Source organism: Tamandua tetradactyla, chromosome 14, assembly GCF_023851605.1.
Source record: "Tamandua tetradactyla isolate mTamTet1 chromosome 14, mTamTet1.pri, whole genome shotgun sequence".
Lineage (NCBI taxonomy): Eukaryota > Metazoa > Chordata > Mammalia > Pilosa > Myrmecophagidae > Tamandua > Tamandua tetradactyla.
Genome location: NC_135340.1, coordinates 94,959,727 through 95,203,211, shown reverse-complemented (window position 1 = coordinate 95,203,211; position 243,485 = coordinate 94,959,727). Strand labels below are relative to the sequence as shown.

The 243,485-nt window shown below is 41.2% G+C and overlaps 4 protein-coding genes and 3 long non-coding RNA genes across 16 annotated transcripts; 3 read left to right on the top strand and 4 right to left on the bottom strand.

Moving 5' to 3' along the window:
• Positions 1 to 10,978: 10,978 nt before the first annotated feature.
• On the bottom strand, positions 10,979 to 18,092 carry PSMA4 (proteasome 20S subunit alpha 4). 2 transcript variants are annotated; one of them, XM_077128586.1, is made up of 9 exons: positions 17,966 to 18,092; positions 16,636 to 16,661; positions 16,365 to 16,407; positions 15,919 to 16,081; positions 14,720 to 14,797; positions 14,336 to 14,424; positions 13,743 to 13,873; positions 13,127 to 13,250; positions 10,979 to 11,379 (listed from the first exon to the last, which is right to left on the bottom strand). In XM_077128586.1, exons 2-9 carry the CDS (start codon positions 16,636 to 16,638, stop codon positions 11,225 to 11,227), a joined length of 786 nt encoding a protein of 261 aa, XP_076984701.1. In that variant the 5' UTR covers positions 16,639 to 16,661; positions 17,966 to 18,092; the 3' UTR covers positions 10,979 to 11,224. The 2 variants fall into 2 exon arrangements, with proteins under 2 accessions (XP_076984701.1, XP_076984702.1); XM_077128587.1 differs by lacking the exon at positions 17,966 to 18,092 and adding an exon at positions 17,671 to 17,778.
• Positions 17,838 to 18,649, top strand: LOC143656444 (uncharacterized). Its single transcript, XR_013162499.1, has 2 exons — positions 17,838 to 18,071; positions 18,308 to 18,649. It is a non-coding gene; the product is annotated as an uncharacterized LOC143656444 (long non-coding RNA).
• Positions 18,650 to 29,901: 11,252 nt separating this feature from the next.
• On the bottom strand, positions 29,902 to 72,758 carry HYKK (hydroxylysine kinase). Of its 6 annotated transcripts, XR_013162498.1 has the most exons (7): positions 72,656 to 72,758; positions 60,640 to 60,745; positions 57,464 to 57,811; positions 56,237 to 56,376; positions 47,542 to 47,725; positions 46,592 to 46,771; positions 45,733 to 45,837 (listed from the first exon to the last, which is right to left on the bottom strand). XR_013162498.1 is itself a non-coding variant. In XM_077128584.1 (6 exons), the coding sequence occupies exons 3-6, from the start codon at positions 57,804 to 57,806 to the stop codon at positions 32,397 to 32,399; spliced, it is 717 nt and encodes a 238-aa protein (XP_076984699.1). In that variant the 5' UTR covers positions 57,807 to 57,811; positions 60,640 to 60,745; positions 72,656 to 72,758; the 3' UTR covers positions 29,902 to 32,396. The 6 variants fall into 6 exon arrangements, 5 of the variants coding, with proteins under 5 accessions (XP_076984699.1, XP_076984696.1, XP_076984700.1 ...); XM_077128584.1 differs by lacking the exons at positions 45,733 to 45,837; positions 46,592 to 46,771 and adding an exon at positions 29,902 to 32,446; XM_077128581.1 differs by lacking the exon at positions 46,592 to 46,771 and having other exon boundaries at positions 34,471 to 45,837.
• Positions 72,759 to 78,124: 5,366 nt separating this feature from the next.
• Positions 78,125 to 151,632, bottom strand: IREB2 (iron responsive element binding protein 2). Of its 4 annotated transcripts, XM_077128578.1 has the most exons (23): positions 150,790 to 150,926; positions 149,232 to 149,321; positions 120,958 to 121,123; positions 119,467 to 119,604; positions 118,349 to 118,567; positions 116,018 to 116,087; positions 115,332 to 115,515; positions 114,224 to 114,363; positions 111,915 to 112,086; positions 105,471 to 105,571; positions 100,836 to 100,952; positions 99,819 to 99,978; positions 98,909 to 99,044; positions 92,408 to 92,492; positions 91,883 to 92,039; positions 91,439 to 91,563; positions 88,625 to 88,729; positions 88,389 to 88,531; positions 85,485 to 85,632; positions 85,275 to 85,397; positions 83,022 to 83,207; positions 81,350 to 81,413; positions 78,125 to 81,250 (listed from the first exon to the last, which is right to left on the bottom strand). In XM_077128578.1, the coding sequence occupies exons 1-23, from the start codon at positions 150,806 to 150,808 to the stop codon at positions 81,210 to 81,212; spliced, it is 2,889 nt and encodes a 962-aa protein (XP_076984693.1). In that variant the 5' UTR covers positions 150,809 to 150,926; the 3' UTR covers positions 78,125 to 81,209. The 4 variants fall into 4 exon arrangements, with proteins under 4 accessions (XP_076984693.1, XP_076984694.1, XP_076984695.1 ...); XM_077128579.1 differs by lacking the exons at positions 81,350 to 81,413; positions 150,790 to 150,926 and adding an exon at positions 151,614 to 151,632; XM_077128580.1 differs by lacking the exons at positions 81,350 to 81,413; positions 150,790 to 150,926 and adding an exon at positions 151,077 to 151,147.
• Positions 151,633 to 183,114: 31,482 nt separating this feature from the next.
• On the top strand, positions 183,115 to 187,975 carry LOC143655247 (uncharacterized). Its single transcript, XR_013162131.1, has 4 exons — positions 183,115 to 183,181; positions 183,654 to 183,837; positions 187,479 to 187,586; positions 187,747 to 187,975. It is a non-coding gene; the product is annotated as an uncharacterized LOC143655247 (long non-coding RNA).
• A 2,019-nt stretch (positions 187,976 to 189,994) lies between these two features.
• Positions 189,995 to 203,678, top strand: LOC143655246 (uncharacterized). The gene is made up of 3 exons (XR_013162130.1): positions 189,995 to 190,103; positions 191,924 to 192,081; positions 203,589 to 203,678. It is a non-coding gene; the product is annotated as an uncharacterized LOC143655246 (long non-coding RNA).
• A 23,951-nt stretch (positions 203,679 to 227,629) lies between these two features.
• CRABP1 (cellular retinoic acid binding protein 1) lies at positions 227,630 to 234,183 on the bottom strand. Its single transcript, XM_077126676.1, has 4 exons — positions 233,995 to 234,183; positions 233,306 to 233,484; positions 231,265 to 231,378; positions 227,630 to 227,914 (listed from the first exon to the last, which is right to left on the bottom strand). Exons 1-4 carry the CDS (start codon positions 234,062 to 234,064, stop codon positions 227,864 to 227,866), a joined length of 414 nt encoding a protein of 137 aa, XP_076982791.1. The 5' UTR covers positions 234,065 to 234,183; the 3' UTR covers positions 227,630 to 227,863.
• Positions 234,184 to 243,485: the final 9,302 nt, after the last annotated feature.

Genomic DNA, 243,485 nt, shown 5'->3' with positions numbered 1-243,485 from the left:
GATTGATAGATAGATATAAACAGATAGGCAGACAGACAAACAGATGAGTGGGAGAGAGAGGACAGACAGATAAAGATATTTTATAGATACCTGTCCATATATCAGTCTATTTATCTATCTATACACAATTTTGGCCTAAAGTTTATACTTGGATTTGCACCTTTACAAGTAAAATTGCATGAGAGACAGCTCTGCTCCACACATGCCCCAGCATGATTATGAATACTATCATAGACACAGAAGTCCAAATCAAACAGGCATCTATGCTGGAATCAATACAGGATGTATATATGTTAATATTATTATAAAATTAATATGTGAAATCAACCACTTCTCATAGAAAGGTCCAGAATAAGCCATGGACCCTGGCTTAAGGACCCTTCTATCTTCCACACACTTGGACTTACCACACTGACACTCCCCACCCCCTCCCTGGTTGTAATGCAAATCCTCTGAGGACAAGAGTGTTACCAGGCCGGGATCCAAGATGGCGTCTTAGTAAGGTACATGCGTCTTAGTTCCTCCGACTCCAAATCAACTAATAGGTGAACAGAAACAGTACAGAACAGCTCCCGGGGCTACAGCAGGGAATGGACACACAGCGTAACCCAGTCTGGGCTGGTTAGTCTGACTGTGAAACTCGGCTGCGGTGAGTGAGATCCCCGAGCGGCGGGCGATTTCTCGAGCAGCCGCAGCTGCGGCGGTCCGAGCTAATCCCTCCCTCCTTCCCGGGCTGGCTGAGAGACTCGGAGAGACAAGCTTCCCAGCCAAGGCGGCCAGCACCACACTTTTGCGGGCGGCTTTGAGTCTCGGCTTCGAGTCCGCAGCTACGAGTCTCGGATCAGAGGGCTATCCAAAGTCGGGGCTGGCAAGTCTGACTGCGACTCTTGGCTGCGGCGAGACCCCCCGAGCAGCGCGTGATTTGCCGAGCAGCCGCAGCTGCGGCGGTCCGAGCTAATCCCTCCCTCCTTCCCGGGCCGGCTGAGAGTATCGGAGAAGCAAGTTTCCCAAGCCGAGGCAGGCAGCGCCCTTCTTTTGCAGGCGGCTTCGAGTCTCGGCTTTGAGTCCGCGGCTACGAATCTCAGATCAGAGGGCTATCCAAAGTCTGGGCTGGCTAGACTGCCTGCGAGACTTGGCTGCGGTGAGACCCCCGAGTGGCACGTGATTTCCCGATCAGCGGCAGCTGCGGTGGTCCGACCTACTCCCTCCCTCCTTTCCGGGCTGGCTGAGAGTATTGGAGAAGCAAGTTTCCCAAGCCGAGGCAGGCGGCACACCTCTTTTGCAGGCGGCTTCGAGTCTCTGCTTCGAGTCCGCGGATACAAGTCTCGGATAGGAGGGCTATCCAAGCCGCAGTAGCCCTCCCCCACGGGAGGGGAATCCCCCCGGCCTGCTGCGGCCCGCAACCAGCCACAGGGTCCCCGCAAGCCGCGGCAGCTGACGTCCCCACCACGCGCAGCCCCTGAACCAACGGAGAGAATTGGATCCGAAATCCCCAGGCCACGGAGATCGGTGACTGGGGGAGACCCATTCCAAACACTTGAGACAAACGTGTGCCATGTGCGCCACGTACTGGGCAAGATAAGAAAAACAGATCCCAGAGATTTCACAGAAAAATCTTACAACCTTGCTGGGTCCAACACCAAGAGAAATCTGAATAAATGCCCAGATGCCAGCAGCAGAAGATAACTGTCCACGCTCAAAAGATTGAGAATATGGCTCAGTCAAAGGAACAAACCAATAGCTCAAATGAGACACAAGAGCTGAGACAACTAATGCTGAATATACGAACAGAAATGGAAAACCTCTTCAAAAATGAAATCGATAAATTGAGGGAGGACATGAAGAGGACATGGGCTGAACATAAAGAAGAAATAGAAAAACTGAAAAAACAAATCGCAGAACTTATGGAAGTGAAGGATAAAGTAGCAAACATAGAAAAAATAATGGATAGCTACAATGATAGATTTAAAGAGACAGAAGATAGAATTAGTGATTTGGAGGATGGAACATCTGAATTCCAAAAAGAAACAGAAACTATAGGGAAAAGAATGGAAAAATTTGAACAGGGTATCAGGGAACTCAAGGACAATATGAACCGCACAAATATACGTGTTGTGGGTGTCCCAGAAGGAGAAGAGAAGGGAAAAGGAGGAGAAAAACTAATGGAAGAAATTATCACTGAAAATTTCCCAACTCTTATGAAAGACCTAAAATTACAGATCCAAGAAGTGCAGCGCACCCCAAAGAGATTAGACCCAAATAGGCATTCTCCAAGACACTTACTAGTTAGAATGTCAGAGATCAAAGAGAAAGAGAAGATCTTGAAAGCAGCAAGAGAAAAACAATCCATTACATACAAGGGAAACCCAATAAGACTATGTGTAGATTTCTCAGCAGAAACCATGGAAGCTAGAAGACAGTGGGATGATATATTTAAAATACTAAAAGAGAAAAACTGCCAACCAAAACTCTTATATCCAGCAAAACTATCCTTCAAAAATGAGGGAGAAATTAAAACATTCTCAGACAAAAAGTCACTGAAAGAATTTGTGACCAAGAGACCAGCTCTGCAAGAAATACTAAAGGGAGCACTAGAGTCAGATACAAAAAGACAGAAGAGAGAGATATGGAAAAAAGTGTAGAAAGAAGGAAAATCAGATATGATATATATAATACAAAAGGCAAAATGGTAGAGGAAAATATTATCCAAACAGTAATAACACTAAATGTCAATGGACTGAATTCCCCAATCAAAAGACATAGATTGGCAGAATGGATTAAAAAACAGGATCCTTCTATATGCTGTCTACAGGAAACACATCTTAGACCCAAGGATAAACATAGGTTGAAAGTGAAAGGTTGGGAAAAGATATTTCATGCAAATAACAACCAGAAAAGAGCAGGAGTGGCTATACTAATATCCAACAAATTAGACTTCAAATGTAAAACAGTTAAAAGAGACAAAGAAGGACACTATATACTAATAAAAGGAACAATTAAACAAGAAGACATAACAATCATAAATATTTATGCACCGAATCAGAATGCCCCAAAATACGTGAGGAATATACTGCAAACACTGAAAAGGGAAATAGACTCATATACCATAATAGTTGGAGACTTCAACTCACCACTCTCATCAATGGACAGAACATCTAGACAGAGGATCAACAAAGAAATAGAGAATCTGAATATTACTATAAATGAACTAGACTTAATAGACATTTATAGGACATTACATCCCACAACAGCAGGATACACCTTTTTCTCAAGTGCTCATGGATCATTCTCAAAGATAGACCATATGCTGGGTCACAAAGCAAGTCTTAACAAATTTAAAAAGATTGAAATCTTACACAACACTTTCTCGGACCATAAAGGAATGATGTTGGAAATCAATAATAGGCAGAGTGCCAGAAAATTCACAAATACGTGGAGGCTCAACAACACACTCCTAAACAACGACTGGGTCAAAGAAGAAATTACAAGAGAAATTAGCAAATACCTCGAGGTGAATGAAAATGAAAACACAACATATCAAAACTTATGGGACGCAGCAAAGGCAGTGCTAAGAGGGAAATTTATTGCTCTAAATGCCTATATCAGAAAAGAAGAAAAGGCAAAAATTCAGGAATTAACTATCCATTTGGAAGAACTGGAGAAAGAACAGCAAGCTAACCCCAAAGCAAGCAAAAGGAAAGAAATAACAAAGATTAGAGCACAAATAAATGAAATTGAAAACATGAAAACAATAGAGAAAATCAATAAGGCCAGAAGTTGGTTCTATGAGAAAATCAATAAGATTGATGGGCCCTTAGCAAGATTGACAAAAAGAAGAAGAGAGAGGATGCAAATAAATAAGATCAGAAATGGAAGAGGAGACATAACTACTGACCTCACAGAAATAAAGGAGGTAATAACAGGATACTATGAACAACTTTACGCTAATAAATACAACAATTTAGAGGAAATGGACGGGTTCCTGGAAAGACATGAACAACCAACTTTGACTCAAGAAGACATAGATGACCTCAACAAACCAATCACAAGTAAAGAAATTGAAGCAGTCAATCAAAAGCTTCCTAAAAAGAAAAGTCCAGGACCAGACGGCTTCACATGTGAATTCTATCAAACATTCCAGAAAGAATTAGTACCAACTCTCCTCAAACTCTTCAAAAAAATTAAAGTGGAGGGAAAACTACCTAATTCATTCTATGACGCCAACATTACCCTCATACCAAAACCAGGCAAAGATATTACAAGAAAAGAAAACTACAGACCGATCTCTCTAATGAATATAGATGCAAAAATCCTCAATAAAATTCTAGCAAATCGTATCCAACAACACATTAAAAGAATTATTCATCATGACCAAGTAGGATTCATCCCAGGTATGCAAGGATGGTTCAACATAAGAAAATCAATTAATGTAATACACCATATCAACAAATCAAAGCAGAAAAATCACATGATCATATCAATTGATGCAGAGAAGGCATTTGACAAGATTCAACATCCTTTCCTGTTGAAAACACTTCAAAGGATAGGAATACAAGGGAACTTCCTTAAAATGATAGAGGGAATATATGAAAAACCCACAGCTAATATCATCCTTAATGGGGAAAAATTGAAAACGTTCCCCCTAAGATCAGGAACAAGACAAGGATGTCCACTATCACCACTATTATTCAACATTGTGTTGGAGGTTCTAGCCAGAGCAATTAGACAAGAAAAAGAAATACAAGGCATCAAAATTGGAAAGGAAGAAGTAAAACTATCACTGTTTGCAGATGATATGATAATATACGTCGAAAACCCAGAAAAATCCACAACAAAACTACTAGAGCTAATAAATGAGTACAGCAAAGTAGCAGGTTACAAGATCAACATTCAAAAATCTGTAGCATTTCTATACACTAGCAATGAACAAGCGGAGGGGGAAATCAAGAAACGAATCCCATTTACAATTGCAACTAAAAGAATAAAATACCTAGGAATCAATTTAACTAAAGAGACAAAAAACCTATATAAAGAAAACTACAAAAAACTGCTAAAAGAAATCACAGAAGACCTAAATAGATGGAAGGGCATACCGTGTTCATGGATTGGAAGACTAAATATAGTTAAGATGTCAATCCTACCTAAATTGATTTACAGATTCAATGCAATACCAATCAAAATCCCAACAACGTATTTTTCAGAAATAGAAAAACCAATAAGCAAATTTATCTGGAAGGGCAGGGTGCCCCGAATTGCTAAAAACATCTTGAGGAAAAAAAACGAAGCTGGAGGTCTTGCACTGCCTGACTTTAAGGCATATTATGAAGCCACAGTGGTCAAAACAGCATGGTATTGGCATAAAGATAGATATATCGACCAATGGAATCGAATAGAGTGCTCAGGTATAGACCCTCTCATCTATGGACATTTGATCTTTGATAAGGCAGTCAAGCCAACTCACCTGGGACAGAACAGTCTCTTCAATAAATGGTGCCTAGAGAACTGGATATCCATATGCAAAAGAATGAAAGAAGACCCATATCTCACACCCTACACAAAAGTTAACTCAAAATGGATCAAAGATCTAAACATTAGGTCTAAGACCATAGAACAGTTAGAGGAAAATGTTGGGAGATATCTTATGAATCTTACAATTGGAGGCGGTTTTATGGACCTTACACCTAAAGCAAGAGCACTGAAGAAGGGAATAAATAAATGGGAACTCCTCAAAATTAAACACTTTTGTGCATCAAAGAACTTCATCAAGAAAGTAGAAAGACAGCCTACACAATTGGAATCAATATTTGGAAACGACATATCAGATAAAGGTCTAGTATCCAGAATTTATAATGAGATTGTTCAACTCAACAACAAAAAGATAGCCAACCCAATTACAAAATGGGAAAAAGACTTGAATAGACACCTCTCAGAGGAGGAAATACAAATGGCCAAAAGACACATGAAGAGATGCTCAATGTCCCTGGCCATTAGAGAAATGCAAATCAAAACCACAATGAGATATCATCTCACACCCACCAGAATGGCCATTATCAACAAAACAGAAAATGACAAGTGCTGGAGAGGATGCGGAGAAAGAGGCACACTTATCCACTGTTGGTGGGAATGTCAAAGGGTGCAACCACTGTGGAAGGCAGTTTGGCGGTTCCTCAAAAAGCTGAATATAGAATTGCCATACGACCCAGCAATACCATTGCTAGGTATCTACTCAAAGGACTTAAGGGCAAAGACACAAACGGACATTTGCACACCAATGTTTATAGCAGCGTTATTTACAATTGCAAAGAGATGGAAACAGCCAAAATGTCCATCAACAGAAGAGTGGCTAAACAAACTGTGGTATATACATACATACGATGGAATGTTATGCAGCTTTAAGACAGGATAAACTTAGGAAGCATGTATAACATGGATGGACCTAGAGAACATTATGCTGAGTGAGTCTAGCCAAAAACTAAAGGACAAATACTGTATGGTCCCACTGATGTGAACGGACATTCGAGAATAAACTTGGAATATGTCATTGGTAACAGAGTCCAGCAGGAGTTAGAAATAGGGTAAGATAATGGGTAATTGGAGCTGAACGGATACAGACTGTGCAACAGGACTAGATACAAAAACTCAAAAATGGACAGCACAATAATACCTAATTGTAAAGTAATCATGTTAAAACACTGAATGAAGCTGCATCTGAGCTATAGGTTGTTTTTTTTTTTACTATTATTATTATTTATTTTTTTCTCTATATTAACATTCTATATCTTTTTCTGTTGTGTTGCTAGTTCTTCTAAACCGATGCAAATGTACTCAGAAACGATGATCATGCATCTATGTGATGATGTTAAGAATTACTGATTGCATATGTAGAATGGTATGTTTTCTAAATGTTGGGTTAATTTCTTTTTTTCCGTTAATTAAAAAAAAAATGTTTATGTCTACATGTTCAAAAAAAAGCACTGTCAGGGTGGCTTGGAAATAGCCTGAACACCACACGAGGTGTGCACAGAAAATTGCAAGATTCAACCGGTTGTTCATTAAGAGCACATACAGAGAAGGACTGAACTGGAATCCCAAATCTTATTGCTTGACAACAGCTGTGATCCAGGAAGGTCTGGCTCAAGGCCACTGGTACTCCCGGCTGCCCATTGGAATCACCTGCGCAGTTTGAAAAAAGATGCTCATGCCTGGTTCCACCTCCAGAGGTTGATTTAATTGGTATGGAGTGCAGCAAAGTGCTTCCAGACTGTACTGTAAGAATCCCCGGCTTGTTAAAACAGATGGCTGGGCCCTGCCCCCAGAGGTTTCTTTGTGCAGGAGGTCTGGGATAGGATCTGAGAATGTGCATTTCTAACAAATTCCCAGGTGATGCCGAAACTGCCCAGTCCACACTTTAAGTGGCACTGCTCTATATCACATCTAGCAAAGAGGACTCTGTTAAAGTGACGAGTTTAGCAGTTTGGGTCAAGCAAAACCAAAAGGTGGCGCGCCTTCGGCCGAAAATGAACTGATCCCTTCGTCCCACATTCCTCTCTGTGGCCGCAATTTCTCCTTTTGTCCATCTTCCCCCCAGCATGGGCTGCGGGCTGCGGGCTGCGGGCAGGCCCGACTGCAGGATCTCGGCATTGTTTGCTCCACCCACCCGTCAATCCTGGCTTGGGTCGGCCCACGCATCGATTCTCCAGCCAATCACTGCGGCTGACCTGAGGCCTGTGCCCGCCTCTTCTATGAGTGACAAACCTGAGGGACAGTGCGGAAGGGGGTGGTGGGGGGACAGAACGGACATGGGAGAGCTGTGGAACCACGCGAAGATGATACACGACTCAGGATGGCGGTTTCTCTCCGGGATGGAGAAGACAGGAACGACCCCTGACAGGGACACACCGGAGGCTTCACGGGGCTGGGTAACTTGTTCAGACTCTGGAGGAAGGTGAAGACGGAAGAAAGGGACAAATACGAGGTGGGAGACGTCCCGCCTGAGCCCCCCACCCCACTCGGGACATGCGCAGTCGCGCAGCCGGGGCCCCGCCCCCACCAGGGACACAGACTGCAACCCCCCCCCACCCACCCACCCACCGCAGCCCAGCCCCAGGGGCCCAGGGCCGGCCTCAGGCCCCTGAGGAGGGCGGATATGAAAGGGCAGCCGGGAGGAGCTTCCAAGCCGGAGCGTCTGGGAGCGGACGGCGGGGTCTCAGGCTGAGCCCAAATCCAGTCTCTCCCTAAGGCAGCAAGTCTCGAGGCTGAGCCCAAATCCAGCGTTGGGGGCCCGGGAGACAGAGGAGCGCCCCGCCAGGCCCAGGTCGCTGGGGGCGGAAGCGCCCGCGCAAACGGGGGCAAGGCTTGTCACAGCCCCGGGGCGTGCTGCGCCCCAAGCGGAGAAAGGAACAGCGGCCCGAAGCCGCAGACGGGGCGGCAGGGGGGGTCCTCCACCCCAGGTGACGGGGGGAGCGCAGCCCCATATTGAACCAAGTGAGAGCACAGGAACCCGCAGGTTCAGCCTCGTGGGTCAGACGCTGCTGGGCTTCTGGGGACGAGTAGGTAAACTGAGGAAAGCTGCCTCTGAGGACGAGTTGGTAAGTGCGGCGCGCCATCTGCTGGGCGGGCCGGAAAGTGCAGGGCGCTGCAGGGCCGCTCCGCTTCTCCAGCCCCTCCAGCCCGATCCCAGGCCCGCGGGAGCTGGTCTGCACCCCATGCAGAGGTACCCACCCAATTGTCAAAGCGGTGCCCCGGTACACACCCAGGCAACGACCACATTCTTGACAAGAGAGAGACACTGACCTTCAGAATAGACCCATCAAGATAATCAGATCACCAGGTATCAGCAAAAAGAAAATTACAAGGCACACTTAAAACTCGAGAAGAAATGACCCAGTCAAAGGCACAAATCAAAAAGTCAGAAGAAACACAGAATCTGGAACAACTAATTAAAGATGTTCAAACAAATCTCAATCAATTCAAAATGAAGGAAAATGCATATAAAGAGATAGAAGATATTAAGAAGACACTAGTAGAGCATAAGGAAGGGTTTGAAAGAATACATAGAAAAATACCACATTATGGAAATAAAAGGCACTGTAGATGAAATTAAAAATATATTGGAGACACACAACAGCAGATTTGAAGAAGCAGAAGAATCACTGAGCTAGAAGACGGAGCAACCACAATTCAAACAGACAAAAGAACAAATGGAGAAAAAAAATGGAAAACTTAGAGGAAAAATTTGGTCTAAGGGAAATGACTGACAACACAAAGCACACACACATTTGCATCATGGGTGTCCTAGCAGGAGAAAGGATGGGAAAAGGGTCAGAAAGAATATTTGAAAGAAATAATGGCTAAAAATTTCTTAACCCTTATAAAAAACATACAAATGCAAATCCAAAAAGCCCAACAACAGAATAAATCCAAACTGACTCACTCCAAGACACATATCGATCAGCTTGTCAAATACTGAGGAGGGGAGAATTCTACATGCCAACAGACTAGACAATTTATGTGAAATGGACAACTCCCTAGAAACATACAAACCTACACTGACTCAAGAATAAGCCAGACACAAAAGGACAAATATCGTATGATCTCACTGATAGGAACTAATTATATTATGTAAACTCATAGACAAAAAATATAGAATATAAATTACTGGCATAGATGGAGGCTTAAGAATGGGGAGTGGCTACTTATCGTGCAGAATGTTTACTAGTTTGAACTTAAATGTTTGGAAATACAGTTGACAGTTGCACATTATTGTGAGAATAATTACCAGTGCCGAATGGTGAAGGGGAAGTTCAAAGTCATGAATGCTGCCAGAAGTAACACTGGGGGTTAAAACACGGGAATGTGTAACACAGTGAATCTTGTGGTGGACATCTGTGATTAACTGTACAAATACAAAAAAAATTATTTCATGAACTAGAACAAGTAACTAGACTATTAGAATGAGTTAATAATAGAGGGACACAAGGGGGAAATGTTACCTATTGCAAGCTATAGACGATAGTTAACAGTAATTTCAATATTCCTTCATCAGCAGTAACAAATGTACCACGCCAAGACTATGGGCCAATAGACGGGGATAAGAATATGGGAGGATGTGGGTTTTTTTTCCTGGAGTAATGAAAATATTCTAAATTTGATCATGGGGATGTATGCACAACTATGTGATGATACTGTGAGCCAGTGATTGTATATTTCAGATGGTTTGTATGGCATGTAAATATATCTCAATAAAACTGCATTAAAAAAAAGTATTGTTTCTAAAACTGGGCAGTAGGTACATGGGACTTCATTTTATTAATTATACCACCATGTTTTATTATAGTCATTTGTGTTTATGTGTACCCATGCATGCACACATGCGTGTATATATTTTATGTATAACTACCAGTCTTACAAATACCACTCAGTAACAAGAGCTGGCGACAACTAACTTGAGGATGTTTTACTTCTTCACTGGATGAGTCTCATCGGATATCCTAGCAGAGGCCTAGGGGAAGGGTAGCTCTCTGCTTTGCTGGATTAGGCTACATATGACTTTCCAAGATGGTGGGGGAGGACAGCAAAGGAAACCTTCGACATACAATTTCCATCTTTCTCATTTTATGTTTATATTCCCTTCAGTTTTAGCACCTTATTTAAAAGTAACTGCAAGGGGGGTGTGAGGGTAGTTCAGTGACAGAATTCCTGCCTGTCATGTGGAAGACCAGGGTTCAATTCTCAGCCATGCACTTCCCAAAAGTAAACAAACAAAAACAAAGAAATTCAACAGATGGTCAAATGGTGCTGCAATAAGGGGATACTCACACGGAAAAAGAATATGACCCCTGCCATACAGCATACAAAGAAAAAAAGTAGCTGCAAGGGCTGCCACAGTAAAAAGAGGGTAAGAGCCCTTTTAATCCTGGTATCTTAACAATTATTGCTACAAAGAATTTCTTCTTTAACAGTAAACACACCATTACCATACTTTCTAAGTTTTATTCCAAAAACAAACAAACAAACAAACAAAATGTCCATGAAAAGTAATTATCATCATTACAATAAAGAATTCAACTGGACTGGAATCACAAGGACTCATTCAGTATATCATGTCCTATTTCCCCACTACCCAAGTTTTTTTAAAAAGTCAAAGCTCTCTTAGTGTAGATCAGGACAATTTTTACACTGAAATGATGCCCCAAATGAGTTAGAAAATCCCTGATTTTGTCTTCTATTTGTCCTTTTCTTTCTGTTCTTTTTCTTTCTTCTCACGCTCAGCTTTAGCTTCTTCTTCCTCATGCTTTTTGATCAACTGTTCCACTTCTTTTTGTTTGAGAACTCTGATTACTGTCTTTCCATTCTCTCTTGTTAATGTGGCAATTTCCACTAAAAATAAACACATTTGCATTATAAACAGGCATGCTTAGCACACAAACTTAATAGGCAATGACAGTTTAATCTGTTCCCAACATTTCAGGCTTCATTCCCCACTCTTCCAGGATTTATGATTATCACAATTCATGGATACTTTCATAGAACAAGATACTTTCTGTCTTCTAATGTTCTGATTACAACTTTCCTTACATATCTCTTCTCCTCGCCCATCCCAACTTTCTTAGCAGCCGTTTTGTCACTTCTTTGGAGAACGTGCAATTAAGCAATTGTTCTAGCTGGTCTGCTATTAGCTAAGCTGACCAGAGGGAACCATAATTTTTCTTGTTGGAAACTTGATGAAGGCTCAGCCAGAATCACCTACCAATAACATAACTGTTTTTCCACAGAATTTTCAAGTACTTTTTCTAAACAAAGGCCTGAAAAGCAGCATCCATTGCTACAGGTGTGTGTGTGGGGGGGGGGGAGCTTAAACCTGAAGAGGAAGGAATTTTTTCTGGAGGGGAAAATAAGTGAAGAGTGCCTCCTTGAAATCAGGTAGAAGGATGCAACAGATGGCAATTTGCAAGTAAATGGCATTTTCTAAGGAATATTAGCTAAACTATTCTAAATAAAATCAATGTTAATTTAGCACAATTTTTGAACTTTAGAAGGATTTATATGGTTATTCAACTTAAACTAAATACTTAAAAAGTTTTTAAAGTGCAAATAGGGGCTTAACATAAGAACTAAGTAGACTGAGAAGAACAGAACAGAGAGGGTGCCACAATTCATGCAAATTTTATACCTCTGATGAGGTATCTCAAACAAACGTATAAATATATAACTACATACAGGCACTTTATCATACATATACATAAATATGTATCAATGTCAACAAACCTTGGCAGTCTCTCTCCAGCCAACACAACAAGCAAACTCACCACCTTCCCCCTGTCTACGTGGGACATGACTACCAGGGGTGTGGACCTTCCTGGCAACCTGGGACAGAAATCCTGGAATGAGCAGAGACTCATTCCTAGATGAGAACCCCTAGAATGAGTTGAGACTCAGCATCAGGGGATTGAGAAAACCTTCTTGGCCAAAAGGAGGAAGAGTGAAGCAAACAAAATAAAGTGTCAACGGCTGAGAGATTCCAAACAGAGTCGAGAGATTATCCTGGAGGTTATTCTTATGCATTAAATAGATATCACCTTGTTAGTCAAGATGTAGTGGAGAGGCTGGAAGGAACTGCCTGAAAATGTGAAGATGTGTTCCAGTAGCCATGTTTCTTGAAGATGATTGTATAATGATAGAACTTTCACAATGTGACTGTGTGATTGTGAAAACCTTGTGTCTGATGCGCCCTTTATCTACCTTATCAATAGACGAGTAAAACATATGGAATAAAGATGAATAATGGGGGAACAAATGTTAACAACAAAAAAAAGAAGCCTTGGCAGACCATTGCTAACTCAAAGTAGCATGGCTCAGATCCTTGAGAATATACAGCCTCAAATCATTAGGCTGGGGATGTAGTGTAGGTTTGTGCCTCCATAACTTACTAATGTATCTTCATCATTTAACTCACTTAACCTCAAAAAAACCCAGTGTCTCAATTGAAAACAGGTGTTAAGGCCACCTAACCTGTAAGATCATTGTTTCAATGAACTTGGGTAACAAGTTAAAGGTCTAACATAACAGACGCTCAACCAATTCCCATCATTCAAGCAAACAAATGAGAGAAAAGAACATGAAGTACCTTTTTCAGCAGAAAGTTTACTAACATCCATGGTCTTATTAAGCACCTTGATAGCCAAAGCAAGTGCTGACTTCAAAGTCATTTCTCCTTCTTTGTAGTCTTGTTTTAACATTGACACAGCTGCCTATAAAACAAAGTAAAATAAACAGAAAATTTCCTTTAAGCTTTTGCATTCTTTAGGAATATGGATTGGTCAGAAGTATAATGCTTGAATTATTATTGGTGTTCTAACCACTACAGACAATCTTGATGGCAGGGAGGGGACAAAGAATGAAGTGGGGAGGAAGGAAAGGAATTTTTGACCAGGGAGTCTCAGACCCTCAAGGGATTCCTGGTGCAGTTAAGGGGGCATGTGAACTAGAACAGGAAAACAATGACATGTTTATTTTCACAACTTCTAATTGAAAGTTAGCATTTCCTTTAATTACAACTGCAGGCAACAAAACCCAGTAGTGTTAGAAGTACAAGCGACTTTGCCACCTACAGAAAGCACAGATATTTTCAGATCACACCAAAGGAGGTACTGCTATTTTAAATACTGTTCATACTCATCACTACTTCAAAATTATGACGTCATTAGATTCCCTGCTAGATTTCATACCACAAAAATACTCACAGCGCTATTATTTCCAATGCATGTGGCTTTCCATCCCCCGTAGTTTCCACTAGGGTCACTCTGATAAAGCTGAAAGCCATAGTGCTTATCCCAGCCAATGTACAGCAATGAAACACCAAAGGGACGTTTTCCTTTAATGAAGACAAAAAAAGGCAAACCTATCAACAATCTAAATTTAGTATCATTACAATTACTTGAAACTCAGTGAATGTGGCTAAATCCTTTTCTGTGAAGGTAAGCTGCTTCATAAACTGCTTTGTGCTCTGGTTACTACAGATAAGCTCTGCCATAAATTCTGCTTTCGTTTCTAGGAGAGCCAGGAGAGGGAATGAAAACAAAGAGGACCAATGCTGATTTCATTATTATGTAAAAGCAATTTGTTTCCAGATTTTAAAATGTCATTTTGGCCTTTCAATGTTCTATTAACAAAAATGACAATGTGCATGGGAGAAGGTTAGTTTATGAAACAGGGATGTATGAAAAGTTGTTTACTTACATGTTAACATTTTCAATTCCTTTTTAATGTCTTAAAAAGACTATTTACTCATAAAACATGTTAACTTTTTGAATAAAATTTCCATAAAATTATGTACCTCCAAACTGTGTATAAGCTTGTTTGATATCACATAGTGCTGTGACCAACTGCTCACAAGGAATTGGTTCCTGATACTGTAATAAATATCTAGAATTTAAAAAGATTAGGATATTAATAATTTTTTCCTAAAACAGATATACTGTATGAAAAATACTTTCTGAAAAGAAACCTATGTGATGGGGACAGCATAACAGTCACTTGTAATCTGAAGAGGGTGAGGGAAGGGAACATGCCAGCAGTCTAATATACTTACAGTAATTAATATTCTACAAATTTGGTTTTTAAAAACTGTAACTTTCACTTAACATATTTTTAATAACTTTAACCTTTGGAAAAGTCTAACTAATTTGTATATAATCAATTACACCATTTATGATCATACCTTTGAGCAATTAGCCTCAATTCATTTGTCAGAACATTGGCATCAGAAGTTATACCTGCCACACTGCAAGCCATGTCCCTTAAGAAAAAGAAAGACACTGATCTGTAAGTGGGGAAGATGCCTGCAAGGGTTATTTACAAGTATTAAAAAGAACCCAGTTCTATTACTTTTCATTCACCATGCTTATTCCATAGCTGCTACACTCTTCAAACAAAAACTATAGACATTTTATCTTCGTTAGATGCTTTTAACTTTATACCCCTTAACATGAAAGTTAAATGCAGCCTTAAGTTCTTGAATAGATGTATTTATCATTAACCCTGAGAAGCAAAAGTAAATTCTAGATTCAGAAATAGAACAGGGAAAGTAAAGAGAGGATAGGAGTGCAGGGGATTTCACAGGCCTGCCTGGGAAGCTTCAGGCTATGCTCCTAATTTAGGGTGTATTTCCTCAAGGGCTGTCCTGGTTCTCCTATAACCTAGACATGTTCTGTTGCTTTTCCCAGCCAAGCCCATAGGCTACTGAGCAGGCCAGTCCCGACAGTAGTAAAGATGACACTTTATCACTCAGCAGGCTAGTTTCTACTATTGAAAAGAAACTTTGTAGTCAACAAATCCAGCTCTCTACTAGCTGCAAAGTCCTGCATGCCCCACCATAATAGAAACCTCATTCAGTGGTTTCTTGGTTAAACTGTTTCCAAACCTTAAGGAAGCCCATTCATTGGCAAGATTCAGCATATGTCAAAGAAATTGTGAGCAGCCAAACCCTTTGAAGGTGTGCTATATGCCAAACACTTTACTAGATGGCTTTGCCTTTATTTTATTTAACTGCCTCACCCAACCCAGGAGGTCCTGAGGCACTGAGAATGAATTAATTGGTGTAAGGTCACACAACTTGTATGGATGGAGCCAATTTGAACCCAAATCTGTCCGACTGCCAAGCCCATGCTCTTATCACTATGTGAGCTGGTGCTACCCAAAGTGCTTGGCCATGCAATGAAAATGAATAATACGTGGTCCTGGGCCTCAGGGAGATTTCAATCAAAAGAAGTTACAAGCAAAAATGTTCACATGTAAAAAACAATGCACTGTTTATTTCCTCTCTACCACATTACATGGAATGGGCCTCCCAAAATATGTAGATTCAATATACATGAGAGTGACATACCCTAAAACTCTGTTCCCAAAGACATCACTTACTCATTGAGTTTATAAATTTTTTCAGAAAAGAAGACTTCATCAAGAAGCTTGTGTATGTTGCGTCGCTCTGCTGCAAGCAAGACACCATCGTTTGCTAAAATTCCCAGACAGGTGCCTGCATGCCCAATAGCTTCCATGGCATATTCAACTTGGTACAAGCGACCTACAGGATAAAACAAGCAGAGAGAAACCAGGACTCTCCTCTGTGCTCCTGCACAACACTGGTGACCTATAGGTCCATGAGAAATCAGCAAGGACATTGACAGGCTACAAATAAGAGTCCTACTTCCATGAAGCATATAATCAACTGGGTGACCATAATTACTTCAAAGAACAAAATGGATGAACAACTTAGCAACTACAAAAGAAATTTGTAGGTTTTCTTTTGTCCCTAAAAGTTTAACACTTGAGAAATATTTTATTTGAAACATACAATTTGAATTTACCTTCTGGGGAAAATATAGTGGTCCTGGAGTCATATCTTCGAGACTACAAAGAAAAAAGATACACACGACTCTTTCCCAACGAAGTAAGCAAACCCCTCCAAGCCCACAAGTCATCTTATAAAACAGAGCTTCATACACAAAAGTCTAGTATATAGAAAGAAACTGATAAAAAAGACACCATCTCTTTCCTTCCATTTCAATTTTCTCATGCAAATCTGTAATTTGAATACATTTATCAAACAACAGCTTATTGGCATGTGTAGTAACTCACCATGTTTTCTGAATTTTATATAATCCCTGCAAAAAGAAAATATGATCATTATTAAAATAAAATTTACAATTTCAAAAGCAATTTTTGACTTAAAAAATATCTGATTTGTTTTCTGCCTTCATTCAGCCTATGTTTACTGTGCACCTGCTAAGTGCGAGGCACAAGGCTAGATGGTCAAGCTTAACTTTCCCTTTGGTAGTCAGGTAAGAGGGGGAGACACAGATAATTAGAAAGTAACTGCAAGTTGAGGCACTGGGGATGGGAGTGGGGAAAAGGATGGAGAAAACCAAGGAAGTCTACTCTGAGAAGCTGATGCAGAAATTGAGTCTAAATTAGAGATGAGGGTGGTGGTGGTGTGGCACCCTCAGGCCTAAGAGGAAGGAGAGAAGGGCATTCCAGGCAGAGAAGAGAGAAAGCAAGAGCGAGGACATTGAGGTAAGGCAACATACCTCAATGGTAAGGGACAATTGCTGAGATTCAAAAAACAAACAAAAACAGAGGAGCAAAAGAAGCTAGAGAACTAAGCAAATACCCAAATCGTGTCCTGAGCTCTGAATACCAGGCTAAGACTTGTAAGGTTTTCTCTGACAGTCCCGAACTATGGGGGCGGTGAGGGAAATTAATACTCGGCATCGTCGTTAGCATTCCTACGAAAGACCACGGTGCTCACAGTGCCTTAGTGGAAAAGCCAAACCCTCACACCCCAGAGCCTGCCTATATCCCCAAACAGTGGGCTCTAGGGAATTAAAGCTGGAGAAGTGCTCAAGTGAAACTCTGAATTCTATCCTTTCGGGAACGGGTCCCACCGCAATGATTCCGAGCTTAAGAACCGCAGGGCCCGACCTGCTTTTCAGAAAGATCCCTGGTGAGAACCAAGGCAGGGTAACGAGTCAAGAGGCTGTTGCAGTGGACAGGCGAAAGGTAAGGAAGGCCCTGAGCGGGGGAGCCGGTGGGGCAGAAAGAGATGTGCCGCGCGTCAACACAACTCGCGCGTTTCCACGCCTCGTGCTGGGCACCGGACGGCTTTAAGCTCACCGGCACCTCCGGCGGAGCCAGTCTCTCACGGGCCTCTCGCAGGGAGACCAGCCGCCCGACGCCTCGGTCCTCCGCACGCTCCCCGACCCGCTGCCCCGCTCCCGCCCTGCCGCTCAGGTTCCGCGCTGGGAAGCCCGACGGTGGCCGGCCCGGGCCAGTCCCCGCAACCGGCCCGTCCCCGAGGCCGGTGCAGAGTCATCATGACCACGACTCTTTGGCGGCGGCTGCAGGCCCGGGCCGGCCCGCGACGGGAGGGATCAGGCCCCCGCGGGTCCCCAGGGGGGCACAGGCTCACCGGAGTAAAGACACTGAAGAATCAAGAAATAGAGAAAGCGCGTTACTCTGAGGGAGAAAAAAACCGCCACCGCTGCCCGTCTCCGCGGCGAATATGGCCACCGCGCGTGCGTAGAGCCGCCGGGGGGGGCGGGGCAGCCTAGGATGCGGAAGTCCCTCGGGGGGCGGGGTGAGGCGTGGGCGTGCGCGCGGCGCAGGCTGGGAGCCTCCCCGGTGGGAACCCGTGCTCTGGCGTGGGGAGGAGGGAGCGGAGGGCAGTCCCTAGCGAGAAGATGGCTTTGTAGCTAATTTCCTTCTCCCGCATCTTATGCTCTCCTTTCTCTTCACTGCCGTTCGGTCCCAGACCTAGGACTACCGTGGCTGCTTATCGATCCTGTCCCTGCCTCGCATGGGTACAGAGCACAGCAGACGGTGCGCTTCCCCCGCCGCACGTCTTCCCCTCTCCCGAGGCTGGCGTCCACTGTTTCTGCTGATACATGTAGTTTGGACATATGCAACGAGTTGGGACTGGTTGTTCATGCTTTCGGGAGAACTTTCTCCTTGGTTTCTTTTTCTGCCTTTCACCTGTGTGTCTGAAAGCATTTCCCCGTCCCACCTGATCGAAGCAGCATCCTACCATCACCCTATGTACACAGCCTTGTATCTTCTTCACGGCACTTACCCATATTGAAGTTCTAGTCTTTGATTACGCGTTCATTTCCCATTTCTTCTTTCCACCCTTTTATTCATCCAGCATCAGTTCCTAAGTAAACTATCCAGCATTCATGTTTAATTTTCTTTGGGCTAGAAAGTTAACTGGGCCTGGGCTAGTGTGTACTCATTTATTTAACTGCCTTCACCAAAGAAGAGGCCCAGAGAGCAGCCACTGTCCTCTTCATGTTTGGCATAAAATTATTATTTTGGGCTCTGGGCTTTGATAAGGAGGTGGCCTGGAAAAGAGTTGTTTTAAGATAGCCCTTGTCATCTCTTTCCCAAGCACATAGGAAAGTGGGCCAAAATAAAGCAGCAAAATCCACACAAAGACAGGCGGTACTTGAAAAGCATCCTAGGTAGAAATATTGTAAGTTAAGACATCCCAAGAGCCCCTGCCAGCGTAGTTCATTCTGCAGAATACAGCAAACATAAGTGAGATAGGATTTCTTAGGTTGTAAGAAGAGGGGTCAATTGAGATAAAAGGGCAGCGATAAGAATGGGCTTGACCTGTGTGACGCCTAAGACTCCGAGTTGGAGTTCTGAAACTGCAAGTCAGATTGCTGCATACAAGAACCCTTAAGGAAACTGAAAAAGAGATCAGGCTTCAGTTGGAGATAAGAATGAAGCCGATTGGGTGACTAAGGTGAATCAGGACACAGGGGTAGGGATTGTCAGTATTTTAGAGCCTCACCTACTGTTTGTGACCAAAGAAAGAGGTTTATTTGATTCAAAACCTAAATTTTCTGTAGCACATAATCTCACTCAACTAGCCTGGGTAGATCATTTTAACAAACCAAACACATGGAGCACAGAATGGGAATGAGGGCTTGCAATTCTCTATAGTTTAATGTAATGCCCAGATATGTCCCAGAGTATGTTGAGCAAATAATCAAAAAGTATTGGCAAAGTCCTTGGAGGGATGAGAGAAAAAATTTGGAACTAATAAACTTGACCACAGGGGAAAGCCTTGATACTTGATACTCAAAAGAGGCTTGCTCTTGTGAAGCCTATTTCTGTAGCAGAGAAGCTAAATCTACCTATAGTTATGCCTAAGAGTTACTTCTGGAAAACTCTTTTGTTGCTCAGATGTGGCCACTTTCTCTCTAAGCTCAACTGTGCAAGGAAAATCATTACCCTCCCCACTACATGGGACATGACATCCAGAGGCGAAAGTCTCCATGGCAATGTGGGACATGACTCCAGGGATGAGCCTGGCTCTGGTACTGGGGGACCGACAATGCCTTTCTAATCAAAAGGGGAGGAATGAAATGTAACAAAATGAAGTATCAGTGGCTAAGAGAGTTCAAATAGAGTTGAGAGGCCATTCTGGAGCTACTCTTATGCTAGCTTCAGCTAGATATTTCTAATTGCCAGGGTTTGCCAAACCCCAACCAAAACCATTCCTGTCAACCCTAAAGAACGCCTAGGAGGAGGACTTCCTGGAAGATGGCGGCTTAGTAAGACGCGCGGATCTTAGTTTCTTCTCCAGGACACCTACTAGGGGAGTAGAAACGATACAGAAAGCGCCCAAAGCCACAACAGAGATAAAAAAGACAGCGTACCCCATCCTGGAACGGCTGGCTGGCTGAGAGAAGCAGCTCGGGTGAGCGCGCGGGCCTTACCGGGCGGGGTGGCAAGCGGCCGGAGTTACTCCCTTCCCCCTTCCCGGGCCGGCTGGGAGAATTGGAGAGGTGGTCCCCTGAAACCAAGGCGACTGGCGCCCACACCACGCGCAGCCCCCGGACCAACTGAGAGAATTGGATCAGAAACCCCCAGGCCGCGGAGAACGGTGACCCCGTGACTCCCGGGGAACGTGCACTCTCTCGGGCGGGCCGCTGCCGCTGGCGCCCTCCTGCCACGCTTGTTGCCCAGGGCCGACTAGGAAATTCGGACGGGCTCTTTCCCTGGCTGCGGCGACCAGCAACCCTCCCTGCGTTCGGACACCCTCCCTGCGTTCGGACCCCGGGCCGGCTCAAGCCGCTTCGGCTAGCGAACCCCCAGGACGGCGAGAGTTTTCCAAAGTTTAAGGTCCCACAGCACCTTTTACTGGTGGGACCCGCAGACAAACGTGTGCCACGAGCGCCACCTACTGGGCAGGATAAGAAAAACAGAACCCAGAGATTTCACAGAAAAATATTACAACCTTGCTGGGTCCAACACCAAGAAAAATCTGAATAAATGCCCAGGCGCCAGCAGCAGAAGATAACTGTCCACGCTCAAAAGATTGAGAATATGGCTCAGTCAAAGGAACAAACCAATAGCTCAAATGAGACACAAGAGCTGAGACAACTAATCCTGAATATACGAACAGAAATGGAAAACCTCTTCAAAAATGAAATCGATAAATTGAGGGAGGACATGAAGAGGACATGGGCTGAACATGAAGAAGAAATAGAAAAACTGAAAAAACAAATCGCAGAACTTATAGAAGTGAAGGATAAAGTAGCAAACATAGAAAAAATAATGGATAGTTACAATGATAGATTTAAAGAGACAGAAGATAGAATTAGTGATTTGGAGGATGGAACATCTGAATTCCAAAAAGAAACAGAAACTATAGGGAAAAGAATGGAGAAATTTGAACAGGGTATCAGGGAACTCAAGGACAATATGAACCGCACAAATATACGTGTTGTGGGTGTCCCAGAAGGAGAAGAGAAGGGAAAATGAGGAGAAAAACTAATGGAAGAAATTTTCACTGAAAATTTCCCAACTCTTATGAAAGACCTAAAATTACAGATCCAAGAAGTGCAGCGCACCCCAAAGAGATTAGACCCAAATAGGCGTTCTCCAATACACTTACTAGTTAGAATGTCAGAGGTCAAAGAGAAAGAGAAGATCTTGAAAGCAGCAAGAGAAAAGCAATCCATTACATACAAGGGAAACCCAATAAGACTTTGTGTAGATTTCTCAGCAGAAACCATGGAAGCTAGAAGACAGTGGGATGATATATTTAAAATACTAAAAGAGAAAAACTGCCAACCAAGACTCCTATATCCAGCAAAATTATCCTTCAAAAATGAGGGAGAAATTAAAACATTCTCAGACAAAAAGTCACTGAAAGAATTTGTGACCAAGAGACCAGCTCTGCAAGAAATACTAAAGGGAGCACTAGAGTCAGATACAAAAAGACAGAAGAGAGAGGTATGGAGAAGAGTGTAGAAAGAAGGAAAGTCAGATATGATATATATAATACAAAAGGCAAAATGGTAGAGGAAAATATTATCCAAACAGTAATAACACTAAATGTCAATGGACTGAATTCCCCAATCAAAAGACATAGATTGGCAGAATGGATTAAAAAACAGGATCCTTCTATATGCTGTCTACAGGAAACACATCTTAGACCCAAAGATAAACATAGGTTGAAAGTGAAAGGTTGGGAAAAGATATTTCATGCAAATAACAACCAGAAAAGAGCAGGAGTGGCTATACTAATATCCAACAAATTAGACTTCAAATGTAAAACAGTTAAAAGAGACAAAGAAGGACACTATATACTAATAAAAGGAACAATTAAACAAGAAGACATAACAATCATAAATATTTACGCACCGAATCAGAATGCCCCAAAATACGTGAGGAATATACTGCAAACACTGAAAAGGGAAATAGACTCATATACCATAATAGTTGGAGACTTCAACTCACCACTCTCATCAAGGGACAGAACATCTAGAGAGAGGATCAACAAAGAAATAGAGAATCTGAATATTACTATAAATGAACTAGACTTAATAGACATTTATAGGACATTACATCCCACAACAGCAGGATACACCTTTTTCTCAAGTGCTCATGGATCATTCTCAAAGATAGACCATATGCTGGGTCACAAAGCAAGTCTCAACAAATTTAAAAAGATTGAAATCTTACACAACACTTTCTCGGACCATAAAGGATGATGTTGGAAATCAATAATAGGCAGAGTGCCAGAAAATTCACAAATACGTGGAGGCTCAACAACACACTCCTAAACAACGACTGGGTCAAAGAAGAAATTGCAAGGGAAATTAGCAAATACCTCGAGGCGAATGAAAATGAAAACACAACATATCAAAACTTATGGGACGCAGCAAAGGCAGTGCTAAGAGGGAAATTTATTGCTCTAAATGCCTATATCAGAAAAGAAGAAAAGGCAAAAATTCAGGAATTAACTATCCATTTGGAAGAACTGGAGAAAGAACAGCAAGCTAACCCCAAAGCAAGCAAAAGGAAAGAAATAACAAAGATTAGAGCACAAATAAATGAAATTGAAAACATGAAAACAATAGAGAAAATCAATAAGGCCAGAAGTTGGTTCTATGAGAAAATCAATAAGATTGATGGGCCCTTAGCAAGATTGACAAAAAGAAGAAGAGAGAGGATGCAAATAAATAAGATCAGAAATGGAAGAGGAGACATAACTACTGACCTCACAGAAATAAAGGAGGTAATAACAGGATACTATGAACAACTTTACGCTAATAAATACAACAATTTAGAGGAAATGGACGGGTTCCTGGAAAGACATGAACAACCAACTTTGACTCAAGAAGACATAGATGACCTCAACAAACCAATCACAAGTAAAGAAATTGAATTAGTCATTCAAAAGCTTCCTAAAAAGAAAAGTCCAGGACCAGATGGCTTCACATGTGAATTCTACCAAACGTTCCAGAAAGAATTAGTACCAATTCTCTTCAAACTCTTCCAAAAAATCGAAGTGGAGGGAAAACTACCTAATTCATTCTATGAAGCCAACATCACCCTCATACCAAAACCAGGCAAAGATATTACAAAAAAAGAAAACTACAGACCAATCTCTCTAATGAATACAGATGCAAAAATCCTCAATAAAATTCTAGCAAATCGTATCCAACAACACATTAAAAGAATTATACATCATGACCAAGTAGGATTCATCCCAGGTATGCAAGGATGGTTCAACATAAGAAAATCAATTAATGTAATACACCATATCAACAAATCAAAGCAGAAAAATCACATGATCATCTCAATTGATGCAGAGAAGGCATTCGACAAGATTCAACATCCTTTCCTGTTGAAAACACTTCAAAAGATAGGAATACAAGGGAACTTCCTTAAAATGATAGAGGGAATATATGAAAAACCCACAGCTAATATCATCCTCAATGGGGAAAAATTGAAAACTTTCCCCCTAAGATCAGGAACAAGACAAGGATGTCCACTATCACCACTATTATTCAACATTGTGTTGGAGGTTCTAGCCAGAGCAATTAGACAAGAAAAAGAAATACAAGGCATCAAAATTGGAAAGGAAGAAGTAAAACTATCACTGTTTGCAGACGATATGATACTATACGTCGAAAACCCGGAAAAATCCACAACAAAACTACTAGAGCTAATAAATGAGTACAGCAAAGTAGCAGGTTACAAGATCAACATTCAAAAATCTGTAGCATTTCTATACACTAGTAATGAACAAGCTGAGGGGGAAATCAAGAAACGAATCCCATTTACAATTGCAACTAAAAGAGTAAAATACCTAGGAATAAATTTAACTAAAGAGACAAAAAACCTATATAAAGAAAACTACAAAAAACTGCTAAAAGAAATCACAGAAGACCTAAATAGATGGAAGGGCATACCGTGTTCATGGATTGGAAGACTAAATATAGTTAAGATGTCAATCCTACCTAAATTGATTTACAGATTCAATGCAATACCAATCAAAATCCCAACAACTTATTTTTCAGAAATAGAAAAACCAATAAGCAAATTTATCTGGAAGGGCAGGGTGCCCCGAATTGCTAAAAACATCTTGAGGAAAAAAAACGAAGCTGGAGGTCTCGCGCTGCCTGACTTTAAGGCATATTATGAAGCCACAGTGGTCAAAACAGCATGGTATTGGCATAAAGATAGATATATCGACCAATGGAATCGAATAGAGTGCTCAGATATAGACCCTCTCATCTATGGACATTTGATCTTTGATAAGGCAGTCAAGCCAACTCACCTGGGACAGAGCAGTCTCTTCAATAAATGGTGCCTAGAGAACTGGATATCCATATGCAAAAGAATGAAAGAAGACCCATCTCTCACACCCTATACAAAAGTTAACTCAAAATGGATCAAAGATCTAAACATTAGGTCTAAGACCATAAAACAGTTAGAGGAAAATGTTGGGAGATATCTTACGGATCTTACAACTGGAGGCGGTTTTATGGACCTTAAACCTAAAGTAAGAGCACTGAAGAAGGAAATAAATAAATGGGAACTCCTCAAAATTAAACACTTTTGTGCATCAAAGAACTTCATCAAGAAAGTAGAAAGACAGCCTTCACAATGGGAAACAATATTTGGAAATGATATATCAGATAAAGGTCTAGTATCCAGAATTTATAAAGAGATTGTTCATCTCAACAACAAAAAGACAGCCAACCCAATTACAAAATGGGAAAAAGACTTAAACAGACACCTCTCAGAAGAGGAAATACGGATGGCCAAGAGGCACATGAAGAGATGCTCAATGTCCCTGGCCATTAGAGAAATGCAAATCAAAACCACAATGAGATATCATCTCACACCCACCAGAATGGCCATTATCAACAAAACAGAAAATGACAAGTGCTGGAGAGGATGCGGAGAAAGAGGCACACTTATCCACTGTTGGTGGGAATGTCAAAGGGTGCAACCACTGTGGAAGGCAGTTTGGCGGTTCCTCAAAAAGCTGAATATAGAATTGCCATACGACCCAGCAATACCATTGCTAGGTATCTACTCAAAGGACTTAAGGGCAAAGACACAAACGGACATTTGCACACCAATGTTTATAGCAGCATTATTTACAATTGCAAGGAGATGGAAACAGCCAAAATCTCCATCAACAGACGAGTGGCTAAACAAACTGTGGTATATACATACGATGGAATATTATGCAGCTTTAAGACAAGATAAACTTATGAACCATGTAATAACATGGATGGACCTAGAGAATATTATGCTGAGTGAATCCAGCCAAAAACTGAAGGACAAATACTGTATGGTCCCACTGATGTGAACGGACATTCGAGAATAAACTTGAAATATGTCATTGGTAACAGAGTTCAGCAGGAGTTAGAAACAGGGTAAGACAATGGGTAATTGAAGCTGAAGGGATACAGACTGTGCAACAGGACTAGATACAAAAACTCAAAAATGGACAGCACAATAATACCTAATTGTAAAGTAATCATGTTAAAACACTGAATGAAGCTGCATCTGAGCTATAGGTTTTTGTTTTGTTTTGTTTTGATTTTACTATTATTACTTTTATTTTTTTCTCTATATTAACATTCTATATCTTTTTCGGTTATGTTGCTAGTTCTTCTAAGCCAATGCAAATGTACTAAGAAATGATGATCATGCATCTATGTGATGATGTTAAGAATTAATGATTGCATGTGTAGAATGGTATGATCTCTAAATGTTGGGTTAATTTCTTTTTTCCGTTAATTAAAAAAAAAAAAAAAGAGAAGGGATAATTGGAGATGAAGGGATACAGACTGTACAACGGGACTGGATATAAAAACTCAGAAATGGACAGCACAATACTACCCAATTGTAATGCAATTATGTTAAAACACTGAATGAAGCTGCATGTGAGGTATAGGTTTTTTGTTTTTGTTTTTTTTGTTTTTTTTTCTTTCTATTATTGTTTTAATTCTTATTCTGTTGTCTTTTTATTTCTTTTTCTAAATCGATGCAAATGTACTAAGAAATGATGAATATGCAACTATGTGATGTTATTAAGAATTACTGATTGTACATGTAGATTGGAATGATTTCTAATTGTTTTGTTAATTCTTTTTTTAATTAATAAAAAAAAAAAAAAAGAATGCCTAGGAGTTTTTCTGAGATTCTATGAAAGTGTCACACACTAAGATTACTTTCCATAAACCTATAACCTCCAAATGGGTTCCTAGGCCAGAGAAGTCCTGAAAGCTAGAGAGGTCAGCTGTTCCAGGAACATCAAGTAGTTCTATTCCCCTGTCCCATATTACTGACATCCCTTTCCAACGTGAAAAAGTTAGAATTGGCATAGCCCAAATACCCCTAAAGATTGGGAAAAGGATCAAAGGAGGAGTTATAACTCCTTCACCGGTGTGACTGCCGAATCACTGTATTGATATTTCTTTCAGTCTCCAGTGTCTTAGAGCAGGCTAGAAGGGAAAACCTGAAGTTGTGGAGCTGTAACCCATACCAAACTCTGAAATCTGTTCTATAACTACTTGTTACAATGTATTTTGAAATTTATTGCTTTTTTGTATATATGTTATATTTCACAATAAAAAATATTTTTTAAAAAATGAGCTTGACAAGTTTCAGTGAGAGTAATTCAGTCTGGCCAGAATGGAAGATACAGAAAGTAAAGGAGGAAAGGCATTTAGGCCAAACTGTATTTTCTATAGGTAATTGAAAGTCAGGAATAAGTGGATGTTTGGGGATGAGGCATATTTTCTTTTTCTAAGATGGTCTCAACAAGATTCTCCCATTCCATAGGCTCCTCTTACAATGTGACTTGACGCCTCCCACAGAGAGGTGAGTTCTGTGTCCTCTTACCCTACATCCGGGTGGCTCTAGGACTACAATGAAAGTGATGAGAACAACCCAAGTGACCACGAACAAATGCATAGATAAACAAAATGTTGTATACATATACAATGACTATTACTCAGCCTTAAAAAGGCATGAAGTTCGGATACAGGTGTCAACATGGATGAACCGTGAAAACATCATGTTGAGGGAAATAAGCCAGACACAAAAGGGCAAATATTGTATGATCTCATCAATATGAAATAATTAGAATAAGCAATTTCCAAGAGTCAGAAATTAGAATAAAGGTTACTAAGGGCCCGGGTGAAGGTAAGGAATGGGAAGTTAATGCTTAACTGGTGCAGAATTTCTGTTTGGGGTGATGGAGAGGTTTTGGTAATTGGTGGTGAAGATGGTAGTATGTATGGCATTGTAAACTTGATTGACACCACTGAATTGTGTAGTTGGATGTGGTTAAAACGAATGTTTAGGTTGTACATGTGTTACTAGAATATTTTTTTTTTTAAAAAAAGCTATAGGACTGTGTAACACAAGCAGTGACCCCTAATGTAAACTATGGACTACAGTTCATAGTACATTTGTAATATTCTTTCATCAGTTGTAACCAGGTGCCACACTAATGCAATTGTTCTTAATAGGGGTCTATGGGAACCAGTTTAGTTTTCCAATCCATGAACACAGAGTGTCTTTACATTTATTTAGCTCTTCTTTGATTTCTTTTAGCAATGTCTTGATTTCTGTGCATAAGTCCTTCACATCTCTGGTTAATTTATCCCTAGAAATTTGATTCTTCAGTTGCTATTGTAAATGGAATTTTTATCCAGTTTTCCTCTTCAAATTGTTCATTACTAGTGTATAGAAACACACTAAATTTTGGTGTTGATCTTGTACCCTAACACTTTGCTAAATTCATTAGCTCTTCTAGCTTTGTTAAGGGTACAAGAGGATTTTCTCTATATGGGATCATGTCATCTGCAAATGGGGAAGGTTTTACTTCTTCCTCTCCAATTTGGGTGTCTTTTATTTCTTTTTCTTGCTTAATTGATCTGGTCAGAACTTCCAGTACAGTGTTGAATAACAGTGGTGACAGTGGGCATCCTTATCTTGTTCCTGATCTTAGAGGGAAAGCTTTCCAACTTTCACATTGAATATCATGTTAGCTGTGGGTTTTCCATCTACATCCTTTATGATGTTGAGTAAGTTTCCTTCTATTCCTAGTTTTCTAAGTGTTTTTACCAAGGAGGGGCACTAGATTTTGTCAAATGCCTTTTTTTACATCAATTGAAATAATCATATGGTGGTACATTACATTAGTTTTCTCATGTTGATCCACCCTGGCATATTTGGGATAAATCCCACTTAATCATGGTGTATAATCCTTTCAGTGTGCTGTAGGATTTGGTTTGCTGGTATTTTATTAAGGATTTTTTGCATCTATATTCATAAAGGATATAGGTCTGCAGTTTTATTTTCTTGTGTTATCTTTATCTGACTTTGGTATTAGGGTGATGTTGGCCTCATGGGATGAGTTAGGGCGTGTTCCCTTATCTTCACTTTTTTTGGTAAGAGTTTCAACAGGATTGGTTTGATCCCTTCTTGGTAAAATTCACCAGTGAAACTATCTGACCCTAGTCTTTGTTGGTAGGTTTTTGATTCCTAATACAATCTCTTTACTTATCATTGGTTTGTTGAGATCGTCTATGTCTTCTTGAGTTGGTGTAGGTAAGATTTGTCCATTTCATCTAGGTTATCTAATTTGTTGACATACATTTGTTCACAATATTCTCTTAGAATCCTTTTTATTTCTTGGGTCAGTAGTAATGTTTTTCATTTTAGTTATTTGTGTCTTTTCTCTTTCTCATCCTAGTTAAAGATATGTTGATTTTAGTTATCTTTTCCAAGAACCAACTTGGTTTTGTTGATTTTCTCTACTGGTTTTTTTTTTTTTTTTTTAAATACTCCATTCATTTATCTCCATTATAATTTTTATTATTTCTTCCCTTATTTTTACTTTGGGTTTAGCTTTCTTTTCTTTTACTAGATCCCCAGCAGTGACATTAGGCCTCTGGTTTGAGGGTTTTTGTTTTTTTTTGTTTGTTTGTTTGTTTGTTTTTAATGTTAAGTATTTAGAGCTGAAAATGTACCTCTCAGCGCTGACTTTGCTACCTCCCCTAAGTTTTGCTATGTAGTGTTTTCATTTTCATTTGCCTTAATATATTTCCTATTTCCCCCATAGTTTCTTCTTTGACCCATTATTTAATTTCCACAATATAATTTTCCAGTCTCCCTCTGTTACTGACTTCTAGCTTCATTCCACTGTGATCAGAGAAGACATATCATACGATTTCAATCTTTTTACATTTTTTGTGACTTAACATTTATTTGGTCTATCCCAGAGAATGATCCACATGCCTACTTTCATATTTATTTGAATTTTTGTAGTGTATTATTTTGAATCCCTTCTCAAAATGGGACTTCTCATTTTTTTGTCTATCTATTTTTTATATTTTTTGTGATTACTATGGGGAGTAAATTTAATATCCTAAACCTATAATAATCATAGTTGATTTGATACCTAATTCACCTCAACATCATATGCACACAGTTTCTCTACCCATCCATCCCCTCATCCTTTTGTTGAACTTTTTACAAATTATAACTTTACACATCATATATACAAAACCATGGATTCATCATCACTTTTATGCATTTGCATTAGTCAAATAATACACAGAACTGGCATTTACAAAACTCACATGGTTCCCTTTGCTGGAGGGCTTTATTTCTCCATGCCACTTTCAACCATTGTCTGGTGTCCTTTCATTTCAGTCTGAAGAACTCTTTTTAGCATTACTCACAGGGCAGATTTAGCGGTGATGAACTTCCTCAGCTTTTGTTTACCTGGGAAAGTTTTAAACTCCCCCTCATTTTTGAAAGACAGTCTCACTGGATACAGAAGACTTGGTGGGCAGTTGTTTTCTTTCAGCACTTTAAATATTTCATCCCACTGCTTTCTTTCCTCCATAATTTCTGATGAGAAATTGGCAATTAATCTTATTGGGACTGCCTTGTACATAGCATATTGCTTTTCTCTTGCAGCTTTCAGATGTCCTTGGCATTCAACAGTTTAACTACTATGTGTCAGGTCATGGTTATCTTTAAGTTTATCCTGTTTGGGGTTTGCTGGGACTTCTTGAAATGCATAATCTGGATGGTAAGGCAGAGACAAGTTTCCAGGTTCAGTCTTTCTGGTTGCCACCCAGGACACTGGCCCAGACATACAGACACCCCAGTATGTGCGTAGGGGTTACTCTGCTCTCTGTGGAAAAGGACCAGGGACCCACAATGTAGTTAGGCTGGCTGCTGGGAGGAGATGGGAGAAGGGACTGCAAGGGCTCAGGAGTTTTTCTTATCTTCAAAGCTGTGTTTTCTTGAATTGACCCTCCTCTAGTTAATGCAACCCTTTAATTGTTTCTGGAGTTTTGATGATGATGGCCCTGCCAGTTTTTGCTATTCAAAGATTTTGTGGGGGAACAGCACCTTAGAGTGTCTTACACCACCATCTTGGTATAATGGGGCCTATGTAATCAATTTTTTCTGTCTCTTTTTTTAGAGCATATATGTAGAAAATTTCTCTATTTATGTATTTTATTTATTTATTTATTTTTACCTTTTCAGCAGTTTATGAGAAAATTTATTAAGTACACAAGCAAAGTGAGCATGCAGGCACTCTCACAAGATGAGAAAGGCAAAGAGGCAAGAGGCTCTGGCATTGTAGGGTCGTTTGCTTTTTATTTTTTAAACTTTTTTTTAATTGTATAATATACCATATATAGAAAGCAAAGAAAGAAAAAAGCAGTAGTTTTCAAAGCAGTTACAGGACAGATCCAAGAGTTTGTCATAGGCTAACCATACCATCCTGTCAGATTTTTCTTCTAGCTGCTCCAGAATATAGGAGGCTAGAAGGAATAAATATTTTTTTATCATCACAATCGACTTTTTGTGTGTGTGAAAAATAACATATATACAAAAAAAAGCAATAAATTTCAAAGCACAGCACAACAATTAGTTGTAGAACAGATTTAAGAGTTTGGTACAGGTTACAATTCCAGAATTTTAGGTTTTTACTTCTAGCTGCTCTAAGATACTGCAGACTAACAGAAATATCAATTTAAGTGATGCAGCATTCATATTCATTTATTAACCCCTGCCTTCTCCAATACCACCTTTGATCTTTCTGTCTCGCTCTTTAGGGGTATCTGGGCTATGACCATTCTAACTTTTTCATGTTGGAAAGGGCTGTCAAAAATATGGTGTAGGGAGATGGAACTAGCTGATGCTCTGGAGAGGCTGGGCCCTCTAGGTTTCAGGACTTATCTGGTCTGGGGACCCATATGGAGGTTGTAGGTTTCTGGAAACTTTGTAGAATCTTATATGTTGCTCTAGGTGTTCTTTAGGATTGGTAGGAATGGTCCTGGTTGGGGGTTGACAGGTTATGATAGCTAGCAAGGTCTACCTGAAGCTTGCATAAGAGCAACCTCCAGAGTAGCCACCTGACTCTATTTGAACTCTCTCTGCCACTGATACTTGATGAATTACACTTCTTTTCCCCCTTTTGGTCAGGATACAATTGTTGATCCCACAGTGCCAGGGCCAGATTGATCCCTGGGAGTCCTCTCCCATGCTGCTAGGTGGACTTAGGGCCATTTGCTTTTATATATTAGCTTTACTTACTCCCTTCCCCCTTCCTTATTCAGGGCTGTCTCCTACCCTTCCTTCTCTCCAGGGTGGTGCCTGGTACTAGATAGTTCCTTTGGGTGGGTCGGTCGGCTTCACCCTTCTTCACAGATGACTCAATCAGGTGGGGGTCATTTGGCTCCCAAGTTTTGTTCTTTGTGAGGTAGTTTTCTCCTTGAGACATGACTGTTTTTGGAGTTTGCTCTTTGCTTAGCAAGCCACTGCCCTAATTCTAGTCCTGTATCATTTTCTCATTAAGAGGACTTACCCTGCATCATTCCCTCATTAAGGGGACCTCTAACTTCCCTTAATCTTGAAGGAATTTGGGTTGATGGTCCATCTTCTGCAATTGCTTCAAGCTGTTGGTGGGTCGCAGGCCCTACTTGTGGGAGGATAGTAGTTTCTGGCTGTGCTTCTGATGGTGGTTGGTTGAGTATGGGGAATCACAGCATAGCCTCTGATGAGGAGACGTTGGTCGTGAAAGGTTTTTCATCTGGAAGGAACAAACTTGGTAAGAAGTTTAAAAATGCAGGGGTCAATCAATAGCAAGAGGAGGACACAAGTGAGTGGGCCTAGGAGAGGCATTAGCCAAGTGAAACTGGGGAGAGGGAAGGAAATGACCATCTTTCAGGTCCGAGAATGAATTCTAGCTGGGTGGCTCATTCCTGCTTACCTGGGGAATAAGAAGGTGCATTTGGCAAGTTAAGGGGTGCAGGAATGAGGCTTAGATAGGGCTTGACTGATCAGGCTTTGGCTTTGGCTACTGTGTGGGCCCCCTTATTTCCTCGAGAGATATTATTTTTTGATGGCTAGGGCAATGAAATACTGCTATTTTTGTTGGCAGAGCATGGCATTTAAGAGATTGAATATTTAAATATTTCATCCAGTGTAGAAAGCATTGCTCTTTCTACACTGCTGCATGAGCATGCAAGATTAGGAAAGCAACGCTTTATCCCTTTTCTTCATTCTAGAGCTCAGGTAACAGTGATTAGTTCTGCTTTTTGAGCTAAAGCCCCTGGGGAGGCAGGGCTTTGGCTTCACTCTAGTTTGGCTATCACATTCTTTGCTTTCTTTGTGTTTTGGTTAATACAGCTACTTTTAGAAAGAAAAATATTTGAAAAACTATAGCAGAAGTTTTGTCCTGTTTTATTTTCATACATTTACTAGGGTTAGGTTAACTAACAGGTTGATCATAGTTTGTATACTTGCCTTGTATCTCTTTTAAAGTTCTAGTGTTTAAGATGAAGATCTGATTTATAGCCTACCATGTGTACTTTTAGAGAACACTTAAACTAGTGTAAGTGACAAGTAAGCTTGGTTATTATACAGATAAGTATTTGGATATAACATGGGCAGTGAGAATATTGCTAAGTTTTTAGAAATTTTATACAATTTCTAAATATATGAGAAATTTTAGCTTAACAGAAAGAAAATTTCTTTTAATTATTGTAATATATTAAAACGCTTTTTATATTAAGACTCATTTTAGCACTTTACTTTTATAAGGTGAGAGAATAAATGTTTTATAATAGTTTTTCTTTAAGAATGAGAAAAGTTGTCTTCTGAAATAAAGGATAAGGTCAACAGAAACATTAAGAGCTTATTATTTTGATGTGATATAAAATCTTCATCTTTTAGACACACTACTCAGATGATTAAGAAAACTTTTTCCTAGCTTTTCCTTAAGAACACTTTAACAGAGAGCAGCAATGACCCTGATAGACAATTCATTTTATAAATGCTCTATAACTTCTTGTAGTCAGCAGTAACTACAGACAAAACCTACTTCCTCAATCTCTCCACAACTTTCCACACCCATTTAGGGCTTGGACTTGGCAATGCACTACAAAATTTACTTTTTTAAAACTTCTACAAGTTTCTATATCTATCTATAGTTTGTATAGATGGAGACAAGCAGTAATGGCTATCAAATTCACTTAAGCTTTCTACAACTTCCCATATCTATTCAGTTAGCAATGACTATAACAAAGCTCACTTTTATATTAGGAATATATTAGTTCACAAAGTTCACATATTGCAAGATGGTATTTTGAGGCAGCTGGAGGCCAGTAAGCTCTGCTGCTTAGGCATTTTTAAGGAAAGATATGGGGGATTATTTTGAAACCCATGGGGCAGCACTGTCTAAGTGAGTAGGGTGGGAATCTTATTTTTAAGTCCCTGCCATTCAACAGCAAATATGTATCGATGTTAGGGTGAAAAGGGACACAAAAAATGTGTTCTTGAGGTTTAGGATTAAAAACTTGCATGTGGCCAGGGTTGCTTGCAGGCTGGCACTGGGATGCCTTCATCCCATACAGGTGGGTTTGCTTTGGAATGCTGAGAGGCCTCAATTTGGTAGGTGCCTCTGGGAAAACAAGGGTAAACCCTCGCTGGGTTTATTAGTCTTAAGGTGGCCCCCAGGGAGTAACGATCCCTACCTAGAAGAGGGGGGGGACACTCAGGGACAATGAGAAATTGATGGGACACCAGAATGTCCTCACGCCTATAAATGGGAGGGACAGTGAAGGTTTAGTTTTGGCTTTACCACCTACTCCCACAACTAGGCAAGTCCAAGTGCGTTATGTTGAGTGGCAGTTCAGAACAGAGTAAGTGGCTCAATTTAGTTAAGAAATCAGTAATTTTACTTCTCTAACTTGTCCAGATGTGAAGTTAGCAGAGCTGACAGCAGAGCCTTGGGTAACCTCATTCTTCTTTGTCACAATCAGGGCTCAAGGGGCTGTCCCTGGGCCCAGGTTGTGGCAGCTGGGGCAAGTCCCCAGTGGATCCTGAGGTCAAGGGTTGTCTCAAGGTGCCTGGCATCCCCTCTGCCAGCAGCCCCCTGACTCTCAGTTGAAGCAGGGCCCTTGAGGCTTGGAGTCACGATTTGGATGACCTTGAGAGGACACGACACTGTTCCCTGTGACAGCAATAAGCTAGGCCTGTGCTCTGTTTTTTTTTTACTTACTTCTTTTTGCCTTCTCCTCCTTGGCCTCCTTTTGATTGATAAAGACAGAAGAGGCATTTTGTAACAAGTTAGTCATGGGAGTTTGAGGGCCTGTGGTGAGCTCTTGCAGCTTTCTCCATATGTCAGGGGCAGACAGGCTGATGAAATGGGTGCTCAGCAAAATCTGACTTTTCCTGGAAATCTGGGCTTACATTAGTACATTTTTTAGGGCTTCCACTAACTTGTCCTGAAACAGAGCCAGGTTTTCCTCTTTCCCCTGAGTGATCTCCCTTAGTTTATTATAATTAACCGGCTTGTGGTGCATTTTCTTATGCCTTTTTAGCAAACAAGTATTTTCTCCTCTAATGGAAATTGAGACATGAGCATAACACAAGCAACAAGTCCCTCTCAGGTCCTTGTCTAGATAGAAAGCTATAAACATTTGGGCATAGAGAATTTCTGACTACTTTCCCTGTTATTTACAAACTGGAGGATGGTATTGTAATTGAGAGTCCCATTGGAGTACTCCCTCCCCCCCTTTTTTTAGCTTATATTGTCTGTTGGCATTTCCCATTTTCTCTGGAAAAGGAAATAGAGAAGTTTATAGACACAGGTCAGGAACTCTAACCCTGACCTTTCCTAGAATTCCAGGACAATGCTCTTGAGAAGTTGGGGACTCAAACCTTGTAATTTTTTAAAATACTTTTATTGACAAATCTTCACACACAGACATTCCATATATGGTGTACAATCAATGGCTCAACAATATCATCACATAGTTGTATATTCATCACCATTATCATTTTTTAGAACATTGGCAGAATGTTCTAAAAAACATATATACCATACCCCTTGTCCCTCCCTCTCATTGTCCACTAGTATTTCAATCTGCCCATTTTACCCTTTGTTTCCCCTATTATTTATTTATTTTTTAATCTTTAATTTTTTACTCATCTATCCACACCCTGAATAAAAGGAGCATCAGATACAAGGTTTTCACAATCACACAATCACATTGTTAAAGCTATAGAGTTATACAGTTGTCTTCAAGAATCAAGGCTACTGGAACACAGTTCAACGGTTTCAGGTACTTCCCTCTAGCCTCTCCAATACACCATAAACTAAAAAGGGATATCTATACAATGCATAAGAATAACCTCCAGGATAACCTCTCGACTCTGTTTGAGATCTTTCAGCTACTGAAACTTTATTTTGTCTTATTTTTCTCTTCCCCCTTTTGGTCAAGAAGGTTTTCTCAATCCCTTGATGCTGGGTCCTGGCTGGTGCCAGGATTTCTGTTCCACATTGCCAGGGAGATTTACACCCCTGGGAGTCATGCCCCACATGGTGGTGGGTGGGGGGAATGGTGGCAGTGAGTTCACCTGCTGAGTTGGCTTAGAGAGAGACCACATCTGAGCAACAAAAGAGGTTCTCTGGGGGTGATTCAAAGGTCTAATTTTAAGTAGTCTCTCCTTTGCAGGAATAAGTTTCATAGGAGTGAACCCCAAGATCGAGGGCTTAACCTATTGAATTGGTTGTCTCCACTGCTTTCAAGAATATCAGAAATTCTCCAAATGTGGAAGTTGAACATTTCCTCCTTCCTCCCCAGTACTCCAAGGGGACTTTGCAAATACTTCTTCATTCACTGCCCAAATTACTTTGAATCTATCAGAGCATCACACTAACCTGGACAAACCAACAAAATCTCATGCCCTTTTCAAGATTTCATGTACTTATGGTTTTCAACTAAACTGACCATGCAAGTTAACTTAGGAAATGTACTACCCAAAATATAAATTTTGTACCAAATAAATATCTCTCCCTTTAGTCTCACACAGAAGATGGAGTTTTAAAATATGACAGTATCATTTTTACTGTTTTCTTCTTTTTTTTTCTAATGGCCAATTTATTTATTTATTTTATAATTATTTTTTCCTCTTAGGGATTTTTTAAAAAACGTTTGTTATTATATAGTATAACATATATACAAATCAAAGAAATAAAAAAGCAATAGTTTTCAAAGCACTCTTCAACAAGTGGTTACAGGACAGATCCCAGAGTTTGTCATGGGCTACCACACCATCCTCTGATATTTTTCCTTCTATCTGTTCCAGAATATAGCAGGCTAGAGGGCTTAAATATTTTCTTATCGCAATTTACTTTTTTCCTTCTTTTTTTGTGAAAAATAACATACACAAAAAAGCTATAAATTTCAAAGCACAGCATCACAATTAGTTGTAGAACATATTTCATAGTTTCACACGGGTTACAATTTTAGGTTTTTACTTCTAGCAGCTCTAAAATACTGGAGATTAAAAGAGGTATTAATTTAATGATTCAGCATTCATATTCATTTGTTAAATCCTATTTTCTATGTATAACTCAATCATCATCTTTGATCTTTCCAGACCTCTCTTTAGGAGTGTTGGGCTATAATTCTAAATTTTTGATACTGGAAGGGTCTGTCACTAATATGGGGTAGGGAGATGGAACTATCTGATGTTCTGGAGAGGCTGGCTGGGTTTCAGGACTTATCTGGACCAGGGACCCATATGGAGGTTGTAGGTTTCTGGAAAGTTACTCTAGTGCATGGAATCCTTGTGAAATCTTATATATTGCCCTAGGTGTTCTTTAGGATTGGCTGGAATGGTCCTGGTTGGGGGTTGGCAGGTTATGGTTAGGTAGCAGGGTCTACCTGAAGCTTGCATAAGGTAGCCTCAAGACTCTATTTGAACTCTCTCTAACACTGATACTCTATTAATTACACTTCTCTTCCCCCTTTTGGTCAGGATGGAATTGTTGATCCCATGGTGCCAGGTCTTAATTCATCCCTGGGAGACTTTCACCCCTGGGTGTCTTGTCCCACGTAGGGGGGAAGGCAATGATTTCACTTGCAGAGTTGGGCTTAGAGAGACCGAGGCCACATCTGAGCAACAACAGAGGTACTCCAGAAGTAACTCTTAACCATGCCTACAGGTAGTCTAAGCTTCTCCGCTATCTACATAAGCTTCACAAGAGTAAACTTCATGATCGAGGGCATGGCCTACTGATTTGGGTGTCCCTAAAGTTTGACACAGTATCGGGGATTCCCGATGGTAGGGTTTAATAGTTCCATATTCTTTCTCCCCCCCCACTCAGGGGATTTTGCCAATACTTTTTGATTATCTGCTTAATATACTCTAGGATGTTTCCAGGCATTACAATAATCTCTACAGGATTCAAGGACCTCTTTCTTATTCTGTGCTCCCTGTGCTTCAATTGTCCAAATGAGCTACACAGATAGGTTGAATTAGAGTATGCACTACAGAAAACTTCAGTTCCAGATCAAACAAACCTTTCTTCCATTGGTCTCAAAGAGTATGTGTGGTACTAAAATATAGCCACTGTCTTCCTTACCCCTATGTTCTGAATTACTTTAACCCCAACCCGTTTGGCTTCGTTCTGATCTCCAAATATCAGGTCATATATATAAAACAGCCTCTCAAAATCCAGAAATATTAATTACCACTCCGGACTTAATGTGTCTGCTCTAAAAGCGTACAATCTAGGCCCCTGTTTTTCTTTACTCTGTTTTCTGATTTACTTTAGTTCTATGAAGATCAGCTTTTCTCATTTCTCTTACTTGATGTCTGATCACTTTTTCAACTTTTTAAACAGTTCCTGTATGGGGTAATGCTGACTTTCATAGCTTCAGAGCTGTAACTTCAGAGTCTCAGATGTCATATTAATACTCAATGTTTCTGGGAACAACCAAGTTATATACAAATAGCTCGGTATCTCAGAATTTAGAAACAACAATTACAACTCCTAAATAGATGTGACTGCTGTAAGAGCTTGCAATCTAGGACACTTTACAATAGGCCCCAACCTGATAATCCATGTTCTCAACTTTAGTTCACCAAGTTTTAAAATTATAATTAGTCAATATGATTGAAGCATGGTAGTATTTGTCTTTTTGTTCCTGACATTTCATTCAACATATAGTCCTTAAGGTTCATGCATCTAGTTGTATGCCTCACAAGCTCATTCCTTCTTGTGGCCACTCAGTAGTCCATGTATGTATACACCACAGTTCCCCTTCTGTTCCTCAGTCGATGTACCCTTAGGCCACCTCTGTCCATTGTGGATCATGATCACTGTGCTGTAAACAACAGTGTGCAAATGTCCACTCGTGTCCCCACACTCAGTTCCTCTAGGTATCACTGAGCAATGGGCAAACCCTGTACTTTGCTGAGAGATGTCTGGACCCACACTTCTGGGGCATGTCCAAACACGACTCCAACCCTGCCCTGCCTCTCCGCTGGCCCAATGCTCTGGGAACACCGGGAGTGAAGTCGCCAGGTGTTTCTGGGAAGTTCTCCCCTGGGAGATGTCTAGACCTATGGTCCCAAGGTTGGGGGTGGTGAGGACCACCCCACCTGGTGCTCCCAAGATATCTTTGTCCTCTAAGTTTCCTGTTTCCTGAGGGCTAAAAAGTGAGCATGCTCTAGAAGGGGAGCTTTATATTCGGCTGCAAGGGGTCTCAAAGAGAGAGAGAGAGAGAGAGAGAGAGAGAGAGAGAGAGAGGAAGAGAGTGAGAGAGAGAGCCATGAATTACCAGTCCACACATTGGAGAGATATTGCTCAACATCAAATATGTTTCCAGATTCAGTTCCCAGGTTCTTGGCTGTGCCATGAGAAAGAATGAAAGGGCATAGCACAGACAGAATGAGTAGGTAGAAACTTTATTGAGCACACATGCAGAGAGGTTGCATGTGGACACTCTTGCAAGATGATAGAGGCAAAGAGGTGAGAGGCCTGTACCTGGTTTTCAATCTGCACCTAATATGAGAGATGTCAGTTGATGAGACTAAGGATAAGAAAACCAGAAAGTAAAGTTCTGACATAGTCTGGAAGTGTAATAACCTGGACATAAAAGACACTTGCAAGAGCAGGGAACTTTGCCAGACATATGGTATTGATCCCCAAATCTAGAACTGGCTTTTCTCTTCACTGTTTGAAAAGAATGAGGAGAACTTCCAGAAGTATATTCATTCTTCAGTTAACAGATCTTTCCAGAGGGGCCCAGCACTGTGCTAGCTCCTGAAGGTAATATGAAATAAGTATTATTCAAATCATGCCACTGTGCTGGTTTGAAACTACTGTGTACCCCAGAAATTTAATCCTGATTCAATATTGCAGGGTGGAATCTTTTTATTAAGTTGTTTCTATGGAGATGTGACCCACCCAATTGTGGGTAGGACATTTTTATTAGGTAGTTTCCATGGAGATGTGTCTCCACCCGTTCAAGGTGGGTCATTTACTAGAGACTTTTAAAAGGGAACCATTTTGGAAAAAGCTTGAGAGTCAACAGAGAAAATACAAGACCCAGACATTTGGAGATGCAGAAAGTAAATGCCCCCAGGGAAACCAGAAGCCAAAGACGCCAGCAGATGCTAGCCACATGTCTTCCCAGCTGACAGAGGTATTCTGGACCCATCGGCCTATCTTGAGACAAGGTATCTTTCTCTGGATGCCTTAGTTTGGACATTTTTATGGCCTTAGAACTGAAAACTTACAACTTAAATAAATACCCTTTTTAAAAACCATTCCATTTCTGGTATATTAGTAAATCAAAACACCACTGAAGAGTTTATTAACTGCATGGAACTGACCAGTTGGGAATAAGCTAGAACAAACACCATATAGTAAAATACCAATGCAAGGCTGCATGTACTTAAATTTTGAAATAGTGGTAGACAATATTTGCTTTAAGAATTCAGTAAAGGGGGTTCCATGTTAGCAGGAATCAAACAGGGAAATCTGTGAGTGTCATGGTATAAGTGAAAGAATACTGGTCTGGAGTGAAAACTAAGTTTCAGTCCATATTTCTGTTTTTTATATATATATTTTATTTTTATTTTTATTTTTTTCTCTCTATTATCATTTTATTTCTTTTTCTGTTGTCTTGCTATTTTTTTTTCTAAATCAATGCAAATGTACTAAGAAATGATGATCATACATCTATGTGATGATATTAAGTCCATATTTCTTGTCTTCAATTTTCTGAATGGTCAAAGTAGGTAGAAATCAAAACCTCTTAAAATGGAGGCACTTACATGATTTCCTACGAATGATCTCATGTTCTTCCTACACACGTGTGCATGGGTAGGTAGAGGGTGGTGGAGGGTGTGAGGGAGCAGTATGGGGCCTTGCACTGGTTAAGAGCATGGTCTGTATCAGAGAGACCCGATTTAAATCCTGGCCCTCTTTGAACAAATTACTACATTTTAAGCCTCTGTTTCCACATCTGAAAATGGAGATTTGTCATTAAAGTACTTCCCTCGTGAATTTATCATGAAAATTAAATGAGATCATGGATGTGAAATACTAGTACTCCATGAATGTTGGCTTTCATTATATATGGTTTAAATTTTAGTAAGGCAGGGAGGACAGAAATTGCTATCCCCATTTGTTCTAGTTTGCTAGCTGCTGGAATGCAATATACCAGAAATGGAATGGCTTTTAACAAGGGGAATTTAATGAGTTACTAGTTTACAGTTCTAAGGCCAAGAAAATGTCCCAATTAAAACAAGTCTATAGAAATGTCCAATCAAAGGCATCCAGGGAAAGATACCTTGGTTCAGGAAGGCCGATTAAGTTCAGGGTTTCTCTCTCAGCTGGAACGGCACATGGTGAACACAGCATCATCTGCTAGCTTTCTCTCCTGGCTTCCGATTTCATCAAGCTCCCCGGGAGGCGTTTTCCTTCTTCATCTCCAAAGGTCACTGGCTCGTGGACTCTCTGCTTCGTGGTGCTGCAGCATTCTCTGCTCTCTCTGAATCTCTCCTTCTCCAAAATATTTCCTCTTTTATAGGACTTCAGAAACTAATCAAAACCCACTCAAATGGGTGGAGACATGTCATCCCCTAATCCAGTTTAACAACCATTCTTGACTAAATCACATCAACCAGGGAGATGATCCAATCACAGTTTCAAACATATGGTGTTGAATAGAGATTATTCTACCTTATGAAATGGGACTTATATTAAAACATGGCTTTTCTTAGGGGGCACACTTCCTTTCAAACCAGCACACCATTTCCTTTCTAAAATTCTCATTCTAAGAATCAGTAGGGCTCTGTGATTGAATATAAGAGGGATGAATAAAAAGTTACTCCAACATTCTGAGTTTGGGTGATCTGGAATATGTTTCATTCGTTAGTAAATAGTTATTGAGTCCCAACTATATGTCAAGCACTGTAATAAGCATTTTACATTATTATCTTATGAAATCTTTACAACTAACTCTATGAGACAATATTAGCCCAGTTTTATTAGATAAGAAAATTGAGTCAAAGGGAAGTTGAAAATAGTATCATTGAAAGATACAAGAGAATTAAGAGTGAAACCTAGTTTGAGGAGTATAGATAGGTAGGTAAGTAGATTTTGACAGATGGACAAATAGGGAGAAAATCAATGCCTATGCAGATACAGACAGACCTCAGAGATATTGCAGGCTTGGTTCTAGACCACTGCAATAAAGTGAGTATCACAATAAAGTGAGTAACATGAATTTTTTAGTTTCCCAGTGCTTATAAAAGTTACATGTATACTATACATAGTCCATTTAGTGTGCAATATTATTATGTCTAAGAAAAAACCAATGTACATACCTGTTCTAGTTTGCTAGCTGCTGGAACGCAATATACCAGAAACTGAATGGCTTTTAAAAAGGGGAATTTAATAAGTTGCTAGTTTACAGTTCTAAGGCCGAGAAAATTTCCCAATTAAAACAAATCTATAGAAATGTCCAATCAAAGGCATCCAGGGAAAGATACCTTGGTTCAAGAAGGCCAATGAAGTTCAGGGTTTCTCTCTCAAGTGAGAAGGCACATGGTGAACATGGTCAGGATTTCTCTCTCATCTGGAAAGGTACATGGAGAATACGGCGTCATCTGCTAGCTTTCTGTCCTGGCTTCTTGTTTCATGAAGCTCCCCGGGAGGCGTTTTCCTTCTTCATCTCCAAAGGTCAATGGCTGGTGGACTCTCTGCTTTGTGGTGCTGCAGCATTCTCTGCTCTCTCTGAATCTCCGAATCCCTTGCATTCTGCAAAATGTTTCCTCTTTTATAGGATTCCAGAAAACTAATAAAGACCCACCCAAATGCGTGGAGACACGTCTCCACCTAACCCAGCTTAATAACCTCTCTTGATTGAGACATCTCCAGGGAGATGATCTAATTACAGTTTCAAACATACAGTACTGAATAGGGATTAAAAGAAATGGCTGCCTTTACAAAATGGGATTAGGATCAAAACATGGCTTTTCTAGGGTACATACATCCTTTCAAACTAGCACAATACCTTACTTAAGATGTGGCACAGAACTTCCTAATATAGCTTACATGAATGGCTTAACTGAACACCATCAGCACATGGAACCTTGAGCAGGGCATAAGATTTTGTAGGTTTGTCCAGAGTGATGCCCCAATAAATCCTAGAGTGATTTGAACAGTGAATAAAAAAGTATTTGCAAAGTCCCCTTGGGGGAATGGTGAGAAAGGGGGAAAATTCAACTTCCCCAAGTGGAGAATTCTTGATATTCTCACAAGCAGTGCAGACAACCAAAGCAATAAGCTGAGTCCCCAATCTTGGGGTTTGTTCATGTGAAACTTAACCCCACAAAAGATAGGTCAAGCTTACTTAAAATTAGGCCTATGAGTCACCCCCAGAGAACCTCTTTTGTTGCTCAGATGTGGCCTCTCTCTCCAGCCAACACAACAAGTAAACTCACTGCCCTCCCCTGTCTATGTGGGACATAACTCCCAGGGGTGTGGACCTTCCTGGCAACGTGGGACAGAAATCCTAGAATGAGCTGGGACTCAGCATTAAGGGATTGAGAAAACCTTCTTGACCAAAAAGGGGAAGAGCGAAATGAGACAAAGTGGCAATGGCTGAGAGATTCCAAACAGAATAGAGAGGTTATCCTGGAGATTAGTCTTACGCATTAAATAGATATCACCTTGTTATTCTAGATGTAACAGAGAGGCTGGAGGGAACTGCTTGAAAATGTAGAGCTGTGTTCCAGTAGCCATGTTCCAGTAGTCTTGAAGATGATTGTATAATGATATAGCTTTCACAATGTGACTGTGTGATTGTGAAAACCTTGCGTCTGATGTTCCTTTTATTTACCTTGTCAACAGATGAGTAAAACATATGGAATAAAAATAAATAACAAGGGGAACAAATGTTAAAATAAATTTAGTAGATTGAAATGCTAGTTATCAATGAAAGGGAGGGGTAAGGGGTATGGTATGTATGAATTTTTTTTTGTTGTCTTTTTATTTCTTTTTCTGAATTGATGCGAATGTTCTAAGAAATGGTCATGATGATGAATATGCAAGTATGTGATATTGTGAATTACTGATTATATATGTAGAACGGAAAAAAAATGTGGCACAGAGACAGAAAGTGGGCACATGCTGTTGGAAAAATTACACAGAGAGACTTGCTTGACTCATGTCACCACAAACCTTCAATTTGTGAAAAACAGACTGCAAAGTGCAATAAAGTGAAGCACAATAAAATGAGGTTTGCCTGTATATTGAAAGAGATAACTACTGAGAAGGTTTTTGAGCAGCCAGCTTTCTAAACTCAAGACATCTCTCGAGAGTGGATAGTTGTAACCAAAAGAATAAGTAAACAGCTATTGACAAAATCCTACTTAAGGAGACATGAAGAGACATTAGCGAAGGAAATACTTAAGTATAATTTAAAGACAAGTATACAATGGCCTATAGTACTCCAAATCTACTACATATTCATGTAAAAAGAAACATAAATTATAGAAAATTTGAAAAACAAATCTGCTTTGGGATTTTCCTGGATTCAATCTGAGAAGTAGCTATTATATTTAAATACTTCAGGATTTAGTGTCTTTGCTTGATTGTATGTCTTTGTTCCTTCCTTGCAGTTCTGGTGTTTTAAACCAGCATCTATCTCTGGCAACCTCTTTGTAGTTCCAATTTCAACTGCCTTCTTAAGCAAATTAAACATTTTTCCTTTATGAATTCCATCCATATTTTCTTCTAAACCACAGTGTGGGCCTTATCTTCTCCAGCCTTTCTTCTAATATACATTCATTTTGCAATATTTTTGAAGAACCTTCTATAGGAAAGGCAGTGTTTCGGGTGTGAGAAGAAAGGGTGGGAGACTTTAAAAAGTAGACATGAGATTGCTTCAAGACCTAGGGGTTTCATGTGCTTGATCATGTTCAGAATCAATCAAGAATCAATCATTTCCATCAATTTTTTTTTTTGCATGGGCAGGCACCAGGAATTGAACCTGGGTCTCTGGCATGGCAGGTGAGAACCCTGCCTGCTGAGCCACTGTGGCCTGCCCCATCAATTCATTTTTAAATGTGTAAGGAAACCCTTTGTAAAATTAGACTTGGTCCTGTTGGGTTTTTAATTACCCAAGTTAATGTGACCTTTTATCTAGTCCCATGGAGATCCAGATTTGTAGGACTCGGCAGTCTTAAACCAGATTTCTTCCACAGCTTTTTGGCCCATGTCAAACATTTGCTGTAAGTGCTTCCATCCAGTTTTTGCAGTAATCATGAGATATTCTTTGTTTTCTGGGTGTAGCTGGCAAGAGTATGCAGCCATGACAAGTGACTGACAGAAACGACTGCACACAAGGAGAAACAAAGCACCCCTCTCCTCAGTTGTCAGTGGGATTACACTCTCAAACCCTGCAAGGACATGACCTCCTACTTGTATAGGATTCTTGCTTTCAATCATCATGTACATGATGGTAATTGCCACTTCAAACACATAGTAGCCATAGCTCATGTCACCAAAGTCCAAAATCCCAGAAACTTGATATACAGCATCTCCAAATGGTGAACTGTTAGAGTCTATTAAAATGTTATGGTCATTAAGATCTCCATGATTGATACCTGAGAGCAGAAAAATCAAACCATGTAGAAACAGTTATTTAAAACCCCAGTACATTCTTTCTTTTCTCTTTTTAAGCCAAGCCATGCAAATAATTTGATGAGCAGTCAGAGATAAAAGGCTACACCCTACTTTTCTTGAAATAAAATAATTTCATCTGAAAAGGATAAAAGGAGTTTATCCTTTTAGTTTTTGGTTGTTTTTCTTTTAGTTTTTGTTGCTCATTAATATAAGTCCAGGACATGGGGGCTGTACTAACTGCAAACATCTGATACTGACTACTCGAAAAGTACTGGGAAAGGTAACCTGCTCAAAACAAGACATGTTTTAAAAGAATATAAATATATATTATTATAGGAAGCAAATAGACTTAGAATCGACCAGTTGTGGCTTTATCTTATCGTAGGATTTATAAAAATGTTTCTGATGAGATGGTATTTCTTCAGTTTTCTGATTAATGGAAGAGATCATGATATCTTAAGCCTGTACTACTCAGCGTGGTATCTGTGGCCAGTGCTGGTCCAAACCGTTTGTACCAGTCTGCGATAAGATTAGAACAACATCTGAGAGGGCTGAGAGAATTTTATAACAGTTTGACAACCAAGAGTGTGGCCTTGTGTCACTGACCAGAGAAAGGCCAGTTTGGGTCTTGTCAACCTCCCGTGGAAAGTCACAGGTGGTGCCATGCGCTCAGGGCGGACAGAAGCAGGGAGACCCTCAGGAGGCCACTGCAATAAACCAGGTGATGGCACTAACCAGAGGGCAGTAGTAAAGCTGGAGGAAAGTGGTTAGAATTAAGTTTTCTTTTGAAGTTAGAGCCAATAAAACTTGATTGATGTGGATGTCAGGGGAAGAGCGAAGCCAAGGCTGATGACCCCTGGGCTTCCTGGGTTAGCTGGGTGAATGCCAGGCACCATCTTAGTGAGGTGGCGACACCTAAGGCGAAAAACAGGTTTGAGGGAAAGAAGGTGAACTCTGCTTTCATGCTACCACATTACATTCATTGTGTTCTCACCAAGTAAACAAAGGGCATGAAGGACACATTCTGCCTTGTCCTGCGCCTTGCTAGAAATGCCCCCACATTTCCTTGCCCTTTGACCAATACTTCATGAAGGGCCAAAAGGCTGGTTACGTCAAGATATATTCCCTAGATACACTCTTGTCCAATTTCACAGGGAGATATGTACTAGAGTGTTCACTGTAACAAAAAATGAGAAACAACCTACAATTCCACTAACAAGAGAATAAACACAAACATTATGTTTAGTCTAATAAATTATGGTATAAATACTATTCATCAGCTAAAATCAATGAGCTAAATGAATTGAAGAATTTAATATTGAATTCAAAAAAGCAGGTGGTAGAATGATATGCACAGTTAGATGCTATTTATATAAGCTTGAAAATATGTTAAACAATAGTGTATATCATTTATAAATAAATGCATCTGTAGTAATGATATTAAAACATGCATGCAAATTCAATAGGGAGGAAAGAGGGAGAATCCTGTAAAGTTCAGAGGGGGCTTCAAATGAGTCAACTTTATGGAAAAAAAAAGTGTTATTCTTTTAAAAATAATAGGAGCAGATATGGAAAACTTTGCAGATACGATAAAGCCAAGTTGTACTTCCATACTTTTCTGATGGTTTGAAATTTGATAATTTAAATAGAAAGACAGACACCTATTTGATTGAGGAAATACTCACATTCTCGGAAATGACTTAGTTTGGCCATTACTTCATCCTTGAACAGCTGAATGATCTGCTCCACAATCTCTCGATTTCGATTCTGGCCCAAGGCATCCATGTATTTCTCCAGAAGAGGGACGTTTCTCAGATTCCAGATGAAGTTCTCCCGGTGAAGACTACTTAATTTTGGGTGATGGAATTTCTAAATAAAATAACAAAAAGGAAACCCTTAGATTCCTGACAGGGCAGTCACTCCTGAGCCATCTGCCATATGTAACAGGCTACACTCTTGGTGTAGCCCGGGCAGTGCTTCAGGGTGATTCCTAGCATTCCCTCATTGCGATTGACTTGTTCCATTTACATTAACCACAAAATAGTAATAACAGGATTTGTATAGGATCTCATTGTTTTGAGAGTACATTGCCTTCTCATTTGGGACTCATAACTGTCTGGAGACAGTATTATTATTAAACAGTTTTCAACAGGAACTGGAAGCAGCTTTAAAGAACTCTGTTCTCATCCCCTTGATCTGACCCTCCCACCCCAACCCCTTGCTGCCTGACCTCATCTACTACTCTCTCCTGTGCTCGGTCTACCCCAGACACACTGACCTCCCCACTGCTCAAGGAACCTGCCGGGCGGTTTCCACCTCACAGCCTACCTGTTGTGAAACAACAGGAGGAAACCTGTTGTTTCCTCCTTCTGAGACAATTGTTCTCAGATATCCACATGATCAGTGCCTTTGTTTCTATGAGGTCATTACTCAAAAGTCACCTGTTTTGTGAATACTTCTAGACCCTCTATCTAAAACTTCAAAATCCTCGCCAATTTCATATCCCTCTTCTTTGCTTAGTTTTTCTTCTTGGCACTTGTTGCTGTCTAATATTCACTGTAACTCAGTTATTTATCTTAAAGCCCATCTTCAGTTTTGTGTGGTTTGTTCACTGTTCCCAGACATGGAACAGTCCCTGGAATACAGAAGGCTCTGCTCAATTAATATTTGCTGAGTAAATTAATGTTCGTTGAATAAAAATGTCTGGAATTTAAAGGGCCTTTAGGTTTGACCACTCTATTGCTGCCATTGCACAAACGGGGAAATTGAGGTTTAAAGATGAGTTGCTAGGAAGGGGCAGGCGAGGACCCACATCATACAATGCAGTAACTCTCAAATATTTTTGACCACGACTCATAGTAAGAAATATATTTTACATCAAAACCCAGTATACAGACACGACATATATGAAGAAAAATGCTTTAGTGAATGACACTTAAACCATTACATTTGATATACTCTAGTGTTTTATATTTTATTCTGTTTCTTTAAAAATGTAACTCATGACCCTCGAAATTGATTTCAACACTTCTCATGACCTGGAGTTTGAAAACACTGAGCTACTATAATCTTTTATGCTTCTATTATCAGTCCCATATCCTTGCCAAGTGGTTATCCAGTCTCTGTTGAATACTTCCAGTGGAGATACTTTTTTACCTTATTCAAGTGGCTCTAACTATGTTCCTTTTGCTGACCCAAAATCTGCCTCTCTAACAGGGATGATGCCACTGGTTCCAGCCAAGACCTCCAGGGCCATGTGGAAGAGGGTCAGTCCTTTCCCCACATGACCGTCCTCTAGACACCTGAAGACAGCACTTTTGCTCCCTCTGCGTTTTCTCTTCTCCAGATTTAACACTTCTATTTCTTCAACTATTCCTCACATGGCTTCCTCACCTGATGTGGTTTTGAATCTCTGTACCACCTGGTGTGTCAAATGCCAATGAGGATCACTCTGCTGAGCAGACACTGAAAACACTGTTAGGAATTGTGAGTAGGAGAGTGGGACTGGGACTAGGTATGCAGATGATGGTAAAGGAAAAATATAATTTTTATCTTTCTACCATGTGTATATATTCTTATTATTATTATTTTGGGTGCATGGTCCAGGAATCGAACCCAGGTCTTCTGCATGGAAGGTGAGCATCCTACCACTGAACCACTCATGCACCCTATATTAATTTTCAAAAAGTAAAAATAATACTCTTGTTGGGTTTCCAGTGAAGTACAGTCTACTCAAGGAAGGCTCTGAGGCAGCTTCTGAAACATGGCACCATATCAAGGCACCCTTCAGGACAAGTTCTAAACTCCAGTATGGAGTAGGAGTCCGACAGATGTGGGTTTCAGTTGGCTCCACCACTTAAGAGCAAACCACTAAACATCTCAGACTTTGGTTTCCTTAGCAGTAAAATTAGGGTATTAGCACCAACTGCACAATCTATGAACTGAATAAAACATGAAATTTTTTTAAATGTCATACATATAGGTACTCAATAAATATTTGTTGACGATGAATATTGTACCTGACTGCCCTGACTTCTCTGGCCTTTTTCCTTCTGACTCCTTGGCATACCAACCAGAATTTCCGGTCAGCTCCTTGTTAGTCAGCTCAGCCTACCTGCGGTCAGCTTCCTCACGCACCAGCCCTCTCGCCCCAGCTCCCATTTCCCAAGCACTGTGCTTCCTCTAGTACAAAGGTCTGATCACAGTCTTATTCATAAGTCTGCTCTATATTTTCTTCTCTCCCATATTTAAATGAATCTCCTGATACTGACCTCCAGTCTATTTTTGGGCCAAACAGCAACCAAATTCCAAGACAGACTAGTTGGTCCCTCACCTGCCTACACTTTAGTCCTGGCTCCTATAGTCCCCAGGGCTCCTGCTACTCTGGATGTTCCAGAACTGCCCAGCTACTGAAAGCCTCAATGGACAATCACATCCCTAGCAAAGCAGTAGACAGCCTCGGTCCTACCTACTAGGCTAAAATACTGCACTTGTGTGTTACCTTTTATAGAATCCATGGATCCTAGCATTCATAGAAAAACTAAGAGCTTACCTCCTGCAAAGGCATGGTGTGAGGGGAGAGGAGGGAATGGGCATTGGGAATAAAGCATGCTAAAATGCACTGCAGTACCAAGAGAGGAATGATTTTCTTGGTTCACTCTAGAACTCCCTTCCTCCATAAAGTAAGTTGCACAGCAGAGCTACAGGTGGTTAATTGCACAGCGGAACTCACTGTCAGCAATGATGTGATGAAATCTCCCTCTGAAGACTGTTTGCCATTTCAGAATACAGTGGGAAAAGTTGAAACTTCATTGGCACATGAGGTACAAGAGTGAAGCCCGCAGAGAGGGTAAAAAGACAGGTAATGGAAAAGGAGAATGCATATTTGTTATATAACAGGCCCTCATTTAAACTGCTCATTTAGAACATCTGATTCAAAAAACGATAGATTTTAATGAGCATTCCAATCAGTTTAAGGGATTTTCTAAATAAAATTAACATGAAAATATATTTAATTAGAATAGGCTAATTTATTCCAGATTACATTAATGTTCACAAATGGATATTTTAAAGAAGTCGGATTTGCTTCAGCTTAATTTAAAACTATTTCAAGAGAAATACTTAATAATACATTTACCCCCCACTTATAAAACCCTGCACTGCTCAATGATGAGTACTGTAAGCACAGAAAAAGTTCTATCGTTTATAAACATTTGCCAAGTACCAAATATATACCAGGAGCCGCAGAGGAGTGTGAATTTATGGAATGGATGAGTTAGTAAGGAATGTAAGAATCATCTCTAGGTAATGGGATTATTGGTAACTTAATTTTTTCTTTGTATTTTTATCTGACTTTCCTTAAATAATGAGTCATGTAAGATTTTTTTTAATCAGAAGAAAAGGTTACTTCTGTTTGGGGATAAAAAGGATAAATGACTAAATTTAGACTTCAAAATGGTTTTCAGCTTCTGGCCAAGATGAAATAGCAGGACCAGATTTAACCTATGTTCTGAAACAGCTAAAATACTGGAAGTGATGGTTTGAAAGTTATTCAATATCAGGCAATGAAGGACAGTGATCCCTGAGTGATGGGAAACAAATTAGGTGAGCCCTATGAATGTCACAGCTTACTGCCTTGAGAGAATTTCCGGGCTATGTTGCAGGGAGGGGACAACCAAGTGGAGCCCAGCAAACTCCCTGAGTTGAAGAGGCAGAACTGAGAGTCCAAGGAGACCAAAAGTAGCTAGAGTTTGCAGAACAGAGTACCAGAAAACAGAGAGTGAGGACACTAGAGATTTGGAGAGTTCCTCCCGAGAATTTGACAGATCTGTATATGAGCATAAGGAAACTACTCAAAGCCGGGGAAAGAACTGCCTGAAGTGATTAGAGGGAATAATAGTTGGCACTCAGACATGGCTGGGAACGGTGCCTGTTTCTACTAACCAGACTGGAAAACCTCCTAATACACAGGATGCTAGGTAGAGAACGCACAAGGGTCTTGCCTTAGTAGTACAACATAATTATCCCTAGACTATAAACCGAGCCTTGGTCCCCCCTAACAAATCTTAAAACAAGACTCAAAGGGAACAAACTGTTTCCAAGTAACTCAACTACTTTCACTCAAGGAAGCTTAATGAATCCCAAGCATAAGAAATATGAAGAAAATTGCATCAAAGCACATCAAAATAAAATTGCTCAAAACCGGTGATATTCTTTCTTAAAAGCAGCCACACATATACACGCACAAGACACATTATGTTCAGCAGAACAGAGGTACGGATCCAACAACAACTGTCAGAAACAGTGTAAGTGCAAACAAAGTGGAGAAATGTCTTTAAAGTATAAAACAAAAAGACTGTCAACCTAGTTTTTCTCATGACAATATCTTTAAAAGATGAAGGTGAAACAAAGACTTTTTCAGATATATAAAAGCTGAAAAATTCATCATCATCAGAACCATATTAAAAGAAATGTTAAAGGAAGTCCTTCATGCAGAAGGAAATGAGACCCGATGGAAATATGGATCTACACAAAGGATGAAGAGCACCAGAAAAAGTTAACACATGAGCAAATAGATAATATTTTTTCTTATTATTTATCTTTTTAAAAGACAATAAAAAAAGACAACACTTTAAACAAAAATAATAACAATGAATTTGGGGGCTTATAATGTAGGTATAAGTAAAATGTAAGACAACAACGGCATAAAGACTAGGAAGGAAGATACAGAAGTATGCTATTGAAAGATTCAGATACTATGCAGGAAGTGTATAATATAACTTGAAGGAAGAGTGTGTTAAATTATAGATGTATTCTATAAACCCTAAATCAACCACTAAAATAACAAAACAAAGAGTTATAGCTATTAAGCCAACAAAGGAGATTACTCAATCCAAAAGAAGGCAGAAAAAAAGAGAAAATTAGGGAAGAACAGATGGGACAAACAGACAATAAATAGAAAGATGACAGGCTTAAATCTAAGCATATCACATTAATAATCACATTAAATGTAAATGGTTTAAACACCCCAATTAAGAAGCACAGATTGTCATACTGGATTTAAAAAAAGCAAGACCCAGGGGCGGGCCGCGGTGGCTCAGCGGGCAAAGTGCTTGCCTGCCATGCCGGAGGACCTCGGTTCGATTCCCGGCCCCAGCCCATGTAAAAAACAAACAAACAAACAAACAATAAAACAAGAAAATGTTTAAAGATGTTTCCCTTTCTTCCTTCCTTCCTTCCTTCTCTCTCTGTCTTTCCTTCCCTTCCTCCCTCTCTCTTTAAAAAAAAAAAAAAAAAAAAAAAGCAAGACCCAAATATACACTTTCTACAAGAAACACACTTTAAGTATGAAAACTGTAACGTAAAACAGCAACAACAACAAAACTGTAATGTAAAACAGCAAAAAATGTGTTTCACTAATTCCCAGGAAACTACAAATATCAAGTTTCTGGAGCAAAAAGAGTAAAAATCCAATTTTATTGTTAGAGTGTTCCTAGCCCCATTGCATCTTTTCACTTAACTTCCACTAAGACTCTACTTTACTTCTTTCTCTAAAGCCCCAGCCAGATAGAAAAGAAACTATGTATAGAAGCAAAGAGCAGAAGCAGGCAAGCTGATTCCAGCATCCACTAAAGGAGCACAATGTGAAATGAGTAGGGGCTGAGCTGCTTTCCTGTGTAGTAAGTAGCCTTAGCTTCCACATATCTCAACACCTCTTGGACCCTATCTTAATCTTCCCCTGTTCCCATCCTCTCAGTTCCCTACTGCAGGCTATGGAGGCTACCGTATGACGGATACCAGGGCGGTACCCTACCTACTTTAGCATGGAGTTGTGTCCCAGGAAACAGAGGTTAGAATCCATGTCTTGCTCAACCCCTCTTTCTCCCATGGCTTAACATTAATTCAATCACCAGTTCTATCTCCTAAATAAATCTTGAACCTTTTCTTGGTTTAGTCCCTTGACTACTATATTAGCTTCTAAGATGCACTCCCTATCGCCAGTCTGCCTTTCTGCTAATCTAAATGCCATATTAGCCCCCTGGGTAATTTAAAGTAGAAATTATTGCCTGTTTAAAAACCTCCCAATGTCCTAACTGGCTACAAGACAAAGTGCAAACTTCTAAGCATCCTATATAATGATGTATTTCATAGTTGAACTCCACCCTACTTTTTCAGCTTCAGCTCCATCTCTCTCAGGTATGAACCATATACTCTAGCCACATTGAATTACTCAGAGTTTCTGGAACGTAGTCATTTTTCCCTCCATGAATTTTTACATACACTTCCCTTTAGTTGGAATGCCCTTCCTCCTTTTTTCTACCTGACTGATGGATTCTTAACTTTTAAGTTAAGATATTATCTTTTATATAAAGTCCTACCTGAATACATTCTATATGTTTGATATTGCTAGATGCCAGGGATAAAAGATAAGTAAGACATAGCTCCTCTTCTTAAGAACCTCACTTCATATACAGCAGAAATAAACATGCTATGAACAATTACAATACTATATGGGGTGACCTACACTGGTGGCCTCCTATGAGCCACGTCTTTTGGTATCCCTGCCCTTGTGTAACTTCTCCGAAATCGATTTTGGAATTAGTTATGTCCCCATTTGCTTTGACCAATAGAGCATTGGCTAGCATGATTAAAGCAGGGGCTTGATACACACTGTATATGAGGCTTGTCCTCTTGGAAATCCTCCTCTTGGAAGCCAACTGCTAGGTTGTTCAGGAGGGCCTGAACTGTGAAGAGAAGAGGCCATATGGAGAAGAATCAGAGCACCCCAGTTGAGCTCCCAGCTAAACATCACTGCATGAATGACCCATATCAATACCAAGTGGAAGAGAATGCCCAGTCAACCCACAGAATCATGAGACATAAATCCTCATTGTTTAAAGCCAGTAACTTTTGGGATGGTTGTTATGCAGCAAGCGATAACTGAAACACAATACAATACGTACAGTACTAGAAGGATGTAAAAGGTTCAGAAATAGTAAAGATAAGATAGTGATCATTTTTGTGCATGGCAGGAGAAAAGGGATCAGGGAAGATTTTACAGAGGAGGGTAATGCTTGCGCTGGGTTTGAAAGTTAAGCTGGAGTTTTGTGAAGCTGGGGAAAGGTAAAGGTATTACAGGAGAAAATGGCATATGCAAAGGCACAGATGCATGAAACACAAGGCTACATTAAGGGAGCTACAAGAACTCTTACACTGCTGATGAAACAGCATTAAAGGGGAGATATGGATAATGAAACCGGGAAGGGAGGTAGAGATAAGGCTCACAGGGCCTTGTATGCCATACCGAGGACCTTGGCCTTTGTTTTGAAGGCAGTGAAAAGCCACTAAAAGGTTTTAACAATGGAACCGACCTGGCCAGATTTTTAATTTTAAAATGTAACTCTTAACAGATAAAAAGAATAACTTGGAAGAGAAAAACTAGATTCAGGGAGGCTAAAGTGAAACTAGGATAAAGGCCTGAGCTAGGATAACTGAGGCAGGATGGAGAAAGGATTCATTACAGAGACATTTGAGAGGTAGGACTGACAGGATTTGATGCCTAATTAGAAATTTTTCTTTTTTTTTTTTTTTTGGGTGCATGGTCGGGGAATTAAACCCGGTGTCCCACATGGAAGGTGAGCATTCTACCACTGAACCACCTGTACACCCTCTGATTAGAAGTTTTTTACTTGTACAAACTGTGTTTTACTCACACAAACAGTAGTAACTTTTAAAAAGTGTTTAGTTTATCTGTTCCACTGGAACACATTCCTCTAGGACAGGGTTGTACCTTATTATTCCTGAAATCTTCTCCTTTCCCCCCAGTGTCTGGCACATAAATGGTACTCAATGAATGTTTGTTGAATGAATGAAGATGTTTTGTTGGCTGGTTGGAAAAATATTTGTAAAAGATAGTATTGCTCCTGTCATTTTTTTTTTTTTTTGCACGGGCAGGCACCGGAAATCGAACCTGGGACTCCAGCATGGCAGGTGAGAACTCTGCCTGCTGAGCCACCTTGACCCGCCCCAGTTCCTGTCATTATAAATCCATTTATAATTTAGCCATTGCTTTCAACAGAGCTTCGGCTGATTATACCTTATTTGGACAAAAAATTTTAGGTTTCAACTTGTGAAAACAGACTGTTTCCAATAAGCAGCATAAAGAATACCATACATTTCTAAAAATTTAGTTAATCTTGCCAATACATCAGTAAAATACAGACCTGGGCAGAAAATACCCCTCAAGGTATCATCAAGGGCTCCGTTGCCTTCGTAGCAGATTTTAGGAAGCACCATACATAAAAAGGAAATCTAACTCTGGGCTTATTAGAACAAACAAACAAACAAATCTTATCACCAAAATAAAATCTCAAATGTTACCTCCAGTGTTTTATCCAATTTGGCAGCTAGTATTCCAATTTCATATAATAGCTGAGGACTGACAGAAATCTCGGCTATGGGTCTTCCTGGAAGGTATGTCATCAGCCTCACCAAGTAGCTTTTGATTTCAGAGCCATTGTCTAGATGGACAGAATAACATATACCGTCAACTAGTCTCAAAAGAAAGAGGTTATTCTGCTTTGAAATGATTGCAAAGAGTAATAGAAATTACAAAAAAAAAAAAAGAAAAAATTGCTAACCTAAAACAACTCACGGAGCAGGGTCCCATGAGGCAGGCTAAGCGGGTGGAACAAGCAAGGAGAACAGACAAACCTTAAAAACACTGGAATTGGCCATGGACATATCAACAGTTAGAGCCCCAAATCAGCCTACCTTGGCTCTAAAAATAAATTACTTACTCTGGCAAATGAATGCCTTCAACATACACTTTTATGCTTTTCTAACATAAGAAAGTGATGAATAAAGAAATGGTGTTTCCAGAATCACAGGCTTCCTCTGGGGCAAACTGGGATAAAGCCTGTTTTCAGAACACAGGACAGTAACCACTGCTTAGGGACTGTAAGGAGACATGAGTAGTTTGGAGCAAGGGGCAGTGAGAAAGAAAGAACAATTAACAGAGAAAAGGACAGTTAGTTACACCTTTTAAAATGTCCAGGGAATTGGTTTCAGGCTGCTGCCTAGAGAACTAAATTGGACACATCTGAACATTCTACAATTTAGAAGTGAAAGGAACCAAGTCTTAGAGATGAGGAAATGCCGCTTAGGGATTAATGCCGTGTACCCAAAGTCACATATTCAGTGGATGACAGCTGGGATCTAAAATTCCTGATCCCTAGTCTATGTTCTTTCTATCATACTGCAGCACCCAAATATACTGCTGGTCTGATGAATACAAAATCTTGGTTTTGTTAAAAAAACAAATCAAAACAGTTCTCCTGATTTCCATATGTTTCCTTAGTTACTTATTCATCAGGGCCTTTCCAAGCAAAAGAGTCATCCCAAATCCCAGTTCTAACATCAGAATCAGAACTTCAATTTCTACTTGGGCAAGGCTGTTGCCTCAACCACTGCAAGGATATCCACTCAGGCTTGTGAACCAGTTCTTCATGTTTCTTCTTGATATTTCCACTTGTAGCCAAAATGCAGTCACACTGGCTACTGAAGCACATGGACAGGTGACAGACTGGAAAGCTGGCCACCTCTTACCTATGGACAGAAGAGAGGTTATGTTGTCTCCTTTAGTCCGACACACGGTGGCTGTTGGAAATCCAGCTGCTTTCAGAAACATGATGATGTGACTCTGCACCTCAATCAAGTCTGGAATTTTGCTAGATTCGGTGTTGCTTATTTTGAGAACATATTCGGTTGGACCACCTGTAGTGTCTTCAGTTCTTGAACTGTACACATGAAAGTTTTGGTCATCATAGCTAGGAAGTGGCTCTATCTTGGAAACTTTTAACCCAAATACCAATTCCACTAAGGCAGAGGCTTGCACCCCACTGAAAGCGGGTTTGGTGAGAGATGATTGGTGACCATCTCCACTTGACATTGTGTCTAGGAAGAAAAGCAACAGAAAGAGGGCATTATAATGAATATATTTAAACGATTTTTCTCAAGGCTGAACAATTATGTTCCTCAGTATTGATTCTGTATTGTTTTGACTACTAATTTTCCTCACAAATTAAAAAGAAATCAAACCCGTAAATGAGATAAAGAAGTAAATGTTTTGGCAGGTGAATAAAAATCCATGTGCCATTAATTATTTATAATTCACGTCCTAAACTGATGGTATGGCTTCAGGGATAGAACACAGACCAGGAATGTGTTTGGGATATCATCTAGTCCAAATTCTCTTTGTCCCCAACAATTTTAGAGGGAAAATTTAGGTTCTGAGGGGCTAAGTGACTTGCCCAAATTTACATGTCCAGTTACAATAATCTCAGCTTTCCAGACTCCAAATCCATGATTATATGCTTTTGACTATTCTACCTCAGTCCTGGGTATGATACGGTGATACTTTTTTGTTCACAGTTCTATAGAATTATAAAAACCATCTAGTTTATCACACCTACTTCAAATGCTGACTGTGTGTGTGGACAGCATTGTGTGAGGCATCATGAGACATATGAAGATGAACTTAGAGGGCTCTGTAATATTTGAAAAGTTAACTCATGGTCACAGATACCATAAATAGGAAAAGACATAAAAACTGTCCAAAATAACAAGTCATATGGCAGTAATAAATGATAGAATGCCAAAAGAAAACCCTGTATAAGTGTAAACCTGAAAGGATTGAATTAACACTAAAATGACTGAGTTTGCCTTAAATTTGAACAAATAAGTTTTCTACTGACAAGAGGAATAGGAATTTGATATAAATAGGAGGGTCAATTATGAAAAATAAAGGTACACCTGCGTTTGTGACTTAGGCAATTAACATCTGCTAAAACTATTATAGAAATTCACAGGGAAGAGGAATTACTATAGCCTAAAGAAAGATATTCTTGAGAAGATGAATTTGAGTTAAGTTTTTGAGTAAGATTTGGATAGATGTGGTGGGGAAAACTGTTTTCTTCCCTTTGGTAATTCTATACTCAGTTTCACACACGTGGCATATGTCCCGAGTATCCAGGTATATATGAACTGTGCTTCTGAACATCTTTCCCCTACAAAATACTCAAGGCCTTTACAATCTTACCTCTCCTTTTCCCCAAAATAGTTATAATATAACCAGGTTGTAAATAATTGATGGCATCTTGGGGGATGGGTTTCATTTTAGGCGAGGACTTTGATTGCTGTTCAAGGGATGCAGTGTTATATACAAAGAATCTCATGAACAATTAGCTCTTGTTGATAGAAATCTGAACAGGGGTTATTTCTGGCAGGGAAGGAGAATGAGGGAACTTGTTGTAGTTTGCTAATGCTGCCAGAATGCAATATGCCAGAAATGGGTTGGATTTTATAAAGGGGATTTATTTTTTTTTAAACTTTTTTTTATTGTGAAATATAACATATGTACAAAAAAGCAATATATTTCCAAGTACATTTTAACAAGTAGTTATAGAATAGATTTTAAAGTTTGTTATGGGTTACAATTCCACAATTTTTTGTTCTTTTCTTCTAGCTGCTCCAAGACACCAGACCAACAGAAATATCAATATAATGATTCAGCAGTCATACTCATTTGTTAAATCCTATCTTCTCTGTTATATTCCTCCTTCTCTTTAAATAACATATATATATATATATAAAGCAATAAATTTCGAAGTACACTGCAACAATTAGTTGTAAAACAGATTTCAGAGTTTGGTATGGGTTGCAATTTCACAATTTTAGGTTTTTATTTCTAACTGCTCTGAGGTACTGGAGGCTAAAAGAAATATCAGTATAATGATTCAGCACTCATACTCATTTTTTAAACTTGACCTTGTCTGTATAACTCCACCATCACCTTTGATCTTTCTCCCACTCTTCAGAAGTATTTGGGCTATGCCCATTCTAATTCTTCATGTTGGAAGAGGCTATCAATAATACGGACTAGGGGGACAGAACTAGTAGATGTTCTGGAAGGGCTGGTCCCTCTGCATTTCAGAACTTATCTGGTCCATGGACCTATCTGGAGGTTGCAGGTTTTAGAGAGTTACCCTAGAGAATGGAACCTTTGTAGAATCTTAACTATTGCCCTAGGTGTTCTTTAGGACTGGAAAGAATGGTTTTGGTTGGGGTTTGGCAAGTTATGATAGGTAGGAATGTCTACCTGAAGCATGTGTAAGAGTGGCCTCCAGGGCAGCCTCTCGACTCTATTTGAACTCTCTCAGCCACACTTCTTTTCCCCCTTTTCGTCAGGGTGGATTGTTGATCCCACAGTGCCAGGGCCAGGCTCATCCCTGGGGATTATCTCCATGCCACCACGGAGACTTTCACCCCTGGATGTCATGTCCCATGTACGAGGGAGGGCAATTGTTTCACTTGCAGAGTTGGGCTTAGAAAGAGAGGCCATAACTGAGCAACAAAAGAGTAACTTTTAGAAGTAACTCTTAGGCATACCTCTGGGTAGGCCAAGCTTCTCTGTTACCTACATAAGCTTCCCAAGAGCAAGCCTCAAGATGAAGAGCTTGGCCTATTGATTTGGGTGTTCCTAACGTTTGGCACAGTACCTGGGTTTTCCCCGGTGGTAAAGTTTAATAGTTTCATATTTTTTCTCCCATTCCTCAAGGGACTTTACCAATACTTTTTGGTTGTCTACTTAACGTACTCTGGGATGTACCCAGGCACTACCTCCAGCTATATAGGATTACAGGCTCTCATTCTCATTCTGGGCTCCCTGTGGTGTTTGGATGGTCCCCCCTTGGAAGGACTCCAGTAAACTTATCAAGACCTACCTTGAACGTGTGGAGTCACATGTCCATCTGATCAAAAGGTCACACCCAGAATTGAGTGGGTCAGTCTCCGTGAAAACAATCTGATCAAAAGCTCCACCTAGAATTACTGATTATATACGTAGAACGGAATGATCATATGTCAATGTTTTTGTTCGTTTGTTGTTAATTTTTTTTTAATTAATTAATAAATAAATTTTTTAAAAAAAAGTTCCACTTAAACAATAGGTCTGACCCCACAAGATTGGATTATGAAAAGGACGTGGCTTTTTTGGGATACATAACAGTTTCAAACTAGCACAGAACTTTCTGGAAGGGAAATGTTCTATATTTGGACTGGCTTTTTGTTATGTTGATGCATACTTTTAGCACACACCTAAGATCTGTGAATTTCACTGAATGTAAATTTAACCTTGAAAAAAATGTTAGCCCTTGTCAGAGATTAGATAATGTAGGGTGGAGAGGTGGGGTGGGAAATCTTAGGACATTCTCATAACTCCCAAAAGTCTAATAACTTCAAATCTATCATGATAAAGGCCCAACTTAGTCCAGTAAGAAGAATGGGATAAAATTCAAGGAGTTATACTTGATTTCCAAATGACCCTCCTGTCTCAACCCCAGAACTGTACCCCAATACTTCAAGTGATAATAATAGTATACAGCTCAAATGGCACATCCTCTGGGGCTTGCCTGATCCTCCCATCCAAAGTGATCTCTCCCATCTCTAAAGTTACATAACCCCTTGTGCCACTGGTTGGCTTTTACTACCTTTTAGAGATACTGCAATCTTGACAATCACTTCTCAAATTTACTTTCTGGCCAGAGCATTTTCTTTCAGAAGCAAGTTAAGCCGTTCAAATTTTGTTCACTAAGCATATGGTAATAAAGCCTGAAAGGGATTTCAGAACTATCTTTACACCTGCCACCTGTGGGAATCAATACATCCCATCACACTATATTTGGGCATAAGACTTTACACAGAATTTTAACATTCCTTCTAGAGATTTGTAAACTGATGTTAATGCCAGTTTTCATAATGTAATATGAACTGAAGCTTTAACTCCACATCTTGGAGTAATTTTTCAACTCCCAAAGCCTTAAGGATGGCAGAATAATTCTGAATTTGATTTGAATCATAAATTCTTTCTTTTTCTTTTGAGTTTTTCAAATTTTTTTTATTAAAAGAAGTTGAGAGTTTACAGAAAAATCATATAGAAAATATAGCCTTTCCTTATCTTCCCTTCCCAATATAAACATTTGCATTAACGTGGTGCCTGGGTTACAAATGATGAAAGAATATAATAATTGTATTATTAACTATAGTCCACAGCTTACACTGCTATATTGTTTTACCCATATAATACCCTATTAATAACACCTTGCATTAATGTGGTACATTTGTTCTACTTCATGAAAGAACATTTTAATAACTATACTATTAACTACAGGTCATCATTTATAATATAGTTTCATAGTGTTGTACAGTCATGTTTTACCTGTTAATTTTTATTCTATTAATACATATACAGCTTAAAATTTCCCCCTTTTAACTGCATTCACATATAAATTTCATGCTGTTAGTTACATTCACAATATTTTGCTATTATCACCACCATTGATTTCTAAAACTTAAGAAATAACCCAAATAGAAATTCTGTAAAATTTAAACGTTAACTCCCCATTCCTTACCCTCAACCCAGCTCCTGGTAAACTATTTTCTAGATTCTAACTTTTATGAGTTTGCTGATTCAAATTTTTTCATACTAAATGGATCATACAGTATTTTGTCCTTCTGTGTCTGGTTTATTTCATTCAGCAAAATAGTCAAGATTTGTCTATGTTGTCAACTGAGAAAAAAACTTCATTTTTAATGCTGAATAATATTCCATTGTATGTTTATACCACACTTAATCAATTCATTGGTTGATGGACACTTAGTTGTTTCTATCTTTTAGCAATTGTGAATAATGATGCTCTGAACATCAGTTGCAAATACCTGTTCAGGTCCCTGCTTTCAATTTTTTGGGTATATCCCTATATGTGGGATTACCTCATCATATGGTAGTTTTATACTTAGCTTTCTGAAAACTTCCAAACTGTCTTCCACAGCAGCTGCACAATTTTATCTTCCCACCAGCAATGAATGAGTGTTCCTATATTTCTGCATCCTCTCCAATACTTATTTTCATTGTATTTTTTTAATACCAGTCATTCTAATGGGTATAAAAATGATACCTGGTATCTCTTTGTGTGCTTTCTGGTTATTTGTATAATTTCTTTGGAGAGATTTCTAGTCAAGACTTTTCCCATTTTTAAATTAGGTGGTTTGTCTTAATGTTGCTAAGTTAAAGGATTTCTTCATATATGCTGGATATTAAATCTTTGCCAGATATGTGGTTTCCAAATATTTCTTTTCCCATTTGAATCAGATCCTTTCTTCATTTTCATGATAAAGTCCTTTGATGCATTTTTAATTTTGATTAAGACCCAAATATCTGTATTTTCATTGTTGACGGTGTTTGGGAGTAAAGTCTAAGAAATCATTGCACAGCACAAGACCCTGAAGATGCTTCCCTACATTTTCTCCCAGGAGTTTTACATTTCTGGTTCTTATATTAAGGTCTTTGACTCACGGTGAGGTAAGTTTTGTTTATGGTATGTGATAGAGGTCCTCCATTCATATCCAGTTCTCCCAGCACCATTTGTAGAATAAACTATTTCCCAATTCGTGGCTTGGCCGCCTTGTCAAAATCAATTGGCCATGGATGTGAGGGTCTATTTCTGGCTTTCAATTTGATTACATTTGTCTCTCTATATATATCCTTGTGCCAGGTCCATTCTGTTTTGACTACTATAGCTTTGTAATCAGTTTTAAAATCAGGAACTGTAAGTCCTCCAACTGTGTTTTTATTTTTGAAGATGGTTTTGGTGCTTCAGGGACTGAATCATAAATTCTTAAAGTTAGAAGGAACCATAAAAGCATTTGGTGAAGAACAACCTCCTTTTAGTCCAGAAGATGTACCTATAGTACCCTCGAATGAGGCTTTTTAATGCTCTGCTTTAAGAGTTGTCTTCTAAAGGAGCTTAAAGCAATGTTAGACAGCTCTGGCCATCAAAAAGATAGCTGGGTATAATAAAAAAGGAGCTTATATTTTTAGTCCCAGCTCTGTTATTTAAGCCTTGAAATGCTGGACGAGTCATTTCTCTAAAAAGGAGCCAGACTAGATGTTCCCTAATAGTTCCTTTTGCTCTAACAATCTATGTATCTAAAACTCTTTCTTTTTTGAGCTTATTTTGTCCTTTTTTGTATGTATACAAGGACTACTCCAAATCATGGAACTAACAACACAGATTAAGTCAGCTCCTGAAAGAAAATAAATATACAGAGAAAGAACAGTGTGTATCAGAGGTATCTGTCTCAGCCAAATGTCTCTTTGTATATTGTGTGTGTGCATGTATAGGGAAGATTCAAATCCTACAGGCATTTGATCAACATTTCCTTCAACAGTAATTTACTCAGCTCCTGAAGAAGTCCTCAGGAAGCAAATGTTTTCCAACTCCAACAGTTGTGGAAGAATTGCAAACCTCTGTCCTTAAACCAGGAAGCTGGGCCTTAAACTCTGCACTTTGTGCAAGGTATGTCAGACAAGAAAATGCAGTCATTCTTGGTTCTTTCCACTCCCTTACCCTCCAAGACGTTACAAAGTCTAGTCACATCCATCAGTCACAAAGTCTTACAAATTCCACCTTAGCATGTCTCCCAAATCTACTCCTGTTCTCCTCCAATCCCTTCTGCTATGTCCCTCCTATGGAATGCTGGGGTTGAACCTAATCTCTGCATCCCAAGCACCTAGACCAGGGTCTTGCATTTGCACTAAGCAAGTAAAACTAATGAATAGGTAAATTAAATACAAGTAAAACTAATGAACAGAGGGTTGTCTTCACTCCTCAGGCTCTGGGGGCCTGTTCACCCTTGTAAAAATATAATCGCTTCACTAGTCAACTTGTTATGCTTGAACTTCCTTTTTATTCAGGGAACTACAAAGAAGAAACAGACAACAACTGAGTCAGACTGACATACCAATAATCCTTCATCGCACTTACTCTGCCCCTGCAGAAAAGAAGTCATGCTGACACCAACAAACTCACTGGATAGCCCCACTGCTGCAAAGACATCCTGTCCACATTGCAAAATTAATGAAACATGGCCCAAGGACATCCTGCCCCAAGCAACTCCCATGGTGCATCCTCCCTCGCTCCCCCTCTCCATTCCCACACCCTCCCTTTGTTCCCAGCAGCCAGATATGCTGCCTGTCCAAATTGTGCCTTTTGAGCAGCAACATTTTGTTGCTGTTCTGTATTCATGCTACTGCAGTTAAATAAACTACTTCTATACTTTGGTCTTCATACTCTTTTTCAGCCGAAACAGTCCAGTGTCAGAAGAGTGGGATTTGAAGTTAGACTTCAGGACAACACCGAGACAATAGTTTGGGGAAGAACTTGGTTCTAGCAGGAATCCTCTGTGTTTCATCTTTTCTGAGTTCTGGCTTCTTCTGAGCTCGTCTTCCGGCTGTCTTGGCTAGCCCCTCTCAGATCTTTGAACTCCCACTGAGTTGCAGTTGAGGTCATATCCATTTATTGCGCTAGTCTGGTTGGGCCCTCTGGTATGGTTTTTTTGGCCATCAGGTAAGAGAATTCTCTACTGTTTTTCTCTGGTTCTTCTGGTGGTGTTATAGGAAACAGGCAGTTGACTGCGGGGAAGCATTTGCAAAGGATAGCTGCTCATTTTATGCTTTCTGATTTGGGACTTTAATTCTTGTTCCTTTAAAAAAAAAAAAACGGACTTCTAAATAGCCCCAAATTTACTTGGCCTTGGTGGTGATGTTTTGATCAAGTTAAATTTAATTATCTCCAGGAGAAACTCACAGCCCCAAATTTAAAATTAAGCTTGTTAAATATTATGGTTTTGACAAATAGCTCCTAGTTCAGCAAATTAAAAGTATAACCTGTGTTTCTACTTGCTGCTTAAGTTTTCTCCCCTCCTGCTGTGCTGGCTGTTTTTTTTCTCTTTCTCTCTTGCAGCACTGCTGCAAACCCTTTTTCTGCCTTTTCTCCTCCTCTCTCTAAGTTCCCTGCACAGTCCCCAACAAACGCTTCAAAACTAGCCCACTTAATCCACTCCAATGTTCCCCAACTCAAAATCAAATCTAAGGCAACTAACATTAAAGGACAGAAGTCATGGTACCTCCATATTCCTTTGTGGGGCCAAAGCATGAGCTAGAGTAGGGAACCAGCAGAAGTAATCCTAGGGTGGCCTGCTTCTTTGATATAGGAGAGGTCACCCAACTGCTTAACTGCTATAAACCTCTGTGTAGGTGTGTAATTAAAAGATGCCCCCCAAAAGCTGAGGGGGATGGAACACATGTTACAAAAACAAAGATGCAAAGAGTTTAAGCTAAAAAAAAAAAAGCATTATTTCCACCTCTGCTTTAATAACAAGCTTGTAGGAACAGCTAAATAAGAGAGAACATAGAGGTGCTAGCCTGTCAGTTTTAAAAACTTGGAAGTCAAAAAAGAAAAAAAAAAAAGGGGGGGGGGGGCGGGCCACGGTGGCTCAGCAGGTAAGAGTGCTTGCCTGCCATGCCCGAGGACCCGGGTTCGTTTCCCGGTGCCTGCCCATGTAAAAAAAAAATAAATAAATAAATAAGTAAGCTGACTTTAAAAAAAAAAAAAAAAAAAGGGGGGGGGAGGGGGGGAGTCCAGCCAAAGGTTAGAGCTGTGTCAGTGAAAAAAGATGGTAGAATTCCTGTGAGAACATACAAAAATAACCAATACAATTAAAGAATTAGCAAAAATGCAAAGTGTCAGGCTGGTGCAAAGCCCTTTTAACAGCCCTGTTTAGCCAGTAAATGAAACTATAATTGTGAAGGACTATTCTGCCAGAGCATTAACTGAATTGGAAAAAAACTTCTCCTAGTAGCCAAGAAGTGATAGTTTAGCCTGAATCTGCCTAATATGTCCCACATTTGCTAAGGAAACTGTCTTATAATTCCATAAAAAGAATGGGCATAGAGGAGGGCAAAAGCATTAGGAATCCCTCTCAAATACTCTGGTTTAATAATTTTTCTACAAGATTATGAAGCTTGTTCCCAACTTCACCCTCCTTCAGTACCCTGTAGTAGTGGGAATATATATAACACTAACATGCCCCTAAAGGAGTTTACAAAACTGTAAAATAAAATACCTTCATGGATTTCAAAATTCACATAAAATTAAATAGTTTTTCTTTTAGGGGACAATGTAATCCCTGTATGTGCCATCAATTCTTGTTAAAAATTGTATATTACTGTTTCAAAAATGCACTGACTTAAAAAAAATGCACTGACTAAATTGTTTTAAGTATTTAGCATTATTCTAACAAATTTGATTTTGATAGTAATTGTATTTTGTAAGATGCTTGCCTAAAACTATTTCTAGGATCATTTTAGTAATTTAAGTATGAACGATATAAAGGATGTGTTTTCATTAAAGGAAAAAGAGAGTAGTTCCGTCCTAAAGTAAAAATGACTGGTTGTTAAGGAATAAAGAAAAAGAAAATGCAGGACAAAACCTGAATGAATATAGTAAGTTGCAAAAAGAAAAATTATTTCTTATGGTCAAAGTTAGGTAAGATTGCATGAGCCTATAAATTTTTTTTAAAGCCTTAGCATCAAATAATATATTGATGCAAACTAAAATTTAGTTTTCTCTTTTAAAGTGACTAAGTTTTCTTAAATTATGAACCTGTTCTAGTAAGAGGTTATAAACGTTTTTTCTGAATAATCAGTGTAAAAGGCAGGAACTTTGTTTTATCAGAATAATGTCTTGTACCTTATGTTGATTTATCATGTCCTCAGTTGTTTAAAAATATCAATTCTTCTCACTACTAAAAAGAGCTAGGTCTTTTCCTTTAGTTAAATAAAGAAACAAATGTTTCAAACCTGACAACTTTTAATATTTTGCTTTCTCAAAGTCAAATGATTATTCAAAATGATCACAAAAGATGTTTTTTCATCTTGTGAAAGAAAAGTGCTAAAAAAAAGTTTAATTCATTTAGTATGTTACAAGTTGCATAAAAATGTTTTAAAAATGTTAAAGAAATTAAAAGAAATGCCAGTCACAGTAAAAGCTACCTTTCCGTATCAGTCACATTATTTTACTCTGATGCTTCTCTAAAAGTGCTTGCAGTCAGCTACAGGTCAGAACTTCATCTTCCACAAAAAGAGACTTTTAAAAGAAACAAAGCAAATACATAAATTATGTTCTCCCTATTAACTATATGAATAAGAAAAGTAATTTTGCAAAATTGCATATCTTTAAATATGCTTACCACTGCCTAAGGCAGTGCTTATAATTAGCACTGAGCTTGCTGCTCTTATGTACCTGCTAAACGTGCAAATGTCACCGATACAGAATAAATATCACACTCACAAAATTCTATAAACCACATCCAGAAGTTAAAGCTTATAAGTTCCTTTTTCCTCTTAGCTTGCTCACCTACCCTTGTATTAGAGTTCTACTTTTTATTAGCTCACTGGCAATGTTAATTATTTGCCGAGTTACTGCTCATAATTGTAGCCTCATTTCTCAGTAAAGCGCAGGCTGTAAACCGGCACCCACCGTTTCCACACTCAGGGCCTTATGTGGAAGAGTTGGCTGAAAGATTGTAAGAGTGGTGGAACTGAGTGATTGTAACCTAATAAAAGAGATTGAGAAGAAGAGCCAAGAAATGCATTAGCAGACTCTGCTGTCCACCAAGGAGCCCCTATGTTTACTGTTGGAAAACAACACTCTATTCAGGTTCTTCAGGCGCTAGAAAGCATTCCTCAAGGGCCCTCTTTAAACGACATCGTATAAGCCCAGCAAACGGTGCTCCCCCTTGACAAGGAAAACTTAAAACAGGGTGGGCATTAGGACTCCAAACCTAAGTTAAGGGTTGGGCCGAATGGCCTTCTCGTTCTCCCCGATGTTCTCACCCTTCACAAATGATTAAGTCTCTTCATGCCCAGAGGCACTGACGCCCCAACAAACTAAAGAACTTTGCAAGGAAATACTGGTGGGGCAACTCTGGAAGAGCAGCCCAGCAAGTCGCCACGCACTGAGGCCTCTGTCCCCAGTACAACCTGTCATAATCTTTCCACTTGCCCCCTGGAAAATTCCCACCGCCACGGGACTCTTTTTACATCTGGCAAATGCATTTCATTCCGCTTCCCTTCTGCCCAGGGTTATGGCTTGCATGTTCTCAATGGGTAAAGTTTTCCCAGTAGGACAAGCAACTGCAACTTGTAGTGGCCAAAATGCTCTTAAAGAAGATTATTTCACGATGGGAGGTTCCAAGTGAAATCCACAGTCCTCGTGGCACCACTTTACTGGACAGCCTCTTTGTAGGCTCCTTCCAACCTCACCCATCCTACAGTTCCTCCGCTCTGCCTACCACCCTCCATCATCAGGGTGTGTCAAACACACTAATAAGCATAATCAAAACCCAGTTAGGAAAATTCTCTAAACAATTCTCTCTTCCATCAGTTAAACTCCTTCCCTTGTCCTTATGAACTTAAAGGGACGACCTTTTAGCTGTCAACTTTCCCCCTACAAAATAGTCACTGGAAGAAGACCTGTGCCCTTATTTCCTTGGTCTCAAACTGCAGAAGTTGGGTCTTCCTTAGGCTCATACTGTCAAAAACTCTCACAGACCCTCTCAGAACTTCATAAAACTGTTTCCCTGTGTCTCTCCACAGAGCCGCCAGTCACCACACCCCCTGTGGGCCCAGGACAGAGGGACTACTGGAAGCGACGCCTCCGAAAACAAAGGCTTGAGCCCCAGTAGAAAGGACCCTACCAAGTCCTTCTCAACACCTCCATAGCTGCCAGACTTTGAGGAGTGGAATCCTGGATGGATCTGTCCCACCTAAAGCCAGCTCCTCCACCTACGTGGGTCACTGAAGCCACTGGAGACCCACCTCTACAGTTCCGCTAGGTCCAGAAGCAGACGGCACCTGACGGAGCTCCCAACATTGGATGAGGGCTGAGTAGTCCATCCTCAGGACTAAGCCCCTGTATAATAATGAAAGCCATCTCTGCTAGCACTGCTGCCTGCTTCTCACCTCTATCATTGTAACCCTCATACAGGCAAGTATTAAGTATGCTCCTCCTTCAATTTTGTCTCTATTTTTCTCACCCTAGCCCTAATTCTCACCCTGTCCTCCTTTCCTACGATTGTACCTTCTTAGAATAATGCCATTATTCAATTATCCCAAACAGTGAGTACTGGAGAAGACTCCCTAATTGCTGGACCTGCCATAGCCCACAGCACTCCTCCCCTGGGCAGTGGGAATACCTTAAGTGATGTTTCCCACTGCTGAGGCACCTATAATATAATACTGCTGTCGAGCTCTCCAGTCCTCAAACATGATATAATCCTGCCCCAGCCCGTTCCAAACAATCTCCCAAAACCCACTGTATTACACGAAAAAATTCAGCAAAAGAGAAAGGCAGTCTTTGTGTTTTCAAACAACCCTCTCAAGCCTGATAACCGCCCCCCAGGATGCACCTACCCCATCTTCCTGGTTCCTTATCCTCTCTGATACTGATACGCACAACTTTGAAAAAAGGCTGTCTCCCTCTAGGTTTTACTTTTCTTTATAATAGCGCTGAAGGACTTCTCACTCTTTTTTTTGCGTCCACAGGGTCATACACACAGGACAATGTGCTGTCAGTTTCGTCTCACACCCCAGCCTCACTATATGCAATCCCACCTGCTGCCACCCATGACATAAAGCATTAAGCTTCATCCTAGCAAGCAAGAGGCTTCTTAGGCCTAGCTGCCACTTAAATTGGGTTTAAAATGCATACAAGCGCCCTCTGCAATCTAACTGCTACACTTAAAAATAGAGTCTCAAATTGGACAAGCTCTCTCAATTCCCTCACAGCTATAGTTATAGGTAACTGACTAACTTCAGATTATCTTTTAGCTGAAGAAGGTGGCGTTTAACTGTTGCCAATACCTACTGCTTTACCTAGATCACCACCACCAGCTGAATCAAAACCAACATCTAGGAAATCTTCAAGCAAGGCAAATGGTTTCAGGGAATTAACGCGCGCAACCCAGAGACATGGGAATTAGTCAAGGGGTTTCTGCCTAATGCCTCCTAGCTGTATTCCCTAGTCTCACTGCTGACTGCGTTAATTACTATCTACCCCTCCCACCTGCCTTCATTCACATCACTACAACAAAGTCGCACAACCCCTCAAATCAACCCACCTCTTTCCCCTGTCCCCTGCAGCTTTAAGGTACCAGCCTATAAAACCATAAACCAAGTACTTGGTCTGTGCAAAGTCCAAGGACTCTCTCAACCAAAAGGAGAGAAAGTGAAAATGGAATGATTAATAGCTTCACCAATCAACTTGATACGCTAGAACATTTTTTTTAACTTTTTTTATTGTATATTATAACATACACACAAAGTAAAGAAAGATAAAAGCAATAGTTTTCAAAGCATACTTCGAAAAGTTGTTACAAGACAGATCCCAGAGTTTGTCATGGGCTACCATACGATCCTCTCATATTTTTCCTTCTAGCTGCCCCACAATATGGGAGGCTAGAGGGCTTAAGGACGTTTTTATCATCACAATTGACTTTTTTTCCTTCTGTTTTTGTGAACAGTAACATATATACAAAAAAAGCTATGAATTTCAAAGCACAGCACCACAATTAGTTGTAGAACATTTTTCAGACTTTGACATGGGTTATACTTTCACAACTACTTCCAGCTGCTCTAAAATACTGGCGATTAAGAGATATTAATTTAATGATTCAGCATTCATATTCATTCGTTAAGTCCTATCTTCTATGTATAATTTCACCTCACCTTTGATCTTTCCATATCTCTCACTGGGTTTGGGCTATGGCAATTCTAAATTTTTGCTATTGGAACAGACTGTCACTAATATGGGGTAGGGAGATAGAACTATCTGATGTTCTGGAAAGGCTGGGCGAGGTTTCAGGACTTCTCTGGACCAGGGACCCATCTGGAAGTTCGAACTTCCTTTTTATTCAGGGAATTACAAAGAAGAAACAGACAACAACTGAGTCAGACTGACATACCAATAATCCTTCACTGCTCTTACTAAATCCCTGCCCTTGCAAAAAAGTCGTCATGCTGACACCACAAATTCCCTTATCTTTATTAGATAGCTCCGCTGCTGTAAAGACATCCCGCCTGCCCAAATTGCAAAATTAATGAAACATGGCCCAAGGACATCCCGCCCCAAGCAACTCCTGTGGTGTACTCTCCCTCGCTCCCCGTCCCATACCCACACCCCCGCTGTGTTCCCAGCACCCAGACATACTGCCTGCCCCAAAGGTGCCTTCTGTTCAATAATGCTACTTCTGTTCAATAAACTTCTGTCCTTGGGTTTTCAGAGTTTGTTGCCAACAAAACACCCTCAAAGGGGACTAGGCAGGGACGCGACTCCTCCAGGATGTGCAGTTTTTCCCTGACCACAGCAACGTCCTATTGGGCCCTCCAAGGATCTCCGGGCAGCAGGAGGGGGAGCGACGGGCCGGCGGGCTGTAGGGGCCTGGCGCAGGCCTGCCCACCCAGGGGGCAGAGAGACTACGGGGAGGAGAGCTTACGGGTTCGGTCCATAGCGCTATCTACGTTAGCGGGCCTGGAGGGCTGGAGTACTTGAGAACTGCTGCCTCCAGGCGCCGTTCCTCCCCTAGGCCAGGGTCTCCAGCAGGTGTCGGGAGGGTTGGGCCAGTCGGCTTCTCGGGTGCCACGCTTCGCTCCTGAATCTCAGTCTGGCTTTTTCGGGGTCCAGGGGAAGCCCAGGGAGGTGGGTACCTTGCCCAACCCGCGCGCCACGAGTCTGAGGTGACGCGAGGTCTGGAGGGGCCCGGGCCGGCGGACTCCCGGCCCCAGACGCCCCGAGCTTCCCTGTTTCTGGAGGCGACCCCGCCAGGGCTATTTTTCCCCACCTGGGTTCACCCGCGACGGCCTGAGGTTCTGCGGCTGACCGCGCGCTCCGGCAGTCGGACACTCGGGCCACAGCCCCACGCACGCTCCCCAGAGCCAGCTGCCTCCGCCCGCCCCCGCCCCGCCGCGCGGCCTGACTTCTGATTGGCTTCCCCGGACCCCGCGCCCCGCCCCGTCAGCGCAGACTCCTGGAGGCGTGGCTCTGCCCGGAGGGCCTGGGCTTCTTCCTGGCCCGCCCCCACCCTACGTAAGTGACGGCAACAGCCAGTCAGATCGGACTTTTGATTGGCTCTCTCTGAAGCCGTGCCCCGCCTCCTCCCGGTGACTGCCCCAGCCGGAATCCCGCGAGTCTTCAATAGAGCAGGATTCCGTGCTTCCGGCGGTTTCTTCGAGAGTCTGCCCGTGAGCCGCCGTCGTGGCTGTCGGGCTGCCTCTCAGAGCTCCGCCCTGTACTCGTAGCTTTGGTTGCTGCGTGAGCCGGTGTCCTCAGAAGTCCACAGGTGTGGGTGGCGCGAACGTTCTCATTATTGCTTCTCTTTATGTTTCTTCCCTGCCGGAGGCACGGTCCTGGAGGCCACCTTCGGGAGGCGTGGCCCGGGGTGACGTCGTGCGCGTCCGGGCGGCCGTCAGGGCCCTGCAGGGGGGCCTGGCCTGCCGGGTCCCGGGCGAGGGAGCGGTGGTGGGCTTGCTTGTCGCCTGGGCCTCGCTCTCCCTGTTCTAGTGAGACACTGGGGCCTGCGGGGCAGAGCTCAGCCGTACCCCGTCACCCGGGTGCTTCCCGCCGCTGCACGTTTTCTGCTCGCCTCCCAGCTGTTTAATTCAGTAGAACAGATGTGCAGGGAGAGCGAAGGCCGCCCAGTTTAGAGCTGGTGTGACAGAATGACTTGTGTACACTGAAACATAGGGTAATTGGGTCAAAATCCTTATTCAGTGTAATCAGTGGATTCTCTGCCTGTAGCAAAGTGCAGTAACCACAGGATTCTCAGGGGGCTGCCTGGGAAAAATAGGATAAGAGCCAGGTTAGCTGCAGGATCATTACGGAAGACACTAGACAAGGACAGAAAACCCCAAGCCCTTCTCCAGCCGAGCAGGACGCCCCTTGGCAGGTAGCAGCACTCTCCCCTGGAGGGGAGTCCTGGACACCCATCCACTCGGGCTTGCGTTGGGGCTTTGTTTTTGTAGATGGACATTCTTTTTTTGTCAGGATACGGCATACTGGAGTACCCTCATTCACCCTGATTTATAGACGTGGGTGTTTCCTAAAACTCATCAACTACTTTTTCTTGTTTAGTAGATACGGGTCTCACCTGCTTCATATCTAATATCCAGGTTGAAATGCTGTCTTTTTACAGCACCAAGAGGGACAGACTTAAAAATATGCCTCATTCCTTTAGGTTGTAACCAGAATTTGAGTTCTGTTGGCCCTCTTGGGCTCCTGTGCATGCCGTTCCCTCGCACAGCTCCTGAACTCTCTTACCTTCTCACTATTTCACATTTATCAGTCTGTCTACTTTTCCCACTCCGCTTGTGAGGAGAGGATAGGAATAGATACTGAATCTAGAGGATATGGTGAGAATTGAACAGACAGGGCTGACAGATCCACAACCACCTCCTTTAACAGGTCCTAGTGTCCACTCCCTGCCCTTCCTTTAGAAAGATCTCTGCCTTATGAGAACTTCTAAGATTCATCCTCCTGCCTCACAGTGCCTTACTGAAGCCCTACTGCACTAGTGTCAGGCACTAGTGTCAGGCACTGCACTACCTACCAGGTGCTAGGTATCCGGAGGAACAAGATGGTTGCTGTTCTTCAAAGTTAACAGTCTAGTGAAGGGGGAGCCTGGTACATAAAAACGATATGATACTGTGTGGTTGTGAAAACCTTGTGTCTGAGGCTCCTTTTATTTACCTTGTCAACAGACGAGTAGAACATATGGAATAAAAATAAATAATAGGGGGAACAAATGTTAAATTTAGTTTGAAATGCTAGTGATCAATGAAAGCAAGGGGTAAGGGGTATGGTATGTATAATTTTTTTTTTCTGTTTTCATTTTATTTTTCTGTTGTCTTTTTATTTCTTTTACTGAATTGATGCAAATGTTCTAAGAAATGATGAATATGCAACTAAGAGATGATACTGTGAATTACTGATTATGTATGTTAATGTTTTAGTTCATTTGTTAAATTTTTTAATTAATAAAACACACACACAAAAAAACAACAACAATATTACAAGTCCTAAGATAGTAAAACAGCCCACTGCCAGTAACACAGAAGATGAAGTGATTAACTCCACTTTAGAGACTGAGACGACACAGAAAAGGTGATATTTGAATTGACTCCGGAAACATGAGTAGTTTTACTCTAGTAGGAATGTATAGAAAAGTGTGCAAAAACCTAAAAGCATAAAGAAGTGTTGCTTTACAAGAAATGTTTCAGAAACACACACCCCAACACTCCAGGCTTTTGCTGTGCTGAAGAACCTGAACTTTATCCAGTGGATAATGAGAAACTATTGGAAGAATTTAAACAGGGAGTTACATGTTCAGAATAGTATTTTAGGAAGAGTTCTCTGAAAACAGCCAGAGAATCACTTACAGGAGGGTGGAATCATGTTTTGCTTTGGCCAGATGAGAGATGACTTAAACCAGGCTTCTGATGGTGGAGAGAGAAAGAGGACAAGCTGGAGAACATGGGAGACAGAACTGATAAATTCTGATGACCAGCTAATTGGCCGTGAGGAACAGGGAAGAGGCGGGAGTATAGCTCCTGGTTTGTTGTTTGAAAGACTTGCTCTTATGAGCACTATGTAACATCTGAGTGGCAGGTCCTTGAAGACTTATGGTGAAGTCCCTTTCTGTTTCTTAATTTTTAGAGTTTTGCTGATTGATACCCCACTAGACTGTTGGATCTACAAGGACACATCCTCTTAGTATCTGCTACCCACCATCTTTTGAAGTCTCTCTATATTTGGGTAAATTCCCACATTGACTGCTGCCTCCCCCACTGTAGGAGTCAGTACTCAAAGTCTGCCTTCCTCAGAGTTTGGATGGAAGGGCTCTGGGCTCACTCTCACAAGAGGCCTCAATAGGGAAGTAAGCAACAGGAGGAAATAGCTTAGGATACAGCTGCCTTTTTTGCTATTATGAAAAGAGTCAGCAGCAGTGATTACCCAGTAAATGCAGACAACTCACAGCAAATTAGAACACTGAGGCTGAAACTAAACTAACTTGCAACTAAAAAGCAAAACTGGCATTATGCAAAAACTGTACACCAACTCAATGCAACACTGATGATGCACTAAGTTTCCACGAAAACTGGATATTTTGACTGTCAGCATGTGCATGTACTGGTGTTAGTCTTTGTAATGCAGACAAGCTTTTTATTAGAGTATTAGATTGGAATTATTAGAAAAATCTAGTGTACAAATTTTGGTTTATGAATGCCAAGTTTTAATAAGCCTTAATCACTCTTTTAGAAAGAGTGGGTTACCAGGGGTGTGAGGGTAGTTCAATGGTAGAATTCTTGCCTGCCATGCGGGAGACCAGGGTTCGATTCCCAACCCATGCACTTCCCAAAATAAACAAAGAAACCAACAAAAACAACAAACAAATTTAACAAATGTGCTGCAGTACAGGATACTCGTGTATCCCGTTTTTCTCGGGAAAAAGAATGAAATGTCACCCTGCCATACAGGATACACACAAAAAAGTGGATTACACCACTTCATACCCACAATAAAGGCTATTATTTAAAAAGCAAAACCATAGCAGACCACGGTGGCAGAGTTCTCGCCTGCCAAGCTGGCAACCTGGATTCGATTCCTGGTGCCTGCAAAAAAAAAAAGGGTAAAAAAGCAAAACGGAAATGAATTTTGGAGATGTGAAAAGTTAGAACTCTCCTGTACTGTTGATGGGAATGTAAACAGTGCAGCCACTATGGATAACATATGGTGGTTCCTCAAAAAGTTAAATATTGAATTACCATGTGACCCTGAAATTTCACTTCTAGGTACATAACCAAGGTGAAAACAGGGTCTCAACAGATACTTGTACATCAATATTTATAACAGCATTAGTCATAATAGCCAAAAGGTAGAACCCAAGTGTCCATCAACAAATGGATATACAAAATGTGATTCATACACAATGGCATATTATTTGGCCATGAGAAAAGAATGAAGTTATGATACATACTACAACATGGAAGAACCTTGAAAACATGATGCTTATTAGCACAAATCTTGTATATTATCACTTAGAAGTAGGAAATGTGCAAAAACAGAAAATAGATTAGAGGTTACCAGGGAATGAGGGGAAGGGGAAGTTCAGAAAAATAAACCAAAAAAAGAAAAACTAATTTGGAAATCTATTATGTGTTCTGGAAAATTATAACTATCATTGAAATTTGCCTGTTTCTAAATGATAGTGTAAAATTTCCCGAGACACTATAAATTAAAGAGTAGGAGAAAAGCATGTATTTTTAGCTCAGTGGGCAGCTGATCATAATTACAAAACGTTACTTTAGGGTATAAACCAGAGCTCAGGATGCTTTACTGCACGGGAGCCCTAATGAATAGCCAATGGGTGGAGGAGTCCCCTCAGAAGGCCCATCAAGCACTGAGGCTCATGAATACACAGCACTCCATCTTGTATCAAGAAAAGGGCACTGCCTCCTGAAATGAACAATTGAGGGATACATTAGAACTCAACTTCTGTGCTAAAAGTTAACTTTAACACAAATTACTTCCATAATAAAAGATTTATGGTTTGGAGGTTATGTGCAGTGCAACTTGTGAAGGTCCAAATTATTCATTAAATATGTATTTGACACTTAGTTGTAGAAAAGCTGCTTTAAGAGGCATAGACAGATTAGGGAGAACCAGAATCATTGTGAGGCAGACTTCAGCTCAGAATAAGGACTTTTTAACCATCAAAACTTCATTCCGGGGCGGGCCACGGTAGGTCAGCAGCAAGAACGCTTGCCTGCCATGCCAGAGGACCTCAGTCCGATTCCCGGTGCCTTCCCATGTAAAAAAAAAAAAAAAAAACAACAAAACTTCATTCCCCATCTATTGAATATTCAAGAAAGGGCTGTCCAATTAAGAGATGTTATTTGCAGAGAATCCTGTTTTTGGTGAGAGATTATTAGTCTTTTCAACTCTAAGATGTGATTCTGTGACTCTTGGAATAAACTATGAATTGAGTTCAACTTCATTTTTCCTCAAGGCTAATCCCTATTTTAGACTTAGACCTTGGATTTCATTCTCACTGGCCTTGGAGTATAACAGAACTGCTAGATATAGAATGAGAACCACTGTACTCCACATTTTGGCAGATGATATAGGGGATAATTAATGTCTGCCAATTCAAGTAACACGTTTGAAGATAACTTTCTGGATGGCACCCCATTTCTTTTTAAGTTATGGTATTTTATTTTCAAGTACCACAAAATATTCTTCAGCAAGAATCAAATATGTGATAATACAATTTTCTTTATTAAAAATAATTTACAGCATCAGTAACATTTACACAATTGTCATCAACTGAACTTTGCCTCCAATATATTTCTATACAATACTTAACATTATTGAACTTAAAAAACTGTTGCACTGTTTTGTTGGCTTTAAATAATAGACAATGATTTGTAGTTACTTAAGTGAGATATATGGTTTCGTAGCCACATATATGTAAAATTGACAGACACATCGGCACGATCACACTTTTAGGAGAAAAACGTTGAAAAAGCCTAAGTCCATCCCTTCCCCTCTCTTCTGCTATTCCAAATCAAACTAAAATAGGGGCAACATGCAGAACCTTAGTACCTTCTCCTAAAACTAAGGGTGAAAGAGCAATGTCTTTTAATTCAACCAAACAAAATACCAGTCAAATAATTTTTCTCCCTCCCATCACTCATCACTGAGAAGATGAATGCCTACAAACACTGTCATCCTATATGCAAACCACTACGACTCTAATCTAGGTCTTTGCTTTACCTTCTTTCTTTTAGTTCCACTCCACTTTAATTGCCAGTGAAAAACTGAGCAATCTGGCTAAGGGACTCTGATACCTCTCATTCTTGATACCTCTCTGATCATGAGCTTGGGGGAAAAAAATAGGAAATAATGACAACTGTCATCTTGGAAACATTTCTGGTATAATAATATAAATTCAGTAGCTGGATGACATTTTCACTGATTTCATTTTATAGGAGTAGCAAACCTCAAAGGCATGAAATTTGGCAAGGTATACAACATGTTTTTAAAAGATGAAAAAAAAAAACAACCCACCACCCAATGATAATGACCTCTGAAATTGTAGTTTTAAGTTTACAACACTGATTTGGTTCTCTTATGTGCCTATTAAACTTCCTTTTCACAATATTTGTGATTTTTTTGGTAATACAAAATCACCACATACAGTCAACAAAAGAGATAAATAAAACAAGAAAAATCAACAGATGCTGTTTTTGCAAACACAGCATTTAGCTAAAAGGAGAACTGTCAGATACACACTGAGACAAACATCTATGACTCTTCTCCCCAATTAAAAACCATGCTTATCAAGCTTTTCATTCATTGTATATAAGCATGAGATTATCAGAACCTTGATTTTGTTCCTGAAATACAAGACTTGCTAATGACAGCAACTATCACTGGACCAAGTAGACCGGAAATGTGCTAGCGATCTTTATCACCTTCCTCTCCTGGACCGGCTACTGATGATGACGATCATATCTTTGCCACGGGCTACTTACACAGTATGGCTTCAAAATAATATAGGTCCAGCTGGAATTACCATTTCTTCAAAGCACCTAGCAGGTATTTCAACACTCAATTTGGAAATTCTCCATCTCTAATTTATGTTTTCATGTAAATTAAAAACACATGCATGGACAGGTATACAGTAGCATAAAAGAGTATCAAGAAAACAATATGATTTGCAAGTATCAAAGAAAATATTTTTTTAAAACCTACATAAAGAGGTGAAACTGTCTGTCAAACTCCAGTACATCTTATTGTCTAAACACATATTTGCAAAATATGTTCAAAAGATTGTATGACTGATTACATGCAAAGTTCTCAGTGTTCTTCATCCACTAGGTTTAGTAGTTTCAACATTTTAGCTTAAGACATCTTTATTCTGTGTATTGTGAGCTAATTCCAAATTGCTGTAACTTAACTAGGTCAGAAGATCTCCATGTGGAAAAAAAAAAATCACAATTAACCTTCTGCCTACTAAGTTTAACTCCTAGATTAAAAAGAAGGTATAGGACCTTGTAGAATTCATAAGCCAAACTTTTTCTTAAAAGTTGCCAAACTTCTTGTGAAGAACATTCGATATGGTGAACAGACATGCAAATTAAGAAAAGATGGGATACTGAATAGCAACAACTTGAACGTTTATCCTGGTGGTCAGCTTTGGTTAAAACAATAAGACAACATAATTAACAGAATAAGGTATCCCAGATAAGATAATGACACAAAATGATAGGAAATAAATTTAAATAATTAAGAGATTAACATTTTAAAAATGTTTAGGGTTGAGCAATAATATAATTTAGAGTGGATAATTTAACAATCCAGAAATCATTTTAATGTTTAAGAATTAAAGTTCTGTTTAGCAACTGTAAAACAAGTCTGGAATTTTGGTTAATGATAACTAAAATACTATGTTACAGGAAGTTACAGCATTATAAGGTGACCAAAACAATCAATCCAATTAATAGAATGCCATCTGAGGCCGACCAGAGGGCCAGAATAGCATATTACTGAAAATTGAGGGCTGTGTCATATGTGACACATATTTCCACCCTTACTACTTGGGTGACACACAATCAGTTGTCTTTTGTAATGGCCCATCCTCAAATGTAGAGGAATCCTTGTCTGGATTAGACAGAATGATTGTGCTCTGGGGTAGGTTCAATCCCTTAGACTGAGAGTGAGGAAAACCCTAGCTTTCATTATAAACAAAGAATACCAACTATGTCCAGCTTAGTTCTGAAAAGGAATTAATGTATTTTTAAATCCATTCTAAATCAGATTGCAACATCCACAATTTTAGAGTCTAATCTTGCTTCTCGTACTTCAATCTGCTACTCAAACCAACAAACAGTAGTACACAGTTTTATAGGTGCAAAATTAAACAAATAACTTCAGGAAGGTTACTCTTATATATAAGAATTTTCAACACAAGTTCAAATCCTTCCTTTATTTACAAAATGGTCTGATAAAATATTGCCCCATACTTACAGGTCTCTTCCACAACACACTTCACACGCTGATTTTAGCAATGTTAATAGCACCATTCGTATATTATTTAAAATCAAGATTTCATTTCAGTTACTATGTTGATGCACAATCATTTACATCCATGGATGAGATAAGTGAGCACACTGGGACTGTCTGCAGTTCCATGGTAAGGATTCCTGGGTCCAGCACAAAAGGCTTTGCAGTTAACAGTTTTGAAAGGTATCCAAGTGAGTAGATACTATGAGAATTTTCGTGCCACAAAGTTTAATAATCCTCCATGTTTATATAATGTTACTTCCACATCGTTTTCAAATGAAGCAATCACCCTGAATACTTTTCCAGTGCTTGTCTACAAACAAACAAAAACATCTCATATCAGTGGTAAAATCTTCGAAGTGATACTTCATGGTTACGGTTATTTGTCTTCATGTTCAATAACTATACTTACTCGTAGTTTGCCTGATTCTCCTTTGTTCTAATTTCATATATTCCAATTGCCTGAAACCCTTTTCCTGCTTGAAAAAAACAAAAAACACCTAAGATACCCAATTTAGGGCTTTGTAACTAAGTAGAAGAGATATTTTCATCCCTATTTCTAAATACCAAGTATGCCCCCTAGTATAGGATTTAGATATAGATTTTTTAATTGGGGAAGCTATACCTAACTACTCATATTCATTGCATGTATTAGCTACTTTTTTCCAAGAAGTCTGCTACTCTCACTAAAAATGCTCAACTCTACCTTCTCTTTGGAGTGGTATATATACCTGGATTAAAGTTAGATCAGGAATCAGAAGTCAAGCATTCCCCTACACACTGTCATTTTGTCCTCTGGGGTCTTAACTCAGTAATTTCCTGGTGCTTCAATTTTGCCAAATTGCCAACATCGGCCATCTTATCATTCCTTACACTGTATTCAGTGTACTCATCTCTTGCACATATGGATATGAATAAAATGATAACAACAGTCTACTCTACACTCTTTTCACGATTTGTAGGACATCTTGTTTCCCCACTAGAAGGACAACTTCCTAACCCTTACAGGAGACTATCGAATTCTGTAAATCCAACAGCATTTCAGCACACTGCCAGAGACTTTTGGAAGGTTTAATTAAAACTGATGACTAGCAAAATTATTTCATGCAAATTTTAAAACAGGGATTATATCAATTTACCTAAATGAACTCAAGTGTCATGTTGGGTGCTTAATAAACTCTACCTGATGGAAGCAGCATCATATGGAAGAAAAAACACAAACTTCAAATGCGAGACCTGTAGACCAGTTCCTCTGTCACTAATCAGCTGTGGGAACTTACTCTGATCTCTGGTTTACTCATTTACATATAAGGAACCTAAAATTCCTTGATTCTAGCAGATCGAGACACATTATGCAAGGAACTGTTCTCATTTATGAGTAAATCCTGGGAAAATTTTAAGTTCATAAGGAGACCTTCCAGATTTACTGAAGATGACTGCTGAGATATAAAGCATAAAGGAGGTAGGTAAAAACTGGAGAATCAAGATGGATTTAAATAAATGGCTTTTGCTAGGGAAATTAAGCACAACCTATATGAATGAATGCGTATGTGCATGTGTGTGTGTGTGTGTGTGAATGTTGAACCTTTTCCAAGTACATAGTTAAAAAACATGTCTTTGAGAGAGTTTACCAGGAAAATAACCAAGCTCACACTATTGTACCCATAAAAACTTCTCTTTATACTGCAGAATCCACTGCCTTTATAGCATCCCTGAGAAGCCTTTACTGGACCATTAAAAATAACAGGAGTGGGTATGTGTGCATAATTTTGCAAGACAAGATAAGTCATTGTGTGACTGCTTATACCAGATCAATGTGATAACTTCCATGGTTCATAACCTTTTGGATTTGAAAACTCCATGTGTATTTTGTTTTGGACTAAACAATCAGCTCCTTCTACACATCCTCAGAAAACATTAACTGTAATAACTCAGGTTTAAGTATATAGGAAACAAAGCCATCAAACTATAACTTATCGTTACTGACATCAGTATGCAACTCACAGAAACTGTTTATGAATCAATTTATAACCATATATTAAATACATAGTACATAATAATATATTTGACAATTTTAGCAGTACCTTTATATTTAATATCATTCCAGGAAACAGTTCTTTAGGAAATGTTAACGAAAATGTTTCTCTGCCAGAAAGACCCAAGGAATCCGCATTTTCTCCTGGAAGGAACTGAAGTGGAGCTATGCCAATTCCAATCAAATGATCTTTGTGAATCTTTTCATAACTTTCAGCCAAGACAGCTTTCACACCCTGTAACAAAGGTGCATTTTATTTCTTCCCAGCATCTACGAAAATTGCATTATTAAGAATTTTTAAAGGGGGAAAAATCTACCTTTGGTCTTTCTGTATACACTTAATCTAACATTCCATACTGAAGGCCAATGTTGTAGCAAAGTACTTATAGAAGTCTTTTATAGATTTTTAGCCTGTATTTTTAAGACGCTCCTTAATTTATTCAGACGTCCTCCTTGCTACCCTCAGTGCATATCACACAGTTAACAGCTCTTTAAATGGGGATAGCTGCTTTGATCGCAAATAGGACTCAAGGGAATTTCTGTTTAAACATGGTGGATCTAACACATGTTCATTAATACTCCCTCTTGAAATGCTACTAAAATAAAGGAATAAAGTATAAGCTCATAGGGACAAAGGGAATAGGAAAAGATAATTCCATACATATTTAGAAGATAGAGATAGCAGTAACAATGTTGAAATGACAAAGTGGTAAACTGAATTTATAGAAAGACACCAAAAACGTCTAAGTCGATCTGCAACACAGAATGCAAGAAAGGCTTGAGATTCAGGGGCATGAGGTTCTCAGAACACTGAGGGGTACTGTTATAAGTTCACAAAAAGAAGCAGTAAAATCTCCAGCTCAGTCTCCACTCTGGAAGACTGGAGGTTTATTCTCTAGTGAGAATGAACTAGAGGCTCTAGATCAAGTCTACTCAACTTTTTTTTTTTTTATTACTGCCTTCCTATGGAGCCTTTAAAAGACATTTTTTCCCTAATCATGTCCTTCCCTATACTGTATGTCTCTTCATATTCTATGTATCTATTTATGCTTTACACATAAAGAGTAAGTTTTTTTCTTATACACAAAACTAGTTTTTGCCCATGGGAGTGCTATAACCCTGTGGAGAATGCATGTTCGAGACTGCGGAACAGTGGGCATAGGGAAAAGGCTGGGCTGAAAACATCAGAGTGAAACCGCAGGATTAAGAAGTCTGCATTGTTTGGGGACAGCCCCGTTATCCTTTCCTGGCTTGGCATTTAAGTTGCCAGCATATATCAACTGCCCCATTAGCAAGAGATTGAATTTCTTTTTTTGAAGAAATTGAATGGTTTCAGAGGAAATAATCACAGACACTGACAGTTAGGATTCTCTTGGTGACAAAAGTGGCTTATCACCTGATCACCTATAGTGAGGCCCACTAATTAACAAATCTAACCCACACCCACAGCATGTAAACAGTGTTTTAACATCTAACTGAATGGATAGTGAAGGATCAACAGTTATATGAGGAAAGCCTCCAAAATAAAAGACAAAGATAAAAAATATTTTCAAAAAAGGGACTCTATACTTACAATTAATATTCACAATAGTTAAAATTAATATCTCAAATAAGCGAAAGATTTTGGCTTATTCTACAACTCCCGAGAGTATTTACATTTTAAGAGAGAGATTAAAGATTGAAAAAGAATGAAGTTTACATGCAAGGCTATAAGGGTTTTGTTTTAGCCAAACTTTACAGCTACAACTGTAAAGAGAAGCACTATGGGTATGAAATGGCAGAAAGCATATGACTATCCTCTCTAGCAGACTGTCTATTTTCTCTGAATCAAGAAACAGTCTTAGGAGAAATGTCTTGGCAGACAGCCAGGCATTACTTCCCATGTGAAAGAAAGGATAAAGATGTGACCCACTCTCTCTGAGTCTGTTAACCATTGATGGAATAAATCACAGAAAAGTAAATTAACAGGAGAAAAGCAAAACTACTAATGGTTATAAATAATTACTATAAAGCAACTGCTCAAGGCAGGTTCTCTTTTTTTCTTGACAATGCTGATTTCCTCAAATAAACAAAAGCCCGATGTAGGTTTAAAATACTCAGAGTATTAAAATGCAACTAGAGGAGTAAAAATATAAGTTTACTAAAAAAATACAAATATGAGGTTCAAATAAGTATTAAAAATCCAAGTTAAGTATTAAAAAAATGCAAGGAAATAAAATAAACTTTAGCAGGATGTTAGCGACAAAACAGAATGTTTAGGACTCTGAAGTTGTTTAAGAATATAAATGTTAAGAATTGTTACCAGCAAATACGGTCCTTTGGCAGCCCAGTCTCTTGAATTTCCTGAACCATATTTCTTTCCTGCTAAAATAATCAGTGGGATACCTTCTTTCTGGTACAGCTCTGCAGCCTCAAATACATCAAGCTATAGGTTAAAACAAACAAACAAAATCTTTAGTACAAATTTTGAACCACTTGGCAAACTGTGTAAATATTTTGTATACATCCTTACTGTTTGTCCTGATGGAAAATGAATTGTTTTGGGGGCTGGTTTTCCAATAAACTTATTAAAAAGCTTGATATTTGCAAAAGTGCCTCTTGTCATCACAGCATCATTACCTCTTCGAGCTCCATACGAGTTAAATTCACGAGGGGTAAGGCTACAAGAAAGTTGTAAGAATCAGTGTTCACTCCAGATGGAAAATAATCACACAATATTGAGTTATAAAACTTAATCATACATTTATTATGGATAATTTCAAGCATGTAAAAACGTAGAGAAAACTAGTGCCCATGCACCTATCTATCATCCAGCTACAATAATCAATTCATGGATTTTTTTTGTTTCTTCCATACACCTTTATTTGATTGTTCTGAAGCAAACAGATACATCATTTTAACTGTATATATTTCTGTATATTTCTTTAAAAGATATACTATTAAAGAATATTGCTGTTAAGAAAATCCAAAAAGGTCAATAATTTCTTAATGTCAAACAGCCAGTCAGTGTTCAAATTAGGATCCAACTAAGATTAATCAATTCATTTGGTTGCTATATCTGAAGTCTGTTCTTTTCTTTCTTCTTCCCAGCTACTTTTCTGAAGAGACTGGGTCACTTGGCCTATCCTTCTCTATCTAGATTGTACTGACTACATCCCCATGGTACCATTTAACATTTCTTCTGTCATCTGTATTTCTTATAAACCAGGTGTCAGATCTAGTGGATTGGTAAGAAGATTTTTAGCAACAGTGCTTCATAGGTTGAATGCACTTCCACCAGTTGCATATGATGCTCAGTGGTCTCTTTCTGGAACGTTAGTGGACACTGATCATCATTGCCTAATCAATTATTTCATTAGGGATTACAAAATGGTGATACTGATTTCCTTCCTCATTGTTTAACTGGACACTTTATAAAGACAAACTTAACTCATTTCTCCAAGAAGCACAGGTTCCTTGTAGTAGGAAACAGTATTTAGAACCCATAATCTGGGTGTTAGAGGTGTTCTTGCTACTTAATTTGTCGCTGTATAAATGACATTTTAGGGACAAGAAGCAACTGAGCATAAGCGTCTCAACAATCAACCATTAACTTTTATCACCTTCTAATGTTGTCTTTATACAGAGGCAACAAATACCCCAAACGTGTACATCTAAACTTTTTGCTTTGGGTTTAGGGGAGGTCTTGAATGTCTTTATCTTTTAAAAAAGTTCTAACTGATGAAGACTACTGGATTAAATGAAATCCACATCAGAAATCATAAAATATATCAAAATTGTATATTTGATAGAAAAAAGTTACTCTTTTGTTTAGTGGAAGCTAAGTTACAACAACGACCAAAATAGAGATCACAACCAAAAAAAAATTAGGGGAAAGAAAACTAATTTATTTTATTTCTCACTCCTCTATAAATGAAAGCCATATCTACAACAAACTGATTCATCTTCATCAAGTGTTTTAATTCTTATCAAACTACAGCTCAATAGAAAATAAATTCAAACACAAATTTCACAAAACTACTACTAAAGAGATTATAAGAGCTATGTAGTGTTACTACATGTCAAACCAAGCTATACAATACTTATTTTTTATAAGATGTTTCAATTAAAAATTGTGTCATCCAAATATCTCAAGTATCAAATAAACATCAAAAGCTAATCAGGTTCACTTCCCGGTGCCTGCCCATGTGAAATAAATAAATAAAAATAAAATAAAATAAAATTAAAAAATGCTAATCAGGGGCCAGCCCTGCTAGAACATTAGCTACTTTCAGCTCCCTTCCCTTTATTATTGACGGCCCCTTTCAACATGAAAAAGTTAGAATGGCCATAACCCAAATACCCCTAAAGAGCGGGAGAAAGACCAAAGGTGATGGAGTTATACAGAGAAGGTAGGGTTTAACAAACAAGTATGACTGGTGAATCATTATATTAAGATTTCTTTTAGTCTCCAGTATCTTACAGCATCTAGAAGTAAAAACCTAAAATTGTGGAATTATAACCCATACCAAACTCTAAAATCTGTTCTACAACTAATTGCTGTGCTATGCTTTGAAATTTATTGCTTTTGTATATATATTTTATTTTTCACAAAAAAGAAAAGAAAAAATTGACTGTGATGATAAAAAAAAATATTTGTTCCTTCTAGCCTCCAATGCTTTGGAGCAGCTAGAAGGAGAAATCTGAGAAGATAGAACGGTAGCCCATGACAAACTAGGATCTGTCCTGTAACTGCTTATTGAAGAGTGCTTTGAAAACTATTGCTTTTTTCTTTCTTTGCTTTGTACATATTATGCAATAAAAAAAGTTTTAAAAAAATGCTAATCGGGCAATAGTTGTACAAATTTTACCTTTGGCAAGCCTGTTTCTGATGTCAAAATAGAGTAGTGCTCTATTATTAATCATGTGGAAGTAAAATAAAATTTTACTAGTTTAGATTTATACCTCCTATATAAATGGACTTTACATTCACATTTATCATTTCTGTAAATTTTTAGGCCTTTATCAAGAAGCAGACAATCACTGTCATTTGATAGGACGCACATCAATTCCAGCCTCACCTAGATATAACAACTTACAGCCCACAAAAACACTTTTAAATTATATATTCCAATAATGAGAGTAGGATTAGAACCCAATGATCAGGATTCATTTGGCAGGTCAACAAAAAATCTTGGCTTCTAGTCAGTCATTTATATAGATCACAAGGGCTCTATTTAAAATAGTGACTCCAATTTCTATAGTTATAGGTAAAGGCAAGTGTCACAGGTACCCTGAGTTCTTGTTTAAGTCAAATACATTCATGATGAGACATCTGTAATATAATTTATTTACTGGATAAAGAAGCATGATCAGAAGTCTCTTAATCAGTGATAAAGAAGATATAAACAAAAACACCCTGAAACCATAGACATACCCTCTGTTTGTCAAATACTTAGCAGCAGCACTACTCCTAGCAATGCTTCCAGCAGGTGATATATGATCTGTCGTGACAGAGTCTCCCAGATATAATAACACATGGGCATTTTCAATAGGCTGGAGTGCAACTGGCTCTTTGGTCTATAAAGTAAAAGATGAAGGCATTTCACTCTTTACAAAGTTTTTTTAGTTCATACATATCTATAAAAGCTCAAATAGTAAAACTCTACTTACAAGTTTATCAAAAAACGTAGGACATCTAATATAGGTGGACTTTAAATCCCAGGGAAACAAAACTGAATCTGGTGCTTCTAAGGAATTCCACCATTTATTTCCCTTCTGTGAATATGGAATAAAAAGAAAGAAAATGAGGCTTATGTTCAAGTGAATAAAATAGTACTTAGGTCAAAATAATAATAATAAAAAAGGACTTTTTCATTTGGAAACACAAAGATAATGCCATCTATAAAATCACGACATTTTTGTAAGGTATCAGTGTCTAAGAGACTTCAAATAGAGTCAACAGGCTATTCTGGAGGCTACTCTTATGTAAGCCTCAGCTTACATAAGTAAACCACAGTTTACCAACTCCCAACCAACACCATATCTGTTAACCCTAAAGAACACCTAGAACTCTGATAGTCTAAAAAGGTTTTAAGCACCTAGAGTACTTTCCAGAAACCTACAACCTCAGATTGTTCCTAGGCCAGATAAGTCTTGAAACCCAGAGGGGCCAGACTCTCCAAGAACATCAACTAGTTCTATCCCCCTAGCCCAAATTGTTAATACACCTTTCCAACATGAAAAAGTTAGAATGAGCATAGCCCAATTACCCCAAACGTTTGGGAGAAGGATCAAAGGAGAAGGAGGAGTTATAAAAGAGAAGATAGGATTTAATAAATGAGTATGGCTGCTGAATCATTATACTGATATTTCTTTTAGTCTCCAATGTCTTGGAACAGCTGTAAGGTAAAACCTGAAATTGCGGAACCATAACCCAGACCAAACTGTGAAATCTATTCTGTGATTACCTGTTACAATGTACTCTGAAATATATTGCTTTTTTGCAAATATATTTCTCTGAAAAATGTAAAAAAAAATCATGACATTTTGGACAGAACATAAGACGTGCTCATGAAATTCCAACACTAGATCTTGAGGAATATCCTAAGAATTAAGTTTCAATATATACTGAACATAAGGCCTTTTAGAGTCCAGAAAAAAGCGAAAGAATTTAGAAAAATTTATATATGTTGTTAAAGAGAGATTAAATATGTCGTGGAGTATGCTGTTTAACTTTAAGAATGGTACCATGGAGAAAAACAAACTCTTGATCTCAGTGAGTGAGATGCATAGTCAAGAAGAGGTACCAGCATAACAGTTTAATGTAATTAAGAATGGTAACACCTACCTAGAATGAAAAACATATTTATCTTACTTTAAGAACCTCTGCTTTTCTCAATACATTTGTCTGACATCACTGCTTACTGGTTTTGCCTTCAAACTATATCCAAAATTTCAACATCTCTTAACAGCTCTGCTGCTGACCCAATGGTCCATGTCATCGACATCTTTTACCTAGGACTGCTTGCCACTGGTCTTCCACATTATTCCCTTCTCCCCAACCTTCTCTCTCCAATCCATTTTCAAAGCACAGTCAGAATAATCATTTTAAGTAGATGATAACACTCTTCTGTGCAAAACCTTCCAATGGCTCCCCATCTTACTCAGAAAATAAGATTAATGATCTAAAATTCTCTTTGGAATCGGACCTCTATTCTCTTTTAGACATCATCTCCTATCACTATTGTAATGGTTAGGTTCCGGTGTCAACTTGGCCAATGATTATGCCCAGTTTACTGGTCAGGCAAGCACTGGCCTGAATGTTGCTGCAAGGATACTTCCTGGCTGGTTGATAAACTGGAAGGCTGGTGTATTAAGTCATCAGTTAGTGGACTGCAGTTTTGGCTGATTACATCTGCGATCAGCTAAGGCGCCCCCCGCCCCACACAATGAGGTAATCCAATCAGCTGAAGGCTTTTAAGGAAGAGAGATTCTTTCACTGCTTCTTCAGCCACAGAACCTCTCCTGTGGAATTCGTCCAGACCCTTCACCAGAGTTGTCAGCTTCACACGGATTTTGGACTCTTTCATTCCCACAGTTGTGTAAGACACCTTTACAAATCTCATATTTACAGGTCTCTCCCTTTGGTTCTGTTTCTCTAGGGAACCCTGATTAACACAATCATCCTTTTTATTCACTGTGCTCTAGCCACACTTAAGGTTTCATCGTTAAGCCTTTACATGCATTGTTCTCTCCACCTGGAAAGCCTTGCTCTTTGGGCAGATGTATGGCTTAAAGGAAGCCCTCCCTCACCACCCTATGTAAAACTGGAATCTGCTCTCTAAATTTTGTCTCCTGATCCCCTCTACCCTGTACTACTTTTCCCCTACAATTGCTGTCACTTTATAACACACTGCATAATTTAGTTATTCTGTTTACTGTCTCCCTCTCCCCATGGTAATTTTGTTGTTCTGTTTACTGATGCATCCTAAACATCTAGAACACACAGTAGGGGCTCAATAAATATTTACCAAGTGAATAAATACTTGTTCTGCTCTTATACTTTTATTTTCTGTTCTTATGCTTGTATGTGTATAAAATGTTTCTGGAAGGATGCATAAAAAGCTTACAACATTGGCTGCCTCTAGGGAGGTGAACTGAATGGCTAGGGAATGGGTAGGAGGGAGATTTCATTGTTTATTTTAATCTCTTTTGAATTTTGAACTATTTGAATGGGAGTGACAAAAAAGGGCAGTTTCCATGAAGTGTCCCTACCTTTAGGACTCCAAATATAAGTACTGCTATACATTTCTAGTAAGTAAATAAAATAAAATTCTAATAATATAAACTATTCTCTTAGTCCTTAGAAATTCCAGATACAAAATGACTATTACTCACAGAAAACTGTGTATTAAAAATTACAATTTAGAAAGAAAGATGCATGGAATAAACTTAAATTATTTAAGAAATAAATGAGACTCTTACCTCTATTTTCTCTTTCAATGCTTTAAACATGGATAATATTACATGTTCTTCCTCCACCTGATGAACTTCTTCTCGACTAGGCCAAATATCAAGCAGGTAAATGTTCTTGCCAGTAGAATCAGTACCTAGTTAAAGGATTTTAGCATAATATTCAGTATAAAAAGTAACTCTCTTAAACTGTTTATAACTTAGCAAAGACATGTCACAGAAGCCAAGTAAGTTATCTAACACCCAAGGTGACTAAGGCTTAAGCAGCTGGAAGAACTAGTTACTTGAACATCTATATTCCTCATGTGAACACATAAATGAATATGCATTATAAGTTTTCCTGAAATAATCAAAAGAATGGATGATCTAAGCATTTAAAAAATATGATTTTTTTTGAAGGGGGGTAGTGCGTGCAGGTATATATACACACAGATATATACATAAAGGAAATGATACCTAAAGGCTCTGTCTGGAAATCTATATTCACTGTGCCTGCTATGGCATAAGCTACCACTAAAGGTGGAGAGGCAAGATAATTGGCACGAACACAATCACAAAGACGACCTTCGAAATTTTTGTTTCCAGATAAAACTCCGCAAGTAACCAAATCACCCTGAAAAAAAATACATACAAACATATATATTCAATTCAAGAGATGGTACAAACTTAGAAAATCAAATATAAGCAATCTCAAATATTATAGTTCTGAGGGCAAGACAACCAAAAAGTATATTACTATGAGTTACAGAACTATTAATCCTATAAATAAACTACAGAAGTTAACATATACATTATCAAAGAATAGTTTCAAGGATCTAGAAACGATTTATTGAATAAGAGTCACAAGTTACCCTCTTCCCAAAAGGTTCAAGGAAAGCAGAAACATAAATACAGCAATATATATTTCCTATAATTAAACAACAAAACACAACATAGTTAAAAAAAAATTTATGGATCATCTTGCTGATATACACTTATTACCTGCTTTACTGCATTTAAAACTGCTTCTGATAAGGGTGCTGTATTTCCCACACATGTTGAACATCCATAGCCAACTATTTCAAATCTGCATTTCAAGAAAATAAAAATACTTTCAAAATTATATATGTATAAAAATATAAATGGGGAGGGACAGAAATATATGAGTAGAGAGTTTATATGCAACTGGGGAAAATGCCACATTTGTAAAGAAAGGACAAATGTTATCTTTCATTTATCGCTGCAATAAGATTAGTTCAGATTATATTCATGACAAATGGATTTGATTTGCTAACTTTCATCAATATGGTCATTTCACAGTATTCTGAGAATCAATCCTGACTCTCAGTCATGTTATTTTTACTAAATGCAAATGTCTGAAGAGCTTAGTCTCATGAGTATTGTACCTTAGTATTGTAACTGAGCATTCTGATAAGGGCAACTCTTTTAATTTTCAACCATTAAACCTAAAAGAGAGTCTGTGACAAATACTCCAAGATGATAGAACTAAAAGATTACAGATAATACTCTAAATTACTTTTGGCTGCTCCTCTAAAACTAGAAAAATCTAAAGTTTATCACACTTTCAAAAGAATTAATGATTTATGTGAGTTAAAATGTTCCAATAGGTACACTAAAAACATAATCAGTACCAATATACACATCCCTGGACTCCCAGAAGAACAAGAGAGAAAAGAAAAAAGGGCAGAAAAAGTATTTGAAGAAGTGGCTGAAAACCCCCCAAATCTGATGAAAAGACTTGAGCACACAAATCCAGGAAGTGCAATGAGCTCCAAGTGGAATAGACTAAGAGACATACACCAAGACACACTAGGACGGAACTATCAGAATCAAAAGATGAAAGGGTTTTGAAAACAGCAAGAGAGAAGTGAACTGTCACATGAAAGTGATCCCCAATAACATGAACAGAGGATTTCTCCTTAGAAACTACTGAGGCCAGAAGGCAGTAGGATGGCATATTTAAAGTTCTAGAGAAAAAAACTATTAACCAAGAATTCTATATCTAGCAAAATTATCTTTCAAGAGTGAAGAAGAAAATATAACATTTATAGATAAAAACTGAAAGAGTTCATTACCAGAAGACCTGCCCTACAAAAAATGTTAAATGGAGTTCTTCAGGCTGAAATAAAGTATGCTACATAGTAACTCAAAGCAATAAGAAATAAAGAATATTGGTAAAGATAACTATATAGGTAAACATAAAATCCTGTATTATTGTACTTTTGGTTTGTAAATGTTTTCCCCTCCTATATGAATCAAAAGGCAAATGTGTAAAATAACATTATAAATCTATGCTAATGGACAGTCAATGTATAACGATGTAATCTGAGATAATAACAATATAAATGGGGAGGGATGGAGTTATATGAGAATAGAGAGTTTATATACTATGAAACTAGGTTGCTACTGGTTTAAGATGTTCATTGTATTTCCAAAGAAAATAAACAAACCACTAAGAAAATAACTAAAAAATATAGTGAAGAGGAAAGAAGGGAATCAAAATGGTACTCTACAAAAAACAACCAAGTCAAAAAAAGGCAGTAATGGAATAGTTAAGGAAAACATACAGGACATACGAAAACAAATAGTGAAATGGCAAAAATAAATTATTTTCAGTTAAGTTATTACATTAAATATCAATGGATTAAACTCCTCTATTAAAACACAGAGATTGGCTGACTGGATGAAAAGCAGGCTGTCTAGGAAATTCACTTTAGATACAAAGACACAAAGATGTTGAAAGTAAAAGGCCACAAACGGTAATTAAAAGAGAGCCAGAGTGGTTATATTATTTTCAGACAAAATACTTTTAATCAAAAAGATTACAAGGGACAAAAAAGTAGTACATATTGAGAAAGGTTCAATCTAGCAAGAAGATGCAATGATTATACGTCCCAAAATAAATGAAACAAAAATTGACATTATTGAAGGAAGAAATATATAGTTCTACAATAACAGTTGGAGGCTTCAAAACACCATTTTAAACAGTTGACAGAAGATCCAAAAAGAAGGAAATAGAGGACAACACTATTAATCAGTTAGACCTAATGTATATCTATAGAGCATTTCACCAAATAAAAGCAGAATATACATTCTTCTCAAGTGCACATGGAACACTTTCCAGGACAGACAATATGTTGGGCCACAAATCAAATTATAATTTTTTCCTTTTGGCATGGGCATGCTCCGGGAATCAAACCCAGGTGTCTGGCATGGCAGGTGAGAAATCTGCCACTGAGCCACGGTTGCCCACCCTATAAATTTTAAAATATTGAAATTATTGTATATTTTCAGACAACAATGGAATAAAGTTAGATATCAGTAACAAAAGGAAAACAGGAAAATTTACAAATACGTAGAAAGTAAACAATACACTCTCAACCAAACAATGGGTCAAAGAAGAAATCACAAAGGAAAACAGGAAATATCTTGAGAGGAATGAAAACAAAAACAAAACATACCAAAACTTATGGGACACAGTGAAAGCAGTGCTCAGAGGGAATAGCTCTAAATGTCTACATTAAAAAAAGAAAGATCACAAATTAATAATCTAATTTTAGACCTAAAGAAATTAGAACAAGAAAAAACTAAACCCAAAGTTAGTAGAAGGAAGGAAATAGTAAAGATTACAGAAGAGACAAATTAAATAGAGATGAGAAAAACAATAGAATCAATGAAACCAAAAGTTGGATTTTTGAAAGATCAATAAGATTAACAAACGTTAAGCCAAATTGATAAAGACACAACTAAGTAAAACTAGGAATGAAAATGGGGCCATAACTACCAACCTTACAGAAATAAAAAGGATTATAAGAGGGTAAATTATATGCTAAGAATTTAGAAAACCTTGATGAAATGCACAAATTCTTAGAAACATACAAATGATCAGATGCAAGAAAAAATAGAACATCTCAGCAGCCATATACAAGTAAAGAGATTGAATCAGTAATCAAAACCCCACAATAAAGAAAAATTCCAGGACCAGATGATTTCACTGTTGAATTCTATCAAACTTTTAAAGAAGCTGTAACACTAAGTTTTCTTTAAACACTTTCGAAAATTAGAAGAGGAGAATTTTCTAACTCAATTCTATGAGACCAAAATCACCCTAACACCAAGGACAGATAAAGACAGCAAAATAAAAGAAAATCACAAACCAATATTCCTTATGAACATAAATGCAAAAATCCTCAATACAACGCTGGCAAACCAAATCCAACAGTATATTAAAAGAATTATATACCATGACCAATGGGATTTATTTCAGGAATGCAAGGATGATTCAACATAAGAAAAGCAATCATTGCAATACAACAGAATGAAGGGAAAAAAACTAAATGATCATCTCTATTGATACAGAAAAGGCATTTGACAAAATATGATATTCTTTCATGATAAAAGCACTCAGAAAACTAGAAATAGAAATGAACCTTCTCAACATGATTAAAAGCATTTATGAAGAACCCATAGCAAATATCACTCAATGGTGAGACTGAAAGCTTCTCCCCTCAGATCAAGAACAAGACAAGAATGCCCACTACTGACCACGGTTACTCACACTGTACTGGATGGTCTAGCCAGAGGGGGCAAGAGAAAGAAGTAAAAAGGCACTAAAACTGGAATCAAAGAAGTAAAATTATCTTTATTTGCAGATGACATGCTTCCACACAAAGAAAATCCCAAGGAACCCACAAGAAAGCTACTTGAGCTAATAAACAAATTCAACACAGTTGTAGGATATACACAGAAGTCAGGTGGGCTCCTACACATCGGAAATGAACAATCTGAAAAGGAAATCAAGAAAACAATTATAATAGTATCTAAAAGAATAAAGTACCTAGTAATAAATTTAACCAAGGAAGTGAAAGACCAGTACACTGAAAACTGTAAAACATTTCTGTAATAAATGACAGGAGACCTAAATAAATGAAAGACATCCGGTGTTCATGGATTGGAATACTAGTGTTAAGATGTCAATTCTGTCTAAAGCAACCTACAAATTCCATGCAGTCCCTTTCAAAATTCTAACAGTCTTTTTTTCCTGAAATGGAAAAGCTGATCCTAAGTTCATATGGAATTGCAAGAGTCCCAAACACAAAAAAAATCTTGAAAAAGAACAAGGTTGGAGGATTCACACTTCCTGACTTCAAAACTTACTACAAAGCTACAGTAATTAAAACTGGGTAGAGATATAAACCACTGGAAAAGAATTGAGAATCCAGAGTTAAATCCATACATCTATAGCCATACATCTATAGGTGATTTTTGACTAGGGTGCCTAGTCAATTCAATGGGGAAAGGACAGTCTCTCCAACAAATGGTGCTGGGACAACTGGAAATCCACATGCAAACGACTGAATGTGGGGCGGGACACAGTGGCTCAGCAGGCAAGAACACTTGCCTGCCATGTCAGAGGACCTGGGTTCGATTCCCGGTGCCTGCCCATGTAAAAAAAAAAAAAAAAAAAAAAAAGACTGAATGAGGACCCTATCTCACACAACATATAAAAGTGAACTTAGATCAAAGAGCTAATACCATAAAACTCTTTTAAGAAAATAGAGGGAAATATCTTTAGGACGTTGTAGTAGGCAATAGATTTTTTAGATTTTACACAAAAACATGAACAAGAAAAAAAAAGATAAATGGGACATAATAAAAATTTACAACTTTTGCACAGCAAAGGATATGGCAAGAAAGTGAAGACAACTTATAGAATGGGATAAGATATTAGGAAACCATACATCTAATAAGGGGTTAATATTCCTAATATATAAAGAACTCATACAACTCAACAACAAAAAGGCAAACAACTCAAAAAAATGGGTCAAGGATATGAATAGTCATTTCTTCAAATATGATATTCAAATGGCCAATAACTACCTCAAAAGATGCTCAATATCATCAGCCATTAGAGAAATGCAAATTAAAACTACAATAAGATACTATTTCACACCCACTAGATGGCTATTATTATTATTTGGGGGCATGGGCAGGCTCTGGGAATCGAACCTGGGTCTCTGGCATGGCAGGCGAGAATTCTGCCACTGAGCCACTGTTGCACTGCCCATAGATGGCTACTATTGAAAAAATGAAAAATAAAATTTGTTGGCAAGATGCGGAGAAACAGGAATCCTTGTACATTGTTGGTGAGAATGTAAAATGGTGCAAGCACTGTAGAAAACAGCTTGCAGTTCCCTCAGAAAATTAAACATTGAATTACATATGACCTGGCAATTACACTTTACCTTTTGTCTGTTGTGAATAACCCCTATTAACGTTGGTATGTTATATGTATCATATGCAAATATGTTACAGTCCCTCCTCTTAATGCTTTTGGATATATACCTAGAAGTAGAATTGCCTACTATAAGGTCCAAAAATAGAAAATTATCTTAGGACTGGGCAATCCAACACTTCTAATCCAAAAGAAATAAAAGCAGGGACCTGGAAAGATATTTATACAATATCTCAGCATTATTCATAATACCCAAAAGATGGAAGCAACCCAAGTGTCCATTTATAGATGAACAGATAAACAAAACATGCTATATTCATACAACAGAATATAATGCAGTCATAAAAAGTGCAGGTTCATCTTACAACATGGATGAACCCTGAAGACATAGTGTTGAATGAAACCAGAAACAAACAGACAAATATTATATGACTTCTCTTATATGAAATACTTAGAATAAGCAAATTCACAGAAACTGAAAGCGGAATAGTGGTTACAAGAAGTGGCAGGAATGGGAAAGGGGGAGTTACTGCTAAATGAGTATTAGTTTCAGTTTAGGATGATGAAAATAGTCTAGAAACAGACAGTGGTGAAAGTTACACAGTACTGTCAATGTACTTTCTCTCGAACTGTCCACTTAAAATGGTTAAAGTGATTTCTGGGTTATGTGTACTTTACCACAATTAAAAAGAAATTAATTTTAAAAATATAGCTAGCATCAGTTATTCAAGAAAGGTAAAAGTTATTTTCCTCAAAGTTCAGGGGCAACTTAACCTATATGTTACAGACCCAATTTGCACACATACAAAAAACATCAATTAAGACAATTTAGTCAGTAAATAAAGGCAATACCTGAGATACCACTCTTTTCTGAACTGATCTACACAGCTCACGGAAGTTACTTACTAATTGATGCCATCTCTTATATTGTCACGGTTACTTCGTTTTAAATGTATGTCTTTCCAACTAAGCATTCTGAAGCCAGAGTTCATGTCTCCTCTGTATTCATTCCAGTGCCTCCTCACTCACTGGATTTGCCCAATAAATATGTGCTGATTGATAAGGCCTCAAAGATTGTGTGGTAAATAGCAAGGTAACAATCAGAAGAGAAGTAATTTGTGTTTAACTCATGTTTTTCCTAAATATCCAACTTTTCTTGGCATATACATATACATCTATATAAGGCAAGTGGCTTCAGGAGTTGCTGAATACTAATGCCAATATAAATAATGATAATGGTCACTCACCCAAGCTTACTAAGATAAGGTAGTACTCCGCTTGAACTGAGGTAATGCGTAACCATCCCACTGCCTGGAGATAAACTTGTTCTTATATAAGGTTTAACATGCAGACCTGCTTCAACAGCCTTTTTGGCCAAAAGACCTGCACAGTCAACAAACAATTATTTATTGTGGCAGTGTTTCTCTCTTTTTTTCATGTAAAGTAGGACACAAGAAAGGGCTTAACAGACTGTTCTCCAATTGAGGTTACAGTAAAAGTTCAAATTCATTAATTTACTGTCATTATTCTGTACATTTTATTCTATTAATTTGCTTCACATAAAATAAATAAAATTTGTAATAAAAATATTAGCATTTACATTTCAAATTATTAAGGTATAAACCGACATCGAAGCATTATGCACATTAATGGAAAGAAGGATAAACATATATGAAACAGATAACTAACTGTATCATTAAGCATAACAATCATAATATACTAACAGCAATTTAACATTTACTAGACATGGTTTTACTAATTGTTCCTGTGTATATAATTGGTGTTATTTATAATTCTTGTTAATAACTTTTACTTCCTTTATACCCTCAAAGGAATTAATCTAGAACACTGCTTTGCCAAGCTTCTAGTAGGTAATCAAAAAACACCCGTTAATCAACTCTTCTTTTAAATAAACACAGAAGTGGACATGATCTAAGACTAATACACAAATAAGTTATGGTCAAAAAACAATGTACTTCTGTGTAACAAAAAACAAAATTAATAAAACAAATCAACCCTAGGCTCCTTAAGGCCTAATTAGAATCTTAGAAAGTCTTTCAATATTACACATAAACTTTGATGCTTATGCCTAATCTAAGAAACAGAAAAGCTAAAAATTATGGGAAAAAAAAATTTATGGCCATAAACACAACTTACCTGCAGTAAGCATGACAGATGGATTGCAATTATTGGTACAACTGATAACTGCAGCAATGACCACAGACCCATGAGACAGCTTATATTCACTTCCTTCATAATGAATAGACACGATATCATTTTGTTTTTCAGCTGCAATTTGGAATCCTTTAAATCCAACCTATACAAATTTGCATGTAATTATAAATGAGATATTCTCGACATGTATAGAAAAAGATGGGCAGAAAATACAGCAGATCTTTGGCATTGATGATTTAATAATTCTATTTGTGAGTGATACTGAAGGTCATGAAATTTAGTAGTTGTAATTCAGCTGAAGCATGAATCTGAATAGTCATGACAGGAGTGTGGTGTTCATATACAAAGTTTCCATCTACTAAATCAGCCCAGCCAACTCTACCCAGGATCCAGATACCATCCTGTTCTCAAGAGTTTTCAAGAAGTGTATAAATTTTCTTCTGTCAAAAATAGCCCTGAAGGGTGCCCAGGTTGTTCAGTGGCAGAATGCTCGCCTGCCATGAAGAAGACCCGGGTTCAATTCCTGACCCTTACACTTCCCCCTCCCCCCAAACCAGCCCCAAAGAGAGAGCCCTGAAGACCTGCTTCCAAACAGTCCTCTGTGTGTGTACAGAACAGATGAAACAAGGTAATAATTACCCAAGTCAGTCAAGGAAATGCCTTATATTTGTATTGTCCAATACAGGAGCCATAGCCACATAGTTATTCAGCATTAGAAATGAGGCTATGTGACCAAGGAGATCAATTTTTAATTTGACTCAATTTAATTAATTTGAATTATCATTTAAATAGCCAAAATCAACCTCTGATCTTCACAGTGGATCTGGGAATAATAAGCTCTTCAAATCACTGACTTGCACACTGAACTGAAGGAAAAAGGGGCTGCTGGTATATGATGTAACAGCGGATTGAGTTTATAGGTTATTTTGTTGGTTCTTCACTATTTGGAACAAAAAAGCATGATGACAAATACAGATAACAATAAAGTTATCTATCTACCTTTTCATTTAAGCAAGCCTGGAAATCACTTTTCATATCTGTCACAGCAACTCTATCTTGAGGTCTTTTGGGACCACTAACAGATGGAACTATTGAATTTAGACTAATCTGGATCATCTAGGAAATGAAAGAAAAAGTAGAAAAGGAATTAGAATTCACAAATACAGACCAAATTCAAGCATTACTTTCTGAAGCAGAATGAATATATTCATACTTGTTTTAATGGTGTAATACATCCAGACATTAAGATTTTAAACAAATCCATTTAAATTTATTTTTACATTAATATATGAATATTTACTAAAAGCAAAACTGCAGGGTATTATGCAAACTACTACAACATCAATTATTTAATCTATATAAAATTTATGGTTCCCCAAATGTTTTTTCCCACAAAGATATTGTCTTAGATGCCCAATAACAAAGTAGATGCCTATGTCAGTTATCAATGTATTGCCTTTGAGCTTCAAATTTATCCTTATTTGTCTGCTCTGTGATAACGAAGGTGTGCTTAGTAAATATTCTCTCCCTTGTCAGCTCACATGATGTTAAGCTTGTTAAGTAGAGGGTGCGGGAGAGAGACTGCAAGAGGACAGGGTTTTTCTCCCCCTGGTTCCAGAGGGCCTTGCTGGCCAGGCTTCTGTCCATCATACTTTCTCCAGCCCTACAGAGTGCACTTTTTCCAGCACCCTCTTCTCATAGCACAGTTTGTCCTAGGCTCGAGCAGGACACAACTTTCTCCACTGCCCAGCTTTGGCAAAGCATGTCTTTCTCTAGCACCTGCATCAAGCAGGGTCCAACAGCTGACAGTACCCAGCAGCTTCCAGTGGAGTACTGCCAGCCAAGGTATCTTCCATGAATGGTCTCCCCTGGCACCTGACTCAGGTAACTTTACACTGAATTCGAAGGTGTGGCACTACACCGACTTTTCTGATAAACAATGAGCAACAGCTACACCCTCTCCAATAAGGACTGGAGATTCCAGCCCTGAGGGATGAGGACCTTCTTTGAGCACTATATCTTAGATTTAGAGTTATTAGCTACTCCTTACATCTATTTTTGCATTATTTAGTGTTCTCTTTAACTCCTAGTCACCAACTCCATTATTCCAATTCCCTGTAAAAATCTTTATATTAAACTTTCTTTATTCAGATTATTGTATGGTTTCAATCTCCTAATTGGACCCTGTATGATACAATGCCAATTTCTGTGCAAGTGGTTGACATACAGTTCTAAAGAAAATAATAAAGAGGCTTTTCTCCCCTTCACTGAATTTACCTCTTAAAAAGAGCAAAGACAAATTCATTTAAAAAAAAAAGGCAACTTAGAAAATGAGTCTACTGTTGTAAGATGAAAGAATTCTTGTTCCTCTCCTACAGTACTTTTAAGAAATTTATCCCTATTAAAATTCAGCTTGTTTTGCACCACAGTTCATCCATCAATTTATTTGCCCTGTATTACACAATGCAATGCTTGATCTACTTCACACGTGTGTCATCTGCAAAGTTGGTAACCTTGCCTTCTAAACGTCTGCGTAATTAAGAAAACCAAACCATAGCAGAATCAAGAAGTTCCTCCACTTAACCCGAGTAAGATTTTCCAGGCAGAACAATTCAATCAGCTCTGAAACAATGTAAATATATTATTATACAACCCAACATTTTCTACCATATCTACAAAATTATCATCCCTTTTTTTTTTTAATGTTTCAAGAACCAACTGAGGCTCCTCTGGATGTATTTTTAATGTTTATAGCCTTCAAAGTTAGAAAGTTTGCTGACATTTATGCTGGATCAGGGGTCAGGCAGCAAGCAGGCTTACTCCAGCCACTTTCACTGATTTACACATTGTTTATGGCCGTATTTTATTACCACAGTAGAGCTGAGTAGTTGCGAGAGAAAACTTATGGTCCCAAAAGCCTGACATATTAATATGGTCCCTTGCAGAAAGTCTGCCAACCTCACGGCTTCTAGGGAACTTACTAATTAAGTTTCTGAGGGTTCACTATAATTTATTTTTCATGACCAGGAACATACGATTTTACTAAATTGCCTTAGAAAATTTTAAAGGAAAAACAGCAATGAGAATTTTAGAGCAATGTTATCTCTAAGTTTCTAATATATAATAGGCAACACTTAGAAATAACTGTAAAACTGTTACTGAATTCCTGATATATTCTTAAGGTACTTAGGTCAAGTTGAAGAATTTAATATATCCAAGAGCCTGGTTATTATCTATGTAAACTTAATTTTATCTACTGTAGCAGCAGTACTGAACCAGCTGCATATTTCTAAGATGAACTATATTTATAGTTAATAATCTCATCATTCATTATTATGGTTGAGTAGTTCATATTTTATTAAGAACATTTTACCAATAACAGTTTTCATTTTGTAATTTAAGGCCATAGGACAAACTACCTTTTTCAATATTCAGAAAAAACTGTTACAATATGGAAATTATCTGTCCTTTAAAAGTTAAAAATTACCCTGTAGCAATACCAGGCCTGAGTATCTTTTGGGGGTAGCTATTTTACAACTTTTGTAATTTTCTCCCCAATGATTAATTTACTCAAACCCTAATTCTTACTTTGTCAATTTTGGTATTTTAAGATCTAATTTATATCTATTTTTAAATGTACTGATTCTTTAATAAGTTCTAATATATTTTTGTCTTCTCTATTATCAGCTGTTACGTCTCTCATTTTATTTGTATTTGTCTTAGATTTTCTAATCTTTCAAAGATTCAGATATTAATTTTATTTATCAACCTCACCACTGTCATTTAAAAAATTTTCTTAAGAAGTATCTAAAAGGACGTTTTCCCAAGATTTTTAAATACATCTCTAATTTTCTCAGTGATAAAGTTATTTAGAAAATAACTGCCAAAACTTCCAGGTTATCCATCAGGCGTGGTGGGTTACATTTTTGCAATTAGTTCATAGTTTTACTGAACTATGAGAAAATACGACATGCATAATTTTTCTGAACTCTTCTCTGTGATAAACAAAATGAATACATGTGATGAAAGCTTACTAAGGATATCTGAAAAAGTATATTTTCTATACTTATTATTTAATTAACCATAAAAATTTGGATTCTGCTTTATTATTCAGATAGTCAACATTTTATTCTTCGGTTGAGAAACAGTATTTTGTTAAAATACCACTTTTTAACTATGTTTCCATCTACATCTTCCATTTTCCTTTGTGCATTTTATTTTTGGTGTATGGTCAATTCAAATTAAGTTTTCTTCACAATGGTGCTCGTTATTTAGCAGTACTGTTTACTGTGACCAGTCATAACTGTAACACCTTCTTATACTTTATTTTATGGGTCCAGGTGATCCTAGTCTTTGCTTTATGTTGACATCAACATCCTGATGGATTTCAGTATTATTTCTTAATCTGGTCAAGTTTTTTAAAAGTAAAAAAATTTATTCCATTTTATTCAACCAGCCAAATTTTTCCATTTGATTTTTCTTATTTTTTCTACCTTTTTCTTCTTTTAAAATGTGGACAAAACAATAGATTATGAATCTAGAGCTGGAAGGGATCTTAGAAAACAATCAGAAATTAAAAGACTTGTCCAATGTGCCACACAATTGCAAAGTGTTATAAAGTGTTAGAAATTCAATACCCATGGGACCTACACTGGCCTTCAATATACTTATCTGTAGTCATTTATTCATCTAATATGTTTACTGACTATCTACCACATGTGAGGCAAGGTTCTAGGAACTGGGGATACAGCATCAAACAAAACAGAGAAAGTACATGTACTTAAAGCCCTTACTTGCATTCTAATGCAGGAAGATGACAAACAAATATAAATAAAACTTCAGATAGTGAAATGTTATGAAAAATAAAATTGGTTGAGAAAGTATATTTTCCTATAAAGAAGACCTTAATAGTTAATTAGACCTATTGTTACAGCAAGTTATTTTATTTTTGATCCTTGACACACTCTTAGAAAATGAATATTACTACAATGAAGACATTCCTAAAAGTGAATTTCACTTAGCCCTTCAATATGTAAATTTCCAACAGATAACAGATACTTGCTTGGATTGAAAAATTTCTTTAAAACCAACATTTAAGACCACACAACCATACAGTACTTTCTGAATTGTTGCAAATATATTCATCAACCAGATGTAGACATCAGGGAAATTGAAACTTTGGGAGGATATAATAGTACTCTAATCATAAAGCAGGAAAAAATTGAGAAAAGAGTCAATCATATATTTCAAATTCTAAAAACACTGTCATAAAGCTTTATGAAATTGTTAAAATTTTTTATTAGAATGCTCTTTATAAAATTCACCATACTAGAAATCTATGTAAAGACCAATAAACAAAATCAAAATACTGGGTCACAAATAATAGTTGTTAAATAATAACAATAGCTAACACTTACTGAGCACTGTGTGCTTGGAACTATTCTATGAATTTGCATTTAATCCACTTAAGAATCTTATGATAGACATTATTCTTTATTTTAGAGATGAGGAAACTGAAGCAGAAAGATGAAATAAATTGCCCATACATCCAGTAAGTGGTAGAGCTGGGATCCTAACCCCAGGAGGTGAGGCTCCAGAATTTATATTCTTAACTAAGAGTCACTCTGAATATACCTGGGAGTACTCAGGTTCTCCGGAAGAATTCTGGTCGTTTCGAAATAATTTCACAGCTTTAAGGTACGTTTCCATTGACTTGAGTTTGGCTTTTTCAAAACCTAAGAAGAACAAAAAATCTTATAAGGAATATTTGAAATTTGGGGGGATTTAGGTACTGAGATTCACCAATGAGCAAGAAGCAAATACTATATAGTACCCAGAACAGAAGTCTTTATAAATGAGTACATGATGTTATCTTCAAAAGTAATCAAAACTCTACCTTCATGAAAATGCCACAAAACGTGAATTGTCCCACTTCAAAAGTTACTTGGTCACAAACAAGATAAAAAATACTGAACAAGTTCTACAAAACTCACCAAAACATACTGTTTGCAAAAGAAAAACCAATACTGAAGCTGAACATAAAATATTACTACCAACCAGGAAGAGTAAGAAGCTCATCACTTTCTCCTAAATGATAATAATTACATAAAGTGTTTGTAGAGTAGGAAAATAAAAAGATCTAATAAGATCTTCCAGAAATTAAATGAATTTAGATGCTAACAATTTTGAAAGTTTTCAAGGTGGGTCAATATGGTGGCATAGGAAGGTGTGGAATTCAGTATTTAGTTAGTCCTCTAGAGCAGCTAATAAATAGCAGGAACTGTCTGGAACAACTGTTTGGGGAACATTCGCGACTAGACACACATCATACACCAGTCTGGAATGGGTGGAAGGGCTGAGATAATGGTGCAGAACTGTAGGTAAAGCCCCCAACCTGTAAAGGCTGGCACCTCTCCCCCAGTGGCATGGCAGGCTGCCAGAGACACTTCCCAGTGGGAAAAAAGAAGCAGACTATACTAGGAGCGAGGGTAGGTAGCTCAACCAAGCTCCAATTACACTTTTTTTTTGCATGGGCAGACGTTGGGAATCGAACCCGGGTCTCCAGCAGGCGAGAACTCTGCCTGTTGAATATAAGCTCTAAGCACTGAAAAATGCAGAGAAAGCAGGAAGGTAACCCCCAGGTCTTTCTCTCCTGGCAGAGGAAGAGACTGGCAAAGAAAAAATAAATAAATAAAATGGAGTCTGTTGAGCTCCGAATACTGGAAAAGGGTTGTGCCCCTTTCTAGAGCTGGGTACCATCTTCCATTCTTGACTGGTAAACCTTGGAGGCTAGGGACTGGCTCTAAATAAAGGATTTTATTTACTTTTTTTTTTATTTTATTTTATTCTAAGGGTAGCTCATAAGAGAAAGCCTCAGGCATTTTCAATGTTAGCACTAACCCAGGCAAGGGCTGAGTTAAGATAAGTCACAAGTGAAGGAGATAATTCCCTAAAGGGCTTATCTTCTCCAAGAAAACGCACCCAGCTCAAATGGCTACTCCACTGAACACCATTCAGATCCCAGGAGCTGGGAACCAGCACAGCTTAAGCCCACCTTCCACCTTGACCTCTGCCTCCACCACACCCTCCTCAACCTCTGCCTCCACCACATCCCTGGCAGGCTGACAAGCAGCACCTGCTGGGGAGGACAGGAAAAGCACAGTCTAGGGGCTCCACAGCAAAGTCAGACAACCTGCTGGGTCTCATTCTCAGGGAAACTTGATACTGATCACACCCTCCTCCTGAGACCTGGGCCTGCCTTGTCTTGGAAAATTTGACTGGAGTTGATCATATCTGGGGAGACACTCCTCAAAAAAAGTTCCGTATAGGTAGGGTAAGAACCATAAAAAGAGCTGAAAAATTCTGAACAGTTAAACAGAAGCCATGCTGGAGGTCTAGAATAAATTGAACTGAACACCAAAAAAAAAAAAAAAAAAAACAGATAAGAGAACAAAGCCAACCAACAAGAAAACCCTAGGTAAAAGAGAGAAAACAACCTCCAGAATAAACTAATAAAGTAAACCAGATGCTGAGACACCAACAAAAAATTACGAGTCATACTAGGAAAAACAAAGATATGGCCCAGTCAAAGGAACATTATAACACTTCAAATGAGATACAGGAGTTGAAACAACTAATTAATGTTCAATCAAACATGCTAAATCAAATAAAAAATCAAATCAATGAGTTGAGGGGAGATATGACAAAAGAGATGAAAGACAGAAAGAAGATACTGGGTAACCACAAAGAAGAACTCTAAAGCTTGATAGAACGAATGGCAGAACTTATGGGAAGAAAAGGTACAACAGAAGAGATGAAAACCACAATGGAGATCTACACTTGCAGATTTGAAGAGGCAGAAGAAAAGAAAAGTGAATTAGAGGACAGGATATCTGAAATCCTAGACACAAAAGAACATACAGGGAAAAGAATGGGAAAATATGAGCAGAGTCTCAGGGAACTGAATGACAACATGAAGTGCACAAATAAATGTGCTGTGGGTATCCCAGAAGGAGAAGAGAAGGGAAAGAAGGGAAAAGGGGCAGAAAGACTAATGGAGGAAATAATCACTGAAAATTTCCCATCTCTTATGAAAGACATAAAATTACAGACCCAAGAAGCACAGAGTACCCCAAATAGAATAGATCTGCACAGATCTACTCCAAGATACTTACTAATCAGACTGTCAAAGGTGAAAGACAAGGAGAGAATTTTGAAAGCAGCAAGAGAAAAGCAATCCATCAAATACAAGGGAAGCTCAAAGACTATGTGTGAATTTATCACATAGAAATCATGACCCGAGAAGGCAGTGGTATGATATATTTAAGACTAACAATCATAAATATTTATGCGCCAAGCCACAATGCCCCAAAATAACGTGACGCAACACTGACAACATTGAAGGGAGAAGTAGACACCTCTGCAATAATAGCTGGAGACTTTAATACACTGTTCTCATCAATGGACAAAGCATCAAGACAGATGATCAATAAGGAAGATGCTGAAAAATGCAATATATGAACTAGATTTAACAAACATTTACAGAACACCACACCCCACAACAGGATACATATTTTTCTCAAGTGCTTATAGACCACATTAGGTCACAAAGCAAGTCTTCATAAATTTAAAAAGACTGAAATAATACAAAACTACCTTCTAAGATCATGATGGAATGAAGGTGGAAATCAATAACAGGTAGAAGGCCAGAAAATTCACAAATACATGGAGGCTAAACAACACACTCTTACACAACCAGTGAGTAAAGACAAAATTGCAAGAGAAATCAGTAAATATCTCAAGGCAGATGAAAACAAAAACACAAGATATCAAAACTTACGGGATGCAGGAAAGATGGTGATAAGAGGGAAATTTATTGGCCCAAACGCTTCTATTAAAAAAAAAGCAAAAACAGATAAATTAACTGTATACCTAAGGAACTACAGAAAGAACAGCAAACTAACCCAAAGCAAAAAAAAAAAAAAAGATGAGAGCAGAAATAAATGAAACTGAGAATATGAAAACAACAGAATCAACAAAACCAGAAGTTAGTTCTGTGAGAAAATTCATAAAATTGATCAACCCTTAGGTAGGCTGACCAAAAAAAAAAAAAAGAGGATGCAAATAAACAAAATAAAAAATGGGAGAGGAGCTGTAACTACTGACCCTGCAAAAATAAAGGAGATAAAGAGAAGATACTATGAGTACCTATATGCCAATAAACTAGACAATGTAAATGAAACATACAACTTGAAAACATGAACAATCATCACTGACTCGAGAAGAAACAGATGACCTCAACAAACCAAACACAAGTAAAGACAATGAATCAGTCATCAAGACACTCCCAAAAAAGAAAAGTCTAGGACAACATGGCCTCATATGTTAATTCTATCAAGTATTCAAGAAAGAATTAATACTAATTCTGCTCAAATACTTCAAAAACATTGAAGAGGAAGGAAAGCTATCTAATTTATTTTATGAAGTCAACATTACTCTGATATCAAAGTCAGACAAAGATACCACAAGAAAAGAAAATTACAGACTAATCTCTTTAATGAATAGAGATGCAAAAATCCTCAACAAAATATTAACAAATCAAATCAAGCAGCACATTAAAATTATACACCACGACCAAGTGGGATTTATTCCAGTTATGCAAGGCTGATTCAACACAAGAAAATCAATTGATGTAGTATATGACATCAAAGTGGAAAACCACATGATCATCTCAACTGCTGTACAAAAGACATTTGAGAAAATTCAACATCGTTTCTTGATGAAAACACTTCAACGGACAGGAACAGAAGGAAATTTCCTCAAAACGATAAAGGGAATATATGAAAAACCCACAGCTAACATCATCGCCCAAGGGGATGACAGCTTTCCCCTCTAAGATCAGGAACAAGATAAGGGTGCCCACTATCACCACTGCTATTCAACATTGTGGTAGAGGCGCTAACTAGAGCAAGTAGACAAGAAAAAGAAATAAAAGGCATTCAAATTGAGAAGGAAGAAGTAAGATTTTCACTGATTGCAGACGACATGATACTTTATGTTAAATGTCTTAAAAATCTACAGCAAAGTTACTAGAGCCAATAAATGAGTACAGCAGAGTAGCAGCGTACTCCTCCAAATCAACTGTGTTTCTATATACTAGAGTAAGGACCATAGTGAGGAAAAAAATCAAGAAAAAAATTCCATTTATAATAGCAACAAAAAGAAAAAACTATTTAGGAATAAATTTAACCAAGGCCAGAAAAGACCTGTATACAGAAAACTACAAGAAATTGCTAAAAGAAATCAAAGAAGACCTAAACAAATGGAAGGACATACCAGGTTTATGGACTGGAAGACTAAATATAGTTAAGATGTTGATGTTAACCAAATTGATTTAGTTGATTTACAGATTCAATGCAATACCAATTAAAATTCCAACCTGTTTTGCAGAAATAGAAAAACTAATAACCAAATTTATTTGGAAGGGTGGTGCTCTGAACAGCTAAAAATATTTTGAGAAAAAGGAATGAAGTGGAAGGTCTCATAGTACCTAACTTTAAAGCATATTACAAAGTTACATGGTCAAAACATTATGGTACTTGCATAAAAACAGATAGACTGATCAACAGAATCAAATTGAGGGAGCAGAAATAGACCCTTTCATCTACTGACAACTGATCTTCGATAAGGCAGTCAAGCCAACTCAACTGGGACAGAACAGCCTCTTCAATAAATGGCATTTGGAGAACAGGATAGCCATATCCAAAAGAATTAAAGAAAATCCATATTTCACATCTTTTACCAAAATTAACTCAGAATGGATCAAAGACCTAAAAGTTAGAGCTAAGACTATTAAACTTTTAGAAGACAAATGTAGGGAAATATCTTCCAGATCGTGTGATAGGAGGCAGTTTCCTAGACCAGTGTGAGCAATGAGAAAAGATAAATGGGATCTCAAAATCAAATTTTGGGTTTTAACTTATTTCTAAATTCTGAGATACTAAGCTGTTTGTATATAACCTGGTCATTCCCCGGAACTTTGGATACTTGTGTGACACCTGAGACTCAGAGCTAAAGTTTAGAGCTACGAAAATCAGCATTACCCCATACAGCAACTGTTTTAAACACTGAGAAGGAGATCAGACTTCAAGTAGAGATACAAATGATGGTTATCTTGATAATACTAAAGTAAATCAGACTAAAGTGTAAAGGATGATATTGATTGTATTTTAAAACTTCAACTTCTGTGAGAGAAGTGGAAGAGAAATGAAACAAAATAAAGTTTCAGTGGCTAAGAGATTTCAAATTGAGAGGTCGTTCTAACACTTATACTTCTGTGGTATTTTGGGGTATTGGAGTAGTTAGAAGGAACTCCCTGAAACTGTTGAACTGTAATCCAATAGCCTTGATTCTTGAAAATAACTGAATAACTATAGACTTTTTTTTTAAGGTGCATGGTCCAGGAATTGAACCTGGGTCTCCCGCATGGAAGGCAAGCATTCCACCACTGAAACACCCATGCACCCAACTACAGACTTTTAAGGTGTGTCTGTGTAATTATGAAACCTTGTGACTGACACTCCCTTTATCCACTTTATGGACAGATAATAAGAAAAAAAAGACAAAAAATAAACAAACATAGGAAGAATGGGAGGGATGGGATGTTTGGGGTGTTCTTTTTCACTTTTTAAAAATTTTTATTCTTATTTTCTTGGAGTAATGAAAATGTTAAAAAATTCTCTTGTCTGGTGGCTCCTCTACTTCCAGATGTATGAGGAAAATAGCTATGAATGCTCAAGTCCAATTTCCTTTAAATTGCAACCTTTGATCCTAAGCAGGACTGGAGGTATCCATCATTACAGAGAAAAAGAAAGTCAAGGATCGGGAGTTTTGAATAATTCCTTTAACTTGCTGTGAATAGGCTACAGGAGACTAGAAATTGAGGCAACCATCTCCTAACAGTTGCAGTTTATTTGGAAGCCACTTTCAACAGTAAATGATAGTAAATGATATAAAACATTATCAGACAGACACACTGGAAATATAACCATTAATCTTAAGGATATTATATCTTCTTACCTGTATGTTCTAAGTGTTTTAATGTCACATTGTCAACAGGGAAGAAGCTGAGGATAGCACCATATTCTGGACACATGTTTGCTATTGTAGTTCGATCAACTACAGACAATTGTGAAACTCCACTTCCAAAAAACTCAACAAATTTTCCAGCCACTCCTACTTGCCTGAGGTGCTGTATAAAGAAACGCATATAAAATGAGCAGTGATAAGATCAGCATGGATTCCCTAAAAACTACAAAAACCTAATTTTTTTTTTTTTTTTTTTTTGGTACATAGGCTGGGAATTGAACCTGGATCCTGGCCCACAGCAGGTGAGCCTTCTACCACTGAATGCTTTTTTTTCTTAGCAATGCATAAAATAATGGTGCCCCTAATTACTGATGACATCTCAAATTTAGTTAAATACTAACAGACCAATAAAACTATAATTTTAAAAATGTACACCTGCTATAAGATTCTTATTCATATAATTACTGGCCCAATATAACTACTGGCATGCCCAATTTTAGGTAAATTCCACTTTGGCAGGATTTTAACATGTGGTTTCAAACTTGATTCCTTCTAAACTCATTTTTCTTAGTTACTGCAAAGTAACCAAATAGCTACTTATTCTTTCTGAATTGTAAAATGGTCTGAGAATGATATGGGGAGAACGCCTAGGAAGATGACTAAGGATGAGACAGACCCCAACCACTGAGTAAGATTAAGCCGTAACAATTTTGAGCTGTTAGGGATCAGTTAATCCAAACTTCTTATAGAGTAGAAATTCAAACCTAAAAGAAAGATATTTCTTTGCATTTATGATTGTATTTCTGAGGATGAGAGATTAGATACACCAACCAAATATTATTTTCACCAAATTAATGAGGTACCAGAATATAAATTAAAAAAAAACACCTAATTAATCGTACAAAAAGCATGAATAGAACAGGACCCTAATTACACATAACAGATTAAATCTTTGTATCAATAAGCCAAATTATCAAAGATACAGATGATAACATGGTTAAGAATATATACAGCCAGAGGCATCTAAAAAGTAGCATTAATTTTCAGAATATCTGAAGGAAAAAAATTGATTTCTCTAAGAACATAATGGAATACTCCTTTTCCTTTAGGAATAATTCTGCAATTTTCAATTTACTTTATCTTCGGTAACATGTACCACATCAATCATTTTCATAAAATGTTGAAATTTTTTCTTATTAGGGAAGAAGGATCAATATTGTAGGCTGAGAGAGACATTACCATTTTCTTATCCTGTGGGATATCCTGAAAGCCTCCAGATCAATAACCCAACCAAAAATGCTGAGATTCTGGGACTCAAAATGGAATTTTATGTGGAACATTTTCCAAGTTCAACTATTTAACAAAATGAGACTCAACTTTTTTGAAATAAAGTTAATGAAAACCCAAAATTTAGATGGAAAGTTACTAATTATTATTCACTCAGGAATTCTTAAGCATATGCATTAAAGCCATGCAGCCGATTATATATGTATTTTTTTTAATTAGAGAAGTTGTGGGTTTTTAGAAATATCATGCACAAAATAGAGTTCTCATATATCACTGTATTATTAACACCTTGCATTAATGTGGTACACTTGTTACAAATGATGAAAGAACATTTTTAGAACTGTACTATTAACTATAGTCCATGACAGCTAATATTTTACAAATTCAAAGAAAAATGTTCTATATAATCTTTTAAAGGAATGTTAAAATGACCAATAGAAAAAAATGATATCATAACATTTCTACAGTCCATATTTTTGAAAGCATGATAATGCTAGTAGAGTAATGGTTTCTTAAGGTCAAATGATTCAACTAGATATTAAAGTGAGTTGCAATTAGGCTTTCGTCAAATATATTATTTTTTAATTCAGGTACTCAACAAGTGTTTACTGAAGAAATAAGGCATGGATCTAAGAAACAAACTAAGTGCTGGGTTAGAATCTTTATTCTACTCTTACTATATGGTTCTGTGACCTTGGGTAAGTCATTAAACTTTAATGTTTCAGAATTAAAATGGGGATAGTAATAGTCCTATCTTAAAGGCTTGTGGAGAAGAATAATGAGTTAATGTAAGTTAAGAGAATTGTGATACAACAAAACTTTTTGTCCCAACTAGTACAAAGTAAATGTTATGGTTGCTGTTATTATGCTATGATGATAACTACGACAACAAAGCTATAATGTCAGATTGCTGAGAACAGTGATGAACCAAAATCTTGCTCTCATGGGCTTTTAAACCTATACAAAAATAATATCCATCAAGTCATTTATAGCTAACTACAATGTTAACTTACCTTTGTAATGCCAAGAACAACATCAATGGATGTAACAAAAGGGTTGGATGAACCAATTAATTCACATCCAACCACCTCTGGTAAAGTAAGAGAAACCGGCAGACCAAGCATAACTGCTTCTGTTTCAATGCCTCCAACCCCTAAAGCAATAAAGACAAGTATGTTAGCATAGTGTTTTCTACAGATAAGTTTAGTTATCTTTGTAACATTCAATTTGGTGATGTCTCATGAGCTTGTCTTAAACAGCACTTTTCACAAAGTTGCTATTACTAGAGAAATGAACCCAAGCCTTCTCAAAACAAAGACTCCATAAACATGACTGTAAAAACCAATTTTTACCTTTATACTAAATCCAGGCAACAGTTATTGAATATCTACTATGCTAAGCACTGTACTATGCTCAAAATACAGATATAAACAGAACCCAGTCCCTGTCAATCATATAAAGCCAAGATTAATGGAAAAGACAAGAAAATCAACAATTTTAGCATCCCACAGTAGAGATACAAGAAGTACAAAGTGCTAAAGAAGTATATAGAGAGAACACTTAACTCACTGAGGGCAATTAAAGCTTTATAGTAGGCACATGAGCAGCCTCGAAGGAGTTAACGGAAGTCTTATTTCAACAATAAATGGGGACAGGTGGCAAAATGCTTCTGTCAGAGGGACTAGTTTTTGCAGGGCCATGAGATAGAAAACAGCCCACTCAGAGCAATAAGGACTTATCTCTGTGTTAACTTCAGGTGAATGGCTAGAGAGGCACCAGGCTGTGAAGGATCTTGTATACAAGGCTAAGGTATCTGGATTTATAAAGGTCAGAGAAGCCACTGAAAGACAAGGCAGTAAGCACACTATCTTCACAGACACCATCATCATCACTCCAATCACTCCACAAATGGTGGTGCTGTGTTGGACACTACGCAAATTTCTTTTCATGAATTCTTTTACCACACTGTTCACAAACTATTAAGTCAGGACCTTTTGTTTTTGTTGCTGCTATTTTAGATGAGAAAACAGAACCTTGGAGAGGCTATAAAGACCCATTATTCATCTTCTTATATATTTCTTTCATATCCACTCTCAAAAAAGAGACCAGTCATTTACTTACCCCATCCCAGAATCCCCAAACCATTCACCATGGTTATGTGAGAATCGGTGCCAACCACGCTGTCTGGAAAGAGAAGGTCCTTTTCTTCAAAAACCACTCTTGACAAATATTCTAAGTTTACTTGATGCGCCATTCCAGTTCCAGGAGGGATGACAGCCACATTCTTAAAAACTTTTGAACTCCACTGTATTTTGTTTAAATTTAATATATACAAATGTTAATACATTAGAAGAATTTGTGGTTACAATCAAGATAAAAACATTGACACACAAAACTGACACAATGTTCAATACAGTCAAATTTAAAGTTTACAGTACATACTTAAAAATATGCAGAAACCTAAACTTATTTTATAGATTATTAAAATTAAATTATGCCAAAGAAAAATGTTCAACTAGTGCAGATAAATGATAGCTTTCAATTGTGTTCCAATGATTCTCAGGGATGAGAGGAGGAGAAGGTCCAATGTATAGGATCTTATATGCTTACATGAACTAGACCTATTCTAGTTTTAACTTTTTTATATACTTGGGTTTCCAATAAGATTTTACTTGGGGGAACAAAAGGATTGTACTCAATACATCAAGTCTTTAAAAACCATTGGTCTGAAGATAAAAAAAAAATCTTTAAGTACCTGTCACTATGTTATAAATATCTACGCAAAAATTTCCCCAAATAATTTATACCTTGAAAAACTGAAGTCTCTCTCGATTTCTTCCAAATTCAACTTCTTGATTTTTTAACACCGTATCAGGTCTAAAAAGAAGAAGAGCTGGAATTAAGCTTATGTATATAAAAAAGATTTACCTTTTTTTCTGTCTTAATTCTTATGCACATATACACAAACAGCAACAATTCTTGGGAGAACAATTTACTGGACTTCCCAGAAGCAGCTTTCTTTACCAACAAGGACATTCTGCTTTAAGTAACACACTAAGAAAGCTAGGGTAAGGAGTTATTATTTTACTAGGTAAAACAAACTCATGTCCGTACCATTACCCAAAACTACTAAATTCCATTTTGTTGTGAGAGAGTTAGCTGAAATCATAAAAGTAAAACAGTAAGCTTTGTTGGGCTTTGCATTGTGAGGCAAAAAAAAGAGGGAGCAACAATTTGAATTTCCACCCACCTGGCTCTTGTGCCAGTTTAAACCAGGGGATGGACATAGTTTAGACAGTGAATTACCACTATGGAGCAATGGCAAGCGACAGCTCAACATTTTATAGTTTAAAGTTTAACTATAGTTTTATAGTTAAAACAGTTCAACATTTTTTCATTACAGTTTATAACTATAAAAAGTTTAACATTTTTTAGTTATTTCTTTTACCAAAATCAAAGGTTCTATTTTATGTAAAAGTACCAGTTTATTTTACATGGATTATAAGTATATTTTACATGAATTATTTTAACTAACAGACAAAAACAATTTACCTCCAGGCAGTAAGCACAGTATCATCTTTAGGAATTATTTTAATCTAATGGATATTTTAAAAACATATTTATTTCAAACTGCTTTAAGTTATTTCACCTGACAGCTGGTGATTAAATCTTGACTAGAATATCAATATACCTTAAATTATACATGTTCTCCAGGGTCCAGATAATTATACTTAATTGTCATTATTTTTTTAAGCAAAGATTACTTTAATAATTCATTGCTGAAAGATCATTTTAAGTCATACTGCATCTTAGTGAGCTTTTTCTCAGGACTTCAGGGGAATAAAGCTTTCCTAAAGCTGCTCCAATTATTTTATCTTCCCATAGCACTTATGGCTACAAAGTGTTATACATTTATTAGCTCATAACTCTACTTCAATTTAGGCAGTGATTTCAAGTGCCAAACATTATGCTCTTAACTTTCTACCCCTCAATTTCTTGTTCGCATCTATAATTAATACTTAATCAATGTATTAAAGAACACAAAAGAGTTATCTTTGTACAAAACCAAGGACTACAAAATACAACTCATCTTAATACTTTGTTAATTTGAAGTCATAATTGAGGAGAAGTGCTACACAAATTGGATTTTCAGAACTAAAAATATGCCATCTAAGCACTTCATACCCGGCCAGTGATAAAAAGACATATCAATGATTTTTAAATCAATAAACCTTTTCAGGAAATTAATTTCTTTATAAGAAAAGTGTCAATCAAAAGCTAACATGCCCCTAACCAGAAAGGACAACCAGGTATCAGGACAAAGGAGTGATTATATAAAACTGTCATAATTTGATGACAAAGGACCCACAGGGATATATAAATTTTGAAAAACAAAACAAATGAAGAGCACATGAAGTCTCTATAACCTGCAGCTTTATAGAAATATTGAGCTAAAATTTAAAAGTGTGATAGAACTTGAAAGATTCAGTTCAAAGACAAATGAATTAATAGATTATTTTGTACTTAGGGTGAAATATGAGTAGATGTTCTTAGTTATTTTATATCTTAAATGTGTTAATTTAACCAAAATCTTAAAAACAGAATTCTTTCCTAGGTAATTTTACTATCTACAATGACACTATGCAGGCAATCACTCACCTAAAAGGGCTCATTACATTTGTAACATATATGATAATGCTAATATTTTTAACATATAGAGAAGCTTTTACTATGCAATAAAAAGAAGAAAAGTTTGGCAGTAATAAAACCTCAAAATATAAAGTAACCACAAGAGAATTGTGAATGACTAATATACATGTGAGAAATGGTATAACTTCACTTAAAAGTAAAAAAACTCACAGTTAAAGATGAAGTCCCATTATTCTACCTAAATTAAATATATTTACAATAAATCTTAAGAAAGGTTTGCTTTCTAAGGAACAGAAATAGCTTTTAATTAGAGATTCTTATTTTAATTAACTTTGCTTCTTTCAGTACAATAGGAAATACACGTGAGTACCCAATCCAGCACAATAAATATGAAGGCACTCTAATAAAAATCAGGAAGGGAAGAAGAAAATATCCTTAGCTGGCAAATAATCTGATACTAATAAATATCAACAAAAATAATTTCATACTCAGGCACTGGTTGCAAATGAAAAGGACATAGAATGGGTGTATTCTCAATCTGTGAAGAAAATTTTCCTGAGTTTCGGCCCAGTTCTCCAGAATCACACGATCCTCGGCAGGTTGTCTGGCCTCTGCAGGGAAGCTTCTTAGGCTGCACTTTAAGTGGAGAGAGCTTTCCTGCTTTCTGCAGGTCACCACCTCCAGGATTTGGAGCATTCTGTATTGCACTATCATTCCAAAAAGGAAACAAAGTAAAACCATTTAAAAATGACAAATTTAGCTCTTACAAATTAGTAATACATGAACAATGAATGAACATCAAAAGCAATAATGTCATTTAACTGAAGTTTCAAGAGCAAAACAGAGTATTAAAAAATAGAAATAAGTAATTTAAACTTATGGAGATAAAAATAGAATTCTAAGTGCCAAATTAAATCCTCTTCATATACATCTATGGCAATTTAAATAACTTAGCAAATATTGAAACAGATTTTTTTTTCATCTAAGAAGTTAGAAATTCAGAGCCACAATTTTAATTTAGTTGGAATAATTTCTAATGGGTTCTAATAAATCAGTCTTATTTCCTTACTCCATGGAATTTAAAAGAAAGCTGGTCCATGAGACCAGAAATATGTCTTCTCTAGTTTAACCTTGGAGAAAGAGTGTTATAAATGTTAGAAATCTGTTACAGTGAAAGGAAAATAGATTTTTAGAGGGTTTAGTGTCTTCCATCACTAATTAATTAAAGATTTTCATGGCTCACATCTTTAAATTCCTTCTGGAAGGAAGTAGATTTAAAAAGTAATGGAAATGAAAGCTAAGTTAGATGTTTACTTGAAAAAGCAGGCTCTAGGATAATACATTTCTAATAAAAATGGCAGGAGAAATCCAAAAAAATGAAAATAACTTAAAAACTCAGACTAAGAACCAAAAATTCATCTATCCATAAACTTTTTAACACAGTTTTTATTTATTTTTTATATACTAGTCAATATTACAAGCAGCATTTTTTTTTACTCTAGCATAATTTATCTCTTCTCCCATTCCTCTAAAACCATTTACTTCCAGGGGGTTGGTTACCAGTTAATGTGCAAGGCTATCTTTATAAAACTCTGTATTAAAGTACCATTTACTGAAGTCAATTTGTAAAGAATGGTCAACCGTAAGATCTGTCGGACAGGTAGGATGTACTTTCTTAGGATCACCTCCAAGAGTTTTCACTGCCTCTCTCATAGCAGCAAAATCCACCATTGCTGGGATTCCACTAAAAAATAATGATCAAAGTATAGTTCTAATTGTTCTTTTATATATGCTAAACAAATTATTAACATGCAATTATTTACACATATATTTAAAAGTATCCCCTTTTACTTTGCATTCTTGTTTGCTAACATACTAGCTATCCAAAGACAGATGATCCTGGTTAATGAGAATTAACATGAAATATATCTGAGAACTTGAGTGCTCAGGAACAGATGTGCCAAAAATAGTATAAGAGATGGTTTTTAGAGGCATAAAAGAACTAGCCCTGTCCCTCCAGTGTCTTCTTGCTACTCCAAAGCTATTCACAGCAGCTTTTATCATTTTACATGTATCTACCCATCTATCCAGCCAACTATATAGCAAACATTTACTAAATGCCTCAGTGAACTAGACACCAGTCAAATAAGATCAAATAAGACATGATTCCTGCTGTTAAATTGTAGTGAAGGAGAATAATGATCAAGAATAGCACAATAAGTGCCACAATTGTAAATACAGAGTACACAGAGCAGAAGCAAAACAACAACAACAATTCAGTGGGTAACTGAGGGGGATGTTCTTATTTGTACGACCACTATGATTCCATCAAAACTCAGTTCAAGGGTGACTCTTACAATAAATAATTCTTGGAGCCCAGACCAGGCAAGGTCTTTCAAGCTATGGTAACGAGTTTGGATGTTATCTTAAGTGTGATGGAAGCCAAATAGCACATTTGAAGGAGGGAAATTATATGACATGGTTCACATTTTAGTTAGTTACTATTTCTACTGTGTAAAGTATCCTACAGATTGCAAATGTAAAAGCAGGAATACCAGTTAGAAGATTATTGTAGCTACAGTCCAGGTAAGAGATAATGGTGACTAGAACGAGCATGACAGTGGTAGAGATGGTAAGAAGTATTTGGTATTAAAGATGAATTTCAAACTTTTTGAATAACTGGATACGAGTATGAAAGAAAGAGAGGAATCAAGGATGACTCCAAAGATTTTTAGCCTAAACAAATGGGAGAATGAAAGTGCAACTTACTCTGATGGAAAAGACTTGGAAAGGAATAGGTAGATTGGGTAGGAAATCAAGTTTTGGATACATTAAGTTTGAGAAATCTGTTAGATAGCTATGTGGAGATGTGAAGTAGGCAGTTACATAAAAGCATTTTTTAAATAAATGGTATGAAAAACAGGTGTCTATTTTTAAAGAATTGTTTCAGTTTGGAATGGGAAATTTTATTTATAAACCAATCTTCAAAACTGAAAAAAACAAAACCAAACAAAACCAGAACCATCCATCAGTGAGACTGAATTTTAAAAAGGAAACACTGAAAATCCACTCATGAAAACTAAAACGTATCACTTACGTAAAATCTTGAAGAAGAACACGGGCAGGGAAAAAGGGCACTTCAACATTGTTTTGTTTGGTTTTCCAGTCTAAAATGTTCATAACATCTTCCTTTTTCATTAACAAGCCATCACAATTTCGTACAGCAGCTTCCAACAGGACCCGTATTGAGTAAGGCAGAACATCTAATTCAAGCAAAAGTACTGTTATTAAGGAAACAATCATAACTATGTCTTATAAAAATTACAAAAGCACAAAATTAGATGAAGACAAAGACACACTGTTTTCTCAACTTAAAATTTCACTTTTTAGGCTAGTGGGCTGTTTTGAAAGGATTTATGTACCCTAGAGAAGCCATGGTTTTTTCCTAATCAATCTTGTGGGAGCAACGGTTTCTGCTAATCCCTATTCAGTACTATAGGTTGGAAACTGGATTAGGTTATCTCCACAGAGATGCTAGTCAGTTGTGGGTATTAAACTTAGTTAGATGGAGACCCATTCTATGTGGGTCTTGATCACTTTACTGGAATCCTATAAAAGAGGAGACATTTAGGAGAAAGTTTCAGAAAAATGGGAGAACAAGGAGAACGAAGGCAGACCAACAGAGCAGAGTCACAAGAATGGTGAGAGAATCGGAGAGTCCACCAGCCAGTGACCTTTGGAGATGAAGAAGGAGAATGTCCCTGGGGAGTTTCATAAAGCAAGATGCCTAGAGAAGAAACTAGAAGACGTCGCCATGTTTGCCATGTGCCCTTCCAGCTGAGAGAGAAACCCTGAACTTCACCGGTCTTCTTGAACCAAGGTATCTTTTCCTGGATGCCTTAGATTGGACATTTCTATGGATTTGCTTTAACTGGGACATTTCCATGACCTAAAAACTCTAAAGTAGTAACCTATTAAATTCCCCTTTTTAAAGGCACTCTGTTTCTGGTATCTTGTACTCTGACAGCTAGCAAACTAGAACAGCTAGTAAACATGAAGTAAAATAACATTCAAGTTACCACCAGACTTTTTTTTTTTAATACTTCAGCTTTTCTATACAAAACCCCAAGGTCCTAGAAAAGCAAAAATAAAAACCTTCACAAGAGTGCATTGATTTGGCATACTAGACTTATAACCATGATAAATAAATACCTGAGGTTTTGGGAAGACACAGAAATACTGAAAAGCACAATACTAGAATTAAATACAATGAAGATACCTCCTACTAAGGCAAAAATGGTGAAACAGTAGAAAAGTATTTAACACATTTAAAAGGTTTCCATAACAATGGTTAAAGTTTAAAAATAAATTGGAGTATCAGAGCAGGTAAAATCATTTCATGAAAACACCCTTAACTACTAGTTTAAAGATACATTAGAGAAATAGATTTCAGTATTTAAAATTTTTCAATCATACTGACTTCTTATACAGAGTTTGCCACAAATATGTTTCCTTGGAATTTAAAGGGAAAAAAGAATCAGTATGGGACTGGTTGAATAAAGCATGATGCACCTGTACAGTGGATTACCACGAAGCTACTTAAAGGAATGAAAATCTCTATATACTGATCAGGAGTGATCTGCAGGATATATCATTAAGTGAAAAAGTAGTGCAAAATAGTATTTATAGTATATTACTCTTTGTTTAAGAAAGAAGATTTATATATATAAAGACATTTTCATAAAAAACAAAAAGGATAAATGGAAAACCTTAGTGTACATATATCCCCACACAATATTATTATTTTATTTTTATATTGTGAAATATAACATTTATAAAAAAGCAATAACTTCAAAGTACATTTAAACAAGTAGTTATAGAAAAGTTTTCAAAGTTTGGTGTGGGTTACAGTTCCACAATTTCAGGTTTTTCTTCCTAGCTGCTCTAAGACACTGGAGACTAAAAAGAAATACCAATATAAATTCAGTAGTCATACTCATTTGTGAAATCCTAACTTCTTTGTTACAACTCCTCCTTTTTCTTTGATCCTTCTCCAAATCTTTAGGGACATTCTGAGTTATGCACATTGTAACTTTTTTCATGTTGAAAAGGGTGTCAACAATATGGGATAGGAGGATGGAACTGGATGATGTTCCTGGACATACTAGCACCTCAGGGTTTCAGGATTGATCCGGCCTAGGAACCACCCGAAGGTTTTAGGTTTCTGAACTTGGTGTGTGCAACTTCTGTAGGATCTCAGACAGAGGTCTGGGTGTTCTTTTGGGTTAACAGGAATGATTTTGATTAGGATATGGCAAACCATAGCAATTACCAATATCTTGCTGAAGAAGAGTAGCCTCCAGAGTAGCTTCCTGACTCTATTTGAACTCTCTTAGCCACTGCTACCTTATTGCATTGCTTTTCCCTCTTTTGGTCAGGAAGGAATTGTTGATTCCACGTGCCAAGGCCAGGCTCATCCCTGAGAGTCATATCCCACGTTATCAGGGAGACTCACATCCCTGTATGTCATGTCCAGAGTAGGTAGGAGGGTAATCCTATTTGCAGAGCTGGGCTTAGAGAGAGAGAGAGGCCATATCTGAGCAACAAGAGGTTCTCTGGAAGTAACTCTTAGGCATAATTATACGTAGCTTAGCTTCTCTGCTAACGAAATAAGTTTCATAAGAGCAAACCTCAAAATCAGGGGCTTCACCTATTAACTTGGGAATTCCTAGTCCCACACAGTATTTTGGTTGGACTTCCCTGCTGGGACATACAAGAACAAAAGAACCAAACACACACACATAAAACTATTTTTGGTTATTAGTACTGGCATTGTTACTGTTATTTTGAAATTGTCATGTGTATAGTGAGTAGAAATCAAGTAAGTGATTTTGTTTCTATAATTGATGAACAAGATTTTCAAGAAACAGGATATACAAGTATAAAATCAGAGTAGCTAAAATTTGAAAGAAAAACAAATCCTTACATTTCAATCAGAAACATCGTATGAACTCATGATTTTATTTTTCTCTTTCTAAAAATGTGTATTTCCTAGCTCTGTCCATTGAAATGCCTAGAAACAATGACAATCTAATAATAATGAATATCTAGCAACTTAGATTATTGTTTCTAAATAAAATTTCCCATTAAAAAGAACCAAAGTTCCTTGGAAGAATGGATAATTCCATGTCTGAGGCAGGATATGTACATAACAAGCCAGAAGCATCTTACGTCAGAAATGAGATAAACTATCAAAGACTAATGGGGTCATGTCATGAGTACATTAATCAAAAGAAGATTCCCACTGGCCAAAGATACATCACTTTGGGCACCAAAAAAGGACAATGACTGTAATTTACTGAAATACAGCAAATCCATAAATAACCCTTAGTTCATAATCACTCTAAAATAACTCTTCATTGATCACCAATGGAAGTTCCTAGGGCATTACCTAACTACTCTGAAAACTGACAAATAAAGGGGAGAAAAATCAAGCACTAATCTTACTATTCCAAGTAACCAAATAACTAAAGAGATAAAGTTCTCTATAGAAGAATTACAGCTAATAAATATAGAAGGAATTATATAATTACAAAAATCATCAATGTGCAATACCCAATAAAACAATGGATCTAGGCAATGATTATATAAGTAAATGCTAGAATCATTAGTGATAAGTGGATGAGAATTTATAATGGATGGATCAAGATGGTAATATCTGTACCCTCACTAAAACTGGAACATCAGAGATATTAGGTGCCTCCTGATGAAACAGGAACGATAACCACCAACTATGAAGTATTCTTGAATTAAAAACAACAGCAAAACAAAAACCCAGATTCTAATTAAACCTCTAGTTCTAACAGTTAACAGGAAATATGAGACTCTGAAAAATGAAACTACAAGGAGGCAACCAGACCAATCCAGAATGTGGGATGTCCTACAACATAAAAATAATTTCTTCAATGTAAAAAAAATGGCATGGTAAAAACATATTATAGATTAAAAGAGACTTAGAGACATAGTCAATGCTATGAGTGGACCTCATTAAGATCCTGTTTTGAAAAGAACAACTATAAAATTATATTTGAAAAAAATTTTAAATATATATACATATGGCTAAAGGTTACATGAGAGTAATCTCCAGAGTGACCTCTTGACTTTGTTTGGGGTCTCTTAGCCACTGAAACTTTATTTTGTTCCATTTCGTTTCCCCCTTTGGGTCTGGAGTCTTTCTCAATCCCACTATGCCAGGGCCAGGCTCATCCCTGGGGGTTATCTCCCGCATACGGTGTGGGTGGTGACTTTGTTTGCAGGGATGGCTTAAAGAGGGGGGCCACATCTGAGCAACTGGGGAGGGTCTCTGGTGGTGACCCTTACACATAATTACAAGTAGGCCTAGCTTTACCATTAGAGAAGTAAGTTTCATAGGGGTAAGCCTCAAGATCAAAGACTTGGCTTATTAAACTGGGAGTCCCTAATGCTTGGGAGAGTATCAGGAATTCCCTAGGTGGAGAAGTTTTAATAATTTCACATTTTTCCCCAGTCCCTCAAGGGGACCTAGCAAATACTTTCTTATTTTCTGCCCACAATACTCTGGAACGTATCCATATATTGCATTAACATTAACAGAATAATAAGATCTCATTCCCTATTCTAGGTCCATGTAATTAGGTTGTTAAAATAAACTGACAAGACCAGATAAATTAGATAGAATGCTACAGAAAATAAAAATTTTGGACAAAATAAACTTCAATATATTAGTGGAAGTTTTAAAATGCAGACAATATCATCCTTTACCCCGTATTCTAATTTACCTTAGTCCTAACCAGGTCCATTTCATTCATATCTCTAATTGGAATGTGATCTCTTTTTTAACTTCTTTAACAGTTATTGAGTGGAGTAATGTTGACTTTCAGAGCTGCAGAACTCTGAGTCTCAGGTGTCACACAGATATCCAATGTTCCAGGGAACTACCAGATTATACACAAAGAGCACAGCATCTCAAAATTTAGAAATACCAGTTAAAACAGGGTAGATACGACTGCTGTAAGAGCTTACAATCTAGGAACCTTTGCTATCAGCCTTATTTGAACATTCCGTACTCCTTGATCATCAATTGCCCAATCTCTGCCCACCTTCTATCCCCTGATAACACATGAACTTGAATTTCATTCTCAGAGTTTGGCGCTATAGTTAGTTAATGTTAGTGAGACCATACATTGTTTGTCCTTTTGTTTCTGGCTTATTTCACTCGGCATGATGTCCTCAAGGTTCATTCACCTCGGCGTATGCCACATGATTTTATTCCTTCTTGCAGCCGCTCAAATTTCTGTCATATGTATACATTATGGTTGGCCCTTCCAATCATCATCTGAAGTACCCATAGACCAACCACCTCCACTGAAAATCATGAATAATGCTACTATAAATGCCAGTGTGCAGATGCCTATTCGTGACCCTGCTTTCAGTTCTTCCAAGTCTGTGCAATAATGTAGTTACAGGATTATGTGGTAACCCTACACGTAGGCTCCTGTGGAACCACTACACTGCCCTTCAGAGAGACTGCTAGACAGCATCTAGCTTCATCTTCACACTAACCCTATGATGTAGATATTATCATCATCTACACTTTCAGGTGAAGGAAAAGGTTCTAAGATGTTATTTAACTTGCTCATGGATATACAGCTAGGCAGAGGCAAAGCCAGAATTGAACCTAAGCATGTTGGACTTTAAAGTGCTTATTTTTACTAACATGTAATATTGCTTCTTCTGGTTTTTATAAATGTTCTAATATTGTTTGATATTGCTTCTTCTGGTTTTTATAAATGTTCTAATATTGTTTGATATGTGTTTATTTCCTACAATTCAATTGTTTTTTAAGGCAATCTTTTCTTACTTAACTCTAATAGAAACTGATTTTAAAATATTATAAACAGCTATATTTGTGAAAATGAAAGAAAACACACCTGAAATAGGAGACAATTTTAACACACACACACACACATAACATATATTTGAGACAACTAGAGAAATACAAGTTTTAGATCACAATAAGGAATTATTGTTAATTTTGTTTGGTATAATAATGCATTGTGTTTATGTTTTTTTTAAGTATTTATACATCCCAGATGCATAATGAAGTATTTACAGGTTTAAAATATGGTGGAATATATGTAACAAAATACTGGTAAAATGTTGGTTTGTAACTGTTAAGTATATGGTGGGTCATTATACTATTCTCTCTCTACTTTTTATGCTTTAAAATTGTCACACCCACAAATGAAAAAAAAGATTAATGAAGTTGTAAGTAAAGAGGATAAAAGACTACAGAATGAGAAATATTAGATTCAAAGTCTGAATTTGTCATTTACAATTGGTATGACCTTAGGAAAGGGACTCAAGTTTATATATTTTCTCTTTTAAGATGGGAATGCCAGCTACCTAAAAGAGATGTGAAGATACCTTACTTCATCTAATACACTGAAAAAAAAAAAAAAAACTGAACAAACTCAAACAGCTTATGGCAAATAAGTAGGTAATTTAACAAGTACCAGTTTTCAACCTCACCCCAACCAGAAACATCACAGAGCCCTAAAAAACAAGGGGAATTGGGGGGGGGGGGGTAGATTTTTAAATAGACCATTTGGAGATAATGAGAAGGAAAGTAACACTACAGAAGAGACTACCCAAGATTAGCCTCTTATAGTTTCTGAAAAATCAATCTCATGAATATTAATTTTTAAAACCTTATTTTGAAATACTTTCAAACTTACAGGAAAGTTATAAAATAAGACCTATACAGAGCTCCAACAAAATCTACTGCCCCAGATCTACCAATCTTAATTTTTCGTCACATTTGCCATATCATTCTTTTTATCCACACAACAAGCCATTTATCTACCCATCCATCCATCTATCTATCTACCTATTTATCAATCCATTTTCTGAACACCTGGATGTAGGTTGTATACATCATGCTCACTGATGACTTTTTACTGCCATGTACATTTCCTAAAACCAAGAATACTCACTTACACAACCCCCATAAGTACCAATGTTCAGTCCCTCAGGCTGGTGCCTGTCAGACTGTGCTAGACATGTATGCTCCTAGTATGTACACAAAGGTTACTCCTTCCAGAACTGGGATTAGGGACTTGCACTTGGAGCCAGTGCAGAGGATGGGGTAGGGGCCAGTCAGGGCACCACAAGATTCCAGGGCTTTTAAGCTGTCTTTTTTTTTTTTTTTTTAAGTCAGAACTCACTGGGTTTCTTTTATATATATATATATAATATATATATTTTTCTATCGATAAAACTTAATATACAAACATTCCACACATGGTGTACAATCAATGGCTCACAATATAATCACATATATTATGTATTCATCACGATGATCATTTTTTTGAACATCTGCATCACTTGCATCACTCCAGAAAAAGAAAAAAGAAAAAACGCATACATACCATACCCCTTACCCTTCCCTCTCATTGACCACTAGTTTCCTATCTATCCAATTTATTTTAACCTTTGTCGCCTCTATTATTTATTTTTTATCCATTTTTTTACTCATCTGTCCATACCCTAGATAAAAGGAGCAACAGACAGGAAGTTTTCACAATCACACAGTCACACTGTAAAAGCCGTATCATTATAAATCATCTTCAAAAACAAGGCTATTGGAACACAGCTCTACAGAGCTCTACAATTTCAGGTAATTCCCTCTAGCCACTCAAATACGCCATCAACTAAAAAGGGGTATCTATATAATGCATAAGAATAACCTCCAGGATAACCGCTCGACTCTGTCTGAAATCTCTCAGCCACTGACACTTTATTTTGCCTCATTTCTCTCTTCCCCCTTTTGGTCAAGAAGGTTTTCTCAAACCTCGATGCCAGGTCCTAGCTCATCCCGGGTTTTCTCTCCCATGTTGCCAGGGAGATTTACACTCCTAAGAGTGTCCCGTGTGTGAGGGGGGAGGACAGTTAGTTCACTTGCTGTGTTGGCTTAGAGAGAGAGGCCACATCTGAGCAACATAAGTTCTCTGGGGGTGACTCTTAGGCCTGATTTTAAGTAGGTTTAGCCTATTCTTTGCAGGAATAAGTTTCACGAACATCAAGATCGAGGGCTCAGCCTTTTGATTTGGTTGTCCCCACTGCTTGCAAGAACATGAGAAATTCTCCAAATGGGGAAGCTGGATATTTTTCCCTTTCTCCCCATTCCCCCAAGGGGGCTTTGCAAATATTTCTTCATTTACTGTCCAAATCATTCTGGGATTTATTGGGGCATCACACTAACCTGGACAAACCAGCAAAATTTCATGTCCTATTCAAGATTCCATGTACTTATGGTATTCAACTAAACTGACCATACAAGTTAAATTAGGAAATGCACTACCCAAAATATAAATTTTGCACCAAATAAACATTTCTTCCTTTAGTCTCACACAGAAGTTGAAGTTTTAAAATATGGATGATATCATCCTTTACCCAGTCTTCTGATATACCTTAGTCCTATCCAGATCAGCTTCATTCATATCTCTACTCAATGTCTGATCATTTTTCGACTTTTTAAACAGTTCCTGTATGGGGTACTGCTGACTTTCATAGCTACAGAGCTCTGAATCTCAGGTGCCACACAGATACCTGAAGTTTCTGGGAAAGACCATATACAACCAGTATCTCAGGATTTAGAATTAACAGTACACTTCCTGAATATATGTGACTGCTGTAAGAGTTTACAATCTAGGACTCTTTACAATAAGCCCCAAATTGATAATCCACGCTTTCAACTTTAATTCACCAAGTTTTTATATTATATAGTTAGGCCATATGATTGAGGCATAATATTTGTCTTTTTGTTCCTGACATTTCATTCCACATATGGCTCTTAAAGTTCATTCGTTGACTTGTATGCCTCACAACTTCACTCTTTCTTGCTGATGCTCAGTAGTATGGACTACTGTATGTATACACCATAGTTCCCCCTTTCATTTCTCAGTCCTTGTACCCTTATGACACCTCCATTCATTGTTGATAATGAATACTGCCGTCAGAAACACCAGTGTGCAAATGTCCATTCGTGTCCCTCACTCAGTTCCTCCAGGCATATACTGAGCAACAGGGTTTCAGGATCACAGCTCACCGGTTTCTGTAAGCCTTTAACTATTTTCTGGGGCTCTCAGATGTTTTTGCCAGTTCTCGCTGGTTGCTTAAAGCTGTTAGTGGGAGGACGAACCTTCTCACTTCGTCATCTTAAGGAATATTAATTTTTGTCTAAAGTATCTTCATAGAAAGAATCTCATTAGATTTCTAGTTAAACATGGTTAAAATATACACCAGTAAACATTTCCATTACCTCCTTAAACTCACTAAGATGACATAAAGAAAGAAAAAGATGTATAAACTCAAAAGAATAAAGAAGTAGGGAGAATAGAAACCAACAAAAATTTGGAAGGTAGAAAATGCAAGGATGACTCGTCATGGACTGAGCAGAAGAAAGCACAGAAAGCAGAAACTTAAATGTCTAAAAGTAAAAGACAACGAGAAACAAAGACTAGGAATTAAAATAACCTGGAATTTCTTAAAAGGAGTATTAGGAGCTAAAAGTCAATGGAACAATGCCTCAAAATTCCAAGTGAAAATAATTCTCAACCTAGAAATTTATACACTGGCAAACTATCAACCAATCATTAAGGTCTCAGAAACTTACTCCCCAGGAATGCTTTCTTAGGAAGCTACTGGAGGATAAGCTCTATAAAACAAGAGAGTTAACAGAACATAGGAAATAATGAAATCTAGGAAATGCAGTCTTCAACACAGGAGAAAGGAAAGAGACTCTCCTAAGGAAAGCAGCAGGGCAGCAGGCCTACAATGCAATCAGCCTCAACTGGAGCAGAAAGATGGGGTCCAGATGAAATATCACCAAAAGAAGTGGGTGGAAAACATGCTAGGTTACCTGAAGTATTTATACTAAGAGCCATTAAACTAGTTCTTTTGGAGAATTTGGAAATGACATAGAAAACTCAGCTAAGAAAGAAAGGCAATCATTAATTACAGGAAAAAGAAAACTGTATAGAAATGAAATGTAATCATAATTTACTACATGGGTTGGTTGAGAATATTTAAAGTCATACTAATTTAAACAATGAATACTGATTTAACAAAAAATTATAGTTATACTAAGAGGTGCAAGGGATATGCAAGGGAGAAGAAACATGTTAAACTCTCATTTTCCAGTCAAAAACTGAAAAATCAAGAAAGAGAAGTATATTAAAGGCTATTTAACAATATGGAAGAAATTATTAGAAGAAACAATGAAGAGAATTGAAAACAGTATTTTGGGGGGAGTGCAAACTAGGGAAGCCTCGTAATGCTACTAGTTTCTAATTTGATCATTCTGAAAAACAATTAAATATTAAATTAAAAAGCAATTATCAAATAAGGGTGCTTCAGAGGAAAAAAAAAACCAAACTAGCTATAAATGTTAACTGGACCTTTTGTTAAGTACTAACTATTGAAAATTTCTCTAAATTCCTAATAGTGACTACTAAAAGTAAACTTCAATGAAGCTTCAAAATAAATATAAATCAACCGCCACAAAGAAAATCTACAAAATGTATTCCTTATTTTTCCCATTGTAGTGAGCCTCCAAAATGATACCAATAATCCTCCCCTCGGTAATCATGAGCTTATGCCACACAGAAGCAGATCTGGTCTGGGCAACAGAATTTGGTAGGAATGACAGTGTATGACTTTCAGAACTAGGTCTTAAGTTAGTTTGGTTCCAGCCTTCCTCTCTCGGATTCCTTGCTCTGGAGGAAGTCAGCAGCCTGTGAGGACAATCAGCAGCACTGTGGAGAAGAACTAGACTCTTTGCCAACAACTAGTAACAACTTCCCAGTCACGGGAGTGAGTACATTTGAAGTAGACCTCTGCCTCAGTTAGGCCTTCAGATAACTAAGGTTCAACTAATACCTGGCTACAACCTCATGAAAGACTCTGAGCCAGAAGTGCTCAGCTAAGCCATTCTCAAATTCACGACCCACAGAAACTAGAGAGACAATGTTTACTGTTGCTTTAAGCCACAAAGCTTTGCTATACAGCAAAAGGTAACTAATAAAACGTTCTTATTCAACTTTTCTAATAACATCTGCAGTTATCATTTATTTAGGACCTACAAAGGAGCAAAGATTGAGGTGTTTTACATTCATTATCTCCTTTAATCCTTAACTAAGCCAAAAAGGGAGATATTACAGTAGAAGAAATATAACAGTAGAGAGCCATGCTAGCAGTTGCAGGAAAATGGACAAAGATGTAATGATTTGTTTTTTCAATACTATTAATTCCATATCTTTTCTTTGGAACAGAAACAAAGTACAAAAAAATCTTTTATCCCTTTTTTCACTCCCAGTCTTCTCACTCCACCTTCACATATACTTTTATGCTTCAACTACACCAAGTTAAGAGTTTTATAAACTTCCAAACCTCTCTGACCCCCATCCTTATTACATCTGTTCTTCAATATCATGGAGATCCCACAAACTTACTGTGATGGTTTGGAGGTGTACATCCCATAAAAACATGTTCTCAAACTTAATCCATTCCTGAGGCTGTGGATCCACTATAAATAGGACCTTCTGATGAGGTTACTTCAATTAAGGTGTCACCCACTTCAAATCACGTTGGGTCTTAATCTTATTATAAGAGGAATGAAACTCAGAGAGAAGGCCACAGGAAGCCAGAAGCAGTAGTAGGTCAGTGAAACCCAGAAGAAAAGGAAGAAGCCAGGAGAGGCTGTGTGTGCACAGGAGCCGACTACCCAGGATTGCAAGCAGCCAGTCACAGGACACTGGGGAAGAAAGCCTTCCCTCGATGGTATCTTGATTTGGACTCTTTTCTAGCCTCAAAACCACGAGCTAGCATCCGAGCTATAGGTTTTTGTTTTGTTTTGTTTTGTTCTGTTTTGTTCTTACTATTATTACTTTTATTTTTTTTCTCTATATTAACATTCTATATCTTTTTCGGTTGTATTGCTAGTTCTTCTAAACCGATGCAAATGTACTAAGAAACGATGATCATGCATCTATGTGATGATGTTAAGAATTACTGATTGCATATGTAGAATGGTATGATTTCTTAAAAAAAAAAAAAAGTGGACAGCACAATACTACCTAATTGTAATGTAATTATGTTAAAACACTGAATGAAGCTGCATCTGAGCTATAGTTTTTTTTATTTTTTTCTTATATATTTTTGTATTTTTTATTTTTATTTTTTCTCTATATTATCATTTTATTTCTTTTTCTGTTGTCCTGCTATTTCTTTTTCTAAATCAATGCATATGTACTAAGAAATGATGATCATACATCTATGTGATGATATTAAGAATTACTGATTGCATATGTAGAATGGAATGATTTCTAAATGTTGTGTTAGTTAATTTTTTTTAATTAATAAAAAATGTAAAAAAAAAATTAAAAAGCAATGATTTTCAAAGCAAAAAAAAAAAAAAAAACCCACGAGCTAATAAATTTCCCTTGTTTACGCTGACTACTGCATGAGCAGCCAGGAAAACTAAAGCACTTACTTTCTTTTATCCATCACTACCCACCTGATCACTTTCCCTACTGAGGCAGTTTAGGTCCTATATGGATTCATGTCTCCAAACCCCATGCTTACTTGCTCCATTGTTCTTTTATCCTATCAGCCCAATAAAACACCAATTCCCTTGCTTTTATTTTCAGCTTGGCCCATTCCATATCACTTACCTGTTTAAGAATTGCTCTTTCTTCTCTAAAAATGACCTTAATGAGGCATATTTTACATATCATATAATTCCCCTTTTCAAGTATACAATTCAATGATTTTTTTAGTGTATTTACCAAGCTGTGCAACCATCACCACAAATCAGTTTTAGAACATTTTCATCACCTCATAAGATCCCTTAGCCATACTATTAATCCCCATTTCCCCCGACCCAAGCAATCACTAATATTCTGTTTCTTTAGTTTTGTCTTTTCTAGATATCTCATATGGATGGAATCATACAATATGCAGACTCATCTGGTTCTTTCACTGAGCATGTTTTTGAGGTTCATCCATGTTGTAGTATGTATCTGGAGTTCACTCCTTTTTACTGCCAAATAACATTCTACTGTATAGATGACAAAACTTGTATATCCATTCACCCATGAAGAACATTTAAGTTGTTTCTAATTTGGGGCTATTATGGATAATGCTGCTAAGAGCACTCTCTTGGAAATCTTTTTATTGGAAGTCTTTGATGGATATAAGTTTTAATTTCTCTCAGGTAGAGACCTAAGAGTGGAATTGCTGGGTCTTATGGTAAATTTATGTTTAACTTTTTAAGAAACTGTCAAACTGTTTTCCAAAGTGGCTGCCCATTTCACATTCCCACTAACAATGTGTGAGGGCTCCCATTTCTCCACATCCTCTTCAGTATGTTTTTTTTTGTTTGTTTGTTTTTAATAATAGCCATTCTAGTGAGCATGGAATGGTATCTCATTGTGGTTTTAAAGGTGGTGTATGTAAAGGAGAAGGAAACTTCAAAAATTAAAAAAACAAAACCTAAAACATCAACCAGGGAAACTGGTACCAATTAAATACAGGATAACCAGACTCACCTGGGTATTTTGTAGTCCTTAGAAATCCTACTTTGCTTCTCTGATCTGTTGGTTTTGCCACAATCCACAACAATTATTTTATACCTTCATCTAGTCTCCTTAAAGTTTAGTCTCTGTTTAATTCCACTTCCTACCTCACAGAAAACAGGAACTATCTAATAGATCTTACCTCCACTTCTTGCTACTACTAAGGCTACAAGCTTGTCTTTCTGAGTCTAGTCTACCCCTTTCCCAGTTACGGCCGCTGTGGATTTCCTCCTTATAATACCAACTTCTCTAAAGGACCTCTCTATCCCATTTCCACTGACCATCTTAGGACACACGACTCCTCAATCACCCCCTCTCACCCTCTTCTGCAATCTACCCTTCAACTGGAATCTTCCCATCAGCATATAAACAGCCTCTAGCCCCCACCTAACAAAAACCAAAACCCAAAACCAAAAAAGCATACAAGTACTCTTCTCTTCAAACTCTCTACCTAGTTTCTTGAATTGTCTATATTACCAGTGTCCACCTTCTACTGACTCCTTAACCCATAACCACCTAATTTCTATCCTTAAAGCACCAATGAGACAACTCTAGCTGAAGTCCCAATGCCCTCTCTAGCAACATCCCACAGAGCTAACAACGTCCTTTTTGAAACAGTCTTTTTCTACTAGTTTCCATAACATCATCCTCCAGCTTTTTTTCTACCATGTTGTTGGCAGACAATTCTCCATGGGTCTCTCGTATTTCTGCACAACTCGCAAGCAGAGGCATTGCTTTTGCTCTGGACTATTTTTTTCCAGTGATATCTATGGAGTGAATAGCTTTCAAAGACAGACGTAGTGTCTCCTTCTGGATCAAAGGGCAGCAAGTATAGAATTACTGTAAGTCTCAGCAGTCCCACTTCTAGGTATTTACCCAAAAGAACTGAAAGGAGGGATTTGAACAGATAACTACAGATACCTGCACACCAATGTTCACAGTAGCATTATTCACAGTTGTCAAAAGACAGAAACAACCCAAGTGTCCATAAAACCATAAATGGATAAATAAAATGTGGTACATACATAAAACAGAATATTATTCAGCCATAAAAAGAATGAAGTTTTGATACATGTAACATGGATGAACTCTGAAAACATCATGTTAGATAAAATAAGCCAGACACAAAAGGACAGATATTGTATGATCTCACTGATATGAAAAAATCAGAGTAAGAAAATTCATAGTCAGAAACTGGAATATAGGTTACCAAGAGCAAGCGTGGGGGGTAAGAAATAGGGGTTAATACTTAAATTGTAGTTTCTATATGGATTGGTAATAGATAGTGAAGATGGTAGCACAACATTGTGAACGCAATTAGCAGCACTGAGTTATACATTTGAATGTGGTTAAAAGGGAAAATTTTAGGTTATATAAATTAGTACCATAAAAATTTTAAAAAGCATAGGATTCTACAATACAAACAGTGAACCCCTATGGACTATAGTTAATAGTACAGTCATAAAAACTTTCTTTCATGAATTGTAACAAATGCAGCACACTAATGTAAGGTGTTAATAACAGGGTGGTATACCGGGACTCTGCATTTTATCCATGGTTTTTCTGTAAACCTACAACTTCTCTAATAAGCAAAGGTATATTAACTCTAGGAACAGAATAAAAGGGGCTCAAATCTTGGCTTTAAAAATTATCTATGATATATTAATATTTATAAAAATTCTTTGGTAAAAAATTGGAGTTCTCTGACATTAGTGAATAAACCTGGACTATTTCGTTGGTAACAGAGACCACCAGGAGATAGAAATAGGGTAGGGTATTGGGTAATTGGAACTGAAGGGATACAGATTGCGTAACAGGACTGAATATAAAAACTCAGAAATGGACAGCACAATACTACCTAATTATAATACAATTATGTTAAAGCACTGAATGAAGCTGCATGTGAGAATGATAGAGGGAGGAGGGCTGGGGGCATAAATGAAATCACAAAGAAAGATAGACGATAAAGACTGAGGTGGTATAATCTAGGAATGCCTAGAGTGTATAATAATAGTGACTAAATGTACAAATTTTTAAAATGTTTGTGCATGAGGAAGAACAAAGGAATGTCATTACTGCAGGGTGTTGCAAATAGATGGTAATTAATATTTTAAAATTTCACCCTATGTGTGAGACTAAAGCAAAAAATGTTTATTTGGTACAAAATTTATATTTTGACTAGTGCATTTCCTAATATAACTTATGTAGATCGCTTGGCTGAACACCGTGAGTGCTTGGAATCTTGGGTAGGACATTAGATTTTGTTGGTTTGTCCAGAGTGATGTCCCGATGAATCCCAGAGTGATTCGATCAGTGAGTGGAAAAGTGTTTGCGGAGTCCTCTTTGGGGAATGGTGGAAACGGGGAGAAATTCAACTTCTCCAAGTTGAATTCTTGATATTCTCACAAGCAGTGTGGACAACCAAAGCTATAGGCTGAGCCCCCAGTCTTGGGGTTTGTTCATATGAAACTTAACCCCACAAAGGATAGGTCAAGTCTATTTAAAATTAGGCCTAACAGTCACCCCCAAGAGAGCCTCTTTTGTTGCTCAGATATGGCTTCTCTCTCCAGCCAACACAACAAGCAAACTCACCAACCTCCCCCTGTCTACGTAGGACATGACTCCCAGAGGTGTGGACCTTCCTGGTAACGTGGGACAGAAATCCTAGAATGAGCTGAGACTCAGCATCAAGGGATTGAGAAAACCTTCTCAACCAAAAAGGGGAAGAGTGAAATGAGACAGTGTCAATGGCTGAGAGATTCCAAACAGTCGAGAGGGTATCCTGGAGGTTATTCTTATGGATTAAATAGGTATCACCTTGTTAGTCAAGATGTAATGGAGAGGCTGGAGGGAACTGCCTGAAAATGTAGAGCTGTGTTCCAGTAGCCATGTTTCTTGAGAATGATTGAATAATGATATAGCTTTCACAATGTGACTGTGTGATTGTGAAAACCTTGTGTCTGATGCTCCTTTTATCTACCTTTTCAACAGAAGAGTAGAACATATGACATAAAAATAAATAATAGGGGGCACAAACGTTAAAATAAATTTAGTTTGAAATGCTAGTGATAAATGAAAGCAAAGGGTAAGGGGTATGGTATGTATAATCTTTTTTTTTCTGTTATCATTTTATTTCTTTTTCTATTGTCTTTTCATTTTTTTTGAATTGATGCAAATATTCTAAGAAATGATGAATATGCAATTATGTGATGATACTGTGATTTACTGATTATATATGTAGAACGGAATGATATGTTAATGCTTTTGTTTGTTGTTCATTTTTTAAAATTAATAAATAAATTTTAAAAAATCAGTTAGCCATAAATGCCAAAAAAAAATTGGAGTTCTGTAAGTAAGAGTTACTTTTCTGACACAATCCTCTGCGTGCTCAGGTGTCACCTGCCCTCTGAATATCACCCTGCAGAAACTGTAACCCGGGAAACCCACATAAATGCTAAGACCATGGATACTGCTCTGCTGTGGGTGATAAGCTGTCCACTGTCACTGATCAAGCAGTCTCATGTCTTCTGCCAGCATCTGTGAAACTATGGCAGGCTAACTTGTTAGCTTGCAAGGAGGGTAAAATCTTTGATTCTTTACAGCTTAATACTTTCCGGCATCCCTGTTTTGTTTACCTGGCTAGCTTCTATTCCTTTACTTGACCTTTATATATAAGAGTTCCTTCAGGTATAGGCCCACTTTTCTTACTCCACACTGTTTTCCTTAAGGGATTTCATTTCTCCTATGGCTAAATTATGACTATCTATACACCATTATTTCCAAAATGTTCTGCTGCAGTCCAGGTTTGTTTTCTGAGCTACACAGCCATATGCTTAATTGCCTACTGAACATTTCTTCTCCAATGCTGATACATCTCCAAGCTCATTAGCAGCCACACTGAACTCAGTAATTTTCCCACGCCACTCCGTATCAGTACCTCTTGTTACATTCTGTGGTGGTTTGACACTGTATGTATCCCAGAAAAACACGTCCTTAAATTTAATCCATTACTGTGGGTGTAAATCCACTGTCAGTAGGAACTTTTGATGAAGTTACTTCAGTTAAGGTGTGTACCACATTAATCTGGATGGGTCTTAATTCTATTATTGGAGTCCTTTATTATAAGAGAATGAAATTCATATATATACATAAGTAATTTATATATAATAAATAATTTTAACCATGCATACTCCTTCAAAGGATCTAAGGGCCCCCCAGGAGTCCATGGACCATGCTTTGAAAACCAGTGGTGTGGAGCAAGTGTGGAGGTGGACGGATGAACTAGAGAGAATCCAGGTGAGAGGATGTGATGGTGGCTTGGATTAAATCAAGGCAATATATATATACAGAGACACACACATATTCAGGAAAAAGCTGAAATAGAACTCAGAAGATACCAGGAGATGCCACAATGTGACAGAAGAATCAAAGATCACTAGCAGCCGGTCCATAATGCTGGTCTTCGGGGAAGAAGCCATCGCCTTGAAAATGTCTTAATTTGAACAATTTACGGGCCTCAAAACTCTGAGCGAATAAATTCCCACTGCTTAAGCCACACGATTTCATGTCATTTGCTTGTGCAACCCAGGAAACGGAAACATATTCCCTAGCTCCGGAACAGCACCGTCATTCATCAGATGCTTATGCCAAGATACACAGACATCTTCCTTGACACTTCACTCATCTTTTGAATTTGTTTCTACAACCACCATCACTAAATCTAGTCCAAGCCACCATCAGTGGTGACATAAACAAATGTGAGTTTTTAAATATAAATGTGTGTGTGCATATAACTGTATAATGAAATGTGGTCACGTTGTAAGATCTCCCTAACTCAATGAATCAGTATTTTTCACAGATCAAAGAAATACAAAAGAGCACATAGTAGTGGGACTGGATCATAAGAGACATTTCACTGGAGAAGATAAACAGATGGTTAATAAGCACCCCAAAAAATGTTCAACACCACTAGCACACATTAGCTATTAGAGAAAAAGAAACTATAATCATAATCAGATCTCAATACCACCTACTAGAATGGCTAAAATAAAAAAAGTGACAGCACCAAATACTAGTGAGAATTTGGAGAAAGTAGGTCACTCATACACTGTTAGTGGGAATATAAAATAGTACAACCATTATGGAAAATAGTTTGGCAATTTCTTAAAAAATTAAACATTCAATTTCTATATAACCCAGCTATTACACTTTTGGGAATTTATCCCAGAAAAAATTAAAACTATGCTTGCAAAAACGTAGTACACAAATGTTCCTTGCAGCTTTTTTTTTCTTTTTTTTTTTTTCTTTTTACATGGGCAGGCACCGGGAATCGAACCCTGGTCCTCTGGCATGGCAGGCGAGCATTCTTGCTTGCTGAGCCACCGTGGCCCGCCCCCTTGCAGCTTTTTTAACAGTCAAACCTGGAAACAACTCAAGTGTACTTCAACGGAGAATGTTTAAACAAACCGTGGTATATCCGTATCATGGCACTACCACTTAGCAGGTAAAAGGAACAAATTATCGATGCATGCAACACACTAATCCCAGCCAGTTACATACCATATGTTTCCATTTATATAACATTCTTAAAATAACAGAATTATAGAGAGGGAAAGCAGATTAGTGGTTGCAGGATTTAGGGATGGAGGAGAGGTATGTGTATACGCAGGTTATAAAGGGGTACATAAGGGACCCTTGTGGTGATGGAACAATTTTGTATCTTGGCTGTACTTGTAGTTACATAAAGCTACACATGTGATATAACTGCAGAGGAGGACTACACACACACAAATACAAAAATGAATGCATGTATAATTGGTAAAAGCTGAATATCCTTTATATGGATTATGTCAACATCAATCGTCTCATTTTGACATTGTACCATAGTTATGCAAGACGTCAATAGTGGGGGAAGTGCGGTGAAGGGCGCATGGGATCCCCCTATTACAACTATCTGAATCTGTAATTACAAACAAAACAAAAAAAGACCAAAAATGCTACAACTTCCTACAAAGGTAAAATAATTCAACAAAAGTGCAAGACAAACCAATCGATTCTAATATAACAGATATGAAAAGTTCACTAATATGATTTCAGATTCTACATAGCAAATAATTTTTAAGAAACTACCATTTGCTAAATTTTGTCACAGTATCAAAAAAATTAATGCCAATTATTTTGAAAGGTTATTAAAGTATGCCTCTATTTTGCAACTTCCACTGGAAATCAGAATCTCTAATTACATATCTGAGTGACACCAAACTGTCTTCATATACTTCAACCAAAGTAATTTTATCAAAACAGAATAAATGTAGAAGCAGACACATGATTCCAGTTCTCTCCTATTAAAACAGATATTTGCAAAAAACATATTATTTTTCTTTAATTTTTATTTTCAAAGTTATTTTTCATAATTATATTATTTATAGTAATGGTAATTTATTAATGTTATTTTAAAACAAATTAATATATATTTAAATGTTTTCTAGATATGGTAAATATCCACAGGCATAATCCACAACAAGAATTTTGGAGGATTCTCAATAATTTTTTTTAACTTGGTGTTCTTTATTCATAATAAACCAAAATATGTAACAGTATTTTATTTATTAATAATTAATAATTCTCATAAGTCACTTATTTATTTAAAGCCTTAAAGCCACTATCCTGTGTTCATTCTCTAAATGCTAATTTTTTAAATGTTTGTTTTTTATTGTAAAATATAACATATATACCAAAGCAATGAAAGAAAAAGCAATTAATTTTCAAAGCACACTTCAACACGTAGTTATAGAACATATCTTAGAGTTTGTCATGTGCCACCATTCCACCACCTCAGATTTTTCGTTCTAGGTGCTTCAAAACACCGAAGGCTAGAAGGAATATTAACATAGTGGGTCAGCAGTCATATTTGTCTGTTAAATCCTATTTTCTGTTATAGTTTCTCCTCCTTTTATCCCTCTCTCAATCTATAGGGATCTTTAGGCAATGCCCATTCTGACTTTCTCATGCTCAGAAGGGTCCTCAATAATTTTTATGAGTGTAAAGGGATCTTGAGGCTGAAATACCTAAGAACCACTGTTTCACACTATTACAAAAAACAACCCAAGCAATCTTTGGTAAAAACACAAATCTTGTCACATCATTCTACTTAAAAATCACTTCTGTGACTTCCTATTGTCCTCTGTCCAAAGTACTTAATATGGTCTACCAAGCTCTCGTGGCGCGGGACCTGCCTGACACTGTTTCTTTGCACCATTCATTTCTACACTGCAACCAAACTGTCAGTGCTTTGAGTTTCTGGAACTCACCCTACAGCGTTTCATATCTCTGGGTCTTTGCACAATGCTGTTCTCTCTGCCTGGAAAGCCAGTCTCACCATCAACCTCCTTTCACTTGACTAATTCATCCCTCAACATGCTTAGCTATTACTTCCTCAGAAAAAACTTCTTTGACCCTAAGAATAAGATTCTGAAATTAGTCAGTAATTTAATGTCTAATTCCCCACTATAATGAAAGCTCCACGATGGCAGTTCTTATCTATTTGTCCACCACCGTGTAACTTGGACATACTGTTCTTTCTAATTGCAGTGTCCGCCCATTTTCTACTCATTGACCTAAAAATATCTGCTCATCCTTAAAAATTTGGCTCAGGCGCACCTCTTCTATGAACCCTTCCCTAATTCCCCTGAAATGCATTGTGCTACCACTGTACCCAGTACATATGTGATAGTTATCAACTTCCTGCCTCTCAGACCTAAATGTACTCTTCAATATATACTCTGTAATAAACAATGTAAAATTTTATTTTACAAAAATGGAAAACTCCAGGTTTAAACAGTAGATGAAGAAATTACCTATAGAGAGTATCAGTCTTGACTGGCTAGTAGACAGGTTTAAAGAAAGTTACATAGAACAGAAAAATAAACCAGTCTGAAGGAAAGGGAAACACAAGGTACAGGAAAGCCCTGTACCCCACCAGACCCGGCAACAAGATCAACTCCTACATACCCAGTCTTCCTAGAGTCAAAATATTATTTCTGTTTCTACTCTGCATCAGGCTGGATGGGCTCAATTTCCAAGAAAGGAATTTAACCTTACTTTGTCTGCTTTTTTGTTTTAAAATATTTCCATTGAATCTAAGAAGGGGAAACAAAAACAAACAAAAAACACCAGATTTCTGCTTAACGTATTTTTCACTTACCAACAGAGGTTGAAAAAGACAAGAAAAAACATTAATGGTGATGGCGCAGAAACACACCTCACTCACTCATGGTAAGCATATTAACTGTTACTATTTGCTAGCATAACAGACATACATCATAGAGCTGTTCCAAAATGCTATCCATGGAACGGACAGTCCTTAGCACCTTGCTACCTCCTCGGCCTCAAAACTCAAGCAGGAGCCAATCCCTTGGCAGGTCAATGACCAACAGTCTGGTGAGAAAAAATTCACTCCAGCAATTAATTAGATTCATCTCTCAGGAATTTGCCATCAGGACACAGAGACTGAATCAGATAAGTGTCATGAGCTGAACTAGGGACTGAGGTTGCCACTGGAGCCATGTGCAATGTGATTAAGCAGAGGAACCTTGTTTGGAATTAAGTGAAAGCAGCAGAAAAGTGGAGGGGGACCGAAATTTGAAAACCTTAGGGTAAAAACTGAAGAGCCTCCTCAATACTGGCCCATGTTCTTAAGATATAGCCACATTTCACTGGCTGCTCTGTATCATTACAATAAATCCTTCTTTTGCTATAGCTAGTGTGTGTCTGTTCCGTGCAACCCACAGGGCCTAGTCTAAAACAGAAATGGATACTGAAAATAGATGGTAATTAATATTTTAAAATGTCACCTTCTGTGTGAGACTAAAGCAAAAAATTTTTATTAGTTACAAAATTTATATTTTGACTAGTGCATCTCCTAATATAATTTATGTAGATAGTCTGATTGAACGCCATAAGTACTTGGAATCTCAGGTAGGACATGAGATTTTGCTGGTTTGTCCAGAGTGATGCCCCGATGAATCCCAGAGTGATTCGATCAGTGAGTGGAAAAGTAGCTGCAAAACCCCCTTCGGGGAGTGGTGAGAACGGGGAGAAATTCAACTTCCCCAAGTTGAATTCTTGACATTCTCACAAGCAGTGTGGACAACCAAAGCTACAGGCAGAGCTTGGGGTTTGTTCATACGAAACTTAACCCCGCAAAGGATAGGTCAAGTCTACTTAAAATTTAGGCCTAAGAGTCACCTCCAAGAGAGCGTCTTTTGTTGCTCAGACGTGGCCTCTCTCCAGAAAAAAAAAAAAAAAAAACAGAAATGGACGATCAAAGACAGCTGAAGCTAAAAAATCCTTGCAGCAAATATGGAAGGTTGATGCTTCTTTTTTGTTGTGCAAGGGATAGCAGGATCATGCTGGGTAAAGGTAATCCTTAGAACTTTATGTACCACATGTACACATTACAAATAATTGCTTGCCCTACCCACAGCTCTTTCCAGAGTAATTGCCCAGAGTTCCTGGAAGAGAAAAGATTAGAAAGCACAGACTACTGTCCCTTCCAGCAAGTTAACTGGACTTGCAATGGACATCTGACAAGCCCAGCCAAACTACATTAAAACAAGTGAAAAAATAATCTAAAAGACAACCAGTACTTAACTAGCTGGTAAACAGGTCATGATCCACCAAGAGTTCCCATATTGGGCATTACACAAAATGTGTATGAAAAGTGGGCTGTTTAGATAGAAGACTGGTATAGACACTAAAAAAAAGAAAAAGAGAAAGAAAGATAGAAACAAGGATAAAGAGATCAGGCAGGGTGGGCACCAGTGACTCAGTGGCAGAGTTCTTGCCGGCTAGAGACCTGGGTTTGGTTCCCGGTGCCTGACCATATAAAAAAAAAAGAGACGAGGCAGTATGTAAGTGATAAAGCAGTCCCTGCCTTAGAAATTCTGGTTGCTAAAGTATGCGTGCTTTCTTTGTTTTTTGATGCCTGAAACTGCAACAATACTTTTTTTTTTTTAACTTGAGTGCTGAGATGAGTGAATTTCTGTTTTTTACAGTTGAGGGTGAAAACCAGAATAGATATTATCCAGTGTAAGTAAAAAATAAAAGTATGTGCCTGGTGGGGTGTGGGGACAATTATTTTTAATGATACTCTTACACAAAAATGTTAATACTAAAACATATCGAACAGCTTTATTTACAAACACAGAAAAGCTAGTAACCATCTCAATATTCAAAGATGTTAACTAACCATTATGCATTCAAATATGCAATACTATGCATTCTTTAAAGCTGTAGAAAAGCACAAGAATCCCTTTCCATCCAAACCCATGCTCCCTGACTTAGAAATCAAACAGATTCAGATTCCAAGAGATACTTGCATTCAAGGACATGGAAGGCTATTCATGAAATATGAAGTGAAAATAAGTTATAAAACAGTATATACTGTATTTTTGTTAAAAGTACCACATTCATGTTTGTAAATATGCATAAAAATGAGACTATTTCACACAGGCAATTTTCTTGTCTTTTTTGAGGTTTCAACCATGATCTGATTTCCAATAAACAATAAAAAGTATCTTAAAAAACTAAATAAAGACTTTCTTTATAGACCATAAGGTAGAATCTGGATAACCAGGTCCTACTCTACTACGGAACAGAAATATACTGAAGTTTAAAAGAAATTACAAATGGTAGCCACTATGGAAAACAGTTTGGCAGTTCCTCAAAAAGTTGAACACAGAACTATCATATGCCCCAGGAATTCTTCTCCAAGGACAGACCCAAAATAATTGAAAACAGGGACCTGAACAGACACTTGTCTACCAGTATTCACAGAAGCATCATTCACAAAAGCCAGAAAGTGAAAACCCCCAAAAGTCCATCAACAGATGAACAGATAAGCAAAATGCATATACAAACAATGGAATATTATTCAACCCCAAACAGGAAGGAAAGTCTGATACATGCTTCAACATGCATGAGCTTCACGAAAACATTATGCTCAATGAAATAAGCCAGACACAAAGGACAAATAATGTATGATTTCATTTGTATGAACTATCTAGAATAGGCAAATTCATAAAGACAGAAAGTAGATTAGAGATTGCCTAGGGACAAGAGGGAGGGTGGAATGGGAGGGATATCTTAATGGATACAGAGTTTGTCTGGAGTGATGGAAAAATTTTGGAAATAGATGGTGATAGTTACATACACTGTGAATATAATTAATGCCACTGAATTGTACATTTAAAAATGGGTAAAATGGTAAATTTTATATCACATATATTTTACCACAATGAAATTAAAGAAAAAAATTATAGACAGTGGGAAAAAAGCAAGCAGCATAAATGCTTGGATTCTTCAGGAAAGAAAAAAGAAAGGGTGAATGAGATGACCTGAGGGAGAAAGAAGGGGGTCTGAGGACTTTATACCAGCTAGAGGCCTTATTGCCCAATAACAACTAAATCTAAAATAAATGTTCCACTCTAGCCAAGTCAGTCTCTTCACTATCTTCCCCCTCAGTCATTTTTCCATTATGCTATTCAATCTAATTCCCCAGTGTAGACTGTCCTCCACCCTACTCTAATTGCAATTCAAGTCCCTCTTCTTCAGAAAGCAGTTTCTGAGTATTCTAGTCAACAGTTACCGCTCTCTTCCTTAGAAATAGGTACATTTTCAAAATCAAAGATCTATTTAAAAGGAGTTATTCAAAATCTTTAAGTTGTAGACAGTGCACTGGAGTGCCAAACTGGTAGCTCCAGAATATCAGAAGTGCAAATCATGATAAGCGAAATTACGTAAGTGCAAAATGTAATCAATGATGTGTCCTCTGTTAAAAAGCAGAAACCACCCAAAAGTTCATCAACATATGAACGGATAAACAAAATGTACAATGGAATATTATTCAGCCCTAAAAATGAATGAAATTCTGATACACACATCTATAAAGACAACTTGAGTATATAAATTTGAGAAGCAAAAAATATAAAACAGCAATTAAAAAAAACCCAGAAATCAAGTATTAAATGCATTAGTATTTAATAAGGCCAGATCTGATTAGTGCAGCAGACAGTCCAGCTAGATCACTCATCCCCTATTTCCAACAACTCAACCTTGCCTTTCTCTACTTAAAATGCTGCAAAGCTAAACGCTCCATCTTTCAGCCTTCTTGAAGTTATGAGTGGCCAGTGGCATTTTGGCCGGGGAGATAAAGGCAAAAGTCCCCAGGGAGGGGAAGGCCACAGTGTCTCAGCAGACAGAGTTTTCACCAGAGACCTGAGTACAATTCCTGATGCCTGCCTATGTAAAAAAAAAAAGAAGTCCCCAGGGAGGGCTTTTTTTTTCTTTCCCACACTTTGTCCTTTTAGCTGCCTGCAACATGGACTTAATGCCTAGAGATGCAGCAGCAATACTTTTCAACCATAAGAATGCAGGCAAAACCAAAAGAAAGAAGCCTAGGTCCTTACAGACACCAGTATCACAAGCCCAATTCGTCCACCTCCAGACTTCTTTTTATGTGAAATAAATAAACCTCTATTTGTTAAAGTCACGGTACAGTGGGTTTTCAGTTCTTACACCTGAAGGCATTCCTGATACAGCTAGCATGGAACTCAGAAGTCTGTTCTCAACTATCTTTCCTCCCCAACACGTGGGACAGAACAGTCTCTTCATTAACAATTACTCATTGCAGCCATGATTCTCAACCTTGTAGGCACCAGAATGTGAAATGGGGCAAAGAAGACAGTGGCCCTGAACCTTGATGACTACCAAAGCAATGTCACCTGGTAAGCACATTTAAGAGGTCGATATGGCCCCTTCATAAATGCAACAAAGATTTTTTGTTCTGATGATAAACAAGCAAAAAAACCTTCTAACCCAAGTTGCTCTTTCTTTCCAAGTCAATTCTTTTAAATTTGATTTTCCTTTGAGTAACTACTATGAAATCACTATGGAATTACTATGAAATTACTGAAATAATTATTAATAAATTCCAATAATCACTCTATAAAAGAATCGGTGTATTGGCTCCACCACATAAAAACCAAATTTCTGTTTTGAAGGCATTTATACTTATAGGTACTGATTGTATTATTGCAGTTTTCATTGCTATAAAACCCCTGATGGTATAAAAACCTCAGTTATGCACAGATGCTCATGATAGTTTAGTTTCCAACAGAGTTAATTTAACTTTTACATTATTAATCATTCTCTTTTGATGCATTTTAGATCACTTGTTTTTAGCAGCTTCTTACTGATTCCCTGCATTTGGGAAATACACGCCATCTTTAATTAGGCATATTTACACAAATTATCCACAACAAAGTATTTTTACTCAATTTTCAAAACATCATCAAAGATGAAGTTTAACCTTGAGTTAAAAATTTCCAGGCCAGAATCACTAGGTTTTGGGAGGAGTAAAGGGAAGTAGGAAATCTTTCTTACAAACATCAATTTTAGTTTCTAAAATTAAATGAAACTCATCATCAGTGACACAATTAAAAAAAGAATGGAAGAAAGTCATATAGCACTAAGAAAATGATAGATCTCATTAACAATAAATATATCGATATAAATCACTGAAACTAAACATGCAAAGTAACGGCTGTTGCCCTCATTTTGGTAAACTGCTTATTTTTACATGTCAACCTAATTCTAAGACCAAGATCTTCTAAGATAATCAAAAATATCTTAATCTTTTCACAAGCACAAGGAAATACTGTTACTGGCAGTCTAGGATATTTAAATCTATCAAAATTTAAAGAAAAATAGGGGGTGCAAGGGTAGCTCAGTGGTAAAATTCTCACCTGCACGCAGGAGACCTGAGTTCAATTCCCGGCCCACGCACTTCCCAAAAAACAAGCAAGCAAACAAAAATTCAACAAATGGTGCTGCAATAATGGGATACTCACATGGGAAAAGAATGAAATGTGACCCCCACCATACAGCATACAAAAAATAAAAATAAAAAATCTAAAGACAAATCATGAGAGCAATACTCTTTTATTAAATAAAGCAAGAAGATTGACCAAAAGCTCCCTCCAAAATTTCTTGCAGTAGAGCTGGCAATTCAATTTATCTTTTCATACAGATGTCACTGAAGTTCACAAAGAAAATAATCATTCTTCCAAACAGGTCTTCCCTTCATTGCCTGATTGCTAAAGTTATTCAACTGTCAACAAAATCAAGATCTCCTCCCATTGCTCTGGGGTTCAAAGAAGTTCACTCTTCTAAGACCACAGACCAAAGCTTGTCCCATCAGGTGCTGGCAAGTGTCTGTCAAAAGTGTCAATGCAAACCATGCCCAGTACTAGATTACAACTGAAATCTGTGGGTCCTGATGATGATTTCTATTCAGATGATGGCAGGTAAAGAATAGCTGTGGGCACCATTCATTTGAAAAATTTTAAAAATGCATTTAAAAGCTACATCATCGCTTAGGTTTTTTCTTTTTAATTGCATTAGCAGTTTCTTTGAAAAAAATTATTGCTAGTTAACTTAGATCTCTAAATGAGAAGTTATAGGCCTACAACGCCCTCAAACAAAAGTTGTCTCAAGTTTTTAAAATGGAAGAGATATGTATAGGTATAGCTGTTATAACACTGTGGAAATAAATTTTAAATTTCTTCAGTTCAGCTTGACAAATGCATTACTACTAGAAACTAAACAAGCCCAAGAAAATGTAAAGCAACATTACCATACTTGGTGCCTCCAAGTTTGGGTATATTGAAGAACTTCTTAAGTGAACTGTCATTTAATGGTTCAATAAGGTACTCAAAGGCGCATCCTGGAAAAAAGAACACTTTCAGTTAAACACAGCTACAAAGTATCTTATTTAAAGGGAAGATACCTGGGAACCAGCTTTGTCCAACAGAATATTCTGTAATGGTGGAAATGTTCCACTTCTGCGTGTCCAATGTGGTAGCCATTAGCCATACGAGGCAGCACTTGAAATGTGCCAAGAGCTACTGAGGAACTTTTGAATTTTATTTATTTTACTAATTTAAATCCAATTAAAAAGATACAGGTGGCTAGTGGGTACCCTATTGCACAGTACCGCTCAAAACCATAACGCCTGTCAAGTAAAAATTTTTAAGATAATTAACTCTCCCCTGTAAAGAGATAAGAATGATTTAAGTGATGTACAGGCATGTTTTGGGAAGACGTTCTGGAAATTGAATAAGTATAAACAGAACAATTTAAGAACTCCACAATTATTTTAGAGGGATTAATCTTTTAAAAAAGAATCAAGAGTTGGAGCATCCAACAACAGACAAAAGTAAAAGCAACACAAAACAATGAAACAAAAAACCTTAAGACCTCAGTTATGCCTTAAGACTACAGATAAAATGTGAACAACAACAACAACAAAAGTGGACAACAAAATATCTGGGTAAACTAGGAGATCTCCCTAAAAGAGACATCTCCTGGTTGTGCACGAATTGAAGCCGAACAGCAAAGTCGGCGGCAAAGACCCAAGGATCTCATTTGAATGTCCCCCAGTTCCTAACGTTCTCTGGGGAGGTGGAGGGGAAGCAGTCTCGAAGGAAAATAAGATTCAGATCTTTTGTGCAGACTCATTGTGGTGGGCGGGCAGGACCCCCAACGTTGTTAGGGCCTTCGTCCTGGATAAGGCCAGATAAGCACAGCCCACGTTCAGAATCATGTTTTTTTGTGGTTGTTTTTCGCTTTTATACCGGGCGAAGAGAGGGGTGGCACGGGGAGGAGTCCCAGCGCTACCTTCCAGGTCGGACAACCAGCTGACCAGTGCTCGGCCTCGACCGGCTCTCACACTGTGCCCAGAGGCAAAGAAAGAGGGAGGGGCTCGAGGCAGGACAGCAGAACAAACAGCTAGCGGCGTGGAGCCCAAACGAGGAGCCGCTGCCCCCCACCCTCATCGCTCACAAATGCAGGGCGCGGAGGGGAGGCTGGCGGGCCTCCTCCCGACCCCGGTACTGAGGGGTGCCGAGAAGCCGCCGGGCTGAGGCGGGCCGCACCGGTCCAGGCCAGCGGCGGAGCGCGGGCCCCGTCGCGGTCGCCCTGGCTGGCAAGGGCGGCGAGGCCCGGCCGCCGCGGCCTGGGTGCAGAGTGCGGCCCAGCCGGCAGGCCCTGAGGGGAGCACGACCCGAGCACCGAGGGCCCCGAGCGCCGCCAGGAGCCCGCCGAGCGCCTCAAGGCGAGAGAAGCAAGGCATCCTGCGCCCGGACAGCCCGCGTCTCTGGCTGCCAGCCCCAAGTCCGCAGCTCGAAACTGACCTGCACTTGGGGCGTCCATTGCCGGAGACCATATTATCCCTGCGGGGAGGGGGCCGCGGGGGAAGAGAGGGGAGGCGGGCGGGGAATAAGGGGAGGAAGACAAGCGGACTGGCAGGGGAGGAAGGAAGGAAGCAGGCTCGCGCAAACACCGCGAGAGCCGCAGATTCAGGCTCGGGTCTGCTCTCGCGAGATTTGCCACCCAACTCCCGCGACCTCTTGGACGTGGAAACAAAGAAAGAGAAGGGGGCGGGGCGCAGGGGAGGTGGCCTGGCCGGCCTGGTTCGTACTCTGTGTGGCCTCAAGTGTTCGCTTGGGGTTCCGAGGTCGAGCGCTGTAGAGTCCACCGCGAGTATTTCCGGGGGTTCGGATTCGGAACTCCCAGGAAAGGTAGCCGTACGTTGAAGCGTGGGTGGCCGTGTCATACAGGCCTTGAGGAGAGACTCGTCGGGCCGAGCTGCGCCGCCGTCGGCGCTCGGCCTTCGGTGGATGAACGACTTTCTCCTTGCACGCCTGTATTTCAGTCTTTCCCGTCCTCCTCACGCCTTCCCAACAGTTAGTGGTGTTTAAATTTCTCCCGTTTTAAAACTACTCCCCTCCGCCTCAAGCCCTCCCGGCGCGCGTCGTCCAGCGCCGGCCGTCCTACTCCCTCCCGTCGGCTGCCACCTCGGAGTCGCCCGCGCCGCTCTCCCTCTGCGCCCAGAAATGCTTCAAGCCGAGGTCCACCGTGGACATTCTTGCTCGGTTTGCTTCCTTGACCTTTGGGGAGAAGTACTCTTACGGCAGCCGTGGGGACCCCAGGCGCTACTTTGTTTTCGTCTTCCTACCTTGACGGCTGCTCCGTCTCAGGCTTCTCTTCCTCTTCCTCTCTAGGGCTCTGACCTTGCATCTCCTCTCACTCTTCGTTGTCCCTGGCCCATGTCACCCTCTCCGTTGGCTTCAGTTATTAGTTATATGCTGATGCTTTCCAGGATACCTGTAACCCCACCCCGTACGCTCAGCCCAGGAGCGTGTCTTAGCACCTGTTGGGCGCCGCCACTCAGACTCAAAATCCCCAGAGCTGAGCGCCACGTTTTCTCCCTAAAACCCACTATTCCCTTTGTATTGCCTGTATCCATGAATGGCACCACCATCCACCGAGTTACCTAAGCCAGAACCCTGCCCATCGTCCCCGACTCTTTCACCTTCTTCATTTACTCATTGGCCGGAGCCCTGCCAATTCAAACCCCAGTATACTTCCTCTATTAATTCATCTTTCTTAACATTTCCCCAGCCACTACCCAGGCCTAGATTTGGGCATTTCCTGTATGGATGATTATGACAACTTTCTCCTCGTAATGACTCTGGAACATGAGAGCCACCCTTATTTCCATCTTCTCTGTGCGGGAACTGAAATTTAGAGGGGTTAACCTGTCCAGTACTAACTCAGCTGCCAAGTGACTGGGTCAGGCTTAGAACTCAGTTCCCTATGGCTGAAAAGCTCATGTTTGCCTTCATGATCTGATACTTCATACCTATTGTTCTTACCTTTTTGCATTTTCTGTTCTGGCTACACTTAACTTCTTTTAGACAGAATCGCTGCCCTATGACCTCTGGAGTATCCTACTTGCTCTTCCCTCTTGGAACACTTGCTGTGCCCTGTCAAGCCAACCCTTACTGATTCTTCAGGCTTCTGCTCATATGTTACTTCCCACAGGAAGTCTTCCCTGACTGCCTCCTCATCCTGAGGCTGGGTTGGGAAGGTGCTGGAATGCTTCCCTAGCACCTTATTTTCTATTAAAGCTCTTTATTACACTTGCTAGTAATTACGTATTTAATATATTACCCACCTTTCAGTTAAATTTTTTAATTAATTGCATGCAGAATTACCAACAGACTATTGAACTCACACTGGCTTAAACAGCACAGACCTGCAATTGTCTCACATAACCAAGTCTGCAGTAGGAAGTCCAATATTGTTGCATCAGATGAGCCATGTAATCAAAGACCCAGTTGATTCAGTGTTTTAGTCCTATATTTCTCGGCATTTTGGTTTTCGCTACTTAGATTTGTTACCTCATAGTCTAAGATGATTGCAACATACAGGTTTATGCTGTCCTACAACTTCCACAAACACGAGGGAAGGTGGTGCAGAGCACCTCCCTCTTTTATTAGAGAAGAAAATATTCCCCTAAGGGTCCACAGCAGACCGCTCATTGGTCAGAAATTAGACCAGTAGTTCTTAACCCATTTAAACCCAACATCCACTTTTAAAAACAAATATTTTATAACATCTTCTTTACTATCCTGACATAAAATTCATAGATAGTAACACCTATACACAACAATAAAAATCCACATGATGCCCCAATTGTAATATAAAGTATTAGATACTAATATATATTCCAATATATAGGTGCACAGGCATGTCTAAATTAGTGATATAATGATGTAGTCAGATGTTTGCATCTATTTCTAATGAATAAGTTTGGTTTTACGGGACCTAAAATAATATTCAACAGAATGTATATAACACTCTTCAATTATTTTTGACATTTCAGAATAAGGACTAAATGCATATATTATTATGCATAAATATATATATATGTCACAAAGGCATGTATAAATATATATGTATGGGGGAGGGGTGCAAGGGCAGTTCAGTGTCAGAATTCTCACTTGCCATGCAGGAGACCCAGGTTCGATTCCCAGTCCATGCGCTTTCCAAAAAACGAAGAAGCAAGCAAAACAAACAAAAATTCAACAAATGGTGCTGCAATAATGGGATAATCACATGGAAAAATAATGAAATGTGACCCCACCATACAGCATACAAACTATGTATATATATATGTCTATATAGACATATATGTCTATGTAGACATATATATATATATGTGTATATATATATATATATACATAGGATGTTTGTAACACTTAGAACTAAACTCTCCGAGAAAAGATGAGTCTGAAAGGCATTGGTTTTAGAAGTCAGGGGGCTAGTAAGAAAAATTATCTTGAGGTATCTGTTAGCTGACTGGAGGAAGGGAAACATAATACGAAAGAGGTTGATCAGGGTCCCCTAGCTGTGTGACTCTCAAACTTCATTACGCTGTAGGTAATGAATGGCCAGTTCAAATGGAGACCATAAAAACATATTTGGTGGCTCAAATATCATTGGAAGTATTGTCACCTTTGACATGATTTTCTGAGATGGTGAAAAACTCTTGGTTTGGTTACAAACAAAAGAAAATGCAACCTTCCCTGTTTTTAGATGGTAGTTATATGCCTTGAAAATCCAGTGTATATTAAAAACCATACACAAAATACCAATAAATGGGGTTAAATTCTAGGCCCATATAATTATAAGCAAATTTGTGGTTGTTATTGTTGTCACTATGCTCCAGTGTGTTTACCTACCTGAATATCAGGTGGCACATTTAGTGAGGCAGATTGGATGATTCTTTGCTATGCATTTCTGTTCTGTGAAATGCAGATCCTTTAACATCCTGGCCTCCATTCATTAAATGCCAGAGTTCTCTCACTTCCCCCCTCAATGGTGACAACCAAAAATAAATACCCTCCAATTTCCCGAACATCATTTAGGGGACAGTCCTATCTCCATTGAGTAGCACTAACTTAAGATCTCTCATGATTTGTCCGCTATAAACATTCCGTCTTTTTATAACAGTTTTTAAAGGCATAATCCACATACCATGAAAATTCTCTGGTTTTTAAAAACTTTCTATTTTGAGATCATTGTAAGAAATAATGCAGAGGACAGGATTCCCATATGCCCTTCCTCCAGTAATAGCCACATAACAGTACAATATCACAACCAGGATGTCGACTTTATTCAGATGTCACCGGTTTTATATGTGCAGTCCACGTGTGCATGTGTGTATTTAGTTCTATTTTGTAATTTTAGCCCATGCGTAGGTTTGTGTATCCACCACAAAAGCCAGGACACGGAACATTTCCATCACTGAGAGGATCCCTTTTGTCACCATGCCCACTTCCCTACCATACAGCCAGAATCACTGGGAACTACTAATCTGATCATTTTTATAATTTTGTGATTTCAAGAAGGTTATACAAATGGAATCATATGACATGTAGCCTTTTGGGATTGGCTTTTTTAACTCAGCAAATTCCCTCGAGATCTTTTTAAGTTGTTATGTTCATTCCTTTTTAATTTTTTTAACTTATTATTTTGAAATTCTTCAATTTTTACAGGGCTACAAAAATAATACAAAGGCCATAGAGAGAATTCCATTATACTCCTATCCCCCTATACACCCAGACCCACCAATTTTAACATTTTGCCACAATTGCCATATCATTTTATCTATCTCTCCGTCTATCTTTCAATCCATTTTCTGAACATTTGATTCTAGGTTGAATACATCATGCTCTTTGAACACTTAAAACTGCTACTTAAATTTCCTGAGAACACAGATATTCACTTTTGTAACTACCTTAAACACAGTTATCAAGTTCAAGAAATCCAACATTGATATAAAGCTTATTGTCTATATTCCAATTGTTTCATGTGCCCCAATAATGTGTCTTTGAGCCTTTTCTCCTCCCTTGCTAAATCTCACCCAGGCTCATGTATTGCATTTAATTGCATTGTCTTTTAGTTGCTCTAATCAAGAGAACATACAATGCAATGTAAACTTTCCCTTCGCAACCATTCCTAAACATACGCGTCAATGGCATTAATCACATTCACATATTGTGGTACCCTCAACACCTACCATTACTAAAACTTTCCCATCTTCCCAAACAGAAACCCTATACCCATTATGCATTAACTCCCTATTCTCCCTGCCCTTCGCTCTTGGCAACCTGTACCTTAATTTCTGACTCTGTGAGCTTGCACGTTCTCTAATATTTTCTTTGTAGTTACCATGGGGCTTACATTTAACATTCTAAATCTATAACAACCTTGTCTGATTTGATATCAACTTAATTTCAATCATATACACAAATTATGTACCTATACCCTTCCATCTCCCCATGTTCTTGTCACAAATTGCATATTTGTACATTATGAATCTAAAACCACTTATTTATCATTGCATTTTATGCATTTACCTTTTAGATCCTGTAGGAAGTGAAGAGTGGAGTTACAAGCCAAATATACAGTTGTACTGGTGTTTAGATTTACCCATGTCCTTACTTCTCTAGAGATCCTTATTTCTTCATACGACTGTGACCTATTCTCTACTGTCCTTTCCTTTCAGCCTTCAGGGCTCTCTTTAACTTCTCTTGTAAGGCTGGATCAGTGGTGACAAACTCCTTCAGCTTTTGTTTATCGGGAATGTTTTAATCTCTCCCTCATTTTTGAAAAACAACTATGCCAGAGGCATAATTCTTGGTTGGCATTTTTTTTTTCTTTCAGCACTTTAAATATGCCTTCCTGCAGCCTTCTTGCCTTCATGATTTCTGATGAGAAACAGACCTTATTCTTTTGAGGCTCCCTTGTTCATGCCAAGCTGCTACTCTCTTACAGCTTTCAGAATTCTCTCTTTATCTCTGGCATTTGACAGCTTGATTACAGTATGCCACAGAGTGGAACTATTTGGGTTTATCCTGTTTGGAGGTCGTTGAGCATCTAAGATGTGTGTATTTATATCTTTTGTTAAATGTGGGAAGTTTGCAGCATTATGTCTTTGAATATTCTCTCTGCCCCTTTCTGTTTTTCTGCTCCTTCTGGGATCACCACAATGGATATATTGGTATACTTGATGGTGTCTCACCTGTTCCTCAGGCCCTGTTCACTTCCTTCATTTTTCCTTCGTTCTGCTTCTCAGACAGAATTGTTTGAATTGCCTTAGGTTCAAGTTCTCTAATTCTTTCTCTTGCCAGCTCCAGTCTGCTATAAAACTACTCTAGGGAATTTCAGATTTCTATTGTTGTAGTCACCAGCTCTGTTTGGTTATCAAATCATCTTTCTATGATTTCCTTCTCTTTACTGATATTCTTTTCGCGTTCGTCTGTTATTTCCCTGATTTCCTTTAATTCTTTGTTCATGTTTTCCTTTAAATCTTTGAGCATATTTAGGACCATTTTTTAAAAGTCTTTCTCTGGGATGTCCCAGGTTCTGTTCCTCCTTATTTTCAGTTTCTAATGCTTTCCTTTTCTCCTTTGCCTGGGCTACTGCTTCCTGTGTCTTTGTGTGTTTCATAATCTTTTGTTAAAGCCTAGACATTTTGATATTTTAGCGTGTTATCACATAATTTAGACTGAGGGGACCCTGTTCCTTAAACTTGTATCCAGCAAGTGTTATGACAGAGCTTTCCTTGATTGCCAGCACTAAGAGAAAATAAAAAGAAAAGAAAGGAGAAGAAGAGGGGGAAAAAAAGAAAATACCTTTTCTATGTTTAGCTGGTAAACTTGAGCAAGTGCTGTCCTTCAGGGCTTATCCATACAATTTAGGGAATAGTTCCATGCAGAAGTATAGGGACCTTCCTAGTCCTTTCTGCATATGCCCCCAGTGGCCCTAGTCACATGGTTCTGAATATCCCCTCTTTCCTAGGAAACATTTCCTCATGGTCCTGATTATACGTCCTATAGCCAACACTCCCTTGCCCCTGGTAGCCACTACTTGACTGCTCTCCCACAGTGTTCTTTCTGTAGGAGAACTCTGCGAGCTGCTTTCTACACACAGGGCATCTTGAACCAGTGTCAAGTGGCCTGGTTCATTCCCTTAGGCCACCACCAGACAGAGGGGGCCAGACATTCATGCCCCCAGCATGTTCACGAGTGTTACTGTGCTCCTTCCAGAACTGGGACCAGGGATAGCTGTGAACGTATGGGCCAGCTCCTAACTGAGCTGATGAGAAGAGAAGGAAGGGCCAGCCAGGGCAGCATACTTTTTCTTGATCTGGTGCTCGCCTGTTACTGCAGTCTTTTAACTGTTTTCTGGAGCTTTAAGAGAAATGTTTCTGCTGGTTTTTGCTGGTTGTTCAAAGCTTCTGTGGGGGGGGAGGGACAGAGCCCTGAAGCTTCTCACTCCACCATCCTAATTAGGCCAGAGGGTTCATTTCTTTTTAATGCTGAGTAGTTGTGCTGGTTTGAAAGGATGTATGTACCCTAGAAAAGCCATGTTTTAATCCTAATCCCATTTTGTAAAGGCAGCCGTTTCTTCTAATCCCTATTTAATACTTTATGTTTGAAACTGTAATTAGATCACCTCCGTGGAGATGTGACTCAATCAAGAGTGGTTGTTAAACTGGATTAGGTGATGACATGTCTCCACCCATTCGGGTGGGTCTTGATTAGTTTATGGGAATCCTAAAAAAGAGGAAACATTTTGGAGAAAGTAAGAGATTCAGAGAGAGCAAAGAATGCCACAGCAGCACCACAAAACAGAGAGTCTATTAGCCAGTGACCTTCGAAGATGAAGAAGGAAAATGCCTCCTGGGGAGCTTCATGAAACAGAAAGCCAGGAGAGAAAGCTAGCAGATGATGCTGTGTTTGCCATGTGCCCTTCCAGCCAAGAGAGAAACCCTGACTGTGTTTGCCATGTGCTTTGTCGTTTGAAAGAGAAACCCTGAACCTCATCGGCCTTCTTGAACCAAGGTATTTTTCCCTGAATGCCTTTGATTGGACATTTCTATGGGCTTGTTTTAAGTGGGACATTTTCTTGGCCTTAGAACTGTAAATCAGCAACTTATTAAATTCCCCTTTTAAAGAGCCATTCCGTTTCTGGTATATTGCATTCCGGCAGCTAGCAAACTAGAACAGTAGTACTCTAGAATAAGGATGCATCACAGTTTATTTAAGCATTCCACATTGAAGGACATCTAGTTGTTTCCAGTTTCAGGCTCTTACAATTAAAGCAGCTATGAAGATTTGCACAAAGTCAAATTTGGTGGACTCTGTGGTTCTGTTGTCATTCTTGTCACTCTTCTCTGTCACTCTCTTTTTGTTCTCAAGCTTTCTCCAAAATGCCTCCTCTTTAAAAGGATTCCAGTAAACAAATCAAGACCTACCTGGAGTGGGTGGAGTCACATCTCCCTCTAATGAAAGGTTAATACCCACAAATGGGTGAGTCGCATCCCCATGGAGATAACCTAATCAAGTTTCCAACCTACATTATTGAATAGGGATTAAAAGAGGCAGCTGCTCCCACAAGATTGATTAGAATTAAAACATGGCTTTTCTAGAGTACATAAATCCTTTCAAACCAGCACAAATGCCCAGTAATGCAACTGCTGGGTCATATCATAATTGCATATTTAGTTTCTTAAGAAACTGCCAGACTGTTTTCCAGAGCGACTGTCCCATTTTACTTCCCCACCAGCAAGGTATGAAAGTTCCTCTGCATCCTCATCAGTATCAGGTACTATCATTATTTTTTATTCTAGTCCTTCTGATTAGGTGTGTGGGATATCTCACTATAGCTTTAATTTGGATTTCTCTAATAGCTAATAAAGCCGAACTACTTTTCATGTGCTTATTTGTCATTTAATATCCTTTTTGGTGAAAAATCTTGTTCTAGTTTGCTAGCTGCCAGAATGCAATATACCAGAAACAGAATGGCTTTTAAAAAGGGGAATTTAATTAGATACTAGTTTACATAAATTTCAAAAGCACAGTGAATACAGTCAGAGTAGTTACTGCTTTCAATCCCAGCTCAGGGGCACACTTGCTGTGTAGTCATAGCCAAATCAATGGATCTCTCTCTTCAAAATTTATACTGGAACTCAGTTTTCTTCTAGGTTCAGGAAATATTTGGTATAGTCTATGATTGTGTATTACCACTGCTAGTTATATGTCTTTTCCTTTGTCCTCCTCATTAAAGAAACCATGATATCCTATCAAGTTGGAATTCTAAATTCTCTTGGTTTCATCTCCTCTACTGCTGCCTTAGTTTGAACTCTGATCACTTCTCACCTGTATTAGGTTGAACCATATGAGATTGATGACATCTGGCCATTTTTGTTTTACTTTGCAATTACCTTTGACCTTTTTTATTTTTGGGGTGCATGATCCTGGAATCAAACCTGGGTCTCCCACATGGAAGGCAAGCATTCTGCCACTGAACCACCTGTGTACCCGGACCATTTTTTAAATATATATAAAAAAGGGTGATTGTATATGGTTCAACCTAATAGTCATTCACTAACTAGTCACTCTGCTTCAGTCTTGCCTCCCCCAACCTGTCACAACTGTTCCAATCACCCGATACAAATACCACCAGGAAATTGTTTCTTCTTCTTTTTTTTGCTTTTGGTTTGGGGCTATTTTTAATTTTTTAGCTATTATTTTTTCTTTATTAGAGAAATTGTGGGTTTACAAAATAATCATGCATAAAATACAGGATTCCCATATGCCATCCCATCACCAACAAGTTGCAATTGTTTGGAACATTTGTTACAATTAATGGTAGCATATTTTTAATAATTGCCCTATTAATTAGAGTCCATGGTTTAACTTAAGGTTCATTCTGCAGTGTAGTTCCATGGGTTTTTTCAAAAAAATTATTCTGTTACTGTCATGGTCAGGTTCATGTGTCAACTTGGCCAAGTTGTGGTACCGGTTTGTCTGGTTGGGCAAGTGCTGGCCTGTCTGTTGCAATGATGACATTTCATAGAATTAGATCATGATCATGTCAGCTGCATCTACAGCTGATTCCATTTGTAATCAGCCAAAGGGGAGTGTCTTCTGCAATGAGTGATGCTTAATCTAATCACTAGAAGCCTTTTAAGGAGGATTCAGAAGAGACAGGTTCTATTCCTGCTTCGGCTGGCGAGCCTCTCCTGTGAAGTTCATCCAGACCCTCCATCGGAATCGTCGGCTTCACAGCCTGCCCTGCAGATTTTGGATCTGCATTCTGGTCACGTGAGACACTTTTATAAATTTTATATTTGCGAGTATTCCCTGTTGATTCTGTTTCTCTAGAGAACCCTAACTAATACAGTTACTATATATACAATCTAACATTTCTGCTTTTAATCATATTCAGATATATATTTCAGTGCTATTAGTTGCATTCACTGTGTTGTGCTATCAGCACCCACATTCATTACCAAAACATTTCCATCATTCCAAATAGGAACTCTGGACACTGGAAGACTTACCTTCCCACTCCTTATCCTCACCCTGTCCCCTGGTAACATATATTCTAGATTCCCACTCTATGAGTTTGCTTATTCTAATTGTTTCAAATAAGCGAGATCAATATTTATCCTTTTCTGTCTGGCTTATTTCACTCAACATGATGTCTTCAAGTTTCATCCTTGTGGTTGCATGTATCTGGACTTCATTCCTTTTTTTTTTTTGCATGGGCAGGCACCAGGAATTGAACCTGGGTCTCTGGCATGGCAGGTGAGAACTTGCCTCCTGAGCCACTGTGGCTCACGCTGGACTTCATTCCTTTTTATGACTGAATAATATTCCATTGTATGATTATACCACATCATATTTATCGGATGATCAACTCACAGTTGCTTAGAACTTTTGGCAATTGTCAATAATGCCGCTGTGAGCATTGGTTTGCAAATATCTGTTTGAATTCCTGCTTTCAGTTATTTTGGGTACAGAAGTGGGATTGCCGGGTCATATGGGAACTCTCTGAAGAATTGCCAAACTGTCTTCCAGAGTGGGTATACTACTTTACATTCCCACCAACCATGAATGAGTCTTCCTATTTCTCCAATGCTCTCCAAAATTTATTTTCCATTTTTTAAACAGTAGCCATTCTAATGCTGTGAAATAGTATCTCATTATGGTTTTGATTTGCATTTCCTTAATGGTGAATGATATTGAGCATCTTTTCATGTGCTTTTTGGCCATTTGTGTATCATCCTTAGAGAAATGTCTGTTCAAGTCTTCTGCCCATTTTTACAATTGGGTTGCTTTTCTTGTTGTTGTTGAGTTGTAGTATTTCTTTTAATGTTCTGTATATTAAACATTTATCTGCCATGTGGTTTTCAAATATTTTCTCTAAGTTTATATTTGTTTGTTTGTTTTTTGTAACTTGCCTCAGAAGAATCTAACTAATATACTAGCTGTGCAAGTTTGGACAAGTTACTTAACCTCTTGAGCCACAGTTTCCTCAATTGTAAAGTGAGAAAAATAACACTTTTTGGATTGTTGTGCCAATAAAGTGCATTTGAAGAGCTGTATTAGTTTTCTGTGACTGGTGTAACAAATTGCCACAAACTTGGTGGCTTAAATCAACACAAATGTATTCTCTTACAGTTTGGAGGTCAGATGTCCAAAATGGGTCACCTTTCTGGAGTTTCTAGAGGAGAATCCATTTTCTTGCCTTTTCCAGCTTCTAAAGGCTCATGCCCCTTTCATCTTCAAAGTCAGCAGTAGCTGTTCCAGTCTTTCTCACATCATACCACTCTACTGCCTCCCTCTTTCATTTATAGGGACCCATGTGATTATATTGGGCCCAACTGGATAATCCAGGATAGTCTCCCCTTTTAAAGGTCATTTAACTAGCAAATTTAATCCCATCCTAAACCTCAGTTCCCCCTTGCCATGTAACCTAGCATTCACAGTCCCTGTGGATTCTCATATGGGCGCCTTTGGGAAGCCATCATTCTGCCTACGACAGAGGTCCATCCTAGCATGGATATTTATCAAGAACTCAGTGAATTATTGCCATAGATTTGGACAGCACAGATGACAAATACCCCACGTTGGTGGGAATCAAAGAGGGCTTCTTAAAGAAAATGACATCTAAGCCAAGTCCATTTTTATTGCTTTATTTTTTTGATGTGGGGCATGTCTTTTATTTTGCAATTGCATTAGTATATTACATGTGGTATTATTAAAAATATTATTATTTAAAATAATTAGATATTAAATATTTATAGAATATTATTAAATATTATAAATAATTAGAAGAATGATGTCAGAAAGTAAATCAAACTAGCAGTCCTAACGGCAAAATTCAAAACATGGGAAAAATATAACTAATGCTTCTGGGCTGATCACGTTTCATAAGGAAGGAACATCAGATACTAAAAGGTGTATTATTCGCTTCTTTTCCTGTGGAAGTTTGTCGCAAAGGGTGACACAGGTTCAGCTGAAATGACATCATTGGTCAAATGCACATCCATGTGGATCGAGCTAAAAGTGTGGCCTGGTTCTTTCTTCAACAGAGCAGGGAAGGAGCCCAGACAAAGGGGCTGTAGTTTTATTTCCTCCATGTTGGTGCAGATTCTCTGTGCAGATGGTTACAGAGCGAGTCCATTTGTAAATAAGGGTTTCCATTTATAGAACACCTCAGAACTGCCAGACACTTTGCATAAGCAATTCCTAATCCTTGTAATAACCATGAAGATGAATATTATTATTAACCTTGCTTTAATTAGAAAACTGATGTTCATAGATGCAGAAAAGCATGATTCCTCATTAACACTCAGTAGCTGATGAAAATAGAACAGGTTGGTTTTGATGAGAGCAAAAGAAGAAAAAGGTCTGAAACATAGAGCCGAGCTGGGAAGGTTGTCTTCATTATGGGGCTGCAGCTGGCCAGTGGGCAGTGTCCTGGCACCGGGAAGGACATTTGGGGTGAGAGAGAAAGGGTGCAGGAAACGGAAAGGAATTGGGGATTATGTGGAAACCATGCTCCATTTAATGTACACATTTCATAAATTTTTAAAAATGTCAGAGCAGGAAGGGAAAGTGAGGTACCACCCGGTTTAACAGCTTTATATACAGGGGAACTGAGGCCAGAGAAGACACAGGTCTTGCTCATGTTCCCACAGGGAGGTAGTGGCAGAGCAGGAACAGGGAACCAGCTTCTGGACCCCCATTTCCACACCTCTCTGGGAATGCAGGCCAGCTGCACCCCAGGTTTGGGACGTGTAGAATACTCTAGGCACCCCCCTACCCCCACCTCCGTTCACAGTTCTCTGAGGGCTCCTGTTCTGCAGTACAGCTGATGACTTGTGCCCGGAATATACCAGAATTTCCCCAGCTTTGGCTGCTATTTGGCATAGTACCCTCTGGAGGGCAGCAGCATGAGGCATTGTCCCTCGGAGTGATGGAAATAGAGACTAAAAGGACCGCAGCGCAGGCACCAGTGATCAATGAAACACTAAGGGAGCAGTAAGGGAAGGAAATGCCCAATTGTACCCTTTTGCATGGCAATAACAGTTGATTTTTTTTTTTAGCTCAAGACCCCCAAATCGCCCTTTCAAAGCAGCCATCCTAGTAGGCTAGATATTTATTCCGCATGAGGCTGCCACACAAAATTTTACAGCGACTTTTCTTCCAGAACAGCCTTCAGGACCTGGAACTGCAATAGAGGGGTCAGGCTAGAGGGCAAGCACTTGTTTTTTTTTTATTGTGAAATATAACATATATACAAAAAAGCAATAAATTTCCAAGTACATTTTAACAAATAGTTATAGAATATTTAAGTTTGGTATGGGTTACAGCTCCACAACTTTTCGTTTTTTTCTTCTAGCTGCTCCAAGACACTGGAGACCAAAAGAAGTATCAATATAATGATTCAATAGTCACATTCATTTGTTAAATTCTATCTTCTCTGTTATAAACCTCCTTCTCTTTTTTTTCTTTTTTTGTGAAAAATAGCATATATACAAAAAAGCAATAAACTGCAAAGTACACTGTAACAGTCAGTTGTAGAACAGATTTCAGAATCTGGCATGGGTTACAACTCCATAATTTTCATTTTTTACTTCTAGCTGCTCTCAGGTACTGGAGGCCGAGAGAAACATCAATAGAATGATTCAACACTCACACTCATTTGTTAAACCCAACCTTGAGTACTTGCTTTGGAAGCCTGTTCATCTAATATAATGTCGAAATCTGACCTTCTCCACTTCCTTAAAGCTCAGCAGCACTGGGCCTTACCCCTGCAAACTTCCTCTCTTTCCCCAGATAAGATATAGCAATGTGGTCTGAGCCGTCATTCTCTTGGGCCTGGATTATTGCATGGCCTCAAAGTGAGGATTCTGTTAAAATGGAAGTCAGCTTATGCCACCCTTGCTGAGAGCCCCATACTGGCTCCCATCTCAACTGGATCAAAAGCCAAAGCCCTTTCCAGAGCCTCTGAGGTCCTGCGTGATCAGCCTCCTCCTGGCTGGCCTTGTCCCCTACCCCTTGCTATGCTCGCACTGCACCAGCCTCACTGGTCTCTTTGCTGTTTTCTCAAACACCAAGCCCAATCCACTCTTTGGGCCTTTACACTTGCTGGTCCTTCTGCCCAGAACCCTCTCCCCCAGATGTTCACACTGCTTGTGCCCTCACTGTCGTTGGATCTTTGCTCCAATTTTACCTTTGCAGTAAGGTCTTTTCTGACTATCAACACATACAGCAAACCTCACTCAGAACTCCTTATGCACAGTATTCTGCTGTATTTCTTTCCATTTCATGATCTGGGGGGCTGTACTCATTTGCTTGTTGTCTCTCTTCTTCTACCAGAATGTAGATTTGCTCACTGCTTTTACTCCCCACAACTAAAATCGGCACGTGGCAGGTGTCTGATAAATATTTGTTGAGTCGATGTATCAATCAGGTCTCACCACAGGAGTTCTAGCACAGTATTTAACTCCTCTCTCTGAACCTAGGGTGGGGACCATCAGAGGCAGGGTTATCTCCATTGGTCTCTCATTGCATCAGCCTCTGCAGCTTTAGTAATGTGACCACTTGTATCTCCAAGTTGGAAAGGATTTTATTCTGCTCGAGGGTGTGCCTACAGGGTTGGCAGCAGGGATAGTGGAAAACTATTCAAGCAGCAGTGAAAACAGAAGCCAGACAGGCTGAGGCCCTCAAATCCATGCGGCAGAGAGCCCCACAGCTCTCAGTAAGATGCCCGATCCCTGGGCCAGATGTCATATAACCTCACACACCCTCCCTCTCTCTCAGTTTTAGGAAAAGAAAAAAGTGCAAAAAATGTCTTTGCACTTTGTGAAGGCAAGAAGCTTTGTTTCTGCAAATGTGATGACTTGGCCCTGACAGTCAGAGAGAACTTTGGGGGATCAAAATAGTGTGACATGGAAGGATTTGACCTTTGGTTGTTCCCAGGTCCCTTAGCTCAGAGCATGCCACACCTTCTCCCTATGTCCCCCTTTCTATACCCACCCTCACCCCTTCCGGGCCTGAATAGCTTCTAGCCTAGGTTCCTGCCTGGCCTCTGAGACTGCACTCCACCATTTAGGCTTCCAGAGGTACCAGCTTTGATTACGGTTACTTTCCTGCTCACAATCCCCCAGTCCATGCACAAAAGGCCAAAGTCCAAACTCTCTAACCTGATATTTGAGCTCTCTGGCGCTGGGCCACCTGTTTCCATTCTCATCAGGGTCTCACCTTCCTGAATCTTCTGTGTCACGGAACCTAGTTTCTAACAGGTCCTGAGCTTTCCCACCTCAGCACCTCAGCTCTTGCCGTTCCAGCCTCTTCCCGCTGGCCCTGTCATCTCCCACGCTAGAATGCGCCCTCCATTGCAGTGAGTTGAACAGTGTCTTCCAAAAGTTCACGCCCATCCAGAACCCCAGACTGTAACCTTAGATGGGACTTTGCAGATGAAATCTGCAATTAAGGGTCTTCAGATGAAGTCATCCTGGATTTTGGGTGGGCCCTAAATCCATTGACTGTATATCGTTACACGAAGAGGAGAGGACACTGGTAGTCATGGAGAAGAGGCTGTTTAAAGATAGAGGCAGAGATTGTTAGTGATGCTGCCATAAGCCAAGAATATCAGAGACATGAGAAGCTGGAAGAGCCTGAGGGAGGATGGCCGTGCTGACACCTCAATTTTGGACTTCTGGCCTCCAGAACTCTGAGAGAACGTTATTTCTCTTGTTTAAGCCACTCGGTTTGGGGTAATTTGTTTCTGCAGTCCTAGGAAACTAAAACACTCATCCTCTCCTGCTACACAAACCCATCTGGTACCCATGTCTTCCCAGTCTCACACCTCAGGGGCTTTGCTCAATGTAGTTGACTCCATTGTCTGAACCTTTCCTGGGCTGTCCTCCTTTAAGACCAAGTCAGGTGTTGAGCACAAGGGAGTTGGGTTGGAAGGGTGCAGGGGGGCTTTTGAGGACCCCTCAGCACCACTGCTTCACACCAGCCTCAGCTCTAGCCCCTCCTCCATCCTGCTGGCCTCTGACTTTTGGAATCCCACCTCACCCCTCTTCAGCCTGCTCCTTTGCCCTGTCCCTGCTCTGGCCTTGGCATGACTTGTCCAGCCATTTCATCTCTTCTGTCGACTGAGCTCAGTCCTTCATTATGAGAGTGACTGTCTCCCAGCTGTGCATGTGTCTGTAGCACTTAACTTTTTCTATTTTTCAGACAGCACAGCCCCTAAACACAAGCCCACCACTGCATCTGGTGCTCCACTGAAGAGGCTGCTCTCTGCCCCACACTGGAGGAAAAGCTCACTGCATCGCTCTTATTGAAAGGTGATATTGTGCAAAGTATAGTCAACACAGGGGATTTCAAGAACAACTTTAACTTACCAGGATTTTTACTTTAAGGGTCGACTTTGGAACTTATATAAAATGTGACTCCATTATGCATAGTTCATGAGAGCATTAAAGATTAGGACTGCATTTGAGCAAATAACTCCTCTACATACAGAGAGACCTCTGCAAACCAACTCCTAAGTCCCAGGATACCTTCCCTTGGAGGGCATAAACCAACCAGTAAGTCTTAAAATCACACATCTGAACAGTGGGGAGGGCCATTTCCAGGATGCAGCAGTTTTCTTGTTCCTTTTTGCCAGACAAAGCAACTGAGGCCTAGAGAGAGGAAATGGCTCAGCAGATGGCATGAAGGAGAAGAGGCCAGGCCAGGCTCAGCTTGCCAGGGTTTCCTAGGGCAGAGTTCTTTCCCTGGAACCCCACCAGTTGCCCTTGGAAAGAATAAGAAAGAATATAGGATTGGAAAAGCTTGCCTTCCCTGTGGAAAACACCCTAAATAGACCGGCTGCTTCCCCCAAATCATATATGTAGACACAGTTTGTTTGTTTATTTTAACTTTTTAAAAATTGTATAATATACTGCAAAGAAAGAAAAAAAGCAATAGTTTTCAAAGCACTCTTCATGTAGGAACAGTTTTTAAGACAGCACGCTCTCCTGCAATAGATCCTAATTGGCCTGCATATGCTTCTTAAAGAATATACACCAATTTCATGGAATGGGCTAAGCCTTCTCAGTAATGCTTACCTTGAATACACTTTGTATTGGGTCATCTGCCTAAAAAATGTGCCCAGCATAAGAATGGGCATGAAAATGTTTGTGGTCTTATGTGGCCACTCAAGGGTTAAATTTCTATGACGAATTCTGAGACCCCTTACATCCCTCTTACTATAGGACCTTTATGTTGCACAGAAATAACTGTTATTGGTTGAATTGTAAATATTTGTTTTTAAATATTTTTGTTATAAACAATGAACAAACATACCAACACCTTAACATATACAAACATTCTCGACATGGTTACAATCAATGGCTCACAATACCATCACGTAGTTGTGTATTCATCACCAGGATCATTTTTTTTAACATTTGCATCTCTCCAGCAAAAGAAAGAAAAAAGAAAAAACTCATATATGCCATACCCCTTACCACTCCGTTTCATGGAACACTAGTATTTCAATCTACTCAATTTATTTTAACCATTAGGACTCACATTACCATGAGCCGGGCGCTTTTGACATTTCATTCTTTACAAAGACCCAGTGAAACAGACATTATGATTACCCGCTTTCCTCGAGAGGAAATGGAAGCTCCAAAGGGTTGAGTGACTTGTCCAAGGCCACCCAAATAGCGTGTGGCAGAGCCAGGATTGAACCCCAAGTCAGCTTAACTCCAGAAGAAGGGAGTTTTAACACATTCCATGGTCTCTCCCTCTGGTGAAGCCTCACAGGACCCTGGATACTGCCTGGGTGTATATGATCTAGTCCCCCAGAGAATGCAGGAATTCCCTCCCCGGAATACCGATCAGAGGATCAGAGGGACAAGGCAGAGCAGGCAGAGCCCTGAGCTGGGTTCATATTCATGGGTTTTGTCTCTAACCAGCCGTGATTTGGTTCTAACTTGCACAAACCAAGTTCATCTGTGTTGGGAGTTTGGACTTGTCAACTCTCTAAGATCTCTCCCAGCCCTAAAGGTCAGTGATTGTGCTCTATCACCAGAAAGCGCTGCTCCAATGTGCGATTATGAAAAAGTTTTCCTTTACATTGAGCTGCAACCCACTGCATCTGGATCCCACCTGTCCCAGCTTTGTTTCCTGGGATAAAACCGAATAAGTCGGCTCCTGTTTCCATTTAATGCCCTTCAGAGATCGGTGGATGGTGAAGGTGATATTCCCCAAACAGCTCAGCAGCCCTGAAAACCTGGCTTTCAAATGAAAAACAATTGTGGAGAGCCAAGCACCAAAAATAAAAGTGGAGCCGGCTGGGATTAAAGAGATGGCAGGGACACCCATTCATCAGCTTCCACCGAGAGAAGCATATATTCGTGGGGTTTCAGAAAAGCCAAAAACCACAGCCACTCCCTCCCCAAGGCTGCTGAGAGGCTGTAGATACCAATTAATTCAAAATGTATTATATACACTGTGCTAAATTGGTCACCAGAGGGAGTCAAGAGATAATGGGATCTCTGACTAGAATCATCATTATAACAATCTGCAGTTGGAGAGGGTTTCCCCCCCTCCTTCTTTCATTCAAAGGGCCCCGCCCCAAGCACCTTGCTGCCACCTGTCTCGTTAATGCCCCCGGCACCTCAGCGGGCCAGGCAGGTGGCAAGCGTCCTTATCCCACTCCATAAAGGGCACCTAGAGGTCAAGTGGCTTGTTTCCCATCACGCTAATTAAAACCCCCTGTAGCTGTTATTTGCAAGTTCATGGTCCCATAAAAGTTTTGTCCCTGATCTAAAAAACCCAGTTCACTTACTGACCATCTTGACCCCCCCACCCCCCGTGAAGGAGTCAAAAATGAAGAGTGGTGGTTTCCCCCCATGCTTTGGTTTTGTAGGAACGTCAAATAATTCAGTAAGATAAATTAATTACTCTGGCGCCTGAGCTTATTTATTCACAATACTTCTTGGTTTCCTACTTTGAGTAAATATTGTGGGCTATACCAAGACTGAGGATTTGACTCCAAGAAGCTACAGTCCAGCTGGGAAGGGCTACGTGTGTGAACCAGCGGAGGCTAAAGCCATTTCTGGCCAGGCTGATGTGGGGAAGCTTCACAAAGGATGTGGAATCTGCCCTGGGGGCAAGATGTAGTGGACATTTGTTGACTTTTTTTTTTTTTGTCATCTGACATTCATTCTTCCCTTGGCCAAACACCATTTCCTTTGGTGAGGAGTCTGCTTCTCTGTACAGACCAGCTGGACAGATCTCCTACCACTGAAGTGAAGGGATCCCCAGAGTCTACCAGGGTGCTCTCCCACTTCTAGTACATCTGAGAGCTGGGGAAACGACATGAGTGGGGTGAGCAAGACCCTTTCTCCTAGGACACTGTGACTTTGGCAAGGAGGTGGCAAAGGACAGGATAAATAAGTCGACGCTAACTGGTGGACAACCATTTCTGATTGTAGGAGCAGCTGAGGAACTTGCCAAGGGACCTGGTTATCCCACCTCATGTCCTGCTTCCTGTTCTTTTCCCCAGCCTGGGTCTCCAGCCTTCCCACAATTTCTAGCGTAGCCCAGTATCTTTCCAGTATCTTCCATTTTGGCTTAACCTACCCTGAGTCCCTGGCTGATAAAGAATTCCTCCTGGCAGAAGCAATGAGTGTGCAAAGGCCTGGCAGAAGGAAAGACCAAGCACGGAGCAGAAGATATGCGTGGCAAGGTCTGAATCTCCAAATCTTCCCTTTTTTGACTAGATCCATTCAGAAAACAGAGCCTTGCCCAGATGAGTACAAGTCCCAGACACATTGGAAAAGTGTACTGCAGTGATATAAATGTTATTATTGGAGGAAGTTGGGCGAAGTGTGCCTAGGACCTCTTCATATCATTTTTGCAAATTTTTGTGAGCCTATAATTATTTAAAAATAAAAAAATTTTTTTTTTCTTTTTGTAAGGGCATGCTGTTGATAAGACTTGTATAGATGATGTCTGAACCCTCTCTTCCTCTCCTAAGATGTGTGACTTCTACCGTCGGGGAAAGGAAGAAGCCTGAGGTATAAGCCAAGCCAAAATCAAGCTGGAGATCTCAGATAAAAATGCCAGTGGGGAGGGGTGGTGGGGAGAGTCATGTCAGGAACTGCAGGGAATCCAGGAGCCCAGACAACAGCTCCAGCCAGCCCAGTGTCTCAAAGAGGCAAAAGAAGGGGAAGAGAAGAGGGTCAGGCTGCAGGGGAGTGTGAGCAGTTGCCTTCTGCGTCAGCAGCGCTCTGAAGCTCACTGGGAGTGTGCTGTAGGGGTGCTTTGGCCCCACCTACAGAGCACAAGGGGAGACGTGGACAGACAAAAGAAAAGAAGAGGGACAAACAGAGAAACGGGAGAGAAGACTTCTGCAGCTTGCTCGCCGGGTGATGAACAGTGAGCCATGTGCCGTGTGTGGATTTTATTCCAACCTCACATTAACCCTTCATAGCAGGGAGTGTATTATGCATATTATCTTCAGTCTATAGATGGAGGAAAGACGCTCAAAGAAGCAAAGTGACTTGTTGTAGATCACACAGCCCGCAAGTGGCATAGCCAGAATTGAAGTACAGATGCCACCTTCAAGCCAGTGCCAGGGCTGCAGGCTCCGTCCCTCCATCCCACCCCCACCCCTCAACTCCAGCAGTGCAGAAATATTCCCTCAGGTACTAGAAATGCCCATCATATCACCTTCCCACACCTGCAACCTGTCCTAAATGAAGAGGTTTCTGCCCACACCCTCTGGGTGGGCACTGGCTATGCTTTATGCAGCAGAACCCCACTCTCTTGGCCATGGCTGATCAGATCAGGGGTGGGTCACACCCCAGAGCCATCTGCCCACTGCAGGCAGCCACTAATGTCACCTGGATGGCTGGATCCAACAGCGAGTAAGTTGCTAATTTCAAGGAATTGTGCCAGATTGCTCCCTATAGAGGGTGCACCAATGAACATTCCCACTTCCCCATACTTTTTGATAACCATGTTTTCAGAATTTTTAAAGGCTTTTTTTAATCGTGTAATATAACATATATTCAAAGCAAAGAAAGAAAAAGGCAATCGTTTTCAAAGCACTCTTCAACAAGTAGTTACAGGACAGACCCCATAGTTTGTCATGGGCTACCATTCCATCCTCTCAGATGTTTCCTTCTAGCTGCTCTGGAACATTGGAGGCTAGAAGGGATAATTCTTTTTTTTTTTATCACCACAATTGATTTTTTTTAATGAAAAAATAACATACATACAAAAAACAAAAAATTTCAAAGCACAGCACAACGATGACTTGTAGAACAGATTTCAGAGTAGAATTTTTTTATCTTTACCATCTTTGGGTATTTTTTGTTTTATATATGGCAGGGTCCCATTTCATTATTTTGCCATGAGTGAGTATCCTGTTATTGCAGCACCATTTGTTGAATTTCTGTTTCTTTTTTTGTTTGTTTGTTTGTTTTGCTTGTTTTTGTGAAGTGCATAGACCGGGAACCGAACCCAGGTCTCCTGCATGGCGGGTGAGAGTTCTAACACGGAACCACCCTTGCAGCCCCTTGGGGTGGTTTTTTAAAAGTCAGCTTTATTGAGGTGTAATTTACATATGATGATCAGGGTAGATCTAATTCATGTTTTCTCCTTCAATAAATGAGATTCCACACATGCTCAAATGATGGGAAGATTCTGAGACCCTTCAAGTAGAAAGAGTCCTGCATCGCTTGGTGAAACCTTACCTTAGCACAAATATCCCATTAAATCCTGCCACAATTATCACTTGGGTCTTTAACGGTTTTATGCCCATGACTGTATGAGCTTCTTGTGCGTTTTCCTCTGACATTCACAACAGCTCTATGAGGTGGGTCTATCCATTCTAAGAATGAGGAAACACAGCGAGCCAGAGGCAGTGCTGGGTTTAAGTCCAGGTCCTTCAACTGCAGATTCCTCCCTCCGATTTGTTTGGACCCGAAGTCAGACCACTAGAACTTGCATCCTAGCTCTGCCACCAGTCTGCTGCGAAACCCTGAGAAAACCCCTTCCCTTCTCCGGGCCTCCATGCAGAGTGACTGAAGTTGCCAATTCCCATGACCTGGGTGGGAATGGGGCAGGAAATAATCCAGGACAGACCCCCATCTTTCCCTTGCTTAGAAGACTGAGTGTGGAGCACGGCAGAGAGAAGCCTCCCACTCTCACACAGGCCTGAATCCGGTGAGTGGACGGACAAGGGGCACACTCATCAGACACACGCATGGCAGCCTTCTTCGTCCCAGGGAAAAACTGCACAGGTAGGTGGCAGTAGTTATTTTTGTTGAGGGAAACTTGCTCAGAGGCCCTGTAAAATGGTGAGAATGAAATCAGGTTTCTCGGGATTAGGAGAGAAACTTACCTAGAGTTGTCATTTGGTTTTGGAAGCCGGGGTGGGGGAGGTGGCACATGTTAAAGGAGGGACAGCGAGGCCCGGACAGTCAAGTGTCTGAGGCTTGAACTCAATTCCCAGTGCAGCTTCCACCTTCCCACTCTGGCAACAGCAGATCTACGTTACCCGCCAAGCCACGCGGCAGGGAGGCCAGGGAAGGCCCAGACTGTTGAAAAGGAGGCAGGAAGTTGGATTTAAATCTTTTTTCTTTTTCATTTTTTTGGGTTTAAGTCTTGATGATGCTAATGAGATACATCTGCTGGGCTTCCCAATTCGGCTTTTATTATTTGCACATGGAGGATGCTGTTGCCTCTATCACCTCTGGATGTTTGGTTACAATGACCTTCCTCTGCTCCACAAGTTGCTGGAATCTGTAGAGACAGAGCTTTAATGCAAAAGGGATATATGGGCACTTCCAAAGGTGTGCTTCAGCCCAAGGGCGTGTGAGTTTTACCTGAAGCTTCTAAAACATCTCCATAATTTTGAGCTCCTCTCAGCTGCTATAGCACATGACCTTTGCTTCTTTAGGATTCTACCCTTGGGCTGGGTGGGTATCCTGTGCTGGGGGGAGGCTGGAGGTGCTGAGTAATGGAGGAGGCAGTGGCAGTGGGGGAGGCCAAACCACACGTTGCTGAACACTGGCCCAGCTCCTGCCGTCATTGCTATGCATTCCCAAGGTCGCCGATCCCCAAAAGAAAGTACAGGCTTTGACTGTATATTTGAACCAAGATAAGAAGTTGAGCATTTCTGATGTCCACAAAGGTCTAACATCTCTTAAATCAGTGTATCTTACAATCACGGTTGGCCGAGGGCCGTCACATGTTGCTGTCACCATTGGCACACATGAAGCGTGTCACTGTCCTGGAGGGAAATCCTGCCAATTGAGGAGGAGAGGCCATTTAAGAAATGATGTTTCACCTGTGTTAGTTTGGCAGCTGCCAAGATGCAATACACCAGAACTGGAACGGCTTTACAAAGAAGGATTTAATAAGTTATAAGTTTACAGTTCTGAAGAAGTCAAAGTGTCCAAATTAACACACCTTCAAGAGGTTAACTTCACTCAAGAAAGGCCAATGGGTCTGGAACACCTCTGTCAGCTGGGTAGTCATGTGGCTGGCATCTTCTGGTCCCTTGCTCCTGGGCTCCGTTGCTTTCAGCCTCTGTTCCTGTGGGGGCTCCTCACTTTGCTTTTCCAGGGCTGGCTTTTGTCTCTTGGCTTCGCTTGGCTCTCTCCAGGTTCTGGCTTGCTCAACATCTCATGACGTCTGCTGGGCTCCAAGCATCTCCCAATATCCATGTCTCTCTGTTCTCGGCCCTTCAGCTCTGCTCTGAAGTTTCTGTCGGCTCTTGTTTCTGGCTGTCTCCAAAACGTTTCCTCTTCTAAAGGATTCCAGTAAACGAATCAAGACCCACCTGGAATGGGTGGAGTCACATCTCCATCTAATCAAAAGTTCACACCCACAATTGGACGCATCACTTCTCTGTGGAGATAATCTAATCAAAAGATTCCAACCTACTTTATTGGATCAAGTTTAAAAGAAATGGCTGCTCCCATAAGATTGGTACAGAATTAAAACATGGCTTTTCTGGGGTACATGGTACTTTCAAACTGACACATCACCCAAACAGTTTCTGGCCCAGAAGACAATATTATGTGAAAAATATGGTAATAAGTGATACTGAGTTGTTGAATCAGAATGTCTCAGTCAAAAAGGCGTCCAGGGGCAGTGCGATGGTGGCTCAGGGGCAGAGTTCTCTTCTGCCATGCCAGAGACCCGGGTTCGATTCCCGGTGCCTGCCCATGCAAAAAGAAAAAAGGAGTCCAACGGGTGCCCAGGTGGTTCAGTGATAGAATGCATGCCTTCCATGTGGGAGACCCAGGTTCAAATCCTGGACCATGCACCCACACACACACACAAAGGAGTCCAAATAAGCTGTGTTCAAATCCCATCTCTGCTTATCAGCAGCTGACCCCAGGCAAGCTACTTCACTTCTCTGAATCTCAGTTTGCTTTTCAGCAAAATGTGAACAAGAATAGTACATACATCGCAGGGCTGTCAAGAAGATTAAATGAGATCCGCTACGCAGACTGATTAGCATACTATAAGCCCTTAGTAAATGGTGTGATTATAACAGATAATTTCATCAAATCTACGATGTCATCAATTTTAACACGCACCATGATTTTATGTGCCACTAAAAAACAGAAGAGACATTGCTAAGCTATGATACAAGGCTTTCTTATTGTGTAGAATTTTTATCATGTACTCATGAGAGAGCTCTTTCAGACTTTAGATATTGATGTTTTATATCACTTTATACATACATACATGCATGACAAATACTTGGTACCAATTTTTCTATTTTAAAATTTACGTAAATTGCTTCTTAATGTTTTTATCATACAGCCAATTTTTCACTAAACAATATATTTTTGAGATCTTTCTGTATTAACAGATGTACCTTTAATTCATTCCTTCTAACTGCTATGAAATATTCCATTAGATGGCTATATCATATTTTACAAGTTATTCTCTTATTGGTGGACCTCTGAATTCTTTCCAGTTTTGCATGCTTACCAACATCCTGGAGTGATCATCCTTGAACGTGTTTCCCTGGGCACATGCTGGACTTCTCTTAGGCCGATAGCAAATGATGGGATTGCAGGGTTATAGGGAATGCAATTGAAATAAAATGTTCAATCTCATCTGACACTGCCAAGTTGTTCTCTACTGGGGCTATACCAATTTATACTCTCACTAGTAATGCATAAAAGCTAGTCTTTTTCTACATCCTTAGTAACATCTGATGTTGCCATTCTTTAAAATTTTTTTTTGCCAGTTGGAAGAAGTTATTCCCATGGCGGGGGGTTTGGCGAACGTATGAATTAACATCATCCATCATGCATGTCGCAGGAGGGAAAAGATTGAGAGCCACTCGGTCTAACAGTCATGTTAGACCACAAACATCATACCAAGTTTTGCAAGTTGATGAATTTCTTAATAACTCCTCGTAGGAATTCGCCTTAGCCAGCGAAACATGGACGACTCTTAAAAGAAACCAGTCACCAAATGAATTGCTATGATGAAAGAACTTCCCAGATGACTTCGTAAGTGTGGCCTGAAGCTGGCCCGGTGGCTCCCTGCAGGTGTTGCCGAGTGATGGAATAACAGTGAACCCGTAAGGATGCCAGGGAGAGGTAGAACTGGAGTCCTCCATTTCCTAAGGCTCTTACCTGGGCAGGTGTGGAATAAGAGTCCCTGAGCGGTAGCTCTAGTGCTCTGTCCCCATTCCACCTGACCCTGGCCGTGATTGGCCAAGAATTAGCAAGACCAGACCCCAGCAGTTGGGTGACAACCCAGGCCCCAGCTCATCAGGGTTGGAAGCAGGGTGGCCCAGCAAAACTACTTTGGGAGTAGTTTCAGTCCCTTCTGTACTAGGACCACTTCCTGGTCCCTCCCAGTCAGCGCCTCCTCCCCTCCGGAGTCGTGTCTTTGGGTGTTATGAAAATACAGCAGGAAGCCCAGGAATCTGATCAGGGCTCCACTCCTTCCTGCCACTCAGCTGGCCCAGTCACTGCCTCTATAAAATAGGGATGGTCCCTGACCTCAGGAGCTCTGGGGGTTAACTAGGAGGAGAAGGAAGAAAAGGTCTTTGAAAACTTTTAAGCACTGTAAGTAACAGGTGAAATGGGAGGTAGTGTGGTTTGGTGGAGGGGGTCCCAGCTTGGCTATTTAGGAGCTGAGTCTCCATCCTAACCAGCTGAGAAACTGCAGGAAATCTCCTCTCTCTGGGTCTCGAGACCCCATCTACTAAATTGGAGCCATGGACTAGACCAGCATTTTCAAAACTATACTCCACAGAACATTCAAGATACTCCAGGAAGAAGGGGTTCCACTGTCTACCAAGACTGAGAAACACCGAATGCAACAGCTAACCTTGAGATCCAATTGAGAGGAAGCGTCTAAGTTCTGAGACATCTTGCAAGAAAGAAATTTGGTTTTTCCCAAACATCTTTGACTTTGGGACTCTTTTCTTGAGGATCCTGCTGCATGAACAATGCCATTTTAACAGTCCTGAAGTCAAGGATATGTCCACAATTGATGCATCATAGAGTCTTTGAAATATGGTGCAATTATAATGATAGCTAACATATATTGTGTGTCAAGTAAGTACTGGCACTGACTATGAACTTAACCTGTGGCATCTTATTTAATACTCTCTATTAAAATCCTATCTATTAAAAACTATTATTACCCCACTTTGCAAATGAGGAAACTGAGTCACAGAGAGATTAAGAAACTCACGTGGGATCACAGGCTAGTAAATGGTAGAGCTGGGATTTAAGCCCCAATTAGCCTGAGCTCTCAAGTCCCTCGGAAATCCAATCTGTGACTCGGTGGTCATGAATGATATAAGCCCTGTCTTCAAAGGCCATGAAAGTTCCATCAGAGAGAGCAGAATCATTAAGTGGGCAGACTCAGTCCTAGCACTGCAGTCAGAAGACAAGACAGCTGGCCCACAAATGCCCCAGGTTAGTGCAAGAAGCAGCAAGGGGTGGGGAGGCAGGGTGGGGTGACCAGTTCAGACATGGAACCATGGAGCGACTGGGAACCTTTATTTTTTTATGACTCAGCTTTTCAGGGCAGAGGGGAGGCCAGAGCCTGGCTGCCTGGCTGACCTAATGATGACTGTGCCCTAGACTTGATTTCTGTCCTGAACCCCTTCCTATCCTGACCCCTCCTCATTTCCTCAGCCCACCTGCGAGGGAGATAGACAAAATTATTACTCCTACCCAAGAGAGAAGGGTGAGGCCCAGGAAAATCGAAACCCAGAAATACCTTCTTGTGGCTCCTTCTAAGTGGTGTAAGCACAGCCTGTCTGTTCTCCAGACTGTGATATTCAGAAAAAAACCGAGATGGTACTGTTCCTTGGGACGGCTGGTTTCCAGGCCAAACCTTTTTCTGATGATGGCAATTACAGAGGCATCCACTCCTTTTTCCCTTTCTTTTTTCCCCGCTCCCCTGCCCCCCTCTGGAACCTGGCGGCCTGGTTGGGTTCCTCACATCCTGCTCCCTAGAAAGCATCTGAAACTCATTCCCACTGAAGTGGCTCTGATACCAGCTGTGTTCCTGGGGGGGGGGGGGGGTTCTCATCATTGCAGAGAAGGATGTACTTACAGCTAAGCCTCCTTCTCAAACTGCAGCGTGCGTGCCCGCCCAGGGAGGCGCTTGCTAAAAATGCTGACTCTGCTTCTGTAGATCTGGGTCACGGCCTAAGAGTCTGCATTTTTAACAAGTACCCAGGTGACACGGAAGCTGCTGGTCTGAAGACGACACTTTGAATGAGAAAGACAAAGAGGTTTAGAGGGGAACCTGAGTCAGAATGTCGCGGTTCTTCTTTTAATGCCCCTTTCCATTTAGCCCACTTTTTGAAAGCTATGCAATTTCTTCTCATCTCAATTTCCCCATCAGCAAAAATAGTAAATACTTATTAGTATTTAGGCATTGAAATTTAGGTGTTCAAACATCTAGGAGGATTTAGGAAATGCACTAAATGTCCAAATATTAGAAAATTCCTAAAATAGGAAGTAGCACCCACCTAATAGGATTGTACTTAGGTAATATTAAAAGAAAGCATTAAAGAAATTATTAAGTGCAAAAAAGTACAAAGTACTCATCTCAAAGCCTGGCACACAGTAAACCCATAGTAACTATTAATTAGCAGCAGTTATTATTAAAGGGAATGGAACGGCTGGGCTGGCAGAATCACAAGCACCAGGAAGCGAGCAGGGAGATGCAGAAGGAAAGGATTCTTTCGGATGTCATGAGGGTAAAGCCATTTTTACTCAATTTAGAACCGTCTGAGGCAAGCGCCTCTCCTGCTGGTTCATCAATGCTGCAGTAATGTCCCTGGAAAGAGTGAGCAGCCTTCGGTCTCAGCGGCTTTGTCTTCTCAGGAGTGTCTCTGCGGGGTTTTTCACTTGCTTACAGCCACCTTTGCTGCTTCTCCTTAAATCATCTCTGCATAGCGGAGGGTTGGAGGCTGCCTGCATCCTGGGGGCCCCAGCTGTCCCTCCTGGAATATGAATAGCGCCCCTGGGGCTGTTTGTCTTGTTGCTTTAATCTGCTTTCTGCACGGTGCCCGCACTGGGCAGGTTCGCAGCCTCAATGATGCTGTTATTTTTCTGGATGACATTTTCGGGAACAGCCTGGACCCATGAGGGGCCCAGTGCAGCTCTTGCCTGTGTCTCGCGCTGGGTGGCCCCTCCCCGTGGCCGTCCGTGTCTGTGTGTGCCTCACCTCAGGCTCAGACCCATCCACACTCAGAGCAGGAGAGTTGGGGACCTGGAGCTCAGGGTATTTCCTTGTCAGGTCACAGCGTACATGCCAACCTGCCCCCATAGGGGCCTTGAGCTGCAGGCCTGCGAGTCTGCATTCGCTAACAGAGTCTCAAGTGGTCTGAAGGTGCCAATGACGCTGTCCACAGACAAAGCTGAGGAGCCAGGTGGGTCTCAAATTTGATCATGCGTCAGAAGCACCTGCAGGCGTTTTTTTTTTATTAATTAAAAAAATTTTTTTAAACATAATATACAAACATGAACATTCTTACCAAATGGTCATTTCATCCTTGGTATTTGATCAGTTACTCACAACATCATCACGTAGTTGTATATTTATCACCATGATCATTTCTTAGAACATTTGCATCAATTCAGAAAAAGAAATAAAAAGAAAAAAGAAAATAGCTCATATATCCCATACCCCTTACCCCTCCCTCTCACTGAGTGCTAGTATTTCCCTCTACCCAATATATTTTAGCCTTTGTTTCCCCTGTTTATTTCTATACCCCTTACCACTCCCTTTCATTGATCGCTAGCATTTCAATCAACTGATTTTATTTTAGCATTTGTTCTCCCTATTATTTATTTATTTTTAACCCATACGCTTTACTCATCTCTCCATACCGTAGATAAAAGGAGCATCAGACAAGATTTTCACAATCGCACGGTCACATGTGCAAGTCTTAAAACGCACATCGGTGGGTTTTATCTATCATTACTGATCTGGGAAGGCAGCAGGCGGGCGGGAGGTGCCCAGAATATGTGCCCAGCTAACACCGATGGTCCAGGACCACACTTGGAGAACTACTGTTCTAGAGTTTTCCAGTCTTTTCATCTCCCCAATTATTATTCCCTGAGTTCTGGGACCTGCCTGAAGCCTCCTGTCCTAACTGCTTGCTTTAATTTGGTCCTGCTGGGTACTTCTAGGCTGTCATCCCTATAGCTGGCAAAACCCCCAACTTGGCCAGTGACACCCCTGTGTTCTTTATGGCCTCTGTCTTGCACCAATTGTCTCGCCCTCTGCAAACTTGCTAGCCTCATTTTCCACCTACAGCCTCTCCTGGTCCTTTTGACCTGACCAGCCTTGGTCTTTGCATCTGTGCTCTGCCATCTCCAGACACCCTGCCTTGGCTGACCTGGGCAAGCAGCCCACCCCAATCTGCAGCCTCGACCCACCATCCCAGGGGCCCACCCTTTTTCCTTAGCTCCTCTAGGGACAGAAATTGCCAGACCCTGGTTTGTGAGGCTGTGCCCAGGGAAAGCAGAAATCGCAGAGCTAATTAAACCCACATGAATACAAGGCCCTGGAATTCAGGCGCGGCCCTCTCTCATCCCAACCAGAGCCTGGTAGAAGCTGGAATGAGTTAGTCTGAGCTTCTGGACTGTTGCAGTTGATAAGGTCATTGTGTAAGGTTCTGTAACAGGACTGGTCTCTGGGCCGGACCCATGGACTCTGTTGGTTTCCATGCCCCAAGCCCTATCTGCTCCCTAGAACCTTACCCTGGCCAATGCCCTCTAGGGTCGTTGTCTTGTTTGTGGCCAGTTGTCCTGAACTTCTCTGGTCTGCGCAGAGGAATCCTGGGACAATTCCTGTGACCTTTCCCTGTCGTCAGCCCCATCCCTGTGAAACCACCAGCTCGCCCTTCTTGCCTGGAGACTCTGTGCCTGTAGTCAGAGCAGAAAGGAGTTGGCTTTTTGGGGCCCTGCTGCTAGCCAGCAAGTGGCAGCCTGAGGGCCTGATAGCTTTACCTCTGCCGCTAAGAATCTTTGGCCTCAAAGATGCAGTTTTCTCTCTCTTCCTTGCTATAGTTACCAAAGTTCTTTCTACCTTTTAGCACAGCTCCCGCCTCACCTGTTCTGGATTGCCTTCTCTGAGTGCAGCACAAAATGGCTTGGTGTCAGACTGGTTGAGGTTCGAATCACAGTACTGCAGCTTTCTAGCTATGTGACCTTGGGCAAGTGACTTAACCTTTCTGAGCCATAGTTACACATTCATAAAATAAGGAACACAGTCCCACCACTTCATAGGGACAGTCTGGGAAGTAAGTGAAAAAAAATGTAGTGAAGGACCTAGCACAGTGACAAGCCTACAGGTGTCTCACCATTTATCTGACGCCCATGCCAGCACACACCAAGGGGTTGGGCTTTGAATGGCTCAGTTCTTCAGGCAAAAACGAGTGGGAGTAGGGACTGCACAGGTAGTTCAGTGGTAGAATTCTTGCCTGCCATGTGGGAGACACGGGTTCAATTCCTGGTCCACACACTTCCCAAAAAACAAACAAACAAAAATTCACAAATGGTGCCACAATAACAGAATACTCACATGGAAAAATAATGAAATGTGACTCCACCATTACAACATACAAAGAAAAAAATTGTAAAAAAAAAAAGAAAGAAAGAAAAATGAGTGGGATTCGGGGGGACAGTGGATTCCAGGCTGCATGGGTTCCCTCCTGGCTCAGCCCTCGGGTGAGAATGGCAGGGGTGCTAATGGGCAGCACCAGCCCAGGGGCCCTGAGCTCCAGGCCCGGCTGAGCACGATTGCAGGCAAGCACCTTCCCTCTCTCTGCCTTGGTGGTCGCATCTATAAATGAGGTGGCTGGACTGTGAAACCCCACTTCTTCCTCACCTCCATGATTTTAGAATAGGTGCTCAAGGGACATGCCCACAGTGGTCCTGGGAATCATACAAGCATGCGGACTTGCTAGAGTGGGCTCTGGGCCTCCCTACGGTCTTTTTCTTTTCTTTTTTTTTTTTTTTAATTTTTTTATTTTTTTACATGGGTAGGAATCGAACCCAGGTCCTCTGGCATGGCAGGCAAACATTCTTGCCTGCTGAGCCACCATAGCCCACCCTTCTTTTCATTTTTAAACAGTTTTATCCACACCCCATACGATCCAATCTAAGTAAAAAAAAAAAAAAAATCAGTGGTTCTCAGTGTAATCATATAGGCATGGCTTCATCACCACAATCTATATGCGGGCGTCTTCCTTTTCTTCCTCAAAGTATCTCATCCCCCGCCCCCCACTTATTGACATTTAATTTTGGCATATTGCTTTTGTTACAGTTAATGGGAACATATTACAGTGTCACTGTTAATGATGGACTCCAGTTTGCATTGATCATATTTTTTCCATATACCATCCCACGTTCAACACCTTGCAATGTGACATTCATTGGTTCTCCCTCATGCAAAAACATTCTTATATTTGCACATTTAATCACCATCCTTGTCCACTCTGGGCATTCCTACGTTATACCATCCCAGTCTCTATCCTCTATCTTTCCTTCTGGTGTCACACGTGCCCCCAGCCCCTCCTCTTGCAACCACACTCACGCTCAGCTCTCCTGCATTCTTGCCTCTTGGCGAATGCCAAAATCCAAGACCCAACCCATCTCACCCTAGTGCTGGCCTCCAAGCTTCCCGGCCGCCATCCCCAAATTCCCAAGCCCTAACCTCCTAAGCCGTGCTGTCGGTGAGTCTGTGTTTTTCATCTTTCTCATCTCAACGCAGCTTCCTGGAGAGCCCGACATCCATGGAGCCACATGCGGCCGAGCAGTGAAAGCTTCCAGAACCTGTAGGTGGCTCCCCACCCCCCCAGTGGGCGGGTAATCACTTCCCGGATTCCAGAGCCTCATTATGTGAAATCCAAGCTGGTTACCCCATGGGGGTTTCCCTGTCCTATCTGGGCTGTCAGCGGGTGCTTGAACTATTTAAGGCTGTTTGGGGGTGGGAGGGAGATGGGGCTCAGGAGGGGGGCTGCGTGCACAGCAACCACCCCCTCCCCTCCCTGTTAACGTTGGTCCTGCCACTGTCACCTCTGAGCTGAGGTCCCACCCTCTGGCTGCACCTGCTGGGGGCCTGCTCACCCCCATAGGCTCGGGGCTGAGCATTTGCGGTGGGTCTGACCCCCCACATGGGATGGGGCTGCAAGGGAGGGGGTCCATCGGTTCTTCAAGAACTACCAGCCAGCTTGTTGATGGTCAGATTGAACTGGAAACGCATTCAGACAGAGCCTTCTCCCGTCCCTTCCGTCCTTCCTCCCGCAGAGAGGGACTGGGCACCCCTCACCACCCCGGGGACAGGCACAGCATGGCTTCAGATAACAATCTCATGGGAGCCTTGTCCTTGGGGAAAGAATCACCTAGGCAGAGGCAAAGCTCGTGACCTGCCTGCCTCCGTTTATTCCTTCATGCCTTCGGTCAGCCACCTGCCTCCTCTGTCAGCTCTCAGGTATGATGTTCTGGGGGGGCCGGGAGGATTGAGGCTGGAGAGAGTCTGTTTTCATCCTTCCTGGAGATGGGGGTACAGTCAGGGGTCACTGAGGTGGGGAAACATGGCGCCTGCCTTGGGGTTGCTCAACACCAAGAACACAAGCAATCCTAACACCAGGCGGATTCTGGAAAGAGCCCTTATGAGAATTAAAAAGTGAACTGAAGGCGGGCCACGGTGGTTCAGCAGGCAGAGTTCTCGCCTGCCATGCTGGAGAACCGGGTTCGATTCCTGGTACCTGCCCATGCGAAAAAAAAAAAAAAAAAAAAAAAAGGAAGTGAACTGAGGGGGTGCATGGGTGATTTACTGGTAGAATGCTTGCCTTCCATGAGGAGGACCCAGGTTCGATTCCCAGACCATACACCACCACCCCCACCTCTGCCAAAAAAAAAAAAAAGTGAACTGAGTGCTCCTAGGAGGAAGCATCACTCTCCACGAGGACTTGCCTGGGAGAAGGCCATGAGCTGTACGTAGAAGGATAAAGGAATTCTATAGCAGGAGATGGAAAGGAGGGAATTATGGTTATCAGCAAGGTGTGGCACAAACAAACAAACAAACAAACATGGGAAGGCTGGAAAAATCAGGATGTGTTCATGGAACAATATCATCAGAAATTAACCAGGAGAGATTTCCACCTTCTACCTAAAAGCTGTGTGGTCTTGGGCAAGTTACTCAACCTCTCTGGGCTTTATTGCTTTGTTTGCACATGAGGAGAAGACATGTAAAGTCTTCATAGAGCAGTGAACAAGACAAAGTCCCTACATACATGGAGTCGGGAGCACAATAATAAAGAATAAATAGGACAGATGGTGCAAAGGGCCTTGAAGAGAAATAAGGTAGGGAAGGGAGTAGGGAGTGAGGACAGGTGGGACAGCAATTTAAAATAGGATGGTTACCCAGGGATGAACCCAGCCCTGGCATCGTGGGGCCAACAATGCCATCCTGACCAAAAGGGAAAAAAGAAGTGTAACTAATGAAGTATTAGTGGCTGGGAGAGTTCAAATAGAGATGAGAGGCTACTCTGGGGGTCACTCTTATGCAAGCTTCAGTTAGACATTGCTACCTATCATAACTTGCTAATCCCCAACCAAAACTAGTCCAGCAAATCCTAAAGAACACCTAGGACAATATATAAGATTCTACAAAGGTTTCATGCACTAGGGTAACTTTCCAGAAACCTACAACCTCCAGATGGGTCCCTGGTCCAGATAAGTCCAGAAACCTGGAGGGCCCAGCCTCTCTAGAACAACTGGTTCCATCTTCCTACCCCATATTACTGACAGACCCTTCCAGTATGAAAAAATTAGAATGGCCATAGCCCAAATACCCCTAAAGAGTGGGAGAAAGATCACAGATGATATTGGAGTTATACAGAGGAAATAGGATTTAACAGACGAATATGAGTGCTGAATCATTAAACTGATTTTTTAGTCTCCAATATCTTAGAGCAGCTAGAAATTAAAACCTAAAATTGTGGAATTGTAATCCATACCAAACTCTGAAATCTGTTCTGCAACTAATTGTGGTGCTGTGCTTTGAAATTTATTGCCTTTTTGTATATAGGTTATTTTTCACAAAAAAGAAAAAAAAGTTGGTTGTGGTGATAAAAAAAATACTATCCTTTACCAAATTATTCCTTCTTGCCTCCAATGTTCTGGAGCAGCTAGAAGGAAAAATCTGAGAGGATGGTATGGTAGCCCATGGCAACCTCTGGGATCTGTCCTATAACTACTTGTTGAAGAGTGCTTTGAAAACTATTGCTTTTTTTTTTATTTCTTTGCTTTGTATATATGTTACACTATACAATACAAAAGTTAAAGAAAAAAAAGGATGGTCAGGGAAGGCCTCATTGATAATGTGGCAACTAAGCAAAGACCTGAAGGAGGTGAGGGAGCCAGCCTCGTGGAGCTCAGTCTGGACAGAAGGAATAGTGAGTGCAAAGGTCCTTAGGTAGGAGCAAGGTTGGTGTGTTCAAGGCCCAGCAAGGAGGCCAGGGTGACTGGGGTGGATTGAAATGGGAGTGGGTCTTTGTGCAGCCTGTCTCCAGAAGGATGTATAAAGCTGGTCCTCCTTTTGGCAGGGGAAAGTCTCATTGTGTAATCAGAAACAGCTTGATTGGGCTGCTTGGCAGCTGGCTGAGGGCCCAGATGCCCGGTGCACCTGCAGGCAGGGGCTGGCTGGGCCACTTGGCTGTGGCGAACACACACTTTCTGGCACACTGACTGCAGCAATTCCCAGGAGCCCCCTGCCCTTTGACCTAGTGGGCTTTACAGGTCTCTTTGGATGGGTCGGGGTGTCTGGGGAGCTGACCCCATGCTGCAGTAGGCTCTCGCACTAACCCTGCCATCCCATGAGCAGATACCCTGTGCTGAGTCTTCAGTAAGGCAGCAACACAGCATGCATGGAAAACGTTTGGCCTCTGAGCGGAGGCTGTGTCTCCCTAAACCACAACATTCGCTCCGTCTCTTGCTGGGGACTCGCCCCATTCGGTCAGCCAAAGGATTCCTCATTTGCTACCCAAGGGAAGAAATGACACAGCAGAGCCCTGAGAACAGGAGTCGGTTTCTGGCTTTTGAGTCACAAACGCCAAGGCCCTGGAGATATTTACGGCATGAAGGAGGTGGATGAGCGAGGGTGGGGGGTCTCGGCTCCTCAGAGGAGAAACGAGGTTGCGGTTGGGAGATGGGAGGGGAGGTAGAGGAAAATGAGGGCCATGGCTGCTGGGGGGTGGGTGGGGGACTTGGGAAGAGTCTGCTCTGTCCCTTCCAGGTCAAGCATCCAAGGGAGAGTGGGAGACAAGACACACCTGATACGTATAAGCATCAGAGAGATGGCTTGTGCCTGTCCCTTGGACGAGCCCAGGAGGTTGCAGGATGGATCATGGAAGCAGGGCAGGAGGAGGAGCCGTGGGATGTGTGGAGGCCAACTGGCATCCAAGGGACCTCCCCCAAACTCTCCACGTTCAGCTTGATGCCAGTGCCACCTTTGGTCCTGTGGTCCAGAAGCCTGGATGAGGGTCCTGTGCACAGACAGCCCTGATCAGCTGGCTGCAGGTATGGCCGGGATGACGGCCAAATCCTGGATACGAACAGAAGCAAACATGGATCATACATGGCATTTGTTCTAAAGCCCTTCACGTGCAGTAGCTCATTTTGTCCTCACAACAGCCCAGTAAGATGGACGCAGTTATTGTCCCCATCTTGCAGATGGGGAAACTGAGGCTTATCAGGGGTTAGGGACTTACCTAAGGTCACAGGGCTGGTAAGAGGCATGGAACATTGTCACACCATTGGGCCATGGATGTGGAGTGTGTCGGGAGAGCGAGCCTCCACTTTTACCGAGGGCGAGAACAGAGAGGTACCCACCACTGGGGAAACAACTTCCTCTTCCCTGTTCACGGATTTCCGGTTCTTGGGTTGAGCCATTCCTAGGGGACGGGGTGGAGGCCCTTCTCACGGACTCCAGGGGAAGGCTGCCCGGGTTGGCTGCAGGCATCAGGCGCCCACTCATGCATCCGGTTGTCATGCCTGAAGTTCTACCCGCATCTGGAAGGAATGAAGGCAGCAAAGCACCAGGGTTCCCTAATGCGAACCATTCGTTAGTTACAGGAAAATGGGATCTGATTCATATGGACATTCCAGCTCCTCTTTCAAGAGGCCAACAGCCTGCTTGGAGAGGACAGGGTATTTTGCAGAAAAGGAACATTCCAGGTCAGTGCTGGATTCATTCTCCCATCCCCTCCCTGGACCTCTTCGGGAAGTCAGCTATGATCTGCTCCCGATTCCCTGCCGATGTGTTCTGTGTGTGCATGAGTTCAGTGGCTTCAGAGATTCTGATTGGGCAAGTTGACACCACCTTAATTTCCTATAGGGCATGACCCAAGATGCAACACTGGATGTGACACACCAAAGGCTATTGAAAGGAGCGCCAATGGTTATCATCCCGCTTTAGTATGTTGTAAGCTTCTTGTGGGCAGAAGTATTGATAATTGGTGGACCTCCACAACCTAGCATGGTGCTAAGCCCCAGGAGGTTGATGGCCACAGTTTTACCTCAACTTCCTCTCCAGTTTCCCTTCCCTTGTGCGTCCCCTGCCTCTGCCATCCCACTACAGAGACCCTCTTTCTATTCCTCATGAACCGCCAGGCCTCTCCCGCCATAGTCCTTTGCTCTCTCCCCTCCCTACTTCATCTTGCTGACTTCTATCATTTGGGGCTTTCAACTCAATCATTACATCCTCAGGGAAGCTGCCTCACCCTCCCTGCTAGGAGGAGGATCCCCTGTGACCAAAGTTCATTACACTTTGTAGCTCTACTTGTTGCCCCTGTCAAGGTTGTCCCTTTACACTTTTTCATGTGAATCTTTGAATGGCCTCCAGACAATGAAGTCCAGGAAGATAGGGACAGTGGCACCATTATCTCCCCAACTGCCCAACTGGCATCAAGTAGGTAGGAAACGGTGTTCTAGTTTGCAAGCTGTTGGAATGGGATATACCAGAACTGGAGCATCTTTTAAAAAGGAGAATTTAATAAGTTACAAGTTTATAGTTAAAAGTCTATAAAAATGTCCAAACTAAGGCATCCAGGAAAAGATACCTTAATTCAAGGAAGGCCAGTGGGTCAGGAACACCTTTGTCAGCTGGGTAGTCACACGGCTGGCATCTGCTGGTCCCTTGCTCTTGGGCTTCGTTGCTTTCAGCTTCTTTCTGTGGGGGCTCCTCACTTTGCTTCTCTAGGGCTGGCTCTCATCTCTTGGCTTCTCTTGGCTCTCTCCAGGTTCTGGCTTGCTTAGCATCTCATAGCGACATCTGCTGAGCTCCAAGCATCTCCAAGCATCCACGTCTCTGTTCTCCAAGTGTCAGCATCTGTGTCAGCTCTGCTCTGCTGGTTCTGTCGGCTCTGTCATTTTTGTAGGTTCTCTTCGTTGGCTCTAAGCCTTCTGTCATTTCTGTTGTTTCTGGCCCTCTCCAAAATGTTTCCTCTTTTACAGGATTCCAGTAAACTAGTCAAAATGCACCTGGAGTGGGTGGAGTCACATCTCCATCTAATCAAAGGGCCACACCCACAATTGGGCATGTCCCATCTCCATGGAGATAATCTGATCAAAAGTTTCCATCCTACAGTATCAAATCAGGATTAAAAGAAGGGGCTGCCCCCACAAGATCAAATCAGAATTAAAACATGGCTTTTCTGGGGGTACATAATATTTTCAAACCACCACAAATGGGTAGATCAACATTCGTGGAGCACCTACTGTGTACCATACACTGAAAACAACTCTGAAAAATAGGTCCTATCTTCCTTTGACACTGACAGTGAAGAGAGAGGACACTTGCTCAAGGTCACGTGCTTGGTGAGGACCTGGAGGGCTTTAACTCCAGTTTTTCTGACTCTGGCCCCTCTGTTCTTTCCACCAGTGGTGCTGGCTGTAGAGTTACCGGTTGGTTGGAAGACGACCCTGATTATTTGGGGATGGACGGCATCGGCCGTGCATGTGTGTTTATAGACATAAGGGCTGTTCATCCCAAGTTAATTAGCGGAGGGCTTTCCCAAGAAAGCCAGCTGCCGGGGTTCAGCTCCAGGCCAGCCCCTCGAGGAGCAACGGCTCCCCACCCAGACAGCAAGTGTCCCACACCTCTGGTCTCTTCCACCCTGCTGGGCCATGAATTCTGAGGGTGGTAAAGCAGGCGTTTCCTGTGACCCAGTTGTATGCCTCCGGGGTGATTTCTAGGGCCGGCCATATGTACACCATCCGTACTTGGGGAAATCGCCCCCCAGGTCCTGGTTCCCAGAACTGCGGGGTGGAGGTGGGAATAACAGCCCTGAGCAAACATGAAATGCATTCTTGGAAATGTCTCTCCATCCTCCCTCCTCCCCCTAGCTGTGCTGTGAATTGTTGCAACAATTGCTGGCCCCTGCATCAGTTTGAGAGGCAGGAGTGGGGTCACTTTGCTTTATTGCTCCAACGTGTGCAGAATTAACTCAATTCTCTGGCAAGCCCATTCTCCCCACCTCCTGGTGGAAGGAAGAAGCCCAGAGAAGTGGAAGCCGCAGACACCCACGGCATCCCTTGAGCGTTTATTGCACCTCATCTCCAAACCTACTGAATTACAGGCTCATTTTAACAAGATCTCCAGGTGATTCGTGTTGCACATTAACAGTTGAACAGCCTTGCTCTGGCGTACAGCCAAGAACAAAGGAGCTGGAAGCAGTACGTTAAAAAAAAAAGGTGTGTGTATTGGGGGCTGGGGGGAGGTTTGGGGACATCCAAAACAGCTATCACACAGTCTCTATACCTGCCACATAGAATTCCCCAGGCACTCATTTAGGGCCTGTGGATGCTTACTTTGGACACAATTCTAGCAGCTTCGGCTACAGTATTTCATTTTCCAGCGAGCAGTAGATTGGAAGCAGCGGTGGTGAGAAGCAGCTGGAGGCACAGTAGTATGCCTCTTTGCCACCTCTACTGCCACAAGTTAAGCCGCTGCTTAACTGCCATGCAAATGTAAAAATCACGATGACCAGTGCCATTTGGCAAGGTGGGGCTGAGGCATTTCTCTAGGACCACATTAGGATCTCTTTGCTTCTGCAAGCCAGGGAGGGATTCAGAATTTCATTTTTAAATATATGTTACTGCATGGCATAATGAAACACATGCCATGTACTGACAAAATTTAATGTTCAAGCTAAATAATAAAATGCTTTATTTATAGGCAGATTTACGTCTCCCAGTAGGGAGATAAGTTAGTGTGTGAGTCCTTGCCGTTTCTCCTGGGTTTGATGTAAAGCCAGCTTATTTTTCCATAAAAACTCAAGGGAAATGTATGGAAAGAGGGTGGCAAGGAGTGGGGGGAGAGGAGGCTTTAGTATTTATTAGCCTGTGATATGATGTAGCCAAATGACAATTCTACTGGGTTTGCAGGGGTGAGGACAGTAGAGGAAGGAATTAAATAGGTTTACTTCTCTGGTTTCTGCCAAGTCTCATGTTAGTGGGCTGGGATTGACAGGGGGTGCATTCCATTCTGGATTTGGTTTTTTTTTTTAGCCCCAAAGAGACCATGGGTGATTAAAAGTATGCTAGAAAGGGTTTCCAGCACTTTCAGACCCTAGCCTTCATTATAACCTTCCTCTTTCATTTCTAGAGCCAATCAGCACGGGAGAAGGGAGGAGCTAGAGCCCATCAGCAAAGATTTATAGCACACGTTCTATGTGCCGCACGTTTCAGGGGCTGGGGATAAAGTATGAAACAAGCGCAAAGACTTTGCCTTCAAGGAGATTGTATTTCAGTGGGGGCGGAAATGCAGACAAGTAATTTCAAGAACTGAGAAGGTAAAACAGGTGGAGAGGCCCGGGAGAGGTCAGAGGGCTTCCCAGGAGCAGTGATATTTGGGTTGTTCTGAGAGGTCCTGAGAAAGGAGGCAGCTCCTGAAGGCCATCCATCCTGGGATGTCGGCCACACCAACAGTTAGAGAATGGATAGAGGAAGAGCCAGCAAAGGAGAAAAGGACCAGAGAGGAAGGATGAGACGCAAGCGGAAATGGTGACCATGTCAAATGCTGCTAAGAATTTGAATACGATGAAGGCAGAGTATTGATCTTTGGGTCTGGCGTGACAGAGCTTACTGGTCACCCTGATGAGGGTCTTTTCAGGTCTGTGTAGAGATGGAAGCCCAACTAGAGTGGACTGAGATGATGGCTTATGTATCAAGAGTCTAAGAAATGAGTACATCATTTACCTCTGGCACGGGAGACTAGGTGGCTCAGAATAGGGAAGGGGACTGCCTTAATTTTTTTTTTTTTTAGACAGAGAGAAGGAAGGAAGGATAGAAGGAAGGAAGGAAGGAAGAAAGGGAAACATTTTTAAACATTTTCTTGTTTTATTGTATTCTGTTTCTCCGTTTTTTGTTACATGGGCTGGGGCCGGGAATCGAACCGAGGTCCTCCGGCATAGCAGGCAAGCACTTTGCCCGCTGAGCCACCGCGGCCCGCCCTTAATTTTTATTATGTACTATTTTCTGTGTGTGTTTTTTTTTTTTGTATCGTGTTACAGGGATCTATTCAAAATGCCACAATAGGTTGAGGAAAGAACGGGCAGTAAAAATAAGAGCAGACTTCCAGCAAGATGGTGGTCCAGGATAAGCTGAGTTCACCCCTGCTCTGTGGAACACCTGGAAAAGTGACAGGAAAATGACCAGGCAGCAGTTCCAGGTATGAGTGACCAGAGAGGGTCTTCTACACTACATAGGGAGGTGGTGGATAAAACAGCGGAGGAATGGAAATCCAGAGAACGGGGTGAGTGTCATGACTCCACCTGGGGCAAGTGGCAGTGGGGAAGGAGTGGGGTCTGAAGTGGGAAGGTCTCCTGCACCCTGCTCGCCTCTGCAACTAGCATGGGAGATCCTCCCTCTCAGCCCCACAGCTTGGAGCTCCCAAGGTGACCTGGAGCCAGCAGACCTGGTTTGTCTGTGCACAGAGACCTTCCAGCCAGTGCACAGGGCCTGCCCCCAACCCCTGAGGCATGGTTTTTTGGCAGAGACTGGGGTGGCCCCCATTTGTGAGAAGGGGGAGATGCAGAGTGAAGCTGCTCTGACAACTGGTTGGTGAAAGAGACTTGCTGGGTCCTGCTACTACTTCCCCTCTCCCCGTGGAGGTCCAGAGCCCTCAGGTATGCCCAGGCAGAGAGGCCTGGCTAAGGAAGGGAGCCCAGCTGCACCACACCACCAGGCTTTTCTGGGCTGGCTGAGGGCAGGGGCAGTTGAAGTACTCAGTCCCACAGCCCAAGGTTATCCCAAGCAGCCTGGTGACCACCAGGCCCATCAGGCCCACAAGCAGATTCTCTGCCAAGGGGTACACTGCCCATCCCCCAACCCCAGGGTTGGCGGCTGTCAGCACGCACAGAGACCAGTAGCCTTGGCTGGAATTGCACCTGGCCTACATCCTGCTCAGCCAGCTGCTGCAGTTGGGGAGAGGTGGGCCTGAGGAGAAGTGGAGGCCCAAGAGCGTCATCTGCTGGGAAGACACAGAAACTGCAGCCTGGCAAACTACCCATTTGTCTGGCTTTCAAAAGATCTTTAAATAGAGTTGCAGCTGCTAGATGAGGTCTGGGACTTGGTTTGGTGGGGAGTTACTGTCCAAACAAGAGCAAAAGGAGACCGTCAATGCAAACCCAAGCAAATACAACACCTTACACAAGCAAGGGAAGTCAACTCTCAAAATAACCTTATCAAGATAATCAAATGTCTCAAAGTCAGCAGAAAACCACAAAGCACATGAATCTGCAGATAGATATGGCCCAGCCAAATGACCAAATTAAAACACCAGAGGAGACTCAGAATTTGGAACAATTAATCAAAGATGTTCATATAAATCACCTAAATAAATTCAGTGATATTTGATTCTTGATATAAAGGAATTCTTCTTGATATAAAGGATATCAAGAAGATACTAGAAGAGCATAAAGAAGAATTTGAAAGAATTTGAAACAGAAAAATAATGGCTCTCACAGAGGTGAAAGATACTGTAGACCAAATTAAAAGTATACTAGAGACATAACAGCAGATTTGAATAGACAGAAGAAAGAATAAGCGAACTGGAAGACAAGACAACAGAATTCGAATACACAAAAGAACAAGTGGTTAAAAAGATGGAAAAATTGGAATTCGACGTCAGAGAAATGATAGACGATAAGAAGCACACAAATATAAGACTCGCTGGTGTCCCAGAAGGAGAAGGGAGGAATAAAGAAATAGGAAGATTAGTTAAGGAGATGATGGGGTAGAACTTCCCAACCCTTATAAATGGCATGAATATGCAAATAAAAAAGCCCAATGAACCCCAAATAGAATAAATCCAAATAGCACCATTCCAAAGCACATACTTATCAGACTCTCAAATGCTGAAGAGAAGCAGAAAGTCCTGGAAGCAGCAAGAGAAAAGCAATTCACCACATACAAGGGAAGCCACATAAGACTAAATTCAGATGACTCAACAAACACCCTGGAGGCGAGAAGGCAGTGGTATGGTATATTTAAGGTTCTGAAAGAGAAAGACTTCCAGCTAAGAATTCTTTATCCAGCAAAGTTGTCCTTCAAAAGTGAAGGGGATATCTCCCTACTCCATATTAGTGACAGACCCTTCCAATATCAAAAATTTAGAATTGCCATAGCCCAAACAACCCCAGTGAGAAGTATGGAAAGATCAAAGGTGATGGTGGAATTATACATAGAAGATAGGACTTAACAAATGAATATGAATGCTAAATCATTAAATTGATATCTCTTTTAGTCTCCAGTATTTTAGGGCACTTAGAAGTAAAAACCTAAAATTGTAAAATTATAACCCATGTCAAAGTCTGAAATATGTTCCACAACTAATTGTGGTGCTGTGCTTTGAAATTTATAGCTTTTTTGTATATATGTTATTGTTCACAAAAAAAGAAGGAAAAAAAGTAGATTGTAATGATAAAAAAGTATTTAAGCCCTCTAGCCTCCTATATTCTGGAGCAGCTAGAAGGAAAAATCTGAGAGGATCGTATGGTAGCCCATGACAAACTCTGGAATCTGTCCTGTAACCACTTTTTGAACAGTGCTTTGAAAACTATTGCTTCTTATTTCTTTGCTTTATATATATATGTTATACTATACAATAAACAATTTTTTTTAAAAAAGTGAAGGAGGGGGGGTGCAAGTGTAGTTCAGTGGTAGAATTCTTGCCTGCCTTGCGGGAGACCCGGGTTCAATTCCCAGCCCATGTACTCCCCCCACCCCCCAAAAAATTCAATAAGTGGTGCTGCTATAATGGGAGACTCACATGGAAAAAGAATGAAATGTGGCCCCCACTATACAGCATACAAAAAAAAAAAAAGAAGAAGAAGAAGAGAGTGCACAGGTGGTTCAGTGGTAGAAGCCTCGCCTTCCATGTGGGAGACCCAGGTGCGATTGCTGGACTATGCACCTAAAATAAAGAAGGAAAAAAAAATGCTTAAAAGAAAAAGAAAAAAGTGAGGGAGAGATTAAAATTTTCGCAGACAAACAAACACTGAAAGAATTTGTTAACAAGAGGCCTGCCCTACAAGAAATACTTAAGGGAGTTCTGTTGGCTGGGGAAAAAAATGCAGGAGAGGGAGGTCTGGAGGAGGGCACAGAATTGATGTCCTTTAAGGGTAACTTAAACGATTAAAAGAGAGGGAAAAGAATATGTAGAACTGAAAAAGAAAATCCAAAAGATAAGATGGTAGATTCAAGAATTGCTTTTATAGTAATAACTTTGAATGTAAAACAGACTAAACTCACCAATTAAAAGGTACACATTGGCAGATTGGATTAAGAAATATGATCCATCTATATTCCGCTTACAGGAGACTTCTCTTTTAGACTCAAAGGTACAAACTGATTGAAAGTGAAAGGATGGAAAAAGATGTTCCATGCAAGCTGGAACCAAAAGAAAGCAGGAGTAGCTATACTAATATTAGACAAAATAAACTTTAAATGTAAGGATGTCATAAGAGACAAAGGACACTACATATTAATAAAAGGGCCAATTCACCAAGCAAAAACAACAATCATAAATGTTTATGCTCCCAATCAAGGAGCTCCAAAGTACACGAGGCAAGCATTGGCAAAACTGAAGGAAGCAATAGATGTTTCAACAATAATAGTGAGAGATTTCAATACTCCATTCTCCTCTATAGACAGAAAAACCAGACAGAAGATCAATAAGGAAACAGAGAACCTAAACAATGAAATAACTGAATTAGACCTAATAGACATACATAGATCATTATACCCCAAAACACCAGGATATGCATTCTTCTCTTAGTGCTCATGGAACATTCTCCAGGATACAGGATATGCTGGGGCACAAAAGATCTTAATAAATTTTAAAAGTTTTAAATAATTTAAAGCTCTTTCTCTGATCACAACAGCATGAAGCTGGAAATCAAAACCAGCAAAGAACCAGAACTTTCACAAATATGTGAGGATTAGATAATATACTCTTAAGCAATCAGTGGGTCAAAGAAGAAATTGCTAGAGAAATCTGTTAATATCTGGAGACAAATGAAATGAGAATACAACATATCAGAACTTATGGGATGAAACAAAGGCAGTGCTGAGAGGGAAATTTATTGCCCTAAATATCTATATTAAAAAAAGAAGAAGGAGCAAAAATCGAGGACTTAACTGCTCACTTGGAGGAACTAGAGAAAGAACAGCAAACTAACCCCAAAGCAAATAGAAGAGAAATAGCAAGGACTAATGCAGAAATAAATGAATTGGAGAACAAACAAACAAACAAACAAAAACAATAGAAAGACTCAACAAAGTCAAAAATTGGTTTTTTGAGAAAATAACTAAAATTGATGGACTCCTGGTTAGGTTGACACAGAAAACAAAGAGAGAGGATGCAAATAAACAAAATCAGAAGGGGACGGGGGGCAGGTCCTTACCATGGACTCTGAAGAAATAAAAAAAATCGTAAGAGGATACTATGAACAACTATATGACAACAAACTGGACAACTTAGATGAAATGGAAAAATTCCTAGAAACAAATGTACAACATACACTGACTTGAGAAGAAACGAAGATCTCAACAAACTAATCACAAGTAGTCAGCAAAACTAATCACAATCAGTCATCAAAAATTTTCCTACAAAGAAAAGCTCAGGGCCAGATGGCTTCACAGGGGAATTTCATCAAACATTCCAAAAAGAGTTAACACCAATCCTGCTCAAACTTTTAGACAAAAATTGAGGAAAAAGGGACACTACCTAACTCATTTTATGAAGCTAACATCACTCTAATACCACAACTAGACACAGATGCTACAAGAAAGGAAAACTGCAGATCAATCTCCCTAATGAATATAGATGCATTTTTTTCCAACACAATACTTACAAACTGAGTATAATGATGCATAAAAAGAACTATACACCACGACCAAGTAGGGTTTATACCAGGTATGCAAGGGTGGTTCAACACAAGAAAATCAATTAATGTAATACAACACATTAATAAATCAAAAGAGGAAAAAAAATCACACGATCATCTCAGTTGACAAAATCCAGCATCCTTTTCTGATAAAAAACACTTCAGAAGGTAGGAATCAAAAGAAATTTCCTAAGTATCATAAAGGGCATATATGAAAAGCCCACAGCCAGCATCATCCTTAATGGAGAGAGATTGAAAGCATTCACCCTATGATTGGGAATGAGACGAGCACCCCTGCTGTCACCACTATTATTCAACCTTGTGCTAGAAGTTCTAGTTAGAGCAATCAGGCAAGAAAAAGAAATAAAAAGCATCCAAATAAGAAAAAAAGTAGTAAATTATTTGCAGATGACATGATCCTATACTTGGAAAATCCTAAGAAATCTATGACAAAGCTACTTGAGCTAATAAACAAATCAGCAAAGTGGTGGGATACGAGATTAATGTGCAAAAATCAGTAATGTTTCTATACACAAGTAATGACCTACCCGAGGAGACAACTAAGAAAAAATTCCATTCAAAAATAGCAACTAAATGAATTAAGTATTTAGGAATAAACTTAACCAGGGATATAAAGAACCTGTACAAAAAACCCTGCAAAATATTGCTAAAAGAAATCAAGGAATATCTAAATAGGTGGAAAGACATTCTGTGCTCATAGATTGGAAGTCTAAATGTTAAGATGTCAATTCTACCCAAATTGATCTACAGATTCAATGCAATACCAAAAAAAAAAAAAATCTAACATCCTACTTTAAAGACTTGTAAAAGCTAGTTATAAAATTTTATTTGGAAGGGAAAGAGACCTTGAATAGCCAAAAATATTCTGAAAAAGAAGAACGAAGTGGGAGGACTAACACTTCCTGATTTTAAAGCTTATTACAAAGCCACAGTGATCAAAACAGCATGGCACTGGTACAAATTGTTCGACAGACTTGAATTGAGAGTGAAGAACTAGGCCACCAAATCTATGGTCAATTGATCTTCAACAAATCCACTGAACTGGGATAGAGTAGTCTTTTCAGTAAATGGGCCTGGGAGAACTGAATATCAATAGTAAAAAGAATGAGAGAGCACCCCTACCATACCCCCTATACAAAAGTTATCTCAAAGTGGATCAAAGACATAAATGTAATAGCCAGTACCATAAAACTCCTAGAAAAAAAATAGGGAAACATCTTCAAGACCTTAAAATAGGAGGTGGCTTCCTAAATTTTATACCAAAGCACAAGCAATGAAAGAGAAAATAGATAAATGGGAACTCCTCAAAATCAAATGCTTCTGTGCCTCAAAGGACTTTGTCAAAAAGGTGAAGAAACAGCCAACTCAATGGGAGAAAATATTCGGAAACCATGTATCAGATAAGGATTTGATACCCAGTATATAAAAAAGAATCATTCAGCTCAACAACAGAAGAACAAGCAACCCAATTATAAAATGGGCAAAAATATGAGGGCACATTTTTTGAAGAGCAAATACAAATGACAAAAAACACACGAAGAGATATTCATCTTCATTAGCTATAAGGGAAATGAAAATCGAAACTACAATGAGATATCTCACACCTACAGGAAGGCTGCTATTAAACAGGAAACTACAAATGCTGGAGAGGATGTGGAAAAACTGGGACACTAATGCACTGCTGGTGGGAATGTACAATGGTGCAGCCACTGTGGAAGACACTTTGGCTGTTCCTCAGAAAACAAAACATCGAGTTGCCCTATGACCTCACAATACCAGTACTTGGCATATACAGACATTTGCACACCAATGTTCATATCAGCACAGTCACCAAAGATGGAAACAATCCAAGTGCCCATCAACAGAGGAGTGGATTAACAAAATGTGGTGTATACACATGATGGAATATTATGCAGCAGTAAGACGAAATGAGGTCCTGAAGCATATGATGGCATGGATAAACTTTGAGGACATAATGCTGAGTGAAATAAGCCAGACACAAAAGGGTAGATATTATATGATTTTGCTAATATGAACTGGCTAAAGGTAAACTCAGAGTCTTATAATATAGAGCCGTGTATATTGCCGATTAATACTACAAATATAAATAAATTTTTGCATGAACCACTTCAAAGGTATGAATCTTGTACAAAGAGTCCATAATAGAGGGATTTGGGGGGGAACTACTGTTGCATGTTATGGCCTATATTTAACAGGAAGACATCAACAGTAACATAGCAATACTAGGGATAAATAATTGAGGGAGGGATCAAGAGTTAAGGGGAGTTTTGGATTTTCTCTTTGGTGAGGGTATGTTTATCTGTTATTTTTATCTTTGGTGCAATGAAAATTGTCTAAAATTGAAATTGATGATGACTGTACAACTAAATGAGGATACTGTGGGGCATGATGTTTGTTTTGGACATTATCCATGGCACTTAATGGATGGAGATGGCCAATGGTACAATGACTGAGAAGCAGAAAGGTGAAATGTGGTATGCACATATGATGGAATTTGGTTTGGCTACAGAAAAGAACAAATCTCTTTTTTTTTTTTCTTTAATTAACGGAAAAAAAGAAATTAACCCAACATTTAGAAATCATACCATTCTACATATGCAATCAGTAATTCTTAACATCATCACAAAGATGCATGATCATCGTTTCTTAGTACATTTGCATCGGTTTAGAAGAGCTAGCAACACAACCGAAAAAGATATAGAATGTTAATATAGAGAAAAAAATAAAAGTAATAATAGTAAAAACAAAACAAAGCAAAACAAAACAAAACAAAACAAAAACCTAAAGCTCAGATGCAGCTTCATTCAGTGTTTTAACATGGTTACTTTACAATTAGGTATTATTGTGCTGTCCATTTTTGAGTTTTTGTATCTAGTCCTGTTGCACAACGAATCTGTTTTGTTGCTAAGATGTGGCTTCTCTCTAAGCCCAATTCTGCAAGGAAAATCATTGCCCTGCCCGCTAAGTGGGACATGACATCCAGGGGTGTAAGTCTCCCTGGCAACGTGGGACATGACTCCCAGGGATGAGCCTGGCCTTGGCACTGTGGGATCAACAATGCCTTCCTGACCAAAAAGGGGGAAAAAAATGTAAGAAAATAAGGTATCAGTGGCTAAGAGAGTTCTAATAGATTAGAGAGGCTATCCTGGAGGCTACTCTTATACAAGCTTCAGCTAGATGTTGCTAATTGCCAGTTTGTCAACCCCCAACCAACATCATTCCTGTTAACCCAAAAGAACACCTAGGGCCCTATCTGAGATCCTACAACAGTTGCACACACTAAGTTTACTTTTCAGAAACCTAAACACCGTCCTGAATCCGTGACTTTTGTTTAGTTTTTAATATTAATGTGGACTCTGTTAGCACTAAAGCTTTTTCCAAAATGATTCCCTCTTAAAGGGCTCCAGTAAGCAGCTCCACCTTGAATGGGTGGAGACACACCTCCATGGAAACCATCTAATCCAAAGTTACCACAAAACAAACAAAAAAGTAAAACAAAATAGAGTCAACTCTTTGGAGATGTTTTTACTGGGAAATGGAACAGAGAAATGTGTTGATATGGGGTGAAGGGAAGATTTTTAGAAAGATGTTTATGCACTGATGAGAGTGATCAGGTTGGTGGGGGCAGGATGGACAATGCCATGGGAGAAGAGGAGATGCCTAGAGAGCGATGGAATCCAGAGCCCAGGTGAGAGGCTGGACTTAGACATGGAAGAAAATTAAGTTTAGCTTTCACACAAGATGGTGCAGGAAAGGGCCTCAGAACAACTGAGGCTGCAGACAGGCAGGGAAGGAGCATGCGTCTGACATAAGCCTAGAATTGGTGCCAAACAGGTACAAACAAGTTTCAATAAGTAACGGCCAGGGTCATTGAAATAAAAAGCATAGTCAAAAGTAGGACTCTTCCGCTGGAAATTTGAATTAGTTAGATTATCTGGATAGGCTGTAACCTCTGGAGTATCCAATCAGTTGAGAAACAGGGGAGGGACTTGTGGGGTTAGATAAATATGGTGGCTTTTAGATGCTCAGGGAGCCAATCACCATTTTTGGGGTGGGTGCCCATTCTTACAAGATTGTGAATAAATTCTTTTCTGCTCCACCATTGGGTGGGCGCTTATTCTCTTTCAAGTACGGTGTTCTTTCTAACAGACAGGAGCAAGGGCAGACAGTTCATCCAATGTCGCAGGAAGGAAGGTGGAGCTGAGGACTTAAATATAGTAAGATGGCGGACCAGATGGTGGGGTGCAGAGGTATGCGGTTGAGGGTAGCTATGTGTCAGGGAGAAGGTATTGGAGGTTCAAGAAAAAATAATGTGTGAAATGGTCATTTTAGGAAATGGAAAAGTAGATATCCTGGGTCAGTGTGATAGGTTTGTTTGCCAATTTTGAGTGTCTATATGAGATTTGAGGTCATGAATTTGAAGTGTGATAATGGAGAGAGGTGATATCTCTGAGGGAAGGAGGTGGAATTACTTCTTTTCCAGTAGGGTCCCTCTGCATTTGGAGGTCTGCCTTGATCCTTCTTTGGCAAAAAAAAAAAAGATAGTCTTTCAGATGTGGCCATTTGGCTCTTTGGGTGCTCCCTGGTGGTGAGGGGCTGTCGGGGGTTGGGTGGCATGGAGATGCATAAGCAGGTGGAGCTGGAACTTCCAGGCATTTGGAGGAGCAGCTGGCAGCAAAGGACAAGATATCACTTGGAAGAGCTGTTGGTGATGAGACAATGGGATGTGTTGGTGATGAGATGCTGGCTTTGGATATTGGCACTGGACTGCTGGTGATGACATGTTGGCAATGGGGTGGCTGGCACTGGGCTGTTGACATTGGTCTGTTGGCAATGGGGCATGGCATTAGGGTCAAGACTTGCTGCAGATCTTACTGCATGGGGCAGTCCTGAAGTGCCCAAGGAAGGGCTGCCGCTGTAATTCATAGCCCAAACTGGGTAGCTGGAGCAATTGGTCAGAATGACGCCTAGCCAAATCTACAGAGACGGAAGAGATGAGTGGTTTCCTGGGCTGGAGGTGGGATTAGCTGCTAAGTATAAATAAGCATGAGGGATATTATTGGCATTGTAGAAATGTTCTAAAACTGGATTATGTTGATGGTTGTATACTTCACTAAATTGAGTAAAAATCATTGAACTTGAAATGGATGAATTTTACTTTTAGGTAAATGATACCTCGATAAAGTTGGGAAAAAAAGATGATGACCTGGCACCACCCCTGGCTGGTATTGGCACTCAACAAGAGACACTGAGTGACTCAGTGATCTCCTTGGCAAACGAGGAGAGATATTCAAATGTTGGCCACGTTTTTTTTTGCAATGAGCACATATAACTCTTTTTTCCCCCAAAGTTCTTTTTATTGTGAAACATAACATATATATAAAAAAGCAAACAAAACAGAAAATGACAAGTGCTGGAGAGGATGCGGAGAAAGAGGCACACTTATCCACTGTTGGTGGGAATGTCAAATGGTGCAACCACTGTGGAAGGCAGTTTGGCGGTTCCTCAAAAAGCTGAATATAGAATTGCCATACGACCCAGCAATACCATTGCTGGGAATCTACTCAAAGGACTTAAGGGCAAAGACACAAACGGACATTTGCACACCAATGTTTATAGCAGCGTTATTTACAATTGCAAAGAGATGGAAACAGCCGAAATCTCCATCAACAGAAGAGTGGCTAAACAAACTGTGGTATATACATACGATGGAATACTATGCAGCTTTAAGACAGGATAAACTTATGAAGCATGTAATAACATGGATGGACCTAGAGAACATTATGCTGAGTGAGTCTAGCCAAAAACTAAAGGACAAATACTGTATGGTCCCACTGATGTGAACAGACATTCGAGAATAAATTTGGAATATGTCATTGGTAACAGAGTCCAGCAGGAGGTAGAAACAGGGTAAGATAATGGGCAATTGGAGTTGAAGGGATACAGACGGTGTAACAGGACTAGATACAAAAACTCAAAAATGGACAGTACAATAATACCTAATTGTAAAGTAATCATGTTAAAACACTGAATGAAGCTGCATCTGAGCTATAGGTTTTTGTTTTGTTTTGTTTTGTTTTGTTTTGATTTTACTATTATTACTTTTATTTTTTTCTCTATATTAACATTCTATATCTTTTTCGGTTATGTTGCTAGTTCTTCTAAACCGATGCAAATGTACTAAGAAATGATGATCATGCATCTATGTGATGATGTTAAGAATTACTGATTGCATATGTAGAATGGTATGATTTCTAAATGTTGGGTTAATTTCTTTTTTCCGTTAATTAAAAAAAAAAAAAAAGAGAAGAGGTAATTGGAGCTGAAGGGATACAGACTGTACAACGGGACTGGATATAAAAACTCAGAAATGGACAGCACAATACTACCCAATTGTAATGCAATTATGTTAAAACACTAAATGAAGCTGCATGTGAGGTATAGGTTTTGTTTTTTTTTCTTTCTATTATTGTTTTAATTCTTATTCTGTTGTCTTTTTATTTCTTTTTCTAAATCGATGCAAATGTACTAAGAAATGATGAATATGCAACTATGTGATGTTATTAAGAATTACTGATTGTACATGTAGATTGGAATGATTTCTAATTGTTTTGTTAATTCTTTTTTTAATTAATAAAAAAAAAAAAGCAATAACTTTCCAAGTACATTTTAGCAAGCAGTTAAGGAACAGATTTTAAAGTTTGGTTTGGGTCACAGTTCCACGATGTTTCATTTTTTCTTCTAGCTGCTGCAAGACACTGGAGACCATAAAAAATACCAGTAGAATGATTCGGCGGCCATTCTCACTTGTTAGATCCTATCTTCTCTGTTATACTCTTCCTTAAATAAATATATAAAAGAAAAATATATATTTTTTCTTTTTTGTGAAAAACAGGATATGTTTGAAAAGCAATAGATTTCAAAGCACATAACAAGTAGTTGTAGAACAGATTTCAGAGACATATAACTCTTCTAATCAGAAGAAAACAGAGGTTTCTTAAAATGGGGGCATCCCTTAGAGTTTGTCTCAGTCCTCGATTCTTTTGAAATCCCCTTCCTGTGCTGAGTCCTTCAAACCTGTGTTTTCTACCTTCAACTGTCTGCTTTCAAGTCTGACAAAACCCAGCTCCTCTTAGCAGGACAACTTCCTGCTGGGCTTCGTGTCCTGAGGTTCCTGGGCACAGCCATTTCCAAACATGCCCATCATCTCCACCCCCACCCCCGTCCCACGCGCCTCTTCTCTCCTTCCTCACCAGCCCCCCCCAACCCCGTGGTATCCCAGGCTCTTCTCACCCACATCCAAGCCACCATCAAGCCCTGGCCTTCCAGCCACTATTCCTTAGCTCTGGCTCTCTTCTCAGCCCCATCGCCACCCCTTGATCTGGGCACCCGCTGGTCTTATCCCTGCAACTTTGCCCCGGCTGGCTTTTCCTCTCTTCCTGTCTTAGTCCCCCCATCCCCCCACAGTGCAGCCAGGGTGACCATCCTAAAGGATAGATTTGGTCACCCGACACTCCTTCTTAAGTATCTCTGATCCTCATAGTTTGCAGGATAAAGTCCAAATTCCACAGTCTGGCCATTCAAGGTTCTCCACCTACCGCTTTCCTTTCCTCCCTCCAGCTCCTCCCATACAGGGGGGCACCTCCAGGCCTCTGTGTCTGCTGTCAGCTCTACCTGGAGTGCTCAACCTCTCTCCTACTGCGACCCATTCCTCAGGGACTCAGCTCTGGGAAGCTTTTCCCAACACGCCCAAACACAGGAGTGATTCTTTCCTCCATTTCCCCCATCACTGTGCACCCTTGTACATGCACCTTACCCCCCACCCTCTCACCCCCAGATGTGCATTTCGAGAGCAGGGACCCTGCCTTTTCCCCGGGCAGCCTCAGCACCTAGTATCAGCCTGGTACGGTGCTGAATGCTCATTTCTTGGGAACCTGCATCAGGTGCCTCCACTGGGCCGACCCGGTGGCTCCGAGAGGGAAGAGCACAGGGGGAGCTGGGGGGACCATGGCTGGACCCTTACGGGTAAAAATCCCATCTGCCTGGTTCTTAACTGTGCCCTGGTGCCCGGCGCTGTGCCTGGCAATAATGGGGGCTCAGTAAATACTCCTGGAGGGGACAGAGGCAAGCAGACAGGAAATGAACTCTGATGGCTGGAAAGGGCCCAGAGCTTGTCCAGCCCTAACTGTACCACTCACCCAAGCCCCAGAATTTCACAAAAGAAGTTGAAGGGCTCTAAGGGGTAGGGATATGTCCAGAGTGAAACAGTGGCAAAAAAAAAAAAAAAAGAAAAAGAAAAAAAGACACCCAAATGCAGGTGTCTCCTCCCTAAGACAGTTTTTCTCTCCAAAGGGTACAAAGGCCCCGAAGTAGGTAGGGTATATTGACATCCCGCCCCTCCCCTTATGCCTGAGTGTGTTACACGCCCTGGACATTCTGTGCTGCGGTGTTGATGCATCAGCTCACAGCATCTCACTTCCACCCGGGAAGTAGATGCTATCATCACCCCACATCGTGCAGCTGAGGAGTTGGGGGCTCAGGCTCCTGAAGTCATACGAGCGATGAGGTGGGAGAGATTTGAACCCTGCTTCCTCTGACCCCAGGGCCGGCATTCTCAGGACCCTGCCCCGCACCAGCACTGCTTAGATAGGAGTGCCCGAGGGGTGGGGCTGGCGGGGCACTGTGTCCTCCCTGAGGGATAAGGGCCAATAGGGGAGGGGGTGGCCCCTCAAGGACCTGGCCCAAGGCCCCTGGGGGTGGCACTGGGAGCACTAGGAGCACCCTACTTCCGTCTAGTCCGTCCTTCACATGCTCAACGTGTCCCCCTCTCCCTTTCCCCCACTTCTCCAAACAAGCAATGGTCATTTGTTTTCCGCCAGATAAAGTCCGGATCCTGTAATTCGGCATTCAAGATGCTCCATGGTCCCGCTTTGCCTATTTGCCCTAATTTATAGCTCACCGATCTCCTAAACAAGCTCTTTGCCCTGATCAAATTATACTCCTCACCATGGCTCTAAACATGCCTGCTGCTTCCCTGCCTCAGAGCTTTTGCCATGCCCTTCCCTCTGCTTGGAATGCCTTTTGTTCCCATACTATGCTATAGAAATCTTACCCCTCTTTAGAGCCCAGCTCCACTGAAGCCTCCTCCTTCCACTTTTTCTCCATCTCTCAACTCAGAATTGCTAGGCTTCTCTGCTGAAACTCAGGACACTGCACCAATCTTTTTAAGGCCCTTACTTCACTTGTGGCCTTGTATGTGGATTATCTGTGTACATGCCCTTCTCTTTCTGGGCAGAATCTGTGTGAAAATGTGTGGAAACAGCCACGGCATCCTCTTACCTCAATACCTACCCCGACCCCCACAGGGCTCACACTTTGCAAAAACTGATGTTAATTGTAGAAAATTAGTATGTTGAAATGATTTCTATAGGTACAAAAGCTAACCCCCAAGGTAGTTACTATTTGGTTGTCCTGTAGGACATTTAGCCATTTTCTTCCAACATTCTTTCTTTCCCTGACTGTTTATACTTCAATCTTTAGTTGTCCTTTGAGCCAGCTTTGCCATCCTGCTGGCTTCCCTCATTAATGAGTTGACCAACTCTTTGACACGTGTTCACTCTACATTGGTATGTTATGCTTTTTAAGTTTTTGAAAAGTATACTTTGGCAAACCTTTGGAGCACAGCTGAGTTACCTAAGGAGCATTTAAAACAGAGATACCCCAGCTTCCACTGTGGGTGGTGCTGATTCAGAAGGTCCACATAAGGCCTGGGTGCCTGCAGTTTTGTTTTTTAAATAATACTGTAAGGGACTTAGTCAGGATTACTTGTTGAGAGCTTCTCTGCCAAAGGAGACAGCAGTTACGCATATAAAGCACTTAACCACAGGTCTCGTTCATGGGAAGCACTCATTACATACCAGCCATTGTTACTGCTAACCTTGATCACGGAATATCAGACACTGAGAGTGAACAGCAAGTGTGAGCACCCGCTGGGGGCCCCTGAAATCTCACTGTGCTGGACCTCTGAGGCCACAAGGTGCAGTGGTAAACCACTGCTGTTACCACTTCACCAGAAACAGGAGCTTAAAACAACACAAACTTATCCTCTGGCAGCTCTGGAGGGCAGAAGTCTGAAATCAGTCTTTTTTTTTTTTTTGGTATTTTTTATTAATAAAACAATATAAAAACATGCAAACATTCCATGCATGGTGTACACTCAGTGGCTCACAATAGCATAACGTAGCTGTGTATTCATCACCATGCTTATTTTTCTTTTGAACATCTGCATCAGTCCAGCAGAAGAAACAAAAAGGGAAAAAGGAAGAACTCACACAGGCCACACTGCTCACCCCTCCCTCTCGTTGACCAATAGTATTTCCACCTACCCAGTTTATGAAATGGGTCTTAAGGGGCTAAATCAAAGCTGCCAGTGGGGCTGGTTCTCTCTGCGGGCTCCAGGGGGAAACCACCCCTGGTCCCTTTCAGCAGCTGGAGGCTGCCAGCTTCCCCTGGCTTGTGGCCATGTCACTGCAGTCTGGGCTTGTGTTGTCACACGTCTTTCTCCTACTGCCTGCTCTGATCTGCGCCGTGCAGAGGGACCTTGCGACCGCGTTGGGCCCATCCAGATCTGCCAGGATAACCTCCCCATCTCGAAAGCCTTAACTTAATCACATCTGCATGGTCCCCTGTCCCTTATGAGCACACAGTCACAGTTCCTAGAGATTAGGAGGTGGGCGTCTTTGGGGGCATTATTCAACCTACAGGGGTCATTGCTGCCCCCAGCCTGTGGGGTCCCAGGCACCCCCTTCTTCTGAGAGGTGCCCCCCACCACTTCCCTGGTAACTCCGGGGGGCTGGCCGTGTTGGGGATCAGAGACAGCAAGCGGAAGTTTTATGAACCTCCAAGACTAGAGTTTATATACTGCGAACAGTAGTAGAGTTGGGACTCAGAGAGTGAGGAGGGGCGCCTTGGAGGCAGCCCTGCATGGCCTGGGTGCCCCGTGAGGTCCACAGAGCAAGTGTGGACACTTTCCGTGGCACAGCCAGGTCGCGGTCCCCTGTTCAGCAGTGGACAGTGCGCCCTCTGGACAGCAGCTGCATTTCCTGTTGTACTAAGATGTTAAAAAGAAAGAAAAGTACCGATCTGCTGTTTTTTTAAATTATGATCTGTGGAGCTGAAACAAATTAAGACCGTTCTTGTTGAGTCTGCATTAAGTAGTTACAGTCTAAGAGCCCCACAAAAGCTCAGAAAACAGGCAGGAGGGTTTTTGCCCACCCCCTTTGTGCTGATTTGAAAGGATGGATGGACCTAGAAAAGCCATGTTTTAATCCAAATCCCATTTTGTAAAGGCAGCCGTTTCTCCTAATCCCTATTCAGTACTGTATGTTTGAAACTGCAATTAGTTCATCTCCCTGGAGATGACTCAATCAAGAGGGGTTGTTAAGCTGGATTTGGTAGGCCTTGATTAGTTTACTGGAATCCTATAAAAGAGGAAACATTTCGGAAAAAAGGAGATTCAGAGAGAGCAGAGAACGACATAGCCATAAGAAGAGGGAGTCCACGAGCCAGTGACCTTTGGAGATGAAGAAGGAAAATGCCTCCCGGGGAGCTTCATCAAACAGGAAGCCAGGAGAGAAAGCTAGCAGATGACACCGTGTTCACCATGTGCCCTTCCAGCTGAGAGAGAAGCCCTGACTGTGTTCACCATGAGCCTTCTCACTTGAGACAGAAACCCTGAACTACATCGGCCTTCTTGAACCAGGGTATCTTTCCCCAGATGCCACAGATTGGACATTTCTATAGACTTGCTTTAATTGGAACATCAGAACTGTAAGCTAGCAACTTTTTAAATCCCCCTTTTTAAAAGCCATTCCGCTTCTGTATATTGTATTCCAGCAGCTAACAAACTAGAACACCCCTTTGGCCTGGGTCATGGGTTTGCAAGGACAGATGGGGATGCTACACGTGTCATAAAAAGGTAGGCCCCCACCTGCCAGCTGCCTCCGTGGCCTCCCATTCTATGCGGACTTCTTTCACAAGGTCTCTGTATTTACATACCCTCGGAGAACCTCAACCCTCCCGACCACCCAGTGAGATGGCCAGGTTGGGCATTCCTGTCCCCTTTTAGGAATGAGAAAACCAACGCTAAAAGATATGAATGACTGGCCAACATCTCCTGATGAGTCGTGGGGGGGCTGGACATAGAAGTGTCCCTTGCAGGACGTCATTCGGTCCAGCGTGGCCCCGGGGCTGGGGGATGGAAGCAGGATTAGGCAGGGAGAGAGGATGCAGGCTCAGTAGAGGCCCCTGGAGGCCCCGGGTGGAGTTCTAGAGGTGGGATAACCCTTCAGGGTTGTTCTGAGCTGGGGTGAGGGGACCTAGTCCTTATACCCCCATGTTAATCAGCTATTAGATGCGGTCACCCAAAACAAGCCTCCAGCCGAGGCACTACCCCCACCCAACAGGGCCGGCAGCCTGAGCTCTTTAGCCAGCGGCACCCAGCAGCTGGGGGAGAAAGTCATTCATTCCTGAAAGGGGAGCTGGGTGGTCCATCCCGGGGTCCACTATGGGCTCCTAACCCAGAACTGCTGCAGGAGAATCCCATCCCGTGAGTGAGGCGCTCATGCTGTCACCTGCTGCCAGGGTCGCAGGCTTCCGGAAGCTTCTCTTTACAAAGCCCACCCACTTTCTCCACCTCTCCTGGTTCTAAGATTCTCACTGTCTTTTTCCTGACCCTGCCTCTCAGACAACTCAGCAATCACCACACTCATCTCAGCATAATTGCATTGGCTTCCACATTATGGGCTGCGGGGCAGATAAATCATAATGATTTATTCTAAGGAGTGAGGTGATGAACAGGCCTGGAACGGATCTGTAGGTTTTCTGCAGGTCTAGACCTGGGCAGGTTACGCCAGGGCCCAAAGCACAGCCCCTCTAATGGAAGTGACAGAAGCCCTGTTGGAGGTCTTGGAAAACAATTTTGCACCTTGTTTTGGCGTAACTGGAAACCTGCTCTCATTGGGAGGCCGGGGTCTGGCCGAGGTGTGGGTTTGGGCTGGTGGCTCAGCTTTCACCGCCGGCTCTCAGGGGAGCGACTAGTGAGACCCTGACATCCCCCCACCCTTTGTTTAAAAGCCTCCTGTCCTCAGGCTGGCCTTAGAGGCCACCTGGAGCTCTCGGGGAGACTATCCCCTCCCCGGAGAGGCGCGCTGCAGCAGGACACCCACGGGAGCACCCACGGGAGCAGGCATTTGCAGATAGGGTTCCAGGGGTGGCTGTGGACTTGGATGGGGAAAAAAAGGACATTTTTGTTTTCCCTAACTTCTAACTGAAATTTAGCATTTCTCTCCATTATGGATGAAGGGCTAGCAGCACCTGGGATTCTAATCCAACAGAAATCACAGAAATTTCCATATCACATTACAGTTGCTGCAGGTATCTTGAGACATGGTTTACGTGCCTCTCTACTCCAAAATTATGGTTGTTACTAGCCCCACTGCTGGGACTGACTTGGTGGCTTGAAAAATGCACACAGACTGCTATATCGTAATTCAAAAAGTATTTCAACAATCGTATATCAATGCCACTAGTTTCCTCTGCAAGCCTAGGCATTTTGTTTTATATATTTAAAAAGTTGTCCTGAGGAGGCCATGGCACAAAGAAGGTAAAAAGAGTTCAGACCGCATGCATCTAACGCAGCCTTCACAGAGGGCAGGTGGCTGCAGGTCCCATCACTGGAGAGGGTAGGGGTAGGGGCGGAGAGCTTGTTGAAATTGGAGTTTCTATGTCCCTGTTGCAGGTCAGATTCTCTGGGAAGCAGACTCGGAAAGGGAGTGTAGGAGTTTATTAAGAATGCTTAGGAGAACACCTGTGGAAAGGAGGGGAGGGAAGCAGGATTAGGCAGAGAGAGAAGATGCAGGCTCAGTAGAGGCCCCGGGAGGCCCCGGGCAGAGTTCTAAAGGTGGGATAACCCTTCAGAATTGTTCTGAACTGGGGTGAGGGGACCTGGTCCTTATACCCCCATGTTAATCAGCTGTTAGATGCCGTCACCCAAAACAAGCCTCCAGCGGAGGCGCTTCCCCCAACAGGGCCGGCAGCCTGAGCTCTTTAGCCAGCGGCACCCAGCAGCTGGGGGAGAAAGTCATTCATTCCTGAAACAGGAGCTGGGTGGTCCATCCCAGGGTCCACCGTGGGCTCCCAACCCAGTCCTGCTGCAGGAGAATCCCAAAGGATCTGCCATTATCAAAGCCCCCTCAGGGATTTGATGCCCCGCCAGGTTTGGAAACCCTTCATTCCAGGCAGTAAGAGCTGGGGGGGTGGAGGGGTGGGAGCTCTGAGATGACAGAGTCCAAAGGCCTAGCTCAAGGCCAGTCAGCCTGTCACTAGCAGAGTGGGGAGGATGCAATCTTGCTTTGTCCACAGTGCCTCTCCATTTACCCATTTTATTCAGTCAATATTTACTGAGAGTCTTCTGCCATGCTAAGCTCTGCAGATGCTCTAGTGAGCAAAAAGACACCATCCCCTCCCACGGGCTTCTTACAGTTTAAACTTCCCCATTCTGTCCACACTGAGCCTGCGTATGCTCATGCTCTGCTGGTGGGAGTGTATGTTGGTACAACTTCTCTGCAGGGCAAACTACAACATCTATCAAAATTATCAATGTACCTACACCCTGACAGTAATTTCACTTCTAGGTAATTTCCTGCAGGCAAATGTCTATAGGGGTGAAATGATACACATACAAGGATATATCCGAGACACTTCTGATAATGCCGAAAGCCTGGAGACAGCTCATATGTCCATCCACAGCGATGGGTTGAATAAATTGTAGTGCATCTTATAGACTCCTAGGGAGCCACTTATTAAAAAATAAGGCAGCTCTTTATATATTGATATGAAGAGGAAATACCAAACCCAATTCCAAGGCATACTAATAAGCAAACAAAAGATGTGGAATCTTGTATAATATGCCACAATTGGTGTGTGTGGGAAAAAGAATATGCATATGTGAATCCATTGAAGTTTCTACCTAACCAAGAGCCACTTAAAAAGAAAGATCAGAGCAGTGCGACAGTGGCGCAGTGGCAGAATTCTCACCTGCCATGCCAGAGACCCGGGTTGGATTCTCAGAGCCTGCCCATGACAAAAAAAAAAAAGAGGGGTCAGCTGGAATCCAGTTAGAAATGCAGAAACCACGCTAGGTTTTTCAGAGAGAATGTCACTCAGGACACTGGTTATACAAGTGAGGCAAGGGCTGAGAAGCCAAATAGGGGAAAGTGAGGCAGCCCAGAGGTGAGTGACTGAAGGACGCCACTGCCACCCCCCAGCCAGAAGGACAAATGGACAAGATGACTGCTGGAGCCACCCGGTGAATCTGGAACCACGACAGACCTGTCCCCCATCCTAGGAGGAGCCACCCATGGCAGGGGGGGATTCCCCCCCACACTGGGTAAGCCCATCCAGAAGCCAGCTGACCCAGGATCTTAGGTAGCAGCAGCAGGGAAGGGTCAGCCTCTGTGCCACCGAGAAGAGCTACGAGGACAGGAGTGTGTCTGAAGGCAGATTAGTGACATGTCACAAGTGTATTCGGCCTGTGTCTGAATGATATGAAAGGGTAATAGTGGAGAATTGGGGCTGGGGGGTAGGAAGATATATTTTTTTATCGGGTATCCTTTGGTACTTTTAAATTTTGCACCATGAGCATGCATCACCTATCTGAGATAGGATGTTTCCTAAAGCATTCATATTTAGTACACCGATAAGGGCAAGGCTGTTATATAAATACATATTTTCATTGGAAAACATTCTTCTGGGATGGGGGAAGCCACACAATTCGAAAAAAAAAAAATCCTGTAATGACACCACCCGGAGACAGTGCAGCATTTTTTCTGTGCCTGTTTTTTCCCAAGTGTGCTCTTTATCGAATCTCTTTCACTGCCTTGTCCCCAAGAGGAGGAAGCACAGCCCTGAATGAAGGCAAAGGGTTGGTGGAGTGCCAGCTGGGGCGGGCAGGATGTTTCCCTCTCATCAGCAGCTGGCCTGCTGGATGATTTCACACATCTGTGGCCACTTAGAAAACTGCCGACCCTTGCAGCCCAGAACCCCGCCTGCTTCCCAGAGGGCCTGTCTGACCTCGGACCTGAGAGCCTCACCTCCAGGAACCACGGAGGTGCCCCAGATGCTCACAAGGGAAGAGAGAAGCAGGGCCCTGGGCTCTTCTCCGCTCTGTTCTGTATTCACTACTCCATAGACAGGGATGGGCAGCGGGAGAAGTCAAGGGGCCACCTCCTGTGTTTGGAAATTAACCCCTGTTGAGCCCCACGGAGAGAGAGCCAAGGCTCAGGAGGTGTGACTGCCTTGCCAGGGGTCACACTGCCGACGGGCACAGGTGGGAGCCAGCACGGCTCGCTGGGGGGTCATGAGCACAGCCCTGTACAGACAAGGACAGAGGGCCTCTGGGGAGTCACAGAGGCATTGGCCAAGGGCCTCTGCCCTTACACGTTGTCTCCTTGCCCCTTAGGGTTTCCCAAAGCAGTAATTCCTTATTAATACTCTCTGAGACTCTGTTTTCTTGGCTTTTAAGTGGGCCCAATATCATATGTCTAAAGGGTTGTTATGAGGATTCGATTTGTCAATGAATGTAAAGCATCTGGCACATAGTAGGTCTCACAGCTGAGTCCGCTTCTTCCCTCCCTTTAAGTATCTGAATTCCTCCTCCCTTGCCTGAAATCTCACAGTTATTTGAGACTCAAGCCAGAACACTGGCCTCTCGAATAAGGCTTGGGCCGCGTCCGGGAGCAGCCCCTTGGCGGGCTTGAGAGCTAGGTCCTGCATCTAGGGGTACTTCTTTAAAATCCACATCCAGATTTGCTTGGCATGCCGTCTTCCCTCCTAACTCAAGGAAGCGAGTTCAAGTTGGGTTAACTTTCCCTGCTATTAACATTTCCATGACTACTTTTCCAACTATTTTCATCAATGCTGAACAATTTTCCAAAGAGAAGAAGAAAAGGAAGCACTGTCAGTTTAAGCCTCCTGCGCCTCAATGCTGGGCTCTTTGGTTTCTCTGACAGGGGAATTTCTGCCAGCACACCTGGAGCTCTGCTTAGCTTCGCAGTACCTACCTTCCAGATCACAGGTGTCTAGTAAGTGACAGTTCCACCACCCAACAGGGCAAGTTGTACTTTCGTTTCTAAGATGAGTCTCCCAAGCCTGACTCCGGCTCCTGAGCTCTCAGGTCTGCGTGACGGAGCCCATTTGGCCCTCACCGAGGTCTCAGTCTCTTTCCAGTCTCTAGGACCGATGGAAGGAGGCTGAGGTTGGTCATTTACCTCCATGTCTCAATTTCGGGTCACCCTTGTCCTGGGCCTCTCTGTGTCCTCCAGCCTAGAGGGTCACCTGTTTTATGTGCCAGTTCCCATAGAAACCTGTGGCCACTCACCTGGTTGGACTTCTCTCACTTACCTGTAATGGCCAAGCCTGGCAAGGACTTCACCAAGCCATCCTCAGTCTCTTCTCTCTCACATGCTAACATCTGCAAAATGACAGCTCCTCTGCTAGGAATATGCAGATGAAGGTACAGCCCCTGTCCTCCTCTCTTCCCAGGACTTCATAGCATAGCAGGGGAGACAGGCAAGTAATGAGACAATTACAGCCTGATGTGGTCAGGGTTCTGCTGGAGGGATGCAAGAGGAACTTCAGAGGAACAAAAAAAGTAGGAAGCAGCACTGAATGAAATCTGCCCAGAGGAGTCAAGGATGGTGTTATCTCTTGCCACAAAACAAACCACCGCAAAACTTGTGGTATGAAATAAATACCACATATGTTTGTGGCTTCTGTGGGCCAGGAACTTGGGCAGGGCACTGCGAAGCTGTGGCTTTTCTGCTCTAAGATGCCTGGGGCCTCGGCTGGGATGACTTTATTGGCTGGACAATAAACCTGAACACGGTGGGGCTGAGGCTAAAGGATCTGCTCCCAAGACTTGCTTCATTCACACATCTGAGTTGGGCTGGATAAAGACTGGGCGAAGCTGGGAATGCCAACCAAGTGCCCCCTGTGGCCTCTCCAGCATGGAACTCTCAGGGTGGTTGAGCTTTTGACGTGGTGTCTCAGGGGTTTAAGAGTAAGCGTTCCTGGTGAACTAGGCAGAGTTTGCATGGCCTTAATGCTCTAGCCTCAGGACACCTGCAGCTTCATTCCCAACACCTTTTGTGGGTCCGAGCAGACATAAGACAAACAAGGTTTTTAAGGGTCGGGGACGTAGAATCCACCACTGGATGAGAGGAAAGGCAAATAATTTGCAGGTATGTTTTAAAATTGTCACAGAAGAGGTGAGTCTTGAGTTGGTTTTTTTTTTTTTTCTGAGGTAACATTTACAGTACATAAAATTAATCCTTTAAAATACTAATGGTTAATGAGAGGGAGGGGTGGGGATGTGATATGTATTAGGCTTTTCTTTTTCTGGAGTGATGCAAATGTTCTAAGAAATGATCATGGTGTGAATATACAACTATATGATGATATTATGTGTCATTGATCATATACGAAGAATAGAATGTTCATATGTTAAGAATGTTTGTACCTTATTTTTTGTCAATAAAAAAGAATTAATCCTTTAAAGTGTACAATTCAGGGGCATTTAGTGAATTTACAATGTATAATCATCACCTCTATTTAGTTCCAAAACATTTTCATCACTCCAAAATCCCATACTCATTAAGCAGTCTCTTCCCCCCAACTACAATCTGCATTATGTCTCTTCCGATTTACCTAGTCCCAATATTTCTTATAAATAGAATCATGCTACATGTGACCTTTTGGGTCTGGCTTATTTCACTTAGCATAATGTCTTTGAGGTTCATCTGTTTCGTAGCACCTATCACTCAGTACTTCATTCCTTTTTACGGCTGAGTAATATTCCACAGTACATATATACCTATCACGTTGCTTCTCTGCTCATCAGTCCATAGACATTTGAGCTGTTTCCACCTTTGGCTATTGGCACTAGTGCTGCTAGGCACACCCGTGTCCAAATTTTTATTTGAGTACTGGCTTTAAATTCTTCTGGGTGTACACCTAGCAGTGCAGTGGCTGGATCATACCCCACTTGAGCTGAATTTTAAAGGAGGAATAGAAGGGCACTGCCCGCTTGAGGGAGCTGCATAGAGACATCTGCACCGAGATCACCAAAGTCGTCTTCTCTGCCAGTTCACCAGGCAGCTGTCCCCGGCGGGTCCTCTCCAGGTGCCAGGACCCCGTGGTGCCCCAGAGCTCAGACTCCAGCCCCTCGGCGGCGTGCTTCTCCACACCACAGCAGGCTGACCCCAGCTAGTTCCAGGGGCTGTGGTGGACACCGAGGCAGGCGCCACCTGTGAACAGCTTTGAAATGGACCCAGCCAGTCCCAGACCCATGTTCTCATCTCCAGCTCTGATTTAGAAACATCTGAGGCCTGGCCAAAGCTATCTTGGTTTGATTTTTCAAGGAATTAAAGACTGTGTCCATTGGCCTGGATCCCAGCCATTCCTTCCATGATGGTTAGTCCTTTTGATTCTAGGCACACAGACTGAGACTAGATTAAACAGAAGTGGGAACTTACTGGTTCTCATAATGGGAACGGTCCAGGGTTGAATCCTGGGTTTCAACAATACCAGAATTCCATTTCTCTCAACTTTTCACAACTGCGTTGTTCCTATGTGGGCTTCATTTTTGGGGCCGTCTCTCTCAAATTAACCAAGATGGTCTGGCACCTCTCTACACTTAACTAGTCCTCTACACTTAACTAGTCCTCTCCACCAGCAGACCCAGCCCACAGAGGGTACTTCTCTCAATGCACCAGCCGAGTCCCACAGAGGGTTCTGATTGGCCCAGCTTGGATCACGTGGCCTTCCCAGAACCAATCACCATGGCCGTGGAAACACGGCCCTTAATTGGCCGTGACTGAATTACGGGCCCACCCCTGGAAGCCGCTGCCGATTAGTCCCGCAGGCACCACGTGGAATCGCTTGGTTATGAGAAATAGGGCCAGGCAGACAAAATGTAGCTGCCACAGTCGAAGGGCTCCTGGAACAGTCGCACAGTTTGTGCACTGCACAAAGGGAGAATGGGGCGCCCTCTATGTCTGCTTCCGTGGCATGTCTTCTCATGCCGAGCCTTGCAAAGTCTACCACACTTTCCTCACTGCCTCTATCCTGCCTGGAAAATCCCTTCACGTCCTTCGAGTCCCGGTTCAAATGTGTCCTCCTCCATAAACCGGCCAGGATGAATGGCGAGTGCCCCATGGGCCCATGGACTTATGCCTCTGCCCCTGGTCCTGGTCGCCCATTGTCCAGGTGTGATTCCTTGTCTGTTTCCCCATCTGGCCTAAGACACTAGGACAGGGAGCTTGTCCCAACTGCCCTCCCAGGCCAGATGGAGAAGATGCACAGGAAGGATCTGTCCTGTAAGTGGGAGGAGAACAGATTTATTTTCCTTGCTGCCCAGCCTCGCCCCTAGCTGTGGCTGCAGAAGACAATTACCGGGAAATGCGGGCCCTGCATTTCATCAGGAAACCGCCACTAGCGGCAGTGCCTGTGCCTCTTCTCTCTTCCCTCGCCCAGCCTCTGGAGACACTGCCCCCAAGGAAGGGACATGGAATTGAGCACCCATATAGCCCCACCACCCAAGGCTGGGACTCCAGAGATCAACAGCCCTTCTCAGGAGGTCATGGGGGAAGGGAAGGGAACTTGCCTCCATCTGGGCCTCTCCGAGGCTGCCAGGCGATTGCCCTAGGGCTCAGCTCTGGCTTCTGATTAAAACCAGATCTGGGAGCTTGGGGCCTTTGGTGAAACTGGATAGCTGTCAGTGTAGGCAAAGGAAATGTATTGTGGGAGGGAGGCTGGCCAGCAGCCCAGCAGTGCTGAGGCTGGGCAGGCAGGCTGAGTCTTCCTTCTGAAAGGCCTCCAGGAGCTCCTGCCATGTGGGATGATGACAGCCTGAGAAACAGGAGCCCCCCCCACCCCCAGACCAGAGGAATGCAACCTCCCCTGTTGTTTTCTTCCCCCCCTTCCCCTCGCTTTCTCTGCCTCTTTCCTACAGATAGAAGACATGGGTTCAATCCCAGGGCCAACTTTCATTCACTATGGGTCAGTTACTGAACTTCACTGAGTCTCAGTTTTACCATCTGTAAAATGGGAGTGAAAATAGTGCCCATCTGGTGAGTTTATTGTGAGGATTAAGTGATAATGTGTGAAAAGAGCTAAGCACAGGGTTGGGGATATAGTGAGCCCTCATAAGAGATCAGTTATTGTTATGCTTCCCCCCTCCCCTCCTTTTCTGTGAAAAGCCACGTGATTCTGTGAAGCCATGCACATGGGCTTGATGGCCACTGTTAGGAGAATATTTTGGGTCCCCCTGCTGCAGGGGAAAGAGCCTTGGTTCTGGAGTCAGATAGCGTGGGCTTCTAACCCCAGCTCTGCCCCTTACAAACAGGGTGACTTGATCAAAGCTTAACCTCTCTGAAGCTCCATGACCCCATCTGTGAAGTGAGGATGGTGAGGATGGCTCTCCGGCCCATGTCTGGCGCGTGCTGTGCGTCTCACATGGGATACCCGTGAAAAGCAACCTGGAAAGAGTAGAGGGTCGTCAACCTCGGTCATCATTATTATATTCTGCTTCCAAAATCGTTTCCCTTTCTGCGGTCTTCTTTCTCTTTTTTTTCGGTCCTTATCTCCCTTTTTCGAAACTCATGAGTCCGATAAACCTCACGGGCTGTTAAAGCCAGAAGACATCTTGAAGACCACCTAATCCTGTCCGTCGGAACCACCTGGGAGCCCAAAGAAATTCAGACTCCTGGGCTCCAACCCCCATCTAGAGAACCGGAATCCCCCTCTTTCTTAATTACAATTTATTTTAAATTATGAAAGTAATACTTGCTCATTAGAAATGAATCCCAACAATACAGAAATAATAAGAGGAAAATGGTCCGTCTACAGAGGTACAGTTCAGTGTGCCTCCTCCAGGCTCTGCCTGTGCCTCCATCACCCACAGGAAGAGCTAAGCATAGAGTTTTTCTTTTCTCAATTAAATAAGATCACCACTCACTTAAAAAAAAGTCTTAATATAGTGTGGGCATTTTCCCCCATGAGTACACATATGCCTACCTCATTGTACTTGACAGCTGCAGAGAATTCCATGCTGTGGCTTTTATGTGGTGGCCTTAACCATTTCCTTGAAGGTGGAATTTGGGTTGTCCCTGGTGATCATGTGCAGCCAATCCAGATTCGGTCCATGTTTGGCAACCTCCACTTTGTACAGATGGGCAATTGGAGGCCCAGGGAGGGGACACGAGCAGGCCAGGGTCACAGAATACACGTCACAGTGCCAGGACTTAGAACCCGGTCTCCTGGTATGCTCCTTTGCGTCGAGTGATAACACCACATTCATTAAAAAGAAAAGAAAAAGGTAGTGAATGGGGAACTTGTTGTTTTTGAACCTATTTCTCATAATAGGGAGGAGAAAAAAAAAAGAAACAACGTTAAGTTTATTATGTGCATTTCTGAATTTTGGATTTTTTCCAAACTTCTTCAGAGTTTTCACTTTTCATTATATTCTATGTGAGAATTCATGACTCAGTTTTTCCCACATGTTGTTTCTGAAGCCAGAGTTTTTAATGCTAGGATCTCGAAATCCCACTTCCCCTGAGCATAACTATTTGGAGATCCCTTGGTCAAATTCCACTTTATGGACCTGAACCCCCCATTCAAGCACCATAGTTGATGAATTTTCCTCTCTTACAGAGTCAAATGGAATTACAAAATCGTGACTCTCATCTATTTTTTATTGAGTGAATTTTTCCAAGTCCTGTAGGTAACTTTCCCAGGAAGATAATTTATCCAATTGTAGTGGATATAATATGTAATGCTTGTAGAATCCTCAGGAGAACTTACTCTTTACCCTGAAATTGTGCTTAATATTCCTACTAAAGAATGGAATATTATGTCCATCCCCAATGAGGTAATAGAGATTTGATTGGAAGTGACCACTAGCCATCAGGCCATGTCCTCTTTGAAGCAGCTGCCTGCTTTACCCTCAGTGTTTGGTGCTGAGTAGCAGACAAATGTTTCCAAGTCAACCCTTACCCCCTTCCCTCAAGGGGGTTGGTTATAAAGAATTCAGATTTCTGAATAAAAAGAAATGTCATCTTCAGACAGCTGAACACAGGTTAGTAATATTCGAATGTTGTTCAGCATTGTTTGGGGTAGGAGATAAAGGGAAGAAAGGACTACACAGTAAAAGCTGTATCTGTTACCTGCCTCTTGGGTCATAAAACTCTGACATGTTTTAGAAACAAAAGTAGATTTCCCTCCTAGCACCCAGATTATGGTTTCTAAATACCATTGTCTCCTAAAAGGACTAGACTTCCTGGAGAAATGGCTGATTCCAGTTCTGGAGCAGGAAAAATGCAAAATGAGCCTGGAGCATATTAAGTGGTACAGAAGTCATCGAAGATTATTAGGGTCCTGCCCAAACTCTCAAGAGTTCATTTTAAGAAATCCCCACGGGCCAAAGATGGGCCAATTTTAGCATCAATACAGATAATAATTGCAGTGAATTGAAACACATCAAGTATGTTTTAATCCATAAATCTTTAATGTCTTTCACAAAAGAAAAAAAAATGCACCGGTTGCCTTTGAAGTATGCCAGGAGAACCAAGTCATTACTCTGAAAGCTGGTAAATACAGGGAAAGAATCATGCATTTATTTTGCCTTTTCTATATAAACTATGTAGGTAATACCTATATAATAAACTACATAGGTAATCAAATAGCAGATGAAGGGAAGTATCTTTTTGTAGAAGTACTCTAACTCAAAAATTAAGAAGGAATATTAGGATTAAAATATCCCCCATGTTTCAATGCTAATGAAATCATAGATCTAGGCAATAATTGTCAATAACTGCTAGCATAGCAGGAGGAGGGGTAGTTGGACATTAAAAGCCTCCTTAGAAAAGTACAATATACCACTTTTGTGGTATTCTTGCCAAAAAAAGTCAAACCTGAATGTGACTCAACTCCTAAAGCTAACTACCAATTTACGAGAAATACAGGGGACGAGAGAACATGTTAAATGACACTACAGAAATGTAATCACCAAAATCCAGACTGTGGGAAACCTTATAGGACAAATGACCAATATCATCCACAGATACATTACAAAGAATAAAATGAGTTGGAGGGATTTATAGACTAAAAGAGACTTTAACAGTGATGCCAATGAGTAAGGAGCATTTTATGGAATGATGAAAAATTTTGGAACTAGAGAGAGCTGGTGGTTGCACAACATTTTGAATGCACTAAATACATTCTACATTGTAAATTTTAAATTGGGTACCTTAAAATGGTTAGTTATATGCTACGTGTGCCTGTTTGAAACTGTCGTGTATCAGAAAAGCCATGCTCTTAAATCCTCATTCAATATTGCCAGGTGGGATCTTTTTTATTATTTCCATGGAGATGTGACCCACCCAATTGTGGGTGGTAACTTTTTTTTTTTTTACATGGGCGGGCACCGGGAATCCAACCCAGGCCCTCTGGCATGGCAGGCAAGCATTCTTGCCTGTTGAGTCACCATGGCCCGCCCTGTGGGTGGTAACTTTTGATTAGATGATTTCCATGGAGATGTGTCTCTGCCCATTCAAGATGGGGTTGCTTACTGGAGTCCTTTAAGCAGATATTTTGGAAAAAGCTTTATGCCGACACAGCCTACACAGCCAGAGACCTTTGGAGATGCAGAAGGAAAACACCCCTGGGGAAGCTTTATGAAATGAGATGAGAAAGCTAACAGAGTCATATGTGCCTTCCTAGCTGAGAGAGAAACCCTGAACATCATCAGCCTTCTTGGGCCAAGGTATCTTTCCCTGAATGCCTTAGTTTGGACATTTTCACAGCCTTGAAACCATAACTCTGCAACTTTATAAATTCCCCTTTTAAAAGCCAATCCAGGGCAGTGCAACAGTGGCTCAGTGGCAGAATTCTCGCCTGCCATACCAGAGACCTGGGTTCGATTCCTGGGGTCTGCCCATGCCAAATTAAAAAAAGGAAAAAGCCATTCCATTTCTGGTATATTGCGTTCTGGTAGCTTAACGTACTAAAACACTATGTGAATTTCACCTCAATTTTAAAAAAGAGAGAGATTTAATACCAACTAAGTACCGGATATAGGTCTCATTTCAGTCCTGGTTTAAACAAACAGGCTTGAAAAAAAATGACAAGGCAGTCACAAAAATTTGAACCCCAACAGGATGTTTGATGTTTTGGAGTTGTTAATTTTTATCCTGTGGTACTGGTATTGTAGCTGTTTTTTAAAAAGGGAATACTTATCTGTTAGAGACACATACTAAAATATTTACAGAAATCTTAAAATGTTTGGGATTTACTTCAAAATAATCTGGGGAGGCAGGGTAGGTGGGGTATATAGATGTAACAAGATTGATCATGATATTTGCTGAAGTCGAGTGGTATGTATATGGGAATGCTTTACACTGTTCTCTCTATTTTTATATATGCTTAAAATTCTCTATAATAAAAAGTTAAAAAAAAAAAAGAAGAAGAAGAAAAGAAAAAAGGAGTCCAGAGAAGGAAGTTCCCCTGATCTTGAGAAGTACCTAAAACAGTGACCCTGAGCAAGTCATTTCCCCTCTCTGGGCCTCTTCACTGTTGCAGAAGCTAAAGCAGGAGGGGCTCTGGTGGAGCTGGGATAGGGACAACTGTCCATCCAGGTGCCGTCAAGAGAGATTTCAGATCCACTCTGCCCTGTGTTTATCTATTTGTTTGGGGATTTTGTGAAGATTAATTTTTCACTCAATGACATCCTACATTTCTTTAACTATCTTGGAGCACAGTGTTTCCTGGACAACGGGGGGAGCAGATATAGATGCAAGCAATGCTTTTGCTAGGATCTGAGGGCTTTTCTGACACCAGTGGGCAGATAGAGCAGCGGTGCGAAGAACTAGGGACGTTCGCAGAGGACCTGCCGCTGGAAGGGGCCGGTGGGCTGAGACTGGTGGTGTGAAGGCTGCGTTTGCAGGCCTGCTGCCCCAGATTTCCACTGATGACCTCCTTGCCATTGATTATAAAACGTTGTCATGGTGATGAGAAGGGACCGAAGTTAGAAGGGATTGAGAAATGTTACCATAAAGGTGAGGTCTTCCATTACAATTTTTGACATTATTTATTTCTTTAAGCCTGACAGCACATCGTCCAGTTCTGTGGCATTGCTGGTCATCCTGAAGACAAGGCTTTTTAGGAATCTGCAGGCCAGCCAGGCCTCCATTACCCCAGCGTGGTATCGGTCAGGAAAACTTTCACCTGCAAGTATGGAAGCCACTGATCAGCAGCCTTAAATGGGCTTTCTTTTTTCTTCTCTTTTAAATAGTATATCAATACTTCCAAAGAGAGGTAGTGGCTGCTTTGTCTCATTGACTCTGGGCTGGCATCTCTGAGATCTTGTTGCTGGTTTTTTTTCCTGAAAAAACTCCAGGTATCACAATCTCATGTCATATCCAGAGACAAGAAGTAGAAGAAAAGAGTTTCAATTCAGGCTTTTCTATTTTATCAGGAAGAAAAAAGTGTCTCCCAGAGGTCCCTTAGCATAGGCCCCCTTGCGTCTCTTTGGCCAGAACTGGGTCACAAGACTAACTCTAGTTACAACGCGGGCTGGGAAAATAGGCGTCGGCTTTCCCAGCCTGTTATGGGAGGCAGGTAAGGGAGAGGGGAATGAGAAAAACACTGGAGTGGGCAACCAACAGATCTCCTCCTTCTGAGGCTTCCTTCTCGTGGGCAGGGTTTTCCATACCAGTCACAATTTTCTTTTAAATGGGGCTCGGAATCTTTGTCCCACCTCCCTTTCAGGAATAGATATGTCTTAGGTGTAATGAATACATGCAATGCCTATGTATCTAGTAAATGCTGTGTCCATCTGAGAAAGTTGCTGAACTTGTGGTTGGATGGCACTTGAATTGGGTACCCCTATTTGCTCACCCCCATCTGCTTTTCTTGGTGGACTTCCACTTGGGGCTGCATAGGCCGGTTGGCAGACGTGTCGTGATGACCCAGGGTGGCAGGAGGTAGGCTGTAATTGGGTGCCTGCTCTGGGAGGGAGACAGGATGAGCAGGAGAGGCAGAGAAGATGCCCTAAAGGAGGTGGGTGCCGGGCCTGGGGAATCTAAAAGATCAGAGAAGCTGAGAGGAGTGGGATCTGGGACTGGGGAGGTTCCCAAGGAATGAATCCCTAAATCTCCCAGCAAACAGGCCAAGTAGGTTTCACTGTCCTCATCTTACAGAGCAAAGGACCAAGGTGCCAAGTGGGTAAATAATTTAGCCAAGGTTTTCTAGCCAGCCTGGTGGACATTAGTAACCACAGTTCCCTGGTGCCTATTCTCCTGCTGACCGGCTCTGCCCCTGGCGCGGTTAGGGGGACGTGACTCAGGCCCAGCCAATCTTTATACCCCATTTCCCCCACCCTGAGCTTTGATCGGCTAGGGGTGGTATGTGGCCCAAATCAGCTGCATAAGGAAGTCAAGATGGGGCAAGACAGGTGGAGAGAGATTGGAAGGGGTGTTGAGTGTAGATTCTAAGCCCTAAATCCCAGTTCCTGTGGCTCCTCCTTCAGTCCTGAGACCTTCCCCAGCATCCCTCACCCCCAGGAGGGTCAGGACATTCCTTTTTTAAAAAAAAAAAAAAAATAGAAACAACAGCTGTATCAGGACAGAATTCACATACCATACAACTGACCCATTTAATGTGCACAATCCACTGGGTTTTAGTATTTTACAAAGTTGTGCAACCATCACATCAATTTCGGAACATTTTTGTCACTCCACCCAAAAATGAGCTAAATACCCATTAGGAGTCATTCTCCATCTCCTGCAATACCCCCAGCCTTAGGCACCTACCAATCTATTTTCTCTCCCTGTGAATTTGCTTATTTGGATGTTTTATATAAATGGAATCATACAACGTGCTATGACCGACTTCTTTCACTTAGCGTAATCTTTTCATGGTTCATCCATGCTATAGCATAGTGCAGTACTTTTCGTTGGGACCAGTGGGTTTCTAGCACTTGCAAACTAATGGTGTGGCCAGGATTTGCTGCCAGGTGTGGCAGACACTGAAGCCCTTTCCCTTTCTCTTTTATCCTGCTGAGGCCAAATATTGGAGGGCTCTGAATGCCAGGTCAAAGAGTTTGAACTTGAGGGTTGCTGAGCAGGGCAGTGAGGTGTTTAGAGATTATTCCAATGACTGTGGTACTTTGTGTACATGTCATCTTACAAGTGTGTTATATATCATATGTTGTGTGCACACATAGATATTTTAAGGCCGAGATCAAGAGGCAATTCACAAACTAAGTTCCTTGGAACATTAATGTCCCATGAGAGATGTCCCAAGAGAACAGGAGGAACACTGCAATGGAAAATGTGGAAGCAATGGATTCGAGAGAGTCAGGCTGCAGCTACTGTTCTGAGTCTAAGGGAATCGTTTTTGTTATTCTCATCTCTCGCCATCCACAGGTACCGATTCATGCCTGATGGTTGGTTGTCAGGCAGGGTGACAGCTGACCTCTTTCACCTTGCCCTGTTCTTCAGCCCCTAGGAAGGCTCATCTGAAGGCAACACAGATGTCCCATGACACGTTACATATAATAAAGAACATGATGGAAGAAGTCCAATTCCTAAGAAAGGGGAGGGGTCTCCTGTATTCTCCCTCCAACCAGGCCTCCAGACCACCACTGCATGGCAGGGCAAGGTCCCTTATGGAGGAAATTTAGCTATGAAAACAGTGCAGCTGCAGAAACCGGGAAGGGTTGTGGGCCAGGATGGCTGAGGCCCTGCTTGGTCCATCCGCAGCAGGGATGAAAACCTCCCACCCTTGGGGTGGAATTCCACCCTGCCATCTGGCCATGACCTGCCTTTTCCGCTTTCTTCTGTGTGGCCAGCTCCTTTCCCTCACTTCCCAGGAGCCTAGCACATTCGCGCTCAGGTTGGCTCACCACGTTGCCTTCCACCCCTCTGCATACCAATTCAGATCCTCTCCATCCTCACAGGCCCCGTCCAGCCCCTCCAAGAAACCGTTGGGCAACTCCTCCAGCACTCCATGCCCTGCCGCGTGATGACCTGTTTTGTAGGGGATTCAGTGTGGAATTGGCTGGTGAGAGGTCAAGCCCCAGAGAGCAGAAACAAGCAGAATGGAAGGGACGGCACGGTGCCTGCCATCCACTGGCCCCAGCGGCCCTTAGGGGAGAGCCAGAAGTTGAAGGAACTGTTTTCCCAAGGAGCTCTGAGCGGGTCTGGGCACAAACAGAGCTGCCTTAGGGGCCCTGGGGTAAAGTGCAACCCAGCACGAGGCTTTCTCTTGACTCTGACCCAGATGCCAGCCCTTGTCTGATATACTTGAGTCTGGTAGCTTTGGGAGTGTGGGAGACACTGGAGGGTACCAAAGCAGACGCAGTTCATAGAGTCCCTACAAGGAGGCTGTGGGCTGTGAGCACGCATTCCAGAGCCTGCCTTCTCTCCCCAGGGAGCTCCTGAAGTAAGAAGTGGAGTCTTTGGGGTGGGGGCTACGTCCTCCATGAGCGAAGTGGGACTCTGGGCTGGAGAGGGGTGAGGCTTCGGGTGCACGTGACCTCATTTACACTCAGGTGGTGGCACCTGGGTCGTAGGTCCCTTGTCTGTCCCACCAGACAGCGAGCTCTGAGTATTTCCTTCTCGTGGCCTCATCCGGGCCAGGACACAGCTGTCAGGTGACTCTGGCTTGCCTCTGCTAAGAACCCATGTGCCTAGGATCGCAAGGAGAGATGCTCAAGAAACCAGACGGGCAACATAACGAGGACAGGACAGTGGTGGGGTCTGAAGGGAGATAGAGGGTGCAAGCTCCATGAAACAGGGGAGGCTGCCAAGCCCATGTTTAACCTGTAGGAATGTAGGTTCATGGAGCGCAAGTTTCCCTGATTTTTTTTTCTTAAGGAACTGGAAACCCAGATCTTTGTGTGAAAGCTCCTGATTTTTTAATTTATAAGTTGGCGACTCTGTGGTTAGTGTTCATTTGCATGGTGGGATTCATTCTGTGCGCTGCTGCGCCCTGGGAGGCTGACCCCGTCAACGGCACTCCCCTGTCCAGTCGCCCTTGCCCTCTAGATTCCAGTTGGATTTGGTGAACTTTGCAGAATCAACAGAGCAGAGATTGAAAGGTGGGAGGTCAAGATACTTACCCCACCCCACCCCCCACTTAATACTAAGCCCCTCCACCCTCCGACTCCACACACTGGGGCCACTGTCGGGCAGTGGCTGTGTTCCTTCAGGTATCCCCACAGCTCCTGCAGGGTGGCCCTTCTCCCACGCTACAGCTTGCATGGTCTGGTGGCCCCTCTTTCCCTTCCATCTTCAGGCCTCGGGGTGGTAATGTCTCCCCCATTGCTAGGCTCTGGGTGCCTCACCATCCTTTGTGAGTTTTTTGCTTCCTGCCGAAGTCTGCATTACTAGTCCCTTAATAACCAGCCGTCTTCAATGAGCCCTTCTGAGCGTGTGCTGTCTTTCCTGCTGGGAACAGTAATATACCAACTAATTCAACTGAAGAACAACGCAATGAGGTCCACACACACCTCAGTCTGCCATCTGGGTCCAGCCTCAGACGCCCAATCTTCAATCACCGATGTGCGCTGAAAGCCCTACACAGACGGCACAATCCTGGGGACAGCAGGGACACAGTAACCCCTTGTTGAACAGAAGAGGCAATCCACAAAAGGAAACAGCCAAGACATGTGTCCAACCACTTTAATGACTGATGAAACCATGCAAATGTCAAACTACACGGCACCAGGGACACAAGAGCCAGGATGGCCTTGGGGTAAAACACTACAACATTGTCATGAGGAAAACAGGGGATCATCTAACATTGAAGGATGGAGGGCAGGTCCACTAGCAACTTGGGTCTATGACATATTCCATGGGGGAGCCTGTGTCCTACCCTAAAGTTGGGGCAAGCCAGCAGCCTTCACTCCCGAACATAAATTCTTGTGCAGACCACATCATCGGCGCCGAACGTCTGCAGAGAAGAAAAGGAAAACCAATCAGTGCAGATGCCTGTGCAAAAATTGTTTAAAGTCTATCACTAATAAGGCCAGTTACTGCCCTGTTAAAAACTCTTTGTAACAGACATTCCATTTCCTGCGCTGTGTGCTCATGCCAAGTGCTAATTTTTCTCTAATTTGATTTTCTTTCTTTTTCCCCTTCTTTAAGGCCCATGTTGGCAGAGAGGCCACTGGGGCATAAAATTATAGGCAGTTTTCCTTTGCTTCTGGAACCTATGAATTGCGACATAAGAAATCATAGTTTCCTGGCTTTGGTTTTGAAATTCAACATAAAAAGAGGAGAATGGCATATTTGGATATTTCTGGACGTTCTGTCTCTCTTCAAATGCTTTTAAGAGAGCCAGGAGCATGGGCAGCTGGGACCACGGGGTCCAGAGCAGACAACTAGAGGGGATTGCTTTTTGGAGAAGGAGTAGAACCGCCTTCCGGGAAGTAGCAGTCCAGCCTGGGAGGAGCCTGAGATGGTGTAGAAGTAAAACTCAACGCCCCTGCAAGGCTCAGAACATTGGTCTTAGCTGCAAAAACTCACAAACTGGGTAAACGTGGGCCTCTGGGGTGGGGAGGCATTGAAAAGCGGGGTGGAAATGAATAAAATGAGTGCAAAGGCTGTTTCCAGCTAAAACTCCATGGCTCTTTTTTTTTTTTTGCCGTGGGGAGGGAAGGCAGGCTTCATTCCGTAGACGGAGAAGGACGTTTTCTTCTGGCCCAGAAATGATATTGCCCATAAATAATCTGTCTCAGCATTTCCAAAAACTAGCAATTACTCACAGGCTGCTCTCCTGGGTCTCTCACAGGCAGTTGGAGCAAAGCAATATATATGTTAAAAAAACAAAAGCAAAAGGCAACCTCCCCCCGCCACCCCAAGTCTGTAGACCTCATCTGAGTATGTCTGTTGGCAGACGTACCTTCTTCTATTGGAGGGTCTCTATGTTTCAGATTCTCAAAGTGACCTGAGACTCAAGAGAGGTTACAACCAGGGCACTAAAAGCTTGGACATCCTAGGATCGTTAGGTCCTTTCCCCTGGAGCCCTCGGTTGGTGACGAGATGCTTCTCAGAGAACGTTTGCTAGACCATTATCCCAACAGGCGTGTTTTGGGGAAACACTTCGTCATTGGTGATTAGCAAGGACGCAGCTCATCACCAGCTTCTTTGCAAACCAGACTGTTGCAGCTGTACCTATTCTATGTCCTACGCTCCTTCCTGGTCAGCAAGGACTGCAGAAGATTCTCTGTGCTGAGGGATGCAGGGGAAGGGTGCCCCAAATCCACCTCTCAGATGTCTGGACCTCTTGGAGCTTTAGGGCCGTGATGTATCAATGGGATGCCAAAGTTTGGGGATTTGACTCTTTACCCAGGCTGAAACTGGTATCACCATCTGGCACCTTATCCAGGCCAGCAAATGTCTTCCTTTCCATCCACATTTGAGATGGCCTTCTCAGCCTTCAACCTATGATGCATAGAGGTTGCCGAAAGAAACTATAGGACACGCCAGAGTGGCTTGAGGGAATATACTCAATTTTCAAAGGAAGACATCTTACAACCTGGAGGCAATTTACTATTCACACTGGGAGAATTTATTTCAACTTCACTAGAATAATTTGCCTCTTGTTACATGCAGAGCCATCTCCCTAAGCTTTGGATTTATTAATGACCACAACCCTTGAAACAAAAGCCTGCATTTCAGATCCCAAATGCCAAGAATTAATGCGCCCTCTGAGGCTTGTTTATATGTTTGCTGAGCCAGGGAAGGATGCGGGGGTGGAACTGTAGTGGTGGGGAGGGGCAGTCGGGACTTGGAAGAGGCAGGTCCTCCTAGCAGAATTTCATCTAGGACTCTGGCTGCTTGAGTACCACTGTAGAGGTGAATAAAATCACACACCATGTCAAAGAGCAAACCCATCCTAATTAACCCTTTGCGACCCGCAAGAACTAAACCCATCCCCACCCTTGCTGCCTCTTATACCAGGGAGCCACATGTGCTTTTTTTTTGGAGGTGGGGAGAATACATGGTCCAGGAATCGAACCCGGGTCTCCTGCATGAAAGGTGAGCATTCTACCACTGAACCACCCGTGCACCCTACATGTGCTTCTATCCTCTTAAATTTCCATGTCTCAGCCTCAAAGTACTTCTCCAACCTCATCATGTATTCTTTCCCTGAAAACATTAACTAGGTTGCAAAATAAGCCTGTTTTTTTTCTCTACGAAAGGAGAAAGCATGTTAAATCAGCCCAGGGAAGGATGAAAGGAAAGATCAAGCAGCCCCAGTTAAGTTAATAGAGACAGCTCAGTTCAGGGTCTTCTCGCAGAATAAACTTGCAATTTCAGAGCCAAGAGGGACTTCACGGATCAGACTTTAGCTCAACCCCTCTTTTAACAGCAGGGAGACAGGCCTGGCAAGGGAAAGGCCATGTACAGATCAAATGGGGCGTTCTTTCCTAGCACACCTCCAACCACACTCGGCAGTGACATTGGCTAAGATGGGCAAGTAAGCAGGGAGATGTTAGCAAAATGCCTGATGGAGAACAAAGGATGTAATTTCCTGGTTACATTCAGCTTTTCTCTTCTCTCCTATGAAGGTTAACCGCTGATTGCAAGGGAAGCTCAGCGTGTTCTAAAACATTAAAGGGAGAGTGATCTTGGGGGTTGCCTTCTTCTCCCAGCCTTCCCTTCCCGCTCCACTTAAAAAAGGAGGGGCCGGGGTATGATGAAACCGCAGGCGGTTCTATTTTGGCCTTGCTGGTAAGTTTTGTCTGGCCATGGGTGTTTCAAGAATTTAAATCTAAATACCTTTAAGATAGCGCTTGCATTCTGCAGTTCTAAAGGCCCCACCCCTCCACTCTGTGTTACCCCAACACTTTCCAAATTAGCATTTGCCTGATTCTTGAAGGCTGCTGGAGTTTGTCAGTGTGGGGGTAAATCCCCTCTAAGGAGCTGTGTGGTACCACGCTAACATTTCTTTCGCAGCCTGCTAAATGGAGAATGAGAAGGAAAACACAAATGCCTCCTGCAGTGTGAACCCGGGGAACTCACAAACCCCAAGCAACCTGAGCCTCGCCGGAAGGGAGGTGTCGCTTAAAATCACTGCCAGCCTGTCTCTGCTCTCTGAGCCTCTCCTCTCTCGGGCCAACTGTTACCAATTTCTTCTGCCCTGCGCTGGCATCTCAGGCTTTGTGCTCAGATTTAAACCCAGGGCAAATGGTCTCTCTCCCTCAATGGGCGAGCGAGGACAACAGGTTTGCGTGGCTCGCTGCGGCCGGCATCTGGGGGAACTGGGGGCTTATTTCCGAGTCAAAGACCACTCACCAGGATGAGCTCATCATTGGCCAGCTCACGGGTCCAGTAGGTTTTGGGGCCTTCCCCCTCGAGAAGAGTTTGTGTGCAGTGGATCTTGTTCTCATTCTCCCAAGTGGCTAGACTCTGCGGGCAGGAAAACCATTAGCGACATTAATTACAGCCTCCGCAGCGGGAGCAGGGATAACGATGAGCGCCCGGAGCGTGAGCGCAATGCAGAGAAGCAACACATGGTCCCCGTGAACCGGGCACTGAGTCTTCACTGCTGAGCCTTAGAAAGCCCAAATTCAGAGCACTGGTCACAGATTTTATGGGTTATGGATACGCCGTGAATAAACACACACACGAACACACACACGTATTCTCCAAAGCAGTGAAGCCTTAGACATGATTTACATCTCTAGGAATAAAATTTAGACAGCGCAATGGTTCATTTATATGCAAATAGACTGCTCCTTCAAACAATTTGGATTTTAAAGGCAAAGAACTTTACATGAGGACCACAGCTTTTAGAAGCGTTATGATGCTAGGCTTGGAGGCACAGCCACACCGGCAGCACAGGAGGGCTGTTCCCTGAGTGGATTTTGGAAAACCTACGTGCTTTCTGTTTGCCTTCATTGACATATACACAACCTGCTCTGATAAACTTGGGTGTCTGGCTCTGAGGATAAAAATGCTGCCACTTTCCAGTTTTCTATCCCTCCAGGAAAAAAAGAAAGACTCTAATCTGAGAGCGCTCGTGTGAATGTGCACACGTGAGATGTACACCAGACAAGGCGGAAAGGTGGCTAAATAAAGCTTCACTCTCCCAGCTATCAGGGGACACTTTGCTTTTTTTTAAAATCATAGTTGCCTTCCCTGGTAGTAGCCACTGTCGGACACGGTGCCTATTGCCAAGTCCCAGCCCTCCACTCTAACCACACTGTCCTGTTCTTTTAAGGTTTGCAAACAAGGGGGTGACTTGGGCCTCAGATCCCACCAGTCTCCAATCTGAGCATTCTTTTCAGGTCATGCTGATCCTGGGGGCCAAATACTGCTACAAGGGTCATCGTAATTTGGGGGACTGCCTCTGAGTCTCACTTTCAAGTCCAGTGCCCACAGATTCCAAGTCTGTAGACCAGACAGGCACCACTCCGGAAAGGTGAAAGAAACAATTTCACACTCTCTAGAATGTTATTACTTTTTTCTTTTTTTAAACACTAGGGAAATGGAGGGAGACATTCTGTCACTTTTCAAATAAGTGGTGGCAGCAACGATTATTTTTCCATCTGTCTTGAAAATAGAGGAGTAATTAACCCTCCATCTAACTCCAGGGCTAGAACAAATCCCATTCTTGCCCATGCCAAAAAGAAATGTACAAACCCCTCTGCTTAAGTCCACTCACTCACCCCTGGGGCCGACGTTCAGAGAAATATAAAACTCTTGCCATTAAGGACTAGGAGACAGGACTTAGTCTATTTCCCAGGCCAGAACTCCCTCGCTTTTGGAAGGATTTCGCCGTTCCTTTAAGAGACCGGGTAGAGAGCCGGCCCAGGCCTTGGGGACCGCTGAAACTGGATCCAAGGCGTTCCCAGGAGGCCCAGGCACCCGGGTGGGGTGGGGGTGGGGGGCGGGCTGCGGGAGTTTCCGCACCACCTGCGACAGGAAACGTGGCAGCGACGGAGCCGGGAACGCGACGGAGTCGGGAACCCGACGGCCCCTCCAACCTCCTCCTCCAGTCGAGGGCGCCGCAAAGCGCTGAAGAACGCGGCGCAACCTAGTGCCCGCGCTTTGAGCTCGGCTGCTAACACCTCGGGAGGTGGCTTAGAAATAGGACTGGGGAGGGAAGGGGTGGGGGGTGGGGTGGCAAGGCTTCTCCGGAGCCCAGGGCAACCCGGTTGCACAAACCCTCTCTGCTAACAGCCCGTGCACACGCCCTGCAAGGGGAAGCGTACTGCAGGCTGCCGAGGAACACTTCCAGGTTGGTCCAGCTGCAGCGAAGGCGCAGGGGTTGCGGCAGGCGGTGGGCAGAAAGCAGGGACCCCGGAGAGCTGCCCCGACTCTGGGGTCTCACCTTGCACTTGCGGCCATCCACCGTCTCCTCCTCGAAGCCTTCTCCGACCTTGAAGTTGATCTCTGTGGTGCGCACGGTGGTGGATGTTTTGATATAGAACTGGTCCCCATCCTGGCGGATCTCCACGTGCGGCTTGGACGCAGCCGCCACCGCCACCTTTCTCAGCATGGCATTCACACCTGCGCCGGGACGGATGCGTGTGCACAGGGCTCGGGGCACAGGACGTCGCCACCGGCCCGTCGCACCGGGCCCTTCTCAAACCCTCTGACCCCAGGTAGGGATCTTAAAATGGCCCCACTCTTCCCGCCGCCTCACCCTGATTTTCGAAACGAGAAACCGAAGCCCACCCACGGGTTAAGTGGCTTTCCCGGAGCTACCCAGTGAATTCGCGTAGGGCATGGTCTCAGACTGGGTCCCCCCAATTTAATGATTTTTGATCCTCCATCGACTCGGGGCATCTCGCCTCACCGTGATCTACCACGAGATAGAGGCCGAACCTTCGGGAAAAGGCGCCAAGCATCGCCCCAAGGTCCCGCGTCGCCCCAGACCCCAAGAGCCTAGGGGTTCGCCCCCATCTGTCGCCCCGCAGACCCCTCCTGCCTGAGGGCTGGTCCCCGACGCCACCCACTCGGGGCCCCGCGCGCCGGGTTGCTTCTCGGTGCCGGAGCGCGCGGTTCGCGTCGTCTTACCCAGCGCCTTCAGCAGCTCGTCGAAATTCTCACTGCTGCGCATCTTCCAGGTGCCGGCGAAGTTGGGCATGGTGGCAGCGGCAGCGAGGCGGGCGACGGGGACCGACAGCCGCAGTGCAGCGGGCACACTCCGAGCTGCAAGACCGAGGCCAGCGCACTGCACCCTGCACGGCTGGTCTCGAGTCACTAGGCGAGCGCCCCCACCCTCCGGCCCCGCCCCCGCCCCGGCCCCGCCCCCCGCGGCCCCCCACCCAGCGGGAGCGCAGCTCCCCGCCCAGCCCGTCCCCCCCCCAACGCCCCTCTGCGCTCCAGCGTCTCGTGGTGTAAAGCCAGCACCCACTGCCCTAAAACTGAACAGCGGGGGTGGGGTTGGGGCGCCCTTCCCGCAAACCACCCACATCTTGCATTATTAAGGTGAGTGGTGGGAGAGAATGAGATGACGTAAGAATGGCTAGGAAGGGATAACTTTGGAAACTAGGCGGTGAGTACATATTTGAAAATTTATAAAAAGCTAAAAGTTAAGTGGGGCAGTAGGGGCCATCAGGGGATGGGAGCCACTCTCTTCCCACGCCAGTCGTGTCTGGCCGGTCCCCTCCCCTCCCTGGCCAAGATCCCATTCTGAATCCCCCTGCACTCCCGCAGAACTCTTGGGAGCAAGTGGCTGGCAAGTCCCAACCCCCATCAGCACTGGCCTAGGCACTGCCGCGCGCGGACCCGGGACCGCGCGACACTGTGCGTGCTCAGCCGCGGTGGGGGAGCAGCGGGAAGCCAAGGCGGGCTCCCCTCTGTCGGCAGCGCTAGACGGACTGCTGTGGGGAGGGTAGGACTCGGCGCCGTCGGGGAGCCAGGGCAGGTGCAGTCCGCTTAGCAGAGAAGTGGGGCTTTGCGCTCCGTGGACAGTCTGGGAGGGCCGAGGAGGGGAAGCCTCTCCTCCCTGCCCCCTTTGCTCCCTAAAACGCACCATCCTGAAACTCCCCAGTGTCGCAAACATTTCACCGCGTCTCTTACAGCGCTTCACAGTAACCCCCCGATTTTCCTTCCAGCCTCTCTTTCCACTATTCCGCCATATTATGCTTCAGCCAAACTGCGCAACTCAGGATTTTGCAGCGGCCGCGCGTCTTCTCACCTCGGAGCTTTTACCCCTGCCGTGCTCTCGCCTGGAATGCCCCTTTCTTCCTCGGGTTAATAAAACCTTCCCCATCCATCATAGCCCATCTTTATGCCATCTGTTTTGTGAGATGCATTTTCCTAATCAACAGTGATTATTCTTCTCGAAACTCACAGGGTCTTTGTTTGCTCTAGCTCCAGCTCAGGTCTTAACTCTGCTATAAGCTGAACCCCTGAAGGGCAGTGACTGAGTTCTTATCAACTTGTCCTCTCTTTCTCGGCTCAGCCAGGTGGAGCTCAATAATTAAGCATTGATTTGAGAAGGAGGTAAATGTCCCAGAGCCCAGGGAGAGTGGGGCGGGAGGGAGGGTAGGGGAATCTATGTTAAATGCCTGCTGGATTGGGCCTTGGATTTCTGGAGGGGAAGCCCAGAGGAGCTGTCTAAGACAGCAGCTGAGTGAAGAAGTGGGAAGAGGGGCCATCACTGGCCAGGAAGGGATGTGGGTAGGGCCTGCTTTACGCACAAACAGCCTACACAGTTGCACAGGGCCCTGGGCTTAGAAGGGTCTGGCGATTGGTTCGATGAGCTGCTGTTGTCATCTTGAACTTCTTGATAATTTTTGAACAAGGGGCCCTGCATTTTCCCTGGTATCTTCAAATTGTGTAGCTGGATCTGGGGGAGGGGGCATTGTTTGGAGGTGTCTGGGGGCATGGCTAGAGGATGAGATTGCAACAGAAGCAAACCCACTTCACAGAGGGGCTGGGGGCTGTGCGGTGTGGGTGAAGGTGGAGGTCCCATCCAGCTAGGGGAAGCCTCTGCCCCATCCAACAATTTACCTCCCAGCAAGGGATCCTTCTTTGGCTTCAGTCATCTTAACGCACAGCTGGGGAGGGAACAGGGCAGGAGGTGGAGAACAGCACGTCAGGAGGCAGTACCGTAGTTCAGCCTAGGAAATCCCATGGGGATTGTCAGGGGGCTGTGGACGAGGTGAAAAGGGGACTGGTAGATCTTGCGGCAAGGGCACTGTGTGGGCAAAGGGTGATGGGGGGAATGGGGGAGGGACAGGTGAGGGGGTGATGGTCAAGGAATAGAGAGGATGTGGCGAAGGGATGGGGCCAGGAGGAGGGGTGCCCCACCCCCCTACTGGTTGGGACATCTGTGATGGAGGACAGTGGTGCTGTCATCCAGGCCACAGAGCGAGAGCAAGGACAGTGTCCAGGAAGGGAGAGGACACAGCTAGTTCAGCGTTAGAGAATGAGGTAGGTTGTTCTCTGTCCTTGGTGTTGGAAGTTCAGAGGTGACCAGGGCAGTCAGGAGGAGCTGGGACTTCTCACAGACCCCAGATCTCACCCCGGGGTACATGGAGAGGGGAGAGTAGGCCATCACCGGCCTGGCTACCAGAAGACCCCCACGGCCAACAAGTCAGCAAGATCCTACCCTGGTGGTGTTTTGTGGGCCAGCCGCAGGGCCAGAGCAGCGCCCCTGCCAGGTGGAGAGCTGGCTCTTGGCCTCGCCTCCAAAACAGACTTGCAGAATCACCCCCAAGTCGTCTGAGCCCTCCTGCCTGCTTTCCTTCCCTTCTTTTATCCTTCCATTCGCTAACTCATGCGGACTGCCTCTCTGAGCCAGGGACTGAGACTTGAATGTGGAAATAGTGGCCCAAAAGATTCAGGTCCTGTCTTGAGAGTTCACTGTTTAGCTGGGGGAGAAACCTAAAAAGTCTGTGATCATGATGTGGACTAAAAATACCTGAAAGGCAGGTATTTAGCCCAGCCTTAGTTGTCTTTTTTTTTTCTTTTTTCTTGGTTGAGTTTTAAGAGTGGGTCTGCCATTTGGAGAATTCCTGATATTCTCACAAGCAGTGGGGACAACGACATCAACAGGCTGAGCCCTCATATTGGGGGCTTGCCCCTATGAAACTTATTCCTGCAGAGGATAAGCTAAACCTACTTATAATTATGCCCAAGAGTCACCCCCAGAGAACCTCTTTTGTTGCTCAGATGTGGCCTCTTCTCCAGGCCACATCAGCAGGTGAACTCACTGCCCTCCCCGCTATGTGGGACATGATTCCCAGGGCTGTCAGTCTCCCTGGCAACATGGGACAGAACTCCCGGGGATGAGCCGGGACTCGGCGTCAGAGGATTGAGAAAGCCTTCTTGACCAAAAGGCGAAAGAGCGAAATGAGGCAAAATAAAGTGTCAGTGGCTGAGAGATTCCAGAGTTGAGAAGTTATCTTGGAGGTTATCCTTATGCATTATATAAATATCCCTTTTTAGTTGATGGTGCATCGGAGAGGCTGGAGGGAAGTATCTGAAACTGTAGCACTGTGTTCCAGTAGGATTCCCCTATTGTTTTGGCTGGAAAAGCTGATCTTTGAATCTCGAGCAAAAAGACTCTCAGGATATAAAACCGTTCATTTACTAACTGCGTTTTTTGAGGATGTAGTGTGTCAGACACGGAGCTGAAGTGCTAAGGGTTCAGAGGTGAAAGGGCGGGGCCCAAACTCACAGGCTGGTAGGGAAGACAACTGCGCCAAGATAAAGTTTGGGACAGGGCGCTAAGTGCTGGAAGCCCAGGAGGGCTTCTAACTTCTGGGGAGTTTGGGAGGGCTTCCCAGAGAAGATGGCATTAAGCTTAAGTGGGACCCTGAAGGATGAGCAGAATTTCAACAGGCAGCCATGGGGAATGGGCATTCTGGGCAGAGAAAACAGCAGAGGCAAAAAACTGGAGCTGAGCAGGGCTCTGAGGCCCTACGAATCTAATGTGGGACAACCCTGCAAGGAGCTCTCTGTAGAAAGGGCTTCGCTTGGAATGAGGCAGCCTCACCTTAGGATCCAGGGGTCCCCTATGTAGGCCCTGCCTTCTCCCCCAAAGTGCACACATGTACAAGGCCTTCTCAGCTGGCTGCAGATGTCACAGGGTCACGGGGTATCGCTAAATCGTGGTATATCCTTTCCCAGTCCAGATTTCTCACGGACAGGAGCTTGGGCCTAGGTCCTTTCTCCAACCCCCCTTTGTGCTCTGACGGGCAGCCTCGAGCTTGGCCCCTGTCTTTGCAAACCCCATGGCCTGCTTCTCCCAGGCCGCTGACCTGTGCCCCCTTTCAGAGCGTTTCTGCTGAGCTTTGCATGCCAGCACCTCAGCCTCAGACCCTCGGGCCTGGCTCCTCGCCCTTAGGCAGGCCAGATTCATGCTGAAGAATGGGGGTCAGAGTTCAATCCCCGCAAGCTGGGGACTCTGAAGAGGGTCCCAGCAGGGGTCTTCAGGGCAGCTCTCAGTGGGGCGGGGGCGGGGGGGGGCTGGGGCCCCTCTACCCCAGACAATCTAGGAGTCAGCAGAACAGGACAAAGAGGAGCTGGATTTCTGGCGAAGAATGGAGAGGGGCCACACTTGCCCCTCTGAGTGGGTTTCTTCTAGGGTAATGGAGTGGAAGGAGCACTGGACCAGGAGTCAGGGAGCATCAGGGCTAAAGGGGCTCATGGAGTCCAGTAATAGAATAAATGCAAGTAGCTAACATTTATTAAGCTTGGACTGTGCACCTAGCACTGCAGTAAGTGCTTCATGTGTTCATGCATTTGTTCTTTACCACTGTCCTGTGAGGGGGAACTCATCAATAGATGAGGAAACTGAAGCACGAGAGATGCAGTACCAAGCCACCAAGCCACCAAGGGGCTGGTAAGAGACAGATCCCAGGTGGGCTGGCCCCGGATCCATGCCTTTCTTCCCCCACCCACCCTCTCACTGGCTTCTGTACAGATGAGGGTCTGCAGGCCCAGGATGGGGGCTGGCGACGTGGCCCCAAGTCACACAGTAGGCTGTGGAGTTCCCACCTCCTGCCCGCCAGCCCCAGGGGTCCTGGGCTCAGGGGAGGTCCCTGAATCCCAGGACATCTGACCACTTGAATGCTGCAGCCAAGTTTGCCTAAATCTAGAGCTGGGCGAGAACGGTGTGGCAGGTCCGTCTGTCAGCCTGGGCTCTGGTCCTGCGCCCCCACAGAATGCCCATGCCACTTGGAGCATGTCCCAAGCACTGTGAACCTCGGTCATCTCCTCTGTAAAGAGAAACTGAAAATGCCAACCATGCTAGCCTCAAAGAATGAAATGAATTCACCAATGTGAGAGCAGGCTAAAGACCACACAGCTGTCAGCCCTTAGGATCTCTGGTCAGCTCTCCCCTAGCCTGTCCCCAAGGGGCGCTCTGGCTTCTATCTTTGAGGGACGGTTTCACTCATTCACCGGACATTATTAAGCACGCACTATTCATTTGCTCAAGTACTGTGCGAAAGCATTTGCAACCGTCAGTTCGCGTAATCTCAAAATAACCAAATGGGGTTTGCATTGTTATTATTTCTGTTTTATAGATTTAGAAATCAAGACCTAGAGGTTAAATGACTTGCCTAAGGTCACAAAGGAGTAATAGGCAGAATCAGGATTTGAATCCAAATTCATCTCCCTCCAAGGACGGAGCCTCCCAACAGCTGATAAGTGAGGCTGGTTTCCAACCTCCAAGATAACAGAGTAGAGGGCGAGAGGGAAGACAACAGGCAGGCACCGAGACATAAGAGCTTTCTGAGACGCTTAGGAGCAGGGAGGAGGGAGTGACCCTACCAGGGACAGTCTCGGAAGGCTGCAGAGAAAGAGAAACCCTTGAGTCAAAGCTTCAAGACTTAGATTTTGCCCAGATGGACATTTCATACAGAGAAAAGAGCTGATGGCTTGAACAGCAGGGAAGTGTGACTGAATCGTCTGGACCCTAGCGTAGTGGGACAGTGGTCTGAGGGCTGAGAGCCACAGGCAGGAGCCCGGGGAGGCTGCCTCTCTGCTGGAGGGAGCTGCAGCCTGCCACAGGCCGTCCTGCTCCTGGGCAGGGAAGGTGGGCAGCCCGAGTGCAGATATTGCCTGCAGATGCACTGTACAAGGGCCACATCGTATTTCTCTCATATGGAACAAATTGCTAATATTTAAAAATAAGATTTCACTTAAAACCCAGATTCCTGGCTCCTCTTGAAAACACCAGTGATCTGGCAGTAGAGGCAACCTTCCTGTATGACAGCCCTCTGCCAGGCAGGAGTGAATGGTAGCTGAGCATTCCACCCTCACCCCACCCCCGCCCCATGCTCTCTGCTCCCTTTCCCTCCTTTCCCTCCTTTTGCCCGCACCCTGCAGGAACTGGAGGTGGAAGCTCTGCATGTCTGCCTGCAGTGGTTCAGGGGTCTCTGAGGCTGCCCCGAGCATGACCTGGTCCACATAGGAGCTGTGGAAGGGGTGGAGAACCCAGTGGGCTTGGTTGGTGAGCTTGCCAGCAAGCCTGCCTCTTGTTGGCTGGGTTTGAATCTGGAGACCCATGGTAGTCCTTGGATGAAAGGGAACCCACACTCTGCAGATGATCTGAGTTGGAAGGGACTTCCTCATTGACTGGCCTTGGGGTCTGTGGACGGACAACATCAGAGTTACCTGGGCGCTTGTTAGAAATGCACAATCTCAGGCCCCACCCCAGGCTGCATCAGGCGCTGCAGTTTCACAAGAACCCCAGCTGACTTGTATCACAGTAAATTTTGAGAAGCACCAGTTCTTTTCTTTTTCTTTTTTTTTTTTTTTTACTATTTCTATTGAGAAATAGCCACCCTTGTACAGTCCAACCAGTGGACTCACAATATCATCACAGTTGTGTACTCAAAACTATGATCATTTTCAGAACAGTTGTATCACTCTAGAAAAAGAAACAAAAAGAAAAAAAAGAACTCTTACGTTCCATATCCCTTTACCCCTCCCTCTTGTTGACCACTAGAATTTCCATCTACCCAAATTATTTTATCCTTTGTCCCCCCTATTATTTATTCATTTGTTCTCCATATTTTTTTACTCATCTGTCCATACCCTGGATAAAAGGAGCAACAGGCACAAGGTTTTCACAATCCCACAGTCACATTATAAAAGCTGTATAGATATAGTATTGTCTTTAAGAATCAAAGCTATTAGCACACAACTCTGCAGTTTCAGGTGCTTCCCTCCAGTTACATCAATACACCATAAAATAAAAAGGAATATCTATGTGATACATAAGAATAACCTCTAGGATAACCTCTCAAGTCTGTTTGAAATTTCTCAGCCACTGAAATTTTATTTTGTCTCATTTCTCGTTCCCCTTTTGGTCAAGGAGGTTTTCTCAATCCCTTGATGCCAGTCCCGGCTCATCCCAGGAGTCATGTCCCACGTTGCCAGGGAGATTTACACCCCTGGGAGTCATGTCCCACGCAGAGGGGAGGAAAGCGCCAGTTCTTAAATGTAATTGCACCCTGGAATCACCCGCAGTTTTAACAATTACTAATGGGTGGGCTCCTCCTCCAGAGATTCTCACGCGATCCGTCTAGGGTATGTCCTGGGCGCCAGAGTTTTAAAGGGCCCCCAGGTGATTGTAATGTGCAACCTAATTTGGGACCCACTGGTTCACTGCAGATATTTACACCGACCCCTCTTCCAATCAGAAACCCTTTAGAACAAATAGGAAAACAAGAGTGGGAGTGGAGGGGTGGACAGAGGGGCAAGTGAGGGGTGGGGTCCAGGTAGGGCCCCCCAGAGACCCGGGCTGTGGTGAGAGGCATGGCCAGAGCCCCGTTCCATGACTCTGAGAAAGCCTCTAGTCCTTAGATGGTGGCCTTTTCATGCTGGCGGGGACTTGGAGATTGTGCTAAAGTCTAACGATGCTAAACGACTCACCCACGATCGCACGACTATCCTTGGCACAGGCAGGATGGGTGGGTGTGTAGGTGTCAGGGCCCCCGGGAGCACGCTGTTGCTCGAGGTCCACGCTCTGTCCTGCAGGAAAGCCCTGGCCCATGTGTGCCCTCATCTCCTAGACTGAAACCGCCGGGTTGATATTGGGTTCCTGTTGTGAAATCCAAGATGTGTCCAATTCTGGTGACGTTAGGGAAAGACAGAAAAGCTGCAGCGGACTCAGGCCAGATGGTTCTAACGAAGGCCAAATCGAAACCATTCCTTCTTGGAAACCAGCAAGGGCCCATCAGTAATAGCCCAGGCAGGACCCTATTCCCGAATTTGCTAATCCTCCCTCTGTGCTACAGACCTTAGCCAGTGTGGCCCTTTGCTGAGGCAGGATCCTTCAGGGCTTGGGTTGGAACTGAGGTTGAAGTCACTGCCCTTTTACTTCTACTGATGCCCATCTCTGTTTGCACTAAGTAGTTGAGGCAGGAGGGACAAGGAAGTGTAAGGGACATGGGCTCTGGAGCCCCAGGGGCGAAGGTCTGGGGCCCGCACCTCCCTACCCAGCTGCGTGACCGTGGGCCAGACATGCAAGGCCTCTGAGCTTTGTCTGGGGGCCCGGGACTCAGGGGTGATGTGGCCACCCGTGGACTTCGCTTGGCTCCGGGAGGGCCATCTGAGATGATGCGTGTGCCCTTGTCAAAGGCAGTGCCCACGTTAGCTGGGTGTCCACACTTTGTATCCTTTTAATTGTTACTACGTCAGCCCTACATGCACACAATGGCCCACACTGTGTACCTGAATATGAGTGTGTACATTTACACACAGGCCCACACTTCCTTATTTGAATAACTTGGGTCCAGATGTGTTTCAGAATTCTGAACTTGGCAGATTTTCAAAGCTAACATGATACTCCATAATCAAACACAGAAAAATGCACGCATAGTCATACTAAATTGGATGAGGAATAAACAGTGTCACTTCAGTTCAGGTCTGGTTTTGCCTCCTAATAAGTTAGGAACAAAATTTTAGTTTTCAGAATGTTTTGGATTTCAGAATTTTGGAAAAGGGCTTTGTTCTAGTTTGCTAGCTGCTGGAATGCAATAAACAGAAACGGAATGGCTTTTTAAACAGGGGAATTTATTAAGTTGCTAGTTTACAGTTCACTGGGAAATGTCCCAATTAAACCAAGTCTATAAAAACATCCAAATTAAGGCACCAACAAGAGGTTACCTTCACTCAAGAAAGGCCAATGAAGTTCAGGGTTTCTCTCTCAGCTGGAAAGGTGCGTGGTGAGCGTGACGACACCTGCTGGCTTTCTCTCCAGGCTTCTTGCTTCATGAAGCTCCCCCAGGGGTGTTTCCTTCTTCATCTCCAAAGGTCTCTGGCTGTGCTGGCTCTCATGGCTGTTGTCATTCTGCCAAGACTCTGCTCTCCTGGAATCTCGAGGCTTTTCCAAAATGTTTCCTCCTTTAAAGGATTCCAGTAAAGTCATCAAGACCCGCCTGAAAAGGGGTGGAGTCACATCTCCCTCTAACCAGAGGTTAATACCCACAATTTGGCAAGGCACATCTCTGTGGAGATGGTCTGATTAAGCTTCCACCCTGTGGCACTGAATAGGGATTAAAAGAAACGGTTGCCTCCACGAGATGGATCAGGATTAA

Coding starts and splice junctions, on each gene's coding strand:
- PSMA4 (XM_077128586.1), bottom strand. Junction 13,251..13,742: donor GCATTGGAAATAATAGCGCT/GTGAGTATTTTT, acceptor TTTGTTTTATAG/GCAGCTGTGTCAATGTTAAA. Junction 11,380..13,126: donor TAAACTTTCTGCTGAAAAAG/GTACTTCATGTT, acceptor GTTTATTTTTAG/TGGAAATTGCCACATTAACA.
- HYKK (XM_077128581.1), bottom strand. CDS start 57,806: ATGTCAAGTGGAGATGGTCACCAATCATCTCTCACCAAACCCGCTTTC. Junction 56,377..57,463: donor AACCTCTCTTCTGTCCATAG/GTAAGAGGTGGC, acceptor CTGTCCATCTAG/ACAATGGCTCTGAAATCAAA. Junction 45,838..47,541: donor ACTAAGTCATTTCCGAGAAT/GTGAGTATTTCC, acceptor TTCTGCTCTCAG/GTATCAATCATGGAGATCTT.
- IREB2 (XM_077128577.1), bottom strand. Junction 118,568..119,466: donor CAAATTGACTTCAGTAAATG/GTACTTTAATAC, acceptor TTGGAATGATAG/TGCAATACAGAATGCTCCAA. Junction 114,364..115,331: donor TTTGGGGATTCTGGGATGGG/GTAAGTAAATGA, acceptor TTATTGCTTTAG/GGGTTGGAGGCATTGAAACA.
- CRABP1 (XM_077126676.1), bottom strand. CDS start 234,064: ATGCCCAACTTCGCCGGCACCTGGAAGATGCGCAGCAGTGAGAATTTC. Junction 233,485..233,994: donor CGAGCTGCTGAAGGCGCTGG/GTAAGACGACGC, acceptor GTCCCGGCGCAG/GTGTGAATGCCATGCTGAGA. Junction 227,915..231,264: donor CCAATGATGAGCTCATCCTG/GTGAGTGGTCTT, acceptor TCTTCTCTGCAG/ACGTTCGGCGCCGATGATGT.